This window comes from Carassius gibelio, chromosome B10 (genome assembly GCF_023724105.1).
Source record: "Carassius gibelio isolate Cgi1373 ecotype wild population from Czech Republic chromosome B10, carGib1.2-hapl.c, whole genome shotgun sequence".
NCBI lineage: Eukaryota > Metazoa > Chordata > Actinopteri > Cypriniformes > Cyprinidae > Carassius > Carassius gibelio.
Genome location: NC_068405.1, coordinates 6,596,220 through 6,884,577, shown reverse-complemented (window position 1 = coordinate 6,884,577; position 288,358 = coordinate 6,596,220). Strand labels below are relative to the sequence as shown.

Below are 288,358 nucleotides of genomic sequence, written 5' to 3'. Positions count from 1 at the left end.
ACCAGGTACTCGTAGTGCCCAGATGGTGTCACAAAGGCGGTCTTCCATTCTTGTCCTCTTTGAATGCAGATCAGATTGTAGGCACTGTGTAGACTGACTTTAGTGAAGAGCTGGGGTCCACGGACTTCCTCTAATGAGGCTGGCACCAGAGCAAGTGACTTTACAGTTTGGGAGTTGAGTGCACAATAATTGATACAGGGAGCAGGCCCCCATCCTTCTTCACAACAAAGAAGAAACTGGATGCTGCAGGAGAAGTGGAATGACAGATAACCCCCTGTTGTAATGCTTCCTTGATGTACTCCTCCTATATATCGCGCTCCCCGGGATCGATAGGAGATAGACACGTCCCTTAGATAATTTGGCTCCAGGCAGCAGGTCGATCACGCAGTCCCATGGCTGATGAGGTAGAAGATGGGTTGCTGCGACCTCACAGAACATGTCCTGGAATGCCCTGTAAGCTGCTGGAATTTGGAAGGAGCTTTGGGAAGCTGGTCTTTCAATGGTTGTCGAGAAGAGCGGTTAGCAATTAGTTCAGCCTGGAGCAGGGAGATCTGCTAAACATGTACTGAAACAGGAATTACTCCACCTGAGTTACATCCCCGAAGTTCCAGTGGATGTTGGGATGATGTTGAGCCAGCCAGTAATGCCCCAGGATGCCCCAGGATAATATCCAAGGGTGCATCGACCCCTTACTCAGTAGTTTTCCTTGGATATTGGAGATTTGATAGGAGGTGGCATTGCAAAGTCGGGGGAGCTTGATTTAAATGAGATTGATGAAGGAGATGAAGTTTCCTGAAGCTCCCGAATCAACCAGGAGTTTGACTGGAAAATATTGAGGTATACTATACTAGAGACATCAGGATGGAGATTGACCGTACTCACCGCTGAGTGTGTGGGATGAACAGGGTAGGAGGGCAGAAGATGATCTTTGGACCTGCAATACAAGCAGAGGCCTTGGGTGACTCGGTGAGCTCGTTCCATTGATGATAGATGATAACAGTCTGTTTGCAGTGGCTTGGGTGCTGGAGGAGCACTACTCAGTGAGACGGCAGCGCTTGAGGAATCCTCATGTGGCAAGTGGTTAGATGTTGGGAGATGTGCAGCACCTTTTGTAGAAAGCTCCCTAGACTCACTGTGTCTTCATAGATTGACATTTGTTGTCTGATTGAGTGGTTTAGGCCATGTCAGAACACTGATAAGAGGGCAGTTTCATTCCATCCACTGCTCGCCGCAAGGTTATAGAATCGACCTGTATAGTCATGGATGGACATATCCGTTTGCTGTAGCTCTAACGTTCACAAACTGATGGGGTTGCAACTCGAAGTATAGCAAACACTGGAGTGAAAAAAAACACTGCAGGCGGCCACCTCACCGGAGTAGGTTGTGGGTTTGGCCATTGGACATGCAGAAGCTGAGGGCATGACAGGTGAGTTCTTGGACCAGTTCATTGAAGGGATCATGTGAGAGGGGGATCCGTGCCTCCATAGCAGGCTTCAATCCGTTCAATATTCCACTTCTGTTATTAGGGCTGGTCTTCTGTCACGGTTGGATTGAGAGACATACACAGGAAAAACGATTCAGAGCTTCTTTATTTATTCAAGCTGAAGGAGGACTTCAAACAGTAAGTGCAGACTGAAACACAAATTTAGCTCATCACACTGAAGAGTAACAGTTCTTATCTTAATCTTTTTAGGGATATCCAGAAAGATGGCTGGAGACACAGGGCCATGGAGATCCAGAGAGGTAAGTGGAATTGAGAGGAAAGGTATGCAACCTTGAGACCAGCTGATGAGGGACTGTTGAGTAGACTGATATAGTGCCAAGGTAAATGGAATCAGGTGTTTGTAATCAATAATCTGGTGACTGTGAATGGGTGTAGCTGCCTGATGTGGCTGGTGAATCTGTGACACTTACACTGATATAGGATCCAAGAAATGACTCTTTTGAGTTGCGCCATTAAACAACACAATTAAACAAATTGAACAAAACATAACATGACAAAATATATAAATAAATGACATAATAGAACATTAAACATAAACACAGTACTAAACACTTTCCCAAAACACATAAAAAATACAATTAATTTGAACTTAATTTCCAGATCCACTAGCAAGTTTCAGTTCATTTTACAAATGCAAGTGGTATGAATGCAGTGTAATTTAATTATGGCTAAAGGTTCAATAATTGTTTTGAATTAGCTCATTTTAAGTATATAACTTAAAAACCAGCATTATTTTGGATTTAGCATTTTGTCTAATATCCACCTTATTTCGCAATGCACAAGGCTGATCTTTTTCATTGTTCCTGGTCAACGATGCATAAACAGTTTGCACTTAGTTTACCTGCACTAGGTGTTTTTTTCTCTTTCTTAGTATTGTTTTTTTTTCACCAGCAAAAATAATCAAGTATATTCCATAGAGGTGCGGGGATTTGCTCCTATAGGAAAGGTCCACAATGAGAATTGGTTTATATTTGGTGGGTCTGTATATCAGTCAATTGTACAGCCTCAGATGTTTAAGATCTCTAAATTGAGCATTTATTTTAGCACAGATTTTCTTTGCAACTCATGGAGAATTTGCATAAGTGACGTTCAATCTCTATTGCCATATTTCAGGAGGCCTTCATTTCTAAATACAAAAATATGAAATATAGATAAAATAGATTAAAAATTTAAAAAAAAAAATTTAATTCAGTAAAAAATGTTGTAATGGCAACCAACTGAAATAAATAAGATTTAATTTGAAGTAAAATTGTAACAACTGAAATAAAAAGAAAGCTTAATAAAAATATTTAAAAAGACAAAATAATAATAATAATAATAATAATAATAAATAAATAAATAAATAAAAAATACAAAAGCATGAATGAAAAAGGAAAAAAAAAGGAAAACATAAAATAATTATAATATTAATTGAAATAAATAACAGCATAATATTAAAATTACACATGTTGGAGTACATTAAAAAGTTTTTTTTTTTTGGAATATCAAAAAGAAAATCTCTCTCTCTCTCTCTCTCTCTCTCTCTCTCTCTCTATATATATATATATATATATATATATATATATATATATATATATATATATATATATTTATAGATCAAAGGACTCAAAATCACAGCTCAGTTCCAAATTCAGTGACAGTTTGTGCCAATGGCCATATTACATAAATAAATAAATAAATGGTTGAGCATTATATAGATATAGTAAACTGTGTTTTGCATTTTATGTACCTTATTTAAAAAAAGAAAAAAAATTATTGAATAACAATAAATTAACTTGAATTTGAATATTACATATAACACATTTTAGAAATGAATTGCGAATACTTTCACTGCTCTGAAATATAATTTACTATTTGTCTCTCACGTTTGTAATCAAGTCACTTTTCTCATCATTTGGAGGAGAGGTTTTACCTCTGTGAACAATTCCTTTGTGCTCATGTGACGCTTTAGCAGTTAGACGGCAAGTTTATGGCAGCTTGCTTCAATTAAGCTCCAGATCCTGATGTACTGAAGGAGTCAATCTGTTTTATAAGTATATAAACACCGTGTTTCGTGAAAGAGCGAGCGCAGATGGATGGCGTTTGTGAAAAACAGATGCTGAATGTCAAAAGCAGGATACTGACACTCAGAGAAATGAAGCGCTCTCATGGCACACATAACGTGTCTCTAAAGTCACTCCACTTTCCATTCCTGTTGTAGTTATTGTTCTGGAAACCATTTGTAAGGCATCGGCTTGTAAAGGAAGCAGAAGAGGGATATTTGATATTCACCATCTGTAGTGTTTTGACAAAGTTTTTTATTGACTGAGAGGCATCGGTTCTTAAGTGAGAGTGAAAGAGAAAGAAAATCATTTTGTACTTCAGTGTTTTTACTTAAAGCACATCTCTGTGGTTTTACATGAATATTTATTTTACAGAAAGTTTAATATATATATATATATACAGCCATACACATTTTATCAATAATTCATCAATAACAGGAAATACAATAACATTGGAAAATATTATTACAATTTAAAATAATTAAAATAACTGTTTTTTTTTTCTATGTGAATATATGTTCAAATGTAATTTATTTCCTGTGATCAAAGCCGAATTTTCAGCATCATTACTTCACTGTTCAGTGTCACATCTCAGTGATTCTTCAGAAATTATAATATGTTGATTTGCTGCTCAAGAAACATTTCTGATTATTATAAACGCTGAAACATTTGTGCTGCTTCATATTTTTGTGGAAAGTGTGGTACATTTTATTTTTCAGGATTTTTTTGACACATAGGGAGTTCAAAATACAAATATTTTGTAACATAAATGTTTTCTGTCACATTTTACTAATTGAATGAATCCTTGCTCAGTAATATATATTTATATATATATAGTGAAATAAAATAAATATATACTGTCTCCAAACATTTTTGTCACTTAAATGTGTAAATGTTAACTAATGTCTAATTTTTATATAGATTTTGATTTGATGTAATAAAATAACTGAATTAAAAACAATAAGAACATATAAAAAGACAATTGAAAAGTAACAGAAAAAAAAGAAAAATTCAAACTCAACAAAATGATTACAACTTAAAAATTTAAGTCAGAAAATATAAAAAATTAAAAATATTTACAAAGACTATAATAAATAGATGGATAGATATATAGAATCACATTTTTTTAATTTAGATATTAGAAAAAAGTTTCAACACTATATATTAAGCAATTTTTTGGGTCGTAAGGGTTGTAAGTTTCTTTCTGATAATAGCAGATAATGATTTTGGGGTTTGATTGAGTTATTTGTGTGTGGTGGGAGACTCCCACTCATGCTCCCATATGCTGCGTGTGGTAAGTACTGCGCTGCGTGGCCTCCATCCGTCATGATGATCCATGCGAGCGAGCGAACAGTCGGCCTCTCTGGAGTCTCAGGAAGTCAGACTGTACTCAAGCTCTGTTTGCCATCTCACAGCGGCCACAGCTCTCCAAGCTGACACCATGACTGAATTATTTCCTCCTAGACTGCTGTGTTGAGCGACTTTGATTGAATCACAGGAAACTGACTGAGTGATACAAGGAAATCGACTGAGTCATATAAAGTTTTTGTGCTGCAGAGCTTGTTTGAGGAGATTCTCAGTTAACTGAGCAGTGGTTAGAGCCTCAGACCGCCACAGTCCACTCACTGACCGACTGATGCACACAACCAGAGATCATAAGGAGCGATAAGATCACGTGAGTTATCATATGCACAGCTTTAGGAGGGAATGGATGAAGAATTTGCCAGAGTTTGTGAGTTTTGTGGGATCAAATCTTGGAAAGATACTTGGTTTGAGGCCTTTTAAATTCCCAAGCCAAACTATATATTTGGCCTTTTCAGCTGCTGTAAATTGTTGCATCCATGATTTCATATACAGCCAACCATCAATGACAAATAAAACTAAATAAACGGATTATTCACTTCACACATCTGTTCTTTTTCTGTCCGAATGGGTGTTTCTTGCACATCGTTATGCATTATGAAGACTTTTTAAACAAAACGTCTGGTTTATAAACCCAGTACCTATATTGGCTTTTTCCAGGCCTTCTGTTTATTTTCCAAATGTCTTTTTTCTAGAGTCTATTCGATGGTTTGGCGAAAGCACTTTTGGTGGTAACCACCTTCTGGTGTGTATTTTGCCCCATGTCGCTGTTTTCTGCTTCCCGCCAACATATGATTAGAGAAATCTCCATGCATGGCGGCACAGATCTATTTCCTCATCTAACACAGAGAGCCGACTATAAGCCGGCAATCTAAATTATGGATAAAAACACAGTGTGGTGCTTTTGGGAGATATTGTGTGGGCCCGGTGTAATAACACTTGCTATGACCCCTATCATTTTGTCCCGCCACATCACGCAATAGGCTTTCTGGGTGGCTGTCACCCTCCATTTCCGTCAATAGGCTTTGCCATTCAAAGGGATATGACATAGCTGTAAAGCAATCTGGCCCGACTCTGGGAATTAATTTGAAGAAGATGTCCAATGAATCAGATTCAAATATGGGGGACAAGTTTTCTCGTGCCTCATTGTACGATGTCTCTGGCTTGTCAGGGGAGAAAAGATCCCCCCTTTTTAGGGGATTGAATACATGGGTATGAGCAGCGTAACTTTACATATGCGCATATTCATTGATGTAGCCAGACACAAAGCAGATGGCACAATCAAAAATGCCATTTGCCTTGTAAGCCGTGCACCTTTCACAGGCAACCTTCATTTTCACGTCATCGCAACCTGAATATGAAACCATTCGAAACAGATGCGCTCATCACCATTTACTCAATGCATTGCATTAGAAAATTTTATATTTCAACAGCCTTATTATCTTTTAATAAATACTCTGAAAATAAGTGCTCAGTAAATGTAACTAAATTGAGAAAAACATTTTTTTGTTATTTTAAAGTAATATATATATATATGTGTGTGTGTGTGTGTGTATGTGTGGATAGATAAATCAGGACACATTAAACCAGTTTCACTGAATAGCGCATTTATTACTGTAATAACATTGTAATAATATATTAATAACATTGTAATAATGCATTAATATAGTATTAATATAAAACTATTACATATACATATCTGAATATGTTTTGTTTGCCTTTTTTCAAAAAACTTCTATCAATATTTTTTCCTGGCAAAGAAAAATCTATCAAATATAATATCAATATGTAATCTAATACAAATTATTATTGTTATTATTAGAATTTTTTATTTATTTCTCATTATAGTTTAGTCCTTGACAATATTAAACATATATTTTTCTTTCTTTGCTCTGAAATGGCTTGAAAGTGTGTGATTTTAAAATAACTTAAATTTAACTCAAATTTAATTTACATTTCAGAATTTGTATTGTACTGTATGCGCTACTATAACAATATAAAGTAACAAATAAAAATCTTACAACATTTGAATGTATTTTTATATATGAAAAGGCTTCAGTGAACAATTTAGAGTAATGATACAAAGTATAATTTGAATCAATTCATTGAAATAAATATTGTGAACTGATGTTTGGAAGTTATTCAAACTCAAAAGCTGTTTTCGCATCCTGAAATCAGAGACAAAGCATCTCTGTCTTTTTAGTGCAAGCAATAAACAAACAAATAAATAAATCTGTTGAATGATACACTTGAATGCTTATTAACACCTGAATGAGCATTATTAATCTTGATTATGAACGCTGATCAGAGTGTTTTCTTTGTTAGATATTGTCCTATAATCATGATGCAGATGCATTTTTATTTGATCTTCATATGCAGATATAGGCAGAGGGCACTTTAATGCATGTGGTGGTCAGAGGTAAACACCCGACAGCGGGGTTACTCTGTGTGTGTGTGTGTGTGTGTGTGTGTGTGTGTGTGTGTGTGTGTGCGCATCCAAAAGTCTCTTGTGAGATGAAAGCCATTGTCATGTTAATGCACTTCATAGCAGAGCACCCACACTCCCATTTGACTCGACGTCCATCGCCACGCTGCCCTGTGCTCTCCACCCCCTAGATTTAGCCCGGAGTCTCTCAAACACTCCCTCTGAAATCAAAGAGCTATAGTAAGAGTCCAGGCCGACGGCACACATGCCACCTCTCCTCTATATTCAAAGAACGGCCTGATGTAGAGGCAGAAAGGAGCAGAAACACTTAGAGATAAAAAGGCACAATGGAGAGTGGGCTACAATCAAATTGAGACTTCGGTCGGGACAGATGGGACCCTGGTATTAATTGTACGGTGGTCTATTGACGGAGCCGCTGGTTTCCTGCATCACACACAGCGGTGAAGGAGGCTCCGGCACTCTCAATGCATGCACACACTACACATGGCTTTCAATATTCATAACCAAATCATAGTTTGGGGACTTCTTTTAACGCTACTTCTATTAATTCAGAATTAATTCACTGTATTGTTTTTATAATAAACAAGATTAATTAAATATTCAGTGTTTAATGTCATCACTCACATTTAACAGTAAGTAACTAATAATGTAAATAATTTGATCTGATAATACACTTTCTCTTCTGTTATGTTTGTAATTAAAAAGGTCTCAGATTAAACTGATAAAGCTTGAAGTTCAATCAAGATTTGTACAAAAATAAAAAAAAATGTACACGCAGAAGTACTTTATGTTTTAAATGCTGTTAATATAATGTACTTTCATTCACACTTATTCATTCACTTCAATGACAAATACTTACAAATATGAATTTTGCATTGACAAAATACTATTCAAAAATATTTTTTATTCAAAGTATCCTTGTATACTTTTTTTCAATGCACTGTAAAATAATTTTTTTAGTATGTTTACAAGAAAACAGCATTTGTGTTACTTGCTATTTTTTTTGTGATTGTGACATTTACTATTTTTTTATGAGTGAAAATTATTTCTGGTTAAAAATAATTATTTTTTTTTAGTTAAAAATGTATTCATGTCAGTGTTGACTAGGAAAATTCAATGTAACATTTAATAATTAAGTACAGAATTTAATAGCTGAATGTATTGACCATAATATAAAATTCTGTCAAATTTAAAAGTTAGTTTTTGATGTGTGAGTGTAAAACTTATTGTAAAATTTTATTGTGAAATTTTATTTGAAATCATTATGAATTTTTACAAAATAATGTCATTGAATGAAACCAAACCGTGATCAAACTTAAAATTCATAAAGAATAATAAGTGAATGTAATTGTTTTCAGAGCAAATATTTATGCCCTTACAAACAAACATATTATAAGCTTTACTGTCAGGTTTATATTCCATTCTTTTCTTCTTCTTTTTTTTTCACAATGTAGTTTATGTAGTAGTTCTTCACTCCAGTCATTAGAACTGGAAAGCGAGAGTTACATTCACAAAGGATGCCATGTTTTGAACTTAACCCTCAATTAGAGAAGTGCACCAACTTACCTAATGAGCCACGCAGTTCGGCAGATGCCTGCCACTTTATTCCCAGTGGGTAATCGTCTTACCAAAATATATATCAAATTAATTTTTTGATCTGTGTCGGCGTCATGACAGAACATCCCCTGTTAAACTTTTAAACCAAAGCAAGCACTCATATCAAACACCCCCTGCTCACTTCTCATTACTTTACCGGATTTTCACTTGAGCGAAAACAAATAAACAAGTTATTTGCATGAGAAATATTACCGCATTATAACTATCATTAGTGAATTTTATATAATAACACAATCTTCCCTTAGAAAGACATGCAGCTCTGTTTCTAAGAAGATTAAAGTTTTATATGATTCACTTTCCTCTTAAACATACATGCTGTTGCAAAGAGAGAGAGAGAGAGAAAAAAAATAATCCACTTTTCATAGAAATTCATTAATTTATTATAAATGGACAGCTTTAATACTTTGATTTTCCCTTCCACAACAGATCCGACCTTGAGCACTTCTCACGCTGGATTTGAAGCTTCAGCTTTATGTTGTTTGTCTGTTAAGGGATTGAGCACAATACAGAGCAGAAGTCAGAAAGTTTAAGAAGATGAACCCATATTATGTCTTTTTGCGCTTCTGTCCGCTCATAAAGAAAGTGATTTTGTCCGGACGGCACTTTATTACATGGTGGGCTCTTGAAAAGCGGCCCCTCAATCATGAAATGAGTCATGACACGGAGCATCTTAAAGATTATCTGACGATCGTGCGGTGCATTAGCCACTCTGAACTCCACTAAGACGCTCCGCATTTCACTTTTCATAATTAAAAGAGTGTTTTTATTCTTTTGGTTGATAAGAACGTTGAGAAGCTTTCCCTGTTCAGGCCTAAGAGCCTTACGAATAGATGAAACGGGACAGAAAGGCCACGTGAGAACAGATCTCTGAAAAGTAATCCACTGCCTTTAGCTAACTGAAAGATTGCTTTGCAGAGTGCTCTTCAAGGGTTGCCATGTCCACTGTCCACACTGTCCACACTAATATAAGCAATGGTAATTGTAGTTTGGGCTTGGCTAAGGTAGGCAGGTGCAGGCCACAGCATGCTGATAATGTGGCATATTTACAAGATAATGGTTTGGATTTAAGGTTATAGGCTTGTTCTTATTTACCTTTTTTATTATTAAATAGCAAGATATGGCAACACTATGTCAAGATGGACATTCTTCCCGGTGATTTGTAGCACCATAATTATTTCATCGACAAGGACTTGTTGTTTAGTTTGTTTTTAGAATTGTTATAAACGCGGTTGCCCTACGTTGGCCGAGAGAGATCAACACGCTGCAACTTAAGGAAACACATGCAAATTGAAAAAACACCAGCAAATGAAGGAAACATCTTCATCAGTGTTGCAAATCATCACAAATGATAATTATATTTGGTTGAGGATATTAAAGTTAGCCATCTTAAGTAACGTTTTACATTCAATCATGCAATTATTCAGCTTATTTAGGCTAATAATTGTCAGGATCCTGCCCTGACAGCCCTGTCCATCTTGTCTCTGTTTCATGTTTCTTTGTTTGTTTTGTGTCTAAGCACATGGTTCTGTCTTTGTTCATGTCTGCCACGTGCTCCTTTTGCCCCACCTCCTTGTTACCCCTGGTCACGCCCTCTTGTTTAGCCCTTGTCTGCTTGATTGTTTTCACCTGATCCTCATGTGTACTGCACTATATATTGGGCTTTCTTTCCTTGTTTCTCTGCTGGTTTGTTTTTGGTGTTTACCGGTTTCTTGGGCCAGAATTGATCCTTTTGATCTTGCTCAAGTTGTTTTTGATCTCTTGTCTAGTTAATCAATATCCTTGGTTACTTTTTGGCTTTTAGTTCTATTTAGTCCTTGTTTTTTGATTGTCCACATCCTAATCTAGTTTTTGTTTTTACCCTTTGGTTTAGGGTTTCATTTACTCAGTTTGAGAGTGCAGTTCCTTTTTGGATCTTGGCTTTTTGTTTACTCTTTATTTTCAATCGTGTTTTTCATTTTGAGTCTAGTCTTGTTTGTGTATTGTCCTGTCTTGCCCCACTCAGATTTCCTGGCCACTGAATCCCACTGCTTGGAAGCAGCTCTCCTCTCTCACGTCAAGTCTCTGGTCTTGTGAGTCTCTACCTGGCGACTAGTCTGGTGATGTTGGAGTTTCACTTGAAGCTACGGGTTTCCTGTGTCTGCCTGGCCCTTCCTCTGGAGCTGCCTACTCTGTGCTTGGGCCCGTGGTCATCTTGGACTGTCTCAGTGGTCATCCCTCCTGCCCGTATTGTCTGCCCAGCCCATCTGTTTGAACTGTTTCACTGCAAATTCCCCAGCTGTTCCAGTCTTCGTCTTGTTAATAAAATACCCTTGTCTGCCTATTCTGCATTTGGGTCCCATTTCTTGCAGATCCCTGACAAATAATAAGATAAAGGAATCACGCCATCAGGGTGTTTTAAAAAAAAATCTGCATAAGCAAATCCCGGCCGGGTCCGACACTTTTTGGGGTCTCCTTGAAACATTTCCATTGTGGTCAGTGCTATTTGCAGTGTGTTTGATAATTTGCATGTGTTGTGAGGATTTGCAACACTTGTGTTGTCAAACTGATGAAGATTTTTTTTTTTTTATTTGCTGGTGTTTTTTCAATTTGCATGTGTTTTCTTAAATTGCGGCACGTTGAGCTCTCTCGGCCACCGTAGTTGCCGGTACCTGCATTTTTCAGGAGTTAATTTGGTTGTAAAATGCAGTTGTCACTCTGTGTGCGAACAGATCTGGATTAAGCAGTTAAAGGTGAACTGACAACTGCAATTTAGCCACATTGAGCAGTGTTCACTAAGTGTTCACTCACAGTGTTTATAATAATAATAATAAAATACAAATATAGCATTTTTTAAAAATAGAACATAATATTTTATAAAATTTGGATTTTTAACTGGTTTTAAATTTTTATGTATTACTTGCCTCAAATTTCCAGGTTTCCACAAAAATATTAAGCAGCAGCTGTTTTCAAATGTTTTCAGTGTTTGTTGAGCATCAAATCAGTATATTACAATGACTTCTGAAGTATCATGTGACACTGAAGACTGGAGTAATGACTGGAATAAATTACATTTTACAATATATTCCTATAGAAAAAAAGGTTATTTTAAATTTTAATAATATTTCACAGTATTCTGTTTTTCCTCTCATTTGTCACACTTGCTTAATGAGCAGAAGGGACTTCTTTCAAAAACATAAAAAAAAAACTTTTTTCAAAATGTTGACCACCAGTGTCCATCAAGTATATATTAATTTTAAAAGCTGTCTATACATACTAAACCATATGAGCTAGAGACACACTGTCTGAAACATTGTTTGTATAGTTTAAGGATTTTAGCTATTGTAATTAAAAGACTTGCACCTTAATTCAGACGTTTCCCCACAGCTGTGTGAAGTTATGGAGAAAGATAAAGTGTGTATTAGATGTCGGCAGCTGCACAGGATCATGGGTATGGATTTGTCTTCCTCTATAAGCTCAGTCATTTGTCTATTTCTCCTGAGCTGTTAGGAAGCATACATTATGCTGCCCAAACATATGCCTGTAAGCAAAGTCTTATAGCCTTTTAGAGTTTGGAAGGTGAAATCGGGTGGATTGTCAGTATACAGAGAATACTCGAAATGAAGTTGTTATGAATTTAGTACTCTCTTAACAAAATAATGCTTACGTGTTTTGATGATTTGAGCATTGTAATGCACTTGATGTATTTAAATACAACTGCCACACTTTCAGTGCATTCAAAAAAATGAACCAATCAGAGCCTATAGTTGTCCAAAATTACACTCACAATGACATTAATATTACAAAACAATTTGACTTCAGTGCCCAAATACATCAGGAGACATGATACTTTGTTAAGCAGAAAATCACACACATTTTGGGTAAGAATACATTTTTTAATCAGTACAGCTGTAACTCATGCTTAATGAAGGTCATGGACTGAAACCTTGTGAGTTTATAAATATTTTTTTTACATTTGCAAGTGTGTATAGTGTGCAGTATTTATTCTATTTGTTCGTTTTTAAAGCAGTTTTACATTGAAAATACATTTTTACACATATAATAATTTTGTTTTATCACTACTTGTCACTGTACTGATATTGGCACAACTTTTTACTGAATTAAATTGAAATGTTTTAAATTTATGCATTTATGCATTTAGCAGATGCTTTTATCCAAAGCGACTTACAGTGCATTCAGGCCATCAATGTTTACATTTCATGTGTTCCCGGGCAATCAAACCCCCAACATTGCGCTACATAGCACAGTGCTCTACCACTTGAGCTACGGGAACACAATATTTATGTTTTATTCCCTTTTAAACTACAATAATGTAAAAAAAAAATTGAAGCTGTAAATAAAATGATTGGATTAGGTTTTACAAGAAAATACTATTTCAGTCTTTTTAAACATTTCATGATTACTCTGTGTTTTACTTTACAGCGAAACTGTTGCTTTTTTAATGCATGGTCAAAATAACCATCCTACCATCTAATCAAGCTTTACTTTTTAGCACAACGCTGCCATGAAAACTTTAACAGCACAAGCTCTTTTAACTGTCCAACATAACTGAATATTAAACACTGGTTTTTGCCTTTACTCATTAACATTTCATTTCAACATTTACTCTTCTAATTCAGTCCCTCGCAAAGGGATAATTATGTTGCCTTTAATTTGACACATTTAAGTGGGCTGAATACAATGAAGTGAAGTGATAAAATGATGAGCAGTTGTGCTGCTGTAGTCGACTAAATGATCTATGTGTGCACCATTCATTCACACAAAGACATACAGATCATCCCTATTTAAATGGTATTTCAGCAGCTCAGTATTCACAGACGCAAGTCCATTCAGGTTTTAATTCAACTGTACTTGTCTACTTGTGATGGATCCATACATCTAGCAAATGACGTGACATTTCACGCTTTACAGTAAATTAACTTTTTATGACCGGATACTGCAATTTCTGCATCGAAATTTCTACTATAAGTGCTTGCGAGAGAGTGAAAACTGTGTTTGTTCAGTGTACTACCATAGAAAAAGACCCATGGTTAAACCATGTTTTGGCTTATAAAGGTGGACATCACAGACAGGCCTTCAGTGTTTGCTGAATAGAAGGCACTGTTAATATAGAAGAAGCGTTCAGGTGAAGAGTTAAAGCCAATGTCCCGCTCCTGGGCATCCCAACAAGAATGACTTCCCTCTTGAATGCTGCTTCTGCAAGAGCTTTATTAAGGCAAGCGAGCGGCGTTATGCATCTCTGTTTGACACTTTAGAATTACAGCACAGGTGCTTCAACTTAAAAGGGTCTATTCATTCACGCCAAGCTGAGTGACAAGGAGGACCACAGGGGCCGTGTGAGGACCGACGCCGTACAGGCAGACAGCAGAGCGCTTGTAGGGTGTTTGAATGGATGATCGGTGAAAACAGTCGCCCCATACCCAGAGGGATCAGACCCAATGATAGTCTTTCTGCGGCTGCTTACAACATAATGCATGAGCTATTGGGCCAAAGTGATAATGTGCTTTCTGCATTCCCTACTCTCCCTTTATCTGGAGGAATGAATCAAATAAAAGAAGAGAAACAAGATTTTCGACCCATTGCTTTTGATTAAGTGATTTAACATGCAGAGTTCCCAGGCTCGGCAATATCTCTAATGGGCTGGAAAAATAGGAGAGAGAGAGGGAAGCGATAGGAAAGCTTTGGTCAGCCTTGCGCAAGGAACATTATCCAGGGTTATTTGTGTGTGTGTGTGTGTGTGTGTGTGTGGGGCGGTGGATGGGGGAGGACGGAGAGGTAGTTGTTAAGAACTTTAAAATGTGCCCTCTTTTGCTTTCTCAAAGGCTATAGTTGGAGTATTATGGATAAGTCGGCTTTGGCTTTGTGAAAGGCTTTTAACACACCCAAAAAGCATCACAAACGATACAAATACAGAAAATCTGCTATTTGATAATAATCAAGTCCCATATAATGAAATAGTAACTCCATCCAATGTATTATGAACATTTTATGTATGATTAATTTGTGCCACAACAAACAGAAAGTCTTTAAAAAAGCAGAAAATGTTAAAATTTAAAAGGTAAGAAAGAGATGGTTCTATGGAATCACTGTGTACAACCTTTTAAGCATCTTTATTTTTAGGAGTGTACAGTAGGATTGGAATAAGGCTTTGGGTTAGGGTTACTTGCATTTAATTATGCATATTTTGTTGTAATGTAATGTGTAACAAGGACACCTTAAAATAAAGTGTCACCCCTTTTACATGACAAAAGTAAAACGGAACAAAATTTACTTTGAAAAATGTCCACTCAAAAAATGCTTGTAGATTTCACAAATAACAATAAACTGCAGGTAAAACATTTAATAAAAAATTACATTTTAAAGTAGAAAAAGTAATATTCTATTTTCTGTAAAACAGAAAATAATATAAATACTAAAGCACACTCCATTGGTCTTTGGTAACCTCAAAAAAAAAAAAAAAAAAAAAGAAGGTTTTTACAGTGCAGTTTTTACATTTGGTCATTTTTAGTTACATTATTTAATTAAACAGTTTAAACATAAAAATACCCAACAATATATAAAACTAACTAATTCTAATAAATAAATGAATTCAAATTTAGAAAAAAAATACAGTGAAAAAAATTATCAGTTTTATTATTTGTGGTTTTGAAAGCAACAGCACAGCGTAATAATGGCTATTAAATGGTTATTATACTTAATAACATTGTAATAACAATGTTTAACTACAAACACCTCTACAAAATCATTATGCATTAATAACACTTAGTTTATAAGCATTAAAGTGTTCTTAAGCATTATTACATGAAAGATAAATTACAGATTTTTTTTTTATTGTTTTATTTTTTATTATATCCGAATTTTATGCATTTTGCCCTGAAATCAATAAAATTTGACAAGACAAAGACGTTTAATCTGGGCCAAAAATAAATAAATAAATAAATAACTAAATAAAAGATAGCTTCTCCATGTTACTGTATGTCAATAAGTTATTACTTATCAATCTCTAATGTTGTTTTGTCTGAAATCCATGCACAACGACAACCAAAAAATAAATAAAAAAAACTTTTCTCTACAGGCAATTATCACAAGTGTGTCGAAAAGAACATTACCGGTAATTATGGCAGGCAATAACTGTAATGATCAGAGTGGGACCATTAGAATGCAGAGGAGCAATTAGAAGTTAATCAACTAAAAGGTGGTGAATAATTATAATAGCAATCGAGAGGTTCCTTGCGGACGATATGCCCTGCTCTGTTTCCAAAACGCTGCAGCAATGTTTGCCAAGAACGCATCACGACAGCTGATTCCAAGCTCAATTTTAATTTTAAAGCCGTTTATGTGCTTTTCCGCTCGCAGCTGAGCTTAATGTCTCTGATCCGCTCTCAAATGAATTGCAGGGGATATTTACAACTGAACCTCAAGCTACATCTACTTGTCTTTGTGCTTTCCCAGCCCTGCAGAGGATGGTCGTACAGTAATTGCCATGCATTTGAGATGATACGGGTTGTTTGTTTGGAAGTGGCTCTATGTGTGTGTGTTTGTAAAGCAAAATAGTGTTTGTTTGTGTCATATATCTCCAATGAGACTGAACCATAGGCTGCTGAAACTCACACACATGCACGTGTACATCCGCACACACGCATCTAATGGACTGTCTGACAGAGGTAATAACTTGTTGTGTTTAATTGCACTTTGTGTATGAGGTAAAGAATTGACTAATTAAGAAGAAGTAATCAGTGCAGCGGCACTAAGAAAAGCCCATCAATAATTAAAGCAGGAATGCATCAGTGTTGAGTGAAATTAAGCAAGAGAGAGTGTGTAAACAAATGGAAAGAGCCAATAAGGCCCAAAACTCACAATTAGGCAGTGCAACTACCTAAACACAAACACAGTTACAAAAGCTACACAATTTCATGCATTGTGTTTGAAGATGTTGCAATGCATAATACAGCACATGTTCAGATTGCACTCTCAGGTGTTATGGCAAACATGAACATGAACTGTCCTCTTTTATTGCCAGTCCACATAAATATTGCTACTTACCCCCCCTCCACCAAATAAAGGAAGAAATGGTTAAGATTTTGCAGTATTTCTGGGTCGCCAATTAAACTTGATATTAAACATGTCTTTATAAAAAAGGTGAAATTTAATTTTTTTTTGTTATTATTATTATTATTTTTATCCAAGTCCATTTCAGTGCGACTGTCATTAAGGCAAAAGGGAACAAACTGCATGTGAATTTAAGTGAAAGTGACATTTCACTCAAATTATTCTGATATTTGCAGTGAAAAATATGTATGGAATTAGAAAAGAATAAAAAAAAGGAAGCATTTTCACTAGCCAGATATACGGACCCTCAACATCATTTGTGTGTGTATTCTTGTGCAGTTGTTTCTGGCCTAAGACTGCCATCCCAGCAATACAAAGTCTGGAGCACGTGTGCGTTCACCCGTGCGCTGCTACAACCCAGAAGGCAGTCTCACCTGCGATCTCTTGTCATTGAGTGTCTGTTTTCCTCCCACTGATCAATGTTAATTGTCATTTGAGCATTTATTCTGGGCTGTTAACCCACCCTCCCCTTGCTCTTGGCCCCTCCAATTTGTAAGGTCCTGTTAAAAGTAGTTTATAGGTCCGTTTGACTGGGGGACCTGCAGGGCAGGAGCTTAATGAATCTGTCACGGGCCGCTCTGACTGACACGACAGGCTAAGTGATACATGCGATTGCGATTGACTCCCTAATTACTGCAGCGGTGATGTCTAGAAGGACGCCAGGGCCAGAGGTTAATAGTGCTGGACAGCGCTCTCTCTCTCTCTCTCTCTCTCTCTCTCTCTCTCTCGCAGCTGTGGCGCCTGTCAAGGCCACGGTCCAGACCTGATCAATCAGAACGCAACCGGCCTGTTCGACTCCTGGTGACTGACAGCCAGCTCTATTGCCATTTTATTTCTTTTACTTAGACATTGTAAATAGTTTGATTAGCTTGGACAAAGTCAATAAGATTTCTGCAATAAATCCTTTTGTTTTGCTGGTAAACATGTTATTTAAGCTTTGAATAATTGCTTTGCCTCAACACTGGTTCAGACGAAAGGTTAACTACTTTTCAGGCCAGTTGTTTTTTAAACAGAAAAAGGCCTATTCACACCAAGAATGATAACTATGAAGATGACTACATTAGTGTAAAACCAATGCAAAGTAACATTCTGTTTATTATAATCACTCTCTGCAGTTTCGTCGTCTGCTGGTTTAAATGCTAAAGTTATTTAAATTCTGACGGATTCTGATTGGCTGTCAATGTTTTTATCATTTATCAGCTGCTCTAAAAAGTGTTTCCAACAATATTGTTCCTCTCGGTCATAACTGTTATAGTCATGGTGTCGACTTCCCTATTTTTTGATTAGAACAATTATTTAGTTATCCTTTTATTCATAGTTTATGTGAATAGCGCAGGGGTGTCTGAATGTCCGAATCAGAAACAGTATACTGTCGCTCAGAGTTTTTGAACTTCTTTTTGCCCCCAAACGAAGAATGAAAACTAAGTTCGTTTGAAGTATCCCTGGGCCTTTACATCACTCTGGGGTTGCCCTGCAGTACTTGAGCAATGATTTGTGTTTTAGTTTAATAATATATATATATATATATATGTGTGGGAGCATTATAGTAGATGCTGCATTTGCTAACTATACTTTTGAGAAACCAAAAGCCCAGAGGGTCAGAGCCTGTTATCAAATTTATTTGTTCTAAAAACAGGTGAGAGACGAGATGTCAGGATGTGAGAATGCAGGTGAGTATGCAGGTTAGTATGGGTAAACCCTGACGAGGCCAGACGATGAGGGTGTGACTAGCAGTAGCATAGTAGGTGATGAGCAGAATGGGGGCAGGTGTGCCGATTGGGCATCAGGTGCAGGTGTGAAGCAGGCGGGATGCTGGGAAATGGAGTCCTGACTCAGCTGGTGACTGGGCTGGTGAACTTGTGACAGTGTAATGGTGTATTCTTGTTTTATTTGTTGTATTTAGTTTAAATGCATCTGTTCAGTGTCACCCTTACTAAGGTCTTCATTGTTTATGTGCCAAAAAATATTCTATTTATACAATTGTCTTTTTTTTACAGGCTTAGTACATTTAAAAGCTTTAATGTAGTATATTGGCTCATTCTATTTATTTTTTAAATAGCAGCCTGACTGTTGTTTAACTACTTTAAATGATAAGGTTAAGGTTTTTTGAAGTAGTTTCCCCAACATGCGGCTCAAATGAAACGTAAAAAAATTGCATCCTGTGGTTAATATGATTTAGCTTATTTGTTTGGAACAGAAGTGGTCAATGTGGAGCTGAAGTAAATAAAATGGCAAGCTATTAAGCTGTAATATGCTCAGGTTTATTAAATGCAGGGACACAATACTCTTTCATTACCTTTTTCTTAGCCATACTTCATTTTTATGAGTTTGCGGTTGGCCTAACTGCCGATTGATAAATCTAGGTGTCAGTTGTGCGGTTAAGGACAAAAGCACTGCACCTCATTGTAGTTTAGTTAATCATAGAAACAGCTCACCCTGGGTTCAGCATGAATGGGACGTTCCCTCTGAAGTTATCTCTGTTGAAGTGCACATGTCATCTTCGGACAAAATAGAGGACAGAGGGTGAATGAGGACAAATGCAATTGAAAATTTGAGGGTTATGACTGAAAAATGTATTATACATAGATTAGCAAACCATTTTTAACTTTTAATGATTTTTATATTAATAGTGTTACCGTAATATGCATGTACTGTATATTAACCTGCATAACTCTAATGCAGTGAACTCTTGAAAAACATCATTTCTTGCTGAATTTAAAGCTTAGAGATCAGTTTATATGGATCTAAGTAGGCCATACTAACACACTGTAAGACAGGGAGCTGATAGACTTTACTTGTGAATACCACTGAGGAAGACAAATAATTAAGCAATTTTTCCCAATCCTAACCGTTACAGTTTCTTCGATAGCCTGAGGCCACAAAATGCGATTAGCAGAAGCGGGTTAGAACCCTAAAAGAGTAGAAAATTCTGGCGTTATAATTGAACAAACATAGATGCCCTAGATAATGTGTGCCAGGCGTTGTCATAAGGGAGTTCACAATGAAGGAAACAAGACGTTAATATGCCACAAAACATCCAACAACTGATGTGAAGACGTCTAGAAATAACTGTTGTAAAGTTAGGCCTCAAAATCAGGAAAGTTTGGGATTGTAAAGTACAGTAGCAGCATAACCTGTTTAGCTACTGTATACTGTTTATTTATGTTGTAGCATTGCTAACTACTTTCTAAAACGTGTAGATGTCAATAATCTTTCTTTCTTTTATGGAAAAAAAAAGGAAACATATCAAGTGTATTAATGGTCCTATACACTGAAGCAGATCCTTGAAAGCAAGACTGATCTGACTACTTAAGATCAATTATTACTGAGCATTAGCATGAGTGCTGCTCTCATATCACTATCACTCTCCACAAGACAAAAAAGCAACAAATCCTCGTAGTCCATATGACTAGTGTTCTAAATTAAAAAAATATTCTAAATCCTTAGCTTTGTATACTGGCCTACCTCATATTTCCACAGCAATCAGAATTATTATTATTTTTTTATTATTTTGTTTATATAGCATTGCCTACTAATTAAAATTGAGCGTTTACTAAGTTGCAACGCTAACTTACCATTGCGAACGTTCAGCTGATTTCAAACACAAGCTAGTGCAACTTTTACAGTTACAAGCAAAGTATTTTCCATCACATTCTATTTACTAGCAGCTTATAAAACGTGCTGTATTCTCCTCTCATTGCATTGCGAAGAACAAATCTTTTTTTATTATTAATCAACAAACTGATTCACTAAAATGAATCAGTTTGTTGATTAATAATAAAAAAGATTTGTTCTTCCCATCTGTTACTCAAGACTAAAATCATTTTCTTTGGCTAATTCAAATCCTTATTCAGAATACAGAAGATTGAGTATTGTGAAAGTATTATGGCATTTTAACCCCATTCATATGAACAAAATCAAGTTGTGAGTATGGCTTAGGTTACACACAATACGTAGACAAAACTTCTTTTATTTCTTATCATGTGAAACCTGAAATTACTAAACTGATTTTGGGAAAAAAACACAGACAACGTGATTCAAATAATTCATGAATGACACATCACCACGGTTCGTTTAGTTAATGATTGATCAATCAAATAAACTATTTCATGAACCGATCAAAATGATTCACTGATTCATTTTATTTCCTCCTTGTTATTTTTTATTTTATTTAATGTATATTTAGATAAATGCTGTCCCTTTTCACTGTTATAGATAACTAAAACTGACTGAAATTAAATTAAAATTAAATTAATTTAACCTTTTCAACCTTGCGCTTGATATCGCAGTGCTCTACCAATTGAGCTACAGGAACACGAAATGAAAATGTTTTAGTTGTATTGATTGTATTTCCTATAAAATAAATACAATTAATACAAATTTGCTGTCAGAATTTGATGTTGTCATCATAATTTGTACTCCAAATGCAGAATAGTCATACATGTGTTGTAGTCATGTTACTTTTTAAACTACAGTTACAGGTTTAAAGTAGATTCCCCCTAGCACTAATGGATATTTGGCTCTTTCCCATCAGGGCAGAGAGAGGGAGAAAGAAAGTAAGGCCAGCTTGCTGTTAGGGGTGCTGATTTATTAGACACTATGAGTTGCCAGATCCATGACCTCTAGACGGGATGCCGGCTGCTGGCCCCTGGCTGCCCCTCCCTGACTAAAGCTTCCGGCTGCCCATCACTCGTAGGGATATGAGTTGCACCATCGGCTGGGGGCCCTTGTCCTTGGGTTTATAGGCTCGGAGTTGTCAAAAGGAGCTGGCTATAGTGAGCCTCCAAAATCAATTTCAATCAGCATGGAGCGTAATATTATCAAATGTCAAGTGCGACCAGGTTCTATGCTTTGAAAATTATCCTTGACAGCCTTTTGGTGACTTAATTAAGTGCACAAGAAGAAAAAAAGAAGGTGGAGGTGGGAGGGGTGGGTGAAAAAAAAAATCTAAATATCTCAATCGCCTTGTCTTTTTTTTAGCTTGACTGGTTGTATTGACATCTTGCAGAATGATTGCCTCTGTGGGGAACGTACAAAGAGAAACGAAAGGGGCGGAAGGGGGAGGGTGGTGGTTTATTGATGGGGTTTTCATCTGCCCTGGCTTTTCCTGATATTGAAATGATTCCCGTCCAAATAAATCATGTTTCGATTTGTTAGTAATTGCAGCCGATCGATAGTGGCCCCAGGACAGGTACTTGGGGAACACCGTTATCCTACCACAAGGGATTTGATGTCCAGAGAGGTTTGGGAAAAGACCAAGTGGATCTTTAAAAAGAAAAAAAAGCCTTTGATTGCTTTATTAACTAAACCCAGACGTGTTTTACATACATTGATGAGGGGAACATGTCGGAACAAAAGGCAAAAAGAAATGTAAAGTGAGTTGTACAAGCTGTCGGGTCACTCTAGTAAAATGCACTTAAGCGTGACAGAACCAATGACAGACCTACATGTCCATGAAGAACTGCCAAGTGCAGTAATTGACTCAGTGGCTGTCACACGTTGTTACGTTGTTATACGTGAGCATGAGAAGTGTCAGATACAGTCGTTGGCTGAAAGGTTAAATAGGTAGTTACACAGGTTGTGCTTGGCAAACACAAAACAGAGAGTTCTGTGTAGAATAACAGACCCTTTCTTTCCCCAAAGGACTCTGTTGTCCTTTAAAAACTCTGTCCTATTCTTTCTGTGACAGTAGTTGTGGCAGTACACATGCTGTTCAACAGAAAGAATAAATTAGGGTACTTTTAGTAAAATCACATTTGTGAGAAAGTTGTTTTGAAAGAATTGTTGACCCAGAAATTAAAATGTACTCACCCTCAGGCCATCAAAAATATAGATGAGTTATTTTCATCGACAGATTTGGAAAAATTTAGCATTCCATGACTTTCTTACCAATGGATCCTCAGCAGTAAATGGGATTTGTTTATTATAAACCCAGCTTTTAGCTTCAGCGGATGTTAATTGTTGGACTGGAGTGGTATGGCTCACTTGTGGATTATTGTGATGTTTTTATCAGCTGTTGTGACTCTCATTCTGACGGCACCCATTCACTACAGAGGATCCATTGATGATGTAATGTTATATTTCTCCAAATCTGATGAAGAAACAAACTCATACTGTACATCTTGGATGACCTGAGGGTGAGTACATTTTTAGCAGATTTTTATTTTACGTTTAACTATTCCAAGTGTTTAGGAACTTACTTAAAGTCGCAATGTACAGGAGGTTGACATACATTATCGAAAAGAAAGGAAAATCAGTTTTGTTGATTTTATAGATGCAGAAGTTTAACAGTCTGTTCTGTCTGATTGAGTTACAATATTTGATATATAAAGTTAAAATGAAACATGGATTCATTTACTATTAGCTTATTGTTAATTTATTCTTGCATGAATCCATGGAGCATTTTTCTTAGATAGATACGGTGAATTTACAAACAGGATAAACTAATAAACTATCATAAATGACATGCAAATGACATGCAAAACTACTTAAACTTTAAAAAGAAAAAGGAAAAAAAAAGAAAATGGGGGAAAAAAGTTACTTATACTGCAAGTTGCTATAACAAAAAAGTACCCAAAAATGAGAATTAAAAGGCCAAAGCAGATTTACTGTGTCAGTCTACTCGTTTTTCACACATGAACACTACTTCCTTTTGATAACTGTTGACCTATTTTAACACTTAAAATGTAGTGCCTCTAATTAATGTTCATAAAATATAAAAAGAAAAATAATTTAAGTATTAAAAATGTATTTAAGTTACATGAAACTTTAGCCACATATTCAAACGGTATTGTACACTGTTAGCAATTGATGTAATTTTACAATATATTTTACAACAATACGCTGTATTCATGGTTTTTATTGTAAATGCAAATGCATGATGGGAAATTGATGGACAGTCCTGTAATATTATTGTAACCACACTGTAGAAGCATTATTTTACAGACACCACAAAGCATTGTGGTATAGCATTAAAACTGGTACTTTCATATTCTTTCTAACATAAAAAGTCCAGTTTTCTTAACGTTAAAAGAAACGTTTTAAAAGGTATGATGTTTCTCAAACATTCTTTCAACTTAATTTTGATTTCAAAATTCAACATTCTAGGAACGTTGATTTGTAACATTCCAAGAACATAAAAAGGTCCAGTTTCCATATTACTATAATGTTATTTTAAGGTTAGTAGAATGTTCCTGCAACATTCCCTCAGTCATTCAAACACCTGCTGTGATCAAGTAGAAAGAAAGAGAAATAATAACACAAACTACAACTTTCTTTAGCCACAGATCTTTAAATCTCTCAAGATCTGAATAAACAACCCCACAGACAGCATTACCAGCTTCACTTGTAGTAATACTAACCAGAATGATTTTATTTCTGTCATGCATCTACAGAAGTTCTTATTGATAATTCACAAAGGTTAAGATGTTGATGTCTTAATTAAAATGTTATTTTGAGATCACCATCATAGAGATCAGGGTTTGCTTCAGTTGTGCTCTAGACCCTCAACTTTTGCTGCAATACTTTTTTCTGCAGTTGCTTTCAGAAAACGTTTCTGCATATATAAAGCAGACCAACAAGTCTGTTTTAATAACAACCATCTAACTGCACTAAAATGGTTCAAATGACCCAACTGATATAAAAATAAATAATTTGAAACACTGTTGTGGTTCGTACACTGATGTTTAACAGTGAATAAATATTGTTTTTGTTAACTTTTTGTTAAAAACATGTTTTAGATTATTTATACACTCACAGACATCAACATTTGGCGTATTAAACACAACAATGGTGACATTTTTCATGCCAGCATACAAAACATGTTCATGGCTCCCAGCATGCATTGCTGGAAAAAAAAAATTCAGGATTGTCACCACTGTTGAGGATTGTATGACAACAATACAAAATACAGCATTTTATTGTAATAATGCTACTGTAATCACAGCAACACTGCTGTATAAACACATAATTTTATTGTATTAAATCAACAGTATATTTCTTGTATATTGTTTGCTGTTAATTCACGGCGATTAGTTGCCAGGAGTTTCCTGTAAAAATACAATACATTTTTAACAGTGTATGCTTAGCATGTCAATAAAAAGAGATCTATGTTAGCACGGCTGAGGTGAAATATAGATTATTCTACATGCAGAGGAATTGATCACTTACATTTTACTGCAAAAGCTGCTGGTTATGAATATGATCATAGATTTTCCCGATAAAATGACTCCATCAAAGTGAGATGAAATATGACTGTCCTGCAAAATATCCTGTTAACAATTATTAACTGAGTGAACAATATCAGATCTAAATAAAGAAGATTACTATTGCTCTCTGGAGATGGCTTTGCCAATCTAAAACAGCAGGATTATTTTGTGCCTTAGAGTATTTTTATCTTGGTTAAGATGAAGTTATATCTGCTTTGGATTTGTTATCCAGTTTCTTTATTACATTTCTAAGGCAGACAATTAAAGTGCAAATAAAGAATTATCTTTGCAAATAAAGCAGTCAACAAATAATAATAATAAAAAAAAGAATCAATATTGTTAAAAAAAAGAGATGTGAGGTTTGTTGAGCAACACATTTCACCCTGAAAACCAAATAAATCAACACCGAACAATGAGAGTCTAAAAATAAAAGTGTATGTACAGTAAATAGAGTGGTTTACATTACTGCAGATCACAAAGCCAAGCTGATCTTTGACAGAAAACATATTATGACTGAGATCAATTATTACTGACCATAGCCTGAGAGTGATTATTTCTTGTGGTCTGAATGTCTGGGTATGTTCTGAATGGACATTACTGTACATGTACATACTGGATTGTTTATTTACTTATTCCTTCTTTCCTTCCTTCCTTCTTAAAATATATATTTTAATACATGCTAAATATATGTTTTGAGCAATTCATCTTAAATATACATATATTTTTAAACTGAAAATACATTTACTTTCAACTTTTAAATACAAACATTTTTAAATGTATTTCAAAATACATTTCCAAACTCACAGCATAGCCTACTAGATATAAAAAATATACATTTATAATGATTTAATAAAGCTTATAATGTAGTTTTTATATTGTAATATTGTGTTTTCATGGTATATTGAAATTTCCCTTGCTGATTTTTATGCAAGTAAGTTATTTGTTCACACTCGTTATAGACAACACGTTTTTCTTAAAATATAGCACATATAAGAAAGAATATCCTCAAGATTATATATATATATATATATATATATATATATATATATATATATATATATATATATATATATATATAGATAGATAGATAGATAGATAGATAGATAGATATTATTCAATTATTACTTTTTTTATTTAAATACATTTAAAAAATATATACAATAATATGGCATTTTTTTTATTTTATTGATTTATTTTCATTAAAGATACATCCAACACGGGAATCAGTATATATCCTGAAAAAATTTATCTTCAACAGAGACCCAACAGTGTATGTTTCCTGCATTTTAGTCATGAGGGAGATTTTGAGTTTGTCTCTGATGTTGTGTGTGTGTGTGTGTGTGTGTGTGTGTGTGTGTGTGTGTGTGTGTGTGATGATAGAGTGTTAGTGTTTGTGTGTATCTTCGCCTTACACCCAGGGGTGCTCTGTGTAAATAAGCGTGTTCACTTTCCCAGAGGCGAACCAAAACACACATATATCACCCGCTGCTTTAGGTCATCTCCAGAGAGCGAGTTTACAGTTGCCCTGCTCGCCCACAGCCATCATTTACTGAGTCCTGTTCCGAGTGTGTTTCGGACGTGTAACACTAGCCGCTCCGTCACACACATATACAACCCAAAGACAAACCTGTAGCCAGGAGTGTGATGTGCTCAGATAGCTATGGAGAGATTTATTTGTTGTACGCTTTCGTTACGCATTTCAGGTGGCAGAATGCAGTGATGGCAGTGGGTCTGTGACTGGCTTTGCTATCAATTTTCTAACTGTTTATTTTGCTCAACTTTCTTGTGGAAAGAATTTTCTATATTCTGTTTTTAAGCGTTGACTCTCAGTTAAATCACTAAAAACCTAAAGGCTCAAATGACATGAAAGGAACAGTCTATTAATAGTTTACTGGTAAAATTTAGAAAGTAAATATAATTTTTTTCATTATTAATATTTTTCAGTTAACAAACTGTATTCTGGATTCAGTCATTTATGATGATGCTGCATTAGAATTTGGCCAAAACTTGTTATATTTGAAGGTAACATCATTTTGGTCCCCACTGTGTGCAGTCATTAATATCTCAAGTTCATGATGATCTAATATGATATAACTGTAACACTAGAATAAATGTAGCCTACAGATTTCATTATTTGTCAAATGTTATGTATTGTCCACCTATGTCCATATAAAGATGCAGAAACAGGTCATTTGGGATGCAAATGTTAGCCAATCAAAATAAGGAATTTACATATTTAAAGTCTTAAAGGCGCAGAACTAACGATAACCTTCCAGACAAAGCGCGTATAAAACAAAACAAAACAAAAAAACTGTTGTTAATACATGAAACTTTGACTAAGGGTATGCTCATATGACGATGACATACTGAAAACAGAGAAGTCCTTTGCATTTTTGAGAAGTTTTTTAAAGGAAGCCCGTTTCTCGCACTTCAGTGATGTTGGGCTGAGGGCGAGGAGAGCGGTGGAGGAGGCCGGAGCGGGTGGGAGGAGCGGGCCGGAGACAATTGGGACTTTTTTTTTTTCTCGCAATGTGGCCTTTTTCCTCAAAATTCTGCATTTGTCCTTTAGAATTGCATGACGTGAACTTGCGATTGCAAGCTATAACTGCGTGACAAACTTGAAATTGCAAATTACAATGTCAGAATTGAGTGATATAAATGCTATTATACTGAAAAAAAAACAAGGAAATATAAATTTACAATAGAAAGAAATTTTTTTCTTAATTTAAACTCATTATTTTGAGAAATAATGTCGGAAATGTTTGATATAAACTCTGTTTTTATATAAAAACGGGCTAAATGCATAACAATTCAGTTTTCAGTGGAAAACAGTGTAGTTTCAACACCCCCTAAATGAACCTTAAGTACAAAGCAATACAGTGCTTCACGAATCATTGCAAAGAAAAAGAAAAGAAAAGCCAAAGTCTGTTTAATTACAGAACTAAATGGATGTTTACAGGAAAGTGATGGTTTATTCCATTTGCAAAGTGTATTTAAAGTGGCTGAAAAGGCTACTTGTGGACAGACTGATGAAACACTATACAGAACGCCCATCTAGTGTTAACCATCATGCATTTCAATGCTTCCTTTGGTGATGCATATGTTTTATAGGAAAAACATCCCGACTCTTTTGGGATGTGTAACAGCCCTGGTCATTCAGTCTTCATATGCTCCAGTTATTCTTCTATGGAAATTACTCTAAAACACGTAAGAACTCACCATCCATTAAGATACTTACCACTCCTTATACACTCCACATAACAATCACTACACACACACACACACACACACACAAACCGAAAGGCCCTAATGGATTAGAGCTGCATTATCCTGTTCATCTGTGCTTAAAAATTCATCAGGCCATTAGCCACGGCCTCTTGGTGCTGTTTGCTATTGTCCAAAGGGTTAATTATCCATAGTGGGAGCCAAATCTCTTAGATTTGGAGTTTTAAAGACTGACATACTCACATTAACGAGTAATGTGTTATTTTACAGTTCAGGATTTATTATTAAATTAAGCTACATGATTTGAGCTGATGTTTCATTTCACGATTGCTAGGTTGGCCTGATTAGATGCTGTCATATTCATGTAAATGATTGAATTAAAATAAATTATTGGTTGACCTACACACACACACACACACACAAAACAATTTTCTTAAATGAAAAACAGTAATCTGATTCATGTTACATGTCTGAAAGTATATGGATGTATAATCATCAGTAATGCAGTCTCTTCCCGAACATGTACTGTATTATTGCTTCTTCATCAAGGACAGATTAAAAGTGCAGCTCTTTATCGCTAATACAACTTAATGCAGGGGAAATACTTTACATTTCAGGGTCCAGGAGTAATCCAGGAAGTTCAGTTCTGGGCAATGTGAGGGCAAGTGTTTTGGCAGTGATGTGGATAAGGTCACAGACAAAGAGCCTTTTAGACTTTATTCTGCTCTTTGTGTTTAGAGAAAAGGAGATGCGGGCTGTTGTTTAGTGGAGGGATGCACAGAAGGAGGGTGCAGAGACATACAACTCCTATTTTTTTTTCAGTTTTCATTTCATTTAGTTAAAATTACATTAAATTTGTTACAGTAAAACAGTCATTTTTTTCCCCTCTTATACGTCGGTACATAAGTTTGTTATTTTAGTACTTCAGCCTAAACTAAATGAAAATGTTGCCTTAAGTTAGTTCAAATTAAGTTAAATAAATAAATTGTAAAACGTTTTTAAAATTAAATTTTTTTTAAAAGAATGTTTTATTACTAGTAATTACATTTATATGATTTTATTTTTAGTTAATTGATGTTAAATATGTACAGTATATACTGTATACAGTATAACCATTTGATCATGCAATTTATTGTGTGTTTATTATACACTATGTGGCTGTAGAGTTTAAAGAATATAATCCTTTATCAATAGAGTAAAAAAATTAAATAAAAATGTATTAATGAACCTCATAATTATATATATATATATATATATATATATATATATATATTTTTTTTTTTTTTATTAATTAATTAATAAAAATTAATTTTCTTTGCATTTTTTATGCTTTCTGTGTCTGTTAATGTACCAGTTCTTTTTTTTAAAAAGAGAAAAAAAAATTGTACAATGACTCTTTTAAATGACATTTTTTGTATTCATTTACAGTTTCAAATTTATCAGAGTACTCGGCAGGTCATTTTTTATTTTTTTCAACTTTCATTTTGTTTTATGGCATTCCACTGTTAAAAAGTCAATACTTCTGCTTAGTGTTCGGTGGTCACTGATCATATTCAGATTTAGTTACAAAGAACAGCATTACACAGAGCCGCAAGCTTTTAAGATAACAATAATCCTTCTCTCATTTTCCCCTCCTCTTCTTTATTGTCATAAACACCCTGATTGTTTTGATCGTGTTTAAAATCCATCATAAATTCAGGAGATGTTCTCCCCGTAGAGTTGTGGTCATCTGGGTTGCACAAGTCTATCTCGCTTTTATGTTCTTAAATATTCATAAGTAGCTTTGCAACATTAATATCTTAGATGGCTTACAAGAACACTTAAATAATGTCCAGTACACACCCCTCCCTCCCTCTTCCTTTGGTTACTGTCGCTTTTTTCATTTGTGTAATGCACTGGCTTGTTTTCGAGATGGTCTCGGGTATTAATGGAGAAACTCCTTTAGTTTAGTCGTACAGAGAGCAATAAGATCGTAAAGGATGCTCTCAGCTACGCCTGATCCCACATGACTAAAAATAAAAAAACAAAAAAAAAAAAATGAACGGGAAACACTCATTTATCAGTATATAGATGTTGTTTACTTTTATTACTTTGATATTAGTGTACATATACATGAAGTTTAAATAAGCTAATTTAGTAGCTTATTACTTTTTCAAATCTAGTCAAATCTTTCCTGGCATTGATAAGTCACTAGTATCAGTTTAAGTTTGTATACGTTTGCATTATTATGCATTAATCTATGCCATTTAATATGTATTTCTTTAATAAAAAATAGTAAAGAAGAATTGCACTTTAAAAACCTGGATGTCTAATCTTTCCTTACATGATGGAAATGGAGTGTCTATCAGAAAATTCATAAAATAGTGATACATTGCAATCACAGACTCATTGGAAATATGTGTTTCTATTTTCATTTTTGTTAAACTCCAAAAATGTACCTTCACATACAATTCATAGCAGTTTGCAGATGAAATGAACACCGTAGGAAAACACACTTTTGTTCCTTTTCACACAAATTATGAAAATGATCAGTTAATAAAGTCACAGTTCTTTACAATACACAAAGTACAATACTTTGTTATGACCCCAAAAACCATGATTTAAAAATGGTTTATAAAGTAAAACATTCTGTTGATTGCATCACATAACTAGTTCCATATGTATGGCCTGTATGAGTGGTAAACTTGCTCAGTAGCGCACCTGGTAAAAAAAAGAAAAAATAAAGATTCAAACTAAAATAGCATGGTTGCTTCAGAAAACGTGGTTTTATCTTGATTGATTTTGTTGACACTATCGATTATATTTATGTTTGGGTTTAGTTTTGGACTTTCTGGACATAAACAACAACCAACAACAGTCATAAAATGCAGCCAGATTCATATTCACCTGATAAAAATGAATATGCATTCACTTGACATTTCACTTCGAAGGTGTTAAGAACCTGGCAGTGTAATGTAATTTAATTTTGCAGAAATGTCGTCACAGGTGTGTTTTTCCAATGAGCCTCTGTTACAAAGTGTGTAGTATAAAGTAAGTAATTTTGGACAGAGTGTTTTGACACTGACTTTACTTCTTGTCCTTTTATTTTACATCAATACAATTTTCCCACATTTCCTTTTTGCTGACAATGCATTTACTAGGTGTGAACTATAATGATTTCTTGAGCGAGGTGAAGACTTTCTCTGGCTGAGCTGGTAAAAGAGCAGAGAGCTTAGCCGGGTCAACCGCTTCTTAGCTGGATTAAGAGACTCTTATTGAGTTTAATCCAGTCCCTGCTGGAAATCACTCCAACTTAATCACATCTTCTGTGTCCCACCGTCTGCTCACTGGGGTTTACAAGGAGAGGATTAAACAGACCAGCGGGATCAAGTCTAACCCGTGCAAGATGCTAATGGTCTTTTGGTGTCAGATACGCTAACCATGTCAACGGCTAAAGGAAGAGCTGTTTGTACTGAAACTATTTACAATTAGTAATTTTGCTGAATCAAATGCTTGTTTGCAAAGAAAATCAAGGTAATAATGCAGACTTTTACTTCAGTATATGAACAAGAGTGTCAAAGTTTAGGCCCCTTTAATTAAACCCCCTTAAAAATACACATCCAAAAGTGACACACCTTCAAACAGAGCATATTTATCTTTATTTCTTTAACAAGAATTAATTTGGTTGAATATCAAGTTATTAAGTTATATCCCAATTATGATACTTTGATAAACAGAGCGTACCTATAACATACCCCTGTGGTACACACCATGCACCCAGCAGCCAGGAGGACGAACGGCATGCCGTCATGCCCAGCTTTGGCAGCATGAGGGGCGGGTAAGTGAACTCTAAAGCGCCTGTTCATTAGCTGGCTCGGAGTCGGCAGGAATCGGAGCGCAGCTTCACTTCAATAAGACAAATTTCCAGAGCGTTGTCCACGCGGCAGCCGAGGAAGCCAGATGGAAAAGAATGATAGGGCCAGGAGTGGCGAGGTTCATCAAAGTCAACTCGCACTTCACCAGTCATTTTTCAGCTACTGAGGGGCCGTGTACCTGGAGCCCACCTGTGAGGTATATTGGACAAATTGAAAGACAACATGTCTCTTTCATATTTCACACACCAGTAGTTTTGGAGGAGAGGGGGGTTGTGGGCAGAAGGGAGGGTATTTGGGGGAGTTGCTTGGGGGGCAGGGGGAGATATGGTCTGTGCATTCCAAGATGTTATACATTTACAATGCTTGCCCTCAGCAGGGTCCATCTAACCCCCAACAATACCTGCCATCGCCGCCATCGGAGGCCCCAAAACAAACCGCCATAAATATTGCATACAGTTCCCAAGTGTTAACACAGCTGTAGGAAATTGTCAATAGTTTTCTATTTCCTCTTCTATTTCCCGATTGACATTAGGCCTTCAGCTGGGTCCAGGTTGCAAAAAAATTTAAGAAACCTTTTAACTAGCCTTTTCTTACTAGGCCCAGACAAAATCTGGACTTTTTTTTCTCTATGATGTACTGATTTTGTTTGCTTTGATTATAAAGGAAACACCTAATTAAAATGATAAAATGATAAAATTGAAAAGATCTTTTTTATTTATCTATTTACAAAAAAAAAAAAAAAAAAAAAAAAAAAAAAAGTCAGGCCCAACCAACATAAAATAAACATGAAATTATATAACACATATCATCAACAATAAGAGTTCAAATATCAGAAAATTAAACTTTTTAAAACAAGGTTACTATGTTTAAAAAAATTAATGTGGTGCAAAAATTTAATGATATTTGAACATTTATTTATTTTCATTTATATTTATTTAATTCACAAATTTACTTTTTTTTCAATACTTCATCTGGAGCAGATGAAGATACTTTTTATTTTGACCAATACATTTAAAACATTTTTGAAAATAATGATTCATATAGGTATGTTTGCATGTAGCCTATTCAAGGAAATGTAATTACTGTACTTTTTATTATTATTATTGGTTATACCTTAATGGCATTTTAGTCAACAAGTCAGGGTTATTATAGTTATGAAGTTAGGAGGAAAAAAACGTTCCTTGAAATAAGTGTTATCTGAAGTGAAATATTTAAAATAAATAAATAAATATTCTAAATAAAATAATTAAAAATAAATAAATGTTATCTTTTATTTCAAATATTTTTTTCTCAAAGTCTTAAAATATTTTATTTTTAGAACGATAAAATTTTAACTTTTGCATTTAAATTTTGTAAGCAAAAGTACCTTTCTAATAACTTTTTCTTTAATTGTGGACATTACCCTAATACAGTAAGTTTGGTATCTGTGTCAACGTATTTATATAGACTCATCTTCTGGGATTAGTGGCACCAATGGGATTTATTCATTGTAAACATCACTTAATTCCATTTATTCATGGCAGAGAACAACATAGCAACCACACAGATGCTAATTTATTCACCTTCTCTCCCAAAATACCCCCACACAATGCCACTGAAGTCACAAAGACCTCCTCGAATGCTTGTGCCCATCAATCCAAAGCTTATCGTATTTAACCCACCCGGACAGCTCAGACTCCATCTGTATGGCGAGAAAGTTTTTGCCAGCTATCACTTGCGTGGGATTACCTGAAGGTAGTCAGGTTATCATCAAGCTGTGATGATTCTCAGCGGTGTAAGAGGACCTTTGATTGTAGTCTGCACCTCCGGGTCGCCCTGGGCTCCTTCCAGCCATCATCAAGAGCAAATGCCACTGAGACAATGGAACACACAGCAGAAAACACACACACACACAGACACCGACAGACATCGAAGCATCAGCCATCACTCGCTGGCTGTCAGCGCGCCGCATGCCGGATATGCTCCATGACACAAAGATATCAGTTACACGGTTCTCCCAGCTTGGGTTTAAACCCACATAGACCACATGGTGAGGGCAGCCTCAGATGTGCTTTACTTTGGAAATGTCACTAATCCATCAAACGCTGAGAGTTCATATCCTCACCCCACATTGGCAGAGGATGTTTACATGTAGCGAATATTAGCGTAGCTGCTGATGAGATCCGTGGCTTTAGTCCAACTTCTGACAAACTGTACTTCCATATAGTTTGTTTTGATCATTTGATATGAAAATGGCAAATGTCACAGATTAGCCAATATGCTCCATAACCAAACAAAGATATACAGTCTCAGTTAAAGGGATAGTTCATCCCAAAATGATTATTCTGTCATCATTTAATCACCCTCATGCCGTTCCAAATCTATATGACTTTCTTTCTTCTGTTGAACATGTGCAACAAAGGCAATTGGGACTGTACTCTAAAAAAAAATGTAAATTAAAATAGTCCATGACTCATATACATACAATATTACACTTTGTTGCTGTTTGGTAGGTTTGTATAAACAACAGATTCAAATTCAAATCTCAGTTGTTGTGTGAGTTGTAAATCCTATGGAAAACAGCAGCATGAACATTCTTCAAAATATCTTATTTTTTGGTTAATGGAAAAGATCGCAATGGCAGAATTATAGCATCATTTATTTTAGATGAAGATTGAGATTTACAGTATATCCAATTTTTGTTGCCCTTATAACCAAGGTTATGATTATTAATTGAAACTTAAACCATAAAAAATCATTATTTGCTTGAAATAAAATAGACATTAACTGAAATAAAATCTAAAGATATTTAAAAACGTTTTAGAAATTACTTGATTTCTCAAATGTAAAGTTGCCATACTAAAATAATTTAAAAATACATAAAACTAAAACTTAATAAAAAAAAATAATAAAAATGACAAACACAATAAAATGACTAAATCTTGAACTAAAATTTAAATGAAAACAGAAAACATGAAATTCTAAAATATTAAGAAAAACAGCAATAATAATGATATTTAAATTACACTGATGAAAACATGACAAAATGTCTAAGACCATAAAAATGCCACATTTTATCAGCTGAAATAATATGTAAGTTTGAACAAAAAAATAATTGTAATATTTTTGTTAAATTAAGATTCATCTTTAAAAAAATTGTCCCCTTTTCACTTTCATTTTAATTGCCTTACTTTTTTCTTCATAATAATAATAACAATAATAAAAAGTAAAAAAAAAAAAAAAAAGTGATGAGCTGAAACTATTCTTTATGTATATATATATATATATATTTTTTTACCGTAACCAATATCCAACAAATTCAGTCAATATATGTATACTGTAAATATGCCTTAAGAAACATTAGTGATCGGTTGAGTGCTCCTGAAATACTTTATACTTCCATTAAAGACAGAGAAAGAGAAGTTTTAGATCAAGTGAAGTTTTTCATCCCTCATTTCAATGTAATGTTTTTTTTTTCAGTGAAGTTCTGTGTGATGATACAAGCAGACGAGTCGAAGCCGTGTTTATGTCTCTGTTTAAACATCAGCCTCTATTGAAGCTGCATTAGCGGATCAATATCTCAGCACTTGAGGAGGAGGTGCTGACATTTGAGGTTAATGACTCTATTCCCCAAAAATCAATTATAGTCATCTCGTTAGCGGCCCAACAATATACCTGCTCCAGATGATAGCAGCGCTGTGAATGAGAAGTTATGATTACCTCATACGAGATGGCAGCTTTTTGTCAATATCACTGTGGATGTGTTACAGCCTATTCATTTTGCAATTACTTTTTGTGTGAGAGAATCCTGTATTTTCATTGTTCCTTAATAGAACACTTGGTCTATGCAGTTTTGAGAAAAAAAAAGGATTATACATAAATGTGTGTGTGTGTGTGTGTGTGTGTGTGTACGCAAGGCATATCTCACCCCAAAATAAAATTTACTCACTCTCATATCACATATATTTCATATCATTATCATTATCATTATCATATCATATCATATTACATCATATCATTTATTGTATTGTATTGTATTGTATTTTATTTTATAACACAACTGAGAGTGTTCAAAGAGCAGAACCACCCCCCCCCCCAACCCACACACACACACAAAACAAAATCATAAAATCAAGTCACCATTAAATACAACTATTCATCTGTGTCATCCCAAACCCATATGCTGTTATTCAGATATTTTTTATTTGATATATTTTTAGTTTTGTTTGTTATTTCCTTTTATTTTTAGTAATCAAAATGAGAATGTTTCAGGGACTCTTTAAAAAAATCTTTAAAAATACTTTTCTAATCTATATAATTATTATAATTAATGTTTTAGGTTCAATTTTTTTTAAATACTGTATTTTATTTGATTTATTTGTGGAAACAATTTGAATATATTAATAGTTTATTTGCAAATTATTTATTTTCTACTATTATTTTCTTTTATTATTGTTATTATATTTTTATTGTGTTTTATTGTGTTAATTAGCTGTATTTTTTAGTCATTAATTGTATTTTTTTTTACCAAATCAAAATAACCCAGCTACAGTTTGACTGAGATTGGAAATGAGACTGTGAAATGAAAAACATGATTTTTGAAAATTTAAAAAAAAAAAATTAAAATTGTAAAAAGATTGTTTTTGCAAAAGAACTCTTCATAAGGTGTTAATAACATGCTGTTATTTCTTGTATTATTTTTTATTTGTGTAACACAAAATTAGAATGTTTAAAGAGCCTTTTAAAATATCTTGTTTCTTTTTTTAAAAACCACCATCTATTTTTGTTTGTTTGTTTCTATTGTGATAAATGTGATCAATTCAAAACTCCACTAACCGTTAATATCTAAATGTATGTTTTATGGTTTAACAGAATATAGTTTAGTATTGACATGCAAGTAGGTAAATAATGAACTCTTCCTGCAATTCTCAGCTCCTGTTTCACACACATATTCTTTCTACCTTTTTCTATTGTCTTTTACACACATACGCACACAACAAAAACACCAAAACAAAATCCATTATTGTCTGCCAATGCCACCTGAAGGCATATGTGACATGTACAAACTGTTGCCGGAGGGCGACGGCGGGCGCTGAGATTTTTTTTTTCTTTCTTTTTTCTTTCCTTTTTTTTTTTCTGCAGCGTGAAGGTTGAGTTGAGTCATTTTGCACCCAATTACACCGCAGTAAATTTGTCGGATGGGTCTTGTCGCGCTGTATTGATCCGCCGTGTCACCTTGAACTTGTTTATTGACACATCGAAAGTGGGCCTCTCGATCTAGTGCCGCTCAATTATGACATTCATGTGATGTCACGCCGCCCCTCGCCTGTCGCTGTACATTTGACTTGTTTTTCTCCCCTCTCTCGCTCTCTCCATCACCTGCCATCTTCTCCTGACCTTTCCCTCAGACAGATGGCACTGCAGAAAGGCGTTATTAGCGCACATGTCATATTATTCCCCTGCTCTTTTTTTGTTTGTAAGTGAGAGGTACTTGTTCAACAAATGGATTTTCAATTTGCCGGTTGTGGACCCTTTTATTTTTCTTGGGGTCGATGTAAAAAATCACTCTGAGAAAGAGACAAACGGAGGCCGTGACAGAGTGGAAAAGTCCTGGTCTTGTTTTTTTATCCAGGCTCTCCACGATCAAGGTTTATATCACTGTCTGAGTGAGCCAAAAGAAAGTTTCTCACCTTCAAAATTTAATTTAGCCGAAGGCCACTTCTTTCTTTGGAGAAAACATTACGAAGCTGTGTTCTCAGGGCTGAGGAAGCTGGAGTGAAGTTACTCATGTTTTGAAGTAGTTCAACTGCAGTAAATCTGAGAGCATTAAGCTGTTTGGGAATATATATATTTTTTTATATTTAATGGGATAATATATAAACAACTGTTAAAAAAGTTTGGGGTTAGTAAAGTATGTATTTTTAAGAAATTAATACTTTTATTCAGCTAGGATGCATTAAATTTATTAAAAGTGACAGTAAAAAGAAATAAATAAAAAAATGTTATTTTAAAAGTGTAATAATATTTCAAAATATTACTGTTCTATTACTGTATTTTTTTTTTTACCAACATAAATAGCAGTAGTGCCTATATAATCACACATTTACATACTGTAACTTTATTCAATGAAATGTTACAAATTTAACCCCTAGTTTCAATAGAGGTGACAGCATTAAATGTCAATTTTAACAGGTTAATTTAAATTCCACCAATACAAATAGAATGCACTAGAAATATGAGTCAGCTGAAGCATTTACAACTAAAGAAGGAAAAAATCTAAAGTACATTTTACTACACTATTTAATTCTTTCAAGCATTATAAATAGGCACTGGTTCGGTCATTTAAAAACATCTGGTCTGACTCTCCATCAAAAATAACTATCTATGGATGAATATATAAGATATCAAATGCTTTCTACGGTGATCTAAGTGGCCTGAGCTCTGAGGTCAGTCTGTAAGTGTTAGCGGCTCTCAGACTGACCACAGACAGCAGCGCAGCAGCACAGATGCTCGGGTCAGAGATCACCTGTCCACTTCTGATTTCACTCCATCCATCAGCTTTATGACGGAGATGTGGCAGTGTATGCAGACAGGACAGGGGCCGCAGGGGCCCATCGGCTAACCTTCCTGATCGCAAATAAATAATGTATAGAAATGACTCAAGATAAATACACAAGTATGAGATCAGCACTTGAAGAAAGAAAGAAAGAAGTACTTTTATTCAGAAAGGATGCATTCATATGAACAAATAGCATAGCAGAAATGTTAAGCAGAAACGATCGTTTTCAACATTAATTATAAATGTTCCTTCGAATGATTTCTGAAGATCACGTGACTGGATTAATGAAGCGTTGCATCACGTTACATTTTAAATATTGCACAAAATATTGCAATAGAACAGTTATTTTAAATTGTAATAATATTTCACAATATTACTGTTTTACTGTATTTTTGATCAAATGAACGTAGCCTTGGAGTTTTTTTTTTTTTTAAAGCATATCTTACTAAAATAATAAAAAACAATTGTAACTTTTAACACTTTTGTGCATAAAATGTTACATTTCAAAATAGCTATATATATATATATATATATATATATATATATATATATATATATATATATATATATGGTAACACTTTAGTATAGGGTCCAATTCACACTGATAACTAGCTGCTTATTAGCATGTCTATTATTAACATATTGGGTGTTTATTAGTGCTTATAAAGTACATATAATGCATGACATCCATAATCCTACCCAATACCCTAAACTTAACAACTACCTTATAAACTATTAATAAGCAGCAAATAAGGAGTTAATTGAGGCAAAAGTCATAGTTAATGGTTAGTTAATAATGAGAATTGGACCCTAAAATAAAGTGTGACCCTAGTTTTCTCCAGTTATTCATGGGTTGTTAAATAATAATAATCATAATAAAACCCTGAGTCATAATCAATCATTATAATGCACTATTGTCGGTTAATATTATTATTGAATGCTAAATTAAGTACCGAAACAATACGATATTCTTAAAAATAAACAAATTACATTTGAACATAATGGTTTTGTGTAATTTGAATTTAATCTGCACCTCTGTCGAGTTTCCGAACACATGGGCCTGTGTGTGATTATCAGCGCCGCTTCCTCCCAAATTCATAAGTGTAACTACAGCAGGCCTCAAGGGACACAAACCGCTCCTGCCTCCTTCCTGTCACTTCCTCTGCTTGTCACCCACTTAAATAATGACAATTTAATTTCCCGTCTAATTGGACCTGTACGTTATTTAAATGAAGCTCTTGGTGTGTGAAAAGAGGGCGGCTGAGACACAACATTAACAGCGTAGTGTACTCCTCCATTTTAATGAGAGAGGTCGAAGCAATGAGACGATGTTAAACAAACATCTCTTCTCCTTCTGCTTAAACGCCGCTGAAAGGAGCAGCAGGCCCCCCTCCGACAGGACTTTATCTTCTCTTGTCCTTTCTTTAAATAACATTTAATCATCATCTCATGCACCCTTCATATTACTAATGGAGCTCTGTGAGACTTGTTTGACATCTGTTAAACCCTCAGCGCTGGACTCGACGCTGCTCTACTTGATTAACATCACCCACCACACACTTTCATTTCATTTGTTTCATTCACTCAAATCTTCAAGCAAATGTTTTGAATACCCGCCGATGGTAAGTAAAAATAACCCGGCCTAATATCTTAAGATTAAATACATCTTTTTCGGGGAACTAAGCTGCCTTAAGCTTGTGTCCCTGATTTTTCTGGAGTCCTGGGTAAAAGGAGCAGAGCGGCATTACTTTAAATGATGATTTAAATACATTTGGTTATTGGATGGCATGGATTCAGTGGACTGCGTACACTTACAGTTTTGGGGTTTAAAGAGAATTTCATCATGAAATTGATAGAAAAGTGCATAGGGCATAGTTACAGGGGCGTATGAGGGTAAATCAAAGGTAAAGATTGGGGGGGGGGGACTTTGATGCATGAGAGCTGCTCAATTCAATTCAAGTTTATTTAAATAGCGCTTTTCACTGTGCAAATAGTTGCAAAGCAGCTTTATAGAAAATTTAAGATTCTACATCATATTTACTGATAGCTTATCAGTGGTGACTATTACAAGTTGATGACAATTATTGCAAAATTTGATAGTTTTGTATGTTGTCTGAAGGTTGGCATAATTCCTAGTTTCACTGGATGCCAATCATGTTAGAAACAGAGAAGGTGATAGAGAAAAATTAGCGTAGATGCTGTTCCAACTAAGCAAAATATTATGTATTCAACCATAGCAAAGGAATGAAAATGTGCATTTGATCAGATGTAACTGAAGTTCACGGTTATGAAATACATTATGTAAATGCTTGGCGAGATTTTAATCTAGATTTAAACTGATAGAGTGTGTCTGAACCCCGAACATTATCAGGAAGGCTATTCCAGAGTTTTGGAGCCAAATATGAAAAACCTTCTTTAGTGGACTTTGCTATCTTAGGAACTACCAGAAGTCCAGAGATTTGCAGGATGGATGGTAGCATGATAGAAGATCAGTTAGGAATGCAAAAGCTAAACCATTTAGGGCTTAAAATTAAGTAGTAATATTTAGTAACTGATATGGAACTTAATAGGTAGCCAGTGCAGAGACTGTAAAATTGTAAAATTATATTTTCTTGACCTGGTAAGGACTCTAGCTGCTGCATCTACCTGTAGCTTGTTTATTGAAGATGCAGGACAACCACTTAGAAGTGAATTACAATAGTCTAGAGGACATGAATGCATGAACTAGCATCAGGTAATGTTTCATAGCTTGGCAATGATGGAAGAATGCTGTTTTTGTAACATGGAAATATGATTTTATTTTTTGAATTTTTTTGGTCCATTAACTAATATATCAATCTTATCAGAATTTAATAGGAGAAAATATGAGAAAATCTGTTATTTTAGATAATTTAGAAGTTTCATCTGGTCTCGTTGAGATAAATAGCTGAGTATCATCAGCATAACAGTGGAAGATAGTCCCGTATTTTCTAATAATATTACCAAGGGAAACAAGTATATTGAAAATAGCAGAGGGCCTAGGACAGATCCTTGTTGTACTCCATACTTTACTAGATTTAACTGAGATTAATGTTTAAATAGACAAAGTTGTAGTAATCGGACAGGTAGGATCTAAACCATCTTGAATACCTGTATAGGTTTGTAATTGATCTATGAGTATGTCATGATCTATGGTGTCGAACGCAGCACTAAGATCAAGCAAAACTAGCAATGGGATGCAGCTTTAGTCTGACGCAAGAAGCAAGTCATTTTAACAAGTGCAGTTCCTATGCTATGATGGGGCCTGAAACCTGACTAAAAATCTTCCTTTTTTTGCAGAAAGGAGCAAGTATGCAAGTATGTGTACAAAGTTCACCAAAATTCATTAATTCAAAAGAAAAAAAAAAGTCAATTTCATAACAGTCCATCATGAGGCACCACAAACCTAGAGCAACTTAAAACTACATACTATAAATTAATCTGGAGGCCAGGTTTAGCCTTTAGCCATAAATTTACATTTATTCATTTAGCAGTCACTCATTTCAAAAGTGACAATGAACAAAGAAAGAAAGGCAGACAGAAAGAGAAACCCTATACGTCTTCTATTCAAACTAGATAAGTTAGTTTTAGGCAATGGCTGGGTGACAATTCTCATTAGATATCTGATCATGAACCAATTAGGACAGTTCATAATCTGTGGCTGCAACATGTAACATGAATTAGGCCCATTTATCTGATTGATTTGTTTTTGTACCTGACGCTGATATAAAGTTTCTGCAATTTGGCGCTCCTTATTAGGTTTTATTTTTGTTATTATATCTGTTGGATGCCTTTAATAATTAAAGGTGCTGCATGCAACACTGATGTGCAAAGGGATGCTCAGGTAGGTCAAAATACTCAAGTTCTTATGGTAACACAATAACAGCCATTGCAGATATTTGCATTTTCAAATTATTAATTTAGTTAATAAACACAGACGTGGCAAATTCAGATAAGATTTAAATCATAAAGTGCCTCTCTGAAACATAAGGTTATCTAGAAAACTCGTAGCCTACTGTCCGAATAGCACTTCAGATAACTGAATTTCTTGATAAAACTAATATTTTTCATATCAAATGTATAATTCCAGATCAAAATAAAGCACAAAGTTGATTGCGATTAAAGCTGCGGTAGGGAACTTTTGACGTTCTAGCGGTTAATAAACAGAACTGTTTGCGTCTTGCGGAGGAACATCGTAGCCGGAACTACTTCTCTCTGTTTATGTCTATGAAGAATCACAAAGGTACTGGGTTACTCTGCCGCAGTGCCCCGAAATAATCTAAAATAGTCCGAATATAAACACTTATTATAGGTGCACCCTAGTGATTCAGGACAAGCTAAAACATGGTTACGGACCGCAGCTCTGATTGGTTGTTTCTTACCTGGAGCGGAGAATTTCTGCAAATGGCAATAGGAGCACTGGGAGGAGCCAGAGGAGCTTGATTTTTTTTTTTTACAGATTATCTGTCTCATATTCTACTGTCAGGACATAATGACAAGGTTTAACAAATATGTAAAAAAAAAAAGTAAAAGTAAATTTATACAAAAGTAAATTTTTACAAAAGTTACCTACTGCAGCTTTAATGGCTTTCTTCCACTTGGAGTTTATCTACCTATTAACAACTTGTTCTCTCTGAGATTGTCTATATGAAAGTTCACACAAAAATGAAAATTCAGTATTTATGACCTCACCCTGATGTTGTTCTTCATCTGTATTGGCTTTTTTAGATATAGCACACACACACACACACACACAACTGCTCTTTTTGCTCCTTGGATCTTATTGGCTGCGATACTCTTTTTGTGATATTCTAGTGATAACAGAACTCCATCTGTCAACCATTTCACCGTTTGCATCGCTCTGCTTGCAGTATTTCTCATCATTTTATCAATAATACGGTTTTTGTGTCATGGAATGTGGTTTTAAACGTTTTTTAGGCAATAATTTAGTTGTTTAGACTACACAAAGACATAATATTCGACTAAATACAGTGAGCGTTTAATACAGTAATACAATATGCTTATAATGAGGCAACTCAACGTTCCTTTGTCAATAGTTCTCAGTTGTAAAATGGTAAACTTTAGATTTGAAGCCTTGGCGGAAGGAAGTACAGCACAAAAGAGGGCTTTTAAAGACACTCCATCTTTTTAATTTAAACACTTTTGTTGTGTCGTCGTACTGTTGTATAATCACAATATCACACTCGTAACGTTATGATAAGGCTGTATATCAGCACAGCTATGATTAGACCTCTAGCTAGCCTTACATTTTTCTTTGTTACCACTCACATTTCCATCTGTTTTTATGTTTTTCAACTGTTGTAATTGTTCTGTGCTAAGTCTATTGTGATTAGAGGAAAAATGCAAGATGTAATCGTGTAGTTTACCCAGATGATTTCTGGGATGTGATTGCTTTGATCCATTTGGTTTACTCTGCTAATCTACTGATATATTGTTTTTCATATCCAGAAATGAGGTGATTGCGTAGACTTCGCTGTATTTTGACAGATGCTCTGGGTGAACAGAGCGACTAGATGTTGAGTACTCACTCGGCTTTAGTGTTTCCACCATGTCAGAGATCCAGCTGACCTGCGTTTGCTGATATGAAGCGTAATAGTTCAGTAATTGAGCAGGGGAATTCAATTTTACTTATGCCCAATTATCCACTGAATCTGCTGTCTGCTAAATGAGATTATTGCAATAGCATAAGCCTCTCCCATTGGGTTCCATTAACTTTGATTACTGCAAATTATTTACTTACAGCTCTGGTCCATATTGCACTGATGTGCCATAGAAAAGCGATTTAGCACTTCTCACACACACTCAATACATTGACGCGGTTTCACAATATGTTAAGGTAGTGGACACACACATACAGGTCATTATGAAGAGGAGAAGCTGATTGGGAGAAGTAAAGTAAGCAAAAAAGGCATGTTATAAAATGATAATACGTTTGAGCAAAATGTTATGCAATTATGAGACGTTTTTCATCTTTTAGGTCAGAAGCATATACTCTATGTTAGTATGAATATATAGATTTGAAAGTTTGGCCAGTGTATTGCAAGCAGGCAGTTTCAAATGTATTGTTTTTTTTTTTACACTAATTGCACATAAAATACACACTTCATTTTAAATATGACATCAGAACTTGCTGTTGAATAAAATATAAAATTATTGGATTTCAGTCACTGAGAGGGTACCAGCGAAATGATACTTACCAATACCTTAAAAGATGCAATACGATTATGATTTTATTAGATTGAGGGGCCTTCAATATATTGACATTACAATATTATATGCCTTTTTTTGTTATGCTTGTAGTTTCAGTGTCAAAAATATAGAAGCCTGCTTCCACCACAGAATAAAACAATAATAAAGATCAATTGGACTTTTTTTCTTCAAAATTCTGACAAAATGTACAAACTGCAAGAAATAAACTTAAAAAGTCGTTTTCACAATTCAGAGGAAATTCACTCCACACGGTATGAACTAAAAGATACAAAAGCAATTTTGACCGAATAAAACAATATTATAGGTCACAATAAACCATCTACTGAAAAAAATAATAATGATAATCTAAGCTTTACGCATTTTTTTTTTTTTTACAGTGTTTCGATATTTCTTAATGCGAATGAATGTTGTCATTATTATTTTGTGGCCTGCAGATCTAACCGCTCTATTTGGCTTGGCATTCCTTCACACCAGGACTCAGTCCAAGCTCAGAAAGAGACACACAGAGAGTGAAAGCCAGCAAAACGGCCAGCGTTTGACAGGAACCCAGCTGTTTAAAGCCAGCGACGCTCACTTTAATGACAAATGCAAAGCGGAGGCAAAACCTCTAAGGCCTAATTTTGTGACATTGTCCCTCTCCTAATTGAGAAAATTTCTCTTGTTCTGACTCGTTCTCGGCGTGCCAGCTTCCTCGCACTCTCAGCAAAAACAAGCAGGCCTAATTTCATTCGGGTTTGTCTTAGGACAACCCTTTTAGATGTTTAATTCAATCCCAATTTTGTGTAATCAGGCAAAAAGGCTTCCCCCGAGGTAGGGAGACGCTACGAGGACCCGCCGCTGACAATTTGAAAATGTAATTGGTCCACGTATCTCTCTCTTTCTCCACCCCGTGGTTCCACCACAGGCATTATTAACTAATATCACTTTTGAATGTTTTTCATCTATTTTATCACTCGGCTTTTCAATTGGTAGCTCCGCACACATCTCCAGACTCGTCATGGATGCGCGCGGGAGAAAACGTGAACATCATCCCGCGTTCACCTCAAGGCAGCTGCGTTGCTATTGTAATATTCATATTTCTCTGGATTTACAGCCGCTGGATATTGAGTACAAAATCCATTATCATTTGTATATTTTAATTATGCAAATGAGGCTGCTCAGCTGGCTGGCTGATCCTGCAGGGAAGCCTAACTTCATTTCGGGTGATTACAATTTATCCAGTCGAGTCACTTTAATTGTAACAAGCTAATTACCTTGTTTCATTTAGTTTTAACAATGCCAAAAGAAAAGCGTACGGTGATAGCACCCTCTCTCACCGGGGGCCCTGACAAATCAGGCCCAATAACAAAAGCCAAAGAGAGAATGAAACTGGGAAAAGATGAGTGACATCGAAACCATTTCTTCTTTACAGATGCATCCTGATCATAATACACACTCACTACTTCAGCGGGGGCTGGTTGTCACATTTTACACCAGAATATTTATATATTTTTACATAATCACAATCATATCTGCTCAACAGATGGACAGAAACAGTGACACTCATGTCAGTCATTCTTACAATTACCTTGGTGGCTTTATTGATCAAGGGCATACTGCAATCTGTGTCTATTGTGTTTAATACCCTAAATGGATCCATTTTTACAGCTCTTATGTTATAGACAACTCAAACAGAGCCTGATTTAACAGCAACACATCACTGTTGATATATAATCTTTAGAATACAGAAACATACAGCCTTTATTATATGGCTTTGATTGCAATATGCCTCTATTATTAAGACTTGAACTGACTGCTGTATGAGTCTCAGTGCGTCGCTGTCCTTGGTGCTGAAGAAAACCAAACACTCACAAACCTCACAAAGCTGGCCGTAATCCACAACTTAATAATAAAAGAAGAAAAATCCTTATTTTTAATTGCGATGACCACGATTAGATTGAAAATCTGTTTCATTTAGATACATATTAATGCATCCAGTGAGTGTAGAGTTAATGTGAACGGCATATTTCTATCGGTGTCCTTTAAAGAGCCACAAGGACACTCATGAGAGAAAAACGTATTTACCTCAGAACTTTTAAACTGTGCTTTTAAAAGTAATTCTGCTGGATGTTAAAACAGATTGTCGTGCTGAAAACCAAAGCGCTTTAACCTATTAAGAAGTCTGACCTCGTCGTTTCCTATCAGAGTGAAAGCATTTTTATTAACAGTTTACAGAAACATCTTTATGATTACAACTTTCTGACCAATCAGAGCGCGTGGCATCAGATTACCACGGCAACATCTGGAGGGCCACTAATGTGCTGCATATGTTTTTCACCGTTAATGTGTAAACATGTTTTTTTTTTCTTTCTCCAGCAGACTTTCACTTAAGAATGATAGACTGAGCTTTTCCACTCTTTAGCAAGAGTTCGGTAATCCGTATGGATAAATCGCCGGGGTCAGACGCTAACCAGAGCACTAGTGATGACATTAAAATGCCCAGGAGCACTTAAAGAATAAAGCAGCTGTTAATTCAGCAGTTTCTCATCAAGTGTACACAGCAACAAGCACAGAGATGTTCAAAACAATAACATATTTACATGAAGGCCAAAGGAAAAAAAAAAAGTGTCTATATAGAGGCACAATAAATTAAATGTATTTATGTGTTATGTGTGCATTGTGCATTAAATTAATTTAAATTTCATTTGGTCTAACACATGAAATGAAATGAAATAAAATGAAATGAATTATAATAAGTAAATGTGTTTATATGTAGGCACAATATATATAAATGTGTTCATATTGCCACATTTCATTTGCCCAACTTATCTTAAAATGAAATGAAATTAAATTAAATTTACAAACAAACATAAATAAATTAGTTTATATGTAGGCACAATTTATATTTGGCTACAAAAGTATTATCTATTATTTAAGCAAATATGTTTAATCGAAAGACGTGAAGCATAAATTTATTCAGGTGTGTCCATTTTTGATTGATATAATGCTCTAGTCTAAACTATTGATTAATATAATTATACTGCATAAACGCTCATTAAACATTACATTTTAAAATTCCTTCACGTATCACTCCTTATGTGTGTGCAAAATTGGTGAATTCTCTTCAAAGTATTTCCATAAATTACCTAATGAGTTTTTATATTTTAACATATTGTAAAATGTAATTTATTTATAGCAAAGTTGAATGATTGATCAGAAATCATTGAAATATGAAGCTGATTTGCTGCTCAAGAAACATTTCTGATTATTATCAATGTTGAAAACAAACCGTGATGCATTTTTTCTTTAACTGTCTTTTTACTGTCATTTTAAATCAATATAATGTGTCCTTGATTAATAAAAGTATATATATATATATATATATATAATAGATTATTCATCAAGGACACATTATATTAAATCAATTTTCAGTCAATTTTGAGGTCAGTAAGTTTTATCTATCTATCTATCTATCTATCTATAGATATATAAACTTACTGACCTCAAAATTTTGAATGGTAGTATATATTTTACTCACTGTATTTCATTTCAAACTGTTACATTTTATTTATATTTGCTGTGCTCACTGCTAAACTGTAATATTATTCATCTTTGGCAGTTAATTTATGAAACATCAAATACCAAGCATGTTCTGTGTGATGTGCACATGTAAACACAGTTTGTACATCATCATTAAACACACAACAGATTTATTTAGAGATAGATTTCTGATACACACGTAATCTCCTTAATAGCAAGAAAACATGAAAAACAATTCATTACATCAACTTGTTTGTGTGAGCATCAAAAACAACAGACAATGTATTTGTGAGTGTCGTGTGTTTAATCCCGTTGATTACACACGCAGTGTGTGCTGTGGTGAAGGGCATGATGGGTATTATGTGCAGACAGACATATGCTGCTTCAGTCCGTGAAGTGAGCAGTTCAGGACGCTGTATCAAATCACATTAAAGCCAGATTAATTTCATGTGTTTGTTATGCTCTCTGTTTACAGCTAATGACAGTGTTTATTTAAAAAAACAAAACAAAGAGATGCTCTGATGTTTGTTCTGTTAATAATTAGATGTGCTAATGACTGTTTCATTAAAAAACACTGTCTGTCTGTCTGTCTGTGTTATTTTGTAGGTCAGTATTTCTGCTTGTATCAAAACAATTGGATAAGTGCATCACCATGACTGTGAATGCTTTTCTCTCTTCTTCTTTTTTTTTAAGCAGTCATTGACTTTCCAGATATGATGGATGAGAACCAGTGAGAGGGCAGTTATTAATAAAGTGAAAAACAACCTGTTTTCTCTCTTCCCAGTATCTGATTTGTTATTGTCAGTGAACAATGAGCTGTGATCTAATCTGTGCTCTCCCATATTTGCCACTATATGTTTCCCTGGATTAAAACCGGATCGGAGGATTACACAATTAATACGACTTGAGAGAGCAGAGGCATTCTGACGCAAGCCATTTTTCCTGGATGGATTCTGCCCATCAACGCTGCACACATCAGATAAAAATACAGTAAAACTGTTTAACATTTTTACACATTATTACAATTCGAAATAGCTGTTTTCTATGTGAGTATATAATAAACTGTAATTTATTCCTTTGATGCAATGCTGAATTTCCAGTAGCATTACGCCAGTCTTCAGTGTCACATGATCCGATGGTGATTAAGCAACAGATTAAACCTCCTCATAAATAATGAAGGGCCGTGATTTCAACACGCTTCCTGTTCACTTCCACTAATAGCCGCATTAAAAGCTCTTTACAAGTCAGTGTTGAGAGGAAGAGAAAAAAGAGCACTCAACGAGTCGGAGAGAGACGGCCGGCCGAGAGTGATGCCAGCTGATCAATGAGTCAATGAGGTCCTTAAAGGAAGCCTGTCCTAAACTGCTGGAAAGAGCTAATGATGAAGGCAATAAAAGGCCTGGCTCTCAACCGGCATAGTAATTAAGGAAGTGGAGGTTAGGGGTTTTTGCTTAACTGATTCACCCTGTGATATACTTTTATGACCTTTGCAACTTCTCACTGTTCAGGAAACATGAGAATAATCCCACATGCAATATATATATATACACAGCAGTGTTAGGTTCTTTGATTTTATTCTGCTTTGAATGTGTCTAAGCAATGTGTAAGGTGCTCTCAGACTAATGTTGCATGGGAAGACTGAAGGACACTGTGACATGAGGTGAGTTGTACCACCACCCATTTATTGAGTATAATTAAAATGATTTTTAAAATTAATACAAAACAAGGCAACGATCGAGACAGACGGACTGTATGCAGTTGCTACAATTATGTTATTTCTAGCCTGAACTGACTTCATCTTAGTATTTAAGGTGATTCAGTTAAAATTGATACTTTTTAATCAAAATCAGTTAATTGCATGCTGCCACACGCACAATATTTAATATCTTGTAGGTAAGTGACTTTTCCCCACTGAATTAAACTGTTTTTCATACATCAGAATTTTTGAAAACACATAAGCATAAAGCTGTATAACATCTACAACATTAGCATCTGTGCCATTTATATAGCCATTAACATCGAGACTATTAGATCTGAATGTCTATGTAATTACATTTATAATCAGTGTTGTTGATTTCAAGCATGCATTAAATATAAAAGTCTTATCGTTTAAACTTAAGCCATGCTTAAGATGTGGCAGCAATCAACACAGCATCAGCATCTATAATATTATTGGATATTATTTAGCATTAATGAATCATTCTGACCAGCTTGCAAGAATGTTATCACAGCAATATCATAGATCAATATCACAGCCAATTCTGGTCCCTAAAGAACCTTATAATGATCAGTTCTTAAAAATAATGATATTAATAATAATTCTTAGTGTAAATAACATTTAAATAATCTAAATGACCCCTTTTTCACACTAAAAACCTTTTGTGCAATGCAGTTTGTGCGAAGAGCCATAGATGCCAAGAAAGAACCTCCCAAACATGTAAACCGCACATTCTGACTTTATACAGTGCAGTTATACCCATTAAATGAGGTATATACAGTAGGTTAAATACAGTGGCTCTTTTTTGTCTTATTTCCATTAAACAGCTTGACTGTGGCGTGTGTTGAAGAACTGAGTTGAATTGAAGTATGGAGTTAATTCATTTAATAGTGGGATGGATACAGGAAACTGACACTAATTAATAACCCAGTAAAGGAAGCTGTTTAATTATCATTCACATGTTTCTGTTTTTCTTCAAATTATGTTGCTTTTAGACATTAAGTTTTAAACTGTAAATTAGAATAATTGTGCTGCATTTGGTCCTTTCTGTCTCAAAAATTCACAAGTTGCATTTGAGGTTTTTGCACGATTTTTTATTTTTATTGTATTTTTTATTTAATGACAAAATGCAGTGTGACAACTTACCCCATATAGGGTTCGTCTCTATATAAGATTGGACTTTCAAACATAAACTTACCCTCAGAAAGTGTGAAAACTAGCGGTCTACAAATATGTATGATGACAAACACACGTTCAAATACATTTACATAAAGATGCACTGTAGCTCATTCCTAAGAGCGTGCACAAATAATTCATGTCTTTCTATTTTCTATCAAATATTATCCATAACAAAGGAATGGAGTTTTCAGATCTCATTGACCATGGCAAAACTTTTCAGATTATCTTTACCCATAGTTTCCTTCACAACTTTCAGACGGGAAAGATCAATGATATTCCATTCTGATCGTGTAAAAAGCCCCACCTCTCTGAGATTGTTTGGGATGTGAAGTTCAGTGACAGCACCGGCTGTAATGAGCGCATTTCTCGAGCTCGTCTCCAGAGCGCGCGAGCAGTGCGCGGCAGATGCCTTTCTATTAGCTCTCGTGCCTCCGAGTGATTCAGTAGAGCTCGACAGCATCAGTTGAGTGTCAGTCGCAGAGCTGCGTCGCTGAAGCTTGAACTTGGAATATCTGACAAAAGAGCGGAAGCGCGAGGCGTCAGCGCAGGACGCCGCTGTCGCGTGGTGCGTGCAGGTAAGAGAAGAGCCTCGGCGTCTGAATGCGCTTCTAAAGTTTTCAAACTGCGTCAAGTCTAAAATAATGCCTTTAATGACCGGGTAGCCGTGTCGTGGCTTTCAAATAAGCATACATTTCTTATTTGTCCATTATATGATAAAAAGAAGAAAATAAAAAATAGCTACGATATCGACATCAGTTGTGAATTATGATCGAAGCAGTAGCCTATTTTATGTGTATTCTGTTTTCTGTTATTCATGATTGAAAAAAATGTGTTAAATATCTGTCAAATTAATCTCTAGAATAGTTTTTAAAAATAATACAACAGCATACGATTTGGTTCAAACGTGTTTGTCTGAAAGGTCAAGAATGTTAATAGTTTTGTAACGAATTCCATTAAAAAAATGTTTTAGTCAAAACGTCCATAACTTGTCGTAATAAAGTCTGCCGTTTCTACTCGGATTTATGAACTTTTAGTTTTCAGATCAATCTCCGTCATAATAATTCAATAGGATATAAACTGTGATTTTACTTAAACGGCAATTGATTATTAATGTTCACATTTGTAGTAGACAATTAACGGAAAACAAATATCTATTTCAGGATGTTCAACTATTAACATTAATATAAGCAGTTTAATATAAACGCAGTTGTCTTGTTTTCACGTGCATTTATTTGTCGGACCATTTTTTTAAAACGAAAATGTCTGTAATTACAGGTTATATTCTTGTTTTTTTTTTTAGGCCCTCATATTTTACATCCTCTGGCATTCAATGTATGGGAGGAGCTTAAGACAGAAAAAAAAAATAACTTTTATAAAGTGGTTCATTATTTTAATCTCACGTGCTGTTGATTTCAACCAGAAATAGTCTTACACACTATCGTATTTATTCATTTTTTCGTCAAGAAGGTATCTGGCGTTACAAAAGATTATTTTTAATTTCATGAACACGGATGAAGCCATCAATCAAGCTCCCGTGAGGCGTGAAGGACACTAAAAATCTGTAATTTATGACCGTTCAAGGCTAAAATATGTTTGTGACCGTTTCAGGGATTGACTGAGGCTGCAGAAGGTGATCTGAAAACAGCCAGAAAACCCGATTCTCCTGAGCTTTGGAAAAGGTACGTGCACCAACACACAAAATATCTCAGATATTCAAACAAAATCACTGTTTAATTATAAAGACATCCATTTTATTTATTTGGTATTGTTCAAATCTAATTTGAGGAGTGTTTAAATGAATCAGAACACTTATTTGCCTCCATTAATTCCATTGTGAATTCATCTCATTTCACATAAACAGAATTGTTATGTGATTCCACTTCTGCTGATTGTTGCAACTTCAAAATTATACATATTTCACAATTCCATAAGGTCTATGGGTGGCTCCACACTGTATCGACTTCTCGCCCTGTTTACCTGTCTGATGCTGTCTCCTGTATCACTGTTCAATCAGAAGATGCATGGAGTCTCATTACCTTACAGTAATAACATATACAGTGTCCATTATAAACTACTGGAAGCCAGCATATTGAACTATATGCAGGTAACAATTTCATGCATGCCATGCAATCAAGACTAAACAATCGAGGGCAAAACATCTATGAATGATGAGATTGTCTTTAAATGATACTGCTTGATAAGTCTTCACAGACCAAGCGGCGTTTAGTCTTGTGATTTTCTGATCGACCTCCAGCATTAAATAAGGATTATAATGTAGGACAGTGTGCTCAGGCCTGTTTAGACCGCAGTGTACTGTGGGACTTTCTGTTCGTGACAATTATAGGTCAGAGAGGAGTCTTTAAAGAGAGCAGGATTCAATGAAGTACACCTCCTTTGGAAAGTGTTTGATTTGTTATAAGACACAACAGTTTGCCTGAGGTACATTTGGCTAGATGATGGATTTGGTGTGTAATGTCCTATTCTTGTAGCTATTAGGTTCCCCCTCTTTTTGCTTCTGTATTGACCCCGATAGGTCACATAAGTCATTTTTTAAACGCATGATTAATTTCACAGTAGGTTTAACATCCATATAGATGAAATTCAGTGTATCACATATGATTTAAGGCTTACAGCATGAATAGTTGTCATCATCAGCTAATAAACACAAACATTTTCTATGCAGTTTTTCACTTTATCAACACATATATATCATATATGATATCAATTCAAATGCGAATATATACATGGAAATACCAACCAAAGTTGTATGGCATTTTAATATTACATTTATTTAAACATATTTGAGGTAATGTTTATTAAAAATGAAAATCTTAATGAATGTTAGCAATTAATTTAAAGTGTATCTATCATATCATATTTTTTTGTTCATATTCCTGTAATGGGATGAGGGGTCGTATGAGGTGCTCTTTGGCTATTGGGAGACAAAAGCCAGCCGGATGGGATCTAAATGAGGTTTAGGGGGCTGCAGATGGGACCCTCTCTTTCCTGTCAATTTGACTTGGCTTTTCAAAACACTCGACCTTTTGTACTAATTCTATTATCACGGCAAAACGCAAACGTCAAAATTAAGCCCAATATTCCTATTATAATTACGTGCAATGCCATCAGCATCTTTATATTAACTCGTAACGCCGACATTTAATATAAAAATCCTAAAGAGCCTTTGTAGCGAAGATTTTTTTTTCTTGTGCAAGAAATAAAATAAATAGTATATATAAAAATGGCATTCTTCATTTGAATTGTTCATAGTCGGATCAATAGTGCACCTGCTATTATAGGAATGTTATTGATGAGACGGTTTGTCGGACGACATGTCATAGGCGTCAAGCGATTAGTTTTATTCTCAATCGTGCTCGACGCACAGCCCTCATAATGATGAAAAAATGACACGCCGACATTCGTCCCCTTTCGCTTGATTTATGAACGCGTGGAAATTGGCTCAGTATGGCATGACAGTTTGGACAGTTTCAGTGTGTGACGAATGCAGATGCTGATAACGAAATTATAAAGCATTAGGCCTAATAACAACTACCTGGCTGCTCTTCACACTTAAAAAGCATTGGGCTATTTTAGCTGCTTTAAAAACACTTTGATCATGCTTAAAGCTGAGGAATCAAACTGTAAACGTCATACTTAAAAAAAACGACAAATATATTATGGTTTTATTTATTAACCATTTTACATCATCCAGTAGCTAGGCTATAATATATTAGGCTTACAATTAGTTTCAGGCTTTAATATAAAACCTAAAAACGTGCATTTACGTTATTAATGTTGTGAATTCTTTTTTTTTTTCTTTTTTTTTGGTCTGGGCTACATATTTTCGGCGCGTTATGTTCCAACATACTTCATTTATGAAAGAATTGCTCTTCTTCTCCATGCTGTTATAGCGACTGCACCCGGCTGGATCTCGGGAGCTTCTTCCTCTAGTTCAGATGTGAACCCCAGGCGCGTTTGAGTGGCAGTCAGTGAAGCGTCATTGGCTCTTCAGAGGGGCAGAGCCACGCCAATCACTCACAGCGCGCTCCGGCAATAAGAGCCAGTGTGTGAGGCGCGCGCTTATTCGCGCTCTCTCTACTGTCACCACTGACGCTGGACTCGATAAAGGAGCCTGTTGTGATATTGGCCATTTATCGTGCTTGTAGGCCTATTTATAAAGTTCGCGCTCTTGTTGACCGGTCGAAGGCACATTTCCAGTTTTGTATGCGGAATAGGCTGAGACATGATTTGAATTCTGTAGCGTTTGGACATCTCCGGCAGCGCGCGGAGGTAGGAAAAATACAAACTTTTTTATCGTCTTCCAGTTCGTCTAAAAATTATGTGTTTTTGTTAAATTATGGCTTTTAAGAGACATTTGTTCTCGTAGTAAAAAAGTAAAATTGTGGATACAAATACTACATTATTTTATGGTAGGCTACATTATTATTATTTTTATTATTACTGTTATTATTTTGGCTAACGTTGCGCTATTATATGAGGCATTACCTAAACCCAAAATGCGGCGTTCTATATTCTTTGTAAAAAAAATAAAAAAATAAGTCTGAACAGAACGGTGATGCCGACAGAATTTCTACAGAAAAATCTGCTTGAACTCTAGAAATTTCGCTACATCGTTATTTCCCCACATAAAGTTATATATAAAATAATAATAATATTAATAAATAATAATAATTACGCAGCATTAAAAGCACTACACGCTTTTTCTTTTTGTATTTTCACACAGAGACAAGTAGCGTTCGTGCTTCAGAGTCTTTAAGGAATAAAATGAATCATTTCATGTTGCTGGCACAATTATTTAATTCTTCATTTTTTAATTTTATAATTTTCTTTTAAAATATATATGCTTTTTATTTAATTTGCGACCATATTGAATAGCATCTTTATATTCTCTTGCTCTTTAAATGGGTTTTTATTTCGTCCTTTTTTTCTCGTTCTGTGAGTTTTTATGTCACCCGTATCATATGCTGATCTACAAACAACGTATCCGACAAGTTAAAAAAGCTGTAGATTAATTGTGCAAGTTGTTTAATTTTCTTTCTTCTTCTTCTTCTTTTTTTTTCTTTTGGTACAGCGAAATAAAAAATCTGGTTTCTATGTAATAATTATGCCACATCTGGTAATAACTACGCATTATCAGAGTAATATTCTTTATGAATGAATTAATGCATCTTTTTTTCTTTGATTCCTTTATTTTCATTGCTAAATGAACCTTTTAAATATGTTTACAGACGAACACCTCCACTCATTGGTCTCTGAAGAATGGAAAAGAGTCTTCTGCCTGGACAAAACGACATTGTGATGGCCACCCCACCGGGTTCATTCCAGCAGGAGCCGCTCACGCCTCCAAGATCCTCGCTTAAGCCCAACCAAGTTGGGCAGGTCATCCTCTATGGGGTGCCTATTGTCTCGCTGGTGATTGACAATCAAGAGCGCTTATGCCTGGCTCAGATATCCAACACCCTGTTAAAGAACTACAGCTACAACGAGATCCACAACCGTCGAGTGGCTCTGGGCATCACCTGTGTGCAGTGCACCCCGGTCCAGCTGGAGATCCTCCGGAGGGCGGGAGCCATGCCCATCTCCTCCCGCCGCTGCGGCATGATCACCAAACGAGAGGCAGAGCGACTGTGCAAGTCTTTCCTGGGAGAGAACTCACCACCCAAGCTGCCAGACAACTTTGCATTCGACGTGATGCATGAATGTGCTTGGGGCTGCCGGGGAAGTTTCATCCCGGCGCGCTACAACAGCTCCCGGGCCAAATGCATCAAGTGCTCCTACTGTAATATGTACTTCTCCCCTAACAAATTCATCTTCCACTCGCACCGCACACCCGAGGCCAAGTACACACAGCCAGACGCCGCCAACTTCAACTCCTGGCGTCGGCACCTTAAACTGTCAGACAAAACGGCAGCGGAGGACCTGTTGTTTGCCTGGGAGGACGTAAAAGCCATGTTTAATGGGGGAAGTCGCAAGAGGGCATTTCCTTCCTCTAACATGGGCTCCGTCAAGGCTGTGAACTCGGTGCTGCCCCACATGATTTCTCCAGAACTGGCTCAGAAGAGAGGCCGGTACGAGGACGACGATGAGTTGGACGCCAACAGCCTCTCGCCCCGAAAGGCCCCGCGCAGTTACCCGGTCATCCCGGTACCGAGCAAAGGTTTCGGGATGTTGCAGAAGTTCCCAACAACGTCGCTATTCCCAAGCCCGTACACCTTCCCAGCCTTCGGCTTGTGCCCGCAGAAGAAGGACGACAGCGAGGCGACCAACGGACAGAAAAACAGCGGCCTCTCAGGGCTCCTTTGGCCCGGCCGCAAGGACGCTTTTTATCCTCCCTTTTGCATGTTTTGGCCCCCGAGGGCAACTGGGGGTATCCCAGTGCCCACTTACCTCCAACCCCAACCCAATGCCCTTTCCTCGCTCACAGAGAGCCCGTCCCTCAGACAAGCCTTTTTGGATCTGTCTGAACAAGGTGATGCCGGTTCGGGTTTGGAAACGAACCCTAGATCCGGGCTGTTTGAGAGCGACTGTCCACCAGTGACCTCTGACCTCCGACCCACCCCGGAGGGATGGCTAAAACTCCTAGACACTCCCTCGCTACAAGCCCGCAAGGCAAGTTACCACTCCGCCTTCCGGCCAGTGGTCAAAGACACAGAAAGCATTGCCAAGCTCCACAGCAGCCTGGAGGACTTCGGTCCGGAGCGACACCTTTCTCCTGGCACCAGCTGCAGCTACGACAGCGGAGAGAGCGATGAGGAGCAGGAAGTGGACGTGGAGACCAAACAGGACGAGGAGCAGGAGGACTTCGGCAGCCGACCGGCGCAGACGCCCCTGCACATGCACGGACTTCCCGACAACAGTGCGGGGGAACCACAGCAGGCCAAAGAACCGCCCTCCTTCCCGAGCGCTCCCGCCGAGACCTCAGCAGAGGACAAACCCGGCCTCGCTGTCAGTCCGCCCACCATCCTCAAAGTCCCCAGCCCCGTTCACGGCTCGCTGGAGGAAAGCAGCGCGTACAGAAATGTAAATATTCCCTCCAGGCACTTTAACTAATTATTTAAATGCGGGCCATCGGCTGGCAGGGGCCATATGCATAACAAGATTGATAGCCTGTGTTCCCTGCAGAAATGAAATATTCAGAGCTCTTTGATCCCTTCTAATAAGCCCAGTCGTGTTTTGTTTAATGGCGACATTATGTTTGCTCCCCTTTGTCACTTCTGCCTATTAGCCCTTTTAATCTTTAACCCTGTGACGCTGAGAGACACAGGGATCGAAGCGGGAATTCTTTAGCAATTAGCCTCACACACGTTGATTTATCCAGAGGAATAGCACGACAAAGCCAAACAAGCATCAGGATCATATATATAAAACATAACAGCGATGTCGTGCTCAAGGCTAATCAATTCTGTGCTTTTGGCCGACTGATATATTTCCTTGCTCTATGTTCAACCTCTGGCCTGGTGTTATGAATCAGTCCTAATCAGACATCTCTGGTGTTTTATGCTCACAGGCTCACAAGAGCAGAGACGATGGGCTGCCAGCATATGCAAGCAAAAACAAAAGCACCATCTCAGGTGAGAAATCAATGTTGTTGCAATATAAAGAATGTGGAAATTGCAATGTGATTTTTCCATGCATTACGTAAGACAACACAATTTTACACCTTTACCTTAACATACAATTCATTTCGTTTTTTCGTACAGATGACAACAAAGAGCAGAGCAGCTTTTTCGTCCCAGAGACAGAAACATCAGCGCCTGAATACTGGCGTGAGAATCCAAGTAAGAACACATGCCACTTTATCTCTGCTTTACATCCGCCACTTACAGCAAGAGGGCCTCCAAAATCATTTGCGCAGCACAGCCAGCCCATCCCTGCAAGGATATTAGGATTAATCTAAATATAAAAGATAGGGGATGGAATATACTCTCGCCTCACTCTTAAAATGGAGCAGCTCTCTCCAGAATGTCATTGGGAAAATGTGTTCTGTAGGGAGCCATAACAGTTCAGCAAGACAATCAGCTCAACGCCAGGAAGGTGACAATCACCATTTGAACAATATCAGACGGAAATAATTGCCTTTTGCTTGGAAAAATCTTCCATTAGAAAGATCATAGCTTATTGCCTTTTATCTGTCAGAAAGACATTAAAAGTGTTTTATGACATCTATAGCAACATTTATATCATCTAGCCGATAATGATCTCCTCATATAACGTACAATATACTTTGAAAAAAATTACATGAAACAAATTAAATGAAACCACCTTTGCCTGATTGCTAAACGTCTCCGAGGGGCTGCTGGGAAACGTGATTAGAACTTCTGATTTTCCCGAAGAGTCTAACGGCAGTGTCTTAAAGATAGTTCTGTTTCTTGGGAGGGAGGGAGAAAATAATCTAATTTTCCATTTATATAATGCAAACTGCCTTGGCTTTGACTATTCACGGTTAATTGACTGTCAAACGAGGTTGTTATCCTCAGGCACTGTCTGCAAATTTGCTTGTCAAATGAGACAGAGAGAGGAGGAGAGCGAGAACAAGACCGCTTTTCCAAATGAGGAACGCCTTGTTCGGCTTAAAGAGGCAAGACGGGGAATGAGAGAGAGAGAGAGAGAGAGAGAGAGAGAGAGAGAGAGAGAGAGAGAGAGAGAGAGAGAGAGAGAGAGAGAGAGATTATACCAGCGTGTTGGATCACTTCATCTGAGCCATTTGCGACACAAAAACACAGACGTCGTCGTCGGACCGACTCCCAAGGATACAAACAAAACTGTTTCGAACAATTTCCTGATTCAATAGCGCAGTGACATTAACGAAATCAGCTGTTTTCACACTGGCAGGATATCGGCATTTTGCAAGGGCTGTTTATTCGAAGGCACTAATCAGATATTTTGTTGAGCGAGTTATATTATTTTCAAAGTATTATTCAGCCATACCATAATCATGATATATGAAAACCATTTTCTCACCCCAGCAAAATAGCACTTTATTTTCTATTTCACTTCGCAAGTCAGATACGTGTGTCTGAAGTATCCTGGTGTCAGAGTGACGTCTGCTGGTGGCTGGTAGAACTGCATGACGTGTGTCACTCTCTCATATCAACTCTATAGAAACTGACATGAATGGATGCTTGCAAAGTGTTAGAAATCTCTATGGTTTTTTAATCTTCTTTTTTTTCTTCTCTCTGCTCAGCAGACCAAAGTCAAGACACAAACTCTCCCGTATCGCTCAAGAAGGATGTTGAGAACATGGAAAAAGGTGAGATAACGAGCAAAGCCTTTATTAAAGAATACGTTTGGGGTCGGTACGATTTTTATGGGAAAGAAATTATTACTTTTATTCAGCAGGGGCAAAAGTGAGAGTAAATGCATTTATAAAGTAATAAACGAATTGATTTGAAATAAATGCTGTTCTTTTGAACTTTCTATTCATCAGAGCTGATGTCTTCAGCATTGATAACAATCACAGCAATATTACAGTGATTTCTGAAGACTGGAGTAATGATGCTGAAAATTCAGCTTTGATCCCAGCAATAAATTGTATTTTACAAAATATTAAAAAAGGAAATGGTATTATCAATAGTAAAAATATTTCACAATTTTACTGTATTAATAAATAAATAACTGCAGCCTTGGTAAAAGCACTTCTTTTAAAAAACTTTACAAACTCCTACTGACCCCAGACTTTGAAAAATATTTCAAACACATTATTGTGACTGCTCTGGATGTAATAGCTGATATTTCAGCGCAGCTCAGCGTCTGATCTCGATTTATGGTGTATTCTGTCCTTCAGAGGAACTCCAGAAAGTTCTCCTTGAACAGATAGATTTACGGAGGAGACTGGAGCAGGAGTTTCACGCTCTGAAAGGCAGCTCTTCATTTCCAGTTTTCCGTAAGTGTCCTGACTTTCACTTCACGAGTTTTACAGTATCATCATGATCAGACCTGCTTTATCTGATCAATAAGTCAGTTTAACTCCATAATGAGCCATTTAAAGAGTAAGCCTTTTTCAAAAGCACTTGTAGGCCACTACATAACTGTAAAAGGGTTTATATATGAACTCAGGTGACCATAAGATGTCTTTGTTTTTAATATAGCATATTTGGCTATCCTACAGATAACTTTCAGGACCAAATGAAGAGAGAACTGGCTTACAGGGAAGAAATGGTGCAGCAGTTACAGATGGTAAGGAGTTTTCATCATTTCCCATCTGATTGATTTACTCGTGAATCGTACAAATATCCCTCTTATATTAGTAATCTGCTGTAGCAGGCTCGATCTATGTTAAAGTGGAAATGTAAGATAACCAGCAGACTAGCAGCAGGAACTGGTGTCTCGTAATCTTTTGTTGTCTAGAGCTGGTTCAACATTGCACAGCGCTGCGGCATCAATCACTGGGGCATCTGTGTTTTAACACATGGATGATGCTGGCAGACTGCCACTGTGTGTTCTCTCAGTTCAACACCATCCGTCAAGCCAGGGGAGAGCAGATATGAGAGATTACAGCAAGACCGATTGAAAGCTGAACTTCTGTAATGCACAAAACTATAGAGATGAATTATTCATAATGAAGTTTGCAAGATGCAAGCTTCCTATTGGTGACGTATCACCACACATTTAAGCGATAAGCTACAAGAAGACCCTGTGAGTTGCAAATAATTATTTGACATATACAAATATTTCACTATTTTACGTTTTTACTGTAATTTCAGTCCAATAAATTGTGGGAAGAGACAAAAAAAAAAAAAAAAAAAAGAAACAAAATAAAATAAAAATGACTTAGTAACTGTAATGTAAATTTATTAGAATGTAGAAAGTAGTGCGTTATAAAAATATTAAGGACACAGTGTTTTATTAAACATTATTTTATTAAGAAAATTTTGCGTCATCCCTTCTCTAGATGAGATATGTGTCCCTGGAGCACAAAACCAGTCTGAAGTAGCACTGGTATATTTGTAGCAACAGCCAAAAAAACATTTTATGGGTCAAAATGATCTATTTTCCTTTTATGCCAAAAATCATTAGGATATTAAGAAAAGTTATGTTCCATGAAGATATTTTGTAAATTCCCTAAAATTAATTTTGGATTATTAATATGCATTGGACAAAATTCATTTGGACAAATTTAAAGGTGATTTTATCAATATTTTGATTTTTTGTGCACCCTCAGATTCCGGATTTTCAAATAGTTGTGTCTCAGCCAAATATTGTCCGATCCTAATAAACTATATATCAATGGAAATATTATTTATTCAGCTTTCAGATTATGTAATTTTAGCGTAAGTTACAATAATAGTTAAAATATAATTCCAATGAATTTTGAAAAATTGACACTTAAGACTTAAGGTTTTGTGGTACAGGGTCACAAATTCCCTAAATGTTGGATGGGAGAAATGTTGTATTTTTGATGGAGAATCCAAGTATTAACTCAATCCATGTATTTTTTTTCAGATTCCCTATGCAAACATCATTAGAAAAGAAAAGGTCGGGACACATCTAAACAAAAGCTAAATGGTAAGTATCAAAGTTATTTCATTAACTGAGAAACAATGTTTCAAGTAAAACACTGCAGATTTAATGTGAGCTTCAACATAGTGTTTATATGACAAACTGCACTGTATTTCGAGAAATCTTAATGACTGTATCAATTGTTGTATGTTTTAGGTAAACCTTTGAAACTAAATCAAGCTGCTCTCCACATCTTTTGACACAAAGAGTTTAAATCATCCCCATCTCTCTGAGGAATCATCAAGCACAACGAAAGCAGCCTCTTGACCGGATCAGAAGTTGAACGCCTCATCGATGTCCAGCTCTCAATCAAACCAAAACTGATAGACAGTACAGTTCAGTGCATCTACCAATGATTTAGAGTTCATTTGACGTATTTCCTGTACAGTAACCCCACTTTGATTATTTATGAACTTATTTAAGTTGATTTATTACCCATGCATTCACTGGTTTATTAATAACAGCACACTGTACAGTGATATTAGCGGTAGGGTGTAAATGTACATAAGGAGGTTGGCTCTGTAGGCTACTGTGGCTGAGGTCTAAGAGCGATCTGAAAGCGTGTGAACTTTTTCATGTTTTGCCTGTTTAAATACAACATTGACATAAACACAAGTTTAAAAATGTTATTATTAACTGTTCCTGCAAATGTATTTAAATATGTTCTTGTAGTTTCTCTACTATTTATGTGGATAATTAAAAGTCTATAATATGAAAACGACTATTTATTTATTTCTTTTTGAAAGTGGCACTTTGATAAACACAAGCATAATACAATTTGGAAGTAAAGAAAGACAATTAGTGCTATTAAATATATTAAACAATATTTGTGTGCATTTTTATGATTTACATTGATTTTAAATGCGTGTTTAATTAAACCTACAAGACCTACATTATATATTAAATATATTACATCTGTAATTTAATTATTAAATATATCATGAAATATATAATTGAGTTACTATAGGCTGTTCGCTTTATTAATTAGTTTTTGCATATTTTATATAAAAAATATTTTAATCGTGTTTAAAACTGTAGTCTTTGGTTTAAATGATATAAAGTACACAAATATCTACAATGTCTCGTAAATACGAATTTATGTCCAAGGAGTACATATAAATTAAACACGTGATTCATTTGGTGGGTACACTACATGGCTAAATTCGAAGCATAATACTATTTCTGCTATTTAATAAATAAACTGGTGTAGTTAGAGTAGTATTTTGCTTAATTTGACTCTTGTCGTTGGAAACCTCTCGCGGCGCGTCTGTGACGTAATTCCGCGCGACGCAAGTTATTTTACGTCAGCAGCACAACAGTGCCAACATGGCGTTCACTCTGTACGCGCTGATTCAAACAGCGATATTATTCACCAATGCCATCGCTGTTCTTCACGAAGAGAGGTTTCTCAGTAAAAGTAAGAACTCAGAATTGTATTTTATTCTGAAGAATGAAGATATGTTTGTTTTGTCGCATAAGTTTTTGTGTGTTATCATTTGGATTGCTAGCCTAGATTTGACGTCTCCTAAATCATGGGCAGGGAAATATTAAAATAGTAACGTTACACGTTAACATAAGCGATTATAACATGGTTTGCTTCTAAAATGACCATGGTGGTTTTTGACATCGCCTATAATGGCTATAATTATAATAAGTAGTTATTAATAGATTTGTTTCGCTGTTGTTTTACCAGTCTATTGTAAATCACTTTAACAGTGTCATGTAACGTTACTGTACTTGTGTCTACATATGAATCATTATATTTGACATAAAAACGAAGTTTTTGAAATTGGTTGAAAAGGGTTGCAGAGATGCTATTTAGAAAAAAAAAAGATAATTTCTGTTTGACATTTTTGATCACTACACAATTTCCATACTTCACATTGGTGTTATTTAATAACGTCATTAACTACTATTAAATTACTGTTTAAAAATCTTAATGATTGCAGTGGGTCTAAACTTCTCATGTCATTAATAATAAAAATAACAAGAAATAAATATACATACAAACAGCTGTGTGAAAGAAATCAGTTGGGAACGATAGTATCATATACGAAATATGTTATTCTTATTATTTATAAATGTAAGAAATGTTGCAGTAAAGAACAATTCATCAAGAAAGACTTTGTCTAGAGAAAGATTTGAGAAATTTGTTCTGTGAAAAACAAAACGAAAAAACAAGTTCATTTAGCAGCCTGGCTGCTAAAATTTTTCAACTATATAATCCTTCAGTCCTTGACGATAAACACACATCCTAATATGCAAGCATATAGTTATTATGATGATGGTTATCATGGCAGAGGGCTCTGTGACTAACAAACACATCATTTTCCAGTCGGCTGGGGAGCAGAGCAGGGTATTGGAGGATTCGGAGATGAACCCGGCATTAAAGCACAACTTCTGAACCTTATCCGCTCTGTCAGGACTGTCATGAGAGGTTTGATCTTTCATAAAGTGTTAATACTGATGTCTACTCATTGTTTTACAAACCAAATATACCTCATATCTGTGGCCTGTAGCACGAAGCTGATTTCAGGTTTTACCCAGGCAACTCCACGTTTAGTTTGAGCATTTTCAGGCTGGAGAAGATGGGATGTTTTCGTCATCATTGTAACTTACGCTACACAGCTAGCCTGCTCCGGAGCAGGTTTTATTCTGGGTTAGAGATCGCAAACCCAAACTGGACCAATCAGCTGTGAGCAAAGTGACATAGCCACTCCCCCTTATCGCTCGCTACCAATTAAAGCAGTTCACAATCAAAGAATTGTGCAACTACTTATTTATAATATATACTTGGCTGAATGTCACTTCACTTTACTTTAATCTCAAACTCTGAGTTGATGGAGAACATTTATATCAAGCTCAGTGACCCCGGTGAACCTGATCTAAACCAGGTTTGCTTTATCAGATTTTGTCAATTCAAGACTTAATCAGCAACTCTGAGTTTGTTCATCTAGTTTCATGCTACAGGCCACTGTAATGGTTTTTAGATTTGCATAGATCTTTATCACGTTCTGGGGTAAAATAGCTCCATATATTGTTCCTGTGTCTTCATGTAATATCAGAAATTGTTGTATATTAACAGATGTTCTCTTCTCCTCCCACAGTACCTCTGATAGCAGTAAATTCAGTGTGTATCGTCTTATTATTACTGTTTGGATGAAGAAGGAACTGATGGATTGCAGTGGATCGGGATCTAATAAGGAACACAGGGACTGTGGCAAAGAAAAAGAGACTGTTTTGTATTTGTGACTTTAAATTTTGCTGTCCAATGTCTGGAAATTGTATCCTGAATGATTTACTGTAAATACTCTGGTAGTTTTATATGAAACAAATACCAGTAAACCTTTTTCTTTTCCAGTTTTGTAACTCGACAGAAGCTCCGGCGTCTGTGCTTGTTGTTTTTGTTTCATCCAAGCTCCAGTAAAGTGTCACTTCCTCATGTGTTTCTCAGAGCAACAATGAAATCAGTTGCACAGGTCTGTCTTATGCTTTGATTCTGGCAATTGAAATATATTTTCTTTCCTAATAAATGTCAAGTTCCTCGAAGCTAATCTTATAGTGTTTCCAATTCAAAGACAGCTTGGAAAGTAACGCTGGGTTTAATATATTTAAAGAAATATGGGTAAAGTCTGATTTTTTTTTTTTAATAAAGATGTGATTAATGTAGCGTTATGACACCAAGCTTTAATATGCAACACGTTTGGCTTGAAAAGTTTGAAAAGTAAGTTTCTACCCTTATGAGGCAGTCATTTCATATTTCAGGTTTTAATAAAGTTGTTTTGTCTTTTCATCTTATAATAGTTGTTGGAGATTGCCACTCAGTCATCATTAGTGCAGTCTTCTGGTTAAATGTTATTTTTGAGGAGGTCAGTTCAGAGTTTGACGTTATGTGTTTGGCTGTGATCAGAAGCATATGGAGTCCATTATCAACACTAGATTACTCCATCACTATTACACTGCCCTTTTATTAACAGTAGCCCAGACCACGGATAAAGCACTGAATTACCACCATATGTTCAGAGCAGCGATTAAAGCATAACCCTTCGATAATCTATGCTTAATGGTTATTACTGAAGATGATGTGTCTTTATACTTCTCCAATCCCAGGATTTATTTCATGGCAGGGAATAATATTTTTGGCAGCAAACTTATGCTCCTCATTACCCCCAAAAATGGAGATCTGAAAGGATGTTAAAGGCATGAATTAATACATATCCTTAAATTTAAATCAATGCATATGCTATAACTTATTCAATTTTTATATTTTGTTCATAATTAAAATACATACAATATATAATTTTTTTTGTGAACTAATCATTATAAATTGTAAACCAACAACCAAATCTAATATTGATAAAAGAGACATGAATCGATGTACTAAATGCTCTTTAATCTGCCATTAAAATATCCAACATATGTTTTTCATTCATTGAGTGACTAATCTGTCATATATAACCCTCTTAAATGATTAGACAATGCCAGGTTGGAGAAAAGCCAGTGTGCTCTTAGACAAAAATAAATAAATGAAATACAGCTACACAACATATATTAAAAGAGAATAAAAAACAAATAGAAAACAACGTAATTGTTAAGTAGTTGCACGTGCTTTTTAGACAGGCATTTCTCAGGACTGCTAAATGTAAGCCTCCGCCAGAGAAGGACCCTAGCAGGAAGTAAGTGTAGTTCATAGAAATGTATACAATAACTTCTATTGGTCAAATGTGTTTTATCTTTTAACGGTCATCGTTTAATCCTTTTCTTAATCAGTTTAAGATACAATACGCACATCGTTTGGAAACGACTGAACATGTTCTGTTTTTGTAGTCTATACATCGGGTTGTCTCGTTATTACAAAACTAAACGCAATCTACCAGCAACACATTACTCTATTTACACGATCTTTCAGTTCGTTGTGTATTATTATATGATTTTCAAATCAATCTGCATCACCTCATTTAAACCTCTTGTTGTTTGGCAGCTCGTTTTAAATAAATGTAGGGTTTCCAAATCCTTAAAATGATGTCAAACACAGATGATGAGATGAAATGTTGTTTTGGAAGACAGTCATTGTGTGTAATCCAGAGTTCATGTGAATAAAAGCATTACTTGAACACTCTCAACTGACTATATGATCCCCAAAGCCATAAATCGTCGTGTTTAACGTTAGTCTGTTTTTTTTCTCCATTCAGTCCAGGCAAAGCCAATATATATATATATATATATATATATATATATATATATATATATATATATATATTGGCTTTGCCTGGACTGAATGGAGAAAAAAAATATAAATATATCTTTCTATCTATCTATCTATCATAAAGCTGAGTGGAGTGTGTCATATTCAGTTTCAGTGATGGCGTCTCGTCGCGCGCTGAAAGCGGTTCTCATTGATCTCAGTGGGACGCTTCATATCGAGGATGCTGCAGTCCCTGGAGCACAGGAGGCATTAACCCGGTCAGTTTGTGCAAATATATATATATATATATATATATATATATATATATATATATATATATATATATATATATATATATATATATATATAGATGCGTTCACAAAGAGACATTTCTGTCTGATGAAATATTTTAGAGGCAACAAATAGGACCGACACAATGCTGGAAATTGTCCATGGAACCCTAGTCGGTTGCTATAATATTTTAAAATTAGTGTTTATTTCTATAGTTCTTATTTTCTAGCAAACTAATGAACTACTGAGGAAAATGTAACGTTAGGCAACACTATTTACACGCTTTTTAAGGTTTTCCATTGCTGAAATACTGAGCGATTATATTGGACATAATTCAGGTCATCAAGCTGTGATGTTCATTCATGTTTATTTCGTGCTGTAACTATCGCTCACCTTTACAGCAATCTGTATTGTATGAACTTCTAGATAAAACTGATATTTTTCATATCAAATGTACAATTCCAGATCAAAATAAATGAAGCACAAAGTGTATTGTGATTAACAGATGAAGTTTTTCTCATGTATCCACTAATAAACAGCATCAACTAAAAGACTGAATTTAAGCAATGGGTCTAAATATAATTGCTATAAGTTCATCAACGTGTAAATCAAACATGTCTGCCAACCTGAGATCAGCTTACCAAAACTATTTAATTCCATAACTCTTTTAGTGTAATATTTAAGTTGAGATAGTTTATTGTTTGGTATTGCATAGAAACTAATTAGACGTGTACTTGTCCAGATTAAGACAGGCTCCAGTCACTGTCAAATTTGTGACCAACACCACGAAGGAATGTAAGAGGACCCTGTTTGAGCGACTGCGTCGGTTGAACTTTGACCTCCAGGAGCAGGAGATCTTCACATCGCTCACTGCGGCCCGTAATCTCCTGCAGCAGAGAGCAGTGCGCCCCCTACTGCTGGTGGAGGAGAGCGCTCTAGAGGACTTCACAGGTCAGCCTCTTGTTCATTTCTACAGCTTATCTGAGTGCGATCAGATGTAACATTCAGAACACCTAGCCAACAGTCAACAGTGTTGGGGAGCAACTACGTACATGTAGCGGAATTAATTTAATCACAAAATGTAATTGTAATTAGCTACAGTTACTAAGGGGAAAAAAATAGTAATTAAATTAGTCACTTTTGAAAATTTAAACAATCACAAAGTGGGTTACATATGATTTTCTTACACACACACACACACACACACACACACAAACACAGATTTTATTGATTTCTTTCCCGAAATGAAATGACTGCTCTAAAATATGAGTGAAAAATTCAGGAGTTTAGGAAACAGAATAATATGGAAGCCAGTGAATAAAAATTAAAACAATTCTGGTTCCCAATTCTTGCAATTCTGACTTTATAAAACACAATTGCGAGTTATACATTTATTTATTTTTATTTAGTGGCGGTAATGGGCTTCCATGCACAAGCTTTTTTTTTTTTTTTTTTTTTTTTTTTATAAACTGTTTTACTTCCTTTTTGGGTTTATGCATAGACTTTTTTTTTTTTTAAGATTAACTTTTCTTTTCCGAAGCATTGTTAGATGCCAGTGTTTCCTGTCACAGCTATGCAAAGATTTAATAAAAATAAAAATAAAAATCAATAAAAACAATCATAGCTATTAAACTGTTTCTTGTAATTAACCTCAAATCTAAAAGTGAGTCTGATTTTGTGGAGGCTGTGGGGGACATTGGACACCCATTTTCCACAAGTTTTTGTGGTTAAAATTCCTCAGTGGTTGTAAAAACAACTCCCTTTCTACCTTGTCAAAAATTAGAGCATGTAAAGAGCGACCCGTTTCGGTGCTTGTCTCTTTAAATGATAATGATCTGCTGCTCACACCACCCGTCTCTTTCGTGGAAGAGCAAAGATGATTTGCAAGTAATCATAAAAGATATAAAGTGTGAGATTTAATTCTTCTGGAGGTGCAGCTGGATCACGAACAGTGAGTACTGATCCATCCTTGAGGTTGAACTTTTTAGCAGAACCTGCCTTGAGTTGTCCCTCGTTCAGAAAGCAGTCTGGAGTAAAAGGATTTGTGCAGACGAACAATTTCAGGTGTATTCGGTGGTGCAATACAAATGCATTGCTTACGAGACATTGTGACTACAGCTGCTCAAGCGTGGAGAAAATGATTCGAATCAAATGTAATGTTACATTACTTTAATAAAGTAATTGAAAAGTTACACTACTTATTATATTTTAAATAGAGTAACTTGTAATCTTAAACATATAACATTTACAAAGTAACCTTCCCAGCGCTGCCAGTTAAAAATACTTGATCAACCATGATACACACTAGCACCGAAGTAATGAGGAAAGCACTGACATTAAAAATAAAATTAAAAACACACAGGCTAAAACACAGTTTTAGAAAAAAAGAAAAAAAACAGCTTTGTTTTCCATGTTTGTCATAGAAGGGTTTGTGTTGATCTCCTTCTTTCCTATGCTGCAGGTTTGGAAACTTCAGATCCTAATGCTGTTGTGATTGGATTAGCACCTGAACACTTCAACTACCAGACACTCAATAAAGCCTTCCGGTACACGATTTTAGAAGATATTTATAGACCATTTAAACAACATGTAAATATTAGAATTGTCCCACTGAGTGGCTGAAATATTGCTTCTAATATTAGACTCATTTAATCAGACTCATTTTAGATGGTGCCCCCCTCATTGCCATCCATAAAGCACGATACTATAAAAGGAAGGATGGGTTGGCTTTGGGACCGGGTCCATTTGTGACGGGTCTTGAGTACGCGACTGACACCCAGGCCACAGTGGTGGGAAAACCAGAGAAAGCCTTCTTCCTGGAGGCCTTACGAGACCTGAACTGCTCACCGGAGGAGGCTGTGATGATAGGAGACGTGAGTATGAATATGCATAGGACTCTAATATTTGGGTCTGAGTCTGTCAGATAGATCGATTTTACTTCACAAAAATAAGAAAAGAATAGAGTGTATTTCAGGACATTAATTTATTTATTTTATAATAAAACGAATAGAAAATAGTATAAATATTATTAGGTCTCTACATCATGGTAATTTTTTCTTTTTCTAATTCTGTGGAGAACGTTTCTGGGTCATGTTTCACATTAAATTAAATTAAATTGCACTAATAAAATTAGGCCATGCAAAAATCTTAATTTTCTTCATACAAAATATGATTTTTTTATTTGTTGAAATATTGAATACAAAAAGGCCATTTCTTTATGAAATGAATATATTAGTTTGCTTCTCAATTTAGTCTGTCAACAACCACACTGTTATTGCACAGGATGCCAGAGATGATGTTGGTGGGGCACAGAATGCAGGAATGCTGGGAATTTTAGTAAAAACTGGTAGGCCTCATTCTTAATATGCACTTCTGTTTTCATAATGTAGTTTTTTTTTTTTTTGCTGAATAATAATGATCTTTTGCAGGTAAATACAGACCTGGTGATGAGGGTAAAATTAACCCGCCACCTCACCTGATGTGTGACAGCTTTCCAGAGGCTGTCAATCATATACTTGAAAATCTCTTAGGATCTAATTAACTGGAAAACTGACAAAAAAAGAAAGAAAATAAATGGAGTAATATTGGTACTGTGTACCAATATGTTTGATTATTGTTTAACTGTTCCTTATAATATCATTACACTTCCTATGCATTTATTCTGATGTACTTAAAATAAATAAAACTAAATCGAAACATGAACTGTGAAAACAAACTGTAGTTGAAAATCGTTTTTAATATTTCCTTTAAAAGGTTTTTCTAGTGAGAAACACAGCATGTCATTATAAATAGAGTAGGTAGTAGTGCGCTGAAAACGTGTCGGTTGCTGTAATAACGGTCCTTGTGTTATACTGAGATCATGTGTCAGACAGATTCGTACTCTTGCTCCCAGGCTGAGTATCTATCCATCAGACATCTGGCTGACGGTTTGGTGTGAGCAATCACCTCCAGGAAATCTGCTGTGGTCACAGTTTCTAGTTCAATAACAGGCATATTGGACTGACCTGTGAAGATGCATGGTGTAATGGAGACTGTGAATTGTGGGCAAAACAGGATTTCGTGATGAAACAGCAATTTAATTTCGCTCAGAGCGGGACGTGGCATATTTCTTACCTTCAATGTGATTTTCAAGGGCATCAAAGATTTTTCGCACAGGTCTCATAGCCGCCTCCTTACACACCAACCTGATATCTGACCCAGAGTAACCTCCTGTCCTCTGAAACATCAGGACAGGAACATATCAGGACAATTGTCTCAATAGTATCTATCTATCTATCTATCTATCTATCTATCTATCTATCTATCTATCTATCTATCTATCTATCTATCTATCTATCTATCTATCTATCTATCTATCTATCTGTCTGCCTGTCTGTTTATCTGTCTGTCTGTTGTCTGTCCGTTGGTCTGTCTGTCTGTCTATCTATCTATCTATCTATCTATCTATCTATCTATCTATCTATCTATCTATCTATCTATCTATCTATCTATCTATCTATCTATCTATCTATCTATCTGTTGTCTGTCTATCTATCTGTCCATCTGTCTATCTATCTGTCCGTCTGTCTATCTATCTGTCTGTCTGTCTGTCTATCTATCTGTGTGTTGTCTGTCTGTCTGTTTATCTGTCTGTCTATCTGTCTATCCATCTGTCTGTCTGTCTGTCTATCTGTCTGTTGTCTGTCTGTCTATCTATCTGTCTGTCTGTTGTCTGTCTGTCTGTCTGTCTGTTTATCTGTCTATCCATCTGTCTGTCTGTTTGTCTGTTGTCTGTCTGTCTATCCGTCTATCTATCTGTCTGTTGTCTGTGTGTTTATCTGTCTGTCTGTCTATCTGTTTATCTGTCTGTCTATCTATCTGTCTGTTGTTTGTCTGTCTATCTGTCTATCTATCCGTCTGTTTGTCTGTCTGTCTGTTTATCTGTCTGTCTGTTGTCTGTCTGTCTGTCTGTCTGTTTATCTGTCTGTCTGTTTATCTGTCTGTCTGTTGTCTGTCTGTCTGTCTGTCTGTCTGTCTGTTTATCTGTCTGTCTGTCTGTATCATATGGTTTCTCTCACCTGTGCCAGTGAGTCATAGTCCAGCTCTGTCCGTAGCTCCACCCCCCCTGTGTTACTAACTTGAGGCAGCCAATGACTGATCATGGCTTGTCTGGCAGGGGCAGATGGCAGACCCACCAGTATACGCTTCTCCAGTCTTCTCAGCATGGCATGGTCCAACTCCCTGAAGACAGATTAGAAAGATTATAAGGAAAACCATAACAAAAGAAAAAAATAATATTGTTTCCTCACAATAACTCCTTACCAAGGTAAGTTTGAGGCAGCAAGCACAAAGACAAGATCGTTTGATCGTGCCAGTCCATCCATCTGAACTAGTAACTCCGTCTTCATCCTTCTACTGCCCTCATGATCACCTCTTAAAGAGATGTAAAGAGCAAAACAGAAATTGTGTTTTTTTTAATAGTTATGGACCGTGTCCTAGGAGTGAGATTTCAGGTTGTTTTATAAGCTTCCTGTCAGTGAAAGTTACAGGCTCATGCTCACCCTTGGCCAACCCCTCGCTGGCTCATCACTGATTCCAGCTCATCCAAGAAAATGGTGGATGGAGCGTGATATCTTGCCAGCTCAAACAAAACCTGTAGATTATCATAACATGAGGGAAATCAGTGTTTCGCTGAGCACAACCTTTCCCCCACACATCTCATAAAACAATAAAATAACACAAATCTGAGAAAATAATGTCTCTCCGGACCCGAACCAGCTTCTCAGAGTCTCCCCTCCATTTGCTGACAATACTGGATGCAGAGATGTTGAAAAATGTTGTGTTGCACTCCGTGGCCACAGCTTTGGCCAGCATCGTCTTTCCTGTGCCTGATTTTTGAGCGACAGTCATCACATTAAGATCATATCACACACAAAATTTGTTATATTTTATATTCAGGGACTGAATATTCATATTTTTACAAATGGATTTACACAAACAGAAAACAGACCTGGCGGTCCATACAGGAGTAAACCCTTCCATGGTGCCAGAATTCCAGTGAACAGCTGCGGATACTGAAAAAAAGATTGTGGTTAGAACCAGATACCACTTTATCTTTATCTAATACATGATATGGTCCAAGTATTAACAAAACTGAGCCTCAAAATGTCCTTCAGCATAATGTGATGTAATCATATTCTTCATACAGTTTTGACTTTAAGTGCTACAAGCTGCACAAGCAGAATTTCCAGGTAATTCTGTACGACAGCAGGCTCCTTCACCACATGATCGAGTCGGGGAAGACAAATAACGCTTGCATTTCCTGTTTGTCGGGAGCGTATTGTGGATTTGTAGTCATCAGCAGAGAGGCCAGAGATGAGGCGGAGATGTGAGCGGTCAGATTGGATGGTATTCAGGTATAGATTTCATGTCATCTTAAGAAATAACCCAGAGCCCGGCTTTCCTCTAGCCTTTAGTGGAGATGTATTCAGAATCGAAGGCAGGCGGCAGCTGGAGAAATACCAAAGTGTTTAGCAGCCAAGCACCTTAATGGGGTAGACGACAGCTTCTTTGACTAATCGCTTGGCAGCCTCCAGGCCTATAATGTCGTCCCAGCGCACGTTGGGGTTGTGTAAATAGATATCCTTTATGGAGAGACAGGAGAGAAAGATGAAATGGAGTGCTTCAATAATACATGTCCCAGCTTGTGTATGTATCTGCACACACACACACACACACACACAATAATATTGGGATGTGTCACACTGTATCATAAAACAGACTGCATGCTGCTCTCTAGTGTTGAATCAGTGTTGGAATTGCACAGTATTTTTCATTATTAAAAATTTATCTGATTGTCGTTACACATGTAATGCTTCATGAAAAAAAATATCAAATGATATATATATATATATATATAAATACAATTATATATATATATATATATATATATATATATATATATATATATATATATTCTTCATAATATTTCCCTAACATAGCACAAAACTGCCGCACAAGGGAAGTAATTTCATAAACATTGACTTACTCTGCTAATAACCGCTGCAAGTTCCCTCATGTCACTGTTCATCCCAGTGAAGGCACTTATGGGTTTCAGCAAACGCTCCTGTCAGAATAAAGGATGAGGGATGTTTCAGAATGATTTTCTATCACAGCTGTTTCAGTTGCTTTGAATCTGAAGTAAACATGCAGTTGACCTACTGAGAGATCTGTGCAGGGCAGGACTGAGTCTTTAACTGCATCAGGAATCAGACTCCTGTAATCAACCTGATGAAGAGAGAAAGAAAGTCATGTGGGTTTTAAACTGCATGAAGGTGAGTACAGTACATGATGACAAAATATTATTTTTTGAGGCAAATGTTTGAATAAACAAGCTTTAAAACAGAAAGACCTTTCTCATGTGTGTCCCCTCTTCTGCCCCGGTCCTGATGAGAGGAGACACGTTCAGACCAAACCCTGATGCGCCCGCAGGCGTCAGCCACTCTCCTTCCTGCACAGAGCATGCAAAGCGACTCTGTCTTGTTTACAGAGTATATAATAGTTTCTTCAAACCAAAGAAAAAAAAAAAAAAAAAATTATAAGTTTGTAGACTTACACTGGATTTGCTGGAGTCTCTTCCTGTTACTTTAGATTCAGTCTTTTTAACAGTGTTTCTGGATGGAGGTCGCTGGACGGAGCTGATTTTTGGGAGTGTGTGACTGGATGATGACGTCCTTTCACAAATTAATACACACATGGTGAATAAAAACATTTGAATGTTCTTGTGGTAAAAGTACTTTACATACCTTCTTTTACCACAGCTCTTTACTAGCCGACCCTCTCCTATAAAGAAAAATTACACTAAATAATAACCTTTATTAACATTTTAACAAGTATTATTACACTATGAATTGCTTTTTATGTACATGCAAACACACACACACACACACACATAAATAATACAACAATATTTATTAAGTTTCACAGAAGTAAAAAGTAAAATCTCACCTTGTTCTGTCAGTTTCTTTGTCAGTTTGGGATATTTCTGAAACTTTACTAAATAATAACTCTCATATTCCAGAAGAACGGTCTCCAGGTCAACATTATCACACACCTCAAAACGGCATAAAGCAAAACTGCTTTCTTTTTCTAAGGCTTTAGCTGAATCCATATACCTGTGCAGTCAAAGAGAGAAATGACTTAAATTTATTTGCACTTGTGTCTTTAAATGTGTTGTTATTGTGTGTTGTTAAATGTTATGTTATTTGGCGTTCATGGCATTTTAAGAACTCACCCCTCCTCCATTAAATGATGATAAATCAAAACCAGTAAATTTCTCCTGCGCGTCTCTGTTCTGAGTTCCTCCTGAGAAAAATACATTCGTAAAACGTTTATTTAAAATAACATCCTCAAACTAAATGTCTCGACTTTAATATGGTCCCTTGCAGCAACTGTAGTACTAGTAGCATATTTTGCGTGATATGAGTGAATATTAATTGTATCTCAAACTGATACATTTGAGCTGTAACAGATAATCGATGAATATTTGTATCCGTCAGATGGCGCCAAATCTCACACTGAGGGAAGCGCGAAGACGGCATTACAGGTTGCTATGACGACACAGGACTCAAATAATGTAAACACGCGGATTAGTAATCACTAGCCGTCTTGCTATTTGTAAAAAGAAATTATCCGAAAGGCTATATAAAACGATAAAAAGACACTCGACTTCATTCGTACTGCATTTATCTCACAATATTTGTATTTATATACTTACACACTTTCCTCTATACACGCAGTTACACGAATATTATTTGCTCAACACATTACAGTCTATCGCGTGAAATCATAGAGAACAAAGTTTAACACGACAGCTCCAACAACATCTTGACTTCAGCACTCACTCACCGCCTCTCTGGCCTGATTAGCAGTCCTTATGGCTTGATAAGAGAGATCCATACTAATAAGAACACACACACACACACACACACACACACAAACACACAGCAGCGAGCTGCTGAAATGAGCGCGCGCGCGCGCGTGATACTGCCGCTGATCACCAGCAGGTGAAAACTACATAAAAGACAGGCCAAAACATTTAGAATAATGCTCACCAAGACTGCATATATTTAATAAAATATCCAGTACAATTTGTAATTTATTTATTGTACAATTTCTAATAACTATTTCTATTTTAAAATATTGTTAAAATGTAATTTATTTCTGTGACGTAAAGCTGTATTTTCTGTATCATTACCCCAGTCTTCAGGGTCACATGATCTTCAGAAATCATTTACCACTCAGTTATTATGAATAGTTATTGATGCTGAATTATTAATAATATAATGAGTATCAATGTAATAATAATAATAATAATAGTAATAATAATAATACATTTGGTCAGTGGGCAGCCAAAGGGAGCTCGGCTGACATAATATTTTTGTGGAAACCATAATTTATAACATTACATTACTCACCCCAAACTTTTGAATGGTATTGTTTCCACAAAAAATATTTAGTAGCAAAAACATTCTAGCACTGATGATAATAACAAAATGCTTCTTGAGCAGCAAATTCAGTAATGTATAAATAAAAATAAATAAAAAATGAAATAAAAATAAGTCTTTGTACATAAAATATATATATATATATATATATATATATATATATATATATATATATACATACATACATATATTATTTTTTTTGTCACATTCCTTATTTAACAGATACACGATAGAAATGTATTTGCCAGATACATAATAGAAAACAAACAAAATAATTTCTAAATAACTTTAAATAAAAGACTTCACCAATACCAATTAATAGGTTTATTCTGGAGCGACTGCGGGCTGAACAGGAGACAGATCAGTTCTGAACAATGTATCTCATGAAAAATAAAGCAACAATTAATATTCATTAGTATATTTAATGTGAAAAGAGTGTGATCTGGAAATACAGGAAGCTACCTTTTGATTGTTTTATCCATACCTCGTAATAACCGTTTCAAGACAGTATGGAGCTGCTAAAACATCTTGCCACGTTCAAACACAAACACTGTGTTGACCACAACTGTGTTTCACGTTTAGAAAAGTCATCTGATAAACTCTTTGTACAGTACGGAAAATAAAACTTCAATCATTGGAAAAGTAATCACAAGAAGTGTTTTCCATAGATCCAGGGTGTGGCAGACGCACAGCTGATGTTGTGGTCAGTCATCAGAATAACTCAGAGATGTGTGTGTGTGTGTGTGTGTGTGTGTTTCAGAGGACGCCGGTGTCAGTGAGGAAAGTGCTAGCCTCCAGGATCATACTCTTCACATAAACACGTACAGTATAAAACAGAGTCAGAAAGTCCTGTGTGCTGAAGACGGTGTCGGCCAGAGCGAAGCCCAGCGTGGAGGGGATGAATCCTCGGCCGTACTCCACCATCCAGGTCCCGGCGCTCCACTGCACTGACGTGGCTTCTCCCACCGCGTGCACGATCGTGTCTCCTGCCACCACAAACACAGGCTTCACCCCACCGTCAGACTCACGTGTGTGTGTGTGTGTGTGCGGATGAGACGTGTGCTGGCTGTACCTGGATAGTACGTCTCGCTTTTAGTGCTGCCTTCTCTCCACTGCCTGAAGGTCCCAGAAATGATGGTGTCTGATATCTCTGCCCAGTAACGACCTGAAGGAGGAACGTGAGAATACAAGACACCCTAATGTGGAAAAACAGCCAGATTTGGTGGCATTGCTGCATTTACTGTTGGAGCACACATATGATGTGGGGAAAAAAATGTGCGTTATTTATTTATCTATCTTTCCACTTTTTTATGCCATACTTTTATGGCGATCTCTGAATAAATTATACAAGGTACACAATTCACAAAAGGTTATAAAAGACATTTCAGATGTACACTAGACAAAAATTTTAAATATAAAATACATTCAGGAGATACATTTTTAAATATATCAGTAAGACACACCTCTAAACAGTGGAATCCAATAAAATATGCTTCACGGTTATTTTCGTTTGGGAAGTAAGGCATGATGTTGGTTCTTTTACCTTTTCATAAATATCCATGTGTAGATCTTGTTTTTTTCAAGATCTTAATTTATCACAATAATTCATAAATCTTAAACTACTCATAAGTAGCACAGTTAAATACATTGTATGGGTCAAAATCAATTATTTTTCTTTTATGCCACAAATCATTAGGATTTTAAGTAAAGATCATGTTCCATGAAGATATTTTTGGGAATTTCCTACCGTAAATATATCAAAACCTTTTCAAACACTATTTTATTTTTGATTAGTAATATGCATCGCTAAGGACTTAATTTTCTAGACAATTTTAAAGGTAATGGTTTTTCAAAATATTTTTTTGCAACCTCAGATTTCAGATTTTCAAAAAGTTGTATCTTAATATTGTCTAAATATTGTCATATACTAACAAAACAAAACAAACAAGAACAACAACAAAATCAACCCTTATGACTAGTTTTGTGGTCCAGGGTCACAAATAATTAAAATTATAACAGTGTTGCTTTAGTATTATTTATACACCAAGATATGCCAACAAGATTTTGAAATGGACTTATTTATATTTGTAGTCATTATTTATTATTTCAGTCATTTAGTCATTATTTATATTTATATATATATATATATTTTTTTTAATTATATTTTGGACTTTGATATTTCTATGTATCTTCATTTGATATATTTACCCTATATTTATTAATTTTAATTACATTTTTTTAAGTATATGTTTTCATCTAATATTAATATTTTATAGATCGATTTCAAATTACACATACAATTTAAACTGTCAATAAATTACTAAAATGTAAAAAAACGAAAAATAAATAAATAAATAAATGAATTAGAAAAATTTAGTTTTATAGTCCTATTAATTGTAGTAATACTTCAACTTCAACTTACTTCATTTTAGTTAAGAGCTAAGGTAAAACACCACCTCCACCACCATAAAAAAAGAAAAGAAATTGGGAATAGAAAAAATTTGACATATTTTGTCTATTAAGATCATATGACCATTTTTTTATTTAAAAATATTTCTTTCGTTTTTGTTTTCAATTCCCTTTATTGCTGATGGTGATTATTATCAATAGTTTTTTTTTTACAGCATTAGAGTAAAACATTATATACTAATTTATATTCTATATAATACAGCTGTACACAATTGTTTTCAATTATTATTATTCTGCAACAAGTTAATTCGAACTTAGTAATAAATATTAAAAAAAGAATAATGTTGGAGTGCAAAAAGTCATACGATCCTATAGTATTCTTTATTTATTTTTTTTTCTTTCTTTCTATTAATTTTGAGGACACACATGCCCTGGAGATGTTCTTGACCCACCCGAGTGTCCGCCTGTGTCCATGGCCGTCCCGAACAGCAGCACATACTCTGTGAGAGAGGCGTGCAGCAGACACATGGAGCCCATCCAGCCGCCCGCGTTCACAAACACCCACTGCAGGTCTTCATCGGGCAGGATGTGACCCGGGTACCTCTTCCTCAGCTCCAGCACCACCTTAGAGAAGGCTTGCTCGTGGTCCTGGCCTGAGGCGCACACACACACACACACACACACACACACACACACACACACACACACACACACACACACACACACACAGATCACACATCCAGTTTGACTGGGTTTACACATCTATCAGACAACTGACAAGCTGGGAAGAGTCATTAATGGAGAGTTATGTTATTAGATGTGCTATTAGCTCAAAATATATTTTAAACAACTCTTTTAGACAGACAATATAACTACCTGAATACAACTTTGAAGCTTTGTGTTTCTAAGAACAAGAATTACTGCAACATCATGTCAACAGATGTGACTTCAGAATAGAACTCACCTGCATACTGTTTGGCTACCCTGGCAACATCTTCTTTTGTAAAGACATACTGTTTATTTGCCATCCAGTATCTTATAAACTGAACTGTCAACGCCAGAAACCCGAGAACCACCACCGTTTTTAGAATAAAGCGTATTACAGACATCTTAAACCGGGTAAAAACGACTGTTTGAAAGTAAACCGCTGACTAAGATTGCGAAAGACATTAAACAAGACTTCATTCAGACGAACAGCATGATGGCACACATGACAGGTGACGGGCGATGACGCGAGGTGACGTCACGTCGGTGGCAACCAATCGGGTGCCACAAGCGGGGAGTTCTAGTCCAATGAAATCGCTCAGGGCGCTATACGGAAGAAGGCGGTGCATGTTTATCATCAAATAACCACCAAAATACGCAAAATACACAAAGCAGCTTTTATTGATACAATGAAACATATCGAATAAATGAATGTATTTATGTATGTGGTATTAGTAATGTTCTCGGGGAGCCTGTAAACAGTGCCAGCACAGTTCGGTTTATTCATCTTTAGAAGCCAAGTACTGCGTTTTATTTGCGCAGCACTGTTCACGTGAGGCTCTTAAGGAGGGAGGTCAAATGAAAACTTGAACCTCTAGAAAGAAACAATCAATTGATTCATGTTAAAATCCCCGTGACTGTGATCGGATATATTTCGTAAGCTCGGGAGATTATATTAAGCAGTAAAATGGACAGTTTCAGTAAACCCACGTTTGATCCTAAAGGTAAGGAATGTTTTGACATGTTGACACTTGTGTATATTTATGTTCTCAGCTTTGAACTCTGCGTGATTCACAGAGAAAACTTAAATACCATGCAATAATCAGTTTTTGTTACTATTCCTTTGATTTGAATCCGCTGAAAATGTTCTAGTTGATAGATGTGTCACGTGACGGCTGGCTCCGTAGCGAAGCAGATCATGTGATTCATGTGATTCGGTGGGAAGTCCGAGTCATTTTACCGAATCGGTTCGTTTGGACAGTTGGTCAATGAAGCGTTTCAAATGGTTCAAAGTCATATTACTAGTTCACTTTAAGAGTCATTCTAAAATAAAATAAATTTTTAGTATTTTTCATATATGCTATTGTTTATCACGATGCTTTAAAATAAGTATAGGGTACTTGGGATTTCATTTTATGAAAGTTATGTTTGTTTTAAACTGTCAAATTGTCCTGCAAAATTAATTTACAAGCTCTTTTAAAAAGACCATAAAAAGATTATTTGTGGTTTGTGATTTAGAAATGAACACACTGAGTGGCAAAGTTCTGCCTGTTACCTTTCAAATCAAATCTCACATGATTCTTGACTTTGTTTCAGAGCATCAGCATTTAAGGTACAATCCCCTGCGGGACTCCTGGGTTCTGGTCTCGGCTCACCGGATGAAGCGTCCGTGGAAAGGACAGGTGGAGAAACCCCCAGAGGACAACATCCCTCGACACGACCCACACAACCCCCTCTGTCCCGGCAGCGTGAGGGCTAATGGACAGGTGAGCAAGACGGCTAGTACTTTTAACAGTACTATAGCTTTGCAGGTAGTTTCTTGAAGCATCTTGGAGACGTTGCCACAGATCTTCTGGATTGAGTCTGTCTCAGTTTGTTCTGTTTCTTCAAGAGATCTTCACTGTCCTTTCTGCTCGTGCAATAATAATATGCAAATCAGCATATTAGAATGATTTGTGAAGGATCATGTGACACTGAAGACTGGAGTATGATGATGCTGAAAATTCAGCTTTGATCACAGGAATAAATTACATTTTAACAATATATAGAAAACAGTCATTTTACATTTGTAATACTATCTCACTTATTATTATTTTATTTTTATTTTTTTATCAAATAAATGCAGCCTTGTCAAAGCCTGGCAATGTCATAGAGAGTTATCAGATTGTTATAAAACGGTCCATTTACAGGATTTTAAACATTCATGAGCTTCTAGTTATAGGCTGTTGACACCTCTGGCTCAGCCTGCGGCATCATGGGAGCTTTTTATACGAAGACAGATGAAAGTGTCTTCTCTGTGGAAAGTGATGTGTCTGCATTCTCTGACTAAGCAGAAAAATGCGGTGATATCCTTTCCTTGAACGTACATTTCTCTCCATCTGCCCGTGTGAGTTATACAGCGATGGATATTCACTGGCATAGTTTATTTAAGCCTGACGAATGTTCTTGGCCGACTCTCTCATTCCTGGACATTATTATTTAATGATTAATTAAATACAGAAAGTTGCCAGGCTACTTCACATTCAGATTAGTTCTTGAACTCACTTTTTCACGTTGTTCAGATATCCGTTTGGCTGGAAGCATCTTGTCTAATCGGATATTATGTCAAGCTGAGGAAGAGCAAACTGAAGGAGAGAGAGCGCTCAGGGATGTTTTCCTCTGTTTTATTGCAGGTGAATCCTGAATATGACAGCACGTTCATGTTTGACAATGATTTCCCTGCTCTCCAGCCTGACGCTCCAGATCCCGGTATGATCTACAGTCCCATTCAGTCCTCACTTCAGTTCAGAGTCATATCTACTGCTAACTTCCTGCAGGGTTTAACTGTAAAACTTTTAATGTGCAATTATGATCTGTATGCTAGTGAAGCATTTAATTTCAATGTTTGAACAGTTTGCTGATCATCTGTATTATTACTGGTTCTAGGATCAGATCATCATCCACTTTTCCAAAGCAAAGCAGCCAGAGGTGTTTGGTGAGAACAGTTTATTTCTTCTTCTTTTAAGAACGAAAATGACCAACTAGTACTGCTGGCGTTACTGTTAACAAACAACCCTTAAGACTAAATATTCAGATTAGGCATGAGTCTCATTGTGCACTGTTTGTAAGAGATGAAGGATTTTATAAATTTTGTGACTTGTTACAGAGAGGTGTGCGGTTACTTTTCTAAATGAGCAGATATATGATAATGTAAACAACTATGATAATCGAAGCCACTAGGCGAGTACTAGGTCATTCCACAGACAAAAAAAATAAATAAAATTGTGACAGAGTGTAAACAAATGAAAAATAAATATTTAATAAGCAAATTATTATTATGTAGTACAAATACATAAATAAATACATTTATAACATAAATGCAAATAACGAATAAATAAATACATTTGATATAAATAACTTTAAATAAATACATTTATTTATAAAGTTAAAGATAACTAAGTAAATAAATAAATAATGAATAAATAAACTGATAAATGCATTATATATATATATATATATATATATATATATATATAGTCTTTTTGAAAATCATCTGATCAATTGCAATTGTTCATTCACAACCATAATTTTCTGTTTCTGTAGATTTATAAATGTAACATTTTAGTCAAAATGGTGGGGGGAAAATAATCCAATTAATAGAAAGTAAATATTTTCCAGATACCCTTTTACAGCTATAATAATAGATCTTTATAAGATTACATTATATAGATGCAACTATTTTTTGGGGGGTTCCCTCAAAAGGGGATCGTCACATTTGGGGGATCTTTGGCATCAAACAAACAAACAACAACAACAAAAAAAGGGGGATTAAAAGATGCTTATCCAAAGAAACTTACAGTAGGTTCTTTCCTCTTGGTCCTTACTCGCCCAGATCTTTAACCAGGTCCATGCCACCCTCCCAATTTTACATTATTCTTCATTTTCCTTATAACAGTATATATTTTTATTTATTTATTTTTTTCATTTACATCTATATTTAGTCATTTTGGAGACGCATTTATCCAATGCAACTTATAATTGGGAGATACATAAAGTGATTAATCTTAAAGAGGCAAACAGACACAGGAAGTGCTCGTAATACCAAGTTTTAGACATTGTTCGAATAAGTACAAGCTAGAAAACGAAGGAATAAATAAAGAAGAGTTTTTTGTTTGTTTGTTTTTTAAGATGAAGTCAAGTAATTTAGAAAGAGATGAGTTTTCAGCTGTTGTTTCAGCCACCAGCCATCATTCCACCAGCCAGGAATGTTGAACGAGAATGTTCTGGAAAGTGATTTTGAGCCTCTCTGTGATGGTACCAGCGGATCTCAGACTTCTGGAGGGGATGTAGACTTGTAGTAGTGAGTGGAAGTAGGTGGGTGCTGAGCCATTCTGAATCATTTGAAGAGGTTTGAGTGTGCTTGATGGAAGTCCAGCCAAAAAGCATTGCAATAGTGCAACCTAGAAATGACAAGGGCCTGGATAAGAATTTGTGCAGCATGCTGCATTTGAAACGGCCTGATCTTTCTGATGTTGTGCAGTGCAAACCTGCAAGATTGAGCCTAGCTGGATGGAAAAATCATGCTGTAGAGTTGGAGTGGCAGGGAAGACAAGAAGCTCAGTCTTTGCCAGGTTGAGCTGTAAGTGATATTCTTTCATCCATGCCGAGATGTTCGCTAGGCAGCCTGAGATCCATGCAGCTACTGTTGGATCATCTGGTTGAAATGAGATATAGAGCTGTGTGTCATCAGCATGGCAATGGTAAGAGAAGCCATGTGCCTGTATGATGGGACCGTCGTGTATGTCGTGTATATGGAGAAGAGGAGGGGTCCTAGAAGTGATCCCTGAGGAACCCCAGTGACAAGTTGATGTGCTTTGGATACCTCCCCTCCCCAGGCCGCCCTGAACGATCTATCAGTAAGATATGATTCAAACCAGCGAAGTGGAATCGCTGTGAAGCCCATTGATGAGAGGTTAGACAGAAGGATCTGATTATCGACAGTGTCAGAAGCAGTAGATAGATTCAGCAGAATAAGAACTGATGATTTGAAATCATATTTTGCAATCTGCAGGGCCTCCGTGACTGACAGTAGTGCAGTCTCCGTTGAATGGCCACTCATGAAACCTGACTGGTTAGCATCCAGTTTGTTGTTCTGTGGAAGAAACAATGATAACTGGTTGAAAATAACTCTTTCGAGGTTTTTCGCTATGAATGGAAGGAGAGAGACAGGCCTGTAGCTATCTGTAAGAGAAGTGTTTAATGTAGGTTTTTAGAGCAGTAGGGTTACCCGAGCCTGCTTGAATGCAGTGGGGAAGCTGCCTGTGAGGAGAGATATTTTGATGATGTGTGTGAGTGCTGTTATGAGTGTAGGTGAGATTGCTTGGAGGAGGTGTGAAGGGATTGGGTCTAGAGGGCATGTTATAGGATGGCTGGAGAGGAGAAGTTTGGATACTTTTGCCTCAGTGAGGGGACAGAAGGAGAAGTGGGTGTGGTTGGTATGAAGTCGTGTGTGTGTGTGGGACTGAGAACTGACTGCTTATCGCTCTGGTACATTAACACAGATAGCCATAGATTAGAGCACTGAGGGATATTTTGCAGCACAGTGCGTTATCTCTGTTATTGTGGCTCATGGTCCCTCTGTAGCACTGCTAATAAACTATTTCCCAGAGTTTAATCACACTGTGTGTAGAAATTGATTCTGCTGGCATCACCTCAGGAAAACGTTAGCTGAGAGGAAATAACTAAATGTTGTAGCAATGAGTTTGAGTCAAATCAAGGCTTTATCAGCATCGTGCTTGTTAGTGTATTATGTATTGTTATTTATGAAATCACAGTTTTTCATATTCTTACTTTGGTTTTGTGTTTTGGTATATCTTTACCAGTGTGACTTGAGTTATTAAAAAATCTGGGCTGGTAACTAAAACGTTTGAATGCTTAAAAGTGACTTCATGGTAAGTGCACTTACAGTCTTTTGGATGAAATGTCTGCTAAATAACAATTTACACAATGTACTGGCTGTTCACTTACAGTCATACAAAAATACCATTGTCTTTTATCTATTTTTTATTTTAGGTATTTTTGATCCTAATTTAGAATTTCTTACATTTTCATAATTTATATTTTAAATATCCTTTTTTTTTGTTGTTGTTGTCATTTTTAGTTTTTGTATTACATTTTATTGCTTCATCATTTTGATTGAATTTTTTGATATTTTTAATTTAGATTTTTGTATTTAAGCATTTAAACGTTGTATTTAGAAAAGCTATTGCTTTCTGTTAATATTATACAAGTAATAATATTAATATGTATATTTATATTCATACATATTTAAATGTATACATCATACATAATATACGATTTTGAGTTGTATAATGCTTTTAAATTTCCCAACTTCTTAGCTGAAAAATAATTTGATTATACCAGCAGGCTAAAGACTAATCAGTACAATAATTTGTCAAAAATTGTATTCCCCTTTCTCTTTCTGGTCATGTCATATTGTTAACACTAGGTGGTGCAGTACTCAAAGAAGTGACAGAGGTAGACAAGTCTTTGTACAAAGTCATTCAGGCCCATTATACAGTATGTGAGCAGTGATCATCACATGGACATGTTTTAAGGGAGAGACACCATTAGATTGTCTCTTACCCTGATTTCTCTGATCCCTAGAGATTTCAGTTTTATCTCCTCCACACTGGACCATTTTATGCACTATTTTTGAAGGCAGAAGAGAACTTTACAGACACCCAGGAGGTACAGACGGAGCTCTGAAACAGCACCTGTGTGTGAAACCATCTAATTAGCGGAGCAGGCCGCAAACACACATACCCTGCCAACTGACGCTCAACTCTAATGCACTGGGATCTGACATTGTTTTCAAAGTAGTAAGAATAGCGCTCCAGGCGCAAACAAGTCAAGGACGCCTAATAGAGGGAACTGGCTGCCCCACATAAAGCCTGAAAGAGGAGAGTTTGGGAAGTTTGCACAGCTGTTGGGTTTCATTCAGGGCCGAGAGCAGACATAATTACACTATGTGTTTATTCATAACTCTGTCGGGATGATTTTCAAAGGTGAAGTGTAACATCTACTGTATGTTTTATGATGAATGCTGCTTAGATCATAACTGCTGGAGAAATGTGAGATAGATGGATAGATAGATAGATAGATAGATAGATAGATAGATAGATAGATAGATAGATAGATAGTAGTCAGATGGATAGATAGATAGATAGATAGATAGATAGATAGATAGATAGATAGATAGACGGATAGATGGATGGATAGACGGATATATGGATAGATAGATAGATAGATAGATAGATAGTAGTCAGATGGATAGATAGTAGTCAGATAGATAGATAGATAGATAGATAGATAGATAGATAGATAGATAGATAGATAGTAGTCAGATGGATAGATAGATAGATAGATAGATAGATAGATAGATAGATAGACGGATAGATGGATGGATAGACGGATATATGGATAGATAGATAGATAGATAGATAGTAGTCAGATGGATAGATAGTAGTCAGATAGATAGATAGATAGATAGATAGATAGATAGATAGATAGATAGATAGATAGATAGATAGATAGATAGATAGTAGTCAGATGGATAGATAGATAGATAGATAGATAGATAGATAGATAGATAGATAGATAGATAGATAGATAGACGGATAGATGGATGGATGGATAGACGGATATATGGATAGATAGATAGATAGATAGATAGATAGTAGTCAGATGGATAGATAGTAGTCAGATAGATAGATAGATAGATAGATAGATAGATAGATAGATAGATAGATAGATAGATAGATAGATTGACGGATAGATGGATGGATAGACGGATATATGGATAGATAGATAGATAGATAGATAGATAGTAGTCAGATGGATAGATAGTAGTCAGATAGATAGATAGATAGATAGATAGATAGATAGATAGATAGATAGATAGATAGATAGATAGATAGATAGATAGATTGACGGATAGATGGATGGATAGACGGATATATGGATAGATAGATAGATAGATAGTAGTCAGATGGATAGATAGTAGTCAGATAGATAGATAGATAGATAGATAGATAGATAGATAGATAGATAGATAGATAGATAGATAGACGGATAGATAGATAGACGGATAGATAGATTGACAGATAGATAGATAGACAGATAGATAGATGGATGGATGGATGGATAGACGGACGGACGGACGGATAGATAGATAGATAGATAGACGGATAGATGGATGGATGGATGGATGGATAGACGGACGGACGGACGGACGGACGGACGGATAGATAGATAGATAGATAGATAGACGGATAGATGGATGGATGGATGGATGGATGGATGGATGGATAGACAGACAGACAGACAGACAGATGGATATATATATATATATATATATATATATATATATATATATATATATATATATATATATATAGATGAATAGATGGATAGATAGATAGATAGACGGATGGATAGACGGATAGATGGATGGATGATACATAGATAGACAGACGGACGGATGGATGGATGGATGGATAGACAGACAGATGGATAGACAGACAGATGGATAGATAGATCGATAGATGGTTAAATATATGGATAGATAGAGGGATGGATAGACGGATGGATAGATGGATGTATAAACGGATGGACAGACAGACATAGATCTATCCAAAATATTGTTAAGAAGACGTGTTAAACGAATCTTGTGTGTTTGTTTTCAGTAAGGTCATGTGTTTCCACCCCCGGTCTGACATCACCCTCCCCCTCATGACGCCCGCAGAGATCCGCAAAGTGATTGACAAGTGGGCAGATCTGATCGTAGAGCTGGGGGCTGAGTACACGTGGGTGCAGGTTCGTACGTCCTCTCACTTCTTCTTCTTTTTTTTTGGTACACCTGTTACCTTGCATTCACAAGCAAAGCATTTTAATTTACTCTGCACTAAAACTCAGCCTTAAGAAACATGACTCATCTTAAAATAACAGACATTTATCTCACTGTGACTCTCTGGGGGGTGTAGCAACTTAATGAAACATTTGCACCATTTGTTGCCTAAAGGAACGTTCTCTCTAGAAGCCGTGGAGTCACGGGGATGTGACTGCATAAGAGTGTGTGTTTAAAGGAGACGGAGGCAGGGACAGCGCTCGATCGGGTCCTGTCCCAGTCCTCCTCATCAGCACTAATTGGATCAATTGGGAGATGTTCTTCCGTCAGGGTGTCTCAGTGCTGATCAATGGCAGGCAGTGTGGAGCACTCCTCTGGCCTCTCTGGACACTTTAATGCTCCTGCGGGGGAATAATGGAGCACTTCAAACGGGTTCAGGGATATGAATGCAGTGAATTAAGATGTTTGTGCCAAAAGATAGTTAACTTATGAGCGTGAGAGAGTTTCTGAGCCTCAGTGGCTTTTTGACAGACTATAGATTCAGTTTAACGAAGGTTTTCTGCTTAAAGGTACAGAATCCTACACACTTTATCATTTTATGTTTTTCTCTGAAGTCCACTTATAATGTTAGTTATACTTCATGTGCCAAAAACAGTTATAATTTAGTTTTATATGACTATTTTCCACCCTTTTTTCTTCTATTCCTTAACATTAATAGATTATTGGCCTCTGTTAGGACTGGTTAACCTTCATATAACTGTATGGAATTTGTCCAGTCATTACTGGTACAGTCTGTGCTTTTTTTGTCATTTTGTTAAGTCTCTTACTAGTTGCTTTTCAGTAGTAAACTTGCACATCTTTTTGCACCCACTGTCCCACATTCACAAGAATGTATGTGAAAGAAACACAAAATCAAATGTTTTTGGATAACTGGGTCCATTTGCATAAAATAGCTTCTATGTAAAGATAGTGTCTTGAACACAGAACTAGTCTGAACAACTAGCAGTTAGCTAAGGGGTATTTTAATTCTGTGCTTGAGTCTATTTTATGGTCACACTGTACACTCAGATTAGGGGTAATGAGTCCAATCAACTTTTTATTTTTATGTAACTGACTTAAAACTGCTATGAGAAATAAATAAATAACTGTGTACAACAGTTGTCCTTACAAACCAACTACTAGTTCTCCAGTTTTCCCACAAACTGATAAATAATAAAGGGAGGACACTCATTGACTCCAAAGGAGCATAGAACACATCCAATAACAAATAAAACAAGAAAAGTGTATTCTCCTGGAGTGCAGGAATCCAATATACATTAAAGATATGGCTGTGTACCAACACCTTTTATAATGTACTTTTAATGATGTACGATACATAACAGCTACAAACTATCAAGGAGAGCAGTGCCATCAGTTACAGGGTTAATTTACCCTCAAATGAGAATTCTGTCATTAAAGGGATACTCCACCCCAAAATGAAAATGTCATTAATCACTTACCCCCATGTCGTTCCAAACCTGTAAGACCTCCATTCACCTTTGGAACAGATTATGCTATCAAAGCTATCAGCACTGAACTGTACTTGAGAAGGGATTGCATTCTTGTGGTGCTCGCTTGCTTGTGTCTGTACAAGCTCAGAAAAAAAGAAGCAAAAATGTTACTTTTAGAGATAGAACTTAAAAGAAGTAACTTAGTACCCTAATTACACCTAAAAGGTTTATAGCAGTACCTTAAGTAGAGCCCTATGATTTCTGTGATGTGGAATTAAAACACGGATGGAATCATGTCACTAAAATGGAATTTGCTAAATAATGCAGAATTTGTCAAATTTTGTCTGAAAAAAAAAAAAAAGTAGGTCAGTACATATAAAATAAAAGAAGCGATATAAACTAGTGTATATGAATATTAAACTGCAAAAAGACTATTTAAATGTCCTGCATGCCTGTGTTTGGCTTGAAGCCTGCGTGATGCTCGTGGTGTTTTCAGCCTCTGGCGTCTCATAGGACGACATGAACACATGAAATTCATCTCCAGCTACTCTGAGAGAGTCACTGCATGAGCATTTTGTATTTTGTATCATTGTACTATTGTGTATATACACACACAGAAGCTAAGAAGCTTAACTTTAAGAAATTGTGACATTAATATGTTTCTCTTATTAAAATTTCACAGGATAATAAAATGTATATGTTTTTTGCTAAACATTTAGTAAAAATTTAATTGTGTAAGTGCGATGATTTCGATTAATTAGACATGCTTTTTGATTATTAAAATGTAAGTCCAGAGTCCAAAAAAAAATAATAAAAGAATCCAGATTTTTCTTTCTTTTTTACACAAAAACAGAATTTGGGTAAAATTTAAAAAATAATAATAAAGTGGATTTCATATCACCATACTTAGGGGTGCTTATTACTACTCTAAAGTACTAATACACTTTCAGTTCTTTTGCTGAGCTGGCATTGCTGCAGACTTACAGCATTACGGCACAGTGCCAACCTCAGGTTTCTCCAGGGACACCGGATCTGTAACTTAACACCGTGTCCAAACCTGGGCCTGTGACAAGCATTTTGAGTCCACACTGTGAAATCCTATTGGTTCAAATTATACAGTAATTCTACACAGCTGCATATTAAACATTAAAATATGTTCTGATTGCTTTGTGTGGTCTCGCATGTGTTGCGACAAATTACTTGTTTTTGTAGATTTTTTTAATGCCATGTCAAGTTAGAACGCAATGTGCTGTAACGGTTTTTTTTTGATGTGAGAAAGTTAACTTAATTAAAAACAGGTCCATGACATGCCTTTTTTCTTATTGTTTTCATTATCAATGTTGAAAATTCCCCACAAAAACCTTTTTCCAATGAACATTTTCTTCAGTAATTTGTTGAAAGATGCACATGCAAACAAATCAACACACGCTCATGGAAATGTGCAACTATTTTACATTTTGGTGATTTGGTGGATAATTCATTTGTACAATCACTTTTTTTTTGTGCCATCTGCTTATGCTGTGTGCAAGTCACTTTGGCTGGAGCAACCTTTTATAATCGCCTTTTTAAGTTTATATTTTTGCCTTTTTTGTGATTTTATGAAATTTCTGAAGGTGCTGTAAATTCAATCATTACGCATTGCCTAGTAAAAAATTTGTAAATAAAAATTTTAAAAATCCATTCGGATTTTCAAATTTATTATCTTATTAATTTTCCAAATAATGACTTTTATTTATGTAATTTTTTTGGGGGGGCAGGCAGTGTATATTCTACAATACTGTTGCATTTTGTACGTTCAATTTAGCTAGTTTTTTTTTTTTTTTATATAACAAAAACAAAAACATTTATTTGATCAAATTTGCCATCAGTAGAGTCACGGTATGTATTGCACCTCATGTATTTTCTCACTTACATGCCACCACCTCAGCAGCTCGTGACTTAAAGAAAACATAGTTTTTCCCACTCGAAATTATGACATTGGGATGGCATTCGTGTATATTTAGCATTTAAATACAATCTTGCCACCGTTATGCGCCACACATGGTTAGGTTTAGAGGTATAGGGCTAGATTAACTATCAGTTTGTGTCAGCGCAAACACTCATTCAACATTTAAAAACGACTTTATGGATTTAGACACCCAGTGGTAAATTAGCACTGAAAAGTCATGGACCGTTATTTTTGCGACTCACCTTTTTGAATATGCATTGGTAAGAGCTTCCCTTTTAATCTTAAAATGTATGGGAGGAGAGTATTTAAATGAATCACGCAACACGATTTACTAATTATTATTATTTAACAGCCAAAACGCATGTCTTAAAGCAGGCAGTAATTTGCGCTGCTCTTGGTCATTATGGAGATGATCTGGATGTGTCTGTGTTCTTTCATGTGAGGATTGTTAGTAAATCACCCGCATTATTTTCACCTCCCATCGGCGCTTTTATGGAATTGCGCTCTTACGCTAATATGTTTAGTTAATCCGTCCCTTAGTTGCTTGTTTTTCATAAAAAACCTGTACAGGTCCCATTGTTTGAATTCATACAAATTCACCACCTCGTAAAATAATTGCATGCGATTGTCTTGAAACAGCAAATCATTATTTTAGGGTGCAGCAAGGTTCAATTCGAGAAGCATCTCCAGGGCCGTTTCTACATTTCTTGCAGTTTATCCCGGTTAGCGACTCCTCGGTTAACACTGGTGGTTATCTCCTCTCTGTTAAACACATCAGAGCATGTGTGCTGCCTCATCTTTGCGATTTACAGACCCTGAAGAGCGGCGACTTTAGCCGAGTCAATATTTATCAAGTGGAGTAGTCAAGGGCAGATCCTGCTCGAATCGCCCTTGAGGGAGGTGCCAGGAAGTCTTAAAACTCCCTTCGACAGGATGTTTCCTTTTAAACAGCAACATGTGCTCTGATCTCTTCATGTCTCAATAACAGAGTGCGTGTTTTGTCTGCACCTGTCTGTTTGAGTGTGTTTCTGTACACTTGTATACAGTTTGCCGTGGCTTGTTATGTCTGAGTTCTTTGAAAGCACGTAATGATTTTTTCTTTCGTGTTTCAGATCTTCGAGAATAAAGGAGCCATGATGGGCTGCTCAAACCCCCATCCTCACTGTCAGGTACGCCGTCAACCTCGTTACTTCATTGATGTCCCTTTTTATTTCTAGCCGTCCTCCTGCCAATTAGCGCTTGCCCTGTCGACTCGTCTGAGGCAGAGATCCCTGAAATGCTACTCTGCGGATTAAGACGTATCCGCTGCAGTCTTCGACCATCTGGACTGCTCTTTTTTTAGGCTGAAATAGGTCTTTAACTGTCCCCTCAGTGGAGAGACTGCTGACGAGACACGGCTAATGCAAGCAGGAGCTTCGGAAGCCTGTAGACTCCAATTAGGGAAGTACAGAGATGATCCGAGCAAAGACGTCACCAAAACAGTCTTCCTGATAGAAAATTACTCTCGGCTCTCACTCTTGGAGTCGAACGGGTTTGTCTTCTGGGATTTTATTTTTTAAAGGAGGTCGCTGGGATGGAAATGGGGTGGAAAACGTAGCTGCTTTCATCAGTTTGATAGCGTTCAGTGTAAATGATGTGTTTTTTTGACATCTTCATGACTCCGAGCAGCAAGGAACTTCTGTTTCCTCTAGTTTCCATTTTCCTGGCTGTCTGTCTTACCCTTGTTTCTTCTAAGCACAGGAAGCTTGTCACTGTCGTGCCGTGACAGCACAGCAAGCCAGACTCGTTGGGTTGGCCGCACACTGAGCTCGCTCTCCCTGAATTCATGAGTGGTAACGGCTGTGTGCTCCGCTAGGGAGCAGTAGAGGATTTTCAGATGGTTTGACATGAGCTCTGTTTAAAGGAGCTGTCAAAACCTCTCATATTTTCCATATCATACTTTCTTTATAATAAACCACACCTGAAGTATGAAGGTTTAACGGTCATACCGTAGATTTATGGTTTACCAGCTTTCATTTATTTCTCAGCCTCATCAAATCTGATCTCTGGTGCCGATGCTCTGCAATGTGAACTAACTTGTTAGGTTGTGATTGATATAGTTCATTTGGCTGGAGAAAGTTAGCTTATTCTGCAGCATATTCTGTAACACAGCAACCAAAATAAGCGCTATTATCGAAAACAGAAACTAAAGAAAGTTCAAATGAAATTGAATGCAACAAAACATTTGAAAGTAAACTAAAATGCATTTTTCGTGACTCTAACTTGTAGTTTTTATTAAATGGTATCAAATAAAACGTGATAGTTTTATAAAACTTGAAACCTTAAGTATGCCTACAAACCTGCATTAAATGAAAATGATATATCAAACGTGTTATAGAATTTATTCAAATTCAGTTTGCTTTTAATTTCATATTTTCAGTTTGCATTTTAATCATAGTTTATTTTTTGGCAATTTCGTTATATGCCTTTGTCATTTTATTAGCTTTTTGAATATGTTCCTGTGTGCAACTTAAAAAAATAAAATGAATCTGTATTATTTAATTCATTTTACTAGCTAATTTTCAGCTTATTTTATAACTCTTTTTTTTTCAGTTCAGTTCCCAGAATTTCTAATTAACTTTTGAGTGTTTTTGTTTTTTAAGTTTGTTTTCATTTAATATTTCTGTTTAGTAGATTTAGTTGACAGTCACACAGGATAATAATAGTAAGCTTATAAACTTCAGTTAACTTATTCATTTTGCCAGTTCAGTTTAACTTAAACTTTGATGTGCTAAAAATACTAACGCTATTATGAAACGTTTACTAAAATAAAAACAAAAAGAAACTAAATTTAATATATATATATAAGCTAATTCGTAAGAACAAATCCAAAGTAGAAACTAAAAACAATATTAAAAATCCATTCCAGTCAAATTGTAGTTGTGTCTGCATATTAAACTGGAGTAGGGACAACGTATTTGAAAACTGAACAAATTATACATGCTATTTCCTGGTGGATCTTTTTTGCACCTAATGTTAATATAGACCCTTTAGCAGCACCACATTAGTCTAGTTTCCCTGGCAACAGCTCATCCATGCATCATACTGTCAGTATGACAGCACATCCACCCCGAGTCCCAGTATGTGCTGGACGTGACATCAATCATCGACCTCTAACATAAATCAACCTCCCAGCATACACAGGCTCAGCTCAGATAGAATCAGCCGTAAGCCACACTTAAGTTTCTCATATGATTTTATCAATGGACGCAGCTAAATATGAGTAAGTAAATCCCCCTCCCTGTCCGTGTGTGTGGCCCCGTGGAGAGACGGGAGCTCTGTGTGGCTTAGGTCTATGTCAGCCGGCAGGAGTTGAGCTTTACCCAGCATGCCCTGGGAGAGATGGATAAGCCACATGCATCCGTCTGCCCACCTTCTCCAGCATGAGAGTATTTGCGGAGAGGGAGCGAGTGAGCGAGCGATACAGCGGGCTGTGTGTGTGTTGATCTGTGTCTCTTTCTCTCCGTCTGTCCCACGCTTTCTCATATCATCCGTAACCACCCACCCCTGAACAAACACCAAACATCAGCTCTCAAAACAGAGACTCATCTGTCTCTTGAAACGATTATCGAGCTGCTGTTTTGGGAAATTTAAAACATGTTGTCTCAGGCTCTTCACAAACTTTTTGGCTCTTATCAGGGCTCTGAATCTTAGTCTATGTGTGAATGGTCAAAATGGACTCCATGTACTTAAAAACCATAGCTCACCCAAAAATGAAAAATTGCTGATAATGTCTTCACCCTCAGACCATCCAAGATGTAGATGAGTTTGAGAAACAGAATTAGGGAATTTTAGCACTCCATCACTTGCTCACCAATGGACCCTTTATAATGAATGGGTGCCGTCAGAATGAGAGTTTAAAGAGCTGATAAAAACATCACAGTAATCCACACCACTCCATTCCATCAATTAACATCTGGAGAAGCCAAAAGCTACATATTTGTAGAAAACAAATCTATCATTAACATGTTTTTAACTTCAGACTGTTGCTTCTTGCCAATATATGAGTCCATAATCCATAATAATGATTCCTCCAGTAAAAAAGTCATCTTATCTGAATCAGGAGAGAAGTATGCACAGATCAAGCACTGTTAACACGCAAAAACAGTCCAAAACAGTTTGAAATCGATTTGTCGATTGATTTTGGACACGAGGAGATGGACTTTTCCACTGTAGGAAGTGTTATTATGGATTATGAACTCATATTTTGGCCAGAATTGTTTGTTTCAAGTTAAAACATTTTAATTATTAATTCGTTTTTTTTTTTTTTTTTTTTTTTTACAAACAAGACATTCGCTGATGGACATTCGCTGATGTACTTTTGGATTTTTGTTCATTTCAGGAGCCATCCATTCTAAATGCAAAGTGCATTAATTAATATTTGAATACAATATAATTATTAATCATACTAATCATTATTCAATTATCCAGAGAGAAGGAGAGGGGGATGAAAATTGCTTAAATTAATTACATGTAATGCAATGTCTGCGAGTCTTTCAAGTTTGAATGCATACCTGCCAGCCAATCAGAATTGAGTATTCAGACAGAACATAGTTACATTGTAAATTATTAACATCATCAGAAATTATATTACATTACTTGCTGAATAGAAGCATCGATTCTTTGAAGAATTTTTTAAATTATTAATAGTAGTGTACAAAACTTTTACTTTTATGCTTACAGTAAACTACAGTTCACTTTTATGCAGTAAACCATGTCAATGTGAAAAGAATTTGTCATTTTTCACCTGACTTGGATTGTTTGAAAGAGGACTGACACCCTTAGGGTGACTTCTTTCATGACAGGAGCTAGAGGAGATGTACACTCTTTCACTCCAGTTTTATGTCATCATGCTGCATTACACTGCTAGGAAGGAGATTTTGGTGTAAAGAGAAATATTTGTTTAATTATTATTATAATACTAATACATAATTTCCACAAAATTGGATAAATAGCTGGTTGCCTACCAATTCCCTCCTGAGAACTGTATTTAGAATTTCATAGACCGCAAATCTGATAGCTAAATTAGTGGTTTGGTGGTTGATTGAATCAATTGTATTTTTTTTTTTCATAGTGTAAACATGAAATGTGTTTCGAACCTCTCAAGATGAGAGATATTTTCACAGAGAATTTCAAATCAAGACCTCACCTCCCTTTTTTTCCAACTATGAGATGCAGCAGCGAACAACCTGACTTGACGGACAATTACGGCTAGACACTGAAGAATAAATGAACTGTTAAAAAATTAACAGTCTTCTCTCTTTACGATTCTGTTCAGTTTCCCAAAACGCATTCTGGTGACAGCATCTCTGGTTTATCCCTGCATGAACGTATGTTGCGTATAATGTCGTCTTATCTGTGGATTTACATACACATGCTAGCAGAAGTGATAGCAGAGAAATGGCAAGGAGTGAGACTGGCGGTCATCAGTGAGGTGTGATTGACATTCTCTCTGAACTCAGGCTGAAACCCTTTCCGAACGCAAGTCAATATGGCGCTCTCCTCGAGCTCCGACGCAGGCAGGAAATAAATAGTGTACGCGTACGTCAGGAAACGTCAATCATCTGAACCATCTGTTAAGAACAGACGTATGAAAACTCCTTCTCAGTATCGCCTGCGGGTCAGGCCTGAAAATCAGAGCGCCACATGCTTCTCTTTAATATCTGTGATGTTGTCACTGCTAGCATATTTACTAACTTTGAGATCTGGTTTCTTCATGTTATTATTATAATCGCTGTTCTTGAGAGTGATGGGCCGCTGTCTGGTGTTTCATTTCACCGAGGTTCATAAACGTGGCCTCTAGGGCCGATGGACGTGTGCGTGAAGACTGCATGATTAGTTCCCCCTCCGTCCATCTCCTCCTTCTCGACCCTCCTTTATCACTCCTGACATTCAAATCAGCAGCCAGAATACAGAGGAGAAGCCGACCGCTTGTTTAAAGTCGTGCCAGATTCCCATGGCCACTTGGTATTATCTTTAAAAACAGAGAGAGGGAGAGAGAGAGAGGAGATGGGCTTTATGATTTCACTGCCGCAAAGGATTTTATTTAATTTTAGATATTTAATTGGAATTCTTGGGAAAACGGACTCGATTAAATGAGTGTTTTTCTTTTTCGCCCTGTCTACAGGGACTTAATGTTTAATGCATAAGCACACGGCCTCATTTTCAAAGGCTCTCTGAGTAAAGTGCTTACCTGTGTGAACTTTCCTAGCCTCAAAGGTTGCATGGAGCTCTGAGGGAATAGCGCTGTCATTAAGTACACATAACTAAAGGCCTTCATGTGAATGGGTGTGAAAGCAATTATGAAAACGATGATTCTGAGAGGGCTTTTTAAGTAGTCATCACCTCAGGCTGAAGAACCTGTTGACTTGCTGCTCCTAAATGCCCCACTTAAGGTGCGTTCACACTGACAGTGTTTTGCAAGCAGAAAACCACCAGAGGGATTTTATCTTCAGTGGGTCTTGATCATGAAACATGAGAAGAATACAGTTCTGTGTAAATGGTTCGTAAATCACAAAATGCGTAAAGTTTGGGAACGAATAGTTTTACAACAATTGGTGGTTTCATCAGTGACAGTTAGCAACAAGACAAAGGTGAGCACAATTAACGTTTACAGAAAATGAGCAGAATGACTACAAATTATTACCACAGCTGATTTAAAATGCCTTCTACTGACATGCTATAAGTAATTGTCACATTTTACATGATGGTTTATCCAGAGCAATGTACAAAAGAGGAGCCAACAATTGTCACAATACACAATACCAGGAATATAAAACAATTATATTAGAAAGCAAATTAAGAAATGTAGATTTTATTTTATGCTAGATTTTTGTTTTATTTTCATCTATTTTTTTTTTTCACTAAAAGTAAAACTATGAAAACCAGTTTTCTTAATTGAAATAAAACTAAAGGTAAATTACATTTGCATAGAAATATGTAAAACTGACAAAAATATAATCTAAAAAAGAAAACTTAAAAATATTCAAATAAAAACAAATTCAAACAAAATTCAAACAATATGAATAAATATGATAAGAGTATATAAATGATACTAAATTAAACTGTTGCTTAATATGTAGTCATTTTTCATGTTTAATTATTTTTATTTGTTCATTTTTTTTTTTATTTTGCAAAACTCACAACAAACTGTAATGGTCCAATTATAAGCAACAAAGCTAATAAGAGAATTCTGGTTTAACCCTAGGGATGGGAATCATAATGAAATTATTATGATTCTGCTTCTGATTAATGGTTCCAGCTTGACTGTTCAATTAACTAGTAGTTTTGAGGAAGAAATACTTTTTTTTTTTTAAAGAAACAATTCAATTTCCAAATGCTTGAGTATTTTAGTCATTTCAATAATACAATAATTTTTCTTGCAAAATTTGTTTACATAGAATTTTTTATTATTGATTTTCAGAGACTTTATTAACTAAAAAAGACCTGGCTCATAGCGTAAGACTCAGTTGGTGGTATTTCGTTTGGATTCTGGCTTGCACTGTATGGTTTTGATTCACTAAAATGTTTTAGCATCGGTTTATTTGGGAATTGAACTAATGTTATTTACTCTGTGTTTGTTTTTATTCTCTAAAAAGAGTCACATAAGGCTCATTTGGAATTAGATTACACAATTTTGTTGGATGTTTATTATAAACTAAGCCATTAGTTGAAGAATCTTTCTACACAGTCTGTATGTTTTGTGCTGTAGATTCAGTAGCGGTGCTGATATAAATACAAGGAACATTATCGTAGTATTCAAATGTGATTTATAAGCAGAGATTTAGAAACAATGTACACAGACATGTGCTCCGCTCATGTTTCATGAACAAGGCTTGATGTTACCTAGTTTAACACTAAGTAAATCTTAATTGCCTAATTACTGGTGAAGAGCAGGTGTTCCTCGGCTTCACAGTTTCCCACAATGTCATGGAACACAAGTTGGAAAAGCATCTTTGAAAAGCATCCAGCAGTGATTCATATTCTGTAAACATTGACTCTTTCAGTCTTCTTGAACCCGGCTCTATTCATCTGCTTTTAATGCAGGCGCTGGCCGCGTCTGAGCTCCCCTGTAGAAATCACCCTAAATATGATGAGGTGATTGGAGATGTGACCCACGAGTAATGATTCGTTTTCTTTTCAAAATCCTTCATTTTCAGAAATCCAGGCAAGCTCAGACATTTTGGCCCATCTCCTTGAGAAGCAGAATAAACACGGACAAACAAAGTTCTGCTCGCTTCCAGATGTTTGCTGGAAATGGCTCTCATTGCCGAGGCCTTTAAAAAGAGCAACCTTGATTTTTCTCAAGTGTTATTTAATTTTTACTGCATTATAAAAGTGAACTGCAGGAGGAAAAACACGTTCCTAAATGAAGCAGCGATGTTGGATGAAGGAGATCTAATGAGTCATTTTCATTCTTTCTTATGATGATTTCAACACTCTTGGCAACAACTGTCTTGATTTAACTCGAATGTTTCAGAGCACGCTAGTATGACTGCTTTCTCTGGATATGATTGGGTTTCACTGCACTGATGTTATTTAATATGCACATTAAATTAATAATTGACCCTGTTTACTTTCTTAATGCACGTTTGCTTTTCTTACTGTAAGTGATGCATGTTGGATGCATCTAATTCAAATAATAAAATAATTAAGAAACGTTATTAATTATACTACTACTACTACTACTACTACTACTTAGTTATAATAATAATATTACTTATTATTTAGTAAAAAAAAAAAGAAGAATAATACAAATAATCAAATAATGTATGTTTGTCTTCTTAAGCTTTAATTAAACTGTGATAACTTTTTATTCCCTTACTTTGACCATTAAGCGAAATTGTAAGCTATTACATTTATTTCTTGCTGGTAAGGATGCAAAATTAATAACTAATAACTTTACTAACTCAGATTAATTACTTCATAATTGTAAGTAGCTTTAGATAAAGGTGTCTGCTAAATTGAGAAATGTAAATGCAAATATAAATGTAAATAATAATAATAATAATAATAATAATAATAAAACCAAAATTGAAAAGTGCTTTTTGTAACAATTGAAAATGATGAAATTTAGACAGCCATAAATATTAGTATTGTATTTTAACACTTGTAATGTAAAACTAAATTGCCATTACTTTTGTTCAATACACTGTAAAAAATATTTTTAAAAATGAAAATAATAGTAGTAAATAATAGTAAAAAACATAGTAAATAAAGATTATTGAAGTATGTTTTGAAATAAAATGCTATTTTAGTATTTCTTTTTGTAAATTTAGAAATGAGTTTACTTCAATTCGTTTAATTCAATGAAATACATGCATATTCTCTGTAAATATAAATTATATCTTAGAATAAATAATAAAGTTTAGCAATTTCTGACAATTTCTAGCACAAATCCTTTCAGTGTACTTGAGTTTACAGTGAAACATTACAGTAGTAATATTTCAAATTTTGCTTTTGTTTAACTTTGTATTTTTATTTAGTAAAATAATAATAATAATGACACTAATAATAATAATAATAATAATAATACAAATTATTATTATTATTATTATTATTATTATTATTATTATTATCTATAACATACACATATATATATATATATATATATATATATATATATATATATATATATATATATATAATATAAAATATTTTTTTTTATTATTTTCCCCTTTTCCAAATCATGTATCTCTTCTTGCTGGGTTTGAGTTTCTAACCTTGTAAAATAAAACCCCATCTTTCAAAGCTAAGATGTCAGAAATGTGTCAGAAGTTGTCAAAGCTAAGACGTGTCAGTTGTGTAGTTATATACCAGTTTGAATAGTCTTACAGAAGAACTGGGTCGTTTGTGCTTTCTGATGAAAGGCTTCAGTCAAAAACTTGTTTAACCCGAGAGGTCAGATCAGTCTCAAATGTGCATTTAGAGTCGCAGAGCTTGACTTTAAGAGCCAAATCAATGGATCGCATGAAAACTGAGGTCAAAGAATCTCTCAGAGGTACATATTAGATTCTGTAGGAAGTGTGGCTTTAAAAAAAGAGCGTGGAAATACTTCTATTTGCAGTTGCTGCTGGTAACCCAGGAGAACTCGGTTCTCACAGAGAGTCTAATTCATCATTTAGCTGGAGAGCTCATTTTCACAGTTGCTTTTTTAAATTATTTTTGGCAGCAGGCAAACAGAAATTTGTCTCTTGATTATAACAACTGCTCCCTCGTGGATTATGATGGATTATGGAAATGTACACAAGAATTAGAATTAGCTTCTCGGTGATTGACTGTGAGCTTTAAACTTCTCCAGTCATGTCACATTAGTCAGGATGACCGCGCACACAGGGAATATCTCACAGTGTTCAAATTCATTCGGCCATTTATCACCGCGGACTCATTTTCATCTAGCTCCACTTGAAACAACAGATTCTTTCTGAGCGTTTCATCCTGTTTTGTTTGCGATGTTGTCACCCTTCGCAACAGTCGGCGGGTTTGCGATGATGAAAAGCTAGATGTATGTGTTGGAAAACTTTACCCACTGCTGTTAAAAAGAGACTTTTTATTAGACCTCTAAATGCGAAATGAATGCCGTTGGATGCATTTCTGAAACTTTACGTACGAGCAGAACAATCAAATGTAATTTAGGTTTTATTGGGTACTGAATGTGGTCTGGGGCTGGCAGGTGTATTGGCAGCTGATGTTGCTGGATTCGGCCTGTTGGTTTCTAATGGATGTTTGGATTGAACATGCAAAGGCAGTGCAGGACTGTGACCTTGACATTTCACAAACTCAAGCGTCTTTCCCTTTTCAGTCTCTTCTAGAAGATAATTGCCATATGGCTGCAGGGACTTTGCAAATTACATTTGAGAACCAGTTGGTTATAAGTAGAAAACATTGATGCAGTGCTTTCATAAGAATACACTGAATGCATTACAAGTTCTTAAGATTAATGAAGTACCATGCAATAACATGAAATAGCAATGCACGATATTTAATTGCATTTTGGTTTTCATTACATATGCATGCAATGTTCAATTAAATATAATTGCTTAATCACACAATTGGTTTTATGTGGTATGATCGAACAAGAATGAATGGAAAATGGTATATTAATAAATGAACACTAATGTAGTTTGATACATGTTTTTTTTTTCGACGTGTGATGCCTAAAGCATGAATTAATATGAATGAATTGAACCTCATTGTAAAGTGTTACACAATATATGCTCACCAAAGCTACAGTAAGATAATGAAAAAGTTGTATAATTCAGAATAACTTTCTATTCGAATATATTGTGAATATATTGAATAAAATGTAAATAATTCCTCTAATAAAAGCTGATTTTTCAGCATCATTCCTCCAGTCTTCAGTGTCACGTGATGATTTGCTGCTCCAAAACATTTCTGATTATTAACAATGTTAAAAACAGTTGTGCTGTTCATATTTTTTTGTGAAAATCTGCATTTGTCCGGGTTATTTGTTGATTAGAAAACATTTTGTAATATTATAAATGTCTTTACTGTCAGTTTTGATCAATTTAGTGTCCTTTCAAAAAAAAAAAAAAAACGGACACTTCAGTAAACAATTTAATTCACATTTATTAAAGTATCATGGTCAGATTTGATCTTACTACATGTCCTTTACACAATGATTGTTTCATTAAATACTGAATGTAATGATATTGAATTAACTCTAATTCATCATTAGTCTCCCATACACTATTTATGTAGATTTATGCTAATATGCAATTACTAAAACAATTAAGCACATCATGAAATTGTCTTAATACCAGATTTAGCGTCCTAATATCTAGTGTGTCTGGTGTTAGCAACTTGCTAAAATAATTACCTTCAAGCTTTTATACTTTTCAGCTAATATATTTTTAAAGCCATAATGAAATAAATGTTTTCATTTAACCTAAATGTATCCCTTTTTGAGGTATTTTTACCTGAAAGTTTAAAAATATAATCCAAATTGATCTTTTTTGCTTTGTGCATGATTTGAACTAGATTCACAAGCATTAGCGTTGCAATATGTCAAGATGCTTTCAAAAGTGAACTTTACCTTCTTTAACATAGCTTTCCTAAAAGACAAGAGTGTTTAAGCAATATTTCTTCACAAGTAACTCAAACTGAGAAAGTTGAGAGAGAACAGTAAGAGGACCGTGCTAGCATTAGCTGTTTTAGCATACACCTTCTTGGAAAATCCATCTGAAATTCTACGCTATTTATTTTTAACATAATGTTTTCGAAGATTTAGAAATTGGAATTAACGGCAAACTATTCTGTGGTAAATTCATGGTAAAGAGCCTTGAGAGAGTCTTCCCTGCGTGTGTGGCACTGCTTTAAATTGGTAAAATTGAGCGCCCAAAAACTCCACATCTCTATGCAGATAATCGCATTTGTCTCGGAAGTGAGTAATAACCAAGTTTCTTTCCTCAGGAAGATAGATTGCGGAGAACTCTTGTGGGAGCTCTGTTTTGAGGAGAAGCATCCTTTTTTGTTGAAGATGTATAGGAGACCGTGTCAGAACTCTCTCTGGGCAGTGCGAGGTGTCTTTGGTGACTGGAAGGATGAATGTTTTAAAGTGTCTTTTTTCCAATTGCTTTCTCGAAATCATCTCTATGAGTCTAAAGATGGGATAAATGTAGGGCAAGTACCAGCTCCACTAGTTGCAAGGTATAATTGGATGTGTTTCTGTGCTGTCCGTGCTTCGCTGGCTACATACTGTACTTTGCTATCAATTTGCATATGTTTAATATGGGCCTGGTTTGCCGTTGTAGTTATTTTCATAGCTGGAAGGGAATTTTATTTTTTTTTTATTTATTTATTTTTTTTTGTGGTTATGTGCAGCCGAAATGTTTTTTGTTTTTGTTTCTGAAAGCTGTTTGAAAGATTTTCCGTATTAACAGAGTCTGATTAGCGAGACTCCCGCACAGGTTTCACATCTTTGTGCTGTTCCTGTTTCTCTCTCCAGGTTTGGGCCAGTAATTTTCTTCCCAACGAAGCGGCGCTGGCGGAGCGCTGTCAGAGAGACTTCCTGCAGAAGCACGGAGAGCCTTTGCTGGTTCAGTATGCTCGAATGGAGGCACAAGCACAGGTAAAACACCCACATAAGACACAGTTCATAGCGCTCAGCAGTCTGTCAGCACTGAAACTGCCTAAAGATAGTTTGTAAAGGCTCTCACCACCACAGCGTGAGTGCTTCTGACAGCCCTGATGAGGGAAAAACAGCACAAACCAGTCTAAGGTGGTTTTCTGGTCTTGGCTGTCCACCGAGCTGGTTAAAATGGTGTAGTTTGATGGTTTTAAGGCGGTTTGGGGAATTTTATAGCTGGTAGACCTGAAGCCAAACCTTTTAGGACCCGTTTGAGATGTGTATACTAGTACTTAGGGCTGAGTGATAAAACAACATCATATTGAATTGTATGAAGACTTGAAAAAATGAACTTCATCTCCAGAGCTTCTCAGACAGTCATTTCACAAGCTTTTAACAGTCTAATTAGAAAAACTAAAAGACCTTCACAATAACCCGTCAAAATAAAAGTCTGGTTTAACTTGAAGAATTTATGACAGAAGTATATTAGTATTATTTACTAAAACGTCATTGTCAAGTAATGATAATTATTTTTAATAATAATTATATTGAATAATAATAAATATCTTTTATTAACTGACCTTCAGAGGAAAACAAAAAGATGTGTAATTTTAATGTTATTTCAAACAGAAGTGCAGATGGGTCAGTGACAATGTTTTTCACCTACGCACCTATCTATGACCTACAGGTGTGCGACGCTAATTGATCATTAAGTGTTTTTGAATAAATTAATAGATCCATACCAAAAAGAATAAGATATACCCTCCTTATCCTTGTTCACAGTATATCTTGTCTATTATAAGCATGCTTTTAGCTTGTCTAATGTAGTATTGTCAAATGCGTTTAGCATGTTTAACCATGTTTAAATCAGTTCTGCTGAAATTCATTGCCAAAAATACAGTAAAACTCCTCTGATTCAGTCTAGGCCCCCTCTAATACTGTCTGCCATAACAAGCCATCCTTTTCTTGTTTTTTTTTGTTTGTGTTCTCTCTTAATTGCAACACCCCCTTGTAAAGTGTGCTGCCTCCTCACCTACTGCATGCTTTATAAGGGGGCGTTAGAGCATTAGCATACGCGGCTGAATCTCTAGCATGCTGCTGTGTGTCTCTGTGTGTGTCACCTGGTCCCTGCTCATTATATTGCGCTGGGCAGGATGCTGATGGCATGCTGAATCAGCAGGGAAGAGCTGAGCGCACGCGCCCAATCCACTGCCCTCGCACTTCAGCACAATCTGCTAGCCAAGCATGCAACGCAATGAGAAAAGCTTTCATTAGCATAATGAGGCAGACATAATACTGAACTTGGTTAAATCATAGGTAATCTGGAAAGAGAGTGGGGGTAATCTGGAAAAATAACCAGTGATGTGTTATTTAGTGTACATTTTAAAATGGTTTTGTTTGTTACTTACAGCATTTGAACACTTGTGGCTTCATTATATTGAACATGACAGTTCATAGTATTACATTCCACTTTACATTTTTATTAAAAATCAATAATAACATGGCAAATAACAGAGGAGAAAGCGGGCAACCCTGACGAGTTCCTAGATCTAAAAAGAATGGGTTAGAGCAAACAGAACCTGTGAGAACACTGCCTGCTGGATTGGCATACAGAACTTTTATCATATATATATCATATATCATATTATAAAGCTCTATCATAGACCCAGATGCTGTAGAACCACCCATAGATAGTTCCATTCTAGCTGCTCGAAAGCTTTCATCGCATCTAGAGATAATAATGCGCAAGGGGAGAACAAACTATCCGTTGAATTAATAATATGAAATAACCTGCGTAAGTTGTCCGAAGTTGAGTGAGATTTAATGAATCCTGTTTGGTCATGATGAACAAGCCTGTTCATAAATTTCTCTAGATGAAGAGAATGTACTTTAGCATATATTTTAACATCAGTCCCTATCAAAGAGAATAGCCGGTAACTAGAACAGGAAGTCGGATCTTTATATTTTTTTTACAAGAGAGAAATAACAGCTATATTAATAGATTGGTGAAATAAGCATTAAGTAACTGGAAAAAAATAATAATATCTAACATAAGGGGGCCTAAATCCGACCAAAAAGTAGTATATTCAACTGGAATACCATCTATGTCTGGAGATTTCCCCTTGTTCATAGATTGGATTGCTGACTCCAGCTCCTGAAGAGTGATTGGTTCAGCCAGGTAATCCGAATCCGCATCTGACAGCCTAGGCAAATCAAGGTTGGACAGAAAAAATGCAAAAGAGTCAGGGTACCCATCAGTAGAAGAAGTATAGAGGTTAGAGTAAAAAGAGTGTAAGGTGATATTAATCTATTTTGGGTCTGTCATAATGAGCCCAAATTGGGGTTTCACTGCTGAAATATTAGCTGAAATATTTTTTTCACCGTTACATTATCTTAGAGCTAAAAGATGGTTTGGTCTACTTCCTTGAAAATGGGAATTCTGCCTGGATCTTTGTATCAGGAATTCTGCTCTGGATCTCAGTAATGAATTGAGCTTGGACCTAAGCGCCATGATTTTGCTGAGTGTATTGTGTGAGAAACTATTTTGATTATATTTAGTCTGATTCTGGAGCTGTGATTCCAGTTCAACTATCTTTGTGTCGGTTTTCTGATGGAAAGAGGCATGTGAAATTGAGTTATTCCTTATAAATCCTTCAACTGCATTACAAAGTGTTCGTGGATCATCCACTGAAACTTGGTTAATTTAAAGGTCCCCTTCTTCGTGATCCCATGTTTTAAACTTTAGTTAGTGTGTAATCTTGTTGTTAGAGTATAAATAATATCTGTAAAATGCTAAATCTCAAAGTTCAATGCCAAGCGAGATATTTTATTTAACAGAATTCGCCTACAAAAAACGACCCGTTTGGACTACAGCCCTCTAGTTCCTGCAGGAATGACGTCACTAAAACAGTTTTTTTGACTAAACTCCGCCCACATGAATTCACAAACAGGGGGCGTGGCCTTGTTGCACTCCGACGGAGAAGAAGGAAGAGCTGTGTTTGTGTTTCCCATGTCGTTGAAACGCTGTTATTTTCATCTCGGAGTCCAATCATCTTTGTTTGGGCTACCCAGGAACGCTGTACTTTGAGATTAATGGTTACAATTTATGTTTAACTCGGTTCCCGAAAATTATAATGCACATGTAAAACTATGTGCAGCTCATTTTGCTGAGGACAACTTTCTCAATCTCAATCAGTTTAATGCCGGATTTGCACAAAGATTATTCTTGAAAGATGGAGCAGTTCCCTCTTTGTCTGGAGAAGGCGTTGTTTATGGACCACAACCGGTAAGTGTATTTTATTATTTAAGTTGGTACGTTTAACAGTTTCTGTAACTTATTACACAAAAGGCAATGCTGTTTAGCTTTGTTAACTAGATGTTAGGGCTGTGCAAAAAAACAAATGCGGTTTTCATGCGCATCTCGTCAGTAAAAACGCTCCTGTGATTATAAATACATCTCCAGCACGTGCGTTCTAGCCCAATCGCGTTACCAGGAGGGCAGCCTGCTCTCAGCTGCTGTCGAATCACAACACAGGAACTGCTGGCCTAATCACAACTCGTCACGTATTTCTGAAGGAGGGACTTTATAGAACAAGGAAGTCATCAGCCCGTTTTTGTGACAGTGAAAACAGCAGTATACAGATAGGTGAATTGTGTGAAAAGTACTGTGTTTTTTTTACACGCGAAACATGAACACGTTATATTGCACATTGTAAACACAATCAAAGCTACAAAAAAGCGTGTAAAACGGGACCTTTAAAAAAACTCTGCAAAAGTTTTGAACACATTGAACCTTCAAATTAATGTAGAAAGAGCATTAAGTTAGTATATTTTAAATGTGTTTAATGGCATCTTTTTACTAAGTAGTCTATTATTAATGAAATTTCGATACCAATACTGCTACTGGTGTCTTTATTATAATTGAAAGCCATTTTATTTTATTTTTTTTACATTTAATAGGCTCTGAAATATATAACAACTTTTAATTCAAGTGATTTTAAAACAATCTTCACACAAGCTTTAAATTGTATGTGCATAAACTATATTGGTTCAAGCTACAAAAGTTAATCAGCGACTTGAGCAGTCGAGTGATTTCTCTTTTTCTTTTGTTCTTTGATTTACATCAATGACAGACTTTAGCAAGCTTCACTTTCAAAGCAGCGTTGTCTTTTTACACCTGACACACATGACACGGCTCTGATACACATCTGACATTCTCCCAACTCTTTTCGGTCATTTAAGACTTTCCAACTCAGTTAAGTCTATTAACAGTTAAGTCCCGCCAAAACAGCACGTTTTTACATTATTGTGTGTGTTTTTGTCAGTTGAAGTGCTACTGGCAGTCTGTCTGAAGTGTCTCAAATATCTCGTAAACGCTTGTCAACGCTGCCGTCTAGTGTTGTTTTGGTCTCTGTAGATTACTGTTGTTGTTGCGTTTCTTTAAAAAAAAAATTGGATGGCCCGGGCCAGTGTTGCCACCTTGTGGATAACAATTCAAGGCATGTATGCGACCTGCGCTTACTTCTCCCTCGGGCCAGATGAAGATGATTGGTGGCCCGGATTTGGCCCATGGGCCACCAGTTGAATAGCCCTGCTTTAGCGTATTCAGACCTGAGACTGAAAAACACTGCCTTCAGAAGATGCATTCCAAGGTAGGAAGGCATCAAGGCATGTCCGAATCCAATGTCGTCTTCACTTCCTGTCTCCTGAGATACCAAGAAAATATATTTTGAAGGCAGCATAGATGTTTCCTTCTGCTGCTAGTTATATCCCACAATCCTATGCATTCCATTCTGTGAGAGTTTATGTGTAAATGTATATTTCTTATCAACCTTTTCCTCTTTTTCTGCTACTTCTAGTGATATATTCTTTATATTCTAGTGAATATAAAGCCATTTACCACTAATAATAATAATAAAAAAATATATATAAATCTAATAGTTTATAAAGGTTTACCTGAAGTTTAGGATCTTGCTTACTACTTAAGAATTTGTCATATTAGACCAGTGATTTATTCTGTCAGATATTTCCCAGAGCTCACTCCATCAGTCAAGCATCATGCATTCTCCTTATTCTGGAGTACATTATCCTTGCTTTCATCATGTAAATGCTGGAGACGCGTCTTTATAGCCCAGACTGCTCCTGAATTCCCTTGGCTCGAATGCAAAGCCCTCGTGAAGATTATGAGTACTGTGATGGAATTATAATAACACCGATTGTGAAGTGAAGACTGCATTAGCAGTTTTATTGCATGAACCTCTCAAAAACATGTCCAACTCACAAATCACCATCAAATCTAAAGAAGGAAAATAAAGACTATTTTGAATTTGCATTGTGAATTACAAAATAAAGCACATTTTCTTCCCAAATTATCATACTTTAATTGTGTATTATTATTAATTGTATTATTAATAATTAATATTGTTAATAATTTTTTTATTAAATAATGGCAGAACAAGAATTGTCTTAGTATTATTACCACACAGAGTACACTACTGTTCATAAAAAAGAAAAAAAAAAACTTTCCAACATTGATAATAATCAACAATTTTTCCAATATAATGGAAATATTTCCAGCATAAAGACTTCCTTGGAATGTTATTCCAAACTACACAAAAAACAATTACCCCATGGTAGGCCAACATTTTCTGGTGCACCATAATTTGATATATTCATTGCCTCAAAACAAGCCATTTTCACATGAATGTGTCCGGCGCTGCTGAATTCAACCGTCATTGTGTTTATTTTGCTCCATTCTTGTCATTAAATGCTGCTCCATTGTACTATAATACGCTGGATATATTCCATCTTGGTTTGGTTTGCTGCCTGTTCTAGGTGAGAAATCTCTCGTTGTCACGAGCGTATCGGAGCAAATGGCGATGACTCATCTCGTTCGCACCATGGGGCTTCCCTCCCCAACCTGGGATTTCCTATTATCACGGAGCAGCTCTGGTTGACAGGGCCTCCATTTAGTCTCTCATGTCCCGGCGGCAGGGGGTCAGGAAAAATGTGCTGGCCAGCTGGAGGCCAAATTCACCATGCTGTTCCTGTGCTTTAGCCTGATGTCCTGTGAATCGCTAATGCTCTCTGGCTCTACTTTTCGAGGCTTGTGTGTCTGAAAATGGAACTTTTGCCAAATGTAAATATGATTCAGGCATTGTGAATAAAACCTAATGAGAATTTCAATTACAGTAAACAGAATAATGTCTGACAATCTGGGTCTGGGTGATTTATACCTCTGGGTGTATAATAAGCTGTGTGTAGACGGCTAACAACAATCTGTCTGTGACGATCGTCACGTCCTGCATACAAAACGAGACAAATTAGGTTAGATTCACACAATACTCTGATGAGCGGGTGAGGTGTGTTTTCCCAATAAGTCTTTCGTCTTTAGTGTCGCATAACCAGACTTTTGACTATTGGCTCAAAGTCTATTGCACATTGTTGTTTAATGGTGGAAGTTATAGATAAACCTGAGAACATTTACATTTACAGTGCTTACAGTGCATTTAGGCTATAATTTCTTTACATTTTTTACCACTATGTGTGCTCCCTGGGAATTGAACCCACAACCTTTTGCACTGAGCCACTAGGAACATAAAAAACACAACTTTGATAAGACATACTCCAGGATATCTTGTTTTATTGCAAATACCTCAAGCTAAATTCAGTCACAATTCTGGTTAAGTATTCCTTCTCAGAAGAGTTTTGGGTAGCAGCAGTTATTAGCAGCTTTTGAGGACTGTGTTGGTGAATGCATCTGAGCAATGCTTACCATGAATGCTGGCCACTCACTGTTTATGGTTGTGGACTTATTCCTGGACTCTAGTTTGACCTTCTTCTTGCTTGTCCACATTCACCTGACCTCGGTAGAAGTCTTTGGATCTTCCACAGCTTCGACTACTTTAAAGTTCCATCACAATCTCAATAATTTATTTGGAAGTAATAAGGCCGGACTCCTGAAGCCTATTTTTCACACTTGGCTTTCTTTTTTTTTTTTTTGACGTCCCATTGATATTGAATCCCAGCCGTTTGCTTTTGATCTTACCTCAAGTCATGACCGCAACTCTGTGAACTTTGGCTACACTGCCTACTATAGCAGGATAAAGACGCTCAACTGACAGCTCAGGAAGGCTGGAATTTGGCTACATTTTCAATTTCAGCTCTTGGCAAACCGACAAGCCTGTGAGGAGAAGAGGAACCCTGCTAGGCAAGGCCAGTTTCCATTTAGATTGGGTTTTTCTGTTGCTAACAGAAAGCAAGCATTCAAACCCTTTTTGAGAGGACATGGGGAGCGGGCAGGGCTGAAAGACTGGGGCATGCTGGGACCTTTTGCTGTCTATTGTGTCTCTATCAGTGTGGGAACTGCAATGATCTGTCACTAATCTTGAAAGAAGAATGGCTGAAACATTGGTTTTTGAGGGGACATGTTGTGAGGAACCAAATTTTCCTTGATCTTGAGTTTCAAGAGCTTGGTGTACTAATAAAAAAATATACTAGAAGATTCCCTCCAAAACATTTATGGAAACAAGCAGCAAAAATAGCTTCTTAACTAGGCATTTGTGATGTTGCAATTGTGCTGTTATTGACTCTGTCTAACACTGATCCTGGCTGTGTGTAGGAACTTCTGTTCTGCAGATTCTTCTGAAAGATCCCAACATAAAACGAGCCATAGAAGATTCCCACAGACCAAAAAGAACATTTATGGAAATTAAGCAACAAAAGCCTGTTTAATTCCTAAACTTCTGGAAGCTTATGACATAATAGCAATGCTGTTCCTAACCGTGTGTAGAACCTTCTGATTCTTCTGAAACATCCCCACATTATGGGAAATGGAAAAAAAAAAAAAAAAAATCTTCCCAGTTCTTCAGGTGGTTTTGAAATCCAACAGCTTCTCTTAAACAGTAGGAATACCAGATCTCAGAGAAAGAGTTGGGGTTTTATATGACATTGTTTGCCATGGCTTTGTGACTTTGACCATGGAATGATTGTTAGTGCTAGTTGGGTGGTTTGAGTATTTCAGAAAGTGTCAATCTCAATAGGAATTTCATGCACAAGTCTATAGTGTTCACCAAATGTGGTGGCAGCTCTGTGGGCAATACTGGCTTGTTATTGAGAGTGGTCAGAGGACAATGGCCAGACCGGTTCAAACTGACAGGAAGGTGACAGTAACTGAAATAACCACATTGCAACAGTGCTGTACAGAAGAACATCTCTGTATGCGCAATATGTCAAAACTTGAGGTGAATGGTCAGCGAATTCCACTCTTGTTGGTTAATAACAGGAATCTGAGACCACAATGGCCACAAAATAATCAGAACTGGACAGTAACAATGGAAAAAACACTACCTGTTGTGAAGAGGCTACATTAACTGTGCAAATTGGAATTTTGTGTTATCTTTTTTTTGGGAGCAATGACTTGTCTTAACTTGGATTGGGAAGTACATTATATATATATATGTATGTCATATGGTAAATCTGAACTGGAACTGGAATCCTTACAATTCATATTCGAATCATATGATTCTCTACATGCTGCTCAACGATATGTAATAAAGTGGCCACTTAATGCATCTCTTAGCAGCAGCATCGAAGCCATGCTTTTTCACTAGAAGAAATATGACCATTCAGAATAGTGAGTATTCTGTCAATGTTACATATGTATATTTAGCTTTTCTAAGCTCACCGAAAATGACACTGGGAGGCTAGAGAGTTAAATGTCATCATACAAGTCAGTAGCTCTGAATTCATATAAGAACATGTCAGATTTCCTGCTATATTTGGTCTGCTGAAAACCCTATATTCCTGCTCAGATTTCTGTTCCCATTGAAAAGTCACTCATTTTATTGCCCTTGCTCTAATTTAATGCACTGCATTGATGTATCCGTCTGTCAGGCCTTTTGTTATTATGCAGAAAGTTAGTAAAGTAGGAATTCATTTCAAAATGAGCATCATTTTTTATTATTTTTTTAAGTGCAAATTATTATTATTATTATTATTATTATTATTTTACATTATGCACCCACTTATAAGGCTACTGGCATTTCTTGCAAAAACAAACATACATTTTTCATGACTATTTCCCAGCATATTTTTGATTCTTTACCTTTACGATCTCCATATATAAATAATCCCTGTTTTGATTGGCTAACCCCTTTTTTAAGTTAAAAAACAAAAATTCTAGTCTGCATTAAGCACATGCATTAAGTAGTTTCAGGCTCTGCCCTGCTTTGCACACAAAAATGAAATCCACTTTCTCAATTTAGTGAGCTTTAATCTGATTGGCTCACATTAGGCAATTGATGAATTTCTATGTGAAAACATTCATATGCAGATTTCAAACACTTATTGAATGAGAAATTTGAATTTGAAAGAAAATCATGTTTGGTTTTGTTTATGTTAATGACTCCTTTTAAAGTCATTGACTTGCTGCTTCAAAATGACATGATGGACCCATCGTTTCAGCAGTATTTCATTAGCCTAATGGACATTTTAATGTCACAGATTGCCACTGCCTTGGCTGTAGCGTCATCTACGAGCTGAAAAAATGATGAAACATTTAATATCTGTGTTTGAACTGTGGAGAAGATCTTGATAGTTTCACCTCTGCTGTCTTCTGGGTGCTCCCGATAGACATAAGTAATAACGGCACAGCTTGTTTGGGATGTGTTCGGCTGTAATTTGCAGCAGGCTCAGGACCTGAGATGGAAAATGGCTTTTTATTGCTCGACTGAGTAATGGAAACAATTCCATTAGCGAGGGCAATATCTTTGTTTGCTTCTTATTGTGGAGGCTCTGTCACGTTCTCGTCTTTATTGTGTTTGGAGCTTGAATGTGAAGGACAATTAAATGTTAAAAAATCTCGTCTCAGCAAGCTGGATATCGAGTGGAACAAGCAGTACAGAAAAAAAGATACTGTGACAACATTTTCCTTATAGACCTTGACCTGTAGAGGAATGACCTTTCATTAAGCAGGCAAAACGATAATATCATGTTATATTCTGTGTTTTTATTATTTAAAATAGTTAACATTACTTATATATAAATTCATTGGGCTTTTTTTTGCTTTTATCATGCCCCCTTTTGGTGTGGATGTATGATTGTGCATAGGTAGACATTTTAAGTGACTAGCTGCCATTAAAAAACACCAAATGCATTTGTATTTGTTAACCATAGGTAATTTAGCAGTGCTGGGGAAAGCTACTTTTAAATGTAATGCATTACAATATCCCATTACTCCCTAAAAAGTAGCTAATTGCATTACTTAATTAGGCAAGGCAAGCACATTTATAGCACATTTCATACACAATGGTAATTCAAAGTGCTTTACACGAAATAAAATAATAATAATAAAACAAGGAATTTAAAAACTTTAAAAATGATAAACAAATAATTTAAAAGGTTTAGAACATTTAAAACAGTTAATAGAAAATGATTATACTGTATATAAAATATTATGCAAACAGTTTGGACATCACACAGTGCTCATTCAATAAATGCACAGCTAAACAGATGTGTTTTGAGTCTGCATTTAAATGACTAATGTTTTAGCAAATCTGATCTCTTCTTGAAGCTGGTTCCAACTGTGGGCGGCATAATAACTAAAAGCAGACCCCCCTTGTTTTGTGTGAACCACAAAACAACACCAAAATTCCTGAATTGATTTTTTGTTTTTAGACCCCTGGAGTCAAGGTATAGATTCACCTTGAAAACTTCATCTTTGTTTCCGAAATTAGTTTTTTTCCTTGTTTAACTGAAGAAAGTTCTGGCACATCCAGCTGTTAATTTCATCAGTGCATTGGCAGAGGGAGTCAATGGGGCTGTAGTCATTTGGAGATAAGGCTAGGTAAATCTGGGTATCATCAGCATAGCTGTGATAGACAATTTGGTTATGTCTCATTATTTGACTTAGTGGAAGCATATACAGGCTAAACAAGAGCGGTACAAGAATTGACCCTTGTGGGACTCCGCATTTCATGGATGTCCACTTAGACTTATGCTTTCCTATACTCACTTAATAACCTCTCCCTAGTAGTATGTTATGCTTGACAGTGTCAAACGCAGCACTATTATATATGTTAAGTAATGCATTAAGTTACTTTTACATCATTTTTTGTCACCTGGGCTGGGTTTGCTTATTTGTTTTTAATAACAAAAAAACTCAAATATATATTTTTGGCAACTGTAAGGGCCTTTTCACACAAAAAGTGAAATTAATAAGCCTGAAAGAAGTGCCCCTTCCTTTGTACCTCATTCCAGAAAAAAAAATCCAGAGGGGAAAAGAGAGCTGTCAGTGCATAAATGGGGGGAAAAAAGTAGCTCGTGTTACATATTTGAAAAAAATTAACACACACACACACACACACACACACACACACATGTATATATCTATATATTTGTAATTAACTTATAATACATTACCATCAACACTGTAATTTAGTGTCTAATAATGAACTTTAGTAAGGTAAACAACATATTTAATTTGACGAGTGAAAACAGGACTGTGAGTGATGAATGTGTACAGTACACTGTTCGGTGTGTTGTTGTGTGCCTCTGTGGTTATTGTTTAGCTAATGAAACCTTTCTGTTATGTCTTTCCAAAAAGAATTTATTTTGGGTGTAAACCTTCTTTTAATGACTGCACTTCTATGTTGAATTTCTCCTGATACCAACTCTTCTCAGTACAGCTCTTATTTTATCCTTGTCCTGAGGATGTCTGTTGAATATTACTGTATCTAGGTGTTGTGTTGAGGTAACAAGCCCCAGCAGGAGTTTAGCATTATGAGCTTGTTAAGATCGCTCGTTGCATTTCTCTTTATAAAGATTTTGTTGAATACAAAAGCGTTTGGATAATTGGTGTTTTACAAGAATTTCAATGTGGTTCATATAGAGATTAACAGGTGTATAAAATTAAAGAAAACGTGTACAAACAAAGGCTTAACCTTTGAATAAGGATTTTCTGGCACATTGCATCAAGAAAGGAAAAAAATATAATATAAAGTGAATGTACTGGTGAATGCAAACAACAACAACAACAATAATAATAATAATAATAATAATAGAAAATGAAAGAATCAAGCATATGTAAAATTAAATTGTATTAAGAAACATATTTTATTTTTCTAATATTTAAGTACAAAATATATAAATCAAAATGAATCAGAGCTTGAACTCACTTGTTATTGTTCAGCCTTAATAAAAAAGTTTATTTAATCACTTATTCACTTCAAATTTGTTTTTATAAAGTCCTTTAAAATATCTTAAATGACTCCCAGAAGCATTTTGATTTTTGATAACTATAATTTTAAAGCCTTTAAAAAGTAATGCAAGTATAAACTTAGAGATGTAAATGTTTAAAATGAATAAGCTGTTCTGTTCACTTTTAATATGTACTCTAAACTGTGATAGCACACCATATTTAAGTATTATGAATGATAATGCATTGTTAATGAGCTGAATGTTAGTTTCTTGTGTAAATGGTGTAAACGTAACTCACAAGACTTAAACAAAACATATTTGCAGACTTGTAAAGTGCTATGAGAAACATTTTGTGACTTAAATAGCAGAAACACAATTAGGGTGGCTGCAAGAAACAGATCTTGAACACACAAATATACACTAATTGGAATTTATTCTGTAATTGACATCATTACTGGAAACATGGTAATAAACAGTCATTTTTTAATCTAAACATTCATTAGCTATAAAAAAAAAAAAAAATATGTAAACTGCTATGAGGAGACTCATGAAAACACTTCTGGGTGATGATTCAGACTTCCCAACTCTAGAAATATTTCTCTCATTACTGTTTTTGTGCAATGATCTAACAGAAACATTACAAAGCAATTATTTTGATATATTCTGCTTAGATGAGGAGACAACTATCAACAAACAAATTATATTTACATATAATTTATGTTATAATTACTTCGGCATGTAATTTGCCTGCATCATTTGTGAATAATAGCTCAAATGATGTGGCTTTTTGAAGAAAGGTCTTCTGTTACATTTCGTAGCGATCTGACTTCCTTTATATTGCCTGCGGACATTTAAAAAAATTGATAAAAAAGGAATTAAAGTAATAGCTCACACGCACAAACACACACGCACGCACACACACACACACACACACACACACACTCACTGATAAAAATGCCACAATTTTTTACATTAAAATGTTGGTTCTGGCCATAATCCATAATCCATAATAACACTTACTGCAGTGAAAAAGTCTAAGAGAAAAACTTCCTGTTGTGTCTTGCACCAAAAGCCACATATTTGTTTACATATTTGTTTGTTTGGGGTTTTCACTTGCAAATGATACTTTAGCTGTTCATATTTCTTTCCTGATTCAGACAAGATGACTTTTTAACTGGAGAAAGCAACACACAAATCTTAAATAAAAATAAAAATAAAATTCTTACAAACATGCAGTTTTTTTTCATCATGAGTTGTTAATTGCATCATGGCAATGACATTTGCAAGGACATTACATTCAGAAAATCCACTTGCAAGTCATTGTTATTACTCTTCATAGCATAAGATATTTTAATCGCCAAAAGCTGACATTAATAAAAAAGTTTCCTAGAATGATTTGATTATCTAGAAAGTTTAGAAGCGTAGCGACGCAGCTATAATGGTCGATTTAATTGTGTCGTAGAAGCTGAAGAATGCCAAACTCTGCTGCCGAACACTTGAACGCCATTATAAAAGCTTATCTGCGCTCAAGCAGGAGAAAGCAGCTGCAAAACAGCTTTTCACAACTGTCACAACTCTCTCCCCCCGCTGTTGTAAATCAACCTTCTAATAGCTGCGAGAAGAATCCAAGTGAAGATACAGTTAGCGGTGGCGCCTGGCGTGGGAATAAAGAGGCTCTTTTTATAGCGCAGTGTGATGAGTTAATCATACGCTCTCGCCTGTCCACTCGTTCGCTCTTCATGACTCTGTCTCTCCAAGTGAATAGAATGGGCCTTCCACTTGAAAAGGGCACCTGGGAGCCTTCTTTAGATGCTAATGACTGCAACGCAGCCGTTGTTTTTCTTCTTTTTGCCTATGCCAGTTTAGGACCCCCAAAAAAGGCAAAAACACATGAGCCATTTGCATCTTCTCTACTTGGGGTAAAATATTTCTTTTCTTTTCAGGGAAGAAAACAGCAGCCTTGCCAGCTACATGCGTGAGAGTTAGATGCGACTAGAAGTTGTCTGGGTAACAGTTTGAACAAGTTGTGGGTTGAACGAGGGGAGGTGTCAAGATATATATCAGTGTCCGCCGGCACAGTCTGATCTAGTGGGCGACACAACAAATAAGATTATCCTTTTCATATCCAAGTGATTCTGGAGCTGGTGCTAGTGACATCACATTTAATTCAACGCATTTATGATGTTGCCCCCGGCTTTGATGTATCAGTCAAAATTTATAATGTATAAAATTCATAACTGTCAATGTATATCACACGGACAAACTGGAGCACGACAAAAAAAAAAAAAAAAGAACGATGTAGTGTCGTGGTAGTCCTGCTCGGGTGGTACACAGTTATGATCAAAGCACCTTTTTATGAAATATTTTATACTTTCTTTCTCAGCATGATGCCTATTAGTTTAATCAGAGTTGAAAAAGGTGTCAAATGAGTTAATGGGTGTGCAACAATTGTAGTTTGATATGAACAGCTAGAGTGTAATGCATCTCATTGTGGTTTGATCCTAAAACCTAGTGAGCTGACTTGCCTAGATAGGCAGCTGTGTTCTAGGCGCCATAAAAGTGACTGATTTGGAACACACTGCTTAAGCAGAATATCCATGGGTCATACAAATAGTGCTTCTCATGCATAGAATACAATGACATTTGTACAATATTGTGCAATTGTTTCTGGAAATTAAAATTACATTATTATTTTTTTTTTTTTTCCATAGGGAAGCTGATTTTAATAATTACTTATCAACGTTTAAAGACAGACATGTTGTAAATAATGAGGTTGTTAATCAGTCTTTTATTTAACTTTTTAAATCTGAATTCCTAATAAAATTCTACATTACCCATGATGCTGTAATAAAATAATAATAATTAGATATTAAAGGGATATTCACCCAAAAATAAAAACTGTTATGATCTCTCATTCCAATCTTCAGTTTACTTTTAGTCGGTCACTCTCAATATCACGACAGTGTCCTACGAATTGGGATATTGCTTCGATAGACCAATCTACTTCGAGTGTAAACTAAATGAGACAATGCACTTTGGCATGCAATTATTGCATCCAGCTGGAGCTGATCACAGCATGAGTATAAGAAGGCAGCAGGTGCAATGCATACCAGGCTTTTTGCTTCGGAGCCGGGCGACAACATTGCTCTGTTCCATCCAGTGTCTTCAAGTGAGTTACGAGTTCAGTGCACTCTTGGAAGCTTCTTGTGTAGGGTGTATGGCACTTCAGCGGTGGTCATTCTGTCTCGAGGAGGTTGCACATTTCAGGCCACCCTGTTGTGCTGCTAGTGCCTTAGCACTAAAAGAGCATTTTCCTGAAAGAACAATTTACTCTAAAAGAGCTACACAGGTGCGTCATTATAAAGATGATGGATCGTCCTTATAAGGATGCCATTTAACCTGTGTGTTTCTGGATGCCGTCGTTACTTGGCGCCGGGTGATGGTCATGATCTCTGCGTCACATGTCTGGGCATTAAACATGCTGAGGTGACTTTTGTGGATGAATCGAGTTCCCACTGCGGGAAGATGACCATCTCGAAACTGCAGACCAGGCTTCGCTACCTCCAAGGGTGTGGAGTTCTGTTTCCTCTGCTGTGATCTAAGGCTCGTCCTGGTGGCTGCCAGGTGAGAACTACTTCCAGCAGTAGCACAAGTGGTTTGAGCGACACAGTGGTGGCAAACCACTCAGGGAACCAACCCCTCAAGGGCACACCACTCCTCCAGCATCTCCAATCCAGTTGGGCAGCCCTTGGAACATGCTAGGCCCTCTTCAAAGAGTGTAGGGTATCCAGCGGGGCCCCTCCCGATGACCGGATGTAGATCATTGCATTGGAGGGAGAGCTCTCTGAGAAAGATTCGACTGCGCTGCCACCGTCCGGGAAAGTGGCAATGCCTGAATTGGATCCAGAGATGACAGCTATGCTTCTCTGGGCCACCAAGAAGGTAAGGACTTGAGTGGAAACTTCCATCTCGTCCCAGGCTTTACTGATCCTGGCCCAACACCAGACCTCACTCATCCTCTTCCTTCGACAGCCGGCAGCAGTGGGCGGTTTGAGAGTGTCAACAAAGGCCCTACACACTTTGCCAACCTGTGGAACCAGGTAAGCATTGCATTCCAAACTCAGACCCCTCTCCGGTCCGCTCACGAGCCACCCGAGTTGGGTCCCTGCGTTCCACCTCGCTGCCCTACTGTGGGTACGGCGGTGGTTTTGCTGGTCCCACTTGAACGAGATCTGGGTGCCTGGCTAGTGCTAACCAGACTGTTTCTCTGGCTTCTGCAGACCATCTGCCTTTGCTATGCAATTCAGTTAGCCCGGCGTCCCCCCAAGTTTAGCAGCATCCACTTCACAACAGTGAAGGAGGCCGATAATCCTGTCTTGTGGGTGGAGATCACAGCCCTACTGGTGAAGGATGCAATAGAGCCGGTCCCTCCATCCGATATGAAGACAGGGTTTTACAGCCCTTACTTCATCGTACCCGATGATTGTCCATCGTTCAGTCAATCTTAGACCTGTGAGTCTTGAACTGGGTCCTTCATCGTTTACCATTCAATATGTTGACGCAGAAATGCATATTCGGGTGCATCTGTCCACGAGATTAGTTTGCAGTGATCGACCTGCGTTTGAAGAACGGGCATATCAGTACAAAGTCCTGCCCTTTGGACTGTCCCTGTCTCTCTGTGTCTTCACAAAAGGCACGGAGGTGGCTCTTGTTCCCCTAAGAGAGCAGGGTGTTTGGAACTATCTCTACAATTTGCTTATACTAGCACAGTCTCGGGATCAGTTGTGTGAGCACAGGGACCTGGTGCTCAGGCACCTAAGCCTGTTGGGGCTTATGGTCTACTGGGAAAAAAGCTAACTCTCCCCGATGCAGAGGATCTCTTTTCTTGATATGGAGTTGGATTCGGTCGAACAGACAGCACACCTCACAGAGGAACGTTCGCGGTTGGTTCTGACCTGCTTGAATTCGTTCAAGGGCAGGACGGTGGTCCCACTGAAACTATTTCAGAGGCTCCTAGGGCATATGGCAGTTGCAGCAGCAATTACACAGATAGGGCTATTGCATATGAGACCACTTCAGCACTGGCTTCATGGCCAAGTCCCAAGGTGGGCGTGGAAGCACGGGGGTGATGCAGGAGGTTTTGATCCTAGAATTTGGGCTGGCTGACTACCAGGTAATCCTGAGGCCATGGCCTGGCTATGTGCCCAAGGTTCCCACTACTCTCTTCAGGGACCAGGTGGTGAACCTGCAAGCTCTGGCCCTGGAGGAGGCAGACCCAGCCCTAGCTTTGCTCTGTCCCTTCTGAGCTTTGGTATGCTATGTATACCAGACACAAATCTTAAGGACCTTAGACCAGCTCTTTGTCTGTTATGGAGGCGGGCAGAAGGGGAATGTTGTCTCTAAGCAGAGGATGGTCCACTGGATTGTGGATGCCATTTCAGGCACAGGGTGTGCCCTGCCCATTCAGTTTACGAGCTCACTCAATTAGTAGTGTTGCATCCTCCTGGGTGCTGGCTCTGGGAACCTTGCTGACAGATATTTGTAGAGCTGTGGGCTGGGTGACCCCCAACATGTTTGATAGATTCTGTAACCTTCGTGTGAAGTCTGTATCCTCCATGTGCTCACCTCAAACAGGTAGTGGCAGAGGAGTGGTTAGTGTCAGCTTGCTAAAGCCACTGCAGAGAGTCAGTATCGTAGATGCTGTCGAGTTCCTCCATCCCCTCGGCAGCCAGATTTGGCGGAGCATCTGGCGCCAGGCCCTTTGGGCCCTATAATACACCCGGCGCAATGCGACGTAAGGCGCAGCGCTAGTGTGTTTGCTAGTTTTAGTCTGGCGCCATTCACATTTTCCTGCACCACGTCATTTTAATCAGCAAATGCATTTGCACCCATTTTTTCGCCAATGGGCGTGCTGGTCTAAAAAAGAGGTGTGTTTAGGCGCATTGCTATTTTAAGGAGCTGAAAATAGACTGCACCATAGACCAACTCAAACCTGGTCTAATGTCTAGCGCAATGTTTTTTCTGTTTTATATAAAGAGTGTGTTAGTATAGGTGGGTCCGCAACGTGCATATACACTGCTTATTAAACACAGGGACGCACAGCAACGCACAAACATGCAAAATATTAAAAATTAAAGGATTGCAATGCACAAGATTTTTTTGTAATCTTGATTAAATATATATATATATATATATATATATATATATATATATATATATATATATATATATATATATATATATATGCCTACATGCCATTGCATCGCATGTATCAGAATTGTATAGAATCTATTTGCTCGCACACGAGCAGCTCCATTTCATCTCGGAGGCGCGATCTGTCTTTGTGCTTGCCAAATTCCATTATATTCACGTTATAGCCTCAGAGCCCATGTTTCCTCTGCAGACTTCTGCCATTTCCATGAGGGTTACAATCCCCTCCAATTTTCCGTTTGCACCTTAATGAATGTTCATATGTGTATTTGCTCCCGAGACCCCTTCAGGAAGGATGGTGCTTTCACAGTGTCCCTGTTCCAAGTGGAACAGGAATGTTTTGCCAGTGTTATTCAGCCTCACTAAGTGGGTAGTGCTTCGACAATGATGAATGTAACTACTTGTTGTGAGCCCCGGCCTACATCAAAGCGCAGGTAGTTCGCACAAGGCACTGTAAGGGGCAGAATCCATGCTGCTTTGGAAGGAATCCCAATTAGTGGTTATTTAAGGTAACCCTCGTTCCCTGAAGTAGGGAACGGAGTCGTCACGCCAGTCCCCACAGCTGCTGTACCTCAGCTAAGCAGTGCGAGTCACCGGCTCAGCTCCTCAGTGAAAACCTGGTATGCATTGCACCTGCTGCCTTCTTAATCTCATGCTCTGATCAAGCTGCAACTGGATGCAGTAATTGCATGCAAATGTGCATTGGCTTGTTTAGTTTACACTCTAAGTAGATCGGTCTATCAAAGCAATATCTAAATTTGTCGGTCACCGGCATGAGGTCTCCATTCCCTCCTTCAGGGAATGAGGGTTACCATACATAACCGAGAAGTTTCTCTTGCAGAACACAAGAAGATATTTTAAAGAATTGCCCCAATTTTTTTTTATTTTTTTTTTACAGTATGCTCTTTTATGTTTTTTAATTGTCAACTGTCCCTTAGTGTCTATCTAAGTGTCTATCTGCTAAATGAACTATTATTTATTTATTTTATTGTCTTGTTACATCTTGCTTTGTTTGCAATGTTGGATAATTTTCTTGGATGAACTAACTTTTTTTCATAAGAAATTGCATTGAATTGTTACATTATAACTTAACTTGGCAGTACTGTGTTCAAACCTTTCATGATCATGATTACACAATTACACTCTTCTGTCCAAATAAAATGCACTAATGTAACAAAACTATCATGCAGCCAAGACATTTCTGCAAACAACAAAATCTACTAATGCACATATAATGATTGTCCATCAAATTGACTGTATCAAAATTGTCCAAAATTACGGCATGGACATCTGCCACATGAAAGTCAGAACAACTGGTTCCAAGCTTAAGCAAATTTCAGCCCAATTTTAGTATACGTGTTCATTTCTGATGGTTTTAATCAGTGAATCCCATGTGTTCATTAGTTGGATGCATGTGTTTCGAAATGCGGACACTGGTTTTGGGACAAACCCAAACATCGATGCAAATAGCAGAGGCATTCTGAATCCAAAAAGCTTGCACATTAGCAGAAACCTCTGCCAACTTTTGGAAAATATACCATTAATGTTTACCAGTTGTTTTTCTTCCTTTGCTGCTTCTTCTTTTACATGCAAATTGAAGTCTGTGAGGTTATGCGGAATGATTTTAGATTACCCCCATCATGCCTCAAAGATTACGTCGATCATATCACGTCAACCCTGGCAGAGGAGAGTAATCGCTGATATTTCCAGCCTGGGCAGTTTATTTTCAGAAGACCGTAAAATGTTTTGAGTCTCACAAGGTAATGCTATTCAACTGGAATTTGTTTGCTTTTTCTCAGAGCAACTAAACAACAAGTTGAACGGAAAGTGGAAACTGTCCTAGTAGAAGGGATTCATAATTTGGAATTATTTCGGATACAGTACTAATAAAACTAGATTTTTACATTTTCTGAAGCAAAAACTCACTAGAAAATTCTTAAATCTCAGCCTAGTTCACCCAGAAAAGAAAATTCTGTCATCATTTACTCACTTTCATTGCATTCCAAACACATATGACTGGAAGTCAGTGGTAGTGATGTTTGGACTTTCAAAACATCTTCTTTACTGAAGAAAGTCATACTGGTTCATTATGTCATGAGGGTCATAAGAGAGTAACTGATGAATTAATGTACTATTTGGGTTTGCTATTTCTAGTAATAAAATAGCATAGAAAAAACTTCCTTGATAAACATAAAAAGAGAAAACCACCCTCCAAAAAAAACCTTGAACAGAAGTATATTTTTTTTTTCCATGACCTCGAAACATACAAATGCAGAATCAAAACAGTCCACAAGACTCATGTGAAGGTTAAAGGTCCAGTTTCTTAGATAAAGCAAATATGGGAAGTATAAATAACAGGAAACAGCCTTAGGACAGAATTGATGTGGGCTGAGATGAAGGAAACGCTAGTGAATTCTAAGGTCAGAAGGATCTAGTAGTAGTTGATCATCTGCATGAACAATAATGTTTACTAGGTTCATGGAGTCATATGAAGTGCATATTTGTGTACGATTTAAGACAATGACTGCTAAAACTAAAACAGATGATGCTTGGAGCGTCTCTCATCTTGACTTTTCTCATGCAGTCATTGAAGGTTCTCATAAAGCAAAGTTGAGGATTAATTTGCCTTCACCCAGACGTTCAAGGTTTTGGACCTGTGTTTCAGAAATGCTTCAGCACAAGTTTATTTATTTTTTTTTTTTGTGTGTGATTGTAATCTCAAACTAACCTCTTTTTATATGCATAGCACTTTTTCATTAGTGGTTCTTATGAATGGGTCTTTGGTGTGGTCACGTACAACAGGCAAAAGCTATGATAAATGCACATAATAACATTATTATCAACTTATCAAAAGGAAGCGAAAGTCCCACCCCATCATTTGTTGTTGATGTCAAAGGCTGTGCATCCAATCAAACTGTTTTCAGACACAAATTTCATAAACTAATAAAAATCCACAACACAAATCCAGACCACAACAATGAAAATCTTAGGTGACCATTAGATTGCTTGAAGTTTCTATTTAAAATGTACAATTTTAATTTATTTATCCTTATGTTTCAATTTCCAAAGAATGCTTTCTTCTCCTTCTTAAAAGTGAAAATGGACTAAACAACTAGTTAATGGCCACTAAGTACCAGGAATTTACAGTTTTTGTGCTATATATTATTTCTTCTGAAACCTTTTGATAGCTTTGTGTGAGGAAAGAAAGAAAACTGTTATTTTATTTATTACTTCACTGAATTCTGGCCTGTTCTTCACATAAAGTCAAGAAAAGACTTGATAACACTTATAAAATATCATCCACAAGTCATATGGACGTGGTTTAGGATGCTTTGTCATTTTCTTGAGCTTGACAGACTTGGTCCCCAATCACTTTGATTGTATGGTAGAAAACTCAGTGTTAACACTCTTCACAATATCTCTTTTCAAGGTCATAAAAGTTATCCCTGTATTACCTTGTTTACTCCTTTCAGATATTATATTGTGCCATCTTTACACCAGAGGAGATCGCTAAGACTCGAAAGTTGTAAAATTTGGGTAAAGCTACTTATTTTAAAGCTGTGAAAGCTATTGTACATTCACCTGCTCATGGGATTATTACTCACGTATACTGATGCTTTTGTGCCATTTTTTTAAAGAGTCTGGAAATAAACATCACTTTGAAAAGGTTGAAAAACCAGGTCGAGAAATTTCATGGGCCATCTGTGCTTCGGCTTGATGTATCGAACGCAGGGGATGTGTTTGTTCACACTTTTGTTCTTTATGCTAATCAGTGTTCCGGCTGATTCGTTGTTTGGGTCGTCTCTCCAGAGAGTCATCATTTTCATCTCTTGGCAGAGTTCCCCCACCTTCCTATTTATGGTGTCATTTGCAATTTGGTCAAATATTAATGTCTGTGTGTTCAAAATAAATCAAATTCAACAAAAGCAAGATATGACAGGAAATACTGATCGTCATGTTAACACCCAATAAATAATAAATAGCATTGCCTCACTTCATTTTGAGACTGATTTTTGTTTAATTCCTAGTTTTCCCAAAGGACTCATTGACAAACTCATTAGGCACACTTTGCACATCCTTCACCCTCAGAAGAACATTGTGTAGCTTTCTTCTGGAAGATGTTAAAGACATTGCCTTTACCAATGAGGAAGTGAGATGCAGAAGCCCCAGGAAGTGTTTAGCCGAGGGCAAAGTCCCTCGCTGCGGTTTATTACAGATTGTTTCTGTACAGCAGTGACCTGAACCAGCCGCTGTTTTCTGAAGATTTCCTCACTATCTCAGGGGAGGCTGCTAATGCTGTTGTTTGTGGAACATGCAGATGCTTCCAACAAAACTAGATGTTCTTTCTTAAACGAGCTGAAGGAGAAGAAATTACAGATGAGCAGGAGACAGATTTTGGGATCGTATGTGCAGCTAATCAGTTCTGTTCAGGATGAACGAGGCTGTGCATCAGCGCTTGCCTCTGGCGTCCAGTTAGGCCACAATCAACCATCGACAGAGAGCTCAGCATGACGGCTGGTGTGTATGGAGAATATTCACCTCATTTTACTGATATACTTGTCTTACTGTTCTCTGATTGCATTTGATTGGATTTCTGATTGGATCCTTTTTTCTTGGGTGCTCACTGGACCTTTTATTCCATGATTTTGCTGTCTGAGCTAACTTCAAAGTTTAAAACGCTATTGGGGTGGTTTTGTTCCACTAACCTGGCAACCCCGGTTACTTATAAATAACCCTAGCAGTCACATTTACTGTTGTTCTGCTAAAATTAAAAAGCAGAAAATATTATTTTAATTGGACCATAAAGGGGCGGTCACACTAGCCTTTGAACGTGCAAAATTATTTCGGACGCTGCTGCAAATGTGGACGGGAGCAAGATACTGTATAACGGTTTCCCCTCAGTTATCACATCATGGATTAATCTGTGCTTGTACTGTGTCTTTTGCAACCATGTCGAAAGCGTCTTATTATATTGTACTCTCTGTCTCTCTCTCTCAATAAATATATATACACTAAACAATAAAAAAATTATAGAACGTGTCCTCATTCAAATGTACCATCTGTTGCTGTTTCCATTGACACTGAGACCCATGCAGCTTCTTTTTTTTATTATCTTTTAAATATGTATTATATAAAATAGGATGCTGCACTACGGCTAAAATTAGCACTTCCTTCATTTTTTTTTTTTTAATTTCTGAACTGAGAGGTCACGCAGTGACGTATCGATCTTCTACTGGTCACACGACTTAACGTGATGCGAATTCGCAGGTCAGAGTTCACCAAACTTGAACTTTCGAACGCAGCAAAATGCGAAATTTTTTGCCAGAGTCTGCGTTTCCGGTCTGACGCATTCACATAAGTATGAATGTAAGTCAATAGAACGAAAAGTGCAGTGTGACCGCCCCTTAAGAAAGCTGCTTGGTTTTAAAGTGACAGTGCACTGTTTTTTTTTTTCTGTTTTTTTTTTTGTATTACATTTTACAAATTACTATTTCATTTTTTTCTATTATAAATGTTATGTTTAATTCAGTGCTTTGCTTGGCATTTCTTTTTTCTTCTTCTTTTTTTTTTAATGAAATAACTAGCAATATCCTAGTGAAAATTGTTTTTACACCAAATATTTTGTCAGTGTGCATGAACTGTGCTTCAAGCATCCCCACACCATTGGAAAAATACGATGGACCTTTTTTCTGCTATGAATTTTAGAAAAATTTTGTAAATGCGACCACCTGAAAATGAAAATTCTGTCATTAATTACTCACTCTCATGTTGTTCCAAACCTGTTATTTTTAAATGAACTCCAATGAAAATGTGGACTACACATATGGTCTATTTTATCAATATCCTTACTACCTTTCTGGGCCTTGAATGTTTCAGTTACATTGCTGTCTATGGATGGTCAGAAAGCTCTCAGATTTCATCAAAAATATCTTAATTTGTGTTCCAAAGATGAGCAAAGGTCTTACAGGTTTGGAACAGTTAGTTATTAGCTAATTAATGACAGAAGTTTCATTTTTGGGTGAACTATCCCTTTTACTGGACTTGGTCTAAACCAGAAAAATGGATCAGTTAAAAGTCTGTTTACAAGAGCCAGGTGGTCATACATATATAGCTCCATATATAGTATTATTCAGCAAAAAATATACCTAAAAAGTACAAAAGCCTGATTTGAAGTAAAGGTTAAAGTGTTGACATCAGGACAGTGAACATAACAAATGTAAAGTTCATCTGTCTGTACATCACATGACCTTCACAGTTCTGTGGAGAGTCTTTGTGACTGTGGAAGTGTGTGTTCCTCGTGAGGGTCCTCTAAGGCTCCGGCACCTTATGAAAGAGATTAAAAGATGAGAGCAGGAATCCAGAAGAATCACTGATATGTCTTATAGTCTTTTCAGCAGGTACGTTGACTCCCTGAGGGTATGGGGGTGAATTTCTCACCGCTGGTGATAAGGCTGTCAAGTTTAGTTTCACTTCATGTTCTGGGACGTGTTGATGTATTCGCTGTCATTACTGGCTTAGATATACACGAGTGCCTATTGTTTTATGCATGAGTTTTGTACATTTGATAAAGTGCATATGCAATCTAATGCAGTAGTTATTTAGATTTTGTAGATTAACTGTATTTGTGTGTGTGTTTGCTCACACTATACTTTCAACCTTAATGTGTTTCCCCTTCAATTTTTCACAGTTTTTCATCCATCAAGTGAAAACTGGGGTATATTTAAGCCTATATTTGAGCAGTAGTGGTGTGAAACAGTGGAAAGGTAAGCAAACACACACATAAAGGACACCCATATGTGAAAGGTTAAGCAGAGATTGTGTGTGTTTGTACAGTCATGTCTCATAGACAGTGGAATTCTCCTTATCTCAGCCCTCATTGGCATCTCTTCTCTAAACACCTCCGTCCATCCTGCTGCTCCTTCCTCGGCCACCTCTCTCCCAGAAGAAAGGCCTCTCTGTTTTCCAGACCAACACATGACACCAAGTGTCATCTGGCGTCTTTATAAAAACACAAGCTCATTTCTTGAACGTTGATGTCTTTCATCGTAGTATTTCATAGCTGGGGTTCAGATTATGTCACGAGAGTTTAACAGTCGGAGAGATGTTTAAAACATTGGACACTTAGATATAACTATTTTGAATTGTTATTTCAACTGCACACACACACACTATATATATATATATATATATATATATATATATATATATTCTATAATAATATTAATTATAAGTATATTATAACATAATTTCACATTTTAATGCATATACAAATATATGACAAAATATATTCTTTCATATGCATATTTTATATATAACATGAATGCATATATATATATATATATATATATATATATATATATATATATATATATATATATATACTGTGGGGATCGAAAGTTTGGGCACCCCTTGCAGAATCTGTGAAAATATGAGTAATTTTCAAAAAATAAGAGAGATCATACTAAATGCATGTTATTTTTTATTTAGTACTGTCCTGAGTAAGATATTGTACATAAAATATATTAACATTTAGTCCACAAGACAAAATAAATGCTGAAATTATTAAAATAACCCCACTCAAAAGTTTGGGAACCCTTGGTTCTTAGTACTGTGTGCTGTCACCTGATGATCCTCGACTGTCTTTCTGTTTTGTGATGGTTGTGCATGAGTCCCTTGTTTGTTCTGATCAGTTAAACTGAGCAGCGTTCTTCAGAAAAATCTTTAAGGTCCTGCAGATTCTTCAGTTTTCCAGCATCTTTGCATATTTGAACCCTTTCCAGCAGTGACTTTATGATTTTGAGATGCATCTTATCACACTGAGGACATTTGAGGGACTCAAACACAACTATTAAAAAAGATTCAAACATTCACTGATGCTCCAGAAGGAAACAAGTTGCATTAAGAGCTGGGGGTGAAAACTTTTGGAATTTGAAGATCAAGGTAAATTGTACTTAATTTGTGTACCGGGAAACGAAGGTTACCGGCTTACGAAGGGCAGAACTAAACAGAAAATAATTATATTTCAACAAAATAAGAAAAATTTGGCCATCTTCATCGTGTTCAAAAGTTTTCACCCCCAGCTCTTAATGCATCTTGTTTCCTTCTGGAGCATCAGTGAATGTTTGAATCTTTTTAAATAGTTGTGTTTGAGTCCCTCAAATGTCCTCAGTCTGAAAAGATGTATCTCAAAATTATAAAGTCACTGCTGGAAAGGGTTCAAATATGCAAAGATGCTGGAAAACTGAAGAATCTGCAGGACCTTAAAGATTTTTCTGAAGAACGCTGCTCAGTTTAACTGATCAGAACAAACAAGGGACTCATGCACAACCATCACAAAACAGAAAGACAGTCGAGGATCATCAGGTGACAGCACACAGTACTAAGAACCAAGGGTTCCCAAACTTTTGAGTGGGGTTATTTTAATAATTTCAGTATTTTTTTTGTCTTGTGGACTAAATGTTAAAATGTTTTATGTACAATATCTTACTCAGGACAGTACTAAATAAAAAATAACATGCATTAAGTATGATCTCTCTTATTTTTTGAAAATTACTCATATTTTCACAGATTCTGCAAGGGGTGCCCAGACTTTCGATCTCCACTATATATATATATATATATATATATATATATATATATATATATAGATATATATATATATATATAGATATATATAGATATATATATAGATATATATATAGATATATTTCATAAAATATTAAATATGCATAATAGTTCCATTGGATTTCTTTACATAAGGTTTTCTTTGTTAAAAAAATATTACATGAATTTAGTTAATGGCAAAGTGAATGTAGTTATGTAATGTAAGTAATATATCATTATTAAGAAGTTTTTCAAAATTTTTCCCTGTATTTATAATATGCACACCATTAAAAGATTATCCACATTAAAAATAAATTAAAATGTTCATCAATCTTAGTTTTCACTCCATGTGCCCCGCTTCAAATATTGTGAAACTGTGGCGACTAAAATGTGAGATCTGAGAGCTCTCTGAGTTCATGCTGAATCTGCAAGTGGAATGTAAAAAAGATCATCTGATGATGGAAGTGCGTTTGGATAAAAGATAACGACTCATCCTATCGACTTATAAAAACCCCCACGGAAGGATATTCAGAAGATTCAAACCAGATTCCTGCCGTCCTGCTGCTAAACCCCTCATAAGAGTCGTTTCTGTGAAACTGCTAATGTTCTCGCTCAGGAAATAGTTAAATAATGTAATTGTAAATGGGGCCTAATTGGCGATTTAATAATCGTCGCTTTGTGTAGTCACATCGTGTAACAGAGCGGCTTCTGTTAAATGTTTAATCACTCGAGCGGCGTCTCTCTCATGTGACTCGCTCTGATCTGAGCTTCTTGACTCATCTTCATTCTGTTTCCCAGTGATCTGGAGCAAGTTTTCACTTATTTTTGTCTTGATAAAAAACATGATACTTGTGCTCATAGTTGACATTCCTGTAAATATTTGTGGAAATGTATCATGGCATGAGCAATGATACATATGCCAAATGCTTACGGGTAGTTTTTTGTCAGCAGTGCAGCAAACAGCGAGGCATTGTGGAGAGATTGCTCCCAGATTATTGTCATGGTGCATGTAAGAACATCTTGTACCAAAAGCGGACAGCAGTTGCTCTAAGATTAGGTTAGTTAAGGGAAAACATCTCAGTGCTATAAGATTTTCATGAATAATTTGACATGTATTAGCCTCAAAACTCAAAGCACTGAAGAACAGTGGCTGAATAATTGAAATGGTAATTCCGTTCAGTTGTTGAGAACTGAAGTTCACGGCTTCTGAGACCAGGGACGAAAGATGACTGTAGAACTCTTTCTTTTTATGTTCTCTTTATTAATTTATTTAAAAATGTATTCATTATTAAATGCAAACAAAGAGTGACTTATTTTATGATAAGCATGTTTAGTTGTGTTTTTTAAATTAAGATTTATGTTTTTGTGGGCCAAGTTGATACAATGGTCTGCAAATCACAGTGAACAAAAAACCCTAATAAAAAAAAAAAAAAAAAAAAAAAATAGATTCAGCATATGAATCAAGTGATTAAGTAGGGGGATAAATAAATAAATAAATAACAATTATTTTGTTTAATAAAAGGCTTTATCAAATCAAATTTATGTATTGCACCATAATAAATAAATTAATAAACTAAACAAAAACAGAAACATGGGGATGGGGAGATATAAAATAAAATAAAAAATACATCAGAAATTATTTGCAGACCTCCATGACTGTCGAGATCAATAAATCTTTTTAACATTTATTAAATTTAAATTTAACATTTATTACAAGACAAAATTAGTTCAGCCTGTAAACTTTCAGTTGGTGTGACTTCCCAAAAGCTAATTAATAATCATCATTTAATCTATCTATCTATCTATCTATCTATCTATCTATCTATCTATCTATCTATCTATCTATCTGTCTATCTGTCTATCTGTCTGTCTATCTGTCTATCTGTCTGTCTGTCTGTCTGTCTGTCTGTCTAAAATACTTCACACATTTAATAAGTTGACATTTTTTTTTATATAATCCTATATAATCATAAAATAATGATTAAATTACACTTGACTGATATTTTTAGTCAACTAGTTGACCATATGAAACCAGCATGAATACAAAATTAAAACTTGCCTTTTAAACTAGATTCTTTGTACGTTTTGTCATTTTATTTGTCATAGACATTTTTATATATCCATTGTTTTGGAAAAAAAAAAAACCTATAAAGCACGTTTGAAAGTCACCGTAAGACTTAAATTATTAATATATCAATGGTGCTTTTTGAAAATGTGAACCATAACTTTAAAGTTTTACCATCTTTGAGAGTTATTTGTACTTGCAGAAGTGACTTTCACATTGAAAAAAATCATAAACCAGAGATATAAAAAAAGAATGAAAAAACCTGCCATTCCAAGTCTATCAATCCGTCTCTGTGGCTCTCTCTGACAGCTTGCCCAGACGGCCTGTCGCAGCTGTTTCTCTCCGTATCTCTTTCCCTCCCTCTCGCTATCTCATGTTGGTGCTGAAGGCCTGCTTTCTTCCCCTCTCCCCCTGCAGTCAGAGTGTGTGAAGATCATTGTGAAAGCGAGGCTCTAATCAGTCCCCATCACTCACTGCCAAACAGAGCTGCGCTTTGTCAAACGCCACCTCCTCATCAGCGCTCGCCGCACTGTAGCTGCCACACGTCAACTCCAGCCGTTTTGTAATCCATCACTACATGTCATGTTCCAAATCGGCCATCCAATCCCGTCCTTGGGATCTCACAGCTTCCTCATCTTCACTGGGATTTACTCAGGTCATTTTAATCATACATCGGTCACATTTTATGAGGGTTAAATTCTTCGCTTGGCCCTCAGCCTCATGAAAGTCCATTTTCTTCTCCATGACTTGAGTTTTTAATGATGTGGTTGGGACTCGGGGCAGCGCCGGAGGGAATATCTCCATGCTTTTTAAAAAATGCAGTGCCTAATAGATGCAACTGACAAACTGCAATGCAAATGCTTTGTTTCTAGACATTTTTGACTGGAGGTCCATGTGGGGCACAAACTCATTCAAGGGTAGAATAAGGATTTCGGTTTTAAGGAATTTAATCATTTAAGTTCCACTTCTAGGTAGAGGAGTAACAGTACACAACAATTTTGGTATGGGTCGTTTGGTTCATTGGCATGTGTATGAAGAAAATATAGTGCAGAATTGATTTAGAAAGTGTTTATAATGTAGGGCTGGGCGATATGCTAAACATATTATTTCAGTATTTTTTCCCCATATCATATGATATCAGTATTTAACACAATATTCATTCACCATCAATGGAGAATGTAATGCTTTCCACATATTTGTTAGACCTTGTGAATTAATTTAAATATAACTAGTTAGTTCAGAATTAAATTCCACAGAGTAGCTGCCTTTTAATTCAGAGCCCCGTGAAATCAATTTTATTTTTTCCAAATAAATAATTATTTTTCTTCTCAATTTAACACAGATGTATCATCAAAAATGGTATCTAATAAGTGATTTGATAAAACTTTACGAAACATTCAAATCAATCTTTCAAACGTAAATGAACAGTTATATTTTCATTTGATTACAACTAAACATTGCGTTTTTATTTTTTTGCCAAATAAGATGCTGTATAACAGAACTGTATAAACGAACACATGGATGAAAAATATCTTGCTTGTAAGATATTCCTTAAAAATGAAAAATATTAATACTATTAATCTGAGAAGTACAGTTTTGTTCAAAATAATAGCAGTACAATGTGACTAACCAGAATAATCAAGGTTTTTAGTATATTTTTTATTGCTACGTGGCAAACAAGTTACCAGTAGGTTCAGTAGATTGTCAGAAAACAAACAAGACCCAGCATTCATGATATGCACGCTCTTAAGGCTGTGCAATTGGGCAATTAGTTGAAAGGGGTGTGTTCAAAAAAATAGCAGTGTCTACCTTTGACTGTACAAACTCAAAACTATTTTGTACAAACATTTTTTTTTCTGGGATTTAGCAATCCTGTGAATCACTAAACTAATATTTAGTTGTACGACCACAGTTTTTTAAAACTGCTTGACATCTGTGTGGCATGGAGTCAACCAACTTGTGGCACCTCTCAGCTGTTATTCCACTCCATGATTCTTTAACAACATTCCACAATTCATTCACATTTCTTGGTTTTGCTTCAGAAACAGCATTTTTGATATCACCCCACAAGTTCTCAATTGGATTAAGGTCTGGAGATTGGGCTGGCCACTCCATAACATTAATTTTGTTGGTTTGGAACCAAGACTTTGCCCGTTTACTAGTGTGTTTTGGGTCATTGTCTTGTTGAAACAACCATTTCAAGGGCATGTCCTCTTCAGCATAGGGCAACATGACCTCTTCAAGTATTTTAACATATGCAAACTGATCCATGATCCCTGGTATGCGATAAATAGGCCCAACACCATAGTAGGAGAAACATGCCCATATCATGATGCTTGCACCTCCATGCTTCACTGTCTTCACTGTGTACGGTGGCTTGAATTCAGAGTTTGGGGGTCGTCTCACAAACTGCCTGTGGCCCTTGGACCCAAAAAGAACAATTTTACTCTCATCAGTCCACAAAATGTTCCTCCATTTCTCTTTAGGCCAGTTGATGTGTTCTTTGGCAAATTGTAACCTCTTCTGCACATGCCTTTTTTTTAACAGAGGGACTTTGCGGGGGATTCTTGAAAATAGATTAGCTTCACACAGACGTCTTCTAACTGTCACAGTACTTACAGGTAACTCCAGACTGTCTTTGATCATCCTGGAGGTGATCATTGGCTGAGCCTTTGCCATTCTGGTTATTCTTCTATCCATTTTGATGGTTGTCTTCCGTTTTCTTCCACGTCTCTCTGGTTTTGCTCTCCATTTTAAGGCATTGGAGATCATTTTAGCTGAACAGCCTATCATTTTTTGCACCTCTTTATAGGTTGTCCCCTCTCTGATCAACTTTTTAATCAAAGTACGCTGTTCTTCTGAACAATGTCTTGAACGACCCATTTCCTCAGCTTTCAAATGCATGTTCAACAAGTGTTGGCTTCATCCTTAAATAGGGGCCACCTGATTCACACCTGTTTCTTCACAAAATTGATGACCTCAGTGATTGAATGCCACACTGCTATTTTTTTTAACACACCCCTTTCAACTAATTCAACTAATTGCCCAATTGCACAGCCTTAAGAGCGTGCATATCATGAATGCTGGGTCTCATTTGTTTTCTGAGAATCTACTGAACCTACTGGTAACTTGTTTGCCACGTAGCAATAAAAAAATATACGAAAAACCTTGATTATTCTGGTTAGTCACATTGTACTGCTATTATTTTGAACAATACTGTACATTTCAACACATAATGGTAATATATTTCTGTCATAATTTCTTCAAGCTAAACCAAGCTTTTATTTTGTCAGTTTAATCTTTGAATTTCAATGTGTATTTGATGGTAGTTTTTCAGAAACGAAACATATATATATATGTACTTTTCATAATAATAATAGTTTTATATTTTTTTAGGAATATCATACAATCTTTTTTATATATATATATATAAGATTGTATGATATTCCAAAAAAAAACATGATGTGGTCAAGTGCATGCAGAAGCCAATATCTCCAAAATTAAAACTCAATTTCAAGAAAGTAGGTGAGCACATGCAACATATTATTCTTAATTAGAATGCTTAATGCATGCTTTGCTGCTTGCAGCTGTATTTTGGTTAGTCTTTCTCATAACTATTACGCAATGGAAGAGGAGTTTTTGGTGATTCTGATGGTACAGCTTTTTAATTTACATGAGGTTTCACAAATGCCCTGCTGTCACAATGAAGTTTATTGGAGGAAAAAAGCTGGAGACAGTTATTAAACATTTGGCAAAGGTGTTAACCTTATTTCCAAAACATTAGAAAGCCCATTGTAAGAAATATGCACAAAGCAGACACTTCTGCGTTCAGCTGTCGTGCCAAATTGAGCTACCAGAAGTGGAGCGATTGCAAAGACATGAGCGAGAGACCAGCTATAACAATGACAGCCTTTCAGAGCTCTTTGGGTGAAATTAGAGAAAGTGTCCAGACATCAAAAATATCTTCAGCCCTTCTCATGAGTGTTCAGAAGAAACTGCTTTTAAGGCCAGCACTGAGTCATGTCTAGAGTTTAGAAGTCATTTAATGAAACTGAAAACGTTTTGAAGGACATTTTGTGGTCTTGATGACTCTTTATTTGAACTGTGTGACCTGAAAGCAAAGAGCTGGCTATAGCCGAAACCAAATTTAATGGTCAACTAAAGTCCATGGTAATGTTACAATAAAAAAATGGGCATTACTTTATTTTAAAAAGTGGTCCAGAGTTCTATTCTGAATGATGCTTTTTTTATTTTTTTTTATTCGTAAATAAATTAGCTTTTTGGCTTTGAATTCCAATTTGGCTTTTGTTTATGCTTTTTAAATTTCCCTTACTATTACAAATGTACAAAACTGAAGTCATCAAGTGCAACAAGAATAGAGTTGGGTACTGGCAGATCCTCCAGGAAAACCCAATTCAGTTTGCCAGAGATGTGTGTGTACACATTTGTGAACACAATACAACTTCAAGAAATGACTTGAACAAAAGAAAGTTGGTATTCAGCAATGGCCAAGCCAGAGTCCTTGAATCCTGCTGTAGAATGAGCTGAAAATTACAGTCCACAGAGTCCATCCGACTAATCTGGCAAAGTCTGAATACATTTGCATTGACAAATGAGCCAAAATTGAACTGTGCAAAGCTTGCAGGCACAGAGAAGACGATTCTGTATGTCTGTCATTCTGAAGAACTGAGTATTTGTGAATTTAGAATAATATATATTATTATATTGAGATTAAAATATGTAGATTTCTGGCATCATTTAATAATCATCATTTAGTTTTAAACGTGTATCTTTGCTTTCATTTGTAAAAAAGCATTTAAAATGCACTTGAGTGTGCACTTGAATATGCTAAGTATTCATGTTTGTATACTTGATGGAGTATGTGTTTGACTTTAAAGCTACATTTGCACAGCTTTCAGGGTCTCATATTTAGAAAGTGTTGTTCAATAGCATTCAGAATAGCTGAGGTCAAACATTATCCTTGGCCTTTGGAAATTTTAATAACTAGCGTGATATATTGTTTGTACTTGATTAACTGCTTGGTCTCTGCTCACACAGGAGCGTTTGGTAGTGGAAAACGAGCACTGGTTGGTGGTGGTGCCCTATTGGGCAACTTGGCCATTTCAGACACTGCTGTTGCCAAGACGACATGTCCTCCGTCTCCCTGACCTCACGGCCCAAGAAAGAGACAGTAAGACTTTGAGTTTACATTATTCTTATATATATATATATATATATATATATATATATATATATATATATATATATATATATATATATATATATATATATATATACTTTTGCCAATATGTAAATATGTGCCATATTATGTTGCTGTTAATGTTAGTCAAAATGATTCTGTGCTTGTGCAAATTTGAAAATAATTACTATTTTTTTCTTATTTATTATTATTATTCATTCATTCATTCATTCATTCATTCATTCTTAATAATTCAACTTTTCACCATTGACAGGTTTAGCAAAAACCAGATAAATAGTAAATAAATAAATCAATAAATTATACATTTATTTTTAATTTATAGAATATAACTTTATTCCCACCATATTTCTGATATTATCTATCAAACTTATCTTTGGTGGCATATTCACGGGTCAAAACACTACTCTTCCATTCGATCAAAACATTAAACAGGTTCTCCCCACTCAATGACGCACCCACCGAGAAAACTGATGAAAGTGCTCTAGTTATTGGCGATTCTGTGGTATAGAACATGAAAATAGAGACACCAGCCACCATAGTCCAGTGTATTCTGGGAGCCAGAGCACCTGACATATTGTCAAATTTATATAAATTTACATATATATAAGAAAAACACTGAACCATTAAGCGGATTGCGTTCATATTCCGACCTCATCTGCTTGCCTATGTAAACTATGCATCATTAATATAGTACAGGGCTTAAAGTTCTCTAGCACCGTGATGGATTTCCAGCGTGCAGTATTTGGCTGCAGAAATATAATCCTATATTTAAAAAAATAATAATAAAAATCTTGTTGATTTATCACTTTCGTGTCCATGAGTTTGCCTACCGATGATATGAGAGGAGCAGCTTTCACTCTCAACCAAACTAACATTACTAGCCAATCAAAATGTTTTACTCTTATAAACACGAGACTCACATAATAGCGCAAAATAGTATCCAATTGCAGAGTTGCAGACCTGATGAATGGAGAAGCGCAACAAAAAGCTGCGAGGCGCAATGGTCAAAGATGTCCATCTAGCACGTATTTACATAGAAAAGCTAATTATAAAGCAGCGGAGCTTTGTAAACAGCTCAGAGTAATCACGTCATCTCCATAAGAACAATATGATTGCAAGAGCATATTTACCGAGATTTTTGAAAATATGATCTCTTAATTGTAAATTTACCAGTAAAGACTATGTGTAAATGGGGCTAAACTCACAGGAGAATACACAGGATAATACATCAACCTATGTCTAAATATGCCATTTATTGTAAATTAAATTAAATTAATGCATTTAGCAGACGCATATATCCAAAGCGACGTACAGTGCATTCAGGCTAACAATTTTTACCTATCATGTGTTCCCCGGGAATCGAACCCCCAACCTTGCGCTTGCTTGCTTGCTAACGCAATGTTCTATCACTTGAGCTAGAGGAACACATTGTACATTGCGATTTCAAAATAAACGTTTCTGCAAGTGGCCAAATATTAAAATGCAATGGATTTAAACATTGTTTAATCATGCTGTAAAGTGAAACGTCACCAGGCCGTTTGTGCATATATTTGTTTTAATACATGTACTTGTACTTAAGTTGGTTATGTTCATATTATGTATAGGCAAATTGCATTATGCATTTTAACAGATATTTTATTTGATAATAAAAGTTTAACAAAAATTACATGTACTTTTACTATGAAATGTTTTATTTTTTCTCACCATATTTTTTATTGTTGCCAAATTCTGTGTTTTAGCATTATTTGAATCCATAAAACAACTTAATTTATTCATTATTTTCCTGAAGAAGCCTTATGATTTTTTCCCCCTCAAAAATTCAGTGTTGTTTTTTGTTATCAAATCCAGACATGAAACATTTTTTGGCAAACAAATGGGATTTACTATTAAAATGAAAACATGGAAGAAATGTTTTTTTGTGATTATTCCTTAAAAAATAATGTTTGTTTCATTTTAGCAGTAGAAGTAGTAGGCTATGTATGTACATTCTATTGAAAAATAGACTGGACTTTTATTTTGACTGGTTGCCGTGAATACCTTTACAGTTAAGTGTATGTGATATGACGTTAATTTTACTCAAATCAAATGGTCAGATGCTCATGAAAGCTCTCTCAGAGCAGTTCTGGAGATGTTCCTCATGTGTTCACATCCTCATTTAGAGAGACGACGGAAGCTAAAATCACTGCGAGTGTCACACGTGCTTCAGTATAAATGAAACCTCGCTTCTGCGCCATTCATTAGAGTCATGCAAAACAGGCAGGATTCATATTTAAATCAATTTTTGTGGCTTAATAGTTACAGATACTAGTCCATATCATGATCTGATTTAGGTGCAATGACCACTTTTGAGTAATTCATTCACAATGTGACCAATTCTGTTTTAAACTGTTAATCTTTTTTTATTACTGGATTCCGTCCACATTTTCCACGTCACGGAAATCACAGGGCCCTACAATTATACCATTACAATGTACTCTCACACTTTAACTGCTTCTATTCTTGAACACTTAATGATTATCTAATCAAAATAAAAGAGCAGCGCTGAGTCTAGGAGAACTCTAGGAGAACGTTCAACTCAAGCAGTAGTCTAAAACAGTATATTTATTCACCAAACGCACACAAGTTTACTTCAAGAATGAACAATGAGGCATAGATAAGTTTGAAGTTCAGTGTTGAAAAAAACTTCAGTGTTGAGCAAACGCTAAGAGCGATCTATAATATAGCTCTATAAATGAAGCATACAGACTTTATTAGAGCCACAGAGAGACAAACGTTTCAATGAAAATGCTCTATATACAATTCATTATGTACATTAATAACGATTTGGGGGGAACATAATGTAATTTAACTGAAAACTATGTGAATGGCGCTCTGTAGCGTGACAGGAGTTTCTGTCAGCTGTATTTAAATCCAGGTCTGAAGTTTCTTGCTCTGTTCAGCATGCAGCATCACATTTCTAAACAAACAGCACATGCTGTCAGTGATTTCAGCCACTAGAGGCTGCTCTCACACTGTATAATGAAAACAGACCCTTCTCAGCCGCTCCAGCAATGAACGCCACCCGGAAAACTATCGGCATGGATTTTTGCCGATAACCGATTGCTCCAGCAATCAACTATCGGTGCCGATTAATCGGCAAAACCAATACATCGGTCGACCTCTATTAATTATTTCTGCACACACACACACACACACACACACACACATATATGCACACACACATTCTTGTATTTTTATATTTTTAGAGATAGAGAGGATTTTATGAATTAATATTATATTTATTATAAATACATACAAGCACACATTTAGGCAATCATTGGTCATTTTGTTCTGCAGTACACTTGTGCATAAATCTCAATAGCACAAACATAGTTAAATATATCACAGTTCAGCTAAATTTATTGTGTTACTTTTACTTTTGGAAGTGACTTTATAGCCATTCCATTAAGACTGAATTATGAGGAAGTTTTTCCCCTCACAGTCAAATGTATTTTTACGCTCTAAATTCTGTCAGTCACGAAGAGAGCCGCGGGAGAGAGCTCACATTTAGAAACTCCCTTTGGTTCACGTCTGTGCTTAACATTTCTGTTTGAACCTTAGACACCTTGCTGTATCTCTACCTCATGTCTGCTTTGACAAAATATCTTCTTAAAACCTCACGTCTCCTTGTCACATCGCCCAGTGCCCTTTTTCCCCATTGGACTTGAGACGTCCGTAGACACACACTCATACACACCTATGCTCTTCTCAGTTGTTATTAAAGTTGCCCTGTCAGTGCCAGTGAAAGTAAAGGAGAGGCTTTCGAAGCTGTGACACCAGATAAACATTCACCTCCTGGATACATGTCTCTCACGCTCACAGGCTTAGTTTTGACAGACTTAATCCAGTATGTAAATAAACGTCAGTGAAATTACCAAGCAGGTCAGCCATTGCCAGAAAGAGCGGTGGGGAAGCGCACTAGATCACAACCCCGCTTTGAGCCTGCCAATTACAGAGGCCGTCACCCAGTCGACATTCTGACATTTCCAGACTTGAGGGACGTTGTTTGTTTTTCTGATAAAGCGCTGTTTTGAATTGTAGTTTGAAGGCTTGATGACACATCTTGATGCTTTTGTGGAATCTGCTTTCTTTTGGGAATATATTGCCTTTTATGTTTGTGAGGATAATTAACCGAGTGCTAATCCAATTTCATGCATATACCGCTTCAAATCGCAGAGCCAAACGTATAGTGTGCTGGAATGCTTGCAACAGACCAATTATGATCTAAAGAAGGCTTGTCTTTTTAAATGTTAATGAGTTTTATAGAAACTTTCACACTCTGTGTTTGGTTTCAGCGTTTGAAGGAAACATGAAGTGACGTCAAATACGCTAACCGGATTAGTAAAAACCTGATTCACTTTAAAGCGCATTCTCGTCAACGTAAGTGACATAAAAAACCATCAACAGTTGTTTCTTTCTTTTTTTTTCTGGAATTATTGACACCACATTAATCTCTCAAATAAAAGAAGTGTGCTTAATAATATTGAATGTGAACATTCATGTGAAAATGCACTTGGTGATTCATGAATGCTTTGAACCTAATGTTAGTCTCTTTTGAAAACCAGCAGATTATTGTTGAAGTGAAATCATCAAAAAAAACTGTGTTAAATTCTACAAGTTCAAGTTTACTGTACAGAAAATGTACTGTACTAAAATATGTAATTTTAAAAAAAGTAAATGTTTTACTAAATATTTTGGAATCTAAATTTGTTATAAAATCAATGCCATATGTCTAAATTATGTTCCAAATTTAAAGTTTATATGTATATTTATATATAAAAAAACAGATTACGGTTAGATTTTGTTTTGGCATTATTCCAAAAATAGCCACCTGATGACACCCAAACACCATTGATTTACTTATTTATTTAAATCGCATTTTCCTGTCAAAAATGTACAATCATTTGTCACAATATTACTTCCCTGACAAAATAGTTACAGAATATGGAAAATTGAGACTCAAACCTTTTCAACAATAAGTATTACAATTAGAAAAAGTTTAATAAAAAAAAATGTAATATGACACTTGACAGCACCCACTAGGGAGAGGAACCTGCAGAAATGATTTAAGGTACTGTTTCCGTGGTTTGCAATGTCTGATTTCAAAGTAGTTTTCATTAGATGGATTTTGAGTGTTTAAGCTTTCAAGTGATATATAATTTAGGATGATTACTAAAATATGTGATGGGAAAAATGGCAATAAATGAAGTGTGACAGCTAACAGGTTAAAGTATAGTTAAATACTGAAACTGAGTGCTGAAATAGTTTAATAACTGAACTTGCTAATAATAAAATGTTAAAGAAATAAAAGACCACTTTAGTGTACTCTAAGCAAGTCCACGGCACTTTGTAAGAAATGTAAAATTAAACGTTTGATGTTAAAGTACATCTTAAATCATTGTTTTAATAAACCTTTGACATGTTTTAAAGTAGACTCATTTTGATGTGTTGACTAGCATACTAAAGCACGTTATATACTTGATTATAATCTTACCTTTAGGATGTTAATATTTTATTTTTGAATGTAGTAAATTGCAACTTCAACATTACATGGAATAAAAAAAATTCATTTATATACATGACATTAATATATTTTAATTTACCAACAGTAGTCTAAAAATTAAAACATTTTTCAAAGACAATATAGTTATAAAATTACATAAGAATATGTATTAATTCCTACTGAAGTGGGTCAGAAAAGCACTCTGATGTTTAACTAATTGCATACATTTAAACCACACACGTTTTCGTTTAATTGCACTTAACGTGTCCAAAAAATTACATTAATCTCACATGTTCTCAGAAGTCATTCCAAGTTATTTTATGTTCCAAACTTAAAGTTGATATCACATAAATTGAGTATTTGTATAGATTTTATTCCAAAAATAGCCACCGAATGATACTTTAAACTCCACTGATTTAGTTTTTTATGCATTTTTTCTCTCACGAATGTATAACTTCAACTCGCATGTTCTGAGAAGTCTATTATTTTAAAGTGTATTGTTTTATTAGTAAGTGCTCTTTTTAATTGTATGCTAAAGTTAACTACTTTTTCACAATGGAGATACAGTATGTGTCTTCATCAGTGCCCACAGTAGTGATAATTCCCTTTGTGGGGTTCAAACTATACCAACTATTGTGTTCAACAGACTTTCCATAATGTCAGTAGACCTACATTTGATAACTCAGCCAATCCCTGCTGAAAACCCTTCATTTCAAATCCTCTAATGTATTTAATCATTTGCACTGAGACCATGTGCTCACTCTTTCTGATATATGCACATAAAAATGCATCAATCATGCAGATGAACAGTCTAATGTATAATGTAGATGAAAATAGCTCATCAGCTTTTGTTTAACATGGAGATTTGGAAATTGTTTCGAATTGTCTGTGAGCTGTGACGCTCTCCCATTGTTCCAGTCGAGGAGACTGCCTGAGGATCACAGACTTCCAGCCTAGCATGTAATCTTTTTTATCGGCTGACAAACCAAACATTTCCGGAGTTAGTGCCGGAGCTCTCAGCAGTTTTTAGGCCAACTCTTTTCAGGCTATATTGCATATATATGCATGTAACTCATTATTGCTTCGTTAGCACACTTTCTTATCCAAACTTACAGAGGGTGTTTTTACACTTGATTTGTTTCTGGAAAGTTGTTCACTCTGCAAATGAATTTGGGAGGTGGTCTGAATACATTTGGCTTTCTGCTTGCAACAATTTTGGGCATTACATGCAGTGATGCAGCAGATAATTGCAATCTGCCATACTTTACTATTTTCAATTTCAATTTTATGCATTTAGCAGACGCTTTTATCCAAAGCGACTTACAGTGCATTCAGGCTATCAATTTTTCACCTATGATGTGTTCCTGGGGAATCGAACCCCCAACCTTGCACTTGATAGCGCAATGCTCTACCAATTGAGCTACAGGAAAACTTTACTAGGAACAAGAACTCTTTACTTTACTAGGACTGTACAGCATCACTTATCCACTCTGACATGGACTGGCTCTTAAAAATGTTCAATGTGCACTTGATTACATTGCATCTTTCGATATGCTTGGTTGTAAAACTAAATAACTGCTACCACAGTTGCTAGGAATTGCAGGTGGTTTGCGAACAAGATGCAGTTATCTATCTAACTATTACCAAAACAGTGCCCATTAAATGAAAGTATAAAATAAGTGAATTTAACCTTTTAAAATTAAAATTTTATTTCATTTTTTTTAAATTATTTAATTTAAATTTTTTTTTTTTTTGTATGGCAAAAAATGCTGCACAACAGATGTTTACTGTTAAAATGAATGGAAGAACAATTATGTAATATTCGTTAAATAAAATTGTATTATTTCTATTACTTTGATAAGTACTTTCTACTAGTGTTGTCACGGTACCAAAATTTCAGTATTCTGTACCGATACCATTGAAAATCCACGGTTCTCGGTACCAATTTCTGTACCAAAACAAAACACAAAAATATGCTAATAAAAAAAAAAAAAAACTTTTTATCACTAAAAATAAAACCAATGCCATTCTTTATAGTAATTTACAATTGTGTTTAAAGTTTTTCTACTAGTAATATAATTATGGTAAACAAGTTTCACCCAAATTTAATTTGTCTTTTAATTAATGAAATTTAAACACATTTAATTTTTTTGGTAAATAAAGGGGATTTGCTATTAAAATTAAAACATGGAAGGAATATTGTGTGATTTATTTCTTTAAAAAGTTTTTTTTTTTTTTTTTTTTCAACATTAGTAGCAGTATCACATAAATTCTACAAAATAATAGTAACGTTTCTAGCACAATGCCTTTATGTAAAAATGAACTTTTATTTTGACGGACTACTTTTATTTTGACACTGGTTTTACTCAAATAAAATGTTAAAATTTTTGTGAAGCGACTCAGAACAGTTCTGGTGATGTTGTTGATGTATTTATGTCCTCACTGAGACGGCAGATGCTGAAATTACTACAATCGTCACACACTTCAGTCTATGTAGTAAACAAACCCGCACGTCTCTGCCATTCATTCATTCACACAGAACATGCAGGATTCAAATTTCAACCAACTTTAGCGGCTTAACATTTACAGATACTGGTCCATATGGAGATTTGATTTGATTAATCTATGCTAACTTTGACAAATTCTGTGACTGTCCATATTAAAATGTAAGTTTTCATTTTCATGACTGGATTTTGAGACTCTGCCCGCGTTTTCTGCTTCGCGGAAATCATAGCGCTGTATGCGTCAAGAACCGTATTGACCGGGTCCTCGGTATCACCGGTACCTAAAGAAACATGCTACCGTCACATTTTAATTTTATCAGTACAGAGTTGGTACCGAAGTACCGGGTCTTTTGACAACACTACTTTCTACTTTAAAATAGTAATATATTTAATACAACAATAATAATAACACATTTTTTTTAATTAACAATTAAATTGTTCTTTTTGTGCTTTTATATTCACAGACACTAGCTTGACAAAATCAGCATATTGCCATTTGATTAAGCGTACAGCACAGTATTTATATTTATTATCCAAAATGTGCCAAATTCGGTGACATTCCGAGTTATACTATAAATTCTATAGTTTATATACTGTCATTTTTATTCTATTTTCCATCTGGATTCTGCACATTTCTGTTCACAACCGAGAAGAACCAAAATGATCTAAGGTTTTTGAAGGGTTTAACCTGTATCCTCTGGGTTGCAAGCAGAGATCTGTATCTACTTAGCCATATCATGCCATAAAGGTGCAACTACCCAAAAGCAACATCTTGTAATAAATAACTTTCTTTTAACTTGTTGGATCAAGAAGCGTGATGCTGTTTTTGGCTCAGCTGTTCCACTATCAAAGTTTATTAAATCTGAGCCCTGATTTTACTGTCATTATTTTTTTAAATTACCAAGGCAGCTGCTGTTTTCCTGGGAAAAACAATCTTGCATTCACCAGCATGTCTTGAAATCATGAATCACTCTTGAAGGACAAATGCAATTTACTGACTGGAGCGGTCAAAAGGTCTCTTCTTTCTGAAACGATACATGTTGTCATTTCATTTAGCAAGGGAGACGCAAACCATCCATCTTAGTTTTGGTGGCTCTGTGTGTGAGTCTAGTTTTGTTTGGCTGAAAAACAAAATGAATGCACCTCCTGGCCATGAAAGGCGCTCGGGTGAAGTGCATGGCGTCTGTAATGAAACCAGGCTGGATAAAACCCAAGCAATATTGGTGGAAAATTGAAGTCAGTTCTTCCCAGTTGTACCTTTTTTTATTGTTCACTCTCTTTCCTTTCCTGCAGGTCTGGCATCCATAATGAAAAGACTCCTGACGAAATATGACAACCTCTTTGAGGTCTCCTTCCCCTATTCAATGGGATGGCATGGTAAGAGAATGCATCTGATATTGCAATCATAGAGGAGAAGTGGGGGGAAATCAGCTATGAGCCCTTTTCCTCACATATGGGAGGTGTTGCCACCTTGTCTTGTTTCCATGGAGAAAAATAAAAAGAAGTCAGGGAAAGATGCTCCCTTCCTTTGTTACTGCCCTCTGCTCAGTAACTTGTGGCATTGTCTTTGGTTCAGCGTTGCATGTGCATTGTGCAATGTGGTTCGAGAATGGATGTTAAAATGACTCGTGGCCTCAAGTAAAACCGTCGAGGTGTTTTAGGCAAATTGCTCGTGGATTAAACGCTCTGATGGCTCTTTACTCAATGCTGCAAAAATGCTTTAAATATTTTTTCCTTGATAATGGGAAATGCGGGCGTAACTCATCAGGTTGATGAATTATTCATGAGCAGTATTACTCTCTGGGTGATTACTGTTGTGTGCTCCTCTAAAAATGCTGCAGTGAATGTAAACTCAGGGGTGTGGCTTAACTACACATACTGGATAGTTAGATAGATAGATAGATAGATAGATAGATATATAGATAGATAGATAGTAGTCAGATAGATAGATAGATAGATAGATAGATAGATAGATAGATAGATAGAAAGATTGTAGTCAGATAGATAGACAGATAGTAGTCAGTTAGATCAATATAGTAGTCAGTTAGAGAAGTTTACATTAGTGAATGTAAACTCAGGGGTGTGGCTTAACTACACATACTGGATAGATGGATAGATAGATAGATAGTAGTCAGATAGATAGATAGATAGATAGATAGATAGATAGATAGATAGATAGTAGTCAGTTAGATAGATAGATAGATAGATAGATAGATAGATAGATAGTAGTCAGTTAGATAGATAGTAGTCAGGTTAGATAGATAGATAGATAGATAGATAGATAGATAGATAGATAGATAGTAGTCAGTTAGATAGATAGATAGATAGTAGTCAGTTAGATAGATAGATAGATAGATAGATAGATAGATAGATAGATAGTTAGATAGATAGATAGATAGATAGATAGATAGATAGATAGATAGATAGATAGATAGTTAGATAGATAGATAGATAGTAGTCAGTTAGATAGATAGATAGATAGATAGATAGATAGATAGATAGATAGATAGATAGATAGTAGTCAGATAGATAGATAGATAGATAGATAGATAGATAGATAGATAGATAGATAGTAGTCAGTTAGATAGATAGATAGTAGTCAGGTTAGATAGATAGATAGATAGATAGATAGATAGATAGATAGATAGATAGTAGTCAGATAGATAGATAGATAGATAGATAGTAGTCAGATAGATAGATAGTAGTCAGATAGATAGATAGTAGTCAGATAGATAGATAGATAGATAGATAGATAGATAGATAGATAGATAGTAGTCAGATAGATAGATAGTAGTCAGATAGATAGATAGTAGTCAGATAGATAGATAGATAGATAGTAGTCAGATAGATAGATAGTAGTCAGATAGATAGATAGTAGTCAGATAGATAGATAGATAGATAGATAGATAGATAGTAGTCAGATAGATAGATAGTAGTCAGATAGAGAGATAGATAGATAGTAGATAGATAGATAGATAGTAGTCAGATAGATAGATAAATAGATAGATAGATAGTAGTCAGATAGATGGATAGATAGATAGATAGATAGATAGATAGATAGATAGATAGATAGATAGATAGATATTAGTCAGATAGATAGTAATCAGTTAGATAGATAGATAGGTAGATAGATAGATAGATAGATAGATAGATAGTAGTCAGATAGAGAGATAGATAGATAGTAGATAGATAGATAGATAGTAGTCAGATAGATAGATAGATAGATAGATAGTAGATAGATAGATAGATAGTAGTCAGATAGATAGATAGATAGATAGATAGATAGATAGATAGATATTAGTCAGATAGATAGTAGTCAGTTAGATAGATAGATAGATAGATAGATAGATAGATAGATAGATAGATAGATAGTAGTCAGATAGATAGTAGTCAGTTAGATAGATAGATAGATAGATAGATAGATAGATAGATAGATATTAGTCAGATAGATAGTAGTCAGTTAGATAGATAGATAGATAGATAGATAGATAGATAGATAGATAGATAGATAGATAGATAGATAGATAGATATTAGTCAGATAGATAGTAGTCAGTTAGATAGATAGATAGATAGTAGTCAGATAGATAGTAGTCAGTTAGATAGATAGATAGATAGATAGATAGATAGATAGATAGTAGTCAGATAGATAGATAGATAGATAGATAGATAGATAGATAGATAGATAGATAGATAGTAGTCAGATAGATAGATAGATAGGTAGATAGATAGTAGTCAGATAGATATATAGATAGATAGATAGATAGATAGATAGATAGATAGATAGATAGATAGATAGATAGATAGATAGTCAGATAAATAATCACTGGGTTAACTATCCATTTATTGTTAGAAATCTGAATATCTAAATATTAATTATGGATGGACAGCTGAAAATTGTGTAAACTGGAACATGTAGTCATGAGTCTGAATATAAGTACACTACATCTATATTCTGATCGTGCGACACACACTCACTGTCATAGAGCCACTGGTGGTGAAGCGTCGCTGCACGCCGGTACAAGCAGTGATAGCAGAGAGTGATTGACACCTGATGCTGTGCTCTAGACCCTGGACGCCTGGGTCTGCCACGGGACGCGGTGCAGAGCCCCATTTCATCTCCAATCTTGTTACGACCTCCTCAGCCGAGCGACCGCTGCACACTCAGATGATTCTCATCGTCTGTCAATGGCAGCTTTAGTGTCGGGCCACAAATCTGACACCCGTCGCCAGTAAACCTGCGAATCTCTGACCCACTGCCATGCATGGCATAGCGCCGAGCCTTTCCCAGCATGCTCTGCCTGGAACTGACTCAGCCATCGTCGGCTTCCATGGAACGACTTAATGAAACAGATTCACTGCCGTCTTCTCTTGCGCGCCCATGGAATGTAACGTACACTTAATGCCCGTGATGTTCATTATTTGATGATGATATAATCACCGGCGCTCTGCTGGATTGATTACATCACTGACGTCCCCGGCTGTTGTTTTACCCAGCGTGCATCTGCAGCGAGAGCATCCATCATGTAAATGATTCATTCGGCTCGCATTTGCCAAGCGTCCGTGTGTTTCCACCGCGCTGTTACAATTAGCGATATGCGAATTTAAGAGGGAAGAGAGATAACGAGATGCTTCTGCCATCACTGAATATGTAACAGGACTTTGTTAACACGGTCTGAGAGCTCACACACAGGGCCTGTCATTTAATGTGCAGTTTGACAACCTTTTTGCTCTGCTAGAGTTATGAAGCACAGTAGTGTTAGAGAGTTTGAATTTAGGATTTTACTTAAAATATTTCTGCAAAACATTCTGTTGAATAGCAGGAAAATAGTGTAAGATGGCAAAGCTCAGGTAATGACTACCTTGAGATTGTTCTGATTAACACCTTGGTACTGACCTACATTTTTGTTTAAAGTCATACCAAAAAATATTATTTCTGCTTCTCAATGTTTTTTTTTCTCCTCCCTTTTTAACATCATTTTTTGCTCCATTTTAAAGCGACAGTTCAACTTAAAATAAAATTATCATTTTATTTATTTATTTACCGTTATGTTGTTTCAAACCTGTATGAATTCTATTCTTCTTTGAAATTATTTTATTGGTATAGGTGTGTCCCAACCCCTCACTTTTAGTCTTAAAATATAAAAATGTCTCACAAAAATATGAAGTGCTACAAATTAAAACATGTAATAATGTAAACAAAAAGTGCAACCAATATTAACAATTAATAATGTAGAGTGTTGCATCATTCAGTTATGTGTTATTTACATAAATAGTAATTCAGATGTGTATACATGCATTAAATATGCAAGCAACTTTTTACTTAAAGACATTTTTATGAATCGTTTAATGATGTAAATCATATACTGCACACTACTGTTTAAAACTTTAGGGCCAGTGAAATTGTATTAATGTTTTTGAAAATGTCTTCTGCTCAAGGCTGCATTTAACTGATTAAAAATACAGTAAAAATAGTAATTTTGTGAAATATTATTGCAATTTAAAATAACTTGTTTCTATTGTACTATATTGTACGATTGAATTGATTCCTGTGTTATAAAGCTGTATTTCCAGCATCATTACTCCAGTCTTCAGTGTCACATGATCCTTTAAAATGCTGATTCGCTGCTCAAGAAACATTTCTGATTATTATTGTTAGTTGAAAATAGAAGTGTAAAACAGCTTTTGTTTAAAAAGAAATATTTTGTAATATAAATGTCTTTACAAACAAATATAAAGAGTTTATTTCTAAAAAAACGTTGTGCATGTCTTAACTATATTTTTAACTAGATGTTTTTAACGTAATTTCTTTTCCGGTTGTAATAGACCCATATGCAGACTTTTTACTGAACAAATAAACTAAAGTAAGACTGATATTATGTTTTATGCATTAAGACACTTTATTTCCTAAAAGTCCACAGGGCTAAAAGTGGTTTATAGTTGAAGAAACATTCTTATACATTTGAGAACTAATGACCAAGTCTAGACTCCACTGAGATCTTCCTCTCGGCCACAGCTGCTAAACTCCCTGAAGAACAATTATTATCTTCAGCTATTCATTATAACGTTTAGAATACAATCCAACATCTCTACATTCACATTCTGGCCTTATCTGCTCATAGCTTTGTATTAAAAGCCCAAATAAAAGTATGACAGACAGAGTTTCAGTCCTGGGTGAGAACATTGCTGTTATTCTTTCATAGAGGAAAAAGCATCTCTGTTCTCTTTAATATATGTGTGCACAGGTTTTCCTTCACCCAGGTCATTGTAGGCGTCTTTGTGAATTGATTGAAAAGCATCTGGACATGGTTTATTCGATCGGATAAACCAAGTCCAGATGCTTTTGACCGAATTCGCTCCAGACGTTTCCTAATGTGGCTGTTCTTGTCCTGCTCTCCCATTTATGTTTCATTGACCCGTATCATTTGTTATGAATAATGAAAGTCTGAATTCACCTTTGTATTACACAGTGAAAAATGCATTTAGAGAGCTTGACTTGAGTTAATAGATTTTAGTAGTGTTTACTAAGATCAACTTCACTAGTATTATTGCTCAAACTAAAGTAAGTGCACTTCATGATTTTCTTCCTTAGTATTTTTGTCTTATGTGTTAATGCATCTAATTATATTGATGTAACAAAATGATGTGACTTTATGCCTAAAACAAGAAGAAAAAAAAAAAAAGTCTGCCAGTATGGTTAGAAAAATAACCCCCTTTTTTATTTTACTTCTATTTTCCCTTGTTTTAGCCATAAAGTCACTACATTTTAATATATATATATATATATATATATATATATATATATATATATATATATATATATATATATATATATATATATATATGAACAACAAAAAACTAAATATAATTTTGTAAGGGATTTTGCTTTTCAAGTAAGTTGGTAGAATATTTAGATATTTGTAATTGAGAATAAGACAAAAAGAGCAAAACAATAAAAACAATTTTATTCAATTTCACAGTATAGATAACTTATCTAGTATGTTGGTGATGCATGCATTGATACCTCAAACTGTGCTTCTTTTTTCCCCAGAAAGAATTAAAATGTTATCAATTTAATCTTATTTTATTTTATTATTATAATTATTTTAATTATTTATTTGTATTAATGTACATATTTTATGGTTATTGATAAAATGTTTAATATGAACTACATATTAATATACTATTGATTTATAATTATTAAAATAATGGAAAAATTACAAATATGTAATAAATAGATTTTTATTTTCTTTAATTGCATTTATAAATAAATATTTATAAACTGATTTTTAAAATTCAGTTATGATTTTTTGCATGCACTGAAAAAAACAAACAAAGAGTAAATGAACAAAGATCATTGCTTTAAAAGAAGTACATCAGAAAATAACATTTCAGTTTTTCTACTTCAAAATGTCATAATGCATTACTTGGTATTTCTTTGAAATTATTTGTGTATTTATTATCTGTTCACTAGCAATATATATATATATATATATATATATATATATATATATATATATATATATATATATATATATATATATATATATATATATATATATATATATATATATATATATATATATATATATATATATATATATAAATTCCCATTGGCTTAAACATGGAAGTGCATTTTCAATGGACTGCTCAGTCTCAGCTCTTTATGACTTTTTAATAAGGCCTAGTGAGGGATCTTTAAGGTCCTTTGACGGGGTTGTCAGAGGACATACGAGTGGAAAAATGTGCTAACGATGGCAGAGAGGCTGGACTCGAGCTCTTGGCCTGTCTTTCTGTCGGCTGCACGGGGCAGAGCGCCGTATGACTGTACCGTCCAATATCAACACCTGAAAACTGCCTTCGCTCACAGCCAATAAGTCTCTCTGTAAAAGCCTTACTCAGCACTGTCTGCGGCCTAGAGAGCGTTATAAAATCTGATTTATAACTCATCCAATAAGCCCAGCCAGCTTTCAATTATTCACTCATGGATCATGCAGTAGTCGCCTTTGCTTTTTATATATGTTGGTTTAATAATGCAGACAAGATTATTAATATTCCGGTGAATTGGATTTGTTTAATTTTTCTTTATAATACTTCTGTGTAGCTTAATCTCTTAAATGGAACTTTTGCTTGATGGATTTTGTATAAATATTTATCAAAATGCCACTGGTGCAAAGTGTATTCCATGGCACAGTTCTTTGAGAAACTCAAACGGAGATTCATAAACTGCGATCAGCCATTAAATAAAAATGAATATTGTTTGTTCTGCGATATTTATGAACATTTACAGGACGCATATGCTGAACAATACATCATGTGGATGAGTGCTTAAACATGATGTATTAAACGTTAATGTTTTGCAAATGATTCCTAACTATCGTTTAGCATGGGTCCCAGTGCATGTCCTCAGCTTTAAATCTGCGTTATACTGTCAGATATTAATAATGCGTTACTGATTTGAGACTTTTGTTTGGAACTCAAGTTGTGCGTCAAGCCAATCAAATCACACGCAGTCCCTTGTATTTGTTAAGTATTTTAATCAATATGTTGACAGGAATTGACATAACAGTGTCAAATATTTGAGTCTGCTCAAAGTTTGGAAATCCACCCTGCCTAAAGCTTCAGTGTGGATATCTGATAATAATTTATAAATGAAAGAACATTAAATATTTAATAAAAGGGTCATTTCAGAATGTTTATAGGATTTTCATACCCTTAATATATATATATATATATATATATATATATATATATATATATATATATATATATATATATATATATATATATATATATATATATATACATATATTTTTTTTACAAAATGAAAACTGTCCCCTGTAATCAATTAATATAACAAAAATTATTGGAAATACTGTTTGGTTTGCATGATCACTTGTGTTATGCTGAACTTTATGCAGTCATAATACTTTATGTACTTTATATGTAAATTCTGACATAAAACAGTTTCGGATTTTCAATCAGATGCAACCTAATAATAATAATAATAATAATAATAGGATAACAATTTGTAAATACATATTTATTTAAATACTGTATATATTTCATGGAGTTGTCAAAAACAAAGTTTTTTATTTTATTTTCATATTTCTAAGTATAATGTGTTATGCTTTTGAAAAGGCTAAAAATAAACATGATTAAATAATTATAAATTAAAGTCATATTATGTTTGTAAACTTATCAATCAAAAATATATATTCTATGCCATTTGAATTATTAATTAAACTTTTTTCATAAAAAAATCATACGTTTCATAATTCGAAAAGAAGTAAAATAGTTAATATCTTAATATCGATAATGTTTTACTCTTTTAAGCCTTCTGGTTTGAACTGTTTAGGTGTTAAAATAATGTATAATGTTCAATTGTTTTAATTAATTTAACTGTTTTTTTTTTAACTGCATATTTTTAATCAAAATAAATTAACTGGTAAATGCCGTTCTGTAATTACAACTGCTCTATGAAAAAGCTTTTACATGATGTATAATACATCATTCATAATGTATCTGTTATAATATATTTTTAGGTTAAAATGCATTATAAAATTTGTAGATTCCTTGTTACATCTAAAATGGGTTGTTTGTTAATACATTTTAATTCTAAATATGTAACCAGTAATAGATAAGTATTACAAAGTTTTATTACTGTGGGTTACAACTGGTCATTAGATTATAGAATCAATTATATGGTGCAATGCAAGGCATATTTAATGCACTTTTGTAATTCATTATATAGAAAGTAATGCACTATATATAAAGTGACACTGATATTCAGTTGAATTTCCCACAAAAATAACTGTATCATGTTATACTATAATCCATTACACATATCAAATACACATGCAGTGATAGATTATATATAGATTTTATACCATTGTCATTTATTTGTCTGATTTGGCACCACCTGTTAATTGTCCCAAAGCAAGTGGTGATCTGATGATAGATTACACATCTGATAATACTTTCATTCTCTCAAATACGGCAAGATATAAGACTAAATGAGATTTTGGCCTGCTACTCGTGACCTTAATTGAAGTCAGATGCGATGTGCGATAATACGTCTGAAGGGCCACATGAGAGCGGCCAAAAGTGAGACCGTACATCATCTCGCCTCCCATTCCTTCATCTTTAAGAACCTAATTTAATGAAATCGTCATGCTTTCTGATTTTATTCTCCAGCTCACTGAGTTCTCACACTCCCCCTTAAACCTCGTCCTCATTCTCACGCCCAACAGAAAATGAAATAAATAAAATCTAAAATAACAACCTAACATGAAGTGGCAGGTTCGCTCCTATAGAACGTTTCCCTGATTGTTCCTGCGATATCAGCGACGTGAGTTTTAATCTCCAGCTGATAATTGCGAGAAGCAGTCGTCTGTCAAATCCCTCTCCTGCTCCTTAACAAAAGGAGTGAATGTAGTCGAGCTTTGCAATTATTGTAATGGCAGTAATGGAGCCTGTGAAATCAGCAGAGACAGTCCATTAAACAATTGCAGAGCAAAGCAATAGAACTTCTACAGTGGGAAGAACAAAGAGTCCTGAAGATGAGCAGATATAATGGCTGCTGCTGGTGTACGCAGTGATCTTTGCTAAAAAGGTGTTGGATCTCTGTGCTAAATTGATTTTTTTCTGAAACTGCCGGGTATGGTGTTGTTAAGAAGCAAGCATTCAGCATTTATAGATTCACTTTAAAAGTTGTTCAAGAGAGAAACAGACATTTGAGATTGGCAACTTGAAAGAGATGACTTATTTTTGTGGATTTGGCTGTGAATGCCTTAAGCGCTCCAATCTGTGGACTGTGGAGGTCACACATGGAAAATAAATGAAACCATTTAATGTCAAGGACAAATGCTCTGATGACAGATAAGAGAACATCCCGTGACATCAGATAACCTTTAGAGAGCTGGAGAAAGATGGAGAGGATCTTTCTCATGTGTCTGCTAACCAGACAGATAGTCAAGCTCTGCTGGATCAGTGATTGTGAACTGGGTTGACTTCAGATTTTGCATCAGATGAAGACCCGACTCGATGTCAGAGTAGTTTTTGTTTAAAATTAAACCAAAAAAATTAAACATCAGAACATTGTGAACATCAGAAGAACATCAGTTCTTCTCACCAAACCCCACAGAATACATTAAGAACGTTTTGGAATATACGGCACAAGATGCATAGGATTATTTTATGTCAGATTTGCACCCGCTTATAAAAAAAGTGAAAGACAAGTGAGAGCAGGACATTGTGTGTGTGTGTGTGTGTGTGTGTGTGTGTTTCGAAAAAGGAAGGTAATAAGCCTTTAGAAAAAGGTGAGTAATTTCCCCTAGTTCACACAGTTACGATGTTGCAGTCGGTTAAATAAACTCAGTAAACTAAACAACCTAGCAGACAAACGCGACTACAGTCAACGCAGACCAGTGTTGAAGTGTACAGCAAATATGCAGTCATAACTTTGTTTTTGCTGAGTTTGCCTAGGCCTATTAATTGATGTTCACTTGTATTTTTTCCTTAGAAGGGAAATAATACTTTAATTTATAGTTGTAGGGTAAACATTTATATTTTTAATTGTGTACGTTAATAATAACGACAACAAAATGCCATGCTTTAGAAAAATAAAGAGAACAGCAAAATGTGCTACTTTAGCACATCTGTTGAGCATCTTTTTTTGGCACACGCCACAAACATGAACCAGAACACGGCAAATACTTGACGCACCTACCTTTAGAAGACTACATTTAGGATTAAACATTTTTCGCGAACCCTTTGGCACTTTGAGAACCGCTGGTCTACTCAGAAGAAAGCGCTGTCTAGACTCTGCCCCGGATCTGATTGTGTCAAGCTGTTCATTAGTCTGGTTGTTTGATGAGGAGAAGATGAAATGTAGTTGCAATAAGCGCATCAATATACCGTTCAATAGTGATGGGAAGTTCGGATCATTTTACCGACTCAGACATTTGAGTCTCGTTCAGCAAAATGAATGAATCTTTTTTCAAGTCATTTCGTTCAATTTAGCAAACTGTAATTGAAATGTTACGTGTTACTTCCCCAACACATCTAGTACTTACACAAACGTTGATCACACTACGAACAATACAAAACTAAAATGCTATAAGATATAGAAACGATTAGTTCATTGTTTACCTGGGTCTTCAGTCTGTGATTAGCTCACCTCATCTCTTGTCTTACAAGTCTTCGGGTTCAAGTCATTCCTTAATCACGTAAGACCCCCATACGCTAAACCAATGCAGTCTGAGCCAGAAAGAAAATTGATTAGTTAATGTTTCGGGTCGAGTTTGAGTCGTTCCTTAATCACGTGACAGACCCACTCATTAAAAAAATGAGTAAACGAATGATTCACATTCCTTTTCAACAATATTTTTATGGCATATTATTTAAAATATTGTGTTGTTAGAGATATTTTTTGTCAAAGATTATTAGATAAGTGTGTAGAACTTTTTTTTTATTGCCTTTATTTGAGTTTTCAAAAGCCCTTATGATGAATTCAGAACTGTACTGTAGTATTGCCATTGCACTTGAAAGAACAAACAAAGTCATTGCCAAAAGATAGACAAGCTCTTTATTGATTGTGCTGTTGACAAAATGCAGGGGAATTGTAGATATTGATTCTTATTTAAGTTCCAAGAGAGGAAAAAAAAGGAAGGAAATAACTCATATCATGAAGTATTAGTATATTCCTCTTCTTCTCCTCCAAAGTTAATCACATTGTTGAGGTACTAAACATGCTTCAAAACTCACAAAACTTTGCACACGTAAGTGGTGGCATCTTTCATAAGTGGGTGTGGCAAAATGGCTTGATAGCGCCACCTATTAAATTTCAACGAGTGTGCCTCGAGCTATGTATTACGTACATGTACGAAAATCAGTACACACATGTAACACACCATTACCTACAATAAAGTCTCTTGATACAAAACCCAAAAGGAAATCAGTTATTTAGAATTTTCTGTACGATTTTTGTGCAGTTTTTGCCATTTCCCTCCTTCATACTTTGACAAACTCCTCTTACAGTTTTAATTGGATCATTTTCAAATTTGATGAGGGTTATCTTAAAAATGAAAATTAGGCTGTGTTTTACTCACCATGAGGCATCCTAACTGTGTATGACTTTCTTATTTTAGACGAATCCAGTCTGAGTTATATTAAAAATTGTATAAATCTCTATCAATGCAGTCATCTGGTGTTGCATTCCTTTAGTCCAAAATGATTTAAATGAAAAGTGCCCTTCAACAAGGAAAGTGTCTCACACCTCCTGTATCAAATTGATGCATTTTTGTAAGAAAATATCCATATTCAAAACATAATAATCACATTAATCTAGCTTGCGCCAACAGTTGTACACAGAAGCAGTTCCGGGAGCATGACGCAAAGCTGACCTCATACGTAATTCACCGGCATTGCTTTCCTTTACAACAGGGAGTGCAAGCTAGATTCAAGATTACTATGTTTTGAATATGGACATTTTTGGAATATAACTCAGACTGGATTCGTTTGAAAGAACAAAGTCATATACACCTAGGATGCGTTGGGGGTGAGTAAAATGCAGCCTAATTTTATTTTTTTGGATGAACTAACCTTTTAAGGCTTGTGTGACATTAAAATGCAAATATCTTGAGTTTTTGTCAATGGGCGTGTCTCTGGGGCCTGACAATTTTTGCCATGAAACAGGAAGTTGCTGTAACTCAGGCAAGCAATTTCCCATCTGCCCCAGTCCTAAACACATGTCCATGTCTATATTCAGTTATAGTCATAGCGACATCTGCTGGCTACAGGAAGTGTCATGGTTAACACTGTTATGGACTCCTAGCAACCTAAATAGGCAGGCAACATGCTAGAAACTAAAATGCGCTAGTAATGCTTAGCGAAGTATTAATCCAGTGAAACAGGAAGTTGATCTTACTCAGTCATGCAGTTTCCAATCTGTCCGAAACTTAAAATGTTTAATGAGTCCTGGCCTGTAAAACATCTACATGCCAAGATTCAGTTATAGTCATAGTGCCACCTACTGTAAATAGGAAGTGACATGCTTAACACTGTGATGCACTATTAGCAACACAGTAAAATATGCCATTGTGTTCTAAACATGTACTCAAACATGCTAGCAACCCTTGCTAAGTATTAAAGCATGCTATTGACGCCATCAATTAGGGAGTTGTTGTAACTCATGCTTACAAGGTCAGATCTTTTTCAAATTTCATGTTTGATAAGAGTCCTGGCCTGAAGATATCTAAAGGCCAGTATTCAGTTATAGTCATATCACCACCTGCTGGCAACAGGAACTTAACATGTTCCATAACTCCCATAAGCCCATAACTTCACATGCTTGGTAAGAGTCCTGGCCTGAAAACACTTACATGTCAATATTTAGTTATAATTTACAGTGCCGCCTGTTCGCAACAACACATTTCATATTTTCACAACTCAAACATACAGTTCCATATTCAGTCTGGAGCAAATTTCACAGATTTGATAAAAGTCCTGGTCCGAAGACATCTACATGCCAACATTCAGTTACAGTCATAGCGCCACCAGCTGGCAGACGGAAGTTTACCACATATAAATGACTTAGACATATTTCTCATATATTTATCACTTTATATGCATATTGTCCACTGTTAGCTGTTTTTCCTAAAGCCACCGGATGGTAGTAAACCCGAGTGTGAGGGCGTTGTTGTTGTAGTGTGAAGTGATTGAAATTTTATATAACCGACTGGTTGAGGACAGCCTTAAAAGATGCTCAGGACAGTTGACGGGCCACTGCTGCTCATCGTCACGAATGCTTATCTTTTTCACGTGTTTTTAAGCCTTGCCTCTTGTCGATTTAAACATTAAAACATCCAAACACAAGACGAGGAAAAGCTGAACAGAGTAGCGCGTGCCGTGTTAGGTGCGGAGAGAGAGAGAGCCGCGTATCACGGACAGCGACACTGAACCGAGCTCTCTTCTGCGAAGTTCTCCTCGAAGTTCCTCCTGCACCTGAACGAACAAATACAAATCGCAGTTTGAACAAACAAAAAGATGTGAAAGAGCCCAATTCAGTACTCGTGGTTTTCTGGTGTTCAGGGCTCACGCAGAGAAAGGCGTCTCAAAACATTTGAACATCGAATTTGCTTATTTTTGCTCTTGTGCTGACAAATACATACAAAATATGTCAAATATCCACCTTGGAAATTATCCTCGAAAAAACTGTAAGTTATTTCTTAAGTGAAAGTAAACAGTTGGGGAAAAATGGGATGTGTATTATATTGGATGCTTTCATCGTCTCTTAAAGGGACCGCGCCTAATTTAGCGACTGGCTGCTGTAATGTTAATCCAAGAAAATGAAAAGGAAAATCACTCCCTGCTCTTGACTGAATTACTTTATAGTTTTAACAGTCAAACCAAAAATTATTCAGACACCAGATATAATTTTTGATATATATGGCACAACTGTAATAATGTGAGAAATGTTGAAGCTGTCTGAATAAATGTAGGTTTGATTGTATATTTCATTTTTACATTGAAGACTATCCAGTGCTATTTTACATTTAATTATTTGGTTTCTGTACCTTGACACCTACAAACGTGAAAAAAACTTAAACATTGTGTAAATAGATTAATCTAGATTAATTTCAAGATCACAGTGAAATTAATCTATATATATATATATATATATATATATATATATATATATATATATATATATATATATATATATATATATATATATATATTTTTTTTTTTTAGTAATTCAACTCCAATTGTGAAACGTGTGTATTAAATAAATTAAACTACTTCAGTCTGTGTGCAATTAAGTCTTTGATTCTTGTAATGATTTTGCCTCACATTTACCAAAAACCCACCAATTCACTATCTCAGCAAATTAGAATATGGTGACATGCCAGTAATCTTATCAATTCAAAACACCTGCAAATGCTATTTCACACATACTGAGTTTTTTTACACTGTTAAAGAGTTGGATTCCCATGCTAAACATGGACAAAGTTTCAAAAATTAAGTTGTACATTTGAAGGAGTATTTCTGTTCCAAAAATACTCCTTCCGGTTTGTCACAAGTTTCGGAAAGTTTTTTTCGAGTATGGCTCTGTATGACATTAGATGGAGCAGAATTTCCTTATATGGGTCCTAGGGCACTTCTGCCGGAAGAGCACGCGCTCCCGTATAGCAGAGCACTGAGAGCACAACAGACTTCACTGATCAGAGCGAGAGCGTCGCGAAATGTCACAAAAGGAGTGTGTTTTTGGTTGCCAGGGCAAGACAACCCTGCACAGATTACAAAAAAAAAAAAAAAAACAGCATTAAGGGACCAGTGGATGGAGTTTATCTTTACAGAGCATCAACGGAGTTGTGCAAGTGTTTGTGTTTGTTCCCTGCATTTCGAAGATGCTTGTTTTACAAACAAGGCCCAGTTTGACGACGGATTTGCGTATCATTTATTTCTTAAGGATGATGCAATCCCAACGAAAAAGGGTCACGATCGTGTGTTGGAACCGCAGGCAGTGAGTAAAACTGCTTAAAATATCTCTGCCTCCTTGTTAGTGTGTCCGCCTCCCATCGGAGACCCGGGTTCGAGCCCCGCTCGGAGCGAGTCGTTGCTGCTGCTGCTCTCGTTCAGTTTCAGACTTGGGATCTGATTCTGGATCATAAATAAACGGCTGAATCTGACTGTAAGCCATGGTTTGTTTTTGATGAAGGTTTTTTTTTGTTAAGGTAATGTCACAGCTTCCAAACGCTCTCAACACAAAAGCCTACTGACGCTCGTGATTCTTTAGCTCCGCCCACACGTCACGCCTCCAGTCGGTCGTGTTTTTCCGGGAAAAATCGATGCAGACTATCTTTCTCTTATGAATATAATAAAACTAAAGACTTTTTGGAGTTATGAAGGATGCAGTACTACTCTATAGGTACTCAAGATTAACAGGATATTGAGTGAAAACGAGCATTTCACCCCCCCCCCCCCCCTTTTTAAGTTTCCAAAGTCTGTGATGATTTGAGGTGCAATGTCATCTGCTGGTGTTAGTCCATTGTGTTTTTTGAAAACCAAAGTCACTGAACCCGTTTACCAATACATTTTGGAGCACTTCATGCTTCCTTCTGCTGACTAGCTTTTTGAAGATGCTGATTTCATTTTACAGCAGGATTTGGCACACTGCCAAAAGCACCATAAGTTGGTTAAATAACCATGGTGTTGGTGTGCTTGACTGGCCAGCAAACTCACCAGACCTGAACCCCAGAGATAATCTATGGGGTAGTGTCCAGAGAAGAATGAGAAACAAGAGACCAAAACAATGCAGATGACCTAAAGGCCACTGTCAAAGAAACCTGGACTTCCAGACCACCTCAGCAGTGCCACAAACTGATCACCTCCATGCCATGCTGAATTGAGACAAAAGTAGCAAAAGGAGCCCCTACCAAGTATTGAGCACATGTACGGTAAATTAACATAATTTCCAGAAGGCCAACAACAATAAAAAAAAAAAAAAAGATTGGTCTTATGAATCAAATTTGCTGAGATGGTGGGAATTGGTGGGTTTTTGTTAAATGTAAAACAAAATCATCACAATTAAAAGAACCAAAGGCTTTAAATACTTCAGTCTGTGTGCACTGAATTTATTTAAAGCTGCGGTAGGTAACTTTTGACGCTCTAGCGGTTGATAAACAGAACTGCTTGCATCTTGCGGAAGAACATCGTAGCCGGAACTACTTCTCTCTGTTTATGTCTATGAAGAATCACAAAGGTACTGGGTTACTCCGCCGCGGTATCCCCGAAGCAATCTAAAATAGTCTGAATATAAACACTTATTATGGGTGCACCCTAGTGATTCAGGACAAGCTAAAAACACGGTTTAGAAAATGGATTCATGGTGTACTCGCTTATTATATAAATTTTTCTACATTTTGAACACAAAGTTACGGACCTCAGCTCTGATTGGTTGTTTTTTACCGGGAGCGATGGAGTTTCTGCAAATGGCAATAGGACACTGGGAGGAGCCAGAGGAGCTTGATTTTTTTCACAGATTATCTGTCTCATATTTTACAGTCAGGGCATAATGACAGGTTTAACAAATATGTAAAAAAAAATATATTTTTACAAAAGTTACCTACTGCAGCTTTAATACGCAAGTTTCACAATTTGAGTTATTATTTCAATTACTGAAATAAATGAACTTTTCAACAACGTGTGTGTGTTTGTGTGTGTGCATGTGCGTTTGCTGTCATGCACAGTGTTTATTTTGTATGGTTGTATTGGATATTTGTTGCACATTATTGTAGAATGTAAACTGGTGGTTATTGCCTTGAATGACATGATTGTTTTGCCAGTAATGAAGATACAGTACAGGGTAGCAGTAACTGAACAGACATTTAGTGAGAATATGTGATTGAGCAGATAAGAGACTAAAAACATGGCACAGACAAATGGTTATTATACTCCTCTCTCTCTCTATATATATATATCTGCTTTCTTTATTGCTTTATTTGTCTGCAGAGCAAAACCACCTACACAAGTTGTCAAAGCCTAAACTTCAATATGCAGTGAGTCACTTGATGTTTCACTGGTCGCATTTGAAAATGAAACCTCACTGGGAGGTTAGAAAATTGCTAGATGTAGCGACACCGTTTTCGGTGACGTTATGGACTGATTTTTTTTTTCTTTGCATTGTCTCCTCAAAGAAGCATGATGATAATATGAAGAATTAATTTTGTTGAAATAAAAATGGATCTTCTTTAGGGAGAACCTTGTGTCCATATGTGGTTTTGTCAGATATTATCTTGCTGCATGCAACAACAAACCCAACATGAGCCATGATATCCAATTAGTGAACAAATGACTCATGAACCAGTTCTTTTTAATAAGTCAGTCATGAGCCTTGACTTGTTTGTATATAATTTCTCAATAATCAGACTCAGTAGGTCAATAATTTAAATTTGTTACTGATTTCCCCACTGTACTGCAAATTATTATGTTATTATATGTTTGATCTCAGATACAATGGCGGCGCGTCCACACTTATCGGCTTCTCTCTTTCCTGACTGTGTTTTTTGTCTTGTGAGTTGCAGTGTTTTTGTACGTTGTCTTCGCGTCTTCCTGTCTTTAAGCACGCATACAGTCTTGGGTTTCTGCTGGATGTCAGCAGAACCACATTTTTAGAGTTAAACTCCATGCACGTTGAACAGCAGCGGGATCTCGGGCTGCTCCGGAGGCCTACACCAACACCGACCCCCACTACTGCATCTCGCCCACAGCGGAGGCGCCACAAGTGGCATGAGAGGTAGCAGAAGAGGGGGAAGCGCGGAGGTATCCAGGCTAGGCTAACGGCTAACCCACACAAGCCAACGTACGCTCTTTGGACAATACACTGGACTACATCCGATTACTACGTTCAACTCAGAGGACTGTGAGAGACCTGTTGTGTTTTTGTGTTCCCGGAAACATAGCTCAGCAACAGCGTTCTAGACTGCGCTATTCAGCTCGACCAGCTGACGTGCTATCGAGCGAACAGAGCTCTCGTGGCAGGAGGAAAAACCCGTGGTGGCAGGGTTTGTGTTTACATCAATGACACGTGGTGCCGCAATGCTTTTGTGATCTGTAAACACTGCTCACCCCTGGTGGAGTTTATGCTTATTAAGTGCCGGCCGTTCTATCTGCCGAGGGAATATACTGTCATACTGCTTGTTTCGGTTTCCCTCGATCAACATCAACTGCAAATGGAACGATGCACTAGATGAACTCCAGCACATCAGTGCGCAGCAGACAGCACACCCTGATGCTTTTCTCATCATAGCTGGGGATTTCAACCATGCTGACTTAAAGAGTGTGTTTCCAAAAATACACAAACACATTAACTTTCCAACACGAGGTAATAACATTTTAGACTTTGTTTACACTATACAGAGAGGAGCTTACAAAGCCCTCCCCCTCCACCAACTCGGTGCCTCACACCACATCACTGTCATGCTAATGCTTGCATACAGACCGCTCATTAAAGTCGCCAAACCAGTTCATATACAATAACAGCACTGACCTCCAGGAGTACTCAGAGACTGTCACTGCCTACATCAACAAGTGTATTGATGATGTAACAGTCACACAAACCATCACTATCCAGGCCAACCAGAAGCCGTGGATGACAGGGGAGGTCTACAGACTCCTGAAGACACAGAACGCTGCCTTCAGAGCTGGAGATGAGGTGGGCCTGAGGACAGCCAGGGCCAACCTGTCCCGCAGCATCAGAGAAGCTAAGTGACAGCACTCCGGGAGGATAGCCCATCAGTTCAGTGACAGCAGAGACACTGGGAGCCTGTGGCAGGGAATACAGACCATAACGGACTACAAGCCCCAACCATGGACCTCTGACAGCTGAATACCTTCTTCGCTCGCTTGGAGCAACAAAACAGCACCACTGCACAGAAGACTCCACCTTCTCCCTGGGACCAGGTGATGATGCGGACGCCAGACAGTGTGAGGAGATCCTTCAGCAGGATCAATGCACGCAAAGCTCCAGGACTTGACAACTGAGAGACTGTGCAGCAGAACTCACTGATGTCTTCACAGACATTTTCAACATCTCACTTAGTCAGGCTGTTGTTCCCACATGTTTCAAAACTACCACCATCATTCCAGTCCCGAAGAAGCTGTCTCTATCCTGCTTCAATGACTACCGTCCTGTTACACTTACTCCCATCTACTCCCACTGATCCAGCTGGGGCTCAACACTTCGCTGTGCAGCTGGCTGTTGGACTTTCTGACTGGTAGACCTCAGGCAGTACGGGCCGGCTGGCAGCAACACATCCAGCATCATCACACTGAACACTGGGGCCCCCCAAGGATGTCTGCTGAGCCCCCTCCTCTTCATTCTGCTGACCTACGACTACACAGCTCCAACCTCTTTATTAAGTTTGCGGTGTGTGCACATCACAGAGGACCTCTCCTGGACTGAAAACACAGCAGCACTGGCTAAGAAATCACAGCAGCATCTCTACTTCCTCCGCAAACTCCCTTCCTCCAGGAAATTTACGGAACCCGCCTCACCCGTAAAGCCCTCTGCATCTCAGGTGATCCCACCCACCCATCACACAGCTTCTTCACTCTGCTGCCATCAGGGAGGAGACTGCTGAGTCTCCAGGCCAGGACCAGCATACTGAAGGACAGCTTCATTCATCAGGCTGTCAGGAAGCTGAACTCACTCCCGGACCTGACGTCACTCTACTACCTCATCAGCCAGTTTAACAAAATAACTGCTCTTGAGCCCTTTGTCACTTTAATCAGACTGAATAAGCTTTTTTTTGCACTAAAAATCTTTTTATCTGCACTGTTTGTTCACTTCACTAGTTTGCACTCTATCTGCCATGTGCCTTGTGCTGTTTTATTTTTTATTTTTTACTTTATTTTTAATTTTATTACATGTCTTTTTTACATTCCCTTATTGTATAGTGTAACGCACTAAAACTTCATAATCATTGGGAAGAAGGAGGCGGGAACTGGCGGACAATCAAATCACGGACGACTGCCGCGCACAAACAAAACATAAAATAAATTTCAGGCCTGGTCCTCTCTCATCCTTCACTGTCATCGCTCCTGTTTTATATCCTTCCATCTCCTCCGTGGGACTCGAGACCGGTGGGTCGAGCAGGTGTCGCTCATTTCCAATCACTCCCCCGGCCTTGCTCCATTCCCACGGCTCTCGGCCCGCCCCACTCGCCACATATAGCTGTATCTTACTTTTTATATTTGATCTAGATTTTTAGGCTCTACTGTAAGTGTTATCTGTATGCAATTTTTAATTTCTGTATGTATGTAGTGTATATGTGGAAGAATTGACAATAAAGCAGACTTGAATAATTGTTAATGTAGTTTTTAACAAAATATCATCAAAATAACATGTGTATAACATTTATATTTGCACACATACAAGTTTATTACAGTAAAATAGTGCAAAAAACATTAAATTAGCAAAAAAAAGTTAACTATCTATCTATCTATCTATCTAAAGTTAACAGCTATCTGAGGGATCGACATGGTAATGGCAGAATAGATCTTCTATGCTGCTGCTGCTGCAGAGCAAGTACCTTGCTACTGCCAGTACATCCACAACATGCTGCTGTGAGTGTGTAAGATTATAGCTGCTGCAAATATAACAATAGAATAACCCCACAGTACATGATCATCTCGTAGCAGATCTATACAGGTGGAGCTGGGGAAGGTGGAGGGTTTCTGATGCAAGCTGGACTGCTACGGCAAGCTCATTGGCTACCAATACAGGAGAGAACCAATCAGCTTTACCATGTGATAATGATATCATTATGTCAGATTGAAATAGACCAATCAGACTGCACCGTCAGAGTTTCATGCCAGAACTCTGTATATGTAACATGCAACCCAAATGTACATTGCTAGTATAACAAAAAACAATTAGTGAAATACCATCAGATATAAAGTGTCATACAGAGAATGCTTGGAATGCCAATTTACTGTTTTTCACTGTAAAATTACATGAAATGTCCCATTACATCTGTTACAGTTTTTCATGTTCTATAACTTACCGTTAACCAATTAACAGATTTTTCTTTGCTTGTACTCCATGTTGTTTGTTGCCAAAGTCTGTGTTATGATTTTCTAATCTTTGCTGCAGTTGGTGATGAAAATGACCTTGTGTTTGACGCACATCTGAGGTTGGTTGTGTACAGTCAGCACCATAAGGCTGTCAACATGACACAGAACAAGAAAACGAGTGTTTAAATGTGTGCAGGGCTTCAACCTTCTTTCCCGTAGTGTGTACTTGGCCTTAACAGTTGTTTTTTTCCACTGCATAAGAACCATCTGCAGAAGCTGTCAAAGCCTTTCCATTTATTTAAAAACTAGAAGAGTCACTGGTCTCTTTCAGAGAATTAATCTCATCAGAGATTGAAAAATTGTCCGATCTACAGCCATTTCATTCGTCTAGTTTGAAACTTAAACAAAATATTTGTGTTGAAGGCCTAGTATTTAGTACACACTATGTGGTGAAGACTGGTTTAAGTGTTCAGTTCTATTCTACAATAAAGTTGCTTCTTTTAATCTCTGGTGAAGTAAATCTTCAGAAGAGGGTCGATTTAGTTACCCACCATAACCTCGTGCCTCTTATCCACCGTCGTTCGGATCCACAGGCCATTTCATACCCGACAAATGAATTATCCTCATAAAAGTGATGGCATCGTCCCTAATATGCCGCGGTCAGGCTTGTCTGAATAAGCAGCCAGGCATATTAAATCATTCTTACACAGATATTAAGCCTATTCTATCAGAGAAACACTTAAACACCAGGACAGACTGCCGGTTTCTCCAAGCATGTTTGAGCTATGAAACATTTAATATTTTGGTTCATCTGAGACTGTTATTTTGTTCTGTTTTGTTATGTAAATCATCCAAATATCAATCCCACTCTACTTTGCACCATGAATCTGTGTCTATAATAGTTCTGCTAAATTGAGCCCAATGATTTATACTGTATATATTTTATAAATGGATATCTGCAATCTCCTACATAACACTAGAGTTTCATAATTTATTGGTGATTCTTCAGTCTAGTAACATACTTGACTACTTGAATTTCCTCAAACTGTGGTACATCAATTAAAACATTTATCTTATCTCCTGTACTAAAGATTTGATCATGGCCTTAATCAACCTTCAAGTGAATTTTTAATTACTGTAGGTTAAAGTTAAAAACGTTTATGATCTTAACATTTTCTGATTCATATATAAAAAGCGTATAATTTTATATTTAAATAATATAACTATAGTTTTGTATAATTTTTTTATTGCTAACATTAATCAACCTCAAATATGGCTTATCATCTGAAATATGTATGTAGTAGCAACTTTACATGGCAACTAAATCTAATGTTAGGCTGGAAAAAAAGTGCGCTGTACATGTGTTTGTGCGGAGTATGGAAGCTGAACAGAGCTACTGCAGGACAGATGGAGGTGCCACTGCAATTCATTTTTGGTCATACAGATTGGTCATACAGACAGTAATACATCTTTCGTATATTCAAAGACTCTACTGTGTTTATTCAGTTGGACTCAGAATAACAACAAACTTTGTGCTTTTGTAAAATAATGAAAGCAAACAGAAATGCACTTTCTGCCTTCTCATACTCTGTGAACTTGAGCGCATTACTTCGAAACTCTGTGTATGCTTGCCTTATTACAGACATGTAAAATATATCTATAGAGAGTGAAACATTTAAATGAACCAATTCAAATCGAAAACAGATATTCTCAGATTATGTAATCCATATGAAACCATTCGTAACTTAAACCGAAAACAGAAAACACCAGTGTATCAATAAATTATTAAAACGTTAATACAGTGCACTTGCTGTTTTTCCCTATCGCATTCATAATCATTATATTTGCCGGAGCGCTGTGGGAAGTTTTTTTTTTTTTTTTTTTTTTTTGTGTGTATGCACTTGAGCACCTTTTTGGGCTATGTAGGCAATGAAAGGCTTATTATTATTATTATTTAGGGCAGGGACTTTAACGCGTTAATTGAGATTAGTTAATTACACAAAAAATAACACGTTAATTAAGATTAGTTAATTACAGAAAAAAATTTCCCGCATTTTTAATAACTTATTTTTGCACCGCGGAACGTTTCTCACTGGATGAGTTTCGGCGGAACGATTATACTGAAGCACCAACTAGTGTTCGCATATCACCGCAGCACATCGAGCCTCAAGTATCACCTCAACGCAAAACATATAGCAGCTAGCGTGGACTTTACACTTTATGTTGAACTATGTATTATTTTGTTGGTGCAACAGTTTATGTTGAACTCTTTATTGTTTTGGCCAAGGTTATTGAGAGTTGGACTTAGTATGTTATGGCCTTTGAATCAGCAGAGAGATGTTTTCTAATAGTCAGTGTTTCCAATGTTCTGAATGTAGTTGACAGTATTGTGTTTTACTTAAAAAGCACTTTACAGAAGGTTCCAGCACCTATAAGCTTCCTGAATTTCTGAAGTGTACCATTTCTAAATTGTTTCTAAATATGCTATTGCTACACTTAATGGCAAAAATTGCACTGGTCTGCTAGACTTTGTTGAACAAAAATAAACTATTTTGTTGCTTAAGCTTATGTATTCAGTCATTATTCAATGGTATACTATAAATCCATGTGAAAAAAAATTACTTCTCACTGTTCTCAGGTCAAATATTTATATGCGATTAAAATGCGATTAATTTCGATTAATTAATTACAAAGCCTCTAATTAATTGGATTATTTTTTTTAATCGAGTCCCGGCCCTATTATTATTTAAATGGTTTATTAATAAAAGTGCTATTAGTAGTCGACTAATGCTTAAAATGAATGACTTCTAGTCGACCAGAAAAATCCTTAGTCAAGGACAATCCTAATAAATAGTATAAATAATACTGTTTGTATTATTATTTTTGTTTGTATTATATTATATTATATTATATTATATTATATTATATTATATTATATTATATTATATTATATTATATTATATTATATTATAACAATCATATAAGAAATAATAGCAAAATAATAGATTAATTAAAATTATAAAACTAAATATTAACACAAATATAAAATATTCTAATAAATATTAAAATTATATAACAGAAATATATTTCCTATGGAAGAACAATCTTATTTATCTTTAATTTTAAAACTTTTATAAATATAATATTGGAGTTTTATTTTGATGTCTGGGTAGAAGAAAAGCCCAATATAGAGAAATACTGGCAAGTAAAAAAATTATAAGAAAAAAATAAATAAAAAAAATAAACCTTTTAATTATTTGTAATGTCAAATTTACAACTTTTCCCAGGTGGAAGAGATGTCCTCCTAAATGAAGTTCACCCACATACAGTATGGCTCATATCTCTATTTATAATGTGTCTAGATTGTATCATATTATAAGGCTCACATTTGTTCATTGATGTGCCGTACACCCAGCTAAACATGGCGTTTCTCCAAAGTGCCTTTCAGTGAAGATGTTGAGTCTGAATTGGAGCTGAGAGCAGATTACAGTAGTGAGTGTGAGAGGAGGATATGGCTGAGCAGAAGTTTGGCTCTCAATGCTTCCCTTCACAGGGGCCGGGAGGAGCCGACAGAACATGGGAACAATGTGCTTCACGATGCACATGAATGGAAATGAAAAAATACTTGTAATGTCTCATTTTCACAATTATTAGAAACATCAGAAACTAACAGAAACCGTTTGGACATATTACATAAATTAAAGTTGATGGAAAAAATGTTGTGTCCATTTTGGTGATTACTTTCATAGTAATGTGTAATATTGTGTTACTCTTAATAAAAACAACTGATTACAGCATTCAGTTAAACATTTTTTTATGTGTTTGGGAATAAGATAGTGTTAAAAGATTAATAGCATAATACAGTATAATAATATAGTATAATATTATGTTATTAAAAGATTAATGGTATAGGATGGAATGGCTCATTTGTTTGTTTGTTTAAGTAAATAAGTTATTTTTTATCATTTTCGTAAAAAGGAAGTACAAGGCAACTGATGCAGATAGTAAAAAATTCTTATTGAAAGCAACATTTGAGCATATACTCAAAATATCTATTTCATCTCTAGCACTTTGAAAGAACTGTATTATCCTGTCTCACAGTGTATTTTGGAGCTACAATGTTAGTCCAGGCATAATTCATAAATGAATCCTCATTGTAATGCTTGCTTCAAATGCTTTTGGCCCTGATACGTTCCAAGTTTCCTGAAAATATTGTGGCCTGATTGCATTTAAAATTAAATGTTTTGATAAAACTATGCCATGCAGAGTAGAAAAATAAAAAGAACTGCACAACAAAAGCCCTAGAGATGAGGATTGGCATTTCTCCTAAGCTTTGCATCATGGGTATGAAGCCTCAGATTAAGTTGGGAACAAACTATTTTCATTAGGTCTGTTTACAAGCCACGGTCAGAACAGTTAAGGCTAGAAAAGTTATTTTCTCAGTACGTCTGGATAAAAATCAGGTTACGGCAGATTTGAGGCGCAGACAGACAGTGCGTTTATTTGTATTCATTATTGGTGCTTGCTAAGGTTGCAGCGTAGACTATAAAATAACAATCCTCAAAACAATCCCATGACTCGCATTGAAAGCAGGAGGGAGCAGAAGATCACATTTATTGTTTTCGGCATGGTAGCAACACCTTAGCAACAGTAAACCAACCACTTAAAACATCCTCACAACTACTTACACAGCAATGGGCTACTCTGAACACTTAGTAACTGCATAGCAGCCACCAACATGATCAAATAAATCACTCTCAGAAAACTGTAGCAAATGCATAATAACGTCAAAAAAACCAACAAACAAAAGAAAACACTTAAAACAACATAGCAGACACATAGCAGTACCTGAACAACCACATCAACATGCTAAAATACTCAGGTTAAAAGTCACTGAGCACACCAACAGCCTATTAGTAAAGGGTTAAAAACTACTCCGAATACATTAGCATCTACATAAGAGCACCCTGGCAACCACAAAACAATGGATTGGAAACACTCAAAAAACCCTAGCATAGCAACAGGTTAAAAATCACTTGGAATATCTTGGCAACAGCATAGCAGTAACCTAACAACCACATTGCAATGGGTTAAAAAAACAACACTTAAAATATTTTAAAGGGATAGTACACCCGAAAATAAGAATTATGTCATTAATTACTCAACCTCATGTCGTTCCCAACCCGTAAGACCCTCGTTCATCTGGAACACAAATTAAGATATTTTTGGTGCATTATAAGAGACTCTTATAAGTGACTCTTACCCTCCATAGACAGCAACGGAATTACTACGATCAAGGTCCAGAAACATTGCAAGGAGTTTGGTAAAATAATCCATGTGACATCAGGGGTTCAACTAAGTTTACGAAGCTACGGGAATAGTTCAGTCATGACAACTCTCGGAAAGGATTGTAAAAGCTTTATTGATAAAATTAGAAAAGCAGGTGTTTGGTCTTGGCGGACTAGATCTGCTACGCTGCTGCTGCAGAGCAAGTAGACTTGCTTTGGCTAAATGCACAGATCATAAAATACAGGGAAACATGCTGCTGCTAGAAAGAGAGGAAGATCCCCCTGTAGCAGATCTAGGCAGGTGGTGCTGGGGGGAGGCTATGGGCTAGCAAGAGCATACGCATTGCTCGTAGGTATGGTGAGCATGGAATGTGTCCAGTTTATAGCCACACGATTATTATTTAGGGGGAAGTCGTGGCCTAATGGTTAGAGGGTTGGACTCCCAATCGAAGGGTTGTGGGTTCTAGTCTCGGGCCAGACGGAATTGTGGGTGGGGGGAGTGCATGTACAGTTCTCTCTCCACCTTCAATACCACGACTTAGGTGCCCTTGAGCAAGGCATCGAACCGAACTGCTCCCCGGGTGCCGCAGCATAAATGGCTGCCCACTGCTCCGGGTGTGTGCTCACAGTGTGTGTGTGTGTGTTCACTGCTCTGTTTGTGTGCATCATGTGTGTGCATTTCGGATGGGTTAAATGCAGAGCACAAATTCTGAGTATGGGTCACCATACTTGGCTGAATGTCACTTCACTTCACTTAATTAGAACCTGATTGGCTGGGAACGTGGTTTTGAATGAACCAATTAGAGCGCCAATAGGAGTTTCATGACTGAACTACTCTTTTTTTGTACGTAAGGAAAACAGAAATAACAAATTTATTTAGCAATTTGTCACCTCTCCGTCAACCTGGTGATATTTTGGAGATTATCCACTAAACGTAAACAGAGAATGCTGTTTTGTGACAGCTGCGGCATTAAATTTAATGTAAACAATGCAGAAAACGCGTGCTGCAGCAAAAACAGAACAGCATACGCTGGACCACACGAGCTTTAATAACTGTTTTTATCACTTTACATTTTTTAGCTAAATCACAGCAGTGTCCATCTATGAGAAATGTAACGTGAGCTTATCGCCAGCGTTTTTCGACATGTCTTGTGTGTTCATACCAAAACAGCTCCAGGCACGTGAACAAAACCGCTAATCCCACTGCTCGGCCAGTTTTTAACTTTGTGCGTCAAACAAAAAAATGAGCCCGAGGGGTGTTTTTTTTTTTTCTTCTTTTTTTATGACGCTTTTATGCCTGGTGTATTGCCTTGGTGTGCACACTCACATTGACGCCATTTGTTTAGTCACAAGGCGTTAAATATTTTCGTGCGTTAAAATCGTTACGCTGTGCACAAGCCTTTAGGCTGTCAAACATGCACATCTATTAGCCAGTCATAGCAGTGGGCATTTACGTCTGAGTCTACAATCTGCCATGCCTTTCAAACAGAACATTCTGATGAGGGGGTTAAAACTGAACAGAATGTTTGTTATTCTGAATTATTAGACATAAAAATCTTGATAACATTATAAGTGGACCTCAAAGAACAGTACAGGCAGTTCATGACCCATTTAACACTCACATATCACTGCCTACCCTTTATACTTTCTTCAAAAGTAATCATTAGTCATATTTATTGCTGCATCTGGTAAATGTTCTGTACTCATGTTTCATTGTTCGAATGAGCACAGATTCCAGCAGTGGTGGCTTTTAATGAAAGTCCAGCTGTCCTGACCTCCTGATGCTAACAGTGTGTGAGGAACATCTAGTATCTGATGGACAGGAGCCTCAATAGGCCCAGATTGACTCAAGTATTGTTCAGTACCTCTTTCAGTGAGCGAGAGTCTCCTTAGATACAGATAACTCCTGAAGAGAGCTGAGAGTAAAACATGTTTCTCTCCTCTCTGTAATAGAAAACCCAGGCAGAAAATAACAGGGAGTGATGGGTGCAACATGTCCAGCTCAAATTTCACTCCAAAATTCAATGCTGGAAATAAGATACTGTTCTGATAGTCTAGCTTCACTTTCAAGTGTTTTAGATTCATTTCGCGTTCGGAAGAGGGGAAAGTCACATTTTATAAAGGACGCTATTACACATGGCATCCTGTGAAAAACTTTTTATTCTGTTTCCAATGGAGCTCATTAGTTTTTGGGAACGAAAATATTTGTTATGTTTTTTTTTTTTTTTTTTACACTGAAAGCACAAAGGCATTGTGATGAGCCGGGGAGGTAGTGTTAGCGGGCTAATTAGTGCGCAGCTCTGTTGTGCGTTAGCAGCATGGCGACTTCACCGTTAATGAGCCGTTCTCGCTGATGTCACCCTCTGATTCTGACTCTCTTTGGTTTATGCTTTCTTTCTTTCTTTTGAGTTTTACTTTTGTAAATATAGGTAAAATATGCTAACAATAAAACAAGTGTGTTGTCTAGATGAGCTGTTCACACCGACATAAATGTTTTCTAATGTGATTTGCATTACTGTCTCTGAGAAACCGTTTGTGAGCTCCACTTTGTAATCAGTGCTGGGTAGTAACGGATTACATGTAATCTGGATTGAGTAATCAGATTCCAAAAAATCAAGGACTTGTAATGACACGATATTACATTTTAAAATGCTGATAATCAGATTACAGCTACTTTTTATTGATTACATGATTACTTATTCACACAATAGCAATACATTATTATTTGGAATCAGTAACGGACTACAGTTTGCAAGTAATCTACCCAGCACTGTTTGTAATACCTCTAGTCATGTGACCAAAAGAATGAATATTATTGGTTGCGCTACTTTATTCCCAGTGCGATTAAAAAAAAAAAGCCTGTTGTTGCAAAGATGGCATGCAAAATGTTTGTTTTAGTCTTAAAAGACGTAATAAGATGATGTTGATTTTGCCTTCAAAAATGTGCAGAATAGTGGTAAACGTGACCACACCTCCAGTGTGAACAGGCTTAACATTTTACATTTTGTCATTATTTACTGATTTATTTTTATTATCTCCTTTTCAAATCTTTTATTCATTCAGATATGTTTTTGGCACATTTATATTAGTTTTTGATTGCCATCCATCAAGAATTCTTGAAGATGACCTAAACACTACAATATACTTTTATATTTTATTATTTTTTTTGTGTTGAATCGCTTATACTGTAAGTACTATGTTTATAATTAGCATGATTCATCAAATCTGTTTCAATGCATTTTGGGATTGAATTCTACTTGAAGGATACCTAAAATACAGTTATTTTTTTTATAAGTGATGCTATTATTTTATTGAATTAGTATTATTTTATATTAGTGTTTAGATTCGGTTCCAGTATTCTCTGTCATTTCAGTTTCAAATTTACACTAATTGTGTTTGGCATGTTTATTTATTTTTTTAATCAGTTTTGTAATGTTTATTTTTTTTGTTTCTTTTATTGTCTTTTTTAACTTTTCAACATTTTCAAAAGACCAGCTTTATTTCTTGATAAATTGCCTTAAAATGCTACCTAAATAGGCAGTTCCCTATGTTTTAAGAGCTAGCACAATTTATTTGCATGTGTGGAGGTATTATTTATTTTATTTCATATCCACATTTTTTTTCCTCACTAGGAATAATTTCTAAAAATATGTTGACCTCCAACAGAGGCGTCAGTATTAATTTCTTAATTATCTTCTGCAACAGCAGATAAAGACAAAGTATATCGATTGATAGCATGCCAGTGGAAGGCTGTAAGAAGAACAAAGTCTGCGAGATCAGCACGAGTGTCTGACCAGGTGGCATTCAGTCTGTTCAGACACGTCTAGCATGTTGAACAGGTTTTAGCTTCATCACGCAAGGCTGTTGGAGACCACAGCTATCTGCAATTTATTCATAATTCACACTTGATATAATAAACAACTCTTTTTCAGCAAGAAATGAAATGCATTTCACATTGAATAATTGAATCAGGATGTTGGAGGCCTCTTTTATGGATTCATACATTTAGGTGGAGAAACAGGATAAACAGTCACGGCACATTATTCAGACTGCAAAGGGAAGAATACCAGCCAGAAACCCTAACTAGTGGAACTTCTCACCGCTGAAATCCTGGCCATTTCTGCACGCCGGTGCAAATTGGGAATTATTAGATAGCTTCTGCATTTCCAAACAAGTAAACATAGCTTTGTGGATAAGAAATGTAAAAACTTTAATTGAATAAAAGCTCTAAAAGCATACCTTGAATTCAGCTTGCCTTATTATACAGCTAATCCTATTCATCACAGAAAGAACACATTTCAGTTAAAGCAAAAATAGTCAATAGATGATGGACTAAATCCAAGATCTGCAAGCATACTAATTGTTTACTCACCCTCATGTCGTTCAAAACCTCTTTTTTATTTTATTTTATTTTTTCCCTGTTGGGTATGAAATTAGTTATTTATTTAAATGGATTCTAGGGCTGTCCAGTTCCAGAAAGATGTGTATGTATTTATTGCATATGACTTCTGAAGCCTTATGATAGTGTGAGAAACCATCTGAAATTTTTAAGTTGTTATTTCCTTAAAATCTTTTAGAATCCTTTGAATACTGGTTGAGATTCACTGTATTCACTGCTCTTTATTTTTTATTAAGGGCAAACGTCTGATCTTCTTTGCTTTTAATATTAGCAAGAAGATAGCAGAGTCTACTCTGTTTTGATGCACTGTTGTCACCACTAATGAGGCAACCCGAATTATTAGTGCTTCAGCCTCCATTTTAATTGGTGGTTTTGAGAAGGAAGGAAGTGTTTTTGTGCATGTGTGTTTTTCCTTCAAATTGTAGAAAGAAAAAAAAAAAACAGGGCTGGTTTTCATATGGTGAAGCTGCTAGAAGGATCTGTGAGTCAGTAACTTTAATATTTTGAATCAAAAGTTGTGGCACAGTGGTTTTGGATGTTTGTTTCACACTCTGGGTTCAGAAAAAGGACATTTTTTTGTGTGGCTCCAAAAAAAATTACAGTATCATCATCATATAGATTTTTAATAGCTGTAAACACAATTTAATTTAATTTATTTTAATTGATATTCAATTAGACTTGGTTTCCTGAGTGCAAAGCCTTTAATTGGGTGTTTCATTAATATTCAGCAATATTCATGAATCTTAATAATGTAACAGGAAGGTCTTGTTAGGGTTAGGGTTAGGGTTGGGATAAAGCAGGGCATAAGAATGACCCAGATTCCATGCAACATTCACAATTTTATGAAGAAAGATGACATCACTGTAATTGTAAAATAAAAGTGGAATGTCTTATTGAGCTCAGATCACCAAACTTGATATTGTTGGCCATTGTGCCAAGTGTTTTTACACGTTCAGGCCGTTTACAATAAGTACAGTATTGGAGAATCTGAGCCTTACATTATTTTCACTGGCACAGGACGAAAATGGCCTGAAGCCAGCGATCTCTACATACTTTCACACTGCATTGAAGTAACTAACCCCTGAGAGCCCAGAGCCAAATGTAAGCCAGCAAAATCAACAGAATGGAGGAGAAATCCAAGACGGCCCAGAAAGAGACTTTTGAGCATGTGAGTGCTAGGAAGAGGGACCCGATCCAAACCCAGTTACAGCCAGCCAGCATGAGGCGGTGGAGAAAATGTCAGCAAAGGAAATGAACAGCCGTTTCTCCGGAGCAGTCAGGATGAATCTGATTTAACTTGCATGATATGCTTTTCATTCATTACATGGGGATAAGAGCGGGGGATCTGGGATTGGGCAGATAGCCAAACCGCTGGTTCTCACAGCCATTTTATAACTTAATATGCACCGTGAAACCTTACGAGAGATGTCTCGCATGCCACTGGCATCCAAACTTTCACTGGCCTTCTTACTGTACACTGGCTGGGTTTTTAATTACGGTTTTAGCTGAGGCCCAGTGCTGTGGTTTGCTCTGCTCAGCGTATTCAGCTTTGATGTAGCCGCAGACACCTATAAGACAGATGGATGCCAAATCAGTTTGATCAGGCAGAATCATGCAACCAGTAATTTTTTACTTTTTTGAAGGCTTTTGAGAATGTCCTCCATCAGGACAGCAAGCATTTTTTTTCTCTCTTTCTGATGTGTTGCTGAAAATGAAACACGTAGTAAACTTAATGATCCGTCGCATGCTGCGTCTGAACGTATTAATGGGATTGCTAAACTTTCATTTCTTTGCAAAGATCAGTCAATAGAGGTCTTGACATCATTCTTGTGGTCAGTGTGATATTAAACTTGACCCTATTACTTTCTTATTAAGTGTTCTTGGTCTTATTTTGCACCATTTGCCACAAAGCGTTATTTCACGAAATGAACATTTGTCTTTGTAAGATCGGTCCAACTCTGAAATGGCAGCTATTTAGCCATTATTTCATATTATGGACAAAAACACATGTAGACATTTTTCTTTTTTCTATTCTATTTTGTATCTGTAATGTATGATTATGTAGAATACTAGATTTATGTATCTATTATGTATCACGGCTGACATAAATTAAATTAAATTAAATTTAAATTTATGCATTTAGCAGACGCTTTTATCCAAAGCGACTTACAGTGCATTCAGGCCATCAATTTTTACCTATCATGTGCTCCCGGGGAATCGAACCCCCAACCTTGCGCTTGTTTGCTTGCTAAAGCAATGCTCTACCAGTTGAGCTACAGGAACACATAATAATACATAATTTACATAATTATTATGTCATTTACATAATGGATAGAGATTTGGATAGAGAGTTACATCCTAATGGATAGAGAGTAGGAATTGTAACCCGAAGGTCGCAGGTTCGAGTCTCAGGTCCGGTAGGGATTGTAGGTGAGGGGAGTGAATAACCTGTGCTCTCTCTACCTTCAATACCATGACTGAGTTGAGACCCTTGAGCAAGGCACCACACCCCCAACTTTTCATGGTGTGTGTGTTTGTTCACTACTCACTGCTATGTGTGTTTACACTTGGATGGATTAAATTCAGAGCACAAATTCCAAGTATGGGACACTATGCTTGGCCACATGTCATGTCCTTTCCTTTCCTTTCCTGTCCTTTCCTTTCCTTTCCTTTCCTTTCCTTCCTTTTTTTTTTTTTAGTTAGATTTGTTTGAAATGAGGGTGAGAACATAAGTATGATTTTTACTTTGTGTATGAACTTTTGTGTGAATAGTAACATTAATGACAGGGTTACAGCAATAATATTATATAATTATATATAATAGTATATAATTATATAGTTATAGGATTTATGCATTCGAGGGTGACTTGAACTTTTATATCTATATATTTTGCGAGTTAGCTTATTTCCCTGCAGGTAGAAGTTCATATATGACTATTTCCCTTGAACTACATTCTCATCCTCCTCACAATCTATTGCTTTCATTCCTGGTTTCATTCAGGTGTGTAACAACGTTTTTTTAACCATAGAATCGATTTGTCATGGGTAAAATCCCACTCGATTTTTTTATTTTCTCAATAATATCCAGTTCCATCTGTAAATATGTCACATTATGGATGAAAATTGGGTTGGGAATATGTTCTTCAAAGTATTTAATTAAATTGAATTCAGAAATGGTTATTCTGTTAATATGGTCTGACTGTAGTACAGTATGTGCGCTCACAGCTGTGGTTTGCTCTCCAGGGGCCCCGACAGGAAGTCATCTACAGGAAGACATGAGCCACTGGCAGCTTCATGCTCACTACTATCCTCCTCTACTGCGATCCGCAACCATCCGCAAGTTCATGGTTGGGTATGAGATGCTAGCTAATGAACAGAGGGATCTTACACCTGAACAGGTATGCTTTCCTTTAAACATAAAAAACAACAACAGCAGTCACAAAGACGTATTTTCGACTTTGCAATTGTTTTTGCTAGTTTTGGTAAAACAGATCCTATTTCATCGCAAACACAAAAAAATAATCGGTAACACATTAGTATAGGGACCAGTTCTCACTTGCTTATTAGCATGCCTATTGTTAACATATTGGCTGTTTATTTGTACATAAAGCAGATATTCTGTATGACCGTAATTGCATCCCTAATCTCACACAATACATTTAACAAATACCTTATTAACTATTAATAAGCAGCAAATTAATAGTTTACTGAAGCATAATTCGTAGTTAATGGTTTGTTAATAGCAAGAATTGGACCTTAAAATAAAGTGTGAACATATTTATAATAATTTTTTTTTATTTTTAATAATCATAACAATAATAATATAATATAACATTATACTTATTTTCTTTGTATTTTAACTACTTTTAGCAAGCTATTGGCTCTTTGTAAATGTGTATTTAGGTCTACTCACTTGATTTGAAACAAAACGACTGAGTGGTGTCCAATTTGGTCAGCAAATTTGACAGCATCGTTCGGATCACAGTTTTTAGTTTACAGGCTGGATTAGGGCTTGAGCTTATACCTCTATAGTGTATTCTTCTCCTGACTCAGGAGTGTTTTTTATCTATCTTTCCACTACATTTAGAGTTTCCACTAAGCTTTAGCTCCCCAATTATTCCTAGTTCAACACGCAAGTTGTAGATAACCTCCCTCTTTATACCGGGATTTCATGACCTAACATTACTCTGCCCCGTTTCTTCAAAACCACAGGTTAGACATGCCTTCAGAAGCAGCTTTCCTGACAACCGCTGCTGTCAGATTTTAAAATAATTGGCTAGTGAGGTGACTTTTGTTGTTTTTTCTGCCAGCAGTCCTAAAGCACCGTTATAATGTCACGCTTAACAGTTTGTGACTCTTCCAGCGGTACTGAGCTACTGTCCTCAGTATCATTGAGAGTTAGTTTAATCCTCAATGACTCATATTTCCAGCACTTCCGCACCCACCTCACCTGCTTCATTAATGTGTCCAGTCATGTGGGACTTTCTTCCTCCGTTTAAGTGTTTCTGTCAGGCACACCCAGGCCAGGGTGACCCTGCTCGGTTTGATGCTGTCAAGCGAGGGAAGGGCAGCCGAGCAGAAACCGAGTCCCCTATTTTCCTGTCTCCTTTTTCTCATCTTGGCCGCTGAAGGGTTCAGCGCGTTACTCTCTTGATTGATGCCCATCTGGATGTATTGATTGATAGCTTGATCAAATTACGACTTTCCATTCGGAAGATGTCAGGACACTGATCCGTCACGCTGTGACTCCGTCTGTCGCAGCGACTCGGGTCCAATCAGCGGCCCCCTCCCGACAGCGATCCAAGCCCTTTTCACACTCCTCGCAAACCCATTTCCCCTCAGCTTGTCCACCTGAATGTGAAATTTATCAGCGGGCAGTGAGCCTTATCAGCCCTAAACCAGGACATCTGTTTTTCTCCGAGCTAAACGAGTGAGAATGGTTCGGACTGCGATAAATTGGGCTTGGTTATCTGTCGACCTAACCTCTGTCTGCTGAGCCGGGGTTGCCATTGGTGGCGAGTTCAAGGCCAAGTTAGCGTTTGAGCACAACTAAGTGACCAGACCCCATTTTACAATCCAGTGGAGGCACAGTTTGTCTCAATTATTAGTCCTAGCTTTATTGTGATTCAGTAGAATTTGTGATATATTTTACCTCATAAAACTATATCAATATTGTTACTCCAAGTTCCGCATTAGTATTTTTGGGAAACAAAACTAGAGGTATTTTGTATTGCTTGGCGGGAAAGTAACCTATCATACAGAAAAGCATTAAAAACTGCTTAATCTGAATACTTTTCTTCTCTTTTAGAAGAAAACAAACATAACCCCAGGTATTTATTCAATACAGTGGCTAAATTAACGAAAAATTAATGAGAGTTTCAATGAGATGATGAAATGATGTTGTGGAAGTACTTTTCCTTACTCTTTTATTTAGCTATCATCCAAACTGAGGTAAAACTATAACTGGTTCCTCGAGTTGGCCGGCTGCTCAGAGTGCTCAGAGAAACCCTAGTGTCTTTGACAATGAAACTGTAGCATCCTTCTATAGTGTCAGACATTGATTTGGAAGTGCTCTATTACTGACCTGCATAGATCAATTTGAGCTACTGATGAAATAATATGCTTTGGAATGTCAGTAACACCAATTCTCACCCAAAACTAGTTGCTTATTAGCATGCATATTACTAGCATATATGCTGTTTTAGTATCATTAGGCACATATTAATAGATTATTCTGCATGACCATATTTTGGATATTTTAGACCCTTATTCCTACCCCATAAACTTAAAAACTACTGTACCTTTCTAACTATTAATAAGCATCGAATTAGAAGCTTACTGAGGCAAAAGTAGTAGTTAATAGTTAGCTAACAGTGAGAATTGGACCCCAAACTAAAGTGTTACCTGCAGACTCAGTAGAATATATAGTGTGTTATATTTTTAAATTGTTTGTAGGTGCAAATATTTGTATTTCCATGAAAATGTATGTGCAATATTATGGTCAACCGGTCAATCAACCATCCTCAGACTTTCTGGCAGGTTGTAAATTACCAACCCATTCTCACTCCAAAGGCGTCAAAAACCGAAGCATGGTCAAGCGCCCCTAGCGTCACTTTTATGACGCCAAATGTGCCTCTCGGCGTCGAATATCGAAGCACTACGACCTTCATTGCTTTCAGTGGGAAACTTTTGGCGTCAGAATTCGACACGAGGACATGAGATGTTTATCGCTATGAAATCACGTTCAAGAAGTCTCATTCAGCACACATCGCGCGATACTTGCTATCAGTTCAACAGTTTGGGTGAGTAGTCGTATATACGCTCTTTTAATGCCTTTTATCAAATGTATTCTGTCTTCTTTATTAATCAGATTAGTGCCATATGTTTAATCGCTGTATTATATCGGTCATCCGCGGCTGTCTTTGAGTTTCATTGCGTTTAAATAAATGAACACAGCTGCTAATTAGTGTGATTAAACTCTATATGTCACGTGACGTGCCATAGCCCTTCGATCCGTTTTATATTATTATTAATTTCAGGATCAATGATGTAAGTTGTATTTGTAGTAAAATCATGGTAATCACGACACAATAGTAATAAATGAAATGTGAAGTTAAAACACAGTAAATGGGACATTAGTAACTGTAACTGTAGTTTTACTATGATATATTAATAATCAATACAACAATACAATAATCACCAAACCAGCTATGTTTGTATCACTGTAATGCTAGTGTTTTTATGTGCTTTTATATGATAGATATCACAGTAATCATGTGTTCTGTACCATGCTTTTAATACCTTTTAATGTGAATCCAAAAAAAAAAAATATCAAATTAAAAATAAATAATAAAACATGTATTTTTCCATCTTGCAGTTCATTCATATCAGTTATATATATATATATATATATATATTTTTTTTTATATATATATATATATATATATTTTTTTTTTTTCTTCATATATATATATATATATATATATATATATATATTTTTTTTTTTTTCATATATATATATATATATATATATATATATATATATATAAATATATATATAAATATTTTGCTCACAGATCATTATTAACATTCTGTATATAATTCAATTTTATTTTCTCTCCCCTTTTTTATTATTTATATTTTTAGCTGAAAAGACGTAAAGGCAGTCAGCCCAGTGGTGTTTCTGGAGAGGGATTCCTTCAGAAATGGAGAAGACAGAAAGCTGCGGAGGCAGATATTTGCAGCAGTAAGTCTGTGATAGTTTGTCTCTTTTATCAAAAATTCCTGCTGTTATAATTTGTACAGCAGTTGTTGTTTCTTAAACTGTTGCACTGTCCAAATACCCACACTTGCCATCTTTTCACTTGACCACTTGATTACTTATTTGACGTCTTTCCTGTATTTGGCCTAGTGTTCGAGTGAGCATGATGACCACAAGTGTGTGTCAAACTTTTCATGACCTGATGACTGTGTTTCCCAATCCTGATCCTGGAGAACCCCAGCACTGCACGGTTTTGGCGTCTCTCTTATCTGCCTTGGAGTCTTCACTGATGAGCTGATGAGTTGAATCAGGTGTGTTTGATCAGGGAGACATCTCAAATGTGCAGTGTTGGGGTTCTCCAGGACCAGGATTGGGAGCCACTGCCTTATGGGACACTTATGTGTTTAAAGAGATTTTTAATATCTAATTATCAATATTTCACATACTGTACATTGGACAGCTTTCCATGACCTCTTGTGAGATCTCGGCAAAAAGTCTGACGATTTATTCCAAAACATGATGCATGATGGGATACACTAAGCTTTGTATAGCGCTCCGGAGCAGTATTGGAGAGGTTTAGTGTGTGTTAAGGACGCTGTGCTTTGGCATTATTAAGACCGGGGACAGTCTTGTGCACACACTGTCACGTACACACACTCTCAAGTGGCCAAGACTGCAAGTGTGGGTATCTGGACAGGGTCAAAGTCTTAAAAATGATCCCTAAACACATCACAGTCTTAATAATCCAGTTTAACACTTGTATGATATTGTACAAGCCCCAGGACGGTCTCATCTGACACTATCAAAAGAATTCATATGACTATAGCTTGTTATTAATTACTTGCTTTCAATAATGGATGCATTTAACATTTAATTATACAGCATCTTTACAGAGGTGTAATGTACAAGCTGCACGTAATTAATAATATGTCCTTCCTTCTGTCTTACAGGATTTTTTCCAGATAATGCTGTTCTTCTTTTTCAGGTCTAAAATATCGAGCTCAACAGCTATTTTAAGAGCCAACCCTCACAAACCTTCCTAAAACCTAAAAGAGCTATTACTGAGTCTCAGCGAATCTTGCCATGATCAGCTCTTCCCAGGTACATTTGTTTAGAATATTTTTTAATCAACATTTACTCATCAAATGCTCTGGTCTGAATCTTACTTTAAATTAACTTAATTATGTTTAATGAGCAATATTAATTGCACAGAGAGTAAGTAGAGATTTTCTTGTTTCACAGAAGAGAAGGAAGACCAAGGAAATGATTTGCTCAGGATGAGAAATGAAGACGGCCATCTTGAGCTCAAACAAACAGAAGTCCTCTGGTATGTGTGTGTTGAAGCAATGTTATACAACATTTTATGATGATCTCTCACAGAACTGGTCATGTCAGCCTTGATTTCGTTTTATACTATTACAATTACAGCATGTTAGCAAAGTGTGACTGGACATTTTTAATATTATGTTTTTAAAAACACACCACCTGTTTTAAAAGCAGACAAGTATCATGAAATTGGTTTAGTTGATATAAACACCAATTGACATTATTTCATTGTTTTGTAAATGTTATGTTATAAATTGTGAATTGATAGTTGATTGGTTTGAAGCCAGGCCTTACACTGCACAGACTAAAACACATTTGTGAGAGAAGTCAGGAACTTTGGAGAAAGATTCTAGAGGAAAAAAACACATTTACTGCAACAACAGATGAATTCTAGAGTCTCTGAGAACTACACATGCTAATGGAGTCTCATGAGCAAGACCTTTGCTTCTGTAACCTTTTCTTAATTCTTGCAGAATGACATATTTATTGCAGTATTTTTATTTGTACAGATGATCTCATCAGCCAAATGAGGGGTTTTGACCAAGTGATGCTCTTGAAAGGAGTGAAAGAAGAGGATGTGCTAAATTCTCTTCAGAGAAAAAGCTTCTCAAAAGGTCTCAAACCAGCTTGAAGAATGGTAAGTGTACAGTACTACAAGGTTCATAGTTGCTCACCCTGCTAAAACCACACAGAACATAAGCTGCGCTCTCTGTCCATTAAACAACTTCTTCTGCATTGTGTGTTTCACTTTGACCAGGTCTGGGATCTTAGGACTGAGAGATCCTCTGGCTGAGAACAAGCTACACCACATCAGTGCTGGACATCAACCACAAACTGTTTCCAGACACGAGAGAAGAAGATAACGATGGGGAGATGAAACCAGTTTAGATGTGATGATGGGAATCATTATTTTCTGGAACAGTATCACATGTCTTATATGTATCACATGATCTGTATCACAGTTGACTGGATGGGACTGTGTGACTTTTAAGGACATTTCATCACTCATCCGTGTGAACTGATTTATATATGAGGTTAATGTATCTTTGATGATAATTATTTTCATTGAATCTTATTTGTCTTGATGCTACTTTATCAACTTTATAGTCTATGCTTCAATAAAATGAAAATGGTGAATATTGTGTTCTGAAGATTCTTGTTAAATACATCATTTTACTAGGTAGGCTCATATGTGTTTATTTTAGACTTGGAAAAACGACATATTAATTATTGGGATTATTTTTTTATTTAAGACATGAACATTTTTGATCGGATTAATATCATCTGGGACATCAGTACACCAGAAAGTATTTTTTTATATTTTAGTAACAAATATGCACATTTTTTGTGAAATACAGGTAGTTACAAGATTAATTATTCTGCATTACAAGATGGTGCCATGGGCTTTATTGTTACAAACACTTAAGGGATAACTGAGAATGTAGCAGGAATGATCAACGTGGATCTTGTACTGCATTAAAACCAAGAGCACGCACATTACTGATGTCCAGCACATGAGGAGCAAGAGACAGGGGTGAGAGGACATTTTTACACTGATTTCGGCTAATTAGTTATATATAATGCTAATATATATATATATATATATATATATATATATATATATATATATATATATATATATATATAAATTAATATTCTTAGCACTGCATGAATTTGTCCTTGTGTAATAGTGAAGTATCACAATGTGTATACATTGTCCTTGATTACTGCTTTACAGTGGGGAATAGATAATGGCAAGTTGTTGCAGGTTCTTCCATTATATTTCTTGCCATTTACTTCAAAAATCAAAGAAATAATCTATTATTTTCATTATTAAATCATTTCTTTCTAATTTTTCCATGTTTCATCAGATGGCCTCACAATGTCCTGTCAAAAGGTATAATAGCCATGATGAATAGAATAGAAAACAGAGGACTGTGAAAACTGTCAGATATAAATGTGACTCAGCTCAGTTTGTTGTTCATGATGAGGAGAATACATATATGTAGGTTTTACTGCCCTGCTACCCCCAGGGGCCCAGTAGCACCCCCCGGAAGAGCCCAAAACTGTACATTTCAAATGGCTGTAAATCAGAGTCCAATTAACATATCAAAGAGAAAATGGGCAGGATTATTACTTATGATATGCTGATAAAATAATGTTGAGCTCAGCTTTCAGAAATAAGTGGAAAGCTGGCATAAAAGCATTTTAAATATTGCTCACTGTAAAATACCACATTTCAGCCTGCCTCTCAAATATATCACAGATGTTTGCACAATAAACATATTTAGATATCCAGTTTACCTTAAAATAAATAATTTATTTAGTTTCGTTAATAAAAAGTTTTAAACTACATTACCCACAAGCCTCCGTCGTTCTATCTATAGAAAGGCAACACTAGGGGGCTGTTTTTTGTAGTTCATTGAAGTTATGCTTAGGGTTAGGATTAGGATCTCGCTAAAGATGTCATTTTTCTCAAGATAGCAACACTTCATTGTTGACTTAATATATTACTAATGTGATGATAGGAGCAAAACATACTTTTTAACATGATGCGCTGTTTAATATGGGTTAAAAGATAGTCCAACCACAGACTGTCCTGAAAAGTCATAGCCAATGACATCAAAGCTGAGCAGCGGCGTCACACTTCCTTATCCATGTATGACAGATGTCTTTCGTTTTTCGGCTGAAGGGATAGATTCGGTTAACAATAGATTAAGCTTGCTACTTATTAGATTCTGTTTTATTAACGTCTTCACCTTCCTCCGTTGTTCAGCTTGACAAAAATTGGGCAATATTGATGTGCACATGCCCAGCAGTCGCAGTTGTATCCAACAGATAGATTCCTCTATTATAAATATAAGACACATTTTTAAGATTTGTATTTTTTTTTTTTTTTGACCAAAGACAAATATATTTACTAATCAAATAACGTGCTTCTAAAATTTACATTGTATATTACATTGTGTTTTAAAGTTAAAATTGTTCACATTTGTGTTTCTGTGATTTACCATTCTCTACCATTTGAACCCTAGGAATAAAAACAGAAATTATAAATTAATGAATGAATGAATGAACAAATAATTACATAAAGCATAATAAACATGCATATTTTTGTAAGGATCTTCCAATATTTATTGATATGTCAAACTCATTTAAAGACAACATGCCCAAATTACTACACTGCATCCTCTGTCACCAAGCTCGTTTTTGCCACCATAAAGAATAAAAAGGCAGTTATGTTGTAAACATTAACTATTTTCAGTATGCAAATGAAAATGCTTTTATTAAAAAACAAAACAGTAAATACAGTATGTCTTTCAGAGAACACTGGAAAAAGATCAATTTTATTAAAAAAAATTAAATTGACCAAAATGTTATACAACACAATGTAAATGTTTCAAACTCACAAAAAAACACCATGAAGACATGCATGTCAAGTGTGCAATATCATCTATAAAACTCAATCAGCACAGCATCAAATAAACACTGATTGTCTGAACAATGGAAGACAGAGAAAGTGTTCAGGAAAACAAACACCTGCTAGCTTTGACAATAACATCATGATTTCACTTCATGACTGGAGCTAGGGGATGACTGTGTATGAATATCTCCTTTACTAAAACTCTTAATTAAAGTCTAAAAAGTTCACTGTATGAAGCTTGAAAAAGAGAACAAAATGCTTTATCAATACGAAAAATACTATTTTTAACTATTGTTTTCATCACTGGTTCTGTAATGTATTCATTATGAGCTTATAAATAAAACAAAGTTACATCTTCTGCAAAAATCAAACCACTGCAAAGTCTAATCACTGATCCAGGGACCATATCTGTGTGTGTGGGGGATAAAGAGTTAACGAGGTGAGTCCTTGTGCATGATGGAGAACTGCAGTGTTATCCTCAAACAATCCTGTAAAACAGAAATATTACATTACATTCAACTTATACATTACACTGTGTTTTGTTTAGACCATAAAAGCAGCCTCTGTAAAGATGCTGTAAAATTAAATGTTAAATGAATCCATTATTGAAAGCAAGTAATTAATAACAAGCTATAGTCATATGAATTCTTTTGATAGTGTCAGATGAGACCGTCCTGGGGCTTGTACAATATCATACAAGTGTTAAACTGGATTATTAAGACTGTGATGTGTTTAGTACAGTATGTGAAATATTGATAATTAGATATAAAAAATCTCTATAAACACATAAGTGTCCCATAAGGCAGTGGCTCCCAATCCTGGTCCTGGAGAACCCCAACACTGCACATTTGAGATGTCTCCCTGATCAAACACACCTGATTCAACTCATCAGCTCATCAGTGAAGACTCCAAGGCAGATAAGAGAGACGCCAAAACCGTGCAGTGCTGGGGTTCTCCAGGATCAGGATTGGGAAACACAGTCATCAGGTCATGAAAAGTTTGACACACACTTGTGGTCATCATGCTCACTCGAACACTAGGCCAAATACAGGAAAGACGTCAAATAAGTAATCAAGTGGTCAAGTGAAAAGATGGCAAGTGTGGGTATTTGGACAGTGCAACAGTTTAAGAAACAACAACTGCTGTACAAATTATAACAGCAGGAATTTTTGATAAAAGAGACAAACTATCACAGACTTACTGCTGCAAATATCTGCCTCCGCAGCTTTCTGTCTTCTCCATTTCTGAAGGAATCCCTCTCCAGAAACACCACTGGGCTGACTGCCTTTACGTCTTTTCAGCTAAAAATATAAATAATAAAAAAGGGGAGAGAAAATAAAATTGAATTATATACAGAATGTTAATAATGATCTGTGAGCAAAATATTTATATATATATATATATATATATATATATATATATATATATATATATATATATATATAAACTGATATGAATGAACTGCAAGATGGAAAAATACATGTTTTATTATTTATTTTTAATTTGATTTTTTTTTTTTTTGGATTCACATTAAAAGGTATTAAAAGCATGGTACAGAACACATGATTACTGTGATATCTATCATATAAAAGCACATAAAAACACTAGCATTACAGTGATACAAACATAGCTGGTTTGGTGATTATTGTATTGTTGTATTGATTATTAATATACCATAGTAAAACTACAGTTACAGTTACTAATGTCCCATTTACTGTGTTTTAACTTCACATTTCATTTATTACTATTGTGTCGTGATTACCATGATTTTACTACAAATACAACTTACATCATTGATCCTGAAATTAATAATAATATAAAACGGATCGAAGGTCTATGGCACGTCACGTGACAGATAGAGTTTAATCACACTAATTAGCAGCTGTGTTCATTTATTTAAACGCAATGAAACTCAAAGACAGCCGCGGATGACCGATATAATACAGCGATTAAACATATGGCACTAATCTGATTAATAAAGAAGACAGAATACATTTGATAAAAGGCATTAAAAGAGCGTATATACGACTACTCACCCAAACTGTGGAACTGATAGCAAGTATCGCGCGATGTGTGCTGAATGAGACTTCTTGAACGTGATTTCATAGCGATAAACATCTCATGTCCTCGTGTCGAATTCTGACGCCAAAAGTTTCCCACTGAAAGCAATGAAGGTCGTAGTGCTTCGATAGTCGACGCCGAGAGGCACATTTGGCGTCATAAAAGTGACGCTAGGGGCGCTTGACCATGCTTCGGTTTTTGACGCCTTTGGAGTGAGAATGGGTTGAAATTACAGTGCAATCAATAAAAAAAAATTGAAAGGAATAGTCTTCCAAATGCAAAGGTTTGTTTTTTTTTTTGTTTTTTTACTATTTGCTCTATAAACTCGTATAATTTTCTTTCTTCTGTATAACACTTAAACATTATTTACCATTCAAATGAATCTGTTCTTTACACAAAGCAATTATTTGAGTTCTGAAAAATGTGCATGAGTTTTATGCAGTGTTATTTTTTTTAGTCACTTTGTTTGTTCATATTTTGAATTAGCTTTTATTTTTATATTTCGTTTTTTCTTTTTAATTTCAGTTTAAGTTTCAATGCGTTTTTAATATCTCTATTTAGCTTTAATTTATATCTCTTTCAGTTTTAGTACATCAACTTAAATGTTTTATTTGAGTACATTGCCTAAACAACAGTTCTAATTTTAATTGATTTATTTTTATTTCAGCTTTATTTTAAATAATTATATAATAGTTTACTTAATAGTAAAACATTTTTTTTATCATATGCGCTAACATTATGGCAATTTCTTTTCTCTTCCTCTGTATCTACTTTTGTGTTAAATGAAAGAAAACATGTCATATGAGCTTGCAGCGTTAATTTAATGATGGCGGTATTTAGTTTTTTTGGTTCAGTCATATAGTCTCATTAGGGCAGATTTCACCACTGCTGTCAAAACCCACTCATGTATGCCACCACTCACTATATGGCCATAATTCCAACTGGTTCCTAGCATGCACAAGCACATATTCATATGCCGGTTATTGCCAAGCATTACGTGACTCTTAGCAGGGACGCTAAGGGTAATGCAATGGGCGCTTTTTTATCTCCGGCGCTCAAACGTCATGAGTGAACGGTTTTCGTTTGGAATATCGTGCTGAACCTCTGGGGTGATTTAATGTGCTGTAACATTTATTACGGCTTTATGAATGCGACACTCCCATGGCGAGCCCAGCTGCCAGTGTTTATGAGACTGACCTCTCACTCAACGGCGGCAGCAGCCTCCGTCAGCCCGTGCCGCAGCGGCGGTTGAGGAGGAATTAAAGAGTGTTGTGGCTGAGAGATTGGATCAGGAAGTGACACAGCCGCTAGGACGTTTAATCACACCCCTGCAGAGACTTATCTCAGGAGAGAGTGGGCGACTGGTGGCTCCTCTGCTGCGAGCGCTAGACATGAATGCAGAGTCTGCCGTCGCTGGAGGGTCTGGGTCACGCTGTGTGTTTTTCAGAATGTGCTTTCACAGCAGTCTGCCTTTTTGCTATATATTTATTTTTCAAATTTATGTCTCTATCCCAGCAAATTGTGTGGATGTTTATTTGGTCCAAGCGCTTCTGGAGAACTTTGTAAGGGAGACTGGAGCTAGTTTTCACACTTTTACTCCAGGAAATATTTCTCAGTAAAGGTTTATTATTGAAAGTCTTTGAAGTTTCTGTGTAGGCACATAATGTATCTGAAGATCTACAAAAAGCTGTCGCCATTATGCAACCGTTATTCCCTACAGCTCAATAAATATGTTGACATTGTTTTGGGCCATTTTGTCACAATGGAACCATATACAGTAGTATAGATTTTAGCGCAAAAAAAAAAAAAAACAAATAAAATAAAATACTATTTCTAAAAATAATAATAAATTGCGTTAGGTAATTTTATTTTATTTTTTAGAGTTTATATTTAATGAATTTTAGGATCATTCAATGATATTTTTAAAGTACTTTTTTCATTTTATATTTTAAACTGAATTACCGTTTAGGATTGGACTCTGATTGATTGATTGTTGATTGATTTATTGAAAGACAAAAATATTACTTTTATTCAGTAGGAATTTATTAAATTGATCAAAAGTGACAGTGAAGACATTTGTAATATAACAAATACAATTATATTTCAAATTAATGTTCTTTTAAGATTTCGATTCATCAAAGAATCCTACAATGAATGAATCAGTCAATCAATAGATAGTTAGATACTGTAGATAGATAGTACATTGTAATGACATTTCACAATATTGCTATTTTGGCTTTATTTTTGATAAGCTAAATACAGCCTTGTTGAGCAGAAGAGAGAGACATGCTGTAATGTATGTGTTGTTTTGAATTGTTCACTCATTCAGAATCTTCTCTGTTTCTTGTCTGTCTTTTTCTCCCCCTTTTACTCATTTTTGCAGGCTGCAGAGCAGTTAAGGAAGCTCGGAGAGGAACATTATAAGATGAAAAAAACTGAAGGTGATGGAAGGATGGAGAACTAAAAGAGTGTGACCTGCTGGCCACCCTTTGTGTCCAACGGCCAGATAATGAGAACATAAAACTCAGAAACAGATGGAGCTGTAAGACGACTCATCTGTTTTAGTGCAAAAAGTTTACAATTTGAACTAACTTCCTTTTGAAACACTTTTTTGTCTTATCATTCAAGTTAGAAGTTAAAACTAACTCCCAAGTTCTTTCTTTTTTTCAGGGCCCTAAAAGCCAAATCATGTGAGCTGGTAATTGCTTAGTTGAGAGCCAATTTGATTGCCAATGATTTTCAGAAAAGTTTGAAATGATAAGTTGTAATCTTTGCTTGTGTGCTTTAAAAAAAATTTTTTTTTAAATAAAGTTCTTCCTTTTTGGCTAACTACCATATGTCTACTCAAAACACCAGAAACCATGTGTCAGCATATTAGCAACTATTCAAAACATCCCAGAAATGCTCTCAAAACAACCCAGAACACCCTAGCAACTAAAGAATACCCTAGAAACCATTTACTATATTCCCTAGAAAGCCAATGTAAACACTGTGTCAGCTGCCTAGCAACATCTTAGAAACCACTCTAACAATACCTTAACATCCTAACCACCACCTAAAAACACCCTATAAACATCATCTATAGCAACCTAGACACAGCCTAGCATCAACTTACAACTTACTTTAGCAACTGTCCAATAACTCCCAGATAACACTGCCTAGAAACACTCTCAGATAACACTGCCTGAAACCATCCTAACAACCAACCAATGAACACCCTAGCAACCATCTACTGTAACACCACCTTAAAACATCTTAGCCACCACTTAAAGCCACAGTATAAATCACCTATAACAACCTAGAAATTACCTAGCAACCACTTTCAACCACAACCACTACACGCAAAACACCTTAGCACTGATTTAGGGCACTCTAGCAAATGCCTTGAAACACAGCAACAACCCAGAACACCATAGCAACTACAGTTCCAGAAAATCCTAGCAGCCATCTAAGAACACTAACAACCATCCAGTGCATCATAGCACTGTATCAACTGCCTAGCAACACACTTAATGCTGCCCCACCAATCACTGAACACACAAGCAACTGTCTGTCAACGCCTTACAATATCTTAGCCTCCACATAAATTCACAATATAAACCATATAGCCTATAACAATCTAGACATGACCTAGCAACCACATTCTAAAACACTTTAGAAACCACATATTAGCAACCAACTTAAAACCACACAGAACAAATACCTAGAAACACTCAGAACACCCTAGCAAATACAGTAGCAGAATATTCTAGCAACCATCTAAAAAAACAATACAGTACATCATAGCAACCACCTAGAACACTGTAACAACTGCCTAGCAACACTCTAGCAACCACCTACTCTAAAGCCTTAGAAAGTCTTATCCACCATTTCGGTATAAACCACCTTGCTTATACTGTAACAACCTAGAAGTGACTTAGCAATCACCTACACCTTAGCAACTGTCTAACAACTCCCAGGAAACTACCAAAAACACCCTAGAAACCATATAACAACACCTTAGCAACAAGCCAAACAACAACAGTACCACTAGAAAATCCTAGCAACCGTCTTAGAACACTAGAAGCCATCCAATATAACCAACACTGTATCAACTGCCTGCAAACACCCTAGAAACCACTGTAACAATCACAGAACACCCTATTAACCATCTTAAACATTCTAGAAATACATGCCATGCCTACCAGCGTGTGACATGACATACAGCCAAGTATGGTGACCCATACCAGTATTCATGCTCTGCATTTAACCCATCCAAAGTGCACACACACAGCAGTGAACACACACACACACACTGTGTACACACACCCAGAGCAGTGGGCAGCTATTCACGCTGCGACACCCGGGGAGCAGTTGGGGGTTCGGTGCCTTGCTCAAGGGCACCTCAGTCGTGGTATTGCCAACCCATGACTCCAACCCACAATCCTAGGGTTAGGAGTTAAACTCTCTAACCGCTAAGCCACGACTTCCCCAGGAATGACATACAGTACTGTAGCTACCACCTACAACATACTGTAGCAACTGTCAAACAACTTCCAGGCAACTACCAAAAACACATTGGAATTCATATATAAACACCTTAGCAACAACTAAGAACATCCAAACAACTACAGTACCAGAAAATCCTAACAACTGTCTATGAACACTAACAGTCATCCAATACAACTCAACAGAACACTATATCAGCTGCTAGCAAACACCCTAGAAACTATACTAACAACCACAAAACAGCCTCAGCAATCGTATAATACCGCCTTAAAAAACTCTGACCTAAAAAATTGACCTAGCTGCCACATGGGGCCTAATGGCTAGAGCGTTGGATTTGTAACCTGATGGTCGTGGGTTCAAGTCTCAGTCCTGGCAGGTATTGTGGTTATGGGAAGTGACTGACCAGCGCTCTCTTTCACCTTCAATACCACGACTGAAGTGAGACCCCTGAGCAAAGCACTGAGTCTCCAACTATTCCCTGGGCGATGTACACCCTTAGCTCTCGGATGGGTTAAATGCAGAGCACAAATTCTGAGTATGACACACCATACTTGGCTACACGTCACTCACTCACATAGATTAATCAGGATGACAAGTTTTGCACAGACAAGCATTTCTTCTGAGAACATAAAATCCAGTAAAATTTTCCTTTATTCATTATTAGCAGGAACTTTCTCCGGGTATACTGGCAATTTCCAACTTGGCTTTCTGTAGCCGTTAAAACGGAAAGTGTAATTGACGGCCTCGGGGCAGCTCGCTTAATGAGGGAAATGTGTTCAGCGGATCAGTTTTCCTTTTCCTGCGCTGCACCTGCTGGGCCGCAGTTCCGTTTACGCCGGCGTGCAAATGGCTGACATTGAGAGGCGAAACGTTTTTCTTGTCAAGCCAATTTACAGTGGCATAACAGAAGGTCTCTCTCCCACGCCAGGTGCTCCATCATTCTCTCTGTCAGGGATTCTCAGTGTACTTAAGAACGTGAGCAGGCCCAGTCTGTCTGTGGCGCCATCCATCTGTTCAGGTGTCTGTTGTCATAGAGAACGAAGGGTTGCAATTGTTCAGAGCAGACGCCGGGGATGGATGAGCTCTTCAACATGCTGCGGTGAAATCATAAAGAAAACCACATAAGTTTGGGTTCATTGTGCTTTTGTTGTCATAACACTGGAAAGGAAGTTCACAGAAACCTGCCCCCTTCACTTTGGCTGCATTTACACTGCAAGGTCTAATGCACAGATCCCACATTCTGATATTATTTTCCCGCCATCTGTTTACGTTCACTTACATAGCCATAACAGACTGTGTTTACATTAATACCCAGTCAGAGCGTGCAATGATGCACTGCCCAAATTGATCTGCACTGTGCTTTCACTGCTTCACAAAATCAATTCTTGCAGTGCTGTCCAGTGGCCTCATGTTAATACTGGTGTGTGCTGTATGGTTTAGTAAAGTACTGCAGTTTTTCATTCCTTTGGACCATAAATCCATAATTTTTTTTTTTTTTTTTAAATCCGCATCAAATGGAACTTACATACAATAATTTATATAATATCTGAAGATATTTAATTACATAGGAGAAAAAAAGGGAAGCCATTTTGTTAAACTATAATAAATATAAAAAATAGTGCAACATGCAGAATTATTTTTGCAAGCAAATATTCAACACAAATGTTAAATAAAATATTTGGAAAATGATTTTCAAAAATAAAAAAAAGTTATGTGTACACATACACCCATTATACACCATATATATATATATATATATATATATATATATATATATATATATATATATATATATATATATATATATATATATATATATATGGTGTATGATGTATACACACACACACACAAACACACACACTTTAAATCAAAACCTTGAAATTATTAAGATTTTTAATGTTATTGAAAAAGGTCAGTTATGTACTTATTTTTTTATTTATTATTTATGCTTTTTTTTAAATGCGTTAAATAGTATTTATATATATATATATATATATATATATATATATATATATATATATATATATATATATATATATATATATATATATAATAAAAGACTATTATGATTATATGATATTTTATTTGAAATGCAAAGCTGAATTTTCAGCATCATTTCCCATTCTCTTTAGTGTCACATGATCAGTCTAAAGTGCTCCCTGTGGAAATAAAAGGTCAGGTCAGTCAATCACAATGTATTCTGGGATACAGTTATTAGTGCAGTGTGCGTCGCTATATACTGCCATTTTGTCAAATGTCGCAAGCATACAGAAAATCTGCATAATACGCAAACTATACATACCTAATACTGCTGAACAAGATTTGGTATGTATTTTTTGTTTGTTTATATATTGACTATTCAGACAAAACCCAATTCTGTCGAGGAGTGGCTACACCCACTGCTAAGCCTCATTGGTAATTGTGTTACATCGCATCATGAATGATTTTTCTTTCAGTGAGGACAAAAGATGAAAACAAACATCTGGCAAAGCCTCTGAATCAGACAGTCTTTCATTTGTACAGTTTTCTTATGTTACAGGTTTATATTCTTTTAACTTTTTTTTCTTTTATTTTCCCTGAGTGCTCAAATGTTTTCAAAGGCTGTACACTGCAGAAAAAAATGTCATATGGCTGCTTCTGGAAAAACAACTTTTTGTCATCTGTCATTTTTGTTCCCGTACAGTTTCAATCTCTTCACATTTTATAGAACTTGTGAACAAGCTGCAACTTCTGTATATGAAAAATCCACACAGAATAAGCAACAATGGCTTGCTTGCTGTCCAGCGAAGGTCATTTTTCCTCGACTCTAAGATTGGGTCCTTGTGCTGTCATCCGTTAACTGAGCGTTCCCTCCCTTAAGCTTCATCACACCAGCCTCACTGTCTTTTCCAGGCTCACAATCCTGAGCTTCTTCAAACCCTTCTTACATTAAAAAACCCTCCTGGTTGGCTGCTCGCCCGAGTTTGCCGATTGATACTCTTCGATCACTCCGATTGTCATAAGAGCCAGTTGTTGCCAGCCGCCCACTCTGAAGTTTGTGGCAAACTCCTCACACACATCACGACAACAACCCCTTGAGGCTGTTCATTTATCTTCAGCACAGTTTATAGGTTGTGAATGCCATTACCAGCCGGGCCTGTCTGAAATCCATAAGGAGATACGTGTTTATTAAAAAGATGTCTTGTAATCAATAGCAGTTTTTCCCTTTCGATGGAGAGCTGCTGTATGTTATCTCACCAGTGAGTGACATTGATAATAGTGGATCAATTTTGTTTTTTAGGAGGCTATTTAAGCAATCTATAATATCGCAGGAGGGATAATGCATCTTAGTCAGGCTGCTCGCCTTTTGCTGAGGGGTCTGAAATAATGTTGAAAATAGCTGTCAAAGGTTTATAGAAGATGAATTGATGTCAGAATAATGGAGGATATCTGCAATATCAGATATGGGTGCTGTTGCATCAAAACTTTATATGGTACAAGCAAGTCATTTTAAGTCAACATTGAATCAAAGTTAAGCCTATTTACTCTCATTACTTGTAACTTCAGGGGCGTCATGCATTTTTTATGAAACTTTGATTATATTTTCAATGCAGTGTAATAAATACCTTGCCTTATAGGCCTGATTATACACCTCTCAATTATGAACACGAGTAAGATATAATATTTCCTTACTCTGTGGTTTAAACATAAAAAAAAACGGTACAATGTAACATTTTAAGTCTTGCATGGATTTTGTGGTACGAATATTTTGTAGCTTCTACCAGCAAGCTCCACAAATCACATGATCATAATAGTTTACCTATACAGTGCCATAAAGGCACATATTTGTATTTCAATAGCATTTTCTTGCAAAAGCATTGCGTTCCCCTGAGAAGCGTTTCATTTGAGTCTACGTTTTCTTGAAGAAGTAATGCTTTCCCACAAAGAAGCTTTGCGTTTGGTCAAAAAACATTTGTCTTTTCACACATAACATTCTAGTGAGAAACTTTATATTAGCTCGTTCCAAAAAAACGTTGCATTTGCTCAGAGAACATTTGCAATTTCTTACAAAAGAATTGCATTCCCCCAAGAAAAAATAAAATAAATAAATAAAATGTGCCTTTTCTCGTAAAAATCGCAATGTAAGTAAAGTGTTCTGCAGATGCCGCTTAATGCTGACTTTAAATTGGTGCTCAGCAAAAATCTATAAAATGATAAATGTGGTTTTTCCTCAAAGGTCTAAAATGATATGAACATTTATGTTAATTGATGTATATTCTGGCTGTGCCTGAAGAACTTGTTGTAGACAAACATTTGAACTCATGAACATTCAGACAGTTATCCTACAACTCAACAAATGTAAACACACAAAATGCCAAATGCACTTTCATGCTTATCAGATGGATACAATCTGCTATTCATACAAACACTCATGATTTTTGGTTCTTGGCATTTGGACAAAATTTCCATTCTATGGAGGACTGTGTGCTCAATTTCAAGTATGAAATTGAAACATCTTTCTCCTTGGGTTTGTGTCATGAATCTATCGTTTCAGTCGAAACTCTTGTCTCATAGCACGTCAACTTGACCATAATCAGCCATTCTAGGAACATCTGTCTAAAGTTGATGGAATGTTGGCAAGCAATTTCAAGTGGCATTTCAGGATTGCAGAACAGGGAGATCACCAACATGCGTGACCCTCATCCCAACGAGATTCCCTGGAAGACAATCGTTTCTCAGTGAAATGAGTGAAGCATCAAATCTGCACCAGGTCTCCTATATGGTTGGACGGGCAATGAGCAGCAAACCATGCGAGAACACGACTTGTCATGCTGTTAGTCTCCTCACAAAATGCAACTGAAATCAAACAATAATGGATTCCGGAGTCAAACTGCATTCTAGTTAACAAGAGGATTCTGGTGCTGTTAATTTTTCCCACAGATTAAGGGTTGGGAATCTTCTGAAATGCCTCTAGTTTTTTAGATCATGGTGTCCTTGAAATGATTGCTGTTTGGTGAACAGATGCTTGAGTATTTGTTGACTCCTACTGTGTGTGTGTGTGCCTCTACCTGTACACACCTGCTGTAAATGAGGCAAGAAATCGAACGCTTCCCTTGGCAGAACAGTGTTGCAATCCCCCTTCACACCTCCTCCTCCTCCTCTTCCTCATCTCTTCACTTCAGTGCCCCAGCCTGTATTGGTTACACTGTAAATGTTGCCCATATTCATTGCAAAGGGAAGGAAAGCCAAGCGGACACGCTGTGGAGCGTCTAATTGAGAACGAAAGGCTCAAAAGCCGCATCCTTGAAAAGAAAATGGTCGAAATCGGTTGAAACTATATTTGAGTCACGAAAGTTTGAGAATGTCTTTCAACTTATGTTACAGTTCCCATTGCATTAAGCTGACTGCACAAGAATGATTTTGCCAAGTATGACATGCTGAGTATGAACCTCCAATGAAGTTCTGATATATAATTTATTTAACCATATTCACAGCTCATATAATGCAATAAGAAGTTTTGAGTTTTCCTCACAAATTGTCCACACATCCCCTAGTGGATTGGTTTTCACATTCCTAAAGCTGATAGTCAAACATCTGTGTGTGTGTGTAAGTGTGTGTCTTTTCCCATCAAATTGGAGGACAGTGATTTGATGTGGGCTGGGACATGTTCTGCTGAAGACCTATGAAAAACAGCTCTGGCTCAGCGCCCTTCAAAGATTTTTACTTGCACACTATGCAGTTTCCCCATCTGCTGTCTGTTCTTTGTCTTATTCCAGGACTCTATCCTGTTTATCTAAAGTAAGGTGATATCACCAGCTTAAGCGGAGTGGGAACGTTCCAAAAGCTTTTACCATAAAAGTCACCTGTCACGAGTGTTGTGTGCTGCTTTATTGACTCTGCGTTTTACAAGCCCGGAGACTTCATATAGCAAATTAATTATGTCTTCCAGAAGACAAATAGCGCAAAAGGTTTCTCCTCGTCCTTTATTAGCCTCACTGCATCATGTGAACGGCCTTTTATGAAAAAAACAAAGACTTCAGCAACCCATTATGCTCTTGTTTGTGGCATTAAAATATGTTTTGTGCAAATACAACTATGATTGTATTGCACGCTCATGAAAGCGAATCATTCCTGTTTTTCAGTTTTGTCGGTACAATTATGTCACAAACTAAAATAGCTCTGTTCACCAAACAACACGCACATTGATTTTGTATGCGGATGGTGGAAATGCTGAGATGGCAGTATGGGTTGGAGTACTTCACAAGCCGGATTCATAACGTAACTATGGATTATCGCAGAGCGCTGCACTTTTCCCCTCGTTGTTGGATAAATAGCTCGTTAAGATTGAACCCGTTTGCCTATATTAATTAAACGCAGATTTTTCTTGTGTTGACCTTGTGCAAATGCTGGATGTGATACATTATGCTGGCATGAAGCCTGTGTAACCCCCGGGACTGGGTTGGAACTTTTCTCCCTTTAAAAATAATACTTAGATTTTGTTTTTCTGACATCATATTTGAGGGAGTGACACATAAATGCTTTTTGACCACATGGTTCTCTCACTTAAGGACAATGGTTACACTTCTCACAATAAATCAATATGAAATAGATCTCTGCTAATATATATATATATATATATATATATATATATATATATATATATATATATATATATATTGTCCACTTTGATAAAGTACGAAACAACAACAAAAAAAAATGTTCAAGAAGTTTAAGTTGGAAAGTGCAAGTGAGAGGATTCATAGAAAGTAGTGGGACGACAGCATGTGTAATATCCTGAGGGACTTCCTGATCCAGACAGAAGAATAAGCCGTGGTCATTCAGCTGGACATAAACAAGAGTAGGACGGCGGTGGTAGTGTCATTCCCAAATGACAGGAACATAAATGGAGTCTGAGGAACAAAGAAACGCGATGGACAGAAGGAGATGCTATAGGAAGTCTGTGGCAACTCAAAGCTAAGTTACTTCCTTAGAAGCTTAATTCAGAAAAGTGCAGTCCTTTGCCCACTCCAGTGAACCCCCAAGCCAGAGGAACAGAGGGATCCACAAATAAGGAGAGAAGGCCTTGTGCAACACATGGGAGCTGTACAATGAATGCATCTCAGTAACTTTTGAGTCATATTATGAATCAGTTTTGTTTGAACATTGATTGATTGAACAAACCATTGATTCAGTAGTCTCTTCAGTCAGATTTTTGACTGCATGAATTTGATCAAAATACAGTAAAAACAGTAATATTGTGAACTGTTATTGTAGATTCAAATAGCTGTTTCCTATGTGAATGTCTGTTATAATGTAATTTATTTCTGTGATCAAAGCTGGATTTTCAGCATCAATCTTCAGTGTCAAATGATCCTTCCGAAATCATTCTGATTTGCTGCTCGAAACATTTCTGATTATTAGCCATGTGGAAACTATGCATTTGTGTAACTATGTAAATGTATTTACTGTCATGTTTGATCAATTAAGTGTTTCTTTGCTAAGTAAAAGTATTATTTTTAAGTGGGTTTATTTTTTTACATTCAGATACATTTTTTTCTTCAAGTTTTGTCCAATCCTGCTATGACATTTCACCTTTGAAAAATAATGTTTTGATACATTGAATTTAAAAGACTGACACCATAAAAAATAAATAAAACAAATGCATTTCAAGCTAAATTTTCCATTCTCATATTCACCAGCTTTCCATTATTTGAACACATGTTTTGCCCTCTTCAAGATCAATAGTTCAGTTTGGTTCAGTTTTTACAGAACTTTTCCTTGGAACAAGATATAAAATTATTGATTTTATGGTGTGGAGTAATTCATAGCTGTCAACCCTCCCGTTTTTTCCGGGTTTCTCACGTATTTTAGCTCTTTTCCCGCTGTCTTCCCGTTTTAGTATTTTCCCGTAAAATATCCCGTATTTTTACACTCTGTGTTAATTCAGAACACGCAACTATCTGTGTCTGTGAATTGGCTTACACTTGGGTTGCTAGACCTCCAGTAAAGCAGGAGGCAGTATACAGTAGCTTAGCCTACCATCGAATAAGAAGACAGTTGCAGCGGCGCCAACGGGTGGGAGGGAGAGGGAAAAAGTAGCGGGAAGTGAACTTCGAGAGTAGAGTAGATGAGTGTCATGTGAGATGATGGATCAGGACGCCGAATGCCAAAATCAACGAATTAATCACCAACCAAAACCGAGGACATTATGCCGATATTTTAGTAAATTGGAGTCCACCTTCCACTACCTGACAAGCAGCCATGTAGGTCCAAATTATGCCTACTGCAAAATGTGTCCTTGTCTGGAAAAATGACGTTTCACAGCACAAAATTATTATTAATATTAAATTATTATTAAAATTACCTTGTTCATAAATAAATCACTTTTAACATATCAATTGTTCTGTCATTCTTTAATATATATTGTGTAGTTATAAACCTTTTAGACTGTTAATGATAAGTGCTTTTTTTTAGTTAAGAATCATGTGGTTAAGAATCATGTAAAAAAAGTGAAGTGAAGTGAAGTGAAAGTGAAAGTGACATTCAGCCAAGTATGGTGACCCATACTCAGAATTTGTGCTCTGCATTTAACCCATCCGAAATGCACACACACAGAGCAGTGAACACACACACACACACACACACTGTAAACACACACCCGGAGCAGTGGGCAGCCATTTATGCTGCGGCGCCCGGGGAGCAGTTGGGGGTTCGATGCCTTGCTCAAGGGCACCTAAGTCGTGGTATTGAAGGTGGAGAGAGAGCTGTTCATGCACTCCCCCCACCCACAATTCCGTCCGGCCTGAGACTAGAACTCACAATCCTTCGATTGGGAGTCCAACCCTCTAACCATTAGGCCACGACTAATAAAACTAATAAAAGAGATAATCCCTTATTTTGGTGATGGATTCTGGGTAATCTCCCTTATTTTCAATGTTCAATGTTGACAGCTTTGGAGTAATTACATATTTTAGCTCTTATTAGTCATTTTTGCACTGGCCTTTAACCCCATAATGATTTTTATGAATTTTTGTTTTATAAGACGTACATTTTTTTCTAGAACTTCTTATCAACAGGAGTTAAACAAAATAATGTGAACACCTATACAACATTTCTTTATGAAGGTTTTTTTTTTTTTTACTGACTGGGTCCAAATGTACAGGTGTATATATTTTTTTTTTTTTTTTTTTTTATACCATCAGACCATTACGTGTTAGCACTGGTATCTGCAATTAAAGTTTTAGCAGCTGCAGCTTTTTCATGAATGTTGGCATTAAGTTCTCTGTGGTCAGTTATTAGGTATTATTTAAACACAATTTTTTAGGGAATGACTGTCCAATCATTCACTTTCAGTTTTTGCCTCTGCCGATGAAGCCTTGCCATGCTTTGCATACACAGTCATAATCATAAAGTTTGTTGTTCCTCAAATCTCAAACAGTTGGGCTGTTTAAGGTTTCCATGATTTGACGTTCACATTATTTTATCCCCCTGTATTTGTTTAAATTATAGCACATGCATCTCAAGTCAGTGATGGGCTTGAAATAATGCCTACTTTAAGAATATACATACTTATTGGCTGCAGAAAAACGAAGTGGAAGTTAAACGTTTAGACCAAGATACAAATAGAGTAAATCCTTTGCTCTAAGTCTGTGTGTGGGAGTCCATCCATTTCACATTTCTACCATTTTGTTGGCTTCCATCAGTAAGTGTGCTTTAATGATTGCCTATAATCAGGTTTGGAACATCCTCTTTCCTCCCATTAACATCGCATTCATTTCTGCTGGAGCATGAAATTAAGGTTATTGTAATTTCGCTCGAATTTGCAATTTATGCAAAAGGAACAGGTTTGAAATTATATAAATGCAAGCAACACACCATTTCCACAAAGTGCAACTCTCATCAAAACATTAGGTCTGGTATGGTTATCGTGCGGTGCGTTGATGAGAACTTGGCTTCCCTGTGCAAACCTTTCAGCCCACGGTAAGGGAGCTGGTTCAGAGTTGGGCGTTGAGGGTTACTTGTTTGTTCACATCTGTCTGTGTGATTGAAGTAAGCTTAATGCATCCCTGCAAAACACATGCAACCAAGGGCAAACATTTTCCCAGGGGAAGGGGATTAGGTTCGCCCTCACTAACATATGTGTAACAACTAGCAATTCTGTCCGTCGCCCACTCACCATTGCAAAGGGTGTAATTGTGAAACTGACGTATAATTAGGGGGCCTGTCTGTGAAGCAAGACCACATGAAATTAATTGAGTGTCAGGATGTTTTTGGATCAAATTCAGCCCAGTGAAACTGCTCTGACAACAGTGTGGTGTGTGTGTGTGTGTGTGTGTGTGTGTGTGTGTGGGCCTGGTTGAAGCCAGAAGGGGTTAGTGTGAGCCCCTATGAGATCGTTTGGGAAATGTTACTCTAGAAAAAAGGAAATTTTGTGGTTTGGGTTTAATGTGGGATTATATTAGTCACTTAGATGCTAAGACCTCATGCAGGGTTCAAAACTGTGCAGAGAGGGTGTGGAGAGGGTCTTTCAAATGCCATAACATCTCCACATCCATTTTCTACATATATTTTTCCAACCAACTCTACAAGGTCCATCCAAAGATGCTTTTAAACAGAATTGGAGGAATTACAGTGTATTATTTTCAAATGTGTTTCTCAGAAATAAAATAATAATAATTTTCCTATTTTCATGTTAATTGTGCATGTATACTATACGTGTCTAAAATGTATTTATCATTTTAAACTGTTGAAATTTGCTTTAACATCCCTGTGACACTTTACAACTGACCTACAGTTACATTTGATCTTCCAGGCAAAAAGAGAATTAGGCCTATTAATATAATGCATTTTTATATAGCAATTAATTTTACAATTTGTCCCTAACCACTATTAATTAACAATTTTAAAGTTGCAAAAAGTAGTGTAACTTTTAATTATGATGTGGTACCATCAAAGTGTTTAGCATAGTTTAGTGAATTTTAGTGACATTTCTTGAACTGTGATAATAATTTGAAATCCACCACAAAAAAGTGTATTAAAAAAAGTACGACTTTCATGAAACCCTACACAAAATATAACTGAAAGTGTAAGGAAATGTGAGAAAACCAAACAACTGCTGAAGCAACCGTGTCATTTCGATTTGCTTCTACATATCTTTGAGCTGTTTAATCATGACTCATGATTGAAATGACTCTAGACCAATGTGAATGGACAAGTCCAATGCTGTACCAGGTGCGCTACTGAGCAAGTTTACTACATCAAAAAAGCTACAGCTGGTTATGTGATTCAAATATTGGAATATATTTTTTTTTTACAATCAAAACATAGTATTGTGAGAAGAGAAGCATGTTTTTGCACTGAGGCAGTGTTGTATATTCACATGGCCTTTAGTAAAGCTGAGTTCTTTTCTTTTCTCTTCTCAGGTTTGAGCAGATTTAAACACTCACAGCTTTGATTCCCAATAGATATTGTGATGAACATCAGATCTGAATAATCGGATTAATTTAATCTTTGAATTTCATATTAGATTATGCAAACAAGCGGTCCTTTGACACGAAACGCACAAGCGAGGTGTGAGCGCTAACTCTAGTGTCGACTGGAGGGAGTGTTAAATGAGGCTCATTGGTCTGGTCCCTTGGCTGGTGCCGCAGATGGTCGGAGGTCTGAGCCAGCGCGCGTGGAGGGTGCCATACTGGTAATTAAAAGCTGAGCAGAAGGTACGAGCATGAAATGTGTGTGGTGTTTTGTGGTAAGACTGTAAACACCAGACCTTTCTAAACCACCATCAGTTCCAGACTGATGACCTTCCTGCATGTTCTGTGCTAAACAGAATAGATGCCTTCCCATAAATTATACTGAAATATATTGAAATACTGAAATGTTTTATTTTAATTATTATTATTATTTTTTACTGATTAAAAATTATTCAATAAATTATTTACAAAATATATATCTTTTCACAATCTGAGAAAATTTAATTCAGCCTCTTTAAAGATTAACATTTCAAATATTTTATATCAGATTAGTGTTTTTTTATTTCATTTCCATTTTAGTTTTAGTAATTTTGTTATATGCATTTCATATATTTATTATTTTTTAATATTATTTATACTTTTTAAATAACTCATTTTAGCTCTCATTTAATTTTTATTTTAGTTTTAGTAATTTTGTTATGTGCATTATTCTTTTTAGTTATTATTATTATTATTATTATATTATTATTATTATTATTATTATTATTATAAGACTCTATTTTTCTTTTATTTTTAATGATTTTAGTACTTAAACTTACTTTAGTTAGATTACATTTTTATTTTTACTATTTAAATGGTTTGTATGGGTTTCCATATAATATTTATATATTATATCAGCTTTATTTCACTTAATGAAAATTATGTTTTAATAGATTTAGTTAACAATAACACTGTACTGTCTTCACTTTCATTTTTTATTGTATATGATGCCTTATATATCAAGTTTATTTAATAAATCAATCCTAATTCACCTTCATAAATTGCTAGAGAGCGTGTAAAGGCTTGATTTCATAATCGGCAATGGGACTGAAAAGCTGTTGCTGAAATCTGTACCAGTGACATCACTGATCGGTAGAATCAGAATTATGGGTGGTGTAGTTTTTCACTATAGGAATTCAATAATTAAACTTTTTTTTTTTTTTATTTACCTGAAATAACTGTAACTTATTGATTCTACAGAAGCATGTCATCACTGAACAATCTGAAAGCTCATGGTAGGTCTGTCTTCAAATATTTATATATTATTGCAAAAGAGAAAGTAGTACTGAAAGCATTGAAAATAAAATATATTTCCCCCCCATTTCAGAAGCATTCTCTATTACGTATAATGAGAAATGTATTCTTTCTCTGTCTACATACATACATATCCAGGGGCTATGCAACATTTCGGCTAACTTGGAAATGAGTGTTCTTAAGCGAGGAAAGAAGATGAAAGAAGGGAATGAAATGGGAGTGTGTGGGCTGAAATTGTCCCAGGATGTACAACACCAAAATCATGAAAGCTTTAAACTGGAAGACACTGATGGAATCATAAGAGACACATCTGTCATAACATACACGGTTCAAATCCTTAACCATAAGTAGAAAACTTCAGCGTGCAACTCTTCTGCACCATTTACATTTTTCGGGTGATAAAATTGGTTGAAAAATCACATAAATGTACATTTTCAGGAGGGACCAGAAACACTTTTGGGTGGATTTTTTCATTTTATTATATTTTTTTTCTTGGGTCAGTAAATAAGCAGCTCCCTGGCTACAGCACATAATGTTCTAACACACTGATGTCAAGTTTTGTCAGATTTTCTGCATCTCACAGAGGTCTTTGGTTCCTTTTCAAGTTAATATGGTTTTAAAGGCAATATTTAATCTCTCTGCTCATCAGAAAATGGGTCAAATGTAATCAGGTTGCTTTATAAAAACATTTTACATTTAAACATCTTTGAAAGATTTCCATTTAAATGCTAGGAATTTAACATTCTAATCTAATCTGTCACTTTTTTTTTATTTGCGTACACTGTAGATGTACTTTCTGTCTTTTGCGGTCATGCAGCAGAGTCTGAGATGACACCTGAGGCGATGAAAGTGAAATATTGTAATGGAATGTCGATCCAAACACACCATTTCTGGATGAAATTCCTTGAGGGCTGCTCTACCATTGCGAGAGTTGGGATATTTCTTTGATCAATGGCAGCCATCAGGCTGTAAAACAAGCTGCGCTACTTTATATCAGGAAGCGGTAACATTTCGCTGTCTTAAATGGCAGCTTCAGGCATGTTTATACATCCAGTGTTTGTACTTGAACATATAACACTGTGCAGTTTCATGTCAAACTTATTTGGGCGATATTGATTGCCTTCAAGGATTGATACAGAGATTTTCAAGCAAAGGAATTCTGTTGGCCATATGCTGATTGGATTAAAAAAATGTATTCAATGATTAAGTATGTACTTAATTACCCATAGCGTTAATGCTTTACAATAACATTACATGCATTATCATGCGCTAATACCTACTTATGAGCTAATGATCAGTTGGCATATACTAACCAAAAACTAACCTAACATTTGCATATTGCATGAATTTGCATATGTTATGTATGAGTTATAGGTTTACAAGTCATGAAATTTAACACTACATTTCAACATGATTGTTTCACCAATAGATCCTCTGTAGTGAATGGGTGCCGTCAGAATGAGAGTCCAAACAGCTGATATAAAAACATCACAAAAATCCACAAGTAGTCTAGTCCATCAATTAACATCTCGTGAAGTGAAAAGCTGCCTATTTGTGAGAAACAAATTTATCATTAAGATTGTGCATATGGCTTGATGAATCAAGGTAACCAGAAAACAGTCTGATTAATCACACACAAGAATAAACAAACAAGAGAACAAAGCACTTACTTCTAAAAGACGCTGAAAAAGACAGCTGCGCTGGCTTATCAGAGCATTAACACAGAGCATACCTGCAGATCCCAGACATCAGACAGGCATTACATGCAAATGATAGCACTTAACGTATCCTGTCTATAACATATGCTGTTCAGTCTGTCTAAATAACCTCAACACTCAAACTACAGCACATTTCCTGAGATGTCAACCCAATTCGAGTAAAACGTAAAAATAAAATCAGTTTTTGGCTTAGTCCCAAGATCATTTAGTCCTCAGAAATCTGTGTATAAATCAACCCAACACACAAGTGCTCCACTAATGCTTTTATTGCTCACAATATAAATGATGCATTATGGCCTTGAAGTCAACAGAAGGTTTGTGATGTAAACAAAAGCGAAACAGACCCTACTGAAGCTGGAAGAGTTTGAAGCGCCAAGGCTGGAGATCAAAAGTTGATTGAGTTGATCATGTTTAGCACTAAAAAAAATTTAAATGAAATGACTTTCCAAAGCAACATAACCCAGAAATTAAATACTATAAAACTATTTGTTAATTGAATGCAATTTACAAAGGAGGACATCTACCGAAAACTTGGAAGATTATTTCTGGGTCATATTTTACAATTAAATGTACTTTTTTAACATGCATACATGCATGCATACTGTTTTACAAAATCAGACAAGGAAAATAAAATATGCAGCTGTGACAATGTACATGTCAGGAAAAAAGTCTAAATAAATGGCCTATTATATATATAAATATCATATCCAGTTCCACTTCTGTTGCCAACAAGTACAGTGGCAACAGTTCTGTGTTCTTAACACCATGAAGTGAAGTTCCCAGAATTCACTACTCATCTATCATCACCCTGCGGCTCAATGTTCATAAGCGCTCATAAATTATCACAGTATGATGTCACCCCTGCTTTGATTCGCCAGAGTGGGAGAGTCGTGGCCTCTGTAAATTGTTCAGATTGACTTCGCGAAATCTCCTCGCACTGGCCATTGCCCAAAATCTCTTTTATAGCTCTTAAATGGATCAATGCAATATATATCCAGCATCAATGTCACCTCGACTATGGGTGATTTAGGACACTGCACTGGGAAGAAAAGGGCGTTATTAGGAAGAATATAGCAGTAGATTAACTGATCTTTTGATAGGGTCACTTTCAAGGTTAAAGCAGTTAGATTCACTCTGCTGAGAGCGAGACGTTAAGTGATTCATAGTCAATATGACACATTAGCAGAGTAAATGAGTTGGGAAATATTACAAGGTCAGACACGAGATGTAGAGATGGTGTTAAACTGGCTAAAATGAGTCACGCTATCTCCGATTCCTAATGGTGTGAAGATGTAACTAGAATCTGAGCATTAGTGAGTTTGGCTCGCTGGCTGTTCAACTGTGAGAGACCAATTGTTGGAACCAGAACTCTGAAGTCTGACTATGAAAATCAATCTGCAATCTGCTGCGTGATTTCGCCAAGTAGGACATGTTTCTAGAACAACACCTCAATGCATCCTCTTGCTCAACAGGGATGAAAACAGTCAAACATGTTTTCAGTTCCCTCACCTGTCTGTGAACACCCGCGACCGCCACTAACATAGTAAAACGTATTCCCTTTCCTCAGACTAGCTACTGGTTTTATATTATTATTAATATTATTATTTTTTATTTATTTTTTTTTTTAGGAGAAAAAACATCAGAGAAATGCTATTTTTGCTTTTAATTTGGATTCATCTGCAGGAAAAATAAAAATAAAATAAAATAAAATAAAAAGATAATGGCATGAAGCTAATTTTATTTTATTTTATTTTATTTTATTTACCACTCCATTTTGGTATAAATGGAGGTATAAATTATTCCTGACTGATAAAATCATGTCTTGTTGACTGGTAAATATGTCAGTCCTCCAAAGTAAAATAGGTTGCGAATAACATTTCATGTTGCCCTTAAAGCGTCTGGACTAGGTTTGTTTGACAGTTTTTCTTATCTTATTCTAACAATTGATGTTGATCCAGAAACATTATTATTATTATTTTCCGGTCTCCAATTTCACCCTTCAGCAGTTCATCTGGTGCCCAGTCAGAGAGCACTTTTATAAGGAGCCTACCACACTTCGTTTGTAATTTGGCATTTTATGGAAACTTTATTGGAATCATCCATCTCTAAGCGTTATTCGGCGCTCATGCATATAATGTCCTTTCAGGCCTGTCACCTTCTATTCATCTTCTTAGTTTGTTTTATCTGACATTTATTTTGAAATGTTCACATGTTAGATTACACATAATGTCTGAATTCTACTTGTAAACATGTGCATATAAATGAAATATGCTGTATTAATATAGCTATATTACACGACAATGGAGAACATCTTAAAGAAATACATAAATCACACCTTACATAGTCTTTTTTGCATGTTTCTATGTTAACTCAGCTTTCAGTGGAGGGACAGAAACCTCTGAGGTTTCATTAAAAATATCTTCAGTTGTGTTCTGAAGAAAAACAAAGTCTTATGGTTTTTGGAACGACACAAGGGTGAGTAAATGATGACAGTACTTTTAATATTGGGTGAACCTTCCTTTAACAGGTCTTCAGCCAGAACTGCGATCACTAGAAATATTAGTAGGATTTATTTGACAGTCTTCTAACTTTGGCAGGGACCTGTCCCCATGGTCCTGTGTTCAAGCCTTCGAGATCCATCTCTGCTTGTAATCACACTGGAAACAGCTCTAAAGGCAGGCACTAGGCACCAAGTTAAACTCTCTGACGTTTGTGATAAATGCTGAAGGAGATCCTGAAGGAGGGAGAGACTCTGATAGGGAGGGTTATTGAACCCAACAACAAAGTAATGGGAACTGGAGTGGTTTTCACTGTGGAGAGGCCATTATAAGGTCACTGTTGGTTTGCTTTTTCTTAAGGAGACTGAGGGTCAAATTCAATAAGCCACTTTTTGTGTATGAAGTTTCAGCGCAAAACCTGCAGCTTATTCAGTAACTGCCAAAATCCAGTTTAACCAGCAGCAAAATGAGCTGGAATGGTGGTTTTGTCATTTATATTATGTTAATTATGCTCATTTTAGATTGTGCTGATGCATCTGTATTCAAAAAGTAATCAAAAAGCATTATAATCAAACATTGCACACTATGATTCAAAAGTTTGGGGGTTTTGATAGAATTGTATTTATCAACATGCATATTAAATTTATCAAAAGTGACAGTATAATATTACACTTTTATTTATTTTTTTATAAATGCTGTTTGTTTGTTTAATTATTGCAATTACTTTCTATTAATAAAAATAAAATAAAAAATCGGACAAATAACATTTCATGATTTCCACAAAAATATGAAGCAGCACAACTGTTTTCAACACTGATAATAATACTAAATGTTCAAATCAGCATATTATTATGATTTCTGAAGGATCATGTGACACTGAAGACTGGAGTAATGATGCTGAAAATACAGCTTTATAACACAGGAATAAATATAATGTTAACTTTTATTCTAATAGAAAGCAAATATTTTATATTGTAATAATATTTCACAATATTACTATTTTACTGTATTTTAAATTATTTAGTGTGTATTTAAATAAAAAGTAAAATAGTTTTTATCATGTACGTAGAATACTTTGTTTGGATACTTAGTTTTTTTTTTTTTCAGAATAAAATATGAATTCATTATTTGAAAGACTATTTTGACTGCAGATTAACTTCTTTTAATGTAACATCTGCAACCCAGACCAGAAAAACTTCTCATGAAACAATATCCCTCCTTCCAAACGACGGATTTAGTGAGATATTTCTACAATGTTCTGTAAGTTATTAAATACATGGGTAGTCTCATTTACAATCTGCCAATCCACTGGATGAACTTCCCCTTCTAATATGGAACTGCTAAACTAAAGCCTGTCCTGCACAGTTGTCTAAAAATGTGCAGATCTCATATCCCACAATGCACCTGTGTATCCTCCTCACACTGGCCTTTTGTTTGTTTAACTGTGGCGTAAAAACGTTACATTAGTGTAGATTTGGCCATCAACATTCCAGCAGCAGGATGATGGAAACCAGACACAGGAGTCACCCCCCATCATGACTGATATTAAATAGACTCGTCGACTCGTTTATTCTGTAGTCTGCAATTAAACTGCATAAATTAAAATCCATATTGATGCTTGTGAAAGCGACTTACATCTCTCTCACACATGTGGTCTGGGCCTATAAACATTTAAGTGATTTTCCTATGAACCCAGCTAGATCCAGAAGGATCTGACTGCGAAATGACCATGGGACCAGTGCGTGTTATAGAGTTGTCCTCCCATTGACACGCGAGAGCTCGAGCTAATAAACGTCAGCGCTTGGGGAGGGTTAGCATTCCTGCTGGGTCACTGTGGACAAGAGGCATTAGAGGGGCTCAGGCGGGTCGAGTCAGACCTCGAGAGGAGTACTTGGGTTAGCTCATCTACAGTAAAGAGATGTCTTCATGAGGAGCTTTGTTAGGTGATCTAAAAGCCTCCAGATACGTTGTGAGGGAAAGGTGTGGGGAGACTAGCAGCTACTGCAGTATGGGAGTAAATTAATCACCCCATGATTCATTTTTCAACCCTCTGTGTCTTTCCCAGTGCTCTTGTCAGCTTATCATGGTAAAAAACAGACCTGAACGCAGATAGAACATCAAAAGGAGGAGCTACAAATTATTTACTCTCCTTTCCAGAAGGGGCCATTGAAGACTGACTTTCGTAATGAGCTACGGACACCATGGTTTTAGTGTTTCTGTTGAATGACACTCATGTGAGACTTTCTCCAATTATAGGTCTTTCATTTGGATAAAACATTGAAAATATCCATTGATTGCATGTAAATTTTTGAAAAAAAAAAAATAGGAAAATGTGATGTCGTAAAACCATCCTGCAAAACCTACTAATATTGGAGTATACACATATTAATCAATATTTTTGCATGTAGGTCAAAGCACATTATACTATGGAAGCCATTATATGGATATATATGAAGCCACTATATATATATATATATTAGGGCCGGGACTCGATTAAAAAAAATTAATCTAATTAATTAGAGGCTTTGTAATTAATTAATCGAAATTAATCACATTTTAATCGCATATAAATATTTGACCTGAGAGAGGTGAGAAGTATTTTTTTTTCACATGGATTTATAGTATACCATTGAATAATGACTGAATACATAAGCTTAAGAAAACAAAATATTGTTTATTTTTGTTCAACCAAGTCTAGCCAGACCAGTGCAATTTTTGCCATGAAGTGTAGCAATAGCATATTTAGAAACAATTTAGAAATAGTACATTTCAGAAATTCAGGAAGCTTATTAGGTGCTTGAACCTTCTGTAAAGTGTTTTTCTTTTTTAAATTAAAACACAATACTGTCAACTACATTCAGAACATTGGAAACACTGACTATTAGAAAACATCTCTCTGTTGCTTCAAAGGCCATAATATACGAAGTCCAACTCTCAATAACCTTGGCCAAAACAATAAAGAGTTCAACATAAACTGTTGCACCAACAAAATAATACATAGTTCAACATAAAGTGTAAAGTCCACGCTAGCTGCTATATGTTTTGAGTTGCGGTGATACTTGAGACGATGTGCTGCTGCGGTGATATGCGAACGCTAGTTGGTGCTTCAGTATAATCGGTCCGGCGACACTCATCCAGTGAGAAACGTTCCGCGGTGCAAAAATAAGTTATTAAAAATGCGGGAAATTTTTTTTCTGTATTTAATTAATCTTAGTTAACGTGTTATTTTTTGTGTAATTAATTAATCTCAATTAACACGTTAAAGTCCCGGCCCTAATATATATATATATATATATATATATATATATATATATATATATATATATATATATATATATATATATATATATATATATATATAAAATTATCGGTAGCACTTTATTTTACAGTCCTGTTCCTCATGTACATACTATATACTTATTATAGGAATCACAATAACTATGTAATAACTAGGTAATTACCCTAAACATAACCCTACCCCATGTAGTTACCTTGTGTTACCAGAACTTTAGATAAATACACTGTAAGTACACTATAAGTACATGTATGTACACATACTGTAAAATGAAGTGCAACCAAATTATCATTGCGACTTTTTATCACACATTTCTTTTACATTTCCCATTTTTCTCAAAATTACAAGTCTATACTTTGTATGTGTGTATTTAATTTAATTTAATTTTATTTTATTTTATTAAGAATTTTCAGAACATTTGTGTTTCCCAAAGAACACAGTGAAAAATGCAATCCAAGATCCACCAAAGTTTATTTTTACTTACTTTTTGCAGTTTTTTTTTTTACCATCACCATGTCCCTTACTTTTATAATTATTAAAAAAAAATGCATAAATAAATAAATATAAAAAAATAATTGAAGATATACTAAATTATCTAATGTATATAATGGCTTAAGCAAGTAAACAAACAAACAAACAAATAAAGAAATAAATAAATACATTTATTTATGTCATGGACCCAAAGATTCAGAAGGGTGTCTTGATTTTTACTGATGTAGCATGCTAATACTTCGATTAAAGACTGAATCAAAATGCCCGTAAATTGTACCACATAAACAAAACTTAGCCCTTTCAATACAATTTAGTGCATAAGTGGCTATATTTTATGAAAAACCGTGCGTTTAACAATAACCTTTGATTCAACTGTTAGCCTCCAATCATATGGCTCCATTCAGGCAACGCCCATTTTTTCTGATCCAATCAAATCCTCAGTTTTATTATAGTATGTCAGATTTCATGGTGATTGTAAACAATATAGGCAACCAGAAAAAACAAACCTTAAATAAAGATATCTTTCAAATATTTGTATCCTGTCTGCGTGTAAGTGCTTGGTTCCTTGACCTTGTTATGCTCGTCTTTTAAAGCTAAGCTAGTTAAACGTGGGTTCCTCCTCAGTGTTCCAAACATCCTTAATGTTTAATACCCTGATTTATCTTACGGCTGCCGGCACTGACAAGATGCTTCTCTATAAATGATGGCTCCGATTTGACCTCATAGGAAGGCCACATTAATCAACGGGAAATAGAGAATCTATTGCAGCTTTTCCGAGGAGGTCTGTCTGTGAATGGCCGATGCCACAGAGAGAAGATATATTACAACTTATCTTTTATTAAAACGCTTAATACGGGGTCTAATTCATGAACGATGACAATAACAGCCGTGTCTTTTATTCACTTTTGTGAACTGTGAAGTGACTTACAAATGTCTTCTACGAGGAGCTTCAGGGAGAGAGGCCTGTTTCGTTCTGATGTCTGAATAAACGAATGGGACGCATGAACGCTGAATGAAATCCTAGACTGAATGACTAACTCGATTCATCAAAAGAAAAACACCTAGGCCTCTAAATCTTCAAACGTGTCAGGCACAGTATTGGATTTCTTTCACCTTATTGTTTCATCATGCATGGCATGTTTTCAGGCACTGCAAATGTGGATATAGGGCTTTTTCAAGTCTAATTTCTCCCATCCAGGCGAGCTGACAGTTACAGCACTTACGCTATCTCCTCTCAGATCGCCTCACACCAGCTTCAGCTGTTGTTGATCTGTGAAATGCCCTCAAGACATAGACAGATATATAATGGAAACGGTTTACAGATGTTCATGTTGCATTTCACTTTCAAATGGAAAGAACCACTTTCATCTGAATGGCCACAAACATCTGGAGACTCAGTGCTAAGTGTTAGCATAAATTTGTGTGGTGCAGTAATCTGAAACTATTTCCCGATTCACACCGTTACGTGCTAGTCAATGTATAACAAGATCTGAAGCCAGTTCACGTCTAGGTTGTTAATTGTCATTTTTTAATAATGATTCCAAATTCAAATATATCACAACTTTAAAGATCTCGTTCCTCATGATCCCATGTTTTAAACTTTAGTTAGTGTGTAATGTTGTTGTTAGAGTATAAACAATGTAAAATTCTAAAGCTCAAAGTTCAATGCCAAGCAAGATATTTTATTTAACAGAATTCGGCTACAACGAACGACCCGTTTGGACTACAGCCCTCTAGTTCCTGCAGGAATGATGTCACCAAAACGCCATGTGGTCTTGTTGGGCTCCGACAGAGAAGAAGGAAGAGTTGTGTTTGTGTTTGTCACCATGTCGTCGAAACACTGTTATTTCCATCTTGGAGTCCAATCACCTTTGTTTGGCCTTCCCAGGGACGCTGTACTTAGAGATCAATGGTTAAAAATTATCTTTAACTTAGTTATATAGTTATATCAATATATAATTTTACCTGATGAGAAATGAAAACGTTGACATCATTGCTCAGAATTGAATCAGCATTACAGAGCTCGAGCATTTAAAGTGACAAATAAAAGAATTACAAAGTGTGCCTATAATAAACACAATATTAATGCCTGTCGTTGTGGACACTAGCATAGTTAATGTTTATTTATGGTGTAAACGGGCATTAAGATGTTTTTTAGTAAATTTCGATGTTATTTGCCGTTGGGATGTTATGGCATGGATGGTTGCTGGGTTGTTGTTATGCAGTTGTTCTGGCAAGTTGCTGGGTTGTTGTTATGCAGTTGATCTGGCGAGTTGCTGGGTTGTTGTTATGCAGTTGTTCTGGCGAGTTGCTGGGTTGTTGTTATGCAGTTGTTCTGGCGAGTTGCTGGGTTGTTGTTATGCAGTTGTTCTGGCGAGTTGCTGAGGTGTTGTTGTGCAATTATTCTTGTTGGTTGCTGGGGTGTTGCTATACAGTTGTTCTTGCTGGTTGCTGGGGTGTTGTTGTGCAGTTGTTCTGGCCAGTTGCTGGGGTGTTGTTGTGCGGTTGTTCTGGCCGGTTGCTGGGGTGTTGTTGTGCGGTTGTTCTGGCCGGTTGCTGGGGTGTTGTTGTGCGGTTGTTCTGGCCGGTTGCTGGGGTGTTGTTGTGCGGTTGTTCTGGCCGGTTGCTGGGGTGTTGTTGTGCGGTTGTTCTGGCCGGTTGCTGGGGTGTTGTTGTGCGGTTGTTCTTGCCGGTTGCTGGGGTGTTGTTGTGCGGTTGTTCTGGCCGGTTGCTGGGGTGTTGTTGTGCGGTTGTTCTGGCCGGTTGCTGGGGTGTTGTTGTGCGGTTGTTCTGGCCGGTTGCTGGGGTGTTGTTGTGCGGTTGTTCTTGCCGGTTGCTGGGGTGTTGTTGTGCGGTTGTTCTGGCCGGTTGCTGGGGTGTTGTTGTGCGGTTGTTCTGGCCGGTTGCTGGGGTGTTGTTGTGCGGTTGTTCTGGCCGGTTGCTGGGGTGTTGTTGTGCGGTTGTTCTGGCCGGTTGCTGGGGTGTTGTTGTGCGGTTGTTCTGGCCGGTTGCTGGGGTGTTGTTGTGCGGTTGTTCTGGCCGGTTGCTGGGGTGTTGTTGTGCAGTTGTTCTTGCTGGTTGCTGGGGTGTTGTTGTGCAGTTGTTCTGGCCGGTTGCTGGGGTGTTGTTGTGCAGTTGTTCTGGCCGGTTGCTGGGGTGTTGTTGTGCAGTTGTTCTGGCCAGTTGCTGGGGTGTTGTTGTGCAGTTGTTCTGGCCAGTTGCTGGGGTGTTGTTGTGCAGTTGTTCTGGCCAGTTGCTGGGGTGTTGTTGTGCAGTTGTTCTGGCCGGTTGCTGGGGTGTTGTTGTGCAGTTGTTCTTGCTAGTTGCTGGGGTGTTGCCATGTAATTGTTCTAGCTGGTTGCTGGGATTGAGCTGTGCAGTTTATATATATATAGCAACAATTCAGATAAATTTTGCAGGCAAAATGGTTCATTGTCTGTTGTCATTGTAGTGATGTCATTTTAAAACCAAGCAGCTTTGTGTTGATGCAACGAACTTGCCAAATCTGCTTAGGGAGATATTTTCACCCTTCAGCAAAATTTCAGATTGCTCAGATTCCTGTTGAAATGACTGGACTTTTCCAGCAAAAATTCACCATACAGTGAACAATTTGCTGGTAAATGTGCCTCCTTCTTTAGTAGCACAAACAAAAGTGTATGCTTATTGCATTTGATTACTGCATTTGCTTTGCTCATTAAAAACTTTGCAACGATGATACTTAAAATAATAATTCAAGCAACCCCTGCTAATTAATTTTCAAACTGTTTTCTATTTATTCTATTCATAACCTTAACGTCCACTTTTACATCCAAAACTCTAAACTTTATTTAGCATTAGCTAGCTGCATTTTGTGCGGTTCCCACTCTCCCAATTATAAAATGGCATGTGCACATAAACTGGAGCGAGGGGACATGTGTGGCTAAGACACAGGGCCTCACGCTACCCTTCATTGACTCATAAAACATTCCTATCAAAGTTTTGTGGGACATTCAAGAAAAAAAAAAAAAAAACACTTTCAAGCAGAGTAGAGAGAAGAGAGAGAGAGAGAGAAAATAGTTCTCAGACCATACATCAAAAAGACCATCCATTGTTCGAGGCGTCAAAGATGGTCTTTTCATTGGGTGTCTGAATTTGCTTTGCCCTCCTTCATTGTTTTACTTGACGGCTGACTTTGAAAGGATGACTTCAGTGGCCGTTACTCTGACAGGCAGAGGAGTCTGATGTGTAAGCAGTGGTTAACACGTTTGAGAAATGCGGCTGTTTTTGTTGTTTTCTCAATGTTTGTTCATTGGCAAGCAACATTCAGCCCTAATCTTGATGCATGGTATGACGCATTAGCTGTTCAAGTTCCATCATTTTTCCTTGTATTGGATCATATAAATGGAACCACAAACACTGCATGCTAAGATTGTCATCGCAACAAAGCACCTGCAAAGAACTTATTTTGGGGTTTTCCATTAACTACTCTAAACACATTAAATTGCAATGCAAAGCGTAAGATTTCATTGCTTTGAGAGCTGAACGATTGATTCCATGTACACTCCACTAATGAATCCAAGACTGTTTTGAGAACACAATCGCATTTTCCTCAGCAGCTGCAAATTCAAAGCATGTCCAACTGAAGGATATTGGGAATCAATCATTTTGGGGAAAAAGGGTCTCAAATGCAGGTGCACAGTTCGGGACTCTGACTCTGCATAACCGTTTGGGACCAACCTACAGACTTTAAAGCCCTTAACATGAGTAAATTCAGCCTACGTGTGATTATTTTTTTCTTTCTGGCGAGTTATTAAAACTATAATGATCCGCAATGCCCTAGATACCGTGGTGTAGCGTAATGAGGAGAAATGTCACATTGCTCTCGCGGGTCTTTCAGTCTCCGCACTTTTGTTCTGGGAGTTGCAAAGCGGCTTTGATGCTAATAATACTAACTAGCCACCCTGGGAGCAAACGGTTGTGTTGAAGCCTATTGGCAGATACCTCAATATTTGAGTAATGATTCTGTACACTTTTGCTTTTCTTTCCTGTAGATCGAGTTCCTGAGAATGGGTGTATTAAAATGTGGACCCCCAGCGCAGGATATCGACATAGTCTTCATCATCTTCACTGATCAAAACTAATGAAGTGGAATACAAAAATAGATAAAAAATATAAATCCTCGGAACTCAACCATAAAGGAGATGCCAGATATTGATAGTTTTAAATAGAAAGATGAAAAGTTGCTTTCAGTGACAGCTTTTAGATATGATGAAGTTTATTATAATTTCACTGAACAAGCCTCACATGGCCTCTTCTGAATAATTCACATTATTGCTCTCTCAACATAAAAAGCATTGACTAATGGAGTCAAAAACACTTCTGACTACAACACTTCATTTACTAACGACCGAAAAGGTTTGTACTTGAATGTCCTTGCCGAACTCAAGAGCTAACAAGAGGTGTAATTTTCCACCCTTGATTTTCACAGTTTTCTCAGAATAATTTTTTTTTCATTATGTACTAAGATCAGAGCTTAACAAAAGTTCACCCACAAAAAAAAAAAAAAAAAATAAAAAAAATAAAATGTAGACAATCCTGACTTTCTTTCTTCAGTGACATATTAAGCAGAATGCACTATATATGCAGTATATCAGGGCATTGCAGCACAAAAGTCATACAAACCCCTGCAATCTAGCTGGACTAGGAATATTTAAATTGAGTCATTGTCATTCGTTTCAGCATAAATCTGCCTCGTTTCTATGTATCTATGTTTCTTTATTATAGATTATGTCTTATTTATCAAACTCATTTATATTTGTCTAGCACAATTAATGGTTTTACTCATGGGCGTAGGTTTAGGGGGGGACGCTAGGTACTAGTCCCTATCAATATTTTGAGATGACATATTTATCCCCACCAATATTTAGCAAGCTCCTTTGAACTGCTATTTGGATCTTTGCACTGCTATTTGGATCGATTCTAACGGCCAGGATGACGACAGTACAAGAAACGCTGTAATTTGATTGGCGGCGGGGTATCTGACAGTCTACACGCACGGGCCGGGACTACTTTTGTGCTTCCACTAGCAGCGAGCGTGTGTGTGTGCATGTTGTTGACGAAGCCGGCGGTAAGTAGTTATAAGGGCTGTCTCTCTGCCACATACAAAGGCCAGAGTAAAAACATTTTAATATCCCGTTTTTTTTTTGCCCCTTTTTGGACTTCGTAAATGCCACCCAAGAACAAGAAAGGGGACATAAGAAGCTTTTTCATAAAGCAGAGTCAGAGTGTAAGTAGGCAAAATAACTAGCTAGCCACAAAAATAAACTAGCAGTAGTGACTGACCAGGCTTTCAAATGAAGATTCTACTGTGGAAAATACTATTAACTGGTGATAGTATTACCCAGATAGAATGCTACTTAGCAAGTAACTGAATGTCAATTAGCCTGTAAATTACCTTAACTTAGAATCTTGCAGTCAACATAAACGTGAATGTACCCATATAGTGTTTATAATAGAAAAAGGTTATTACATTTATTTATGTAGATTTGTTTCCTTGTGGCAGTGTAAATACTAATGTACATAATTCATCTTAATAAAACGTTTGGTTGTTCAGCATTACACAGTCTCAGCTTTTTATTTTTTGAGAGTGCATTTTTTTAATTATACAGTTATACTAAATCACCGTTATATCACTGGTATCTTACAAAAAAAATAATTCCGGGGGGTTATGGGGGTTTCCCCACCAAAGCTGAGACCAAACCTACGCCCATGGTTTTACTGCCCATGGCACTAAACAAATTTTTATTTAATCGAGATGTTTGTGAATATTTATCAAATGACAGATAAACGAGGTGTACTCAATCTTGTTTCTATCTAAAATATGAATAATACTATAATATTTAAATATACAATTAGGCCAAACTGCCATGCTGGATGTCAGTAGTTTCTTTATTTAGGAATTTCATTATTTTGAATTTGACTTATCATAAACAGTTTGAACAGCAACAGCGTTATTTTACATATATATAAATATATATATATATATTTTTTTTATGTAGACACTAATATAGTATATTTAATCATTTGTATTAGTAAAGTAATTTTGAGCTTACAAAATGTGCACTGATCAATCTTTATTTGTGAATGAAAGCCTTTCCCTCTTTTGTCATATAATCTGATCACATATCTTTAGACTAAACCATTTTTTTTTTTTTTTTTTTTTTTTTTTTTTATGAACTACTTTTGTTATGAACTTTCTGAAGTCTGGAGGTTTTGGTGGAATGGAATTTTAGTGGAGGGATAGAAATCTTTCAGGTTTCATTAAATATATCTTAATCAGTGTTTTGCAGATGATTAAATGTCTAATGCCTTTGGAACGACATGGGCAAGTTCCTTTTTTGCGTTAACTATAATGCTAAATGTCTTGTGCAGCAAGATGGTAGTCATCATCTAAACAGTGAGTTTCTAGGTTACTTTATTAGTGTGTAAACCTACGAAAAAAAGTGTGTTTAATGTTCAAATGGAAATAACTCCGCAACAAAAACACAGGCAAAAGAGTAAATAGATAAATAACGGATTCAAAATGAATGGCAGAATGTTTGTGAGGGTTTCTCATGACCCGGTCAAATTGCTTTGTGGCTAAAGGTTATAATAATCAGATCTCTTGAGTTTCAGTCCGCAATATAATTATTTTAATAAGTCTCAAAAACAGCTGAATAAATTTTACATTGGGACTTAAGGGTGGTGTTGACCTCAGGCAGAGCCACCAGCTCCAGATGGCAGCATACTGGAAACAGGGGTGAATGTTTATGTGTTTGACAATTCAGTACTATAGCGTGACCTCTTAAACACTTCTTAGGAGGAATACACACTAAATCTGTATGGAAATCTCCCCAGGCAGCTTTTCTGTGGAGGCCGAAACACGGTGCTAATCAGATGAAAAATATTCATTAACTCTAGAAGCAAAATCTGATTTAATACCTAATCATCGCACTGCGCTTCTGGTAAACACACCCACGTCCCCTCGCACCAAAATGATTTGCTTTTGACCTAGCATTTCCAATCGCAAGTTCCTCGGAAGCGTAGCATCAATAGCACAAGTGCCAGTGGCATGTCGTGCACGTTTCCACTGATTCACAGCATTTCCACAGGGAAGCTGCTTTACAGCGATGCCTCTTTCATTACCGAGTCTCAAACGAGTGTAGAATCTGTTTTTTATGAGGTTGAAGTTGTAAAAAACAAAGGGGAAGAAGAAGCCCCAACCAGGTCCCGCGTGTTGCATGGCTTTTATTTAGTTCCTCTCAACAACTATTCGAAGCTTTCAACCGCACAAACAAAATAGGAAATAATTTCAGCCAGAGCTTGTCAGCTGCCATTAACTCCCTCCACAGATGGTTGGCGTTAACAAAGCTTCCTCCCTGTCAACCTCCTGGGGAACACATTCCCTACATGCTGAGAAAGAAGAAGAGAATCCCTCTTGATATTTATTAGTGGAAAGACTCTTTTCGAACAGTATTTCACAGAGGACATGGGGGCATCTCTATCTACTCTTGGTGTATTTCTAAGATACAGATTTATATTTTTTTAAAGAATCCATGGACAGCATGAAGAAAGATCTCTCAGGCTGCCCCCACAGAACGTTCATCTTGTTGGTGACATCTGGCCTGGTCAATTGTCGGTGAAATATTTCCAACCGCTTGTGCAACCGAGGGGCGTAAACTCTAAGTGTTCTCCTCACAGCTTTATTTTCCAGTTCATTTTTTTTATGTACTGTATTTTTGTGGAAGAATCCGTAATGGGACTCAAGATACTGGCCGTCTCCAAAGACATCTATTTTATGTCCAACTTCACTTTGTCGGACATCCAACTTCAGCTAGAAAGATTGATCTATAAATGATAATACAGAAGATCTCCCCCTTTAATTAGAAACAGGGCATGTGCTGGCAAAACCACAATAGATTCATTCGAACTGGGACGAGAAGGAAACACAGGACGCGTCTACAATTTATGAAGTCTGTCCCAATAGTACTATTAAAGACACAACCTTCAGTGATTCATGTTCAGTTTCACAGAGAACAAGCACAATCTCAGGCAATTCAGATTCTCCTCTGCATCCGAGAGTGATGCTTAATAAAACCTATGTTTCTACACATCATATTTCAATAAAATCATATTTAATGCTTTAGTTAAGTGCACACTTTTATAGCATACTTGCTCTGCTCCATTGCGGGATTTTCAAGCGACAGCTTTAAACCAATTTGTTTGAGTATTTCAAATGGGAAATTAACTCGCTCCTCTGGTGAGAACACTTTTCCAAGTCACAGCTTTTGAATTTAGCACCGGGCAGAACTGCATTGTCTCTGTACAGAACATTTTTAAGTCTTTTATCTATACAGCAGTGTGAAATGAGACCATTTACCATTAGTACTAATTTAATTAAGTGTTTCTTATGGGCGTTTCTGAAGACAAAGGCACAAAAGAAAATTAAATGCTAACATTAGCAGTTAGCTTGTGTGCTCTAGCAACAGTTTTGAATTTTCAGCTTGAATTGACATTCACTACCAATCTTTAAAAAATTACATTTAAAAATGAAACCAAAACAGACTAAATGTAAATTCAACTTTTTGACCCACTACATATGTAGTTTCATTATTGTCTTTGAAATATGGTTAAAGCTTGCTGCCGAAAATATAAAAAAGTATTTATGGTAACCTAAAATATACTTTCATGTAATTTATATCTAAACTTGTATGATGCGTATTTAAAATATACTTGTAATTACACATTTGAAATGATAAAGCTTGACTTTAGTGCATTTAGAATGCATTAACTTAAAGGTGCCATGGAATCCAAAAATCCCTTTTATATGGTGTTTGAACACAGTTGTGTGGCCACAGTGTGTGAATACAACCAGCCTATAATGTTAAAAATCCACTCACTCATTGTTTTATAATCACAATAATTCATAAACAGTCTCTCCACACTAGCATTTGAAGGTTTCTCACTACTATGACGATATAGTCGGTGAAAGTCCCGCCCATTTGTGACGCTCTCTGCTCTATTAGCATATACACAATGAGACACAATGCATATACCTGAATGAGAAGCTGCGGTCAACCATTACTGTTTTCTTGCTGTAGCTGCTGGAGGTACAATGTCAGCACCAAAGAGTCATTAAAATTGTTGTGTGTTGGGATGCACCAATGAACATAGGAGTCACCATAGACCGCTGAGGATACGGTGGTTACATTTCATTTTTGAAGGAAATGTCTCTGAAAACGAAAACAAAGACTGCTTCAGAAAAAGGGATCGATGCCAGTGCTTTGTGCACAAGTATCATGACTCCAGACAAAGTAAGCATCACACATTATATTTTGTTTTCCAAAAGAGCTTCTTGGCTCTCTGTAAGGCTAATGTTGCTAAAGCTACCATTGTCTTTTTTTCCACTAAAGCTGCCTTCATGTGCTACCAGAATGATCGTAAATAGGAATGTGGTAGTTAAAAAATTCATTTGAAAGCAATGTGTCAGTAACATGGTTACCACCAGTTAAACCATAACACCTGTTCACCCGCAAGCATGAGCTCCTGATGCTCCATCAGGGTTGCCAGGTTTAAAAAAAAAAAAAAAAAAAAAAAAAAAAAAACACCCAATCACGTTTTGAAGTGAATCCCCCGGTTAAAATCGCATTCCGGTGGGGTAAAATGCAACATTTTTGGTGTGATTCTTCTGGTAAAATCATCTGTTGGGTATTTTGAGATAAAACTTCATAAACACACTCTTAGGACACCTGAGAATGATTTAAAATATTGTATCAGTGCATTCTATGGCACCTTCAAAATATATCAAATAACACACTAAAGTTTAAATTGTAATCATGTATCCCTAGTAAAAAAAAAAAAAAAAAAAAAAATATATATATATATATATATATATATATATATATATATATATATATATATATATATATATATATTTAAAGAAAACATTTATTCGATTTTATGTATAACAATATATTTATTTACATATCGCTTAAGACTTACTGAAAGAAAAATTATAATGAAACTTTATTTGGAATACTTGTGCACAATGTACATCTCTAAATATTAATCCTAAAATGTGTTTCAATGTGACTATTGATGAGGGTTGTATTATCTTTGAATAATCCTTAAATGTAAGATATTTAAAGTTTAAGCACAATTAAATATACTTCAGTATATTCCACACAATTAATCTACATTAAGTACAAAATTAGTTGTTCCAATTCAGATTAGTAAGCCAAAAGTACAATTGCAGGGTAATTTCATTAAGAATATGAATATGTAAATGAATTAGTAGTATACTTAGCATGGAATAAATGTATTTGAAATACATTATAGTAGATTTATTTTTCAGTAGGGACTTAACATGTGCTTTAGTACGTTAGTCAACGCATCATACTAAATAAGTGCACTTTAAAGTATGACAAAAGATTATTAAAACATTATTTTTATAAACATTAAAATGTAATGAATCATTACAAAGTGCAAATGTTAAGCGTACTTAAATGTGTTAATAAACAGTTCTGAAAGTTGGCACAATTTATTGAGACAGAGAAGTGTTCATATTTGCAATTCATATTGCATGTTGCTTGCAAAAACAAGTTATTTAATCAGAATACACCGATTCTGAATAGCTGTCTGTGGAGAAAGTTGGTTTAAGATGGAATAATTAACAAAACCTTGACTGTATGTTTCTCTTTCAAAATAAATATTTATCTTGCAAAATGGTATATCCAGCTCATAAATGTCATGTTATAAAATTATCTACACTATTTAACATCTTCATAACCTACGCAGTCGACCTTATAGCTGGAGGGAAGTCAACTCCTCTGTATTTGCATGGTGAGCAGCACCCGTCCATCATCGTATGGCAGCCACAGATGTTGCTCCCTGAAAACCAGTTACTGGTCGTACTCATCATCATTCATATATTCCCTTCTTCTGGCTGCATCAGGCTCTAAGAATGATGCCGTCCATCACAGCAGATATCGTCTGACAGGAAACATACTGAACGATTCGTCAGGTTCAAGGCTCAGGCCCAAGTCAGACTCGATTTCAGCGGGAGAGCGTGGGTTTCCATTCATGAGCCAAGCATATCAGAGACAATTATAGTGTGCTCATTCTCCACCCCTGTGGCACCTCACATTAACTGTGTGTAAAAGATCACAATAGAGTTCAACCATTTGCTCTACATACAGAAAAGTATAATTTCCCTCCATCCGAGTGAAACGGAGAGGGAGAGAGAGAAACTGAACAGGATTATGGGATGGCATTAATGCCGCTGTGCAATCTCATAATTGGGCCCAATTTATCACTATGCACACAAAATGGAGTTGCCTGCTCCCTTCATTTGCAGGAAATGTATGTACCATATTCATTTCCACAATCTGCCCATCAGCTCCAAAAGCTTGTAGGAGGCAGAACTGCAAAATGGTATTTAAGTTTGGATTTATGCATTCTGTACTAGGGGTTGCATTAAATGTGAACAGAGTGATGTGAAAGAGCAAATGAGGAGGGAGAGAAACCAGAAAGACAGATAAGAATGAATGAATGTTAAAAAAAGTCTGTATCATGTCAAAAGCTATAATGAAAGACAATAGGAGAACTTTAAATGAGAACTCCTGCTTAATACATTTGGCAATTTGCTTCAGATATAGAAATTGTAATAAAGTGTGGACCATTTATGGATAATATACAAATATTAGTTAACTGCATCCTGCCCACTCAAACTGAGACTGGAGTAATGATGCTGAAATTCTGCTTTGATCACAGGAATACATTTCATTTTAAAATAAATTAAAATAGAAAACAGATATTTTAAATTGTAATAATATTTTCACAATATTATGTTTTTTTACTGTACTTACTTTAGCAACATAATGGCAGTGAAGTTTTTATTTTGCAAAGACTATAAAGCACATTTTGCAATTTATCTTATAGGCGTCAATAGACTGCAATGTTTCAAACATACATAATATGAATAGCTTGTGTTGAACTTGATGACATCTCTAGTTGAGTGTAACAGCTCTTGAAGTCTCATTCGTTCTCTTAAAAACATCAGATTTATGAAGACTCGCCTTGTACTTCTGACATATTTTTTCATCGAAAAATACATTTGGGAGAAATGCTCACACGATGACTAAAAATCACAAAGCCTGACCTGAAATCTGAGAAGGACATATTTATTGAGACATAACAGCTCGAGCACCTCTGAGCAAAACACAAGGCTGACAGGGGATTGTATTTGTGGAATGGGACTTGAAAACATGTTTATATTTCAAGGCTTCAGCTAAACCGTATTTGTTAAGGTGCCAATGTTAAAACCATAAGGTATCTGCTTCCTCTGAGCGCTCAAAAGCACACGGCTTGTTTTCGCTTCCCGTTCCACAATGGAGATTATATAGTATCTGCTAATGCATTCACCTTGTCCAAACATCTTAGCGTGTCTTGGTGGTGATATCCAGTGTGATCCCAGCACATCCATGCATATTTCTTCAAGACCGTGGCTGTCAGGAAGAGGATGCAAGTGTCATGTATAAATTACAAGCCTGGGCTTTGTTCTACATGGGTCCCATGATGGCCCTCCTGTGGTCACACCGGTTCTTCCCCACCCTGAGATGCTTCCTCCTGGCCTCCTTCCCCTCGGCAGGGCCCGGGAGCTGTGATAGATGTGATGTCACCACCCACCATGCAGTTTGAGAGGTATATTACACTCGGGCAGTTAGGGGATTTCCTCCATAGAGCTCCTGCACCATCTACTCTCCAAAAAGACTGAAACACCCACCCTTCCCACCCTTAAAACACATCAGAATTAGCTGATCAAAGATTGTCAACTCCTTAAAGCTGATGCTGGTCTGTTTCTTCTCCACTATGTCTCCTTTTTGTACTTTGTGATTGCTCAATCCCGCTATTCTGCTTTCTTCATAGATGAAAAACTCCATAAAAGTGCAGACGGAAGGGAAAAAATGATTCGAGGTGATTTACTAACAAGACTCTTTAAATGCGCAATATGGCGTAGACTCGTGTTGAATATTGAGTAGTTGTTGATAAACATGGGCGATTGTGGTAATACGTCATTTTTCAATCTTGGTTTCAACACACAGTGTGATCTGGCTTGACTAAGGAGTAAGCTTTGTGTTGCGAATGTTAGAAACTTTTACACTGACTTCTTTTTCTACAAACGAATCAGCAAAATCCTGTTTTCCATAATAAAGCCCCTTTAAGAGATCTCTTTTTCTCCATTACTCTCTAAATGGTCTTCATTGTCCATTGAGACAGTCAGGACACGCAGCCTTCAAAGTCTGGCTGTTACACAGAGAGGCTTGGGATTTACTGGCAATAGTATACGCTCATAAAGACGTATTTCTGCATTCTACAGGAATGTGAAGCGAGAGCGCGTGAGATGAACAGACACATGTGGAAAAGGCATTGCCTTTGGAAGTTTGTCAAGCAAACTGTCAGTGCAAGTTCCCATAAGGCCTTCTGTTACATCAAACCAATCACACTGACATTATTGTCTGCTTCTCAAATCTCTGTGGAAATTGCTGGATCAAGGCTCTTTTTCAAAGGCCAAACAACAATCCCTTGAGCGTATGAAGTTAGACATGGCATTTAATTAAATGCGCTTATGCTTCCTATTGTTATTCAGAAGCTTTCTTGTGAACTGTGGGCATAATACCACTAAAAGCACTTTTCTAAAATTATACTTTTTCTTGTACATTTGATCAACACCGCACACTGAACTACTGTAGGGGTTTCAGAATACCAGAGTTTTAGACAGAGTTTTGAATTTAGCGTTGGACAGTGGGGGGAATTTGAGTCAGAAAAGTTACGAAGCACTGCAATGAAGGATTTGCTTCATTTGATTCATCTGGCATCATCCAAACTCGAGTGTGTAGGGTGTCTGGAGGTTTGGTCTGATGAAACCATAGACCTGAACTGCTGAGTGAACTTCTATCGATTGATTGTCTATTTTAGCAGTTTATAGCGCTGCCGACTCTGATGATGAACGAGTTTGTAAATGTACCACAGTTCAGAACAGTATGATAGCAATCCATAGAAGGCAAAGGAGCTTGAATTGAAGTCCGTTTTGGACTTAAGCGAAGGGGTCATCTGTCCAGCCTCAAGTCAAATCTTTTGTAGTGGAGATCTCAAATGATCTATAAATATTTCTTCTCTTCACAAACTACAACATGTTTAAACTTTTAACCTCAAGTATTGAAATGTGACAGAAAATAAAAAATAGCTCAAAATGCATGGCTTGTTTAGAAGAAGTTTGCTAGTGGATGTTCTCTCTTGCCAGAATTCGAAATGAATGGGTGTTTGTCACGGTAGGAAATCCAGTGTTTCCTCCGTGTCATGTTTTGTGGTTGTTTTTGTACTTACGTTGTCTCCATGTGCTCGTTTAGTTGATTGTGGTCACCTGGGTGTTGATTGTCTCGCTCCAGCTGATCCTCATCACCCCTCAGCTACATATACTCACCTCTCTCTCTGTCTGTTGTCAGATCCTCACTCATGTTGCAGTCTCCCTGTTGGATTACCGTCTCCCGTGTTATTGTTCTGGATTGTGTTCGTGTTGTCGTCTTCGTGTGAGTGTTCCGGTCACTTCCTGGTTTCATCCATTGACCGTCCACACCGTCACCACTGACTTCACCATCCAGCACTTCTCACGCCACTGTAGACCTTCCGTCACCATTGCCCACATCCTGGACTGTGCCTTCATCTTTCTGTTTCGCTGTATTTTCTACCATCAATAAACTACCATTCTAATTACCTGCAATTGCTTCCTCCTCTCTTACGAGCCGTCACAGTAGGATCTGACCATCATGGAAGCAGCAGGCAATCGCTCCCCATCTCATCTAGAGGACATTCTGCAGAGAGTCGGTGATCGTATGGAGCGCCAAGACAAGGCAATAGATGAGATGGGTCGAGCCTTCCAAGCAATGGTGACGAAGGTGTCCGAGCTCGCTCTCCAGGCTCAACAGCAACAACAACCGCCACCCGCTGCGCCTCCCACGCCACCCACACCGCCGATCGTCTCCGGAGGGATTTCCCAGCCCGAACCACGCCTCGCCATTCCTGAGAAATATGCGGGTGAGCCAAACTTTTGTCGATCATTTCTGTCACATTGTTCTCTACACTTCGCCTTACAGCCCCGCACGTTCACCACCGAGGAGATGAAGGTGGCTTTCGTCTTGTCCCTACTGACGGGGAGGGCTGCCCTCTGGGGAACGGCGGTGTGGGAGAACCAGGACAGCTGCTGTGCATCGTTCCACACCCTTTCGGTGGAGATGAGACGAGTCTTCGACCGCTCCGTCGCCGGGAGGGAGGCGGCTAGACTTCTCACGGATCTACGCCAGGAAGAGAGGTCCGTATCCGACTATGCCATCGAGTTCCGCACCCTGGCGGCGGAGTGTAAGTGGAACGAAGAGGCGCAGTGGGATCACTTCCTGCATGGGTTGGCTGACCGCATCCAACAGGAGATCCGCGCCGCTGAACTCCCCACTTCTCTCAATGGTCTTATTGACTTCACCATCAGGATAGACAACCGACTCGACCAAGCCGACAGACGGAGGGGGAGAGTTGTTCTCGCGACCAGACCGGAGGCTCAGCGTCAGCGCTCAGAAGTTGCGGTCAGCCCACCTGGAGATTCTGAACCCATGCAGGTGGGGCGAGCTCGGCTCTCCCGGGAGGAGAGGATCAGGCGGAGATCCCTGGGACTGTGTTTATACTGTGGCAGCCAAGAACATCACATCCAGCGCTGTCCGGTAAAAGACCAAGCCCGATAGTAAAACCGAGGCTACTATCGGGTGGGATCTCTGCCAAGAAGACCTCATCTACATCGACACTCCTTCCGGTGAGTCTACGGTGGTCTACCCACGCACTTAATCTTCACGCTTTGGTGGATTCTGGGGCCGAGGGCAGTTTCATGGACTGCAAATTCGCCAGGAAGCACAACATTCCTCTCACCTCCCTCAAACACCCCATTGCCCCTTTTGCACTCAACGGACACAAACTGCCGATCATCACACAGACCACTCTACCGGTTTCGCTCATCACAGCTGGCAACCATACGGAAGAGATGTCATTCTTCATCACGGACTCACCTCTATCCCCCATTGTTCTCGGTCACACCTGGCTCCAGAAACACAACCCAAGGATCGATTGGCTTCTCGGATCTGTGGTTAGCTGGAGCGAGGAATGTCATTTGTCTTGTCTTTTGTCTGCTGGCGTTAATGTTTCTGAGTCTGTGTTTCAGGGGGAGGCAGTGGATTTGGCTAACGTGCCCGCGTAGTACCACGACCTGAGGGAGGTGTTCAGTAAGTCTCGGGCTGATTCTCTTCCTCCTCATCGTCCCTATGACTGTGCGATAGAGTTATTGCCAGGTACTTCTCCGCCTAAGGGCAAGTTATATTCCTTGTCTATTCCAGAGACGGCGGCCATGGAGAAATATATATCCAGTTCTCTAGCAACGGGGTTCATCCGCCCTTCTTCTTCTCCAGCGGGGGCGGGGTTCTTTTTTGTGGGAAAGAAGGACGGATCCTTGCGACCTTGCATTGACTACCGAGGGTTGAACAACATAACGGTAAAGAATACCTATCCTTTACCGCTTATGTCTTCAGCCTTTGAGAGGTTGCAGGGAGCGTCTGTTTTCACTAAATTGGACTTACGTAATGCTTATCATTTGGTCCGCATCAGGGAGGGGGATGAGTGGAAGACTGCTTTTAACACCCCTAGAGGCCATTTTGAGTATTGCGTCATGCCCTTCGGGCTAACCAACTCGCCGGCAGTCTTTCAAGCACTCGTTAATGACGTGTTACGAGACATGGTCGATCTATTTATATATGTTTACCTGGATGACATATTGATTTTTTCTTCGTCTCTCCAGGAACACGTGCAACACGTACGACGAGTGCTTCTGCGGTTGCTAGAGAATGGGTTGTTTGTCAAGGCGGAGAAATGCGTTTTTCATGCACAGTCTGTTTCTTTTCTAGGACACATCATTTCGACTGAGGGTGTTCGCATGGACCCTGATAAGGTTAAGGCTGTGGCAGACTGGCCATCCCCAGAGTCTCGCAAGGCCCTGCAGAGATTTCTGGGGTTCGCCAATTTTTACCGGCGTTTCATTCGCAATTTCAGCCAACTAGCCGCGCCTCTGACCGCTTTGACCTCCCCTAGATTGACGTTCAGGTGGTCAGACGCAGCCGAGGCTGCGTTTACCAAACTGAAGAGCTGCTTTGTTTCGGCTCCCATTCTCGTCACCCCTGATCGCTCACGTCAATTCATAGTGGAGGTCGACGCGTCAGAGGTGGGGGTAGGAGCAGTGTTGTCCCAGCGCGCATCCTCAGACGAGAAGGTTCATCCTTGCGCGTATTATTCTCACCGTTTATCCCCTGCGGAGGTTAATTATGACATTGGTAATCGAGAGTTGTTGGCAGTCAAACTTGCACTGGAAGAATGGCGTCACTGGCTTGAAGGGTCGGGTGTACCCTTCATTGTATGGACGGACCATAAGAATCTCGAATACATTAGAACCGCCAAAAGACTTAACTCCAGGCAGGCTCGGTGGGCATTATTTTTCGGTCGTTTCGATTTTACACTTTCTTACCGGCCGGGTTCCAAAAACATCAAACCCGATGCTTTATCCCGTCTTTTTGAGCGTTCCGATCGTACTGCTACTCCCGAGCCCATTTTACCGGGGACCATCATTATCTCCGCGCTCAGATGGGAGGTCGAATCGAAGGTTTTGACTGCCTTAGAAGGGGTAACGCCCCCGGCTCGTTGCCCACCGAACCGATTGTTTGTGCCGGAGGGGTTACGGTCAGACGTTCTCCAGTGGGGTCATTGTTCCAGTGTTGCTTGTCACCCAGGGGTTAGTAGAACTAGATTTCTAGTCATGCAACGATTTTGGTGGCCTGGTATGGCTCGTGACGTCCACGACTTCGTCTTGGCTTGTTCGGTTTGCGCTATTGGGAAGACTTCCAATCGACCTCCAGAGGGGTTACTCTTACCGCTGTCTGTCCCTTCGAGACCCTGGTCCCACATCTCGCTAGATTTCATTACCACCCTCCCGCCCTCTAAGGGCAATACGGTGATTTTAACCGTAGTGGACCGGTTCTCGAAGACGACTCATTTCATTCCCTTGCCCAAATTGCCATCAGCCAAGGAAACAGCGGTAGCTGTCATTGACCACGTCTTCCGTATACATGGCCTTCCGACAGACGTGGTTTCTGACAGGGGTCCCCAATTTGTGTCCAGATTTTGGCGAGAGTTCTGTAAATTGTTAGGAGCGACTGTTAGTCTTTCGTCCGGGTTCCATCCCCAGAGCAATGGTCAAACCGAGCGAGCCAATCAGGTTTTGCGATGTTTAGCGTCCAAGAATCCTTCGTCCTGGTGTCAGCAACTCTCAATTGTGGAGTACGCACACAATTCTTTGCCAGTGTCATCTACGGGCATGTCTCCATTTAAGTGTAGTTTAGGGTACCAACCACCTAATTTTGTCAGTACGGAATCCGAGGTTTCGGTCCCCTCCGCACACGCACTAGTCCAGAGGTGTCACCGCACCTGGACCAGAGCTCGCAGAGCTCTGCTCCAGGCTAGGTCGCGCACCAAGGCTAAGGCCGATCGCCACCGGTCGAAGCCTCCCCGTTACGTCGTCGGTCAAAGAGTGTGGCTTTCTACCCAGAATATTCCTATGCGTTACGTTTCTAACAAACTTGCTCCCAAATTTATTGGCCCGTTTTCTATTACCAAAATTATTAATCCGGTAACCGTGCGTCTTAGCCTTCCTCCGGCGTACAGGAGGATTCATCCCGTGTTCCATGTGTCCAAAATTAAATCGGTGATTTCTTCCCGTCTTAATCCGCCTGCCCCGGTTCCCCCCCCGCCTCGTCTCGTTAATGGGGAAACCACCTATTCGGTTAATCGTATTCTGGACTCTAGACGGAGGGGACGCGGATTTCAGTACTTGGTGGATTGGGAGGGTTACGGTCCGGAGGAGAGAAGCTGGGTTCCTGCTGGGACATATTGGATCACCACCTTATAGATGATTACAATCTACAGGTAAAGCAGGCTGGGAACGTCAGGTGACGTCCTAGGGGAGAGGGTACTGTCACGGTAGGAAATCCAGTGTTTCCTCCGTGTCATGTTTTGTGGTTGTTTTTGTACTTACGTTGTCTCCATGTGCTCGTTTAGTTGATTGTGGTCACCTGGGTGTTGATTGTCTCGCTCCAGCTGATCCTCATCACCCCTCAGCTACATATACTCACCTCTCTCTCTGTCTGTTGTCAGATCCTCACTCATGTTGCAGTCTCCCTGTTGGATTACCGTCTCCCGTGTTATTTTTCTGGATTGTGTTCGTGTTGTCGTCTTCGTGTGAGTGTTCCGGTCACTTCCTGGTTTCATCCATTGACCGTCCACACCGTCACCACCGACTTCACCATCCAGCACTTCTCACGCCACTGTAGACCTTCCGTCACCATTGCCCACATCCTGGACTGTGCCTTCATCTTTCTGTTTCGCTGTATTTTCTACCATCAATAAACTACCATTCTAATTACCTGCAATTGCTTCCTCCTCTCTTACGAGCCGTCACAGTGTTTGGGGCAAAAATGTCCTTACAATATATTTGGGCAAAGAAATACCCTTGCATGTATGTGTTTAAGCATTACCGTATTTTTCGAACTATAAGTCGCACCTGAGTATAAGTCGCATCAGTCCAAAAATACATCATGATGAGGAAAAAAACATATATAAGTCGCACTGGACTTTAAGTCGCATTTATTTAGAACCAAGAACCAATAGAAAACGTTACCGTCTACAGCCACGAGAGGGCACTCTATGTCTTCGACTACAGCGCCCTCTCGCGGCTGGAGATGGTAATGTTTTCTCTTGGTTCATTTCTCTCGGTTCATGTCAAATTAATTTTGATAAAAAAGTGGCACCTGACTATAAGTCGCAGGACCAGCCAAACTATGGAAAGAAGTGCGACTTATAGTCCAGAAAATACAGTAATTTTTTCTCTCTCTTGAATATCAGCACAATTGCAACGATTTTGTGCCTTTTACTTTACTGATTTTTTATGAACAAATCAGTTGAGTGATTGATACAATGACTAATGTATACAGACTTCCTCCATTCCTGAATGAATCAGACATTTTGAATGAATCAGCTGGACAAATTAATTTTTGAATTTGACAACAGATGATACAGTGATGCATGCATACATTTACTTTGCACTTTTAGGTTATTACATGAAACAAAAAGAGTGAAAATCTCAAACCGCATTTAGTGAATACAATATATTAGAGGCTTGGAGGAGGATAAGAAAGTAAACCACCCATAATACCCAAGCATTAAAAACATTATTATGACCATAGTCTTGCATTTGAGGAATTGTTTATGAATAACTGCTTGTTTTACCTATCAGCATTGCCCATTAAACAGATTTAAGCTTTTTTTTTATTTATTGTAAGCCGCTTTAGTAAAAAACATAAATGTTAAATATAGAGCCTGAACAGCAACGGCAATAGACAATATTTAAAAGAGGAATAAATAATGCAGGCTGAAAATGGACTGTCCCCCTTTGAAACGCATTAGTGTCTATTAGGCTGCTGGGAGCCTGAAGGATCAGCTGGACTTTCCATGTGGTCCTGTAGTCTGTCCACTCATCATTCACATCCACTTAATCCATCAGATCAGACCAGAGCCCACAGATTCTTCTGAGCTCTACCAAAGCTACTCATTTACTGCACATACTGTATAGACACAAGCATGGACTGTTTGTTTTCCAGGATCATTTTGAGAAATTATATCTCCACAAAGATGCACACGAACATGAGCGACTTTTGGATCAATTATATGGTTTTTTGGTCTGGTTTTATTGATGTATTTATATAAATGTATTTTATACTATCTATCTCAGTCCGTCCGTCTGTCCTTCCATCCATCCATCCATCCACCCACCCACCCATTCATCCACCCATCCATCCATCTATCTATCTATCTATCTATCTATCTATCTATCTATCTATCTATCTATCTATCTATCTATCTATCTATCTATCTATCTATCTATCTATCTATCTATCTATCTATCTATCTATCTACCTATCTACCTATCTATCTATTGGTTTGACTGCTTCTATTGTTCTCATTTGTGAGTTTCTTTGGATAAAAGTATCTGTTAAATGATTAAATGTAAATGCATATCTATATCTAAATAATAATAATAATAATAATAATAATAATAATTACAATAATAATTACAATAATAATAATAATAATAATAATAAAAAATAAATAATTTATTATTATTGTTTTTCTTTTTTCTTTCTCTTTTTATATATATTTTTTCTTTATTTCAAATATGTATAATATCATAATTATATGAATTTTATATATCCATGATTTATATATATATATATATATGTATATATATATATATATATATATATATATATATATATATATATATATATATATATATATATATATATGATCAGATGTGGCCAATAACACTCACAATTAAACATGTTATTGTTTGAAGACTCATTTGATAAGTATAAAAAGGCAGTATGCTATATTTTGTCACTTGGATGCTGTTTTGAGATGGGGCCAAACATATGACACTGAAAATGGATAGAAAATTATATTTCTCTCACTAACCATACATTATCAGACCGCCTTCCCAAGCAGACTCTGCATAATTGAAGCAGCAATTTTATTTTACAGTTTCACTAATGCTGCAATATAAATAGAAAATGTGTGCCCATTTGAAAGTCCAGTGCTCCGAAACCTTCCAAATAAACAAGTTAGACTTCAAAGAGCAGGGAAGCAGACAGATAAAAGGTTACATTGACACATTGAAATTGAAACCAAAACACAGGGAGCCCTTTTTACGGTAAAAGCACCGAGTGTTGAAATACCGAGACCAAATGAGCACTTGAACTTAGAAAGAAAATTGTTGGGCATAAAAGAGCTTGGAAGCTTGTCATAAGAGTTTTTATACCAATGTGTACAACTAAATGAGAGCAATTTGATTAAATTATACACGGATTAGCTATCTATATCTATATATCTATATATCTTCTCTTTGCTTAACATAGATTTACATTCCCCTCACTGTATTTATGTATTCTTTGGTGGTGCGATGCTCAAAATTGATTTCTCTATTTTACCTTGTCTTATAAATTTATACATTTATTTATAAACTTCTTGAACAGATGGAGAAAAAATCTCTCTTGTGAAAACAATACCTGCTGTTAATATTAATATCTGCTCTGAAAGTACACCAAATAATAAAAAAATAAAAATATAATATAAACAAAACAAAATTAATTGTATTAAATTAAATTCTGCAAGCTAAAAAGCCCAGCTTCTTGAGTCGCTCATTTTTGCAACATTATTATTGAACTGTAAATCAAACAGCATAGAAAGTCAATGGGTGTTTCAGCAGAGTAGACTAATTAAAGACAGCGGCTGTGGAGTCAGTGGCTCTGTGTAACACATTGCCTACTTATAAGCAATTAGTCTGTGAAAGCTGTGGTCCTTTAAGCGTAAGAGTTAAGGAAACCTTTGTGTGGTTTCTCTGAAGATTGCAGGGTGGCCCTGTCTTCCTCTTTGCACCATGAAGACCCCTAATAAGTGAGGCCCATCATGGGAGCTGTGGTTAGCTCATTTTTACATGTGGCACACACAGGCATGGCCACCAGCATCATGAAAGTGTTAAGGTGAAAATCTGGATCAATTTGAGTCATTGACAGAAAATACCTTCATTTTAATGGATAAAATAAACATAAAAACATTATATATATAGGAACAATTGTATTATTCACGTATTCATGGAAAATTAAAGGTGATGCATATTTACAGTACTATTGAGCTACTATTTATATGAATTTAAACTGGAATATTTTGTGTTGTTAGGGCAATATTTGAAATTTGAAACTGCTGTTTCTTTCTGCACTTTAACTCAAAAGGATTAAAGTTCATTGTATGTTCTAATAATTAATAATAATCTAATAATAATTTCTAAAAGGATGAATTTTGCAAAACATGTCAAGTGTGGGCCATACTTGCAAAACCTAAAGGAAACAAAGTAACATTTATTTATCTATTTTGTTGTTGTTGTTCATTCAGAAGTCGGTATTTTAGTCGGAGTTTTTTAAATGTATTATTATTATTATTATTATTATTGTTTAAAAAAAATAATATTTGAAGAGTTCATTTGAAAAACAGAAATTTTTTACTTTTAATTTAAAACAAAAAACAAAAAATCTAACTCACAATAAACACAATAAAAACTTTAACATTATCAAAAAAATATGATTCTTTTAAAAAACAAACAAACAAAAATGACCTGTTTTTGTAAATACAGCTGCCTTTATGTATTTACATAATATTTTTAATTCATTAAACTGATCAAAAGTGACAGAAAAGACTTTCTTAGTTAAGATGTCAAATTCGAGCTTTTGAACTTTTCACAAATTATGAAAAAGTGCCACAGTAAGCGGCAAAATTGTTTTCAACTAATAATAACAATAATAATGCATATTAGCATATTAGAATATGTTCCAAAGGATCATATGACACTGAAGACGACAGAAATGATGCAAAAAAATTAGGAATAAACTATATTTTATAATACATTTTTTATTTTTTTATTTTATAAATATATTTTAAAAAAGTATATTAAAACAGTTTATTTAAAATAATATTACACAATATTATGATCCCCCAAATTTTTTACATTAATATAATTATTTATATTTTCAAATGAAGTAAACTCTATTTGAGGAACATTATTGTTGTTGTTGTTGTTATTATTATTATTATTATTATTATTATTATTATTATTATTATTATTATTGTTGGTGTTATTGTTGTATTTAAAAAAAAAAAAAAAAACATTCATTCATTCATTCATTCATTTCCATTGTACTATTTTAAGCTTTACTGTTCACATGAGGAAAACGTTAGTTTGACAGCAGCAGTCTAAACACTTGATTATTTGTATCATGATTTAAAGCCATTTATTCACTGACTTTGTTGTATGCCCTATACAGATAAAAAGAAATTCTCCAGCCAATAGTTTCAGTCTTGAGAAGGTGTTAGCAGAGCTCGGAGCCGAGACCGTCTTCAGCTGTCATTTTACAGGCTTTGTTTTTTTTTTTTTTTTTTAAGTGGGAGGTCTGGATTTTCTGCTCGAGGGAACTGCAGCCACTGTCGAGACAGGCAGGTTTCCTTCACTCTCAACAAATTATGCTTAATTTCTCTCCTGAGATGAATTTACCCCCGAGTTTTGATGTACTGTTTTATGTACACCAAATTAAAGACTGCAGCACACAGTAATGCAAAATAACCTCCTATTAAACGTCAAAGACATCAGAGCTTTTATTGGGTTTCTACCACCATGGTTCTGAGGGAGTGATACAGATTTGCGAAGCGGATTTGCAGTTTGACCTCCATTTTAGATTCAGATCAATGGGTTTCATTTGCAGTCCTGCTGAGGCTGGAGGGGTATAAAGAGGTATTGTCATTAGTATGTACCATGGTACACGAGGACAGAGTGCAAGCGACTGCTGGTTCAGCCGCACTGATTTCCATTACACATGTCTGGGAGCATTCCACCTGACTGACGCGCTTCCGAAAAAGTGGATGCAAGTTATTTATTTGACTTACATTTCAATGAAGTGTAACAGATTCATCTGGGAAAATTATGTTATGTTTACTGAAGCTGTTTTTAACGATTTGTCTAAAAAGAAACCATTTAAGTTTCTAATTATTTTTTTTTTTTTCTAATTAGTGTGACCACCTGGTTCACTCTGCTGATAAATTTACAACTATTATAATATGCAAATCTCAATTTCTTTTATCAGATAAGATGACATGCTCATAAACTAATATGGAAACACACACAGAAAAAAAAAAAATGATTCATGGGACTTTGCCTAACAGATAGGTAAGAGAACCAGTCAGCGCACTTATTTTCTCACACACCATCTTTTTTTTTTTTTTACACACAAGTTTAACTTTGGTTGAATCCTACAGTAGTCAACATTTGAAGTGGATCGAAACCTCGCATCAAAGTTTTAGTTTAAAAACACTCTTTTTAGGATAACTTATTTCTTAGGACAACCTTTGTCGAACTTTTTTGATCCACTTCAAATGTTGACTACTGTATAGCTTCTGGTTCCTTTGCTCCATCTAGTCCTCTCAATGAATGAGCTGGATGGTGGATTTTTAACCAGCAATCACATTTTTATTATCACATTTTTTATTTTTTTATTGTGGCATTGCAGTTCCAGGTATTAAAAAATAATAATCATCAAAAAAAAAAAAAAAAAAAAAAAAAAAAAAAATATATATATATATATATATATATATATATATATATATATATATATATATATATATATATATATATATATATATATATATATATACAGACATTATTATAATGCAGGACACTTTATGGCTTGTATTCCGCAGGACAATTTTTGTTGGGACGGGTGCATAGGCAGAGCGTGTATAAGGCTGGGGAGTATGAGTGGTTGTGAACGAATGAATGAAACGCATTTTTCTCGAATAGTGCTCACGGAAAGCACTTGATGAGAGAGAGCGGGAGGTTGACGCTCGTTCTTTCATTTCGAGTTGTCCCTTAATCACATGACAGACCCATAAGCTTTGACCATAGACTGGAGTTACCCTGGCAACAAATCTGTGTGTAGGCTATATTATTACTATTATTACTATTTTTTGTCTTTATGATTTTAAGTGTACTGCCTTAATGTTTTAATGTTTGTATTGTTTAATAATAATAATAATAATAATAATAATAATAATAATAATAAAGACTCTATAAAAGGCATTATCCTATCGTTCGTTCTTTTGTCACATGTCGTGACAGCATTGGATAGAGAAATTAATTTACAAGCTTCCATACAAACGAGTGCATAATCATCATCATCATAATCATCATCATCATCATCATCGTCATCATTATAATTATTATGTACTCTTGCACTTACTGCATTTCTGGTCTCAAATTGTAGATTTTTACTTGTTACAGTTTATAATGGTTTGAATTTCTGTCATGATGTCTATTTTCTATATACTGAATGTTGTAACAAATGTAATAAAGAGTATTTTATTAATGAACACATATGATTATGGTGAGTTTAATTTCCTTGATTTTTCTTCTTTAAACAACACTTTCAAAATGTATTGGATTCGACAGTTTTTGTGTAATCCAAACTCAATCTGGGATTTTATCCCCAATTACTACTTTTCCAAATTATTTAGGTGGTCTCCCTTTCCTAATGATCTGTAATTATAATATTTCTAGAATCCCTTACAATTTATCCAGATTTCATAAACAGGCATTACTTCCATGGTCATTCATTTTTATGCACCCCTCACCAATACTTCATTTGGAAGTACAAGAGAAAATCTTTGTTTTTTATTTTTTTTTTCTTGGTTGTTTCCCAGATATTTAACTCGGAAAGTCTTATTTAAGTCACAAAGAATTCTTATGTAAATGTAATTTTCCAGTAACTCCCAAAGATTTCTCCATTGTCATGGATGCTATTCCTAAAGGAGCTGTTATGTTTTTAAGGGACTCTTTAAATCATCCAGCACTTTAGCTTTATCTTTAACACCCATTTGAAATTCCAGGAGGAAAATATGCTTTTTGTCACACCCTCCATCACATAACACATAACTAAAGATTAGATTGCTTTTTCAAAATTTTATTGGAAGAATGTGGTTGATCATATTGATTGGAAAAAACGATGGACTCTGTCTTCGGAATATATAATAACTAACAAGGTTAGAAATCTCATTCAAATTGTTACACAGATTTTACCCAGCTAAAGTGTTTTTGAAAAGGTTTAAATCAGACAGATACAAGCTGTTGCTTTTGTGGTGACCCTAATGAAACTGATATACCTTTTGTTTGGGATTGTTCTCACTCACACACAGCTATTTTGGATTGAATTCTCTAATGTTATCCATCGCAGTGTGCTACAGGTTTTCTCTCTGCTTTTTAAGGATGTAATGACTGTTTGGCTTCTTTAATATTCAAAAAGACACAATGACTGAATATTTCATTATTAACCTATTATGACTTCTTGTAAAATGTCATATTCACCACAGTACATTCACTCATCAAAATCTTATATCTTATAATCTTATCTTATATATATATATATATATATATATATATATATATATATATATATATATATATATATATATATATATATATATATGTTTTTTTTTTTTTTTTTTTGTCTGTTTAATCTTTTTTAATTAATTTTTTTAAAACTAAACAATTCTCTTTCCGGCTCAGACTGCATTGGTAACGCTCATGGGTCTGTCACATGATTAAGGAACGACTCGAAAACCCAAAAGACCCATGAGATGAACAATTGAAGAATGACTTATATATATATAACTTGAAAAGACAATAATACTATGATTTTTAATCAATTAAATTTATTTGCAGTGCTTCATTACATTTGTTCATTACATGTGTCTACATCATAAAACATATTTGTCTATATCATAAAGCTGAAAATTACTTTTGAAACCCATGGCAGCTGGAAAATTGTTGTATGCTATCGATATTAAGAATCTTAGAATGGTAACAATGGCCATCAAAGACTTTAATCCACCTTTCAAAAAATCTAAGAAATGGTACAGGGCATGATTTCAGTCTCAGTCTAAAATATACCATGGATGACATGTTTTATATTTTCTACATTACCCAACATCATTGCAGTGGAAATTATTTACTAATAGATTTCCTCCAAGGCAGATTTTCAGTTCTGTCTGACAACAATGGCAAGAAAACTGGAGCGGAGATGAGATGCCAAGAAATTTCAGTTTTATAAACCTCTTCAAAACTCTTATTGCTCAACAGATAAACAGAATATCGGGGTCTACTGCTCCTCTCCAAAAAAGCCCATTTGGATTCAGTCATGTTCTCAAAAAACACCAAAATGGCATAAAAAACCAGCCCTGAGTTGTGAGCTGGCAAATTTAATGGAAATCTGCAGGTGCCCAGAGGACGTCTCCTATCTGAATGGAGATATCTGATGAAACACTGCTGTGAAACACTCATATCCACTCCAGGCTTTTATTAAAGTACTTACGCCTATGCACAAGGAATCACAGGTCATACTCCAATATTAACTGAAATGAATCAGTAATAAGGCCAGCAGGTGATTTTTTTTTTGTCATTTAAGTTTTTAATATTTAAGATATGTGTTGACAAAGACTCCTTCTTTTAGAGCATTTTTACACATTTGTGGTTAATAATTGCGATTAATTGCATCCAAAGTAAACATCTTTGTTTACATAATATATGCGTGTGTACTATACACACACACACACACACACACACACACACACACACACACACACACACACACACACATTATATATATATATATATATATATATATATATATATATATATATATATATATATATATATAATTTATATTATGTATAAATATATATTATGTATGAAAACATATTTCTCTTAAATATATATACACACATGTGTGTGTACATTACGTAAAAAAACATATATTATTTATATTATATAACAAAAAATATTATTTAGGATGCAATTAATCGTGACTAATCATTTGACAGCACTAATATGAAGAGTTTGGTTCCAAAACGTGATAAACACCATTAAAAACAAATAAAATAAATTTGAGTTTCCGCCAAAATCATTGTATCTGGCCAATTTTTAATTTAAGCAAAATGCGATATCCCCCATGTTATTCTGTCATGTTTTCTCCCCATCTTTCCAACCCACTACAAATGCCAGTCTTCCTTCTCTGCAGAATACCTACATCTGGTCAACCAATCACAGTGCACCATTCCACGCATTGTAAACAGTAAATGACAAATTACGCAATATCGCCTTCATAATCGCAGATAAATCGCCTTCGCTTATGAACGTGAACTTACATAGCTTGTCAGTGATCTACGCTCTGTGTATTAAATGCCACTTCATCTCAATGCACACGATGGAGATTTACTACTAATCACAGACCTGGCTTTACTGACGAGATGTATGAAACGTAAGCTAGTAATAAGATTAGTATTGACCAAGTTCAGAGGATGTCATTTGTGAATAAGCTTACTTTGTAGTGTATTTTCAACAGTTTCAATATGAAAATGTACTTTTATATTGATTCAATGAATTTATAGCATTTTGGAACAAACTCTTCATATATTCTGTAATGAACTGGTCTGTAAATAACACATTTATTTATCTTTTCTCTTCACCTGAGACTAAAACGTAAAAGTTTTGGGAGCTTTTCTCTTTTTTTCAAAGTATCATTAGAACTGACGGATCCAACAGAATAAAGCATCGCTGAAAGTAAGACATTTCATGACCCAGCACTGTTTAACTGCTTGAAAGCAAATTACATTTCATTATTTCAATATATGCAAATTTATTCGTCACCCTGCTGTCATACACCAGATATTCAGGCTCTCTTCAGCAGATGACCCTCGGTTCAGTCTCTTGGTCACGTCCCATGCCAGAAATATCACTTTAATGCTGTCAAATCACAGTCAAATCATCCAGTCTCATGAAACATGAAACGGTGTGCTCAGCACTGCGTGAGCTCATAAACCCAAAAGAGAACAAAATATTAATTTATCAAATTAAAGAGATTGTTCACTCAAAAAAGAAAACTCTGTCTTAGCTTTATGTCGTTCCAAACCTGTATGAGAGTGTTTCTTCTGCTGAACACATAAGGAAATATTTTGATTTGACAGTTGACATCAGCCATTGACTTCCATAGTATTTTAATTCCATAATAGGAAGTCAATAGCTTCATCTGAAATGATCCTTCTTTCTTATTCTCTGATTAAGCTGTAAAATATGAAAACTTTATTAAAAGTGGAATATTGGTATGTTTCTCGAATATATTGGTTTTTATTGCAATTAGGTTTCATTAGAATTTGTGACTTTCGGTGCCTGCTGTATTACAGTTATTTTCAATTAGGCTAATGGTTGTTTCAAATGCTGTAACTCCTGGGAATGTTTATTTTGCTTGAAATGGACTGTGGATATAATATGTTGGTCTAAGATTTTAATGTTGTGTTCTTTTTCCACAGGATGTACTAATGTTTTCATGATCTTTGACCATCTGTTTATGAGAAAAGTACAATAATAGTATAGCGGATCACACACACCCACAAAAGTCTAATTATTACAGATGGGAAACTAGAAAAACAACACTGATCCATAACTTTACTTGTAAATGTTACTGCTTTAGTTTTACTGTGGGGATTTTACAGTGCAGTGCAGATGCTAGCAGAAACTGTCCCGGCTTAAAACTAGAAATCATTCTTTAGTGCATTATGCTTAAATGCAATTTAATATGATATTTTATAAATACAAGTAATAAAATAAAAGTATACATTTCTAGTGCATAATCACTCTGAACACTTGCATTGTGGTAAAAATCTGATTAGCTACCATTCCTTAGAAGACTGCACCCATCTTCAGCAAAACCGTTGCCCTGATCTTACAGCAACAATAACTGATTCTGCAGGAGTCGATAAAGTTGGTGGCAAGAACTCCTCAGTGAAAGAATATTCAAAACCTTCATTGATTTTGTGCATTGTACAAGTTTGTGGTTTAGCAGGACTGCAAAGTAAACAAGTCAGCTGGCAATCCTACAACGACTTTCAAATATCCCATCCTAACCTGCTCGGAAAGAGGAAGTTTGTCAACACGGGAAAGAAAAGACTGAGTTTGTCAAGCCATTTCTTATTACTTTGTCAATTTGATTCAAGTCAGCCTGTATACACAGCAATGGTTTGCATGTTGCTGCTGCATAATACTTTACTTAGGCAAACACTATATGTTGGCTTGTTTTTTTCCAGACTGGGTTGCTTGTTTCTCAAGTGAAACCTGGCAATATTGGATTCAACAGCACAATAGTATGTATAGCATTTCTTGAATACCAAAAGTTTTTGGTCTCTTGAAAGTGTGACAGAGGTTAGATGGGTGTAAATAGTTATTAATAGCCGTTTACACAGAAAACGTTCTCACATTTCCATGCAGTGTCTAAGATCTGTTGGTCTAAGGACATATGCGTCAGATGGCTGCTTTGGCTGCTGCCTGCGTTGCATCTCACATCGTGCTCCACAACAGCTTGATGCTGTCTACACTGGACGCATTAAAGCAAATACTCCAAAACTATGTTTGTTATTGTCAATAATATAGAACGTGGCATTCGTTTACTGTCAAACTCAATGCAGTGTATCCAGTGTCTCTGATTATCACAGATTCTACTTGCTTTTGACACAAAGCAATGCACTGTTTGCAATCCAGTTTAGACACAATATCACTGTTGTTCCAGCATTTTTCACCATTTTTGTGCAGTTTTTACTTGAACTATATTTCTGTACTGATACTTTTCAGTAAAGCACGCAAGTATGTCATCTTTAATTTATTTTTATTTTTTTTACTGAGCTCAGTGCAGTGCATTATGGGGTATTCTCCATGAAGGAAAGATAAATGCAATGCTGCCAGAACGAGTTCACCCAGAACACACACACTATATATATATATATATGGCACAATAAAACTTAACAAGTAATGGATCTGAAATGCTCTTTATGTGTGACAACGTCTTACCTGACCCACAATTCAATCCATCTTAATATTAGCATGTTGCTAAGGTAAGATGGAAACTCAAATTAAAATATCAATACATAGTACGCAGAATTTTAGAATTTGGAATTAACTTATTGTATTGTACCGATACTTTCAATAAAACATGTAATTCTATCATATATATATATATATATATATATATATATATATATATATATATATATATATATATATATATATATATATATCAGACATATATATGGTATATATATATAATATTTAAACTGAGCTCAGTGTAGTGCATTATGTGAGCCAGCCTGTTCACCCCAAACACATTTTTTGCATTCCACTGTTGAGTTCTATGTTCTATGTAAATACGCTAGACAGACATCTTTATCCATCACGTTGCATTTTCACATTTTATGTTGTTTTTCAAAACAGCATTCAAGTTTGAACTCATTCAAGTCAGAGTCCAGGCCAAGACCTGGGTAGGTTGTGTCTAAGTCAAGGTCGAGACCCGAAGAGGGTCAAGTTTGAATCAAGACCAGGACCTGTATATACCAGGACTAAATATGCTTTTCTTTGTTGTTAGTGAAGCCTGGTTTTGCATAAGGGTCATGTTAACTACCGTATTCCTCCAGTCTCAAATCCAAGTTAAGACAAGTCCATGAGAAGAGAAAGACAATAAAATTATGACCTTGGACCCGGTCTCTGGTACCACAACACTGGTGAACACTTCTTTGTTTAGTTCTTGATTTACACAATTTTTTTTTTTTTTAAACCGACTAGACATGTAAACATTATTATGCTGGTTAATTGCAAATAGTGTATGCAGATTTTGCAGCTGCTGGAATGCAGGCATCTCAACTTAACCTGATAAAGATGCAGACAGAGATGGTCTTAACCTGGGTTGATTCACTTAAGTGTAGTGTGCTGCTGTATTATGCATGGGGGAAAAACACAGTTGGGTAAAAGCGCTCGCTTGGAATTGAAATAATTAGTGTGAGCGGTGTACGGGGAGTCATATTTACTCAATTCAAATGTCTGGAGCTACACGTGGCTAATTACTTTCTTCCAGACCAACCGCTGGTTTGTTGATGTTCAACACAGACTTCCAGTAATGAATTTACACTCATTCATCATACTGTAGTGTAAATTATACATTAGTGTGGTATATTGAAGCACAGGCTCAATGTGCAGAGTGGGGTCAATTTAAGTCATGTAATTTGATCTGTTTGGAGACAGAATTAAGATTTAATAACTAAAACATCCCTTTGGAATCATTAAAATACACACACACACACACGCACACACACACACACACACACACACACACATATATATATATATATATGTGTTTGTGTGTGTGTGTTTTCATTCAATATCTGGAAAAATCACAAAGACAGAACTTTATTCAAGATTTTTTAGGATCCCACTGCATACGACTTCACAATTATACAACAGGTAAATGTGATTTATTTGAACCATGCCTATGTCTAATGAAACTGCCGCTAATACTGACACCAAACATAAATTAATACTAGAAACTGCTCACTGAAGAATTCTGAACTTCCCTTAAACTAACTGGTAGATTTGTTCCTCTCGTTTTCAGAAGTAAATTACATTTCTGCCCTTGCTACAACCCAAATCCTCCCTGCTAAGCTAATCAAATATTCTCTCAGTATCTAGTTCAGTACCCACTGTGTATGTGATTGATCCCAGAGCTGATGGCAGCACTGTACGTTGCAGATTTGGGTTGTCCGGCAGCCTATGAGAGTGTCTGCTCTTAGCCACAGAGGTAATTGTACATGGCCCGAGGGACTAGCTAACTGTAGTAAGAAATGTAAGTCTGTTTGAACCAGAACTCCCATCTTCTGAGAACACCACTGTACTCTCAGCTCACCCTGGTCTTTTTTTTTTTTACTAGACAGGCATTTTTTTTTTAAACGAGAGATTTTATTCAAAGAATTGTGTGCTTCAGGAGCAATAGCTTTAGCGTGAGTAAAAGTATTGTGCTATGTTTTTCTTATGGGGCTTTTGCACTGGGTAGTTACAAGCAGTGTCGGGGAAAGTTACTTTTAAAAGTAATGCATTACAATATTGTTTTACTCCCTAAAAAAGAAATTATGTTACTTAATTACTTTTGATGGAAAGTAATGTGTTACGTTCTTATTTGAAAAATGTATCTATTAGTAACTACTAAAGATATTTCCTTCTAAATGAAAAAGTAATGCATTATTTTACTTGGTACATTAAAAGCAATCTGATTACGCAACTTGAATTTCTTGGTTGTAAGAGCTAAGGGGATAAAATGTAAATGCACAATTTCCATGACTGAGAGAGCATCAAATCTGAATAAATCTCTTATGACAACTTGCAGTGTTACAGTAAAAGTAAAAAAAGAAGACAATGCTGCAGACAACAGGTTGCTAAATATGCCATTATCACTGTTTTCCATGTTCGTGGAGTAAATGTTTTTCCACATCTTTTAAAAAAATGCCGGGTAGCGGGTGTTTTGTATGCAGTTTTTCAATCAGTATAAACTAATGTCACTGATAGTTTCTGACAAAAATGTGCCTGCTCATGCAAAACTCACCCCTCCTGTTGTGTCAAATCAACAGTGGTTGCCAAATACATGCAAACCATTGGCAAGAGTCTCTAGGGTTTCTAGCAGTGAGTGGTAGTAGGTTTTATATATGCAGTTGCTAAAGTATTAGTGTTTGCTAATTTGTTGCTAAGTGGCTATTTGCTTCAGCCCATCCTCTTGATACTAAGTAGTAGTTTTGATGTCTACACCACTACTAGCTCATTTATCTTGACTCAAGCTGAACTTAAAAACATAGTTACATTTTTACTGAATTTCCTGTAGTTACTTGGTCTACAACAGTGGAAACTTGTGCAACTGGGGCAGGGCCATCACTTGTGGGGTGAAAGGTGGTGACGATTATAAGGGCCCATGCAGAACTGACACGTCTCACAGCGCTTGAACACCAAATTGGCCTCTTCTTGTTCTTGTACCGACAAAAACATACACAATTATGACAAAATACCCGTCTTGGAGAGTTTCCTGGAAAATAGTGTCGGTTATGTCTTAAGTCAAAATAAACAGTGGAGAAAAAAATCGGATGTGTATCATTATAATGGATTCATTGTCTCTTAAAGTTAACGCGCTTAATTTACTATCTGCTGTCGGTGTCCTTAATGTTAACCTAAGAAAACGAAGGAAAGAAAATCACTCACTGCTCTTGACTGAATTACTTTGTATTTTAACAAGAATGAATCCACAGTTCTTCACAGTATAGTTTTTTCATACAGTGTGTTCTATATATGCTGACCCAACACTAGATAATAGCTAACTTTTCACAATAGATAAGTCTTAAAGAAGTTAGCAAAATAAAATACAGAACCATATTTGTGAAATCTGTCAAGAAACATAAAACTAAGGGCATTGTAACATGATTACTTAATCCTCAAAACACTCACATTTAAGTCCAAATTATACTTCTGTTAGATATGAAAATTTATCACCTGTACATATGGAACGCTGCAGTTTCCAGTTGAAATGAACACTAGAGGCAGTAAAGCTCAACTTTTATATCTTTTCAGACAGTATGATCTACAGATCCAGAGTTTAAATTAAGAAGGCCTAGTTTTTACACAGTTCCTTCAAAACAATTGAAGCAAGATTTGAAAACGGATACTTTTGAACAACAGTATCATGTATACAGCTTCATATGTATGGGTTTTCAGACTCAGTAGATTTTCTCGGTAGCTCACGTGATATGGCGTTGCACAGAGAACTACGGTTCCACAAAAAAAGTGACATTCAGCCAAGTATGGTGCTCTGCATTTAACCCATACAAAGTGCACACACACAGAGCAGTGAACACACACACACACTGTGAACACACACCCAAAGCAGTGGGCAGCCATTTATGCTGTGGCACCCGGGGAGCAGTTGGGGGTTCGATGCCTAGCTCAAGGGAACCTATTGTGGTATTGCCGGCCCCCAACCCTAGGGTTAGGAGTCAAACTCTCTAACCAATAGGCCATGACTTCCCCAAAACAGCTCGAAACCCACGTATAAGTTAGTTAAAATAGCATGGTTGCAACAGCAAATGCTTTTTTATATCACTTTTGCATTAGTAAAGGGTTCGTGTATGTTATTTTCCGACACAATAAAGCATTAACCTTTTAGCAACACTCGCTAGACTTGAATTCTGAACCGCTGCAATACATACTTGAAGCAACGTAATAAAAAAGCAGCAATATGTGTCCATATCAGTGTAATGAAAACGTGGCCATGGTCACATATTCAAAGTGCATTTTTACACCACTAACTGGACATTTCACTTTGAAATTTTTGCAAAACACAGTAATATCTTTGTTGCAGAAACATCATCGCAAGCTAATTTTTCCAGTGAGCCGGTTTGGCGCAAATATAGGTGCTTAACACACATCCCAGGGTCTGCTCTATTTTTCTCCAGGAGTTACAACTGAAAGAAAAAAAAAAAAAGTTACGACTGATACTCATTTAAACTCATCAGTGCAGACATATATTGTTTTTCCCGTATTCTTTTTCAGTGGGCCAGACCCTTAACAATGGAAGTATTTTTTATCTTTAATCTTCTAACCCCTCTAAAAAGCAGTCACACAACTGGTAAAAACCATGTTCTGTCATGTTAATGAATGGATTTTTTTATCGTTGGAAATTAAAGCTGATGTGATGACTTCACCCTCTTGAATCATTCTGTAAATAAGGCCACAGCTGCTTGCAAACTTCAAAAGAACAATTATTTCACCTTGATTATTTGCTCCTGTATTCCCCTGCTGACTTCAGCTGGGTTATCTGCTAAATTACAGAGCAGCTCCTCAGACCTGACTCCTCTGATTTACATTTATACAAATCAGTCACTAAGGATGTGTAGTTTGTCTTTATTGAACAGCTGCACTGTTAATAAGAGGGTTTCGAGAACCACACTTGAAGGCATGGACTTATATAATAAAAATGATTTATCTCATAAAAGATGCTTTAGCTTGAGGGGATATAACGGATAAAGGTTTGGACAGACTTCCTCAATCTGCCATGGCCTCCCTCAAATCTCAAACCATTTGTTGAGCTAATGCTGCTTCGATGGACTGGCCAGGAGGCTCCAATAAACAGTCCAAACTGAATTGTGATAGTGCCATACAAAGTCCAGTTACAGAGTCTACTAAACCATAATATGCAATATATGTTGTTTGTAGCTTCACGCATCTCAATAGAAAATTATATTTTGTGTTGCCAGATGGTGTATTTACGACATGTATCAGCAGGGAATAGTGCTAACCAGCTAAACTCTGACCTCTTGCCTATTATCTTCATAGAAAATAGCTTTCCAGGGACATTACAATGATGGCTGCCGACTGAAATGACCTGCCTTTACACATACTGATTCCTTCTTCAAGAATAGTGCAATATCTAACACGGCAAAATGTGACAAGTAATTTGTCCATCTTTAAAGAGAGAAAAAAATGCAATTAGAAGTGACAAAATAACATCTTGAACTTAACATTGTCATGTTTAATATATAGCTGATTGAAACAGCTCATTGTGGGCAGTCTTGGATGGTTGAGACAAAAACAGAATAACATTTATTACCGATTGTTGACTCATCAACCCATTAACTGTTTGGTTACCAACATTAGAATATCTAGTTTCCAAAGAATAAAGAAACTCACACAAGTTTGGAACAACTCGAGTAAACAATGACAACATTTTCAATTCTTTAAATAACTCTGGTCAAAAATGCTGCTTATCATTTCCAAAAGAATAACGTCAAAGATTTGACAACATTAAACGCAACAAATTATTGTTAATTGTTTTACTGTATGTGCCATTTAGGGTTGAGTTTATTTGAGATTTTACCACAATTACAGACAACTCCGGAAAAAGACCATTCCTTAAAACTCCATAAAATGCATTTAAACTGTGTGGTCAGAATTTTCATCACAGATTATCACAAGCTATTTTGCATTTTAGAAAAAATGTATTTGTATATTTTGTCAAACCTGCTTATACTCCATGAAGGGGTGCAGGTCCATACTTTGCTATTGTAAATTGTAAAATACATTTACTATTTGATGATACATATTTGATTTTACATATTTTGATATTAAGCAGTTTATGTATAAAGATGTCTTGCTACTGATTTAAAATTTTTTGGCAAATTTATAGTTCTTTTCGACGGCACCAGTTACATTAGAGCTGACGATTTCAGCCAGATCTTGCCATTTTATGTGCTATATAAAGGAAAGAAGGCCATTGAACTCCTTTTCACCAGAAGACCATCTGAAGCTGAGACATCCATCTTCCCTGGGTTCCTGATACTGTATATTGAGTTTGTTTTCTTTATTCATCTCCAATTACTGATGATGAAAATCAAACACCTGCTTCTGCTTCAGATCATTGTTGTTTTGGGCCAAACTTCAGTGTTCTGAAAACTTAAGTCTTGCATATTTCATCCGCTTCTTCAGTACAGTAAGCTCACTAATACCTCTCTGTTATTCAATGGTCTGTTCAAAAAACCGATCGCATTTATGTTAATTACCATTTGTGTTCATTGGCTCAGAAGATCAGATCGGCTCCATTAGTTTTCTAAATGGGATATGGAAATCAGCAGTCTAATTTTTGATTAAAAACAGCTGGACTATATCACCCATACCATCAGCATTATCCTCAAACAAAGGCATAACAATGATTTTGGAAGATGTACACTCACCTTGGGATTACATCACTTCTGTGTGTCAGTCTGAGTCATGTGCTGAATTAGACTATCAGAGATTTCTCATTACTTTGAAATGAACATTATATTATAAATATCACCATGATGAGACCTTGCACAGCAGAATGTTGGATATGATGTCCTATCAGGAAGTCTAATGAGGGTGCAAGAGTCTGAATAGGCAGCCGCTAATGGCTGTTTAGGGTGTCCAGGTGAGGGGATGAATACAGCGGGGTCGTTTAATCTTTGGACTTGTACTTTATAGAAGAGGAAAATGGAAATTGTTTGGTGGGGTTTCTGGGAGCTGGTATCGGAAATAGCAACACAATAAACTCCTAAGGCTTTTTTTCCTTGGAACACAAAAGGAGACATTTTGTGGTCACCGTTTTGCACTGAGGACGTAAAAGCATCATAAAAGTATCTTTACAATGGTCTACATGATTTGTGCTTAATATTTCAAGGCTCCCTAACTCTATAAAGCCTAATGTATCATAAGGGATAGTACCAAAACTTTGCTAAAAGACATGTTTCACACAGTATCTTTTTTCAAAATAAAATACAATAAAATAAAAACATTTAATTTAATTTAATTATTTTATTAAAGATGTTATTCACTAAATAATCACAAACCAGTCTTCTTCTGGGTTTTTCTTTGAGTCTATTTAAAAATAATGTGGCTCCACCACAATAGTGTTGTTTGAGAGGAATGACATTTTGTAGGGCTATAACTATAGTGCACATTATTGAGAGCACTCATTCAGTCCCATAATGCACTGCAATAATGAATGTACTGTACAACTCAATACCAGAGAAACCTATTATGCACTGTAAGAGTCACAAAAAATAAATTCCCAGTGAAGATGGCTTCCAAGGCATAACCACAGTGGTATATGTGATCGTTTAATTAAGGTTTATAGAAACTAGCTACAGATTTCAAGATCTGTCAAGTAGATCTATCTTGTTACTATAGGAGATTACCCGTTAGCTAAATGTCAAATGATTATCCCATAAACTACGTTAAAATTTTCTCCCAGTTTGGTTCTGGATCTGACTCAATTATATGGTCCCAGGTAAGCAGTTTTCCTCTCACACAAACCTAATGTATGGTTTCTAAAGACTGGAATAAGGCAGTTTTTCAAAATGTTGAAGACAATTAAGGATGATTGTTATTTGTTGAAGGCAATTAAGCAATGACTTAAGGATGATTAAATGAAGAATTTTTAAACATTTTTTTGTATTGATTTTTGGATAATCTAATGTAATGCTAATGTAATACAATTTGTCCCCATATATATATATATATATATATATATATATATATATCAGGGCATCTGCAGGGGCCTTAAAAGTTAATAAATTTAACAAAAAAAATTTAAGGCCATAAAAAGTCATAAAAACGTCCGGATTTTCCATACAAGTGTCACCTTCGGTGATACAAGAAACACAGGAGAGATCCATATGCAGGTAAGAGGTTTATTGAGGGGCAATCCAAAAGGGGTAAACAGTCCAGGCAGGGTCAAAACCAGGATATCCAATAAACATAACAAAAACAAGAACACATGGCAAGAGCAGACTCAGGAAAGTATCACACATACGACAAGGACTCCGTGACACAAACTCAGACAGACCGGGTATAAATACACAGAAGGATAATGAGGGAACTGGAGACAGGTGGGGAACAATCAATTAACTAAAACAAGGAGGAAGGTGACCAAATAAGGGAACAGGAAGTGATAAGGTGACAGACACTGTGGGAACGGAGGACACCTAGTGGAAACCCAGGGAACACAACCCAGACACTGTAACAGAACCCCCCCTCTACGGAGCGGCTCCCAGACACCACCTCGACCTCCGGAACAGCATCAGGGCTGCTCAGGAACGTCCTCCTAGACAGCATCGACCCGCTCGGGGACGTCCGCCTGGACGGCAGTGGCCCGCTCGGGGACGTCCACCTGGACGGCAGTGGCCCGCTCGGGGACGTCCACCTGGACAGCAGCGGCCCGCTCTGGAAAGTTCTCCGGGCTTTGAGGAACGGTACACGCCGGTCTCCTCCTCCTCCGCCCTCTATGATGGCGAGTCGGTGGCACCTTGTCTGGAGACTCAGGCGTTGAGTTAGCCATCTTGTGCTGTGGCGCTGGGCTGGCGGCCATCTTGTGCTGAGACGCTGGCTCAGCAGCCATGACGTGAACCATCTTGGGAATCTCTAGGATCTTTGACAGCATCTCGAAGTAATCGAGAAAGGTGTCAGCGGCCATCTTGGGTGTTGGTGCAGAGCTAGCAGCCATCTTGCACTGTGGGGTGAGGCTGGCTTCCATCTTGCCTCGTGGTGCGGGGTTGGTGGCCATCTTGTGCTGTGGCGCTGGACCTGCCGCCATCATGGGCAGTGGCGCTGGCTTTCTCCTTCTGCCCTGGTGAGACGGCTGCTCTGGTCCCTCCCACATGTGCCCCGAGTCGAAGGGGGGTCATGGTGGAGAGTGATGCTGAGCTTCCTCTCGCCCACCTCCTCCTCGGCGACCTCCCCTGGTCCCGCGAAACACGACCAGGCGGGTTCCCTCAAACCGATTGTTTCTCTCCCGCTCGGTGGCTGGGGAAGAAGCGTTAATCGACATACCGCTGGATCTCAAGGTTGACGGAGTCCTTCTGTCACGTTCGGTGATACAAGTAACACAGGAGAGATCCAAATGCAGGTACGAGGTTTATTGAGGGGCAATCCAAAAGGGATAAACAGTCCAGGCAGGGTCAAAACCAGGATATCCACAAAAAAAAAAAAAAAAAACAACAACACACGGCAAGAGCAGACTCAGGAAAGTATCAAACAAACAACAAGGACTCCGTGAAACAGACTCAGACAGACCAGGTATAAATACACAGAAGGATAATGAGGGAACTGGAGACAGGTGGGGAACAATCAATTAACTAAAACAAGGAGGAAGGTGACCAAATAAGGGAACAGGAAGTGATAAGGTGACAGACAACGTGGGAACGGAGGACACCTAGTGGAAACCCAGGGAACACAACCCAGACACTGTGACAACAAGGTCATAAAAAAACATTAATTTAAACATATTTCTGTATTCATTTTTGGACAAACTACTCCTTTACTGTCTACGTTTTACTGAAACATTCATTTGCAATGTAAAATAATGTAATAATCAGAGGCCTTATTCTGAGGAACATATCTGCAGCAGATCAGTGATTTAGTTAGTTCTTTCATTTGGTACATTGTGCAAGTAAATACTGCAATCAGCGTCCAATCAAGTAATCAAGTTGGAAATTTATAGTTATATATTTACACAGCACAGATTATTTTCAGAACCTGCGATCCCGAAGACAGCTGACAAATACATGGCCCAATAAACAGCATCTGGCAGCCATTCCATTAAATCGCTTGAATGACACTATGCAGTAGTTTTAGCATCCATCTGTGTTAATCTTTTATAGTGGCACAAATCTTGCATTCCTTCCTATAATTTCCTCCTTTCATCCCATTGCCTAATTATTTTCTGAAGCTCTTCAGTTTGTTGTAGATGGAAAGCTGCTTTCTCAACAGGATGGTTCCCAGGGCGGCCATGTGTACCAGGAGGACAATGGTAAGGACCCCTAGCCGACCATGTGCCTCCAACTTAATCACATGTGCTAAAGCCCTGTGCAAGGGCAAAGGCCAACAGGGTCTTGTTAATGGTGTCAAAGGCCAGGACTCATAAAACCAGACCAGACCTCCAAACACAGTGAGAGGAAATGGGAGATGGCCAGTAAAGCAGCTTTGCTACTTTTTCATCATCGCTCACAATCTGTATATTTGAAAAGGTTCTAAAAGTAGTGAAGCCAGTGATTAGCCAACCTGCTTCCTGGCCCCCTTTAAAATAAAAAAAAAGAGGGAAAAACTGGTTGCTTGCTCTGAATTATTATAAAATAGCGTCATCAAGATCTTGGAGCACCAGTGACAAACAATCTGAGGCTGTAACATGAAATGAACAAAAAAGTCCTATGGAACACAAAGTTAAACAATTAAATAAAATTACCTTGCTTCATTTGGCTAGTGAACAAACACTCTACAAAGAAAGTAGTTATTTTCATGATTTTTCACCTTTCGACCTGTTCTTTGAAGAGAAGCATATGGTTGGGGGAAGCATATGCTGTTGCAGGTTCTCATCATTTGGAGCCAGGCCAGGTAGACGTCTTCTGAAAGTCAACATTATTTTTAGCTGCAACCGTAGAAGCAACATTTCACTTGTTGGGAAGGATAATCATTCACAGCTCCCTCTCTGAACTCGAGCAACATTCACTGGAATGCATTCTGATGAACGCAGCATTACAAGGAATTTTGATGCAGTGCACCAAAACCGCAATGTGTGCATTACACAATTTGAAAGCAGGCTTAAATAAACAACCTTGCTTCTGATATGATGCAATGAGAGTTTCTAAATCACTTTTATTGAACAAGTCGCATATATTCCCTACCACTTTGTGTAGTTATAGATTTACTTGGTGTAAATCAGTTGTTTGTCAGACTAGCTGTGAACTTGCACCTTGGAAGCAAAAAACTGCTTTGTAGAGTCGATGAGGATAGTCTGAAAAAAAAAAAAAAATACCACTTAAATTTGCCCCTATTTACCACTACAATGGATTTGAAATAAAACAATCAATATGTGACCGAAGTGCAGACTTTAAGCTTGAATTCAAGGGGTTGAACAAAAATATTACACAAAATGCTTAGGAATTACAACTATTTTGTATATATTTTTGTATATATACACAAGTACACATAGATTCATAAGCTAAAGTGCGGATGCTATTATATCAATGACAACACTAGCGTAAAGTTATGGCGTTGATTGCGTGAGCTCCACACATCAGCCCAGGTTGTTGAGTGAAGTGGTTTTCTGAGGAAAATTCACCTGACCGTGAAGGTGGATTGTAGACAACCCATGACTAAAACTGGAAGCGGCTGCCTGTCGCAACCCAGGCTGTCAAGATCCTTTCATGTGCCTGTTCAGTGTTGTTACAGGTGGCTGTCATCTCTTTGTCTAGGTTTGACTGAAGCTGCTGCTAACCGCTCACTCGTAGCTTTACTGCAACAGTGCAGCTGTTATCCAACAGTTTTGATTTAACAGCTTCACATGAGCTCCTACAGATATCCCAAGAAATGCTCCTGGCAGGGGCCTCCGTACTGGCGGCTCCTGTAGCGTAGACGCTCCTGGCCTGCTGTCGCTAATGTGGGAGCAAGTACTAATAACTAATCATGGCTATTAATATATACAGCCTGTCACCTCAAGCTGCTAAGCCAAGCTTTTTTTTTTGTACTTTTCAAGAGTACAAAGCAAATCAAACACAAGTGGGAGTGCAGAGAGGTTAGAATGAATTACCGGGGAACAGTTCACATAGCGAGTCAACTGCTGGAATTCTTAAGTATTATTACTATACGTGCAATCCTTTTGAAATATTGCTTCGGAATTGCATCCTTCAGTCGAATTTAATGTAGTATCTTTAGGTGTTCTGTGCCAGCAGAAGACATTAGACAAATACATTGCGCCATGTAACAGCATTAGTTTTTTATATGCACTTTTTAAGGACATAACCAGGAACACGTTGCTCATAAAACCCTCTTTCCACTTTGGCCACTCGCCCTTGTCATAGCCTGGCAGCTTCTTGTAAAAATCGACTTATATACACAGTTGTGGGAAACATGTGAACTTTAACCTTCACCCAGGTCAGATCCGGGACAGAGCCAATCCCTTCGTTTGATGAAGACAAGTGAATTCAAAATCCCACTGTAAGGGCAAGTGGACACATACCAGAATACAGTAGCTGATGCATGAAGCATATACAGATAATTCAATCTCTTTATTTAAAGAAAGGGTCTGTGTATTTAAAAAGAACTTGAGGTAAAACTTTCTGTTAAGCATTCATGAAGCCTTTTTTACACATTGCAATACTTAATTTTGATTCATATTCAGGCATAATTTTACTAACAAGGTAACACTTTAGATTAGGAAATGCTATTCACTATTAGCTAGTAGCTTATTAGCATGCATATAACTAGCATATTGGTTGTTTATTAGCACTTATACCATTAGTACAATAGACCAAATTTTAGATCCCTTCACCACACCATACCTAAACTTAACAACGACCGTCCAAACTATGAGGGAAAACTCTTTGTTAATAGTGATTTTTTTTTCCCCTGATCTAATAACTGCTAATTGTTCAACTTTGAAATATTTAAATGTACTATACCATCATGTTGATATTACTTTCTTTTTGGTCTTGATTTGGTGTTGAAACGTATAACAAAGTGGACCCCAATGGAAAGCAGCTATTACAAAGTGGCTACCAATGAAATCAATATACTTGAAATACTTTTTTTGTGTGTTTAAATTATTTAATTTTGTAGACCATTTTATTTTGATGAAAGGTTAGGTTTTAACATTACTAAGTTACAAATTACTGGACATGTAACATCTTGAATCTACTCTAGAATATAATATAATATATACATTTATAAAACTTTATAACAGCCAATTTACAGTGTATGCTTAAGTTACTACTTCCCATCTATACATATATTTGAACAGTTACTGCTCTTGATATGTCTTTAGGTATTTGACCCTGTGTATCTTGTTAGAGGTTTGGTGGTGGTGTCATGGTATTTATTTAAGATCAACACTAGATAATGTTTGTCCTCACATTTACCATACAGCTGTTGAGCTCTGTGAATGAAAAACAGACATTTGCAATTAAAGTTTATGCAATGCCTTTATTAAATCCAAATCTTTTAACACGAGCTGCAGGTAAACTGACTCTTAGAGCAGTGATGATCATGATGAGCATGGTGCATAAACTAAATTTTTGTATGGCAATGTAAAAATCTTTTTGGAATTTGATGTTTTAGAACTTCTTGTTAAATGTCTGCCCAATTTGTACTTAGCGCTGAAATTGTTCTTTTCAGGGGGCCAGAAAAACCTAGAGGTGTTGGTTGTGTGAGTAGTTTTTATATAGTTTATCTATAACAATGTTACATTAATTTATTAAGAATGTAAATAGGAACTAATTAATATAATTCATTATTAATTTAATATTCTTAATATGCATCAATCATAGCTTAATGATCTATTACAGGCTTAGAAGAAAGTGTTCTTCAAACTTATTTCAAACATTTTTGCCTTGAAATTGAACTTTTAAAGTATATTAAGGTTGCTTTTGTTGTTGTTTTTTCCCCCCTCTCAGCCTTTTCTCACAATTTTGTAATATTTTACTGTTACATGCATGCCTTTTGTAAGTAAAAGCAGGTCAGCATAACCCAAACATTATAAAATATTTCCTGTCCCTTTAGGGTCACGTTGTTTTTGCAAAACATAAAGAGGCTTGTACCCTCAGCTATTTACATCATATGAATAATATCAGAATATCCCAGCCTAAATACACCATTGAAAGTCAGAGGCAACCATAGCAGATGGTCAACATCCTAAGGTAAGAACATATTTCTGAATGTGTTTGATTTTATGATATCACCCCATCTCTTGTTTCCCTCAATTATGCATCTTCACGGTTGATTTAGTGACTATTTTTGATGCGTTTTTGAGTAAAGCGCAGAGAAAGATAGGGTTAATAACTGGACTGGAAAGAAATCTCAGGAAAAACTGTATTGTAGTGTTAAAATACAACAAGGTGGTATATTGACACTGATTTGCAATTATAGTTGTACATGTGTATCATATGAGACATCCACTTTTTATTTAAGTGACTTAAACCTCGCTCTGCAATGACCTCCAGGAATGAATTTAGCAGCTTGGGTGTTCAAAAACTCGAAATAGACAATCAGGAAGACAATTTGTGACATGAGTAAGACAGAGGGACAGCGAACAGAGGAAATGTTATTCCATTGGGATGAATCCACCTTTACCAGAGACCTTGAGATTCCAGCATCTGAACTATGAAATGAACTAAATCACAACACCGTCAGATATCTAGTCCATGGGGCTTCCCAATAGAGCCGTCCTTCTGAAAATTTGTGAGGGAATAGTGCACACTGTCAGCATTACAAGAAGACATCCTAACAGAATTCCACTGTGTCCTCTGGGAACATCCTGTGATGTTCTTGGAGAGTATGGCTATAAGTGTTCAGGAGGGATAGAGTTGGTTGATACCTTTACTGCCCATGAGATTCAAATTTCATCCAATCTGGGCTTAAGTTTGCAAAACTTTGGAAACAAATTCCTGCAATCCTTTGGAAACAAATGACGTGAGCAAGACAGAGTGACAGTGAACAGAGAAGATATTACTCCATTGGGATGAATACACCTTGACCAGAGACCTTGACAGCCCATCATCTGCACTATGAAAGAAACTAATTATTAGCACAGTCTGATATCCAGGGACTAGTGCACACTGTCAACAGTTTTAGAGAATCACGCAACTAATTTAAACCATCTTAGTACGTCTTAATAAGTATATATACTTAATTCTACATATTACATATGACTTAAGGAACACTTTAACTGCTCTATTTGAATGAAATATACATACGAGTCAATCATAATAATATAATAACAATGTAATAATACTGTAATAATACTGTAATAACAATGTAACAATGTTACAATGTAACATTGACTATCACAGAAAAGCCTTACGGAAATTCACCAGAACACAGAATGCAACATACCAAGACAAGTATACTTTTATTAAAATACGAATCTTGTAATTTAGGTGTTGTATTCCATGAATACATTTATAACACAGCTGAATAATGAAGTTTATCCTGAGTGTTGCTGAATTGAATACATGAAAGAGTACAACCACAAGAGAGTATTGAGACAGTAAATGGAGTGAATTTTGATTTCATGCCATCTTTAAATGTGTACTGTATCAAAATGACTGAATAGGCAGGAGTCAGTTGTGTCACGGCAAATTTAATATTTAATACAACATACCATATCTGAAGAGTAACTCGATGCAGTCATGCACATCAAATGTTCTTGGAAATGTAAATCAAGCTATCGTCTCGCCACGTTTGTCTCCAGAATAATCACCATTCTGATTCAGTGCATGGAGAAGAGACACTGATGGGATGTCATCCTCGCCGCTTGCAGGTTAATGTTACATTTAAAATCCACAGTCTTGCACACATGCACCCCATTTGTCCATTTAGCCGTGCAACTTGAGCAGGACATTTCCAAGAAAAGTTGTGGGCCTAGTCTTGTAGCCACTCTGAGTATTTCCTGTCATTCACTGGATCATTCCTGTTATGTAGTATCTTTGGAACTCTTTAAATGGAAAGAAGTATGCATGTGATGTGATTTAAGTATTTGTGTAAAAAGAGTTGTCAGAAGTATACTATGGTTTAAGGGTTAGTTCACCCAAAAATGTTAATTATCCTGTGTTTTACTCACCCTCGGGTCACTCTAGGTCTAAATGACTTTCGTCTTTCAGATGAATCCATTCAGAGTTATATAAAAAATTGTCCTGGTTATTCCAATCGTTATTTTTGCAGTGGGTGGGTGTTTCTCTTTAACAGTCCAAAACACATTAAATAAAGTGCATGCATCCAAAATAAAACATGACTCGCATGGCTCTGGGGCATGTATAATGTCATCCTGTAGTGATTTCATGAAAAAAATATATAAACTTTTCACACTTTTCTCTCACTCCTACTGACTGCCGTACACAGAAACTGTTCTGGCGGATGACGTAGGATGTATGCGTTGCATGTGCATGCTTATGAGATATTGCTAGTCTCACGAGTTTGTTTACAGGGGAAAAAAGAAGCAAAGTTTCATTACTTTAACAAAGTAAAACTCTGGATTATATTGAATTCCTCCGTAATTTACAAATCTTTCTTTACAAATCCTCAGTTTGTACTTCTAATTCAAGAAAGACATTAGTATTGTTTTCTTTCCACGTTTGTCACTATTCACCGCTGTAATTCGTACTTGAAGCAACAAAATAAAAACACATCAATACGTACCTATTTTAACTTAATAAAAACGTGCCAGGGTTCATGTATTGAAACTGAGTTTCTTTTTCCTAGCAAACATTTGTAAAAATGAGATCACTACCAAGAAGGGTTTATTGGTTGTCATGTAACTTCGAGAGAAACTATCAAATTTTAAGTGTAATAAAAATAATTATAATTAGGCACAGACATCACATAACAATTCACTGATGCAAACATTTTTTACCGGCATCGCTATTATGGCAGTAAACAGTGGAGTCCATTACTGTTAGCAAGCATATAAGAACGTCCTCATGTTGTTTGTGTTCATACCATCTTGAAACCATTAAAGTAGACCATCCAGATGTGTGAGAAGTTTGTAAGAAGCTGATAAGTTAATTCTGCAAGCTTGACAGGCTAACACTTTGACCAAGGTTGTGTTTTATTTGTTTTCAAATTAAAAACAGCATCTACACCAGCCAAATGTAAAATATGATTTACCCATAACAAAACCAAGGCCTTTTTAGAGAAGGATTCTTTTTTTTCTCTCTGTGCCTCTATACATGAGTTCAAAGGTGGGGGGGGGGGGTGAAATGCTATTTAATGCATACTGAGTTTTTTACACTGTTAAAGAGTTGGATTCCCATGCTAAACATGGACAAAGTTTCAAAATGAAGTTGTATGTTTGAAGGAGTATTTCTGTTCCAAAAATACTCCTTCTGGTTTGTCACAAGTTTCGGAAAGTTTTTTTCGAGTATGGCTCTGTGTGACGTTAGATGGAGCGGAATTTCCTTATATGGGTCCTACGGGCACTTCTGCCGGAAGAGCGCGCGCTCCCGTATTGCAGAGCAGAGACGAGACATCCACTGACCAGAGCGAGAGCCTCACGGAATGTCACAAGAGAAGTGTGTTTTTGGTTGCCAGGGCAAGACAACCCTGCACAGATTACCAAAAGAGAAACAGCATTAAAGGACCAGTGGATGGAGTTTATTTTTACAGAGCATCAACGGAGTTGTGCAAGTGTTTGTGTTTGTTCCCTGCATTTCGAAGATGCTTGTTTTACAAACAAGGCCCAGTTTGACGCCGGATTTGCACATAGTTTATTTCTTAAGGATAATGCAGTCCCAACGAAAAAGGGTCACGATCGTGTGTTGGAACCACAGGCGGTGAGTAAAACTGCTTCAAATATCTCTGTGTTGTTAACTTAGCAATCGGCGTGTAAGCACATCAAGTAAACAACATGCGATGTTGTCATCAAACTGCACGAGTAAAACTGCTTCAAATATCTCTTGTGTTGTTAACTTAGCTATCGGCGTGTAAACACATCAAGTAAACAACATGCGATGTTGTCATCAAACTGCACTTTCCACATGTACAGCTTAAAGGTCCCATGACATGGATCATTTCCTTATCTTTAAATGCTTTTTAATGTTCTCTTAGGTGTACTTATATTGTTAGTATGATTTTTACGTTTAAAATTTAGAAATAAAAAGCATTTTTAGATCCTGATATTAGCCCTCTGGCTTGAATGCTTTGTTGAAGGTGTGTGTTTGCTGTGAGACTCCGAGTAAACCACAACTGCTGTGATTGGCTGACATCGTTGCATTCGAAATGCATTCATGTGGAACCCCTCTCAAATATAATGTTTTATATATATATATATATATTTATTTATTTTTTTTTATTTTTTTTATTTTATTTTTTACTATTACAGCTGTCGAGATTAACGAATCGTGAAAGTGTGGATTATATTAAAAAATGTTCGATCTTTTCCCCATCACATGAAAGGCTGCAGTGATGAGCATTGAGTAGACAGAGTCTGTTTATCGCGTGGATGCAGTGATTTCGTCATTATTGCGACACGTTATCTCACAAAATGCTTTCACCACAGCTAACAGCAAACGCATAACAAAGCATAACAGTGTCATTCATTGTAACGGCAGTTTGGGCAAGTGTGCAGATATACTCACGATGTGTAACAGCTCCGGAAAAAAAGGGAGCTTTCTTTGATCGCTCTCTGTAGTTAAATCACAATTTAAATAACAGATTTGTTTCATGCTACTAAGAGAAACAACGCAAAGTTGATCGTTTAGTCACTGGCTTGATTCACTGATGCATCAGTATTAAACGATTTAGAAAGAAAGTCTGTGTGAGCTTGAATGATTAGCTACACATCAGAAATCACTGATCACAGATCAGGCATTAATGAACCCTGTTACTCACCCTGTTTGTGCCGGTGCTGTCGAATCCATATCATAAAAGTCTGTTTGTAACGCCTGTGCTGAATTATATGTAAATATTTGGGCGGGCAAAGCAGAGAAAGGGGAGGTAACAATTCTCGTTGCAACGTCACAACGAGGAGATTCAAGATCAGCCTGATTGAGCTTCCATTTTCTCAAAGGCAGAGAAAGAGAAAAATCTCGATTTACACCGATTCAAATTTCTAGAAACTTGGGGACCGTATACAGGCTAGGGGAACTCATATTAATCTTAAAAAACCTCAGAAAGTGACATTTTCATGTCATAGGACCTTTTAAAAAAAAAAAAGATGACAAAGTGGAACTTAGTCATTTTCCAAAACCGCTAAGGAAATATATACAGTTTAAGTACATACCACATAGAGACGTCGTTGCTGACACTGCTCTTGTTAAATTTCAGCCTCTGGATCTGATTCTGGATCATAAATATACGCTGAATCTGACTGTTAGCCATGGTTTGTTTTGGTTGGTTTTTTTCCTCAGCTTCCAAACGCTCTCAACGCAAAAGCCTACTGGCGCTCGTGATTCTTTAGCTCCGCCCACACGTCACGCCTCCAGCCGGTAGTGTTTTTCCGGGAAAAATCGGTACAGACTATCTTTCTCTTATGAATATAATAAAACCAAAGACTTTTTGGAGTTATGAAGAATGCAGTACTACTCTATAGGTACTCAAGATTAACAGGATATTGAGTGAAAACGAGCATTTCACCCCCCCTTTCAAAGTTTAGTTGATACCAAAGAGGTTTATAAAGGCCCCAAATTACTTCAAACAAAGTTAATTTTCGTTCTTCATTTGGGGGCAAAAAGAAGTTTGAAAAGGCTAAGTGATAGTATAGTTTTTTCCAAACTTTCGAACACCCCCAGGTTGCTGGAGGCGGGGTGTAGATTCATGTTAACATGATTCGTGGTGCTCACGCGTATGTCCTAAACAAAATTAAGATGCAATATGGTGTATCTAGGTGTGAGCCGTGTACTGATGGTCAGATTTAAGACAAAAGAATAATGATTAGCAGCAGTTCAGAGTGAAGTTTGCAATAAAAATCATCCACAATCAGTCCTTTAAGTGTAAATGGCTTATAGTCTGAAAACTTTTGTCACGCTGTCAAGTTTCTGTTTCCCTGGGTGTCCACTAGTGGGCTCACTTCCCCTTAGGCACTTCATCATAGGCACTAGAATTCCTTTAGTCTGGTCCTGTCTTCACAGTAATTGCACTCCAGTTAATTGCACCTGGTGCAGGAAATCTATTGACATTAGCCTCCTTATAAATACCAGTCTTTCCCTGTTCTTTGTATTGAGTCCTTACCCTTCATATGTCCAGTCTCCTCGCTCCTCGAGATTCTTCCCTCCTCATATTCTGAGTTCCCGTTCCTATTCCTTTCTTGTTTGTTTGTTTTTGTTTGGACTACATTCTGGTTTTGACCCTGGCATGTCTGACAACGAATTTGGATTATCCCCAATAAAGCATACCTGCGATTGGATCTCTCGTCTCCCTGTGTTTCACTGGTCGCAAATCATTACAGAAGGACTCCATCCACAGAGATCCAGCGGTATGTCTATTCCAATTTCCTCCCCAGCCACCAAGCAGGAGAGGAATGGCTTTGAGGGTACTCGCCTAGTTGTGTTCTGTGGGACCAAATCGGCTGAGCCAGCGCCGCTGCGCAAGATGGCCGACAGTCCAGTGCCGCTACGCAAAATGGCCGCCAACACAGCGCCGCTGCACAGTATGGCCACCAAACGGATGGCCGTCAACCCAGCGCCATGAGGCAAGATGGACGCCAGCACAGCACCACAGCACAAAGTGGTCATCAGGCCAGCGCCACGGTGCAAGATGACCGCCAGCTCAGCGACAATGCCCAAGATGCCCGCTGAGACATTTTTGGATTACTTCTCCATAGTGTCAAAGATCCTAGAGATTCCCAGGAATGTTCACGTCACGTCTGTCGATCCAGGGACGGTTCACATCACGTCTGCTGAGCCAGCACCACTGTACAAGATGGCCACCAACCCAGCACCACTCTTGTCCTTACAGAGTCGAGTCAGGTGCCCACAGACTTTCCAGAGTTGAGTCAGGTTCCGGTTGACCCTCCAGAGTCGAGTCAGGTTCCAGTTGACCCTCCAGAGTCAGGGTTAGTCACCTTTGACCTTCCAGAAACAGGGCTAGTCATCGTTGACCTTCCAGAGTCAGGACTAGTCACCATGGACTTTCCAGAGACAAGGCTAGTCACCATTGACCTTTCAGAGTCAAGTCAAGTCACTGGTGATCTTCAAGGACAGAGTCAAGTCACTGGTGATCTTCAAGGACTGAATCAAGTCACTGGTGATCTTCAAGGACTGAGTCAAGTCACCGGTGACCTTCAAGGACAGAGTCAAGTCACTGGTGATCTTCAAGGACAGAGTCAAGTCACCGGTGATCTTCATGAACAAAGGCAAGTCACCATTGATCTTCATGAACAAATACAAGTCATCAATGATCTTCATGAACAAATGCAAGTCACCAATAAACTTCATGAGCAGAGTCAAGTTAGCACCGATCTTCTGGAATCCAGTATAAACACCATGGGATTACCAGAGTTTCGTCCTCACATTGGTCCGGCCGCACGAATGTGGTGGTCTTCTGCTCCGCCCTGGGGGCCTTCGGCCTCGACCACAAGGATGTGGTGGTATTCTGCTCCGACCTGCGGGCTTTCTGCATCGGCCACAAGGATGTGGTGGTCTTCTGCTCTGCCCTGGGGGACTCCGGCCTCGACCACAAGGATGTGGTGGTCTTCTGTTCCACCCTGGGGGGCATCCGTCCTGACCACACGGAGGTGGTGTGCTTCTGCTCCACCCTGGGGGGCTTCCGCCCTGACCACATGGTTGTGGTGGTCTTCTTCTCCACCCTGGTGGGTGTCACGTGATGTCCTTTATGGACTTATGTTTTTCTAGTTTTGCCTCCTATGGACCTGGCCCTCCGTCCCTCCCCCTGATCCTCCGCCGGTCCAACTCCCTCCTGGGTTTCTAGTCTGTGTCTGTCGTTCCGTTTCCCTCTAGGACCTGGCCCTCCATCCTTCCCCCTGATCCTCCGCCGGTCCACCACCCTCCTGGACTCCTTGTTTTGTGTTGCACTTCTCTTTTCTCTGTTTCCCCATTTTACCTGGTTGTCTTGTCTCTGTTTCCCCATTTTACCTGGTTGTCTTGTCTCTGTTTCCCCATTCTACCTGGTCCTCTTGTCTCTGTTTTACCATGTTATCTGGCCCTCTGTCCCTCCCCCTAGTCCTCCGCCGCTCCACCTCCCTCCTGGTCTCTTTGTCTGTTTGGTTTTCCCTTGGGTTCGGGTGGAGCATTTGGCAGCTGCTCCGTGGAGGAGGGGGTAATGTCACGCTGTCGAGTTTCTGTTTCCCTGGGTGTCCACTAGTGGGCTCACTTCCCCTTAGGCACTTCACCATAGGCACTAGAATTCCTCTAGTCTGGTCCTGTCTTCACTGTAATTGTACTCCAGTTAATTGCACCAGGTGCACCCAATTTATTGTCATTAGCCTCCTTATAAATACCAGTCTTTCCCTGTTGTTTGTATTGAGTCCTTACCCTTCATATGTCCAGTCTTCTCGCTCCTCGAGATTCTTCCCTCCTCATATTCTGAGTTCCTGTTCCTATTCCTTTCTTGTTTGTTTGTTTGTTTTTGTTTGGACTACATTCTGGTTTTGACCCTGGCATGTCTGACAACGAATTTGGATTATCCCCAATAAAGCATACCTGTGATTGGATCTCTCGTCTCCCTGTGTTTCACTGGTCGCAAATCGTTACAACTTTAACATGATGTGGAAAAAAATTATTGGAGTCAGTTTGTTACTTTATTTTATTAGTGTTCATTTATTTTATTAAACTGGAAAAATTATTGCACCTTTTTATATTTTATGTCATGATTTGATAAAAAACAAGAGTTTATTATTCTATGTTTGTTTGGCATTTCATTTATTGTTTACCATTTAAATTTGCTTATTGAAAGAACAGTAGCAACAGTATTTGGAACACATGTACTTGGTACTTGCTACAGCACCTTTTATCTTTACTCTTTCCTTTCATTCTTTTCATGGTTTTGGAAAACTTGCTTCTGATGTTTCTCTAAGTTGTTTTTGCATAACTCCGTGTCGTCGGTATCAAGTTTAGTTGCAATTTGTTTCTAGGAATTAAATGCTTTCTCTGAATCTTTAAAGTCTCTCCGCCGGTGATCTTACATGTGTGGATATGTCTATGACATCTCAGCTATTCGACATTGTTTTTATGATGCTAGTGACTTAGAGACATTGTTCTCTTGCCGCCTACTTCCGTTGAATGAAAAATGACCCGAAAAAAAATAAAAAAATTATCTTCAAAGAAGGTGGAATTCCAGAACACACCCATGTGTTTTGCGCCCATGGAATTGCTGGTACACGCTGCTTATTAAACATGCACAGCAGCACACAAACATTCCAAATATAAAACATTTAAGTATTGCAATGCATATTTTTTTTTGTAGGCTAATTAAATTATATATATATATATATATATATATATATATATAAAATCCCTACATGTCATAATGGATAGTCATCGCATGTATCAGAATTAGGCTATCTATTTGCTCGCACACGAACAGCTCCATTACATCGTGGAGACGCGTTCTGTCTTTGCACTTGTCATATTTCACAGTGTAAATAGCAAATCTGTCATGGCACGAGCGCAACTGGCTCTTAAATGGAATGGAAGATGAGACCCTTTTAGACCATGCGCCCGGGCGTGCCAACCGTTCTTCCATCGTTAAAATAGCAAAAGTGGATTTGGACACGCCCTGAGTGTACCTGCGCTGTGCGCTTTACACTTTGCATTTAGATCGTTAAAATAGGGCCCTTAGAGTTAGAGTACACATGTACATTGCCATCCTGTTCTGACCACGGTGATTTGAACCCACCTGACATCGTTATTACAACTTCGCAACTCCTAAGAGAACTTGCATGCATCACTTTACCGTATTGCAAATGCAGCAAACTTCTTCCAAAGAGAAATTAAATTTCTTAATCGTATTGTTTATTCTATGTTTATTATGCTGCTATCTCCGAATTAGTAATTTACAAGAGTGTATGAGTATGAAGTGTCTAAAGAAATGCTTGGGCCAAGTCCTCTGCAGTGTCCTTCACAGCTGCTTCCCTCTAAATAATTACGAAACACTCTAGGGTTATACACATCGACATAACAGATACCTATCAAACACTATTAATCACTTCAAGGAAAGGCTTCATGTAGAAATGCGCTGGCTAAGTTTCTGAAGGCTGTAAGGGTTCTTGCATTGTGTGAACACTTATGACTGCCGTCTGTTTGTCGCTATGTAGCTAAATTAGGTAATTATAGAGTAAATATTTGCTCATTAGAAGTGCTTTGAGACTTGGCATTCTTAGAATGTGTTTATGAAACTTCAAGCCTTCTTTCACCATGCCATGAGCACAGCTGACATTGTTTACTATAGAGCGTGGGCCACGGGAACACGTATTGGTGAAAACGCCAAACCATTTATGGCCTAACCAGACACAAACAGGAACCCTTAATTCCAAAGAACTTCCCCAAAGGCTTTCCAGAAGAATTTGGCTATTTTGAAGGAAAGAGTCTGGGAAGGTGTAACTGATATTTCCAATTTAGGCTCACTGGAAAAACATGCCTAAACCTACATTTAAAACTTCAAAAAAACTTACCTATAAATACAATTCATTTTAGTTTCCAAATGAAATTAACACAGTTAAAACACCAATGACTGTCATTCATTTTCACACAAACTATGAATACAGGGGCAGATTGCAAATTAGATTATTGATATGCACAATGCTACACTATTACCTCAAAACACTTTTGTCATAGTCCACGATTTGTAAACTAATACATTTTTTTTTTTTTTTTGAATTACATAACCAGCTCTATATGCATGGCTTTACAATGCAGTAAAATTTCTTGGTAGCACACCTAGTACCACACTGTCATGTAAAAAAAAACAAAAAACAATCTGTGACCCAAAAATTTGTTTCTGCAAACTTGATTTCATCAAACCTTTGGATATAGGGTTTAGGGCACTTTTTTCGTACATTTCTTAACTTGTCATGGAATTAACGTTTTAGCACTTCTCTCCAGATATATAATTTTCAAACTACTGTGATACAAACAACAACCAGTGTAAAAAAAAATAAATAAAAAAATGCCTTTTTGCCCTGCCACATTCATGTTCATGTGTTTTGGATAAAACTGAACATGGTTTTCACACCTAGACATTTTTCAAAACAAGCAGGGAGCAACTTATTGATACAGTACAATTCATATAGTACATTTGTAGCTGGCTTATTCCCAGATCATGATGATATAAAAGGTAATTGCAATTAAAAAACAGATTAATGTTAAACTGAGCATAGTTACTGTATAATCATTTGAAAATAAATTTATATTAGGGTTGGGCAAGTTCATGCATTATCTTTGCATTAATGCATTAATTAATTAACGCTTACAGTTATTTTATCGCAAGCTTATTTTTTTTTTTTTTATTGGACTTTTATGAAACTCCATTGCTCACTGGCTCTGAATACACATAAGCCCCTTTCACACTGCCATTCCGGCAAATACAGGGGTAAAGTGTTCCTGCAATTGTTCCCGGGTCACTAGATTTTGCACTTTCACACTGCCAGTGATGACCCAGTATATGTGCGTGCTTTCACACACAACCCTTGAAGATCCCGTAACGACACGTGACATCAGCGTGTGACGTGTAATGTACGAGTCGAAAACGCTAGGCACGTTATACTTTCACTGAAGCAAGCAAACAATCTCTCCGTCAGTGCGGAAAGTGAGGAACTAACTGATCTCTGCTTCATTACAGTTTGCACATATGTTTTCGTCGCGAACGTTGATCTTCCTTCAAAACAGCCGGTAAAAGTGTCGCACGATAATGCGCATCATCACTTCAACACAGAATTAGATCTGGCTTTAACACACACCCCTCTCACAATTTATTGCTTTAGAGATCTATATCTATTGCCGCTCAGAAATATACACGCAATCATGCTGCATGTATCAGAAGTTCCGTGCTTCGACACGCGCATGAGCCCAACTGAACTGCACTCTGGCCCTCCTCTTCCAACCGTGCCAGGGCTGAAACAAACTGGGCTCTGGGGGTCAGACGCGTTCGGACACGGTTAAGATTGGCTAGTGTGATACACCCTCATCCCACACACACAAGTCTCTACTTGCTCTACACAAGTCTAACAAGGGGAAGTCGTGGCCTAGTGGTTAGAGAGTTTGACTCCTAACCCTAAGGTTGTGGGTTCGAATGTTTAGGGGGTTCGGTGCCCTTGAGCAAGGCACCGAACCCCCAACTGCTCCCCATGCGCCACAGAATAAATGGCTGCCCACTGCTCCGGGTGTGTGTTCACAGTATGTGTGTGTTCACTGCTGTGTGTGTGCACTTTGGATGGGTTAAATGCAGAGCACAAATTCTGAGTATGGGTCACCATATTTGGCTGAATGTCACATCACTTTACTTGTTTGCTCCACACTCGCCCATCAAGTGTTGTCCTGCACCACACTCTACTGCGTTAAGTCCAATGATAGCGCACGTCTCTGCTCGGAAGGCACCTGTTATAAAGTTATGATCGAGGCTCGGGACTCTTGTTTTTTTAAAACAAACTATGAAATATTTTCTATTAAAACGTTAAAGCCCTGTCAGTGACAAATAGCTTTAGTTTAGTATGTAAAAGGAATGCTGCTTTAAAAAATCACCTTATTTGTTGAAAGTGTTTGCAAACCAAATGTTAATAAATCACAATTAATCGCAGGATCTTCTCGGATTAATCGCAAAAAAAATAAAATAAATTTAATCATAGCGCACTACTAATTTATATATAATGCACTAAGGCTGTCTAGATGGTAAAATTTGGGTGAAGGCTTATTTATAATTGCAATAAGTGTGTGTAGGCTTTGAAATGGAAAGTAAAAAAAAAAAAAAAAAAAAAAAAAAAAAACACTGTTCATATGGTCAGACAAAATGACCTGTGACAAGGAAGCCATGAAAACCTGGCCATTAAAGGTGCTTTGATAAATGAAAAACACACTTCATTAAATGCACAGAAATGCCTTCATGCAAAAAGGCCAGTTATGTGAGGGAATGACTTGTATTATTAAGTTGTCTCAGATATTTGGATTGGGTTTGAGAACAAAGTGGTTGCCGATCTTCATGATTTTGCTGAATACATGCAGGACGTGAGGTCACATTTCATTTTAAAGAGTGCACAGTGGGTGGATTAGGTTGTTAATGAGGCCTTTGCAAGCAGAACAAAGGAAGCAAATTGGTGCTCTAAAACGCTGAGTGTTTTGTACTTTGCAGACACGTCTGTCTTTTGCTAACAAAGGAAGTGCCTAAGCCTGTGACTTTTATTAATCAATTATTTATAAGCTTACAAAACACACGTTTTATATGTATTCCCATAAATAAACCAAGACTTCCATAACTATTAATTTTGAGACAAAGACATGATGCTTATTTTTCATGGGTCTGGATTTATTCATTTATTAGAACATACAGTAAAAAAAGCAATTCAACCAACAAAGTCATGTGGTATGACCAGCATGTCAAAACATGCATTGCAGAAACAAGACAAAAGGAAATCATAGAGAGAACCATCCTGCAGACTCTTGTAACTGTTTATTGAGGTCTCAAAATTTGGCATATTTATGACAAAGCAAGGTTGTAAAATATCAAGTTGTCTGACTCCCAAAAACATAATACTTATGAATTAATAATGTATGATTTGTGTTACCTTGGAAATGTACTTAGGCCTATTTATCATTTATTACACTCATACGTGTTGGACATTGTACTTTTAGCCTGATGGTTACACTACACGTTTAGAGTCTTTAATTGAAACTTTTCTTTAAATGGTATATATCTAAATCTTTAAAAGTATATAAAACCTACATGAATATTTAGAGTAGGCCTGAAATAAGGTATATGGTGAACATAAGCTCAGTATATTTGTGTGTGGCCTCTACTACTTTTTAGCTGCATTTACTTGTCTTGAGAATGGCACTATAGAGCTTGTGGGGACATTAAACATGATCACGAAAATTTCCTTTGGGTTTTTGTCAAGGGAATCATAGTAATGCTAACTTCCTGGTCAGACAACAAAAAATGCATCATCCCTGAGGTGCTCTATATATACACAAGATAATGAGCACCTTATGAAACGTGTACATGATCAGTAACCACATAAACAAATAAGAACATTTTAGAAATTTAGAAAAACAAGAAACAGGAACTAAAAACAGGATCTGTGAACAGGGATGTATTGAAACAAATTATGCTTCAACAATAAGGGTCGACCGTCTACATACACATGTGAGATGTGACATCCTGGAAACGCACCAACAGTTTAATATTTTTGACCAACATTTCTGGAGTCTCTGTTTAGTTAAATCAGGTGTAACTGGTTAGAAAGACTTTGAAAAGGAACAGGGTTGTTATTCATTTAACAGATTTATCTTTGCTTGTTTGTTACCCCTCTCTCTCTGTCCCTCTCTCTGATCCCATGTGGCAGATTGAAGGCGAGAGATGTTTGTACCGTACAGATTAAATGGAGATCAGTGTGGACTAGCCAAGCATGCCCTTCCTTTTTGTTTTTTTGTTTTTGTTTATAGTTTTTATAATTGCATATTTCTGCCAATACAGCTTCCACCAAGAAACAGCTCACTTTCAATTATTTTGCAGTGGTCCTTAATGTTTCATCATCAAATGATATTGGGAATGATGTTGGCTTCATGGTTCTGTTTTCTGTTCCTACTCATATGTATTACGCTATTTCTATATTCGGAGGGCTCTCATCCAATTTCTCTGTTTCTTGCTAAATAATTGTCTCTCGCTCTTAAACACGTGACCACTTACAAACTTCAGTGTGAAGATGTTCAGTTTTAAAGGCATGGTTCAGCCCAAAATGTCATCATTTATTCACCCTCAAGATATTTTTAAAGTTTTGAAAGACGTCTCTTATGCTCAACAAGGCTGTGCTTATTTGCAAAAATTAAAAATAAAATAAAAACAGTGGGATTGTGAAATTCTGCAATTTAAAACAGCTGGTTCTTCTTTTAATGCATTTTAAAATATTATTTATTCTTACAAATGGCAAAGTTAAGGGTGGTGATTCGTTTAAAAATATTACATTATATTTTTCTTCTTTTCTTTTTACAGTTGTGGTTTAAAATATTGTTTCTGTCCATTTACTAGAAATGTTTGGCTTCCTCTAGAGCTTTAAAGTATAAAATCTCAGTTAAAGCTCCAATCTACAGGTTCTGTGGAATCAGTTTGGTGGTCTGTGCCACGCTGTCCGGTGGCTCGTTCAATAGCTCGCTTGCTCAAATCTTATCTAGACCCTGGAAGACGGTGGTGTGCATGCACAACATCTAACGCCTTGCATAACGTCTGCAGCTTTGCACTGTACAAGGCTTCAGTCAACCTGAACAGATAATCTTCTGTGTAGCATGTTTCAGATCTTCATAAAAGCAGCAGATGTGAGGTGAATAAAAAAACATTTACATCAGCAGGCAGAAAATTCACTTTAAATGCTGGGGAAACCCTGCATATGGAATATACTGTAGCTGAAGTCGTATTGGACCACTTTTTATGGACTGTTTTGTAACTTTGTTTCTTTTTTTTTTTACATAACCATAACCAAACATATCCATCCTTGTAAAAAACAACAACAAATAAATATATATATATATATATATACATATATATATATATATACATACATATATATATATATATATATATATATATATATATATATATATATATATAAATTGGCCCCTTAATTCTATTAAATGTGCACTTCAGATTCTATTTGAAAGTATTACTTTCCCAAAAACGAAAAAAGACCACTTATGTGTACTTAAAGAATAACCGTTTATGGTCCCACTTTATATTAGGTGGCCTTAACTACTATGTACTTACATAAAAAAATAAGTACAATGTACTTGTTGTGTTCATATTGTATTGTAAAACACTTTTGCTGCTATTGAGATGGGATAGGGGTAAGGTTAGGGAGAGGGTTGGAGGTATGGGTAAGTTTAAGGGTGGGTTAAGGTGTAAAGTATGGGTCAACAGTGTAAATATAAATGCAATTACAGAAATTAAATACAGATGTAATTAAATGTCGTTTTTTTTTTTAAAAATATATAAGTACAATGTAAAAACGTATGTACACAATAAGTACATTGTACTACATTATTAATTAAAATGTAAGTACATAGTAGTTAAGGCCACTTAATATAAATTGGGTCCCTGTTTATTAACATACTTAAATACACGTTTATAAAAAGTGCACTTTTTAATAGTCAAATTATAAGTTTTACTTTAAAGTACATTTTGAATAATTGTTTTAAGTATCTTTCGTTGTGCTTTAAAGAAGTACACTTTTTGTTAACTAACATAGCCCACTTAAGCACATGCAAGGTAAGTTATTATATTTAAAGTTAATATATTTTAAATGTACTAAATTGCATCTATCATTTTAAATGTGAAATATATTTAAATAAAGTTTCAATAGAAATTACATTTAAATATTTTAGTTTGCCATAAATGTGTATTTACTGTAGGACAGAACACTATAGACACTAAAATAAATAAATAAATAAATAAAAGTAATGCATTTTCTTCTAACTGCATTCAATTAGGTGTCAGAAAATGTCTCCGGTTATGAAGGTAACCATGGTTCCCTGAGTAGGGAACAAGATACTGCGTCCTCTAGGGGTCGCTATGGGAAAGAACACGTCATTCACTTCTTCATCTGAAGCTTGCATCCGAAGCATGGCTAGAGGACGCAGTGTCTCATTTCCTACTCAGGGAACCATGGTTACATTTGTAACCTGAGACATTCCCTTTCAAGGAAACTTCAAACTATGTCCTCTAGGGGTCGCTATGGGGAACAGTATACCCATGCTACCATGCTGAGGGGGAGTGCAGGCCAGAATCATGGTGAACACTAAGTACCAACTCTACCATTTCCATGGGAGCTGCCCCTGGGATGTTTAGATGGCTGTCTGTGACAGTACCCCTTACGGCCAAGGGCCTAGGCTATATACCCAACTTATTTGTTAGGGCCTCTGCCCAGGGTAGAGCTGAAGGCTTGTAATCAATAAAGATTCCTTTAAAGCAGTGGTTCCCAACCTTTTTGAACTCGCGGCCCACACAAATAAACACATATGTTTGCGCGGCCCACTGCAAACAAAATTAACTGAGCCCACTATTGTTGGGTTAATAACTTAATAATCTAAGATAAGTTGGTGGTTTGTTCTTAAACCAATCAGTGAGCTCGAATAGTGGAAGCATAGTTACAGTTTAATATTTATTTTTTGTTATTTAATTATATTAAATGATGTTATTATGTTATGACTCAGACATTTTTACATATATGAACAATATTATTATTTCTTTTATTAGTAATTGGCGGCCTACCTGAAATACCATCTGACCACAGGTCGAAAACCACTGCTTTAAAGGAATGCGGCTAAGAACCTAGCATTTTATACTTTATACTCACCTGTCACACCGCTTGCTCTTGCATAAGCTTGCTGAAGGAGCTGTCTCAACACATCCCTAGTAGCAACAGCCTGTTTAGATAGGTATTCAAGGATACATAGGTGGAGTGGCGCTCAAGATGAACGGGGCTTTTACCAACTCAAGAAAGGGCACGAAGCTCTCGTGGTACTCTGATAGAGCAGCTCATAGATGGAATGGTGCATCCCAAAACAATATGTTTGAGAGTCGTCAACTCGATCTGTGGAAATAATGCTGGAGCGCTCTGGGGAAAGAACAGAGTACTCAATCTAGATGAGAGGAGAACTCTGAATTCAAAAAGAGAGTAGCGCACTCACAGGCGACCCTTCTTAGTAAAGGGGAACGCTGTTAAACTACCACGAGAACCGCCCAAATAGCCCCTCATGTTTGAGGGAAGCGATGCTTGAAGTGTATAAATAAATACACACTGTCTGATTGGAGCCCAAGGAACCAAGATCTAACCATCTCAAGAAAGGGAATGAAGCTGAGTGCGTAACCCTTATCGTACAGGATTTCAGAAAGTGCACAGGGTCTTGCGTGCATACTTACCATTTTCGTGGATTTTAGAAAATACACAGAGCTTATTGTGCGTACTGTTTATTTACTTTACTGTAACCTTATTGTTAAGGTTACTAAGCATCACAGAGGTGCCGAACAGCATGGGAGAGGCAAGCTCAAATGTACAAACCTCTGGTGAGGGGAGCATCACCTGAGGCACCATATACAAGAAGACTTCTGTAACTGCCACCTCCACTTCCCGCTTGATACGTCAGCAAAAACCCTCAAAGAGAACAAGTAGATAAAATGTATCACTCTGATTTGGACGAGAGCACTATGTTGTGTGGGATCAGACCTGGACCTCCGTGGAGCAAAAGATCTGAAAGCAGCGGAGCACACCTTCATCTCGCTGAACTTCTCGATTACCATCTCAATGGAAATACCGAAAAAGTTTGGAAGGCGAAACCTGAGCATCGAGAACAAAGCTTTTTCTTCCCGATGTGTGCCACGTTTATTCACAGATATCTCTCCGTTACCACCATGGCCACCATAGTCCTGCCCATGGCAGAGGTGGCCTGCTTGGTATCATGGAGAGAGATCTGTGGTGTGGCGCAGCTAGGCTACCTGATTAGGAGAAAGGTCCTCGCCTCTATCCAGGTCTTTTAGCAGATCAGCCTGATATGCTTGAAGCACCACCATCGTTTGTAATGAAGCCACAGCCTGACCTGCTGCCACGTTTGGCTTTCCATTTAAGCAAGATGGATTTCTTGAAGGGGCTTAGATGGCAAGGAGGGAGATTAAGAGAGGACATCTCCCCCTCAGAAGGAAAGCTCTCATTATAGGGTGCATTCTCTAATAGCCGCTTTTGCACAATGCCTTAATGTCGGCATAACTCTTATGCTGAAACCGATGGATGCAAGAAGAACACGGCCTCTTCCATTTCGTTTCGATCTCTGTATGGAGATCAGGCAGAAATGGAAGGCTTACCTGAGCTGGAAGGCTATGGTCAGAAAGATAACGCTCGTCGAGGTGGCCACAGGGCGTCACCTTGTTAGCGCATTTCCATGGCAAGTCCAACATTGCTGTGGTGCGATCCATGACCTCCAACAGCTCTACATACACAGGGCAGGAGGATTGAGGATGCTCAGCCTCAGCTTCTTCACCATCCTCAAATAAATTCCTGCTTTTCCTGGGTAAAAACCCAGCAGAGCATTAACCTCATTATCAGAAAGTGTTAAAGATATAACATCATCATCGCCGACGAGCGCGAAAGGGAAAGTTCCTCTCTAAACGACTGGGCCAGATCCACCTGTAATGTCCACGAGCTCATTCTCCACCGTGCCACAGCAGCGGCGGGTCCTGGGAAGCAAAGCACGGGAAGCAAATGGCTGCCCTTTTTCCTTTTATACCATTGAAAGAGAGACGAACAAGAGCGGAGCTTTTTCATTGAAAAAAAAAAGCTCACAATGCACACAGATTGCCTCCTCAAAGACATGTACAAGTACATGCTCTTCACCCAAACAAATGACACAAAGACTGCGTGCGTCATCGGGTGTCAAATAATGCCAACACGGATGCACACATTGTCTAAACGCTTGCTAGTAGTCACCATGATAGACAGAGAAAGATCGCTCTTACTAGTTCTTTCAGATGCACGCTTCAAACAGAACAGTCAGTGAAGACGAAGATGAGAATGACTTTTTTGTCCAGTGCATATTTATCCATAGTAGCGCCGGTAGTGAAGTCAGGGGCTGTCGTTGGCCAACTCATTGGTGTTTTTAAAATATATGCTTCAGACATGGGTCACGACCAGGTGTTCCCCATAGCGACCCCTAGAGGATGCAGTTTGAAGTTCCCTTGAAAGTGAACACAACATTTAGTTAATTATTTAATTCTAAAGTATATAATTTGAAAATTTATTTATTTGATTTTATATGAGTTATACCAGTGGCGTAGCCATGGTACACATACACATAAAATTAGATGCAGAATTATTTTTTATAGTTTCAATAAAAATGTTTTACTAAACTTGGGCTATTGTTGTTTACTTAGTATATATATATATATTTTTTAAATCAACCCTTTCATGCGTAAGTTACAAATATTTGAACTGACCCCTTGTTTCCATGGCGACGTGTCATGATTGTCACGTGACACACCGCAGCCACTAACAGATGTATTGGTATTCTTTTTATTTAGTTTTTCATTTTTTATTAAAATATATACACAAACTTGCTTACCATGTCAATCTGATATTCCGTTTCTTCGTTTAAAAACCTTTATTAATTATCTTGATCTATGACGAGATGAGCACAGCAGTTCAGAGTCCTGTCAGCCGGATTAAACGTACAGCACTTGAATTCCGGTTTCTCCCGAAATACATGAAAGTAGCTGTTGAACTGGACGAAGAATAGATTAAACTTTATTGTTGTGCTACGTCTGTCTGATATATGAATAAAACACGTCGGCAAATTACATTTGATAGTCTTTGCTGCTTCCATAGACATCAGTGTGTATTTTACAAACTGCCAATGTATTGTTTTACTAGTGATTATGTATATTTAAATGTATGAAACCTAAAATAAACATTATGTGGTTGAAAACACTGCATATTAGTTGTGATATATGACAAGCGCTGAGCGCGAAAGCTGTTTGAATCTGGCAGTTCTGTGACGTCACTGAACATTCTAAATCATACTCTCAGGGGAACAGAAATAAGAATCCAATATATGGTGCAATAATGCTAAACATGTTAAAATGTAATTTACATTTTAAATGATTTTTGTTAAAATATATCTGCCGACATTCAGACTGCCAACCAATCAGCAAACAGCAGCTGACTGTGACCCCAGCAGTCTATTATATAAACAGATCATTTTTGAATGCACATTTCTAGCTAACAATATGTCGCAGAGCTCCTTTCTTAATTTTTTTTTTAGCAAAAAAACTTGGCTTGATGGACAGCGGGACACAAGGCCTATCGTTACACCTGATGAGGATGTTTCTCCCTCCCCGGGGCCAACATCAACAGACAGTGTTGCCAGATTGGAAATGTCCAAGCATCGTACCAGAAGTTCAAAATTATCGTATTTGGAAGAA

General features: G+C 36.6%; 6 protein-coding genes and 2 long non-coding RNA genes across 13 annotated transcripts; 5 read left to right on the top strand and 3 right to left on the bottom strand.

Annotated features, from left to right (window-relative positions):
* The first annotated feature begins 51,902 nt into the window (after positions 1-51,902).
* Positions 51,903-63,803, top strand: skor2 (SKI family transcriptional corepressor 2). 3 transcript variants are annotated; one of them, XM_052566789.1, is made up of 10 exons: positions 51,903-52,140; positions 53,174-53,244; positions 56,815-58,606; positions 59,094-59,157; positions 59,287-59,364; positions 60,774-60,836; positions 61,371-61,469; positions 61,695-61,762; positions 63,029-63,091; positions 63,242-63,803. In XM_052566789.1, the coding sequence occupies exons 3-9, from the start codon at positions 56,846-56,848 to the stop codon at positions 63,086-63,088; spliced, it is 2,193 nt and encodes a 730-aa protein (XP_052422749.1). In that variant the 5' UTR covers positions 51,903-52,140; positions 53,174-53,244; positions 56,815-56,845; the 3' UTR covers positions 63,089-63,091; positions 63,242-63,803. The 3 variants fall into 3 exon arrangements, with proteins under 3 accessions (XP_052422749.1, XP_052422747.1, XP_052422748.1); XM_052566787.1 differs by having other exon boundaries at positions 51,904-52,140; positions 60,771-60,836; XM_052566788.1 differs by lacking the exons at positions 51,903-52,140; positions 53,174-53,244 and adding an exon at positions 55,411-55,855 and having other exon boundaries at positions 60,771-60,836.
* A 530-nt stretch (positions 63,804-64,333) lies between these two features.
* On the top strand, positions 64,334-66,634 carry ier3ip1 (immediate early response 3 interacting protein 1). Its single transcript, XM_052568087.1, has 3 exons — positions 64,334-64,502; positions 65,421-65,522; positions 66,193-66,634. The coding sequence occupies exons 1-3, from the start codon at positions 64,412-64,414 to the stop codon at positions 66,246-66,248; spliced, it is 249 nt and encodes an 82-aa protein (XP_052424047.1). The 5' UTR covers positions 64,334-64,411; the 3' UTR covers positions 66,249-66,634.
* A 1,068-nt stretch (positions 66,635-67,702) lies between these two features.
* On the top strand, positions 67,703-72,151 carry hdhd2 (haloacid dehalogenase-like hydrolase domain containing 2). Its single transcript, XM_052568085.1, has 7 exons — positions 67,703-67,761; positions 68,440-68,548; positions 69,304-69,512; positions 71,023-71,107; positions 71,218-71,434; positions 71,844-71,907; positions 71,990-72,151. Exons 2-7 carry the CDS (start codon positions 68,448-68,450, stop codon positions 72,100-72,102), a joined length of 789 nt encoding a protein of 262 aa, XP_052424045.1. The 5' UTR covers positions 67,703-67,761; positions 68,440-68,447; the 3' UTR covers positions 72,103-72,151.
* A 126-nt stretch (positions 72,152-72,277) lies between these two features.
* Positions 72,278-77,575, bottom strand: katnal2 (katanin p60 subunit A-like 2). Its single transcript, XM_052568084.1, has 16 exons — positions 77,448-77,575; positions 76,834-76,904; positions 76,548-76,714; positions 76,346-76,382; positions 76,156-76,273; positions 75,952-76,050; positions 75,762-75,827; positions 75,589-75,666; positions 75,086-75,184; positions 74,551-74,614; positions 74,310-74,428; positions 74,102-74,193; positions 73,863-73,973; positions 73,619-73,781; positions 72,675-72,777; positions 72,278-72,565 (listed from the first exon to the last, which is right to left on the bottom strand). Exons 1-16 carry the CDS (start codon positions 77,496-77,498, stop codon positions 72,426-72,428), a joined length of 1,578 nt encoding a protein of 525 aa, XP_052424044.1. The 5' UTR covers positions 77,499-77,575; the 3' UTR covers positions 72,278-72,425.
* Positions 77,576-78,355: 780 nt separating this feature from the next.
* On the bottom strand, positions 78,356-81,692 carry sigmar1 (sigma non-opioid intracellular receptor 1). Its single transcript, XM_052567178.1, has 4 exons — positions 81,420-81,692; positions 80,908-81,108; positions 79,119-79,211; positions 78,356-79,032 (listed from the first exon to the last, which is right to left on the bottom strand). Exons 1-4 carry the CDS (start codon positions 81,562-81,564, stop codon positions 78,803-78,805), a joined length of 669 nt encoding a protein of 222 aa, XP_052423138.1. The 5' UTR covers positions 81,565-81,692; the 3' UTR covers positions 78,356-78,802.
* A 118-nt stretch (positions 81,693-81,810) lies between these two features.
* On the top strand, positions 81,811-198,126 carry galt (galactose-1-phosphate uridylyltransferase). The gene is made up of 11 exons (XM_052567177.1): positions 81,811-82,164; positions 82,757-82,926; positions 83,833-83,908; positions 84,086-84,134; positions 89,887-90,016; positions 94,598-94,654; positions 106,492-106,614; positions 140,747-140,879; positions 150,249-150,332; positions 184,465-184,619; positions 197,677-198,126. Exons 1-11 carry the CDS (start codon positions 82,128-82,130, stop codon positions 197,755-197,757), a joined length of 1,095 nt encoding a protein of 364 aa, XP_052423137.1. The 5' UTR covers positions 81,811-82,127; the 3' UTR covers positions 197,758-198,126.
* On the top strand, positions 184,626-190,945 carry LOC127966286 (uncharacterized). 4 transcript variants are annotated; one of them, XR_008155574.1, is made up of 7 exons: positions 184,626-187,523; positions 188,368-188,467; positions 188,633-188,793; positions 189,468-189,583; positions 189,725-189,809; positions 190,318-190,445; positions 190,566-190,945. It is a non-coding gene; the product is annotated as an uncharacterized LOC127966286 (long non-coding RNA). The 4 variants fall into 4 exon arrangements; XR_008155576.1 differs by lacking the exon at positions 188,633-188,793; XR_008155575.1 differs by lacking the exon at positions 188,633-188,793 and having other exon boundaries at positions 189,433-189,583.
* LOC127966288 (uncharacterized) lies at positions 191,629-195,522 on the bottom strand. The gene is made up of 4 exons (XR_008155577.1): positions 195,269-195,522; positions 194,434-194,533; positions 194,108-194,268; positions 191,629-193,720 (listed from the first exon to the last, which is right to left on the bottom strand). It is a non-coding gene; the product is annotated as an uncharacterized LOC127966288 (long non-coding RNA).
* Positions 198,127-288,358: the final 90,232 nt, after the last annotated feature.

Coding starts and splice junctions, on each gene's coding strand:
- skor2 (XM_052566787.1), top strand. CDS start 56,846: ATGGAAAAGAGTCTTCTGCCTGGACAAAACGACATTGTGATGGCCACC. Junction 58,607..59,093: donor AAAGCAGCGCGTACAGAAAT/GTAAATATTCCC, acceptor TTATGCTCACAG/GCTCACAAGAGCAGAGACGA. Junction 61,763..63,028: donor TGGTGCAGCAGTTACAGATG/GTAAGGAGTTTT, acceptor ATTTTTTTTCAG/ATTCCCTATGCAAACATCAT.
- ier3ip1 (XM_052568087.1), top strand. CDS start 64,412: ATGGCGTTCACTCTGTACGCGCTGATTCAAACAGCGATATTATTCACC. Junction 64,503..65,420: donor AGAGAGGTTTCTCAGTAAAA/GTAAGAACTCAG, acceptor ATCATTTTCCAG/TCGGCTGGGGAGCAGAGCAG. Junction 65,523..66,192: donor TGTCAGGACTGTCATGAGAG/GTTTGATCTTTC, acceptor CTCCTCCCACAG/TACCTCTGATAGCAGTAAAT.
- hdhd2 (XM_052568085.1), top strand. CDS start 68,448: ATGGCGTCTCGTCGCGCGCTGAAAGCGGTTCTCATTGATCTCAGTGGG. Junction 69,513..71,022: donor CGCTCTAGAGGACTTCACAG/GTCAGCCTCTTG, acceptor CCTATGCTGCAG/GTTTGGAAACTTCAGATCCT. Junction 71,108..71,217: donor ACACTCAATAAAGCCTTCCG/GTACACGATTTT, acceptor TCATTTAATCAG/ACTCATTTTAGATGGTGCCC.
- katnal2 (XM_052568084.1), bottom strand. CDS start 77,498: ATGGATCTCTCTTATCAAGCCATAAGGACTGCTAATCAGGCCAGAGAG. Junction 74,615..75,085: donor CTGTCGTCTACCCCATTAAG/GTGCTTGGCTGC, acceptor TCTTTTTTTCAG/TATCCGCAGCTGTTCACTGG. Junction 73,782..73,862: donor GCTGCCTCAAACTTACCTTG/GTAAGGAGTTAT, acceptor ATCTGTCTTCAG/GGAGTTGGACCATGCCATGC.
- sigmar1 (XM_052567178.1), bottom strand. CDS start 81,564: ATGTCTGTAATACGCTTTATTCTAAAAACGGTGGTGGTTCTCGGGTTT. Junction 81,109..81,419: donor GGTAGCCAAACAGTATGCAG/GTGAGTTCTATT, acceptor TGTGCGCCTCAG/GCCAGGACCACGAGCAAGCC. Junction 79,033..79,118: donor AAGCGAGACGTACTATCCAG/GTACAGCCAGCA, acceptor TTGTGGTGGCAG/GAGACACGATCGTGCACGCG.
- galt (XM_052567177.1), top strand. CDS start 82,128: ATGGACAGTTTCAGTAAACCCACGTTTGATCCTAAAG. Junction 82,927..83,832: donor GCGTGAGGGCTAATGGACAG/GTGAGCAAGACG, acceptor GTTTTATTGCAG/GTGAATCCTGAATATGACAG. Junction 83,909..84,085: donor GCCTGACGCTCCAGATCCCG/GTATGATCTACA, acceptor TACTGGTTCTAG/GATCAGATCATCATCCACTT.